The 203,825-nt window shown below is 32.7% G+C and overlaps 2 protein-coding genes across 7 annotated transcripts; one reads left to right on the top strand and one right to left on the bottom strand.

The window, feature by feature from the left end:
* Positions 1–25,035: 25,035 nt before the first annotated feature.
* Positions 25,036–186,229, bottom strand: grh (grainy head). 6 transcript variants are annotated; one of them, XM_074143562.1, is made up of 18 exons: positions 186,089–186,229; positions 144,034–144,303; positions 140,384–140,574; positions 60,249–60,617; positions 58,231–58,629; positions 57,075–57,210; positions 54,970–55,133; positions 51,995–52,157; positions 37,020–37,131; positions 36,460–36,554; positions 36,308–36,364; positions 35,334–35,432; positions 35,077–35,256; positions 34,391–34,443; positions 32,578–32,718; positions 29,943–30,132; positions 28,314–28,378; positions 25,210–25,490 (listed from the first exon to the last, which is right to left on the bottom strand). In XM_074143562.1, the coding sequence occupies exons 2-18, from the start codon at positions 144,232–144,234 to the stop codon at positions 25,358–25,360; spliced, it is 2,748 nt and encodes a 915-aa protein (XP_073999663.1). In that variant the 5' UTR covers positions 144,235–144,303; positions 186,089–186,229; the 3' UTR covers positions 25,210–25,357. The 6 variants fall into 6 exon arrangements, with proteins under 6 accessions (XP_073999665.1, XP_073999668.1, XP_073999663.1 ...); XM_074143564.1 differs by lacking the exon at positions 28,314–28,378 and having other exon boundaries at positions 25,036–25,490; XM_074143563.1 differs by lacking the exon at positions 32,578–32,718.
* A 7,335-nt stretch (positions 186,230–193,564) lies between these two features.
* Positions 193,565–203,282, top strand: LOC141462095 (ribitol 5-phosphate transferase FKRP). Its single transcript, XM_074143696.1, has 7 exons — positions 193,565–194,379; positions 200,184–200,333; positions 200,908–201,039; positions 201,126–201,313; positions 201,390–201,600; positions 201,962–202,048; positions 202,954–203,282. The coding sequence occupies exons 1-7, from the start codon at positions 193,801–193,803 to the stop codon at positions 203,146–203,148; spliced, it is 1,542 nt and encodes a 513-aa protein (XP_073999797.1). The 5' UTR covers positions 193,565–193,800; the 3' UTR covers positions 203,149–203,282.
* The last annotated feature ends 543 nt before the right edge of the window (positions 203,283–203,825 follow it).

Below are 203,825 nucleotides of genomic sequence, written 5' to 3'. Positions count from 1 at the left end.
ATTATTACTTACAAATTAATATTACTGCTTCGTCTTGACTGTGTTCAGAGTTAGTTTATTCTTTAATTTTGATCACTACAAAAAGTATTTAAATTGATTTCTAAACCTTTTTGATGAATTCTTTCGACTTATTTTTTAATCGACTTTTAATTATGACCACAAAATTAGTATTCTTGGTTTACCTATGTTGTTTTTTGGAATTGATTTCTAACTTACTTTTCTCAAGTGTGCACAATTTTGATTAGTTCCTTTTTATTCTAAGTAGAATATTTAAATTCTAACTCAGGAACTATACATCAAAACTCCTCTTATTAATTATTAATTATATCCTTGTAGTAGATTCAGATATAAACAATTGATACTTACTTCAGCTTATATGTATCTTATATCTTGTTTTGTTTTCTCTTGATTCATACGTTCTGTAATGTTTATTGTATACACACGAACCTTTTGTATAACATCTTAAAACCAACAAATATACTGTATCTACTTCAACTTTCGTAAAGAACAAACCAAGGCCTTTCCTCTTCGGTGAATATTCTCCATTAATTTAGATTATAAAAGAAGCTTTTGTTTTTTTGTTAACTAATTATAAAAAAATTTCCTCAGTCATGAAAATTCATTTGCTTTAAGAAAATTTTTCTACTCTCATTGCTACTTTTAGGGTTTCATTGTTTTAAAAGTTTTATTGGCAATCTATTTCATTATCTAAGGAAACTAACTTCAAAAGCAAATAAATTAGAGCTGACGCAGAAAAAATAATTTGAATGTAATCTGTAATTGAAATATAAATAAATAGTAGCAGATTTGCAGAACGTGCAAGTATTACTTCTTTTCTTATAAAAATTGCCAGCTTAAACTTAAAACATGAAAATAGCCTTGGGAGGGAGCGATTTATTGAAGTGCTCAAGATTTTATTTTGTTGGCTAGCTAATGGTGTTCATTTAGCTAAAACAAAATCAAATTGAAACTAGAAATTGCAGCTCCTCTAATTGGAAAAAGTTTATTTTATCAGTTTTTTTTTTTTTTTTTAATAAAGTACCTTAATCAGTAAGTAGGTGAATAGGGAAACAAACAGGAAGAACAAAATATCAGTTCATTATAGCTTTTATTATAACTTTTTTAACCACAATAAATTACAATTAGATTTAAATTTTCATTTTTCTTATAGTTAATACAATTCAAACTAATTTAATGTTATTTGATTATTCATAATGTTCCTAAAGGCAAGGCACCGAACGTGGATCAGGGTCAGAAACTGATGTAGAACTGGATCCAACTAATGCCTTGAAACAGAAGAAAACAATTGGCCTATTATGCACTGTTACAGGTATGATAAAGTATCTAGAGTAATATAATTGGTTAATCTTTTAACCAGTTAAACTAGCAAACTGTTACACAGGTTAAACTAGTTGTACTTGTTATACTGATTAAAGAATTTAATCGGTTACACTGGCTAACTGCTTTTACTAGTTAAAACAGTAACACCAGTGAAAACAGTTATGCTTGGTTAACTGGTTAAACTAACTACCTAATCGGTTGAAACTGATTAATCGGATAATCTGGTTTTACTGGTTGGCTGGTTAATCACTTAAACTTGTTACTAGTTAATCGGTTAAACTGGTTTAATTGGTTACCATTGTCACTTCGCTTCGCCTATCAGCTTATTTTTTTTCTCCTACACTTATTCTCTTCATTTATCCACTTATTGTTTTTCCTATCCACTTATATCACTTATACATGCTGGAAGGTAGATAGATAAGTGGATAGATGAATACAATAAGTTGATAGGTGAAGAAAATAAATGATGGGTGAAGAGAAATAATTGGATAAATGGCAAAGGTAACCAGTTGAACTAGATTAACTAGTAGAACTAGTTTAACGAGTTTAAAGGAATAACTAGTTAAACTAGTTAGCCAGTTAAACCGTTTAACCGATTAAGTACTTAACCAGATAAACTGGTTAACAAAGTAACTAGTTTAGCCGATTAACTAACTAGTTGACTAAATAAACTCCGTTACTAGTAAAAACGATTACCTAGCTAACCAATTTAATTATCTGAACCTGTTAGAAAGGGTTACTGATAAACTATTTTAACCAGTTTACACAATTTACTATTTAAACAGTATAACCTATTTAACGCAGTTATCTGGTTTAATCGGCAAATGGGTTAACTAGTCAACCTGGTTAACTAGTTAAATGATTAAACTAGTTTAACTAGCTTATTGGTTTAACTGGTTGGTCGGTTAAACTGGCTAACTGGTTAAGGCATAACTGGGTAACTAGTTAATCGGTTAAACTTATTAACTGTTTACGGACATACTAGCAACTGGTTAACTGGCTTAACTTGTTAAACTAGTTTAATTGGTTACCATTGTCATTTATTAAAATACATCTTTCACCTATCAATTTATTTTCTTTACCTGTCAAATGATTCTTTTAACTGTCCACTTCTTGATCCTCCGCTTATCCTTCTATGTTAGAGATAAGTGGATTGGTAAGAGAATAAGTGGACAAATGAAGAAAATAAGTTGTAAGCTGAAACGAAATGACAAAGATAACCAGTTGAACTAGTTTAACAAGTTAGCCAGTTAACCAGTTGGCTAGTTTGACCGATGAACAGTTAACAAGTTTAACCGATTAACTTCCTACCCAGTTATACCCTTGACCAGTTAGCCAGTTTAACGATCAACTAGTTAAACCAGTAAGCTAGTTAAACTAGTTTAATCAATTAACTAGTAAATCAGGTCGACTAGTTAAACCCATCAGCCGATTAAACCAGCTAACTAGTTGATAGATTATACTGGTTGACTAGTTAATTGGTTAAACTGGTTAACTAGTTTATCGGTTAACCTGGCTAACTGGTTAAATTGGTTAACTAGGTAATTTGTTTTACTGGATGGCTAGTTTAACTGGTCAATTAGTTAATCGGCAAAACTGGCTGGCTGCTTTGTTAACCAGTTTATAACTGGATAGGCTAGGCTAGGTTAGATTAGATTAGGTTAGGCTAGGGTAGGTTAGGTTAAGTTAGGCTAGGTTAATTAGGCTAGGGTAGGTTAGGTTAAGTTAAGTCTAGATTAATTAAGCTAGGGTAGGTTAGGTTATGTTACGTTAATCTATTGTAACCTAACCTACCCCCCCTTTTACTTAGGTTAAGTTAGGCTAGGTTAACCTAACCTACCCTAACCTAACCACATTGATTTACTAGTTAACCAGTTAAACCAGGTTCCAGTTTAACCAGTTAACTATTAATCAGCTAAACCGGCTACGCAGTTCAAACGATTAACTAGTTAACCAGTTAAACCAGTCAGCCAGTTTAACCGGTTACCTAGTTAATCAGCTGAACCAGTTACCCAGTTCAACCGATCAACTAGTTAACCAGCTTAACCAGTCAGCCAGTTTAACCGGTTAACTAGTTAATCAGTACAACCAGTTACCCAGTTCAAACGATTAACTAGTTAACCAGCTTAACTAGTCAGCCAGTTTAACCGGTTAACTAGTTAATCAGTACAACCAGTTACCCAGTTCAACCGATCAACTAGTTAACCAGCTTAACCAGTCAGCCAGTTTAACCGGTTACCTAGTTAATCAGCTGAACCAGTTACCCAGTTCAATCGATCAACTAGTTAACCAGCTTAACCAGTCAGCCAGTTTAACCGGTTACCTAGTTAATCAGCTGAACCAGCTACCCAGTTCAACCGATCAACTAGTTAACCAGCTTAACCAGTCAGCCAGTTTAACCGGTTACCTAGTTAATCAGCTGAACCAGTTACCCAGTTCAACCGATCAACTAGTTAACCAGCTTAACCAGTCAGCCAGTTTAACCGGTTACCTAGTTAATCAGCTGAACCAGTTACCCAGTTCAACCAATTATATAGTTTACCAGGTAAACCAGTCAGCCAGTTTAACCGGTTACCTAGTTAATCAGTTTATCTGGTTTACGGGCTAAAAGGTTTATTGAACCCGGTTAACTAGTTAATCGGTTTTATTGGCTGTCTAAGCCAAGGTAACTTATTAACTATTTATCCAGTTTAACCGGTCTTGTTTAACCGGTAAACTAGTTAACCAGTTAAACCTGTCAACCAGATAAACCATTTAACCGATTAGCTAGTTACCTATCCAGTTGAACGGATAAACTATTTTACTAGTTAAACCAGTTACCCAGTGGGCTCGATTAACTGGATTACCAGTAAACCAAATTTAACCGAATTACTGGTTATGTAGTTTATCCGATGAACTAGGTAACCATGTAGCTCGTTTAACCAGTTAGCCACGTAGCCTGTTTAGCTGATTACATGCAACATGCAAAATAATTTTAAAGAACTTACGTGAAAGGTGCAACGACCTGAGAGGAATCCTTCCTTGTTCACTACCTGTACAGTTCTCAAATTTAATTGACTTTCTCTTGCTTCCTAAAACAAAAGTTATTTTATAAACTATTTTAATAATTTGTATAATATGTTTAATGAAATGTACTCCTTTTTACTTTATTTAATATTTGTAATAATATCTATTTCTTTTTCAGCCTCTCTTTATTCTTGTTTTTTATTTCATTGTTATTATTATTTAATTATTTGTAAAACGAAGCAGTTCCTAATAAGTGATGAATTTTCAATTATCTGTTCTAAGATACATGGAAAATTTAAATAAAATGGAAAAATAAAGAAAACAAATGTAAAGAGACTGATCATGCATGATTTTTATCTCATTGCGCAAATTTGAAAATAAGATTACAAACGTTTAAGAGAATTTTTTTAAAAAACTGATTTTAAAAATAAAATTTCACTAACCTTTGTACAATTATCTTTACAGGTATTGCCAGCAACAGAAGTAGAGTCAATTCCCATCCAGAAATCAATGCTGTGCAAAGTGTTGCAATGAAAGAGATAGTTGCTATCAACACGAGCACCTCTAAGACCAGCAGCCTGAAATAATGTTATATTTACTTATGTAATTCAAATAGCTAATGATTATACTTATAACTTCTTAAACTGTAGAACGTATTATAATTATTTAATCTTAAATAAAAATATATATTTCACAAAGTTAACTCTGTTTTCTTTTCCTTTCCCTAAATTAACTGAAACCTAACCTATGGTACCCCAACATTGTGTATGTTTTTATATCAGCTGATTCTCAGTTATCGATGGTAAATAAATAAATGCATTTACCATATTAAACCTACAATAATTGAATCAGTATCAGCTAAATTAAAAACATTCAAGCGTATTGGACATAGATAAAGAGTTACGTGAATAATTAACAGATTTTAGGGAGACACTATAGTATATAGTATACCATTTATAAAACTAGTTAGATTACCCTGAAGAGTTATACATTTACATAAGATAAAAACTATTTAAAAAAATTAATATCATTAGAACAAGAGGGAACAAATGGTCCAGGGTGTCAGACCAAAGGAACGCATAAAACTGTTTCGTTACAGCAATAACTGTTTAAAGTATTTACTTTTACAATCGTTTTTATCATGAGGCAATCAAGTTTAGAAGGTTTGTATTACACCTCTATATAATGGCTTAGCTTATGAACAAGTAAGCTGACTAGATCAAATGCATAAGAGATATTGTCGATAAGATAAATGACATCAATACAACAGTACTTGATCTTTTCCAAGCAATAAAGTACGAAACTTTTTAAACACGATAATAATAGTTGATCGACCGGCAAAGGAACCACACTGCTAAATAAATAGTTTAATAATGCACTTTAAAAAAAAAAAATAACTAACCGCTCAGGATATATCCGCTACTTTCCCTACTATCTCTATCTTCCTATCCTCTGATACTATTTATTTTTCCAAAATTGTACAACAAGCGAATTTAGGATTTGAATTTTAATTTTCTTATGTACTTTAATTGTAAAGGTTAATGTTTTAGCAAGAAGCTTCTTAAGCTAACAAAAAAATAAGATTAAACACTAAATGCTATCGAGTTATCTCAAGTTAACAATCATACCTAGGTAATGGAAGAAATTCCAAGATTAACAAAATGCATCTCAATAGGATAAAAAATAATTGCCATTTCAGTCGAGTAAAATTTATTTTGCCGAGCTTTCGACCTAAGGACTAGGTCATCTTCAGGGCTAGTTTAGAAAGTAATACTATTACATTTCAGGGTTGGTGTGTCTTCTGTCTTGTCTCTTCATGGACTGAGTGTTGAACAGACAAGATAGAAGACACACCAACCCTGAAATGTAATAGTATTACTTTCTAAACTAGCCCTGAAGATGACCAACTCCCTAGGTCGAAAGCTCGGCAAAATAAATTTTACTCAACTGAAGTGGCAATTATTTTTTCATCCTATTGAAACTATGAATCAGTCACCAGAAAGAATGAACAAAAAATGCATCTTGCTAAATAGATCAAGGACTAGAGAAAGGCAATTCTTGAGATGGAAGGATGATCTGAATAAACATTTAGGGGTTTTTGTTTTATTTTAGTGCCCAAGAAATCACTTAAAGAGTTATTTATTTATTTACGTTAAGCTAATTCTGTTCGTTTAGTACTTGGTTCCTTTGTAACTAAATACTTGAATTAATTCTTCTTTTGGTGTACACTTTATAATTTCTGATAAAGACCTAAGATTGGTATATTTCAGATATAATCTACATAGCTTTTCTATATTTTCTTAATTCTGATAGGCTTTTGAAAGGAACATTTCCGAAACTACACATAGTTAGGGAACCTAAATAAATACGTATTCTTATGTATTTTAAAATTAAAGGTTAATGTTTTAGCAAGAACCTTCTTATGCTAACAAAAAAATAAGATAAAATACTAAATGCTACCGAGTTATCTCAAGTTAACACTCATTACAAGAAATAAAACATATTTATAAGAAATCTTATAGCTGACTTACTATTTCTTTGAAATACAATCACTTCTGCCGGCACTTGTTATTCCAATATTAAGTAGCAGTGAAGACCATAGAGCTCCACCGAACTGAACACCCCCAAGTAACTTGTACATCAGCTAATCAGCACATCAGCTGATAATGGCCCTACCATATTGGTAGGGATAACCTGACATTAGTATCAGCTGATGAACGAAGTTACTATGATGAGGGGATATTATACACTATTAGTTAGAATCATTGAAATGCTACAGTTAATTGGCGATGATTTTGTGAGCGAAATTGTCAAATTAATCAGTTCAAAACACTAGCAGCTATTTATTTATTTATTAAAGGACCAACGGAAGCGAAATGGTAAAAAGAGAAAAAACATTCAACACTACTTCAGGATTTAGTCTGGTACGGATATGGAGCATGCAACTTTAAACTTCCCTCTTTTTTGGTTAATGAAATTAGTTCTATTAAAAAGAATTCAAAATGAGAAAAGCTCTTAATCAAAAAAAATCTCAAGGAATTAAAAAAAACCTGTGGTAGAATGCAAGAAAAGAAATACATTATACCCAAATTGTGGAAAGATATTACATTTATTGAAAACATCGGAAGTTATTACTCATATCTAGGAGGTTCAAACTTTAGTGCCAGTAATATTTTTACCAAACAGAAAAACCATCTGATATTCACCGAAGAGGAAAGGCCTTGGTTTGTTCTTTACGAAAGTTGAAGTAGATACAGAATATTTGTTGGTTTTAAGATGTTATACAAAAGGTTCGTGTGTATACAATAAACATTACAGAACGTATGAATCAAGAGAAAACAAAACAAGATATAAGATACATATAAGCTGAAGTAAGTATCAATTGTTTATATCTGAATCTACTACAAGGATATAATTAATAATTAATAAGAGGAGTTTTGATGTATAGTTCCTGAGTTTGAATTTAAATATTCTACTTAGAATAAAAAGGAACTAATCAAAATTGTGCACACTTGAGAAAAGTAAGTTAGAAATCAATTCCAAAAAGCAACATAGGTAAACCAAAAATACTAATTTTGTGGTCATAGTCGATTAAAAAATAAGTCGAAAGAATTCATCAAAAAGGTTTAGAAATCAATTTAAATACTTTTTGTAGTTATCAAAATTAAAGAATTAACTAACTCTGAACACAGTCAAGACGAAGTAGTAATATTAATTTGTAAGTAATAATTAAATGATAACATGCTGTTTTCATGCAAGAATAATGAAAATATTATTAAATGATTGATAATAAAGTCTTACCTTGTTTAAAGAATATCCAAGTTCATCAGCATCTCAATAGATCACCAGTCCATTAGAACTTGACACTATTTAAAATAATTCACAACACTATTTACACTAAAACTGTATATCACGCACTAAGTATAACTTAAACTCAATTTATAAACCCGAACTTCACTTTTACACGCACTAATATTCACTTTGAAAATCACGTTAATAAAGAGACACGACTAACAAGTTAAAGATGGCCGACGGTAACTGGCCAGGCTGATCAGCTGGTAAGTGAAGGTTATCTAAGCAGCTGATTCCAGCTGTTTTTTTTTCATTTATTTTCAAATCTACCAAAGTAAAATTTAATTAATAAATTAAAATTTTATGAATCTTACCTACAAAAGTTAGGTCTTCTAAAAAAAAATCGTATGATTTGAATAATTTAATTAATAGCATAAGTCTACCCTTATTTTGTACAGCAGTCCAACGTGTCGAAATTGTCAAACATATCAGCTAAATCAAGAAATATAGCTGCTGTGTACTTACTGTTTTCTTTTTTGGTTAATGAAATTAGTTCTATTAAAAAGAATTCAAAATGAGAAAAGCTCTTAATCAAAATAAAATCTCAAGGAATTAAAAAAATTTTCCTAGATATTATTAGTTGCAGTATTGACAGAGATACTTTAACAAAATAGCAATAGCGAAAGAAATAGCTAGGTAATGGAAGAAATTCCAAGATTAACAAAATGCATCTCAATAGGATGAAAAAATAATTGCCATTTCAGTCGAGTAAAATTTATTTTGCCGAGCTTTCGACCTAAGGACTAGGTCATCTTCAGGGCTAGTTTAGAAAGTAATACTATTACATTTCAGGGTTGGTGTGTCTTCTGTCTTGTCTCTTCATGGACTGAGTGTTGAACAGACAAGATAGAAGACACACCAACCCTGAAATGTAATAGTATTACTTTCTAAACTAGCCCTGAAGATGACCAAGTCCCTAGGTCGAAAGCTCGGCAAAATAAATTTTACTCAACTGAAGTGGCAATTATTTTTTCATCCTATTGAAACTATGAATCAGTCACCAGAAAGAATGAACAAAAAATGCATCTTGCTAAATAGATCAAGGACTAGAGAAAGGCAATTCTTGAGATGGAAGGATGATCTGAATAAACATTTAGGGGTTTTTGTTTTATTTTAGTGCCCAAGAAATCACTTAAAGAGTTATTTATTTATTTACGTTAAGCTAATTCTGTTCGTTTAGTACTTGGTTCCTTTGTAACTAAATACTTGAATTAATTCTTCTTTTGGTGTACACTTTATAATTTCTGATAAAGACCTAAGATTGGTATATTTCAGATATAATCTACATAGCTTTTCTATATTTTCTTAATTCTGATAGGCTTTTGAAAGGAACATTTCCGAAACTACATATATGTAGTTAGGGAACATAAATAAATACATGTTTTTATGTATTTTAATAGTAAAGGTTAATGTTTTAGCAAGAACCTTCTTATGCTAACAAAAAATAAGATAAAATACTAAATGCTACCGAGTTATCTCAAGTTAACAATCAGTACAAGAAATAAAACATATTTATAAGAAATCTTATAGCTGACTTACTTTTTTGTTGAAATACAATCACTTCTTGTCCTGCCTGCATTTGTTGTTCCACTATTGAGTTGTAATAAAGACCGTAGAACTCCACCGAACTGAACATTCCAAGTAACTTAGACCACACGGTAAGTTACAGCACATCAGCTGATAATGGCCCCACCATATTGGCAAAGATAACCTACCTCACTTTAGTATCAGCTGATTGATCAGCTGATGAAAGAAGTTACCATGACAACGAAATATTATGAATTGATTAGTGAGAATCATTGAAATGGTATAAATTAGTTGTCGTTGAATTTGTGAATGAAGTTATCAAATTAATAAGAATGGTTTTTGTGAAACTAAACTTTGTCACTTTGTCATTTTTAAAATATTCAATAAAAATGTATGAATTAACAAAATATTTCTGATTTTTTTTTAATGGAACATGTGCAATAACAGTATAAATCCTACCAGAACTTTAACTCTATCTGATTGAACATTAACGCGTATTTTTAATCGCAAATTTCCGAAACCACAGACAGACATCCAATAGGACATAAAAATACGGAAACAGTAATAAGAAATACGAGGCTAATAAGAAAATGGGGCTAAGCAAATGATTGGTTAGTAAGTTTCGTCGTAAAATTTCGTAGACAAAGCCACTAATTAAGTATACAAAATAAGTAACAAAATTCGGAACCAATCATTAAGAATAACAGAGACAAAAAGATCAATGTCACAGAGATACTTAAGCGTAATGTCATACCATAATTTCCTTAAACCAAAACAGTGATCAAGAATAGATAATAGGGCGGCCAGATATAAAAACAGATAACTCAAAAATAATGGAAAAATAAAACAAAAATGTGTTCAGATTAAACATTAAAGATTGGCTTTCACAAAATACTCAAAGATCCGTCCTAAAATCAAAGACTATGTATAAAACTAAGTATAAATAATAGGGCACCTAATTTCGAAAAAATACAAGTTAAGAAATAAAGGCACAATAAGAAATAGTCTATCAGATTCAGCATTGAAGAGTCGTTTAATTACCAAATTCCAAAACTTGAGACAGTAATGTAGTAATTACCTAATAAGGCACAAAACGGGGAAATAGAAGTTCAAAAATAAGGGAAATTAATAGAATTTTCACACCCAAATTTCCATAAACGAAGTCAGTAATCAAGGGAACAATAATAGGGAACCAAAATACGGAAATAGAAGTTAAAAATTATAGAGAGAAAAAAAGGAAAAGACTCATTGACGAGTAATTGCATTCCCTAATTTCTAATAACGGTAGTTGTATGTAGTCTCTCATAGTGTACACATCGCGTCTGTTATAAACTTTGATTTAACTGGTTTTAAGTGCTCAAATTTACGTGAATTTTTGCAAGAATATAAATGACTACAAATTGTGTAATCTCCTAAAATTTGAGAATTTTCTATCGAGCCGTTTTTAAAAAAAAAAATAAAATAAAAAAGTTATGATTTAAGATTAATTTAAGTTGCAGTATGGCTTTAGTGGAGGGGCGTGTTGTGATTGCTTGAACTTGAACTTTGATGGTTAGGCCATCAACATTCATACATCAATATTTACAGGTATACTTTGCTAGCAACCAAGATTATAAGTGTACGAGTATTCTCCCCACCCTACCCCGCCCTCTGGATCTTTGTTATATACCCTCTGGAGGCAAGATGGCGGCATATGTTCAGACCATATGTCAAGTCCACTGCCACTAGGATTTCTTCCACTGCCTTCTTTGTAACCTTCCCTTGCCCCTACATACTCTCTAGACTCTGGCGGCCATTTTTAACCTTCCTTTTAGGTTTCCTTTTTTACTTTAAACACTCTCTAGACTATTTTCGCTACTTGCAACCTTCCTTTTAGGTTTTCATTTTTATTTTTTCGTGTTTTCTTCATTTTGAAATATCAATAAACTATTATTAATTATATTACATGGATGGAGATACAGGAATCGTACTGGGCAAAATTATAGCCTGCTCCACTACTTCTGATAGGCTGACTTTTTCTTCCAATCTGAAAATACTTTTTCACTAAGTACATGCAGCTAGCTCCTACTGCATTATGTTGCACTGATTTAAAAGTTTAACTTAGGTTTTATAGAACTGAAATCTGATAATTTATCAAATCTGTAATCTGTCTTCAGTTCCTTCCAAAAAACGAAGAGAAATGCAAATTTTGTAACAGTGAAACATAATGCAGTAGGAGCTCACTGCATGTTGCTACGGTATAGGTATTTTCATATTGGTAGAAACAGCCAGTAAAGCAGAAGTAGAAGAGCAGGCCTTTACTTGGCTCAGTACGATTCCTGTATCTCATTGGCTATGTTGAAAATGGGCAAAATGGAGAAGGTCAGTTTTTTAATGTTCGATTGGCTGATATTTACCCCAATCATACATAACCTTCCCTTGCAGATTCCATGACGAGCTCATTTACCAACATGTTCTATTGATACTAAATGTAAATTTTACCTCAATTTTGAATAAGAATGTTGACAAATTACGTTATTTCATAGGTTTTCTAAGTTTTTACGTTTAATTGATGCCTGAACCAATCCATTAGACCAAACGTATATTAAATCTGAGTTTTTTATTTATTTTTAAAGGTTTTTTAATAAGAATAATAAGTGCTACATTGAAAGCAAATATTTAAACGATTCTTAAACTAAATTTTGGTTATAATCTATCTATTTCTTAGATCAAAGCTTTAATATTGAAATTAATAAGGTACATTAATAAGGTATATGGTTGACTTAATTGTTTTGATAATAAAACAGTTATGTTGCTTGCCTTAAATAATATTCGTTTTTCAAAGAGATTAGTTAAAACTAAATTATTATTCATAAATTAGTGTATATATTTTGAGAAATGTTTAATAATATAGTAAATTATATTATTGTAGGTCAATAATTCATAAAAAGCAACATAATGCAGAGAATTAGGTTATCTGTCATCAGGTCCTAACAAAAAATGCCAATTTTTAATCAACGAAATAGAATGCAGTAGTAGCTCTCTGAATGTTCTTGGTAAAAAGGTATTTTCAGATTGGAAGAACAGTCACAATAGATGCGAAACAATATGAATGAAAATTTAATGCAGTAAAATTACTTAAATGATGTCAGTTGTTATATTTTAATTAAATATATGCTTTTTTGAATATTTTCATGAGGCTAAAGTTCGACTTGATGTACGAATGTTTGGGTACTTGCTGATTTGCTTGCCTTTTCTTGTTTAATCAATTCTTATACTTAACTTTTTAAACCTTATTTTTTTTAAGGAGTTGATTTATTATGTATTGAGTAGTGGCTGAATTTATTAGTACCGTTGCCGGCAAGTACAACTAATGCAAAATTAAATAGATGAAATAGATAAAATCTGGATCATAAAACTGAAGTAAGGGACTAAAACTACAGCAAGTGCGCTCTATTGGAATATTTGTTAACTACTTAGCAATTAGTAGTTCCTAAGACCTCCACTAAATCGGAGGGTATATAGAATTCATGTCTAATTTCTATCATTAATTTTACTTTATTTTTTATTATTAATGCTGTCCGGTAGGACAGTTGAATAAGGGTTGATCGCCAAAAAATTATATGTTGAAAAATACCCTGCTTTGGCAATTTTTATCTCTTTTTGCATAAAAGTTAAAAACAAACAATTTCACATAGAAAAGATTTAATTCCCAAATTTTCTTTAAAATATAGGTCATATCCTCGTTTACAATTTTTTTTTTTTTTTGCAACTATGTAGATTTAATAGATTTCAAGAAAGAAAGTTGCCAAAAATAAACAAAAACGGGATTTTAAAAATTGTTCTTGTTACCTTTTTTGTTAACAACTTAGCACCTAAACATGAGAACCGATTTTCATGAATGAGGTGTCATTCGATCTGGAATGTCATGTAGATGTGTGTTTTGAGAGTCTCGATGCTGTACTTCCTATGAGAGAGAAGTTAGCTCCATTTGTATAAGGTCCCCTCCCAACAAATATTTTACTAATAACTCTCTAAATCTTAGCCCAGATTTTGATAAAATTTAGCATTATGATGGGATTAAGGCTCCCCTACGTAACATTAAAGTGCCGTCCTGCTATTACACCTGCTAACGGTAAGTATGTATTGCTATCTTTTCAAACTACGGACGCATGAATCTATTGTGTATCAATGAATTGCCTGCCATTCAAGTCGAAATTTTATGTATATCAGACTTTTTTGGGATCTCGATGAATATATGTATGTATACTTCAGAAAGGGAGCTTGCCCTCTCGTAAGATTATTATTATTAATAATGTCTCTGTAATTCTTCACCATATATTAATAAAATTTGGTAGGAAGAACAAGTGGCAGGGTAAGTCTTTGCAGCTTTATTTGCCCTTTAAATAGAGGAAATCCTTCCAGATCTTGTCCCACTAGCATTATTTTCCCGGATGATCTTTACCGTTTCTTTCTCTATAGACTTCATTATAGACATACTAAATATTGTAGAGAAAAATTAGAGAGTAGAAAAAAAATTAATAAACATAAAAAATAGATAATGAAAATTAGTAGAGATTCTTATGACCTAATCTCTTTGCTTAAAAATAGTAGGAACCTGCCTTACCTCAGTAGTCATGCAAATAACTTTTCTTATTACAATCGTACAATAAACACACTTATTAAGTTGTTTCTGAATTAACGGAGAGTTGTTATTTGTTTATTTTGCATTCTTCTTCTTTTCTTTTGTAACATGACACATTTCAAAAGTTCTTATTTTCTTTATTTTCGTACTGTTTTACTCAGTCTAGTAAATGTAATAATACTACATCTTTTTTCAATAAAATTAAATCATTTTTAACTAAATTAACTTTTTTTAAAGATAATTGAATGAAAAATAGTTTAATTCGGTTGAAAAAAGTTGAGTTAAGAAAAAAAAAAAATTATTAGTTCATTAACGTAAGATTGAATTAAGCTCAAATAATGTATTGAGGTTTTATTTCTTATTATCCATTTATAAATCTCTGATTTGGGTTTTACGTTTACCTCAGTGTCTTCTAACTTTGTGATACTTTGCAATATTTTGGCCAGGGCACAGGTTTTATACTTTACATAAAATTACGTTTCATAAAATGAAACTTCCCCAATTCGATTGATCTCACATCACTTTCCTAAAAAAGAACAAGATGGACCTCAAAGAATATTTTACACCTTCGATGGAGAAAAAAAGTACACGAAATAAAATTATTGGTAAACACTTCCCATGTTAACAAACACTACTCGAACTGTATTGCACACAACATAAAATCAAAGAATTTTTTGAAAACTCCCCACGTATATTCTACCATGTAATGTATACAGCGATTAAAAAAAGAGTAGATATTTTAAGAAATATATGTATTTATGCTTAATATTTTGTACAATTTTATTTAATTTCTTTAATAAATTTCGACATAACTAAAACCTTACAATTGAAATTAATTTTAAAGCATATTTTGTTTTTGAGATTTTTTTTCATCTTAAACTCATTCTAAACTGAAAGCAAAAACTTACAACCTAAATAAATGAATGATCTATTACGTTCATACAACTCTGATAGGATGTTGACTTTTTTTTGTTTTTTTTTTTATACAATCATATTGAATTTTACTTGTTCTTGTAAAGAGTAATGAAGATTCTGAATTTGTAAGTGACTAGTATCACATGTGCAATATTAGGAAATACAGTCAAAAAATTAGGGCTAGATTCGTGGTACGGATAAACTTCTGAAGAACTCGACTGACTAAGGTCGTAGTATCTCAAGAAAGATCTGCAGAAACTAAAGAGACTAGTATTATTAGTTCTGTCACAGATTTACTTTAGAATTTAAATGGACAAGATTACCTAATTTGGAAGTAGAATAATTTAAAGAAAGGATAGTGAAAAGTATTGTACAGGCTACAGGAACGTTCTTGCTCACGACATTTAATCCGTTTTGCTACAAAGTAAGTTATTCAATAATCTTGAGACATTTATTGGTGATGAAAAGTTACTCTATGCTTGGGCTAACTGGTAAATTTAGCAAAAGAATGATCTGCTTAACTTGAGAGAAAAATGATTATGAAATATTAATTTCACATTAAAAAAAAATCTTTCTAAAAAGCCAACAACCTTGATACATTTTGCACTAGGAACGCTAAGATCTTGCTGGTCTGCTTGGCAGCTCTTTTATTAAAATAGAAAATTAATAAATAGGGCATTTTTGTTTGCTCCAAACTTTTAAAAAAAATATCTTTTTATTCTTACACCAGATATATTCATACTAAAAAAAAAAAACACACACACATCTTAGTGTGTAAAATTAAATATGCACAAATCTACTTTAGACTCTTCATTCTCTTTTCGTCTTTCATATTTAACAAACATTTAAAAATTTAATAATGTATATTTATATTTATATATATTTATTTATAAAATGGCACATTTGTAAAACAAAAAACAAAAAAAAACTTAAAATTAATTAGTCATGGATGCAAAAAAGGAAATAATAATAAAAAAATATTTACTATCAATTATGGAATTATTTAAATTTTAGCTAGTAAATTTAAATTTTGTCCTAAAAAAAAACAAACAGATGCATGATGGAATTAAGAAAATAGCTGCAAAGAAAACTTGGTAGTGTTAAAACAAAAACTTTGTTGAGTTTTAAATCAAAATAAAAAAGAGTATATAACATTTAAAAAGAGGACATAAATTTAATGTATTATCTCTGAAAAGGGCCAAGTAATATTAGATTAGACTGGCTATCAAGGTATTGTGTATCGGTTTTACCTAGTTGTAGTTTGTATAAGTGAAGATTTTAATTGAAGTCAGTATTAAATTTATATCATTTCATATATTTAGCTCATTTCATTTATAAAGAAAACCTTATTTCTTAGATAGTTCTAATCAACTTCTTAGATTTTTGAAATCCTCCATTCTTTGTTATAAGAAGGATTTGCTTTCCGTACAATTAAGAATTAAGCCAAAACTATCTCTTTCAAACATCAAACTTAATCCCAGAGCATTTTTTACAGTTAAAAGAAACAAGTTAAAACTAAAAAAAAAAACTTTATCACAAGAAACTTTGAAAAAATAAAATAAAATAAAACTTTTCCTCGCGAGATGAATATCTCAGAAAAATCGATTTGGAAATTTATTAAAAACGATTTCTGGTAGATGCTTAAAAGAGGAACACAGAAAAGACACTTTAATAAGGACTAAAGCAAATTATTCCAGGACAAATCCTAAAATCTGAAGTTCAATTCTAAAGCGATACACGATCCTCGCAAAATAAGTTTGATTAAAAAATATTCACTTCTCAAGGAAAATTGTGACCAACAAAATGATGAAACAAATCTATTAGGGTTGCAAGAACTGACTTTTTGTATTAATTTATAAGTACAGACTGTACGCCGATTATTCTTAAGCTCTGTAACATTTTATTACATTATTAATGTAACATTTTATACATTTTATTTTAATGTTTAATATGAGAAGTTTGTGGTCAAGTATGTTTGATAGCCGTCTCTGTCCACATACCTAATTGGGTAGTTGGACAAATTCATAATTTATCAGATTGAAGAAAAATCGTCCCTGCGGTTATCAAACTCTAACAGGCCAAGAACACCAGTTTATCTTAAATCTGAAAATTCTCATAAGAAATTTTAAAAAGTAAAATATCCGTCCTTTACTTAAAGATATGATTTTGTAGTGTTTAAGAATATTCTATTAAGACAGAAAATACAGGAACAACCCAAATTGGTTAAGAGCGATAAATTAGAATTTTTCCTGAAACTGTCTCTTCATGTAAGTTCTCTTAAAGACTAGAAAAACTCTAAAATGAGAGAGATGACTATTTATAAATTCAATTTTTTGTAATAAAATGTTATCGGGTTTGAGAATGATCGGCATACTTTAATTGTCTTCTAACTTAAGCCCTGACTGAGAAATTACTTTGCCTAAAAAAAAAAAAAATCTACTAACACCAATGCTTGTAAATTATACAACATATATGCAATGTAAGAAAACCTAAAACCAAGTTTGTTAATTGCGTTGAAAAAATAAAAATAAAATAAAAAAAAGAGTCTATAAAAAACTTGCAATAAAATAAAAACTGTTCAATATATATATATAAAATAATAAACCTATAATATGTACAAAGTAAAATAGTTTTTCTTTATATTAGGACTATTTTATTTTAATTTTTTATGCTCAGATTTATGACTCTTCTGCTTTTTTTAATATTTTTTTTTTCATTTTTTGTTGTTTTTTTTACATAGGTATATATACTATATATATCTCAAAAAAAAAGAAAGAAAAAGAAAAATATAATAAATTCACATAACACTAGGATATTCACAGCTTACTGGATAATTAAAGTACTTCTTAAAGCTAATCAAAAACAGAAAATATGATCTAGACACAAAATAAAATTAAATAAAAAATAATAGTAATTAAAAAAGTACAGAAAATAAAGAACGCGACACCATATTATTTTTTTATTATAGAGTGAAAAAACAAAACAAAAAATGAATGTAAACAAATCCCTCCTTAACGAATTATTCAAAAATTAAACTAAATTTGATATATTTGAAAGTAAAAAAAACAAAAATGAAAATAAGCTTAGCTAAACAAGAAAAACACGAAAATTTCCTTGGAAACTATAGCTTCTTAAAAAAACAAATTATTTTTATTTATAAGGCAAGACTTAGTTTCAAAAAAAAAAAATTTGTCGGCAAAACACAGGCTGCTTTTTTCCTAGAAATTATTTATTTTTCATATTCACAAAAATTATAAATACACAAGGGGAAAAATGGTGTTATTCCAATGGGAAGAGAATGTTTTCAAAAGATTTTTTTGGCGAAGGTACATTTTTTATTTTATACATAATTGTTATGTAAATTTGTGTATCAATTAACAAGTGCGGATTAATTTTTTTTCAATTATAGTATACATATGCTCATTTCAAAAAAATTATAATGAAAATTTATGAGCAAATACGTGTTTGTATAAATATGGCACAAAAAAAAGGTTAATAAATAGCTACCACTATTCTCCTAGTTTATGGCATAACTCTGCTTATTTTATTCTAGATTTAAATTTATGTTAGTCTACTTTGATTCGGGCCGCTTCAGATTTTCATCGATTTAATCTTACCGGTTTCATGTTCAGAATTTGAGACTTTTGGGACCAAGTTTCTGTAACTCTCACACAGCGTCTTCATGTCATCATTAAGCAAATGCGCTCCTTGTTATTAATTGAATTTAAAGGACAAAAAACGTTTTCCGAACGTCAATTAATAAATTTGTTTAATAGATGAATGATATAAATATTCTGAAGTAAATTTTAGAAGGGATAGACGGAAAGGGCTGAAAAAAAAATTGCATTGAGAAAGATAATATACTTATTTAGTGAAAAAGTTGCATTTATTTGATTTATGAATTATTGTAATTAACGGGATTAAAATCGGACAGGGCGGAGGCCGAATACAATATTTTAGCGCAAAACATTGAATAAACGGGTCCTACGATTAAGAGTATACTTAAAGAAGAAAAAATAGTCAGCAGTTGTGTAAACTTGATGATAATAAGGTTTATAAGATATATAATAAGAATGGTTTAGTGCTTTAAGAATAGAAATTTGATTGGAAGACAATGGCAAGTAAGAAAAATTGTGTTCTAATAAGGGGTTCATAAAAAGATTGCTTTGAGACAAAGAAATGGTACGGGTCACATCTAGGTTCTAGCCTCTAAAGCAGAGGTGTCAAACTGGCGGCTCCCAAGGTAATTTCTTGTGGCCCATGATGTTCTGAAGTAAAATGAAAATAGAAAAAATTTTATGAAGGAAATAGCACTTAGAGGTGATCGAGGCAATATCGTACCCACAACTCCCAGTTTCTGTTAACTACTGAGGAAGAGTATACAAGTGGCCCAGGGTCTTTCCTGGGGGGCCTGTGGACCTGTATAAATGCGCTGACTTAGTTCCAGCGACGTTTGGAAGCCATATGTCGGCCACTCTCAGTGGAATTCCAGAATGATTCGATTTTTAAAAACGGGAGTAGGTATTCCCAAAATATATTCTTATTTAGGTGAGAAATATCCAAAAATGTTTACTGTAAAAATTTTATGTTATTTTTGGAGTACGTCCTTGTCTGAGCAACTATTTCCCGTCCATGAAATAAAATAAAACGGCACACAGATCAAGATTGACTGGCTAAACATCTATCTACCTTCATGAAGATTGTCTGTTCTCAGTCTCTGATAATCCAGATATTGGAAAACAAGGAAAAATCTGTAAATATGTTGCGGCCCGCGTGAATCTTGCCTATGGCACCAAGTGGTCCGTGGTTTAATTGAGCTTGACACCCCTGCTCTAAAGGTTGTGATAAACAAGTTTCTGCTATTGATCAAACTACCACGGACTGTTAGTTATCCCTGTTAGATTACTGTCTCTACACTAAAGTGGTGAGAAAAGGATTCGTAGCCGTGGTGACATGCCATCAGCTCTTTCATTCTATTTGGTAGAAACCTTAGTGATAGAAATGGCGTAGAAAAGGGAAGGAATTTGCGGGTTGTTCTCCCTATGAACATTTTGAAGATACAGCAATTAAACTACCCATTTCCCTTACCATTATAATTCATCCGTATACTTTATCCATATGTCAAAAGAAAAAAAAAAAATTTGCTAAGTTTTGGTAATAACAAATATTACAGCAAGAAGTGGAATTGGGACGAGAAGTCTTTGCTAGACACTAAAGACGTTAACAAACCAGTACAAACAGGTCGAACATGAATGATAACGTTTAATAAGCTGACTGGACAGCCTACTAGAAAAAAAAGAATCAGCAATAATCGTTCCCGATTCTCAAGAATAAGTTTCTATAATTTTTGTTGTTATTTTCATTAAAACAATGATCTGCCGCGCACAGCTTTGAGAGGACTCAGAACAAAACTGAATTGGACCAATTGAACCGATTTATGAACTAAACAATGAATTTGGTCATCGATAATAAAAAATTAACTAAACTTTTTCGCCAAAAACTTTCTGTTCAATCTTTTATATATTCCTTACAGGTATTAATTTCTAGCTACGCTGCTAGAAGTGGCCTCAGCATACTTGGCTGACCAGCTCCTTAACAACTTATAACAAGAATTCATTTATGTAAAAAAATCGTTTGATCATAGAATTTTGTACCTTCACCAATATTGGTAATTAAATAAAATCACACTACCTCATACACGCCAAAAAAATGCCTCCTCCATTAAATTTAAAAAACCTTTCTATAAAAATATATAATCAAATCAATTAATAATAGTAAAGTACAATTATAACAACAAAATAATTTTACACAATTTTTTGTCCTTTTCTTTTTTAAATATATAGTTTTCGTTCGAACTTCTATTTATTTCTCTTTAGTAAAGTGACAGAACATTTGATTTTCTTTATTATTTTATTTTTTATATATATATATAAAGTAGATTAAAAGATATTCCTTCAGGTACTCTATTATTTGTCTTTTAATCGAGTAATAATTACAAAATACACATAATTTGCCCACTGAGCTTTTTCCCTCTCTTAATAATTATGGCAAGAACAAAACATTAAATTTGATTTAATTTTTTCTATAATTTAAAATTATTTGAGCGATATTTTATTTATTTTTTTCATTATTATTATTAAATATGACCTAAAATCTAAAAAAAAAATTAATATTTTGATTAAATTGTACCATTTAAAATCAAGGCAAATGAAATAAAAAATGTTTGAATAAACATGGTCACAATACTTATATGGCAAGTTTGTTAATTAAAAAACTCAAAAAAATCACCAGAATTGAGATCACTCTTAAAAAAAGCTTAATATAATTATGAACAAATAAATGAAATTAGCACAAATTATAAGAGTTAGCACGATTAACAATACAACCGAAATATGAAATTCTGATTTTTTGATCAAAAAAAAAAAAACTGTGTTATCAAGTAAGAGAGTTACGCAAATAGTTCAAATTTATAAACCAGTGGTATCAAACTAAAATAATCAGCCGTAACGGAATACTCCGATTTAACCGAAGTTATTCTAAAGTATTACCCTAAATTTTACAAGAAATCAAGTCAAATAACGCCACGCACAGGTGTTGTATGAGGATTCATTTTAAAATCAATTTAGTAACCCAACAATTATTGAGAACTGCAATATTAAAGAAAGAGTTTCGTCTTCCCAAGGTGTAGCCCTCAGCTGAACTTCTAGAACAGGCAAAGTAGTGTAAGATACCAGGTCATACCCGCCATGTAAACCAAATTGTTTCTACGAGTCCACCAGTTTCCGAGAAGTTGGAAAAAAAAATAATGTAGAGGAGGCATGGTGTGGTAGTTTTGTAAAGCAGACCATTAAACTTGTATACACGGAAAGCCTAATAATACAAAAGATCTTTGTTAAAACTAAAAAAAAAAGTTTATGTAAGTGCATGGATTTTTACGTTTTGTTATAAACCTAATAGCAATGCAAGTTAAATAAGTTAATGTTGATGATAGGCTTGGTGTTCTTTTGACTGTTTCACACCACTGGTTGTACAAAACGCATAAAACCGAAAATATGAGCAAAATTTACTAAAAATAATCAAGTTTTTAAATAAAAACAAAGTGATTAGGGGTCGGCAACCTTTAATTTAAACAAAAATTGATTTTGTAAAATGTTAGAATGAAGACTGTAGTATATACTTTAATGTAAACAAAAGTTTTGAAAACTAGTATGAGTAACGTATTTGTGTTGCTAAAGCAAAAAAAAAATAATTTCAGCCAACTCCCAACTGAAGGTCCTATAGAAATAGATAAATTTACTGAATCCTTAAGTTTCAACTGAACGGGCAATCCTAATATAAAATCAATAACATTATAAATGATTTCATGCGCATAACATGGTGGTTTTTTCGACAATATGACCGCATTCGAATTGTCGTCCATCATAAGAGATTGGATCAATCTTCTGGTAATTATGTATACTTAGAATGTTCTTTTTCATATAATTAAAATGTTTTAGCTTCTTGTAATATTGATTTACTGTCATAACAACTATCTTATTCGAATTTTATTATTAACAAATAGAATACTCAGAGGCACGAAATCTGAGCTTAATGTTGCTCTATACTTTCTGTTTAACAAATGATATTTTCCGTCAAAACCTGAATTAAATTATTCGTCAACGGCTGAGACCAAATCAGTATGATATTACAATTTATGAATAGCTCCTGAAGATTGAGAAATGTCCAAAACTATGGTCGTTGTATTTTCATAGGGAAAAGATATTTTATATTTATTAATTAAAAACTGTAAAGATAATTCGTAAATGAATCCCTACTAAAGTAAAATATTGAAACATGGACAGTTGAAGTTAATAGAATCAATTATTTCTTTTTTTTTAATCAGAACTTACGACGTAAAATATTTTTTTCACATTATTACCACTTGAATCCCAAAATAGAAGACGAAAAAAGTAATAAACAATAAAACCATACTGAGTGGTAGTATAAAGTGAATACTTGAAAGGGCTAGGTTGTCGTCCCCTGCAAAATCAGGATGTTGATTTGGCCTAAATAAATGATTTTTAAAATCAAAATCAATAAATAGAAAAAAAAATCTAAGAAATAGGCTTATACACAAATAGAAGATATACTTAAAAACAAACAAAACTCTTAATCAAGAATGACACTGTAATGGCTATATTATTATTATTATAATTTTTTTTTTTTTTTTTTTTTTTTGAAATGGCACTTTAAAAACATAAATGGCATGTAATTATGCAAAAAAGTAACACAAAAAATTCGGTGTTTACTAAAAAACAAGGATTATCGTAACATCATAGACTAGGAGTGTGATTCAAATTTTTTTAAAATAAATACATATTACAAAATATATGGCAAATTTATTGGAACCATTTTCCAATCCTTTTTTTTTATATCTATATATATTAAACAAAAAATTTGGAATAATTATTTGTTTTTTAAAACTAAATAAAAAACTACTGTGAAGTAGTTGTTTTATTTTCGTTTAAATAATGTTTTAAATTTCTCTACACATTCAATTCCCTGAATTTAATTACTTATTGTTTTATAAAGTACACGTTTCTTAAAGTAACGTCAAACGTTTGTTTTTTGTTGAATTATTTTCGTTCGTTCGTTTGTCTTATTTTTTCAACAAATGACTTGGAGTCAATTGTGAGATTCACATCTTCTTAACAAATAATTTACTTTTTATACATTGTTCTGTTGAGTTTGCGATGTGTCTTCTTTAAAAAACCGATTTTTAGATGCATAATGTGTGCCATTATAAAAAAAAAAACAAAAACAAAAAACTAATCAATTTCAACTTATCTAAAAATCAAATTTCTATCACATCCTTATTAAAATATAATAATATTAATTTGGCCAAGATTTGGCAATATACAACAAACAACCACAAGGCACTAAGTTTACTGAATCTCTCAAAATAATAAATTGTAATCCACATATAATTTTAATATTTAGTTTCAAAACTTCCTTAAGTTTGTAAATTAGGCTGCACTTTTGTTGCCGTGATTTCAATTATAAAACATTAAAATAAAATTTTAAAAAATTATCATAAAAATGATTAAAAGACATTTTCAAAATCATCAATAAAAATAAAAAATTAAAATTGTCAAGAGATTTAGAGATCATATAAAAATTATTATTACTCATAATTAATTGTATTAAATTTGATTTTTGATTGCATTACAGGCAACTATAGCCCCTGATAACTTACAAAAGATACCGCCTTCATATCCATTAATAAATTAAGGATTATGCTGTGAACTGAAATCTAGTAAAATACAAAAGTCTCAGAATGAAGGAATCACTAATTTTTAAATCAATAAATTGCAACTGGTATGGACATTCCAGGAAAGGAGGCCAAAAATGAGATGGTTGGGAGGATGAAGTTAGCCGCTTTATGAATGCGTTGATGATGAAAATAGACGGAAACATGAGAAGAGCTGTGGAGACAGAATTTTCTAGCCCTTCAAGGGCCCATTTTAGCTATGTATTGCAGTATTTTTTTTTTTAAGTTTAAATTTAATTTAAGTAATGACCAGTATCTTTTGTAAATTACCTCGCTTCATATTAGGGATAACACTAATTTTTTTTTCTTTATATAAAGTCTGAACTTTTACATGCAGCAATTGTAAAACATTATCCCCGAATCCATATATCCTTCTGTTTTTCACTTAAATTAACTAAAAGTATCAATAAATGTTTTTCTTTTTCCATTACATAACTCCGAAACATTCTAACCTGACTGATTGTTTTTTTTTTCTTTTCATTATTATTATTATTTCATTTTACATCTAGTTGAGCACATCATTATTCAAAATTAATGACAAAAAAGATTTTTTTTTTTTTTAAACTTGTGTTTTAAGAATACGTTCTGCACACACAAACAAAAAAGACAAAATTAAAGTAAAAATATTACAACGACACAAATATATATATTTATATATATATGTCTTAAAAAACCGAAATTCTAACTAAATTAAATTAAAAAATAATTCATTTCTTTTCAAGAAATCAGTTCAATTTATTTAGTATGAAAAAATTAAAATTTCAGTGTTTCTTGTGGCAATACTAGTGTTCTGGAAGTTCAGCTAAGATAATGTCAAGTAAATCCTCGCTTTCTTCTGAATGTCTAAATTCCAGTATGAATAAGTCTTCATTACAATAATATGTTAACATTTCTTCATCAATTTTTGCCATAATCCTGGAAAAAATGAAATAGTAAATTAATTGAAAGGAAATTATATACATATATTATTTTGGAACAAATTAAATAAATACTGTTGTAATGAAAAATTATGGGGTAAAACTCATCGTTTTAACATCTATAATAATGATTTTAGCTGTACAACATTATTGTTAGTAATAAACATATCAATATTCAGTCTTGTCCACACAGGTGGAGAACACCTCATGGATTTTGACAAAACAGCCGCAGAGTAATTAAATAAAAAATAGACTGATTTTAAAAGTTTAATAGCTTGTCCTAATTGGCAATTGCTCGGCAATTTTTACATCTTTTTCACAAAAATGGAATTAAGTTTCGCTTGAGAGCTTGATACACACCAAACCTTTGGAGAACTCGTGTGATGTCTTTTTTCAACTATTCAAATCACTTTCTGGGCATCTTTAGAGCAGAGAATCGAATACCCCATCATATTGATGGTAAAATGAACAGTGTAGATTAAATAAAACCAAATATTTATAACACAAAGCGAAGATCTTGTGCACAATATAGCAACAGAATTATTTATGTATCATGATCTTGTTGACTTAAGTGCAGACCAGTGTCGCAAAACATGATTAGTTTCCCCCCTAAGAGGTTTATTCGGATCCTGGGCTAGCACAGCTTTAATGACTTTTTTTTCCGGAATGTACTGCGATAGCGGTTGGTATCAACAAACGATCCTGAGAGCCGTGTCTCCGAAATTTAAAAAAAAAAAAAATCTAAAAGGCTGATTTTCCTCACTTTAAGAAAAAATAATAATTAGATAGCCATACATTGCATTTAATAGAGATAAATATCCAGTACGGTTCTTCCTAGTTTTTAGCAAATTAAATGAAAACCCTTAACGGGTTTCTTTGAATTCAGTATACCATCAATGGCAATTCCTACAATTTTCACCCAAGGATGCGACTTACAACCAATTCGCAAACGTTTTGTTCACAAATTTTTAGTTCTTGTTATAGTTTTTAAATATATCTGATACATTAACAGGATACATGAATATGCATTCAGCGCTCGCAATGATAAATATAGCTGACATCGCTAGGCACCTGATTCTATGAACTGAGAAGCTATCAATGATAATTCACTTTAGCTAAAGTTTAATAAAAGTAACTACAACATGCTCTCATGCAGCGAACACAATTTCACGCATCGAATTATTGATCTACTCAGTTCAAATAAATAAAATTTATTCAAATCCCTTCAAAAGTTTATTTTGCATAATTGGACCCGTGATTCCGTAAAAGTATGGGATAAAATCCAATTTACGTTTACAGTTTGTCCCTGTCCACATCCTAAGAAAGCAGGTTAATAGAGACGGTATGGGGATTGGTTCCACGCCGTTTTCGTTTGTGAAATCGGAAAAAAGAAGTCATTATTACAACATCAGCGATGCAAGTTACCAGGTAGAAAAAGTGTATACATATCCTCAATAGAATTCTTCCAGGTACTTAATTTAGATTGTCACATTTAGAATCTGTTGAGGAAGCTGGAGGCAGAGAGCAAAGGCATGAAAGAGATTATCACTGACCACCAGTTCCCCTCTCCATCTATAATTTTTCAAAAGAGCGGGAAGGGAAAAAGTAATGTCTATTTTTTGTAGCGGGTTTTACGTCCAACTACCGGTTAGGATTCTTGGATGGAGACAGATAGCAAGCATACTTAACTACAAATTCTTATTAAATAAAATCAGTATTAACCATTAAATAAAATCCAAGATCTAAACCAAAAATTAAACTCTGTACCACAATACATATTAGTTTAGCAGGCCTCGCCCTAACCCGCACGGCTGCAGTGGTGCCTGAGTTGGAGGATATACCTCCCTGGGAAACGTTTGGAAAGAAATGTTTTGGTATCTGGAAGAGGTAATCCCTAATATCTGGCTCCTCGTTTTTTAAGAAGCTTCTTCTTAGGTAGATACCAAGAAGTGGAGGAGGATATATCTCTCTGTAAGGCATTGGAAAGATGCTTGTTGCATCAAGAGTGGTAATCCCTGGTTTCCTGCTCTCTTTTCCTACTTCTCCGAAAGGCCTTGATTTCTTAATCTGATAATTTTTCTTAATCTCATTTTTTGAACATCTAGGGAAAGAGCGTTAGTTGAAGGTATGTATTGGCATCAGGGAGTGGTTATCCCTGACTCCAGGCTTCCTGGAACTTCTCTATAGAACCTGGGAGAGTGATTTTCTTTCCTGTGGGTACTTTTGGATGAATAGACTTCCGTGGCACTATTGGGCAAAAGAGCGATAAGAATGTTGACAAAAGAAATAACAACTGGACTAGCTGTGTGGAACTTCTATTTGGAGACCAATAAGCACTTTTGAAATCTCTTGTTATGAATTTCTCAAAGCTTGCTGAGACGCCAGATGAAGGCAATTGAGCATTCAAAAAGAAACTATTAATTGCTAGTGCATACAATATAATCATTGCATTCTTTAATAGCTATAAGACACTCTGAAAGCTTTGCAGCTTTGTTAGGTTAATGAATAACAGTTAATAAAAATAAAACTCTTTAGGAAATAAAAACCAGGATAATTCAAACATCAGTGCAAAAATTATTAGCATGCAAGTTAGTTCAACAAGAAAAGCTTGATTTGAACGAAACGAAAAATAAGCATGAAGTAAAGAAAAGTTAAAAAGTTTCAACCCAAAGTACCATTAATAAAAAAAAAAATTAGCTTGAAAAAGGATATGTTTTTTTATTTTATTTTAAATAAGAGAATTAAATTGAATGAAAACAAGAAGAATTGAACACAAAAACAAACGGGCATTGTTTTAGATGTAAAATAAAATCGAACTTACCCTTTTCTGTTTTTTCTATATAAGTTACTAATGCTTGAAGCTGAAATTTTGTACTTATTCTCAATCTGGAAAATAAAGGAAAACAAGAAAAGTTAATATTTCCTCCATAAAAAACGAGATTTTCTTAACTTTTTCCTTTCTTGGGGGAATGATAAAAATAATAAGAAGTCCCGAGATAAAATAATGATAAAATAACGAAATGAAATAAAATAATACAACTCTAAAACTGTTTTATATTCCGTCGTTCAAGCTATTTATTTTTTGTTAGTGAGTGATAAGTAAATAAATAAATAATAAATACAAAAAATAAAGTGCCATGCAAATTATTTGAAAGCTCTTAAAGTAGCAACAACTTACCGGATAACCATCTTACTCGTACATGTTTTTAATTTATTTATTGTTATTGCCACCAACACCCTATAATGTGTTAAATAATAAAAAAAAAATTTTTTGTGAGAGGAATGTGCAAATCTGGTGGCATTACATTATAAAATTCATCTACACCTACTGCTACATTAGAAACACAAAAAAGGGGTGTAAAAAAAATGACAGTTTTTCGACTAAAAATAATTGTTATTACTCAAAATGCAGCCCCCTTTGCAAGGTGCCTTTCTGCCAGCATTTGTATCCCTCGTTTGAGTTCGGAATGAAAATAATAATAAAAAAAAACCTCTTGCATTTCAGTTTCATGAAAAAAAGTGATTCATGGAGCGAAATAGATGTTAGTCGGATGAAGCCAAATCTATTAAGGTAAGCGTATAAGAAGTTCGATTCTATCTAGTAAATACTTCACAAACTCTAAAGATAATCTGACGGAAAGTGCCGTGCGTTACTAACAAAACTCGTTTGCGATTGGACAAAGTTGGATAATGTCGTAAACTTTTGAGTACATTCTATTTACTATTGGCTGAAAAAGAAAAAAATCACAGAAGTCCATCAGATAAGAATTTTTGTAAATTACTATCCATGGTTTAAGGAGTAACGAGCATGGTAACCTCGCAAAATGATACAATGGAAAAATAGTGAAGAATACGCTTTCATTCCTATCTGGGCCGAATAAAGAAATCTTCCCCTTCGATTTCCCATGGAGCATGCTTTGCTTTGCTCTTTTTTCAGAATAACTTAAAATTACTAATATATTGTATCACCCAGTCGTTATAAAAAACTCACAACAGAACTGACTATTTATCTCTATTTCCTGACATATTTTTTGTTGTTGCTATGCGCTGTTCATTTATGTCAATTCAAAAAATTGATTCGACCAATGTTTCAATTCTTTTTTTGTAAATTCAAAAATGATAAAAGTATCAGCTGTGTCAGTAGTTCAAGATGACAAAGATAGATTTGACGATTTTTCTAACTTTCCAATAATCATTAAATAAGACAAAAAGTTGGACAGGAATCAGGTCAATAGTAGCGCACCGAGTTCAGAACGCGGAGGTCGCGAATCTAATTCCAGCTGGCTGCCCTCAGATTTTCTCTTCCTAACTTCTTCTACATTCCAATTTTCTAGTGTGGAACTTTGTCTCTTCGCGAAGCGACAGTACACTGAGAAACCTATGATCTGAAGATGTTGATCCTCCTTAATTAAAGTAATATAATAATAATAATAATAATAATAAAACGTACCGCATTTAAAAGGCCGGTAGTTGTTGGAGGCACTATATGAAGTGGTGTATACACGTCTTCTGATTCTTGCCTCACATAAAGCATTACTCGTTCGTTTAAAGGTGGTACAAGTTTTGGCCTTTTAAGTGGTGGACTGGAAAAGACCACACCACTTTCGGCAGCAGCTGTCAGTGCTTCGTCTTTCTTGTCACTGCAACACACATCATATATTATATAAACTCAGAAAGACAAATTCTATCAATTTATCTTTGTTTATTTTAAAATGTAATTTGTCAAATTAAAATGATAAATTACTTTTAAAAAAATCTTGGATAATGGGAACTGCCCTACCCAGAAAAAATGCGATGTTTTGGACGGCTTAGGTGTAGAACAAGCAACGAATGTTCTCAAACGAACAAGATAAAAAATGTTTTATCATTGTTAGGGTTTCAATTTATAAAAATTACGCCTTATGAGGCGTACCTGAATAACTTCCTGCAATTAAAATAAATCTATTTAAACCAATAAAAATAAACAAATAAGTTAGTGATGTATTTCTGTTTAATTTGTATTTACAAAACATAAAAGAAGCTTTGATAAATTAATTGATAGCTATTCTGTTAAGTGTTTATGTAAAAGCACAAAAACTATAAGAAACAAATAAATCTGGAGTGCATTGTTGTTCTCAGTTTTTCCTCTGTTTATTTTTATTTATTCCTACGCTATCAAAATAAAGTAATGTCTTTTTCAGCTAAAGCTATGTAATACCAAGCTGAACAAAAGTAGTCGTCTTTGAACAGTGTCCGGCAGTGGTTCAGAAAATGTACTGTTGATATGATCTTATCTTAGAAATGAAGGCAAGTTCAAGGCGGAATACTTGTTAGAATTTACTTCTTTACTACCTACTCTAGAGTCCAAAGTTAGCTTAATTCGAGAACTATTTGCTGCGATACAAGGCACATTTTGTTTTCAATAGCTTCACAGAAGTTGTTATTAGGGAAGGCAGCAGTTTTTTTCTTCTAAACCAAAGAATAGTATAAGTAAGAAATCCAAAAACTGACAAATGGCTTACAACAGTCAATTAAAATGGGCAATTCAACATTAATAAAAAGCAAAAACAAAATCATGAACCAAAATGAAAAACTGAAAAAGGACAATTTTATTTATACACCCAAATACTGTAATTTTCTTGTATTAATAATAATAATGTTATTTATTGTACATACGCTACCTAGGACTGTATTTAGACAGTCGACTTACATGGAACCCGCACACTAGACTGAAAAGACAAGAACTCAATAGACGATACAGACAACTACGAAGACTGCTAGGGCGGAGATCAGCCATGAACGTACAGAACAAACTGACTCTATACAAGACACTACTAAGACCCATCTGGACCTACGGAGCTGAACTGTGGGGCTCTGCGAAACCTTCCAACATTCAAAGAATCCAATCCTTTCAAACTAAAGTCCTTCGGCATATCGTCAACGCTCCTTATTATGTATCCAATTTAACTCTCTACACAGACCTCAATAGCCCTTTTGTCAATGACCTAATACATTCTCGGCTTCCTTAATTTCCATAATAGCCTAACCATACATCCTAATCCCACAGCACAAGCCTTATCCACAACAACCCATCCCGACAGTCCTCCACGACGCCTGAAATGACGTTGGCCCCGTGATCTTTTACCTATTTCCTAAACTTCCTTCCAACCTCTAGAGAGTTCCAGCATTGGCTGGCCCCTCTCACCATGCCTTCCCGATTGTGGCGCTGGATCCTCGGGTTCAGCCAACAATCTGTGCCTAACAAATTGATGAACACATTTACTTGATGTATGTTATATGTATACAGGTTGTAAATAAAAAAATATATACAATAAAAAAAAAAAATTTTTTTATTGTACAATTTTTGGATGTTGAGTTTTCAACCTAGTCCTTGATTTACCAACACGGGCGTAGCGAAAAAACTATTAATGGTAAAGAGAGGCCATAAAAGCGCTCTTAAAATGGTAAAATATTTTCTTTACAGTGTATAATAATAAAGTACGAATAATAAAGTAATATCTTACCAGATATTTCCTATTTATTTTTTAAGTCTTAAACCGTTGTAAGTATTCTAAGAATAAAAAGAACATTTTTTGAGAATATGTTTGGTTTTTATAAACAGCAATTATAGTACCCGAAGCAGTGAATCTGTATTAAAACTAGTCTTACGATTAAATCAAACTCTTATAGTCAAACATTTTGATAGTAAAATACCTAAGCGTGAAAGATATAACGTAAAAAGATAAATATTTTTCTATAAATATGGCAACCTAGAGTGTTTAAGAACCCCGAGGTTACTACTTAGAGTTTAAACTGACAAAAAGTAAGACTATTTTAGATGGTTGTCTGTTTTATTTACACTTAGATTTTTGTTTTTTGTCTTGCAATTGTTAAAAGTGGATGACGCATGTTAAAATTGTTACCACGTTAAACAACTGACCACATTTTAGTTAATTTATTTTCACGAATGTTTAATCAATTTTGTGAGTGATTTTGAAAAAAATTAAAATAATCAGAAAAAAAAAAATGTACATTACACATAAAACAGGAATTACAAGGCATGCTTTGGTTATAAGACCAGTGAAATCAGAACTGGTTGGACTTACTTAATGGCAGCGTCCGGTGGAAAGTGGTTGTGGAACTTAAGCGTCTGACCTGTGAGACAGCCGCCTGGCTTGGCTGCGGCCACAGAATGAAGCAGGTACGGGGAACTGTGCTTCAACGGACCTGCCTCACCGTTGGACAAACTACAACAACCGGCGAACAAAGAAAAACAATGATAATAACAGTTTAAATACAACACCTCCATGCCATTAAGTATAATCACATTTATTAAAAACAAATGTATTAAAAAAAAAAAAATGTACAAAGGTTATATTATATTGCACAAATGGTTATCTTCATTGCTGCTCAGAATCAACGCATTATTTTATCTTACAAACAAAAGTGCTTTTATATTAAAAAACAGGTGAATACAGTTATATTGGTAATACAATTAAAGGCAGGTAAGCAGTGTGTTTACTGCTCAGTAATTATGAAGTAAAAGTTTAATTTTTCATTTTTTCAGCGAACACCCTTCACTGAAAAACAGACTCTTGGAACAGTCTGATAGAACCATATCTCCATATATACGAATATGTGGGCTAGAATTTTTATAATCATAGCCATATGATGGTTGTCTGTACCACTTAAAAAGAACTAGTTGCCATACTCACAAAAGTAATAGAAGTCACTAGCAACAATAATTAAAACTGTTTTGTTTTGGGTTTAACAAAGTCATTATCTAGGCGTGGAGGTTTATAAGTATAAAAAAGAAATAACTCTATTAAATGAATAACAATTGAAATATGTAGATAGATTTTTTAATATAAACAAATTTTGTTTATAAAACGAAGCAGTGCGTTGATTTTGAGCAGTGTAGTTAGTTAGTTAAGAAAAGATATTGATACGTATATTTAGCTCATTTCAATAACATGGAGTTGGCTGATAACAGAAAACAGAATTGCTGACATAGCTCTTCCCAAAAGTGAGCAAATCATTTTATCAAATTTTGAAACATTTCATATTATAGCTATGATAGACCACGAAGAAGTACCTCCCTCCCTTTTAACGGCCTGGGAACAGGTCACTTATTAGAGAGTTACAGGTCAGACACTTACATCCACTCTAAAGTAAATCTCAGGAAAAAGATCAATGTTAAGGATGATTAAAAGCGACCGGAGGACAGATGCTTCGGTAATCACACAAAAAGCAAATTAAATTTACAGTAAGAAAAAACAAAGGAGATATAATGTACTATTGCCCACAGTTTTCACTGGAAAAATGTTTACTCTCATAGATTTGTTAGAAAAGCCAGGAAATAATAAGTGGCATTGGAAAATTGCATCAACCAAAATGAAATTGAATCTACCGTCAATAGAAATCCATTTACTGCACAATTGTGGATTGACAAATGCTCATTGGGTGCCTGCAAACAAGGCGAACTCTGTATAGATTGAATGTTATTTGAGTTTATGAATTCTGTGGTCTATAATAGATTGAATGTTATTTGAGTTTATGAATTCTGTGGTCTATAATAGATTGAATGTTATTTGAGTTTATGAATTCTGTGGTCTATAATAGATTGAATGTTATTTGAGTTTATGAATTCTGTGGTCTATAATAGATTGAATGTTATTTGAGTTTATGAATTCTGTGGTCTATAATAGATTGAATGTTATTTGAGTTTATGAATTCTGTGGTCTATAATAGATTGAATGTTATTTGAGTTTATGAATTCTGTGGTCTATAATAGATTGAATGTTATTTGAGTTTATGAATTCTGTGGTCTATAACCATTCTTTTTTTAAAACATACACGAGCTATAAATCTAACTCTCTAAGCTAAGAATAAATTAGCCATAAAAATAATATATATTACCTGGATGCATCGGTGTCGTGCCCATAAAATCCTGACAATTCCATTGAAGTGAGCTGGAAAATTAACACCCAATAGTGAAGTTTGTTTTTTGTAATATTAAGTGAAATTAATATCATAAAAAGAATCAATGTGAAGTTTCGAATAGCAGCTTCCTCAGCTTTATCTTTCCATCTCAATTAAAAAGTTCTGTTAAGTTAACTTGGTTTGGACCGGAGGGATACCTACACTTCTCTGAACTGTAACCTGAGATGAGCTGTTCCTGTATTCAAGGAAGGTGTTCTTTTACTGAAGGGAGAAAGTGCTCCTTGGTGAATAGACAACTGGCTTCCAAGCAGAAGTTTATGAGATTTACCTTCTTCTTTTTTGTTCTTAGGGGCACACATGAAAATTAACCTCGAAAGGGCATCAGCTCGGGCAAGTTTCACCTAAAAGACTTTAAAGGAAAACTTCCTATCAGGGAGCCTAATAGTCTAGGCACTAGGTTGCATGAGAATTTCGGGAAACGAAGTTAGCTCTTCCATTTACTGGTCCTGATCATGCTGTTAGCTGGTCGCTGGTACAACTTCCACATGTGGACGGTATTGCAGAATATATCTCTATGGATGAGCACAGCTATTAATTCGTTTGAGGTGCGCAACAGAATTTTTTTTTGGCAACATAAATTACAATTTAATATCTCCTAATACCTTATCAATATCTTCAGCTGGAGAAAAAAGAACTGGAGGTTTAGTCAAGTCTGCCATGCTGTAGAATTCTGATCTCTCACAAGCTGGATGATATAATTCTTCAATCTTTTTCCTACCAGTCGCAGCCATTTTTCTTTTAGCAGCCCTTCTTTCTTCATCTCTAGTTTTTCTTTCAGCACCCTGAACGAGAATCATTATTTTGATAAAATTAAAAATAAATATATAAATAATTATCAAAATATATAGTGTCTACTTACTTTATCACAAAAGACTTTTATCTGGCAATATCCACGATGAATGACAGGCCCTTCCCTTGGGTCTTCATAAGTATCAATTTGTATATGTAACGGCAGACCCTGGGCAAGAAAGAAATTTTGAAAATTAGAAATGTTTTAATCAAATTTCACATTTATTTACAAAATTATCCTAGTTAGATGATGATAATAGAGAAATTACCAGAAACGTTATGAATTTGAAATTATCAGCCTCAGTTTGCGATTTGATTTAAATTGATTAAATTGATTGATTAAATAGGTTGATTTAACCTAAATCTCAAAGTTCACATAAACGTAGGTAGACCTTCAAAGTCTACTAACACAAGAGTTTTTTTTAGCCGTGGAAAAATAGAATGTACGAGTATATACTTGTATAGAACCAACTATTGCAAAAACGCATAGAGAGCAGTATTATATCAATTAGACGCAACATTAATAATTGAGAAGATAGTTTCATAAAGCAGTCGGCAGATAATTGGGAATTATATAAACAATACACACGTTGAAAATTTGAAGATATTTTGTTTCTTTTTATGAAACAAAACTTGATTCAACAGAAACTTGGTTTTACATTTTATTTATATCTGTTTTTAGTGTGTTGGTGTAAGCGATTGACGCAAGTTCACTTATTATTATTTTTTTTATTTTTTTTTTATTTTTATTTTGCTGCATGGTTCTTTTACTGAAAATTATAGCACCAGTCGAGCATTTATTATATCAAACAATTATGGTATGGAAAACTTGAAATATTTCATCTCTTATTTCAAGAATTAAAAATTATGGGATTTAAATAGTGTAAGCGAAATTACATGACTTGGGTCAAAAGTCAGACACTGGCGGACCACATTTAGCCCGTTATTATACGAATTATAAACATGAAACTTACTCTCAAGGCAGAAATAGAAATTAATTCTTACAAAGTGTAGTAATAAAATTTAAAAAATTAGTTACTTTACCTTAACACCTTTCTGACTGCTGAAATCTGTACTCAAGCATTGAACAGCTATGTTCAGCTGAAAATTAATTAAACAAAAAAAAAAGTGTAATTTTTAGAAATTGAAACAAATATCTTTATATTAACTTTCCAAAAATTTGTATAGTATTTTACCTTTGCAGAACTTTCTAAAGGATTCCAATACACTGCGATAGCATTGTGCGCTACTTCTTCAATACATCCAACAAAGCCAACACTGTTTTTGGTATCTGCAATGCAAAATTGAGTTTAATTTGCTATTTATATATTTAAATTTGTTTGATTATTCAAACATATTAGTGAAATAAGGTTTCAAAGAAGTACTAATTATTTAAGTGAAAAATCTAATTGGCCGTTTTGCTAGCATCATGAAGTGGTCAGAGTATGTCACTTCATTAGAGGATTATGACGGTCATAAGGTCTCATACATGTGACCATGGTTGGAACGTAATACACACATATATAGAAAACCCACTGAGAAAGTAACAAGAGACTGGTTCTCGCACAAAGAATTCTGTATTTGGGTGCCCCAAAAAATAGATGATGGGTTTTTAAAGCACAAGTTTCAAGACCAAGATAAGTAATAGGCTTCAACTCAAAGATGCTCATTAAAAGAGATAGTTCTACAAATCAGAAGACAACGTGAATATTTTCGCTTATTAGCTTTTTTGTGAATATTTGTACAAGTAGTTTACCTGCATCTAAGATCCTCTGTTTGACAGAGTGCTGTCTTCCATGCCAAAATTGCCATGCTTTGATTTCATCGTCTGGGCTTTTCTCTTCCCGAAACATCAGCATCACGATACTCTATCAAAAAAATAATATGAGTAATGATTAAGTAAAACAATATAATCATTTAATACTAAGGAAAAATATTTATTAAATGTATACATAAATACTTATTTAAACATATTTATTCTTAGCATTTACATCACTAGCCACTGGGAAGCCTAAAATACCACTGATATTATATATTATTTGTTTAACAAAACACACTTTGCTTTTATATAGGAATATAGGAATAAATCTGCAGAAGTATTCCGTCTCTGGAGTCCATATTTTCCTCAATTGTTAAGCATTTTTTAGCCTTCATTAGTGCAAAGTCTATTAAAATTTGGCGTATTAAGAAAACGCTTTCTTGGAAATCTGGTAGGTTAAAATTTACGTGCTTCAACTAAACTTGAAAATGACATTTAGTTTGTAAACATTTTAAAATCATAAATAAAATTTTGATTATTTTTATATTATAAAATAATGTATCTGTGACAAAGAAGGTCAAGTTCATGTTCTCCTTACAACCTTTGTAAAGAGCAAGATCTTAGTTATAAACTTTTTTAAAAAAATTAAAAATTGCGTAGGGTGAAGGGACCAGTAATTGACTGCTTAAGAAAAAATTCGAGTTTAAGGTAGAATAACTTCCGTTATTTTGGCTCCAGGTGTAGGTTGTAAAATTGTACCGCTCCAGTAGGATGTATTTTATTTTATTAATATTTTAAAAGCAGTAAATTCGATCTTTATGTCAACCAAAAATGATTTTTTTTGAAAATATATCAATGACTTAGTAATTGACATACCGAATTTTCGGTGGAACCAGTGTTTGACATGGGGTGGGACCAGTAATTGACATACAGATATATTCATGAAACGACATAAGGTATGCATTCAAAATCACTTTTAAATCTAAATAAATCACTTAAATCACCTAAATCACTTTTTCAATTGGATTTATAACAAAAATCAGTCTTATTCATAATTAATTACAATCAGTTTTTAAATAGGCAAACCTAAATAATCTAATATTTTTCAACATTACGCTTTTTTATGCAGTTTTTGACGACCAACCCTTACACAACTGTCCTACTGGACAGTTTTAATTAAGTCCCCAAGCCAAGACAGGTAATTTGAATAACAGCCCTTACTTTCAATAGTACCAAGGAGATATTAGCTAACATACTTGTTAGATCGTACACAATATCTGTCGGCTCGCTTTTATCTCTTTCTCTCAACTCTTCCGCTCTCTTATCCTTCCAAGTTTCCGCTAAATATTTTGTTACTTAAACCTCTTTTTGGGAATTTTTTTTTCGGTTCTCACTTTACCAAACTCTCTACTTCCGATTAGACTATGTGGTCATATCCTTGTTTTATCCAGTTTGTTGTTCATACATTGCTGATCTCAACAGGATAATCATTCTGCTTGCCCTCTTGAAATAAGGCGTACATTTGCTAATTCATTAATTTAAACATATTTTATGTTGCCGATTTTTATCAATGATTTTATTTTACAATGTATTGAATTTTTAATTATAATAAAATTTATCAACCTATCTTATCATTTTCGCAGGAAGTCAATCACTGGTTCCAAAAAAAAAAGCTGTAGGACTAGTAATTGACATACATGTCAATTACTGGGCAAATTGCCGTTTCAAGGACCAGTGATTGACAGCCCCATTTTAATCCTCAATGCTTCTTATAATTAAAAAAAAACTACATAAATGAAATCTACAAGTAATACTAATTATAACAGAACATTGATAACCACACGAATATATGAACAAATAGACGAAAAATAAGAAAAAAGAAAAATTATTTTCTTATCAATCCTCCTTAGCAACGGCTTGTTTTTTCCTTGATTTTGAACTTTTAACACAAATAACCTTCCACTGATACCAAGGAACAATCCAAAAATTAATATTTTTATGGAACTGCTGCCTAAAGGCTTCTCAATAACGAAATTGAAAGAATCACCACTAAAAACGGCTCATATCCCTTATAATACCAGTTTATATCTGGTATGTCAATTACTGGTGCCCAGTCAATTACTGGTCCCTTCACCCTACATATTTATATCTTTAAAATTATAAGAAAATTATATTATTGTAAAACCACGAACCAAGTTTCTAAAACCCTGCTCCAGAACATTGCAACTTATATTACTTATACAGCTATCAATTCTCTACATTTCGGTAAAGAAATCATTGAAATCAGATCAATACGAAAAGAGATATAAACGTTTGAAATTTGTAGTATTTTGAAAACCACTAAAATTTAACGTCCAATATCTCGGTAACTATTATCCCTAAAACATCACAGTTTGTACCAGTTATACACCTTTGTATTCTCTACATTTCGGTAAAGAAACCGTAGAGTTCTGATATTAATGAAAAGAGATATAGACGTTCGAAATTTCACCGAATTCGAAACGAGTATGAAAACGACAAAAAATTAAATCTTAAATATCTCATTAACTGTAGCGTCAAAAACTTTGCTATTTATATGTACTTATACAGTTAATATTTCTCTACATTTTGGTAAAGGAACCATTGAAATCTGATAAAAACGAAAAGAGATATAAACGTTTGAAATTTGTAGTATTTGAAAACCACTACAATTAAACGTCCAATATCTCGGTAACTATTATCCCTAAAACATCGCAGTTTGTACCAGTTATACACCTTTGTATTCTCTACATTTCGGTAAAGAAACCGTAGAGTTCTGATATTAATGAAAAGAGATATAGACGTTCGAAATTTCACCGAATTCGAAACGAGTATGAAAACGACAAAAAATTTAATCTTAAATATCTCATTAATTATAGCGACTAAAACATTGCTATTTATATGGTCCTATAAAGCTTATATTAATCTACATTTTGGTAAAGGAACCATGGAAATCTGATAAATACGAAAAGAAATATAAACGTTTGAAATTTGTAGTATTTTGAAAACCACTACAATTAAACGTCCAATATCTCGGTAACTATTATCTCCAAAACATCGCAGATTGTACCAGTTATACACCTTTGTATTCTCTACATTTCGGTAAAGAAACCATAGAGTTCTGATATTAATGAAAAGAGATATAGACGTTCGAAATTTCACCGAATTCGAAACGAGTATGAAAACGACAAAAAATTTAATCTTGAATATCTCATTAACTGTAGCGACAAAAACATTGCTATTTATATGTACTTATACAGTTAATATTTCTCTACATTTTGGTAAAGGAACCATGGAAATCTGATAAATACGAAAAGAAATATAAACGTTTGAAATTTGTAGTATTTTGAAAACCACTACAATTAAACGTCCAATATCTCGGTAACTATTATCTCCAAAACATCGCAGATTGTACCAGTTATACACCTTTGTATTCTCTACATTTCGGTAAAGAAACCGTAGAGTTCTGATATTAATGAAAAGAGATATAGACGTTCGAAATTTCACCGAATTCGAAACGAGTATGAAAACGACAAAAAATTTAATCTTAAATATCTCATTAATTATAGCGACTAAAACATTGCTATTTATATGGTCCTATAAAGCTTATATTAATCTACATTTTGGTAAAGGAACCATGGAAATCTGATAAATACGAAAAGAAATATAAACGTTTGAAATTTGTAGTATTTTGAAAACCACTACAATTAAACGTCCAATATCTCGGTAACTATTATCTCCAAAACATCGCAGATTGTACCAGTTATACACCTTTGTATTCTCTACATTTCGGTAAAGAAACCGTAGAGTTCTGATATTAATGAAAAGAGATATAGACGTTCGAAATTTCACCGAATTCGAAACGAGTATGAAAACGACAAAAAATTTAATCTTGAATATCTCATTAACTGTAGCGACAAAAACATTGCTATTTATATGTACTTATACAGTTAATATTTCTCTACATTTTGGTAAAGGAACCATTGAAATCTGATAAAAACGAAAAGAGATATAAACGTTTGAAATTTGTAGTATTTGAAAACCACTACAATTAAACGTCCAATATCTCGGTAACTATTATCCCTAAAACATCGCAGTTTGTACCAGTTATACACCTTAATATTCTCTACACGTCGGTAAAGAAACCATAGAGTTCTGATATTAATGAAAAGAGATATAGACGTTCGAAATTTCACCGAATTCGAAATGAGTATGAAAACGACAAAAAATTTAATCTTGAATATCTCATTAACTGTAGCGACAAAAACATTGCTATTTATATGTACTTATACAGTTAATATTTCTCTACATTCTGGTAAAGGAACCATTGAAATCTGATAAAAACGAAAAGAGATATAAACGTTTGAAATTTGTAGTATTTGAAAACCACTACAATTAAACGTCCAATATCTCGGTAACTATTATCCCTAAAACATCACAGTTTGCACCAGTTATACACCTTACTATTCTCTACACGTCGGTAAAGAAACCGTAGAGTTCTGATATTAATGAAAAGAGATATAGACGTTCGAAATTTCACCGAATTCGAAACGAGTATGAAAACGACAAAAATTTAATCTTGAATATCTCATTAACTGTAGCGTCAAAAACATTGCTATTTATATGCTTTTATACAGCTCACATTTCTCAACATTTTGGTAAAGGAACCATTGAAATCTGATAAATACGAAAAGAGATATAAACGTTTGAAATTTGTAGTATTTTGCAAACCACTAAAATTTAACGTCTAATATCTCGGTAGTTATTATCTCCAGAACATCGCAGTTTGTACAAGTTATACACCTTTGTATGCTCTACATTTCGGTAATGTAACCGTAGAGTTCTGATAAATATGAAAAGAGATATAAACGTATAAAACGAAGTCTTAATGCATCATTTGGAAGATATTTTCAAAATAAATGAGTCAATTAAGTAATAATTACTAATTACTTCTTTGTTTAAATTAGTAAAATGTAAAATTTATTATACTGTTTCCTTAATTTTTTTTTAACGAAACCTAATTAAAATTTAATCAGATTTAAGTGGTAGTACTAATTTTTTCATATCAGTTCTGTAGTGTCACTTCGCTTGCTGATCACGTCTGCCATCAACATTATCTAACCCAGTCCTGCAACCGGACTGCCATAACTGTTAAATGGTTTCTATAGCAATCATTATCTCCCTGTTTCACTCATTTTATGGCTCTGTCTAGTTTTTCTTCCTCGATTTCTCGCTGTTCCTTTCTCTCACCTCTAGCAATTAAGTCGATCGTGTTTAATTTTAATTATATATTGATTAGAGAGAATTTGTGAATCTATGTAGACAATTCAGTTCAAAAACGAAATTTTACAACTGCAAATCACAACAACGCTACGCGCAAATCCAATGAATGTACGAAAGCACTGCCTAAAAGTCAAATCAAAATAATAATAATAAAAAAAACATTAATTTAAATAATAATCAAATGAAATCATTTGTTACTTTATGAAGGTCATCTAACATGATCATCATTTTGTTGGTCAATTCACAGTAAATGGATTATGTTTAAGGGATGCCGTATTAATTGTTCGACCAGTTGGTGCTTTAACCTGCTACGAGTATGGTTTGGTACAAGTTGCGGATTACACGATCAAGATGTTGGGATTGTGTAGTGGTGACTGCCAAAATTAGAAATAAACGGAATTTGCTGATCGACATAAGATGGGTAACATTGTTGAATAAAAGAATGTATTTTGTGATTTTTCGAACTGGATGGCTTGGATCTTGTTGTAGATCGTATGCATTATCTGTAAGTCCAAAGAGGACTGAATAGAGTTAAGTTCAGTGTTTGGTAGTTTCCATTAAGTCAATTTTGGTCTGGTTAAGTCTGGAACCTCCAGTTGAATTCAAGTTGTTTGTGTTAAGTATGTGTATTTCACGTGAGTCGCTAGTTGAGGGAAAAAACCGAGATATCAAACGGTATCAATTAAAGGACCAGGAACATGATCCAGGCAAACTGGGAAAGGTATTTTTCGATTTTAAATGAAGGATAAGTAGTGGTTTAATGATATAAGTAGTGGTTTCAGCGTTAATTAGTGCGAGTTTTCTAATTTTATTTTCAAATTTTCCTTTGAAATGAATAATAATAATAAGTAAAGTAAAGTAATCGCCTATTTTTTCATGCGAGGCTTAACGTTCAACTACCATTTACTAGGTGTCATAGACGGAGGCGACTACCAAACGTACTTTACTATTTCTCATTTAACCATTAAATAAAATACAAGGCCCAAGACAGGGGAATCGAACCACAATGCACATTAGCTTTGCAGGTCTCGCCTCTTAACCGCTCAGCTATCGTGGCGCCTTAATTTTTTTTTTTTTAATTACTATTATTTAAGGCGCGTCAATATCTAAGGTTATTAGCGCCCGGAGTTTTTTTCAGTTCACTGCCGGCCTCCGGACAGAGTTCTCTCGTTACAGACAGCACTGTCCATCACCGGACAGTGAGCTGTAAGAAGCTCCTAGGAAAAGAAAATCTAAGGGTCAGCAGCTGGATTCGAACCCGGGACCTCCGTGTGGGAATCCGATTCGCTAACCTCATAGCTAATCCGTTCCCTTCCTTAATAATAATAATAATAAAAAATCAGTCGAGTTTAATTCTATACAGGATGGTACTTTGGTTAACTCAAACGTGCCGTTCCAGGCATTTAACTGTTTTATTACTTACCTATTGTTACATTTAGCTAAATATAAACAGTGTCAGCTAAAAATCCGTTAAGTTTTACCACTTATAACTTACTGTTAACTACGAGAACTAAGTTTAATTCTTTTTTTAGAAGTCGATGATCATCGCTATTAACGCTCGCAAATTTGATTGTACAGAACAGTAAAGAAGAAGTGTTGCGTTGATTGTAATTGCGCAGATGAGTTGAAGGGTTTGTGAACATCAGGAGAGCGCTGTAGAGAGACAAGAGTTTGCGCTGTCCACATACCTCAACCACCAGACCGCATCAATCATCCAATTATTTCTGACTACCAGCAGAGAGAAGAAATGTTCTGGCTGATTAAAATGATTTGTAGTTGGGACACGTAGATGGAGTTGTAATGCCGTGTAGCTCTGCCCCACCACACTGATCACTCGACAAATACTTCACATTATCTGTTCACTCCATTCAATAACATGCTTCATTTTTCGCGTAAATTTTTCTTACGGCTGTAAAAACTATTGCTAAATCAATAAAACTTTTAAAAAAATGTCCCTTAAAATAAAATTTACCTAGGGACTACAAGTACTTAGGGATTAATTTGACTCCGCGTCTTTCCTATGTTCCGCATTTACTTCAGGTTGTCTCCACTGCGAAACAGGGGCTAAACAGCATCTGGTCGGATTTTATGTCGCAGAATCAAGTGCCACTGTCAGCGAAATATAAATTATTTAATTCGATTTCTCGGTCGATCCTCTGTTACGCTTGTCAAATTTGGGGGTACCAAAGGTATGAGATTGTTGAAAGAGTACTGAGGTTTTTTATAAAAAAATTGTTTCGTTTGCCGAGTTCTACCCCTAATTATATGGTGTATCTGGAAACTTCTGTAGAATTAATTTTAGTTTTTACTTTGAGGCTTCATTTCAAATATGTCTTAAAATCCCTGCAGCTTCCAGATAACCGCCTGCCTAAAGTTTCTGCCTTGGAAGTAATTAGGCATAATTCTTCCTGGTATGCCCACTGGAATGTACTCTGTAATAAATATGATTGCTCATTTAATTTTAGCAATAGTAATATGGCTGATTGGAAGCTCTTTTTCTCCACGTTACTTTCAGCTATCGCATCCCGCTCCCGGGAGGAGGCTGTAGTGTCGGCCCAAGCTTCAGACCGCTTTCTATTGTACAAGGTTCTTAGTCATAGCTCCCCTACGATGGACATATTAGTTGAAAAAGTTCCGAAGGTTACCCTCTACGAACTGCGCTGGTTTTTTAGGTTAAGGTGTGAGTTGTTGTGGTTAAATTATACCCCTTGGCTAGAGCGTCCTATAGTGATGTGTTCGTTATGTAATTCTCGTGCCAGGGAAGATGTTTTTCATTTTGTCGCCGAGTGCACCATTCTAGTCGAGCTCAGACTGCTTTACATGGGTTGCCGGTCCCTAACCAGACCGCAACTTATAACCATTCTGAATGGCACCACTATTCAGCCGATTGTTCAGTTTGCCCGCCACGCCTGGGCTTACAGATATCAATTAGTACAGGCCTTTAATTTCTAAACCCTAAAACAACTTGTTCTCTTCAATGTTAGCTTTATTTAAAAAAATAAAAATAAAAGGAGAAAAAAAAAATTATTTAATCTGTTTATTGTGTTCATTATTATTTAATTTTAAATTGTATTCTTTACTTTTTTATCTGTATTTCATTATTTTCTATGTGTTACGCATTTTCTGTCTAAAGTTTTTTCCATTTTCACGTTTAGTTGCATTTTTAGTTTAATAAGTGTGTTCTTTTTTGATATGTATCTATTTTTATTTTATGTTTGATTGAGGCAAATTTTTTTATTTTATTTTATTTATTTTTTTATTTTTTTTTTTATTTTTATTTCTATTTTTTATTTCTTTTTTCTTTCAGTTTTACTTTTTATTTCTTTTCTTAATTTTCAGTTTGTAAATTCTAATTAATTTTGTAATTCTAAATACTAGCGACCTCCGGCAGACGGATATTCCATGCCGTATGGTACTTTTCACTATACTCTTGTATTTTCTATTTGTTAAATAAAGTATTATTATTATTATTATTATTATTATTATTATTATAAAATTTACCTACGAATAATTTTAAATAAATAACAATAGGCTAAAGCGATTACTTATTACGAGAAAGTCTATACCAACCCTTGGAAGCTTAACAACTACCACAATGTTTTAGATAATTTATAAATCTAGTATAATGTATGATGTAAATACGAAGTTAACGTAAAATCCTAGGAGCCATTTTTTTTAGAGAGAGAGAGAGAATCTTAAAAATGTGAACAATCCATTGCGTAAAAACAGTCTGCTTTGTATTCGAAATTTTAGCAACATATTTAACCAGCCTTCAATCTGAACTCAGGCGACATGATAAAAAAAAAAATCACTTTAAATCAAATTCACTTATCCCCAACTACCACCAAAACCATTAATTAAATTTTCGGAAAAAATGATTGACTTTTAAGTTACAAAAACAACTGGAGGATCACTTTAATGAACCGATTATTTATTGAATTTATTTTCTTTCTTTGGTTTTCTTCAAAAATTATAACGATTTACTTTATTGTTTGCAAGCTCATTTTAAAATAGTTGTAAAACTTTCATTTCCTGTATGATCCTAACAGATCTGTTTGAAGTTTTAAACAAAGCCATACCAGCTGCTACTTAGGATGTAATTGTATTGTTTCATGTAATGATGAGAGTATAACGTGATCCAGTATTGGACGGTGTAATGTTTGTGTTGCGCAGAACGGAGTAGATGCAGCTTCCGAGGGAGGAATGTCCAGTTTCTTGCTGTGTGCTAGAACACTTCTCGGTAGCGAGGAGCGGCACCAGTACATTACCATCGAGAAATGCAAGTGTCACTTCGCTTGCCGATCACGTCCGCCACAAAACATTGTCTATCTCTGTCCAGCTGCCGGACTGCCATAACTGTTAAATAGTCTCCATAGCGAACATTCTCCGTCTTTCTCTCTCCATCGATTTCTCATTTATTACTTTCTCTCACCTTTAGCAAGACAAAGTGTTAAGATCCCCAAAATTTCCCGAAATGATTCGAGCATTTGTTTAGCTGGGAATAGCCCAAATCTTTCATTAGCGAACCCCAATGGTATCGAAAGTAACTTAATATTAAAAAAAAACATGAACCCTCTTTTTTATTAGAAATTTTCCGGAAATTTTCAATTAAGGGCACCTTTATTAAGGTTTTTTTTACGTAATTATCTCGAACCAATAGTGCGCCACTACGTCAGAAGTACGGACACCGAGGCTAAAACGTATTGTAATTGGTTAGATTCGTTGTCTTGGCCTAGTTTTATTTAATGGTTAACATGAGACATTTTAAGTGAATTATTTACCACGAAACCTGCCTGAAAAAATATGCATTACTTTACTTTACTTATACTTTATTACACTGACTTTACGGTTTCACAACTTCAAAAATCTATATATTGTTATTGTAAGTTAAATATTATGTTGGTCCAATTTCAAGTTCCTAATGTAAGAGAAATATTCCAAGATAATGCAAGATTATTGCCATTTACAACTATGGTATTGAGAATAAGTGGCCGCCGTGGGAAAACGGACCGACTAGCTGCTGTCTATTGTTTTGAGAGGGCATAGGAGTCTGGACCCTTAGAATAGCAGTACCTGATACCCATCTACCATTAGCGTATTCTGCCAGATAAATGGCTACAGCTAGTTCTGTTAACGTTGAGACAAACACAACTATTAACCATTGCGACCAAGAAGAGACCGAAGTATTCGTACACTATTAATTTCTTTGCAAACAAGTTCTGAATTAAAGTGAATGTAAATAAATGTTTAAGTTGTATAAATATGCTCAATTAGATTTAATGTATTTACCTATAAAATAACCGGTCGTATAATATTTTTGTATTGTTCCAAAGTTAGTGAAACACAATTTTTAATGTGAAAAATAACTTTAATATTTGGTATTTTTATCATTAATTGCATAATTTAATAATTTATCAAATATGTACCTAAGGTAAGAAGAACTAGAAAAATAAATAAATTGCATTTTTTATCGAAATAATCAGCATTAAATAATTGACCAACCACAATAAAGAATGCAGGAATGAAATGTAGGTAGAGTCCAATTTGGACCAATCAAAAGTTGGGAACTTGTCGGTTGGCCACGCCAAAAACCAGATGTTCAGCACTTTCTGAAGTTTATTTTTTTTATTAATTAATTTTTCACTTTTCTTTTCAAAATTTTTACTTTCTCGACTGTTTTTTTTTTTTAGGACGAAATGCTGATTTTTGAAACATTCTCAGAAATTGCATATTGCTTAGGGTACCCTGCAAGCTAATTTTGTTTTTTCGAAGTGAGATAAAATTTTTGAAAACGAAAAATCGTAGAAATTCAAGCTAAAATTTTCAGCAACGGATTTATATTGAAGGTTACTGAATTGCTAGTTTCATTATATTTATTTTTGTGGCAACAAGCGTTTCTCAAATTATTCATAAATAAATTCAGTGTGAAACTCTTAAATACTTACCTTCATTACAATTATTAATTTTCTAATTGTCAAAATTCTAATTCCTTTCTCTGAGCATAACTTTCGATGAAAATTTTAAATTCAAGCAACATTCCATAAAAACATTATAAATACATTTTTTATTGAAAAAATATTTCAGTTTCAACATAAACTGATAATCCAATTCTTTAAAGTCTTATTTCCGTTAAACCAATTCTCAACTAACTATAAATTTTTGGAATAAGTTGTTTTGCTGGATCTTAAAATTATACATTTAACTGTTTTTGTACTTTAGAGGAACACTTACCGTTTTCTAATAATCTCCACAAATATTCAAACTCCTGGGAACTGCCACAACTGCTCTCTTTTAGATTCCTAAGTTACCTTCTTACCTCGCTCTTAGAACTTTCATATAATCACAAACGTAATTTCTAAAATATTTTGGTTTATCAAGAATTATGAAACGTGCGAACTCGATTTATTTTTCGTATTTCTACCTACCCACAAAAGGCACAATTCTACTTGGAACAGCTAAATAAAACTGTTACTAATTATCACTTATTTTGTAATATTATGTTTAATTCATAACAATCAATAATTTTTAGCTGAGGTTGTTATTTATGTTTTAGTTGTAATTTACTTTTCTAATTAATTGACGCTACTTTTTGTATACATACTTTGTATACTTATTAAATTAGTAACATCTGAGTTAAATGGGTGGTAAAGTTACTAATAAATAAATAAATAAAATATTTGTAATAAAAAAAGTAATCGGTATCGTATGTGGGTGGGTTATTTATAATTATGGAAAAGACAATAGTGTACCAAACAGCATAAGTTTCTGCTCTCGGCTATTTTCAATTTTGGAATATTTTAGTTTTATACCTAAAACTAATTTTCTAAAATATGCCTTGTTGGTTAACGACTAAAAGATAAAATATTTAATAAAAAAAAAAATCACTGGCTACAATTTATCTAAATTTGAAAACAATATTTTTTAAATAATTAATAGATTTTATTAAAATTCTATCTCTTATTTTAAAGTGACTACTTGACAAACGCTCTAAACTTACTTTACTGAACAAAAAGAGACTCTACACTGCCCTGATAGCCCCAATATGGACATACGGAATTGAACTTTACGGTACTGCTAAACGATCCAACCTTAACCGTCTTCAAACCCTACAATCCAAAATCCTGAGAACCATCCTCAATGCTCCTTTCTATGTCTCCAACCATACTATCCATTCCGATTTAAACATACCATTTGTCTCTGACCTAGCCCAATCCCGCTACACAAAATTTCATTCCAAACTATCCTTCCATTTTAATCCCCTAATCCGTGACCTATCCTCAAGAACACTTCCTTCAAATCCTCATCGAAGACTAAAGCGGAGGTGGCCGCGCGATCATTTAAGTGCAGAACGGCGGCCTCCTAGGATGGCTGCTGTGTAAGATTGCCTTCATCACTGGATGGTCGCCGTTCACATCGCTCATGCCAATTTGTATATATATTTATTTATATGTACATTATTCACACATCAATTTTGCTTGTTGTATATATGTACAGTTGCAGAAATAAAGTAAAAATAAAAAAAAATATTTTAAAGTTTTATTCTACATATTTTCTGCAACAATCAAATCAATTTTAAAAAGTAATGGAGTTGAGGTTCCTTCGTACTGCAGAGAGAAAATTGTTTCTTAAGAGATTTGGTATTAAGGCCGTTGCCTAGTGTATCAGAATTATAATTTTTCGTGGGTGACTTAACCACTAAATACAATTGATTCCTGATTATCTTATTCTTGATACGAACTGCAATAGACCGAAATCGAATGAACTGCTTTCCGCAATAAATCTCTTTCTTTTTAGATAGTAAACAGCTTCGTGAAGAAACGTATAGACTGGTAAAACGAGTAAAGAACTAGCCATCCTCAGGAAATATTCCAATTTGAAAATATCCTCACTATCCTTTGAATTGGAGCCTTATTTAAACAGAAGTGGTAATTCGCAATAACCAGGTTCCATGCAATGAACCAAAGTGATATGCTCGAAGCAATAAGCTTTATGCGAGCAATTTCAATAATAATGATCTTTCTAATTAAAGCAATAATTGATCTAAAGATAACAGCACAAAAAAAAAACTGAATAATTGTGAAATACAAAACATTGAAGGTAATTGAAGATTATAAATTATATATATTTTAGCAGAGCGCCCTGAATTTAGTGAGTATCCTATTTTGTTTTTTGTTTTCTTCTGTTTCTTCGCCGAAAGTGAATTGACAAAGTTATTGTTAAAACTATACAGCTGAAAAGTTGGGAATCAGTAGCTATAATTGTAAACTTATAATAATAATAATCGTAAGAAAAATCTGGACTCGCCTGCCTTAAAATTTTTCTTTTACCACCTTATATCACCAATTATCTTATAATACCTAAACTTAGCTTCATCAGATTATCATTTGTTTCTTTTTGCTTTCGACATATAACTTCACCGAAGGTAAAATTAGATTGCTAAAGCTTTTTGGTTCTAAACTCAATGAAGGATTCCAGCGAGGAAACATTCACTGGGGCGAGTAAATAGTAGCAATGAATACAATTACAGTAAACACTGAACCATAAAAAAATCATAAAACATGATTTTTTAATGAAGATCAGTCTTTTTATTTTTTAGTCACCGAAATACGAGGTGTGTTCAAAAAGTAACGGGAATTTTTAATTTTTTTTATTATGTTGGTACACATGCCCCTGTATTACGATAAAATTTTCAGTAATATTCATTGTTTACTTCTTAAGTGGCAGCCGTTAAGGTTAGACGTGTTTTTCGAGCTTGGCGATTTTTGTTTGTTAAAAAAAATGGATCAAAGAATTTGTATTAAATTTTGCGTAAAAAATGAAATAAAGTGTGTGAAATGTTAATAAAGGCATATGGTGAGTCTGCTACGAGTAAAACAAGGATTTACGAGTGGTATAAGCGTTTCCAAGATGGCCGCGAAAACGTTGAAGATGACGAACGACCTGGACGTCCAGATGCGGATCTACTGAAACGTGTTATAACAGGTGACGAAACATGGGTTTACGGATATGATGTCGAAACTAAGGCTCAATCGTCCCAGTGGAGGCATTCTGGATCGCCAAGACCGAAAAAGGCTCGACAAGTGCGGTCGAATGTGAAGGTTATGCTCACTGTGTTCTTCGATTTTAATGGCATAGTGCATCATGAATTCTTGCCACAAGGTCAAACAATCAATAAGGAGTACTACCTACAAGTTCAACGCCGTTTGCGTGAAGCAATCCGAAAAAAACGCCCGGATTTGTGGCAAAACAATTCATGGATTTTGCACCACGATAATGCACCTGGTCACACTTCATTGCTTGTTCGTGAATTTTTGGCCAAAAACAAAACTTTAACGATGCCCCAGCCTCCATATTCGCCAGACATGGCTCCATGTGACTTTTTTCTATTTCCAAACATAAAGAGAACATTAAAAGGCCGTCGTTTTACAAGCATAGATGACATTAAAAGCGAATCGCTGAAAGAGCTGAAAGCTATCACAAAGATCGAGTTTCAGAAGTGTTTCGAGGATTGGAAAAAGCGCTGGCACAAGTGTATTGTATGCGAAGGGGACTACTTTGAAGGCGACAATATTAATGTAGATGAATAAATAAATATTTTTTTCAAAAAACGAAAATTCCCGTTACTTTTTGAACACACCTCGTATATGTTGAAATTAATATAAGGTACTTACTTTCACAGTCTGCGTTTTTAAAGGCCTGTCTGGATCTGGGATGTACTCCATGGTAATGCCATAGAACTGGCCTTTGTTGATATAGGTGACCCTATCATCTTCCCTCCTTTGATTGGTTGAGATCGGAGTCTCCAGATGGTATTTGAAACCATACTGCGAGAACCTGGACAGTATAGATTCACAGAAATTTAATTCTAATCTTCACTGCTTGAGTATCTTAAAGTACAGTATAAAAATACCTAAAGATAGGAAATAAAAGGACCCTTAGATTATTTGAGATCTTGCACAACTACTCAGGTTTACGCAGGAATTCTGTGGTCTAATACCATTATTTCGATCAACTTTAAATTTTGTTTCATTTTCTATTTTTATGAGGTTTCGAAATTAACTATTTAAACTTTTTTTATAAATCTTTGCAGATATTTAGTTCTTCTCTTGTTTACTTCAAGACATGCAAAACGTGATTTGGATATTTATCTCTTTGTTTAAATTTCTTAGCAAGGAAAAATATTGTCTCAGTAATATTTCTCAAATGTTATGTCTTCAATAACTGAAGTGAGTGCTCAACTTGTGGTAATATTAGAAAATGTGCAAAATTTAGAGACATGGCGCCGCGTTCATTACCGGTATTTACTAAGGCGAATACTTATTTAATTGAATTATTTCTTGTTACGAAAATAAGAATAATTTAAACAATTCGAACAATAAGAAACAAGAGGTTAAATCATGTTAAATAACTGTAACAGTCACTCGAAGGGAAAGATTCGAAAAGTAATGCTAGGCGTGTGGTAGAAGTTCAAAAGTAGTTTTTAGCTTCTTACTGTTTTCCAATTCGGAGATATTCTATCCTTAAATACATGGCATTCGCTAAAAAAAAAGTAGAACTCTTAACATATACTACCAGTGCACCTAATTTCTAAAATTTGAGGAAGTAGAGAACAAAACTGTTTCTAAGGTATAATATCAGTGTTGTTATAATTGTAAACAGTTTGAAATGAAAGTAATCTTTTAGTTGGCTTAATTATTCAACAATAATTTAATGAGATATATTTTATTTATTACATTTACCTCTGTTATAGTCAGAGACATACAGAGGGAGTTGGCCTATTAATTAACTAATTCATAGAATAACGAAAAAATGTAAATACAAAACCAATGGCTGACTACAATATGAGAAATAATCTGCTTGATGAGTATTCATCAAGGTTAGCCGTCTGAAGTCTTTAGAAAAGCGAAGGCACAATGAGTGAGAGTCAACGTTCATTTTGAACAGAAATTTCTTGCCATTACTAAGTCAATTTCAGACTAGCGTTTTGCTACTTTCTTGTAGTTACAGAAAGGTAGAAAACGAAAATTATTATTGATTCCATTAAAAGATATTTTAATAGAGTTTTCCATCTTGTTTCACTAAACCAGAAGATTCTTAAAGGAAACTTGATGACTAATTTTCTATCATTTTCGAAAATAGATTCTTTTGTGTTTGAACTATGAATTGGATCAATGTGATTTAATTGTGCCTGCCATTCAATGGTGACTGAGGGAAGATGTTTACTGCTTAAGAATTGGTAATTCATTACGGCTGCCTACCCAGTTAAAAAAACAAATTGCACCACTGTTTGTAAGCAAACTTATATTCTAATAATAAGGCAAGAGAGTGATTATTAAGGCTTAAAAAACATTTGCCTAGCGAATAAAATATATCTCATTCAATTATTGCTGAATAATTAAGCCAACTAAAAGCTTACTTTCATTTCAAACTGTTTACATTACAAGTTTGGCGCTTGCTGCGCGTTCTTCACAGTGGCAACAGTCTGCGGCCATTAACTTATGGATGCAGAGTAGGGCTCAGGAGTGGTGCCTTACCACCACTGGGCAGAGACAGGCGAAGGAGTTCATCAGAGGCTATTCGCCGAGGCTGACCGCAGAATTAATCCGTCAAGGCCGCGTGGGGCTATAAAGATAATTGTAGGCCTATTAACTGGGCCACTGCAGGCTCAGTAAACACATGCATCGCATGGGCCTGGCAGATGATAGCCTTTGTAGGTTCTGTCAGGAAGAAGAGGAAACGGCACTGCACGTGTTGTGTCAGTGTGAGGGGCTTGTATGGCTAAGGATGTTACTTTTTCGGAGAGGAAAAACCAAGGCCTGAGAGCTTTACCCAGGAGCCACTCTCCAGAATTAAGAGTCTAATTAAGCGGACGGGTCTGGAGGGTGAGCTCTAAAGTCGGGGAGCCACAATAGATCCATAGGGATCACGGAGGCGTAGGCCTTGAGGCCGCCCTAATCTAATCTAATCACAGTGGCAAAAGACACATATCCCGTTTAACCAGTCATGTTCAGTTACTAATGAGCATAGGAAAACTGATAACCTGCTCTAGAGGAGTATTTTATCTGTGTTATCCTTTAAGCAGCTTTCTAAGGTCGTTTTGATTCTGTTTTCTCGCATATTTCTTTTTTTAATGAGATGGGTTATCTCATAAGAAATGAATCTCACCATAAGGTTTCTTCTGAACAGCAGGCTACTTCAGCTCAAATATTATGTTCTACAGTTCGTTCTATTTGCCAGTATTCTTAATAATTTGCATTTAAAGCCCTCAAAAAAGCTTCACCATTAAGATGCAGAATGCAGTTAACCAGTTAAATATGTAAACCATGTATTGCGTAGTTAACCAGAGTTTTACTTTCGTTTTTGCCTGAACTTTTTTATCAGTATTTATGGCAGCAATATTTAAGTAGTGTTACTAAACATATTATACCTTAGAAACAGTTTTTTTCTCTACTTCCTCAAATTTTATAAATTAGGTGCACTGGTAGTATATGTTAAGAGTTCTACTTTTTTTTTAGCGAATGCCATGTATTTAAGGATAGAATATCTCCGAATTGGAAAACAGTAAGAAGCTAAAAACTACTTTTGAACTTCTACCACTTTAAATTATGGCAACACTGAGGTGTACTCAGTGAATACAGATACTTACACTTTAGGTATTTGTATTTTATCGGCATCATTCTGTCGGCCGAAGTCGTGCCATGGTCTGGACCTGGCTGGCACAGTGCCAGGCGATGAATGAGCGGAACTCGCTCGAGGACATCCACTCTCAGTCAACAGAGGTCCCGGACACATGTCTGAGTACTCAAATGACTGAAAAAAAAACAAAAAATAAGCATTTAACATTTTTATGATTACATTTTTGTGTATATTTTAGATTGTTATTACATTTATTTATATACTACATCCACATTTATTGCTACACGCAAAACCGTTTTGAGGCAGTTGCCAACCTTTAATTTTGTTCTTGATTGGGGAAACTCCATAAATTAAACTAAAAATTTTAATACAGCTCCATATTGATAACGGTTTGCATAAGCGTTTAAAACAGGATCTTAACATTTACTTCTGTGTTTATTATTTTCTTTGAACGTATAATAATATCTTAGTTATGTTTCTAAATGTTACACTGAGTTTAATATAAAAACAGTGAGCTCAAGCTGAGGAGTTGCTAGAAGAATAGCAAAGTCAACCGGATAGATTCGTGTTTGGTACAATATAGGTACCAAAGATCAGGCAATGTTACAGCAAGAATGGATGCAACATCAGAAGATTTGGATCAGACCAAGTAGGGGAACAAACAACTAGTGACTAGTGAACAAACCAACACCGAACAGAGTACGAGTATATCCTTTTTAACCTCAACATAATTTTTGGCAGCTCTAGCCACCTGAACTTCGGCAGTAAAATTGAATACCAACGTGTGCCAAAAGTAATCTTTAAGTAAGAAAAAGTCGCAGCGAGCGTTCACACACAGAATTTTGTCTTTTTCGAATTTTAGAAATGTAATAGCAGCAAGAAAAAGTTTTTGGGCTTTTTTGTTTGCTTGTTTTTATATAATAATTAGTGAAAATCATTATAATTAAAGATCTCTAGTATAATTAGTGCAATTTCTAAACTCAAAACTTCTAAGAAATTTTAACATTTTAACCTAAGTGGTGTAATAATTCAAAAAAATGTAATCTTTACTGAACAAATTTTCATATCTTCCGATTATGATAAACAGCAATACAAAATTTCAAGAGCATATCTTGGCAAAATTAATTGTATTTCAAGATTTCTCTGAAACCATAATCCTTGACTGCTGAGTGATTTCAGTTTCAAAAATTTTGGCTCTACTAAATATTAATCAATACCAAACCTGGCGTGGTACCCTCGCACGTCTTACTTTTATGTAATTCTCAAAAATTTTTTACGAATTTTATCTTGAGAATTTTAATTAAATGTTTAAATTTAAATTAAAATTAAATTTAAATTGTACTTATCTTTAATATTTATTTACTGAATTTAATAGTAAAATGAAACTTGCTTAAAAATCCACCAGGTGTTCCCAAAAATCAGTAGTCTTTAAGAAGTTATGGGGAAAATTATGGGAGAAATGAATGTTATGTTTAGCTTAATTATTGAACTCTATATTTTAATTTTTTTGGGGGTTTAGACCTTACAAAATAGTTTTTGGTCAATTGCCCATGGATATTAAAGGAACAAATATTCACTAAAATGGGTTTTAAAAGAAAGATGAACAAGCAGAAGTACCCCGCAAAAATGTTTAGAAAAATGGTTATAGATCTAACATGTACGCCATCACACTGCACTCGGTTTTTTGAAAAAAGCGTTCGAAAAACTGGAAAACCTATTCATTTAAGTGGCACTATTAGTTCAATTTTGATCGAAATCTTATTAAAAAGATCCCCTGGTGGTATCTAAACGAACTACATACATAAAGTTAAAACTATCTGCGATTATTTGTTTTTCATTTATGCTAATCATATAAGCCGACTGAGTTATTTTTTGCACTCAATCACTTAAAAACTCAAAATAAAAATCGGTGTGTTTCTTTCATTTATTTTGGAAAAATAAAAGAAAGTAAAATCGGATGGTCTTACCTAAAACCCACAATGATGCAAGATATTAACACATATTTGGGTTCTGGCATCTCCCCAAACAATACTTTAGCTCACCTTCAAACTAAATTAGGTAATAACTACCACTTAAACTTATTTAAAAAAAACAACAGTATCTTTAGGGAAATACCTGTTGTATTGTGGTCTGATCTCTAGGCGTAATAGCGTCCGCTCCGATACCACTGTCAGGTGATGGAAGGTCCACCGTTAGGCCTGCAGCTGCTATCACGCCTTTGTTGTGATATGCTGAACTCTGGCGGACATATCTGACAAATAGAAAGAAAACCTTTATTAAAATTTGTAAAGAGGGTAAATGAAAAAAATGTTTTAAATGTGCAATTTAAATTATTTTAATAATTTAAGAAACTGAAGTTAAAATATAAGGACCAGTAACCAGACTTCTCATTTCTACACTACAATATCGCTTACAGCTTTTTGACTCACTCTTTCCTTAAGAAGTTCTTCCCAATTACTCTCCTGAAAGGATGTTCTTGTACAGAAAATTACTTTTTACATATCCGACCAAGGAAATGAGTAACTCTAAAAGAAGCCCTTTTCTACGGTCTGTGCTAACTGTCAATTACATTTACACAAATATATTACGATTCTTAATAAAATTTAAGTAAATAATTCTTATTTTTTCAAGCAGTCTCTTACGTTTACCGACCGATCTGGTCAAGAGCGGTAATCGAACTTAGGAACCACACAGAACAACTTAGCTTTTCGGGCGACGCCTCTAACCATTCGGCTACCGTCGCGCCTACTCTGAGCCTCTATAAAACGCATCGTTAAATTGCAGTAGTAAAGTGGCTTTTTTCGTTTACCATATTTCAGCGGAAATCGTACAAGCGGAATTGATGACACTCTCAAAACTAAATACTAAGGTTGTGTTTTCGGCTATTTTTCGCCCTGAAATAATTTTTTTCACATTCATATAACAAAAATCACGCTCCAATGAACTTTTTCCTTGCATTCAGAAACTTCAAAACATTTATTGCCGTGGAAAACTTAATTTTGAAAATTTTTGACCCTATCGCATTACTGGCTAAAAATTACTATCTAAAAAACAAAGCAAAAGGTAAAATTTGATAAATAAAAGTTCAATTTGGCTGTAAAATGTTTTATTATTCTTTCTCCAATAAATATAAACCCGCGCCGAGAAAGAATCCAAAAAATGCACCCAAAGGAATGTTGTAAAATCCTCGAACGAGATTAATAATGTATGGCGCCTGATTTTTTATCATTTTAGAATTAAATGCTTAAATGAAATAAAAATTAAGCACTACCTTTCAACAATGGTAGCTGGCGGTTCGGGTCCATCGGCGAAGTTCCTCAACTGAGCCGCATAGCTGGTATCAGCGAAATACTCTCTATAGTAGGGATCGGTAAATGACGTGGATAACGCTGTGGCTTGTCGGCTGGTGGCGCCTTGCAAGTATCCAGTATGGTGGGCACTGGCCACCGCAGAACTGCCACTACTGTAATGGTGTTCAGTGTAAGGATTTGGCGATGGTGAATCACTGTCTTGATCGGCCGAATGGCCGGCCGTCAGCGTGCTGAAAATGTGATGCGATCCATAATTTATACCAGGCTTCAGATTTTCGGAAATGATTTCTATTGGAGCAGTTGGTCCGACGTCTTGGGCCATCATTGATGAAGTTGAAGAAGGGGTTCCGTTCATAGACCTGAATGAAAAATAGCAAAATTCATCCAAATTATCATAAAGAAATTATCAATATTTAAATAGATTCACCAGGAATTTCGTCAAAGCTTTAGATATTGGTGCATTACAATCTTTGTACGACGGGCGGCAGTCTACGGTGAATGTTACAATAAAAACTTGCCACAACAGAGGACATTAAAATTAGTAACACCAACCAATATTCTTTCTCGCTGCGAACACACCATCCTCTAAGTCAGTTGTAGACAAAAATTGGGACTAGAAATAAATTGTTCTTGTACGATGATACAACAATTCACATCCATATTTGAAAAACTGTGTTTGTAAACTCAATCGCCCGATAGATACCGTCTAAGTACTGATTTTGATCAACTGCCTGGGACTTCCGGATACACTATCCTCAGAATCCTTTCTTAGCAATCATAGAAAGAAGAAGAAACTAATAAAGGAAGAGAAAAAAATTAAGATAGGAATCCTGGAAGGCGATGAAATTTTTCTCAGGATGAACTGTATTAACCACAGCTGTTCTTCTTTGCAGGTCCCACGAACTTCATCCATTAAGTGTGGTCAAAATGGAGATTAAGTTTGATTCATCAGCTTTAGACTGCAACCCGACACAGCAAGTTCATCATTTTCTCTTGGGCTCATTTTGGACATTATTTCCTAGGATAGATAGATTCTATGACCTTTGCGGTATCCACAATTAGAGCAATAACACCAGTGCTGTTGGCCAAGATTTTATTAGCAGTTTAGAGGTTTCTAAGTAATGCTCGAGTGCATCAGTTTATTTTTTCAGAGTAGGTTGAGGTTGATCTTTGAGGCAACACTAATTACAAATGCGTGGAATTCTAAAATAAATAATAACTTCGCTTTGGTGAAGCAGTCCTTCCTAATACTGTCTAGTGACGAGAACAGGAACTGCAGGAGATTATCCAAGGAAAAAAACTGAGAATCCCTTTCTTCAGGTGGTGCTTCTTTTACTGTAAAGCCCAGAATGTTTCTAATGTAGCCAGACTCTGAAGATATCGTATGGAACTTGGCAGCAACATTCATCATAATTTTTATTCACCCCTCATAAGTTTACAACTTATTTCAGCATAGAGTTTCTTTATAAGTTTTAAAAAGAGGTTGTAATTTAATTTTCAGTTTCTTCAAAGATTTCTTTTTAATAAACCCTAACTTCAGTAATTAATACACTCAGGCGCCCAAAGAAAACCAAAACGATATTTGTTTTAAGATATTGTTTTTAATAACTTTCCTCTAATCTAATGTATTTTTCTAACTTATCACTGATGAGATAAACAAATTTTAAAGAAGTAGGGTTCTTTGTTTGCAGTTAAAAAGTAAAATAAGTTTATAACTTAAAGTAGTTGTTTTTTCACTTAAGAAACGGAATATAAAACAATTTAAAAACGTTTTTCGGTTTAAATAAATGATAATTCTTACTAAAACTATATCCTGACTAGATGTAAGGCCATTTAGAGTTAAAATGGCTTATATCTATTTGAAATTAAAAGTAATGATTGCCTCTACTTTTCACTTGAAATGTAAAAATATTTTTTCTTTACTTTAGATTGAATTCGAGTCATACCACTTTGTGTTAAAATTACTTAAATGATTTACCTATTAGTCTGCTGAGGCGAGTGCATAAACTCATCCTTGATTGACGCACTACTATTATTGTTGACCACATCAACAACGAGATCTTGTTGATGCGCTCCGGAGTTGGTTGTAGCCACTAATACCACTTTGTGCCTAATACCTTTCTCATGTGAATCCTTGGCGGTGTGTTGGCGACTGTGGCTAAGATCTTCGGGCTCCCTTTTGACCTGGCCGCTGGCAGTGGGCGGCTCACCGCCTTGGCCGAGAAACAATCCTTGGATGTCGGCGAGGGGCTGGCCGGCCAGATCGAGGCCCGCCGTGGAGCCCGTACACCCGGCTTTCAATCCTGCCGCAGCTGTTCCTAAAAGACTGCTCGCTGCACCGCTGTTCCTGTAACAGAATAAGCGTATATTTAGATGGGGAATGGAATACACTAAATCTAGCTAGATTGTTGAAAGGATTATGCATGGAACTTTAACCTTACAGACCCTCTTGAAGGCATCTGCTCAAAATTTGGAATCTAGTAATGTTATTAGTGTAACTTTATATTTCTTTGTTTTTTTTAATTTTCGTCCTTAAGTATTGCGCTGTATTTATGAAAGTTTAGGCAATTCCAGACAGTGCAGCGAAGTTATCCTCACATCCAAGAAGAGCAAAACCGACCATGGCTAACGATGTTCTGATGGCATAGTGGATGAGGTAACACACATCTCCTTCGTCCATCCTGTACACGAAAGAAAACCAAGACTCTAGCATACATCAGATGTGGTAAGACTCGATAGGTGCACACTCTCCTTCAATACCAGACTAAAGGAATCGATTAAGATTAGTCGAAAGAGCACGGTGTCGGTCAGAGCGACGCTGAAAGAGGCAATTATACAGTTGGGGTCATTGTTACCGTGTCACACTCTCAAACCACCTCATGAAAACCCCTCCCTCCGATCTTACTAAAACCAAAACAAAGCAAAACGAAAACAAAAACGTAAACCAACCATCATGGTGCGTAATGTTTTTAAAATCTCGGCGAAGGGTTCTGGGCATAAAATATAAAATAAAATATGGAATCGTGTAGAGGCTTCCCAACAACAACAACAAATCATGCTGAAGCGTTAATGGTACTTAGCAACAACTACAGAAATAATTTCAGTACGAAAAAAAAGTCATTTGTGTTCTAACTAAATTTTTGAAATTGAATTTTACTTCCATTTACTTTAGCGGTAACTACGCTATCATTAACCTGTCTGCTACACCATAGACTTCAACTATAATCAAACTTGATTAAAATCTAAAATATATAGACTAAATAAACTAAGAAAATTATAATTAAAAATAAAAAGAAGTCCTTGAAAATCATTACGACGTAAACAAAAAATTATATTTATCATTAGTCACAGAGTCACACGTGAGACCAGCTGGATATGCTCTATTTACTAAAGACCTTAAACGAGACTCTAAGAACATGAGGTTGGTGGGGCGTGCCGGTTAGCTCCGTGCTGAGTCACACAGTGAGCCTCACGTGAAAAAGACGAAGATTACCAAACTTGCTTTTCCTGACATTGCCCTAAAGTAACAAGTTTTCTTTCTACTGAATGTTGTGATTGCGTCTTGAAACACTATACAATAACGAAGAATTCCAGAAATATCCAACTTAACAACAATAATCCTACAGTAACTTCTTCTTCTTCATTGGCATGACAGCGCTTTGAAGACCCTCATCCTCCTTCACTTCACTAAGTCATTCTTTTCCCCTCAAACTCACCCATAAAACTCCGATGTCCTGTCCAACATCATCTACCCATAGAAATCAGTGTCTTCTTCTTTTACTCTTCCCTACTAGGGTAGCCATTGTACAGACTCTGTCCTATTCTAGCCTCTTCTATTCTCACCAGGTGACGCAACTGTCTTAGCCTCCATAGTTCGCCAATATAAGCGAGAATTGTCATTAAGACGGTGTTACAAGTTTATCAAGTTAGCTTCTTCCCCAGGATAACTCTTAGAAGCGCAAAACCTTTTGCAACACGCTGATATAGGCGCCACGGTAGCCGAGCAGTTAGAGGCGAGACCTGTAAAGCTAATATGTATTGTGGTACTGGGTTCGATTCCCGATCGAATTTAGGCCTTGGATTTTATTTAATGGTTAATGAAAGAAATTTACAGTAAAGTATGTTTGCTAGTCGCCTCCGTCCACGTCACCTAATTGGTAGTTGGACGTAAAGCCCCGCCTGAAAAAATAGGCGATTACCTTACTTTACTTTACTTTACATGCTGATATTCCCAGCTTTTATCATTATTTTTATCCTTGCCTAACTAAAATTTAGCGATAAAAATTTTCTAGATAATGGTACCTGCCTCTACTGTGCCATTTTAGTTCACGATATGGTCTTATCACCTAAATAATATCAATTAAGATTAAATAAGTTCCAAAAATGCCTAGTTTGAGGATATTGCGTGACCAGTAGTGCGACGCAACTGTTATTTCTTACTTAAAGTTAAAAGAATACGTTGAAAATTTAAAGAAATGTCGAACGAGTAACACTGATTTCAACATAAATTCTCCAAAATAGACATCCGGGGGCTAGGATTTGGACGCCATCTAGGGTGCAGGTATTATTACTTGAGTTAATAGCAAGTAATTTCTTTAATATTTTTAATTTGTCTGAGGCTGATCTGTGGTTGGCTATAATATGAGCGAGGAAAGATTGCTACGCATAGAAAAAGAACATACCTTGAGGTGTTCAGTCAGCAATTACAGTCTATTATGTTATTTTAGTAAAAGATTCAAACCTTAATCTTCACCTCAATCAAAGAAATACGTACATCCAGAATACTCTTTTTGGATGAAATAAATTTTAAAGAATTTTCTATAAACTAAGACTTTTTACTGAACGTTGAATTGCCAGTAATAATGCATTTTTTTTTTTTTTTTTTGTGAGTGTGACATGAATCTTCACAAGTTTCTAACTCAAAAATTTCATTATAATTTTGAATCTAACCAGGAATCCACCCACTAGACTTAAACGGAAAGAACTAAATAGAAAAATGATAAAAATAATGATAAAAGCTGGGAATATCAGCATGTAAAAAGTAAAGTAAAGTAATTACCTATTTTTTCAGGCGGGTTTTACGTCCAACTACCAATTAGAATAGAATAGAAATAGAATAGAAAAGAAATTTATTATTCTGGGAGAATTGTCCCCTAAGAATAAATACAGGTCAATTAGAGGCCTTAATAGTTTGGCCTGTGATTATAGAGAAATTAAATAAATAAATATTTACAAAAGTGAAAATATAATAAGTGAAAATGAAAGTAAAAATAAAATAATAAAACAGCAGAAATTAAGGAAATAAATTAAAACAATTAGAATTTCGGAGGAAGCTGAATAGAAAGGAGATAACTGAATAGACGGGATTTAAAGATGGATAGGGTAGGAGCATGGCGGACAGATGAAGGCAAGGAGTTCCAGAGAGAGGTAGCACGTATTAGGAAGGACTTGTCAAAGGATGAGGTACGGTGAGAGGGAATATAGAGATCAGATGAGCGAGATCTAGTGTTACGGGAATGGATGGAGGATTTAAACTTAAGGAGTTGAAAAATATAGGAAGGCCTTTGAGACTGGATGACTTGAAAAAGGAAAGAAGCCAAAAGATATTGGCGGCGATAGACAGGAAAAAGCCACTTCAACTCATCGTAGCAGTGCGAAATGCGAGAGTCTCTGGAAATGCTGAAAATAAATCTTATGAAGCAGTTCATGAGGCGCTTAAGCTTAGCTTCAATATCACCAGAAAGACCGCCATACACTAAACAACCATAGTCGAAATGGGGGAATATAAGAGAGGAAACTAGGAGTTGCCGGGTCTTAATTAGAAAAAGGTGACGGGAACTATTAAACTGCTTCAATTAGGTGTCGTGGACGGAGGTGACTAGCAATCATACTTAACCGTAAATTTCTTTCATTAACCATTAAATAAAATCCAAGGCCTAAGACCGGGAATCGAACCCAGTATACCACAATACATATTAGCTTTACAGGTCTCGCCTCTAACCGCTCGACTACCGTGGCGCCTATATCAGCGTGTAAATGCTTCAAAGGATTGCAGAAGGTTTTGCACTTCTAAGAGTTATCCTGGGGAAGAAGCTAACTTGATAATCTTGTAACACCGTCTTAATGACAATTCTCGCTTATGTTGGCGAACTATGGAGGCTGAGATAGTTGCGTCAACCTGGTGAGAATAGAAGAGGCTAGAATAGGAAAGAGTCTGTTCAATGGGTACCCCAGTAGGGAAAAGTAAAAGAGGAAGACATTGATTTCTATGGGTAGATGATGTTGGACAGGACATCGGAGTTTTATGGGTGAATTTGAGGGGATAAGAATGACTTGGTGAAGTGAAGGAGGGTGAGGGTCTTCAAAGCGCTGTCATGCCAATAAAGAAGAAGAAGATACTGTAGGATTATTGTTGTTAAGTTGGATCTTGGCTTGAATTCTTCGTTATTTAAAGTATAGTGTTTCAAGATGCAGTCACAACATTCAGTAGAAAGAAAACTTGTTACTTTAGGGCAATGTCAAGAAAAGCAAGTTTGGTAAGCTATAAGGATGCAGGAGCACAGAGTACTGATCCATCCATTAGCTGTAGTTTATGTAAATAGTTGTATATAGTAGAGGGATGAATGTGTGAAGTGAATGTATTTATAAGTAAGAATGGAGAGTGAGTGATATTCTAGTGATAAGCACCTAGACAATGATGCTGGCTGTATGACGATTTAAACTTCTCTCTAGACTTCTCGACAAGCGATCTAAACTCTCACTAAACGACTTATCTACACTGTGATAACTGAAACCTGCCTGGACTTGCAGAATGGAACTTTGAGGCTCAGCCAAAGCTTCCAATATCTACAAGAATCCAATCTTTTCAATCAAAAACACTCCGTAGAATCGGTGTTTGTGCTCCTTTTCTACCTAGCACCGAGATTTCCTGGTTCCCCTATGCTTCAAGAAGCTTCCAGATCAAGTTACATTAAATATCAAGCTTCAATTACCTCACATCCAAATCCTTTAGTGTCCCAACTTACAACTCTATCAGGAAATCCTCCCAGGCGATTGAAGCGCAGATGGCCACGCGGTCTTCTAAATCAAATATTAGCCATACACTCGACTTGCCAGAAACTAGAACTAATTTTGTTAAGCCCCCGAATTTGTACAAATTTTTATAGCGAATCCGAGTGTGTATTTATGGAAGTATAATTCTGGATTCCTTTTTGGGTTTCTAACCATGTGATATTCAGTTTAAGTGATTTTTTTATTTTTACTTTTAGGGTAGCGGAGGATAAGGGAGTTATAGCTGTGAGAGTGGAGTCAAATTAATTATGAACCCAAATTAAAATCAAAATTAGTTAATTAATTTTGTATTTGTAGTGTAATGGCATTTACCATGTGCAAAGTTGATTGATGGAGAGGGGAGTATGGCCAGCAATGTCCAGTCTGTTGGACAAGCGGCTCGGACAGGTCATCTACTGTGGCGTTTTTGGAGTAGAACTTTCCAACCAGTTAACTGGACGGCTAGAAAGAGAGATAAAAAAGCGACAGAGACAGCCACACTGCGCTGGCACACACCTGGCCACAATCACAGTCCCATTCTCTGGAGAAAAGGTCTCTATAGTGGGGATAACAGATACGAGAAATCGAGAGTTTACAAGAAAGAAAATAATAAATAAAAAATAATAAATAAAATGGGAACACGTATGTCCATTAAGCAATTAGGAATATTACTAACACCGCTCAGCCAGCTAATTAAATTTCCAACTTCGCGCGCAAAAAAAGAAGACGAAGAAGTAAAAAATCCAGCTGTGAAAGACTCGCATGACTTTCTCTTTATCCAATTAGCAGAATTAAAATTACGAAGATCAATTTTTTTAAATTTTTTAAATTTAGCAATTTTTAATTAAAGCTCAATCCGCTATCTACCATACATTGTACTCCCAACTCACTTATAATTTAAACAATAGTTATTTAAAGTTAAATAATTTTGAACATATCAAATTTTGCGTTAAAATTAGAACTGAGTCATTGCCATTAAATTATAAACCCTGGTTAAAAGACAGTAATTTTGTTTGTTCCTTGTGCAATCTAAATGCTACTGAAGACACGTTTCATTTTCTAGCAGTGTGTCCAATTTTAAAAGAATTTAGATTAACCTGTTTTAACAGGAGCCAATTGGACAATGAACAATGTTTATTTTATTTAAACGGCGGAGACTGGATGGGTTTGGTTAAGTTCGTTGCTGCGGCGTCCTCCTACAGAGATTTTTTAGTTAAAGAATTTAATTTTTAGTTAGAAAGGGAATATTATTATTAGTGTAACGAGTATGTCTTTTTGTTTATAGTATTTATTTCTTATAATTTGTCATTATTTTGTCTTTTTTTGTTTTTTATAATTTCTAGTTTGATAACAGCTTGACAGACGGTCGAAAGATCATTGTCTAGTGATGTTTTTTGTATATTTCTGTATGTACTTGAATATGTAAATCAATAAACGTCTTTATTCATTCATTATTCATTCATTCATTCAACGAAGATCCTTTTCTACACCAAATTGTTCTTCCATGGACTCTTTAGAACGTTAACTACGCACAATAATCAAAACAATTATAAGCTTTTATAGCCAACCAAGACCCTGTATCTTACTATATATATATGTATAAGTCACATGGAAAAAAGCGCAAATCATACAGTTGCTGAAGCTGCGCATGCTCATTATAAAAATTGAAGGGGAAGAATGTCCTTGATCAACGAACCAAACATTTAATAGCGGTGATACGACCTTGGAAAGAACCGACAGGTTCAGGGCGGCCATCATGTGACGTTGATAAAAGTTTTACGAGAAATTGTCCAGTCAAATCAAAGAAACATTTCTTGCAGAATTAGTTACCGTTAGAAGTGTAAAAAAAAAAAATATAAGATAGCGTCGAAAATATTTTTGACTTAATTTAGGGCACTTTTTAGGAAAGAGGTTATCTCCAAAGTGCTATTTTATTAAAAGTTACAATACTATCAATATTAATAAGAATGAAATGCATTGATAAATTTCAAAATATGAAACTATATGGTGTTTATCAACTGCAATAAGAATCTTGAGGTGGAAATCGTATTTTTGAAATGTCACTTCTCAAATATCTAAACTTCATCTCTCGCCTAAAAACCGCAAAAACATTGAAACATCTCAGAATAAAATTAACAGATTCCAGACACAACTTGTGGTGGCATCAAAAAACAAAATAACTTTAAATAAAAATAAAGAGTTGAATGTAAGAGACGTTTACCGGTTAATAAACATACCTGAAAGTTGTTAAACTGCAAACTGTTGACAAGTGAATCCTATGCCATTTAAGTGGGATGGCAGAAAACTTCAAAAAAGAAGGGTTAACGAGGAACGGTAACTATAGGATAGGATGGCACGAGAACACACCAGTACCAGTTTGATAGTAGTAACGTTAGCACTGCTAGCCTGTAGGTCTATTGAATGTTGTTAAAAAAAAAGGGGTTTCACTCTAGGGGGAGCATCTGTGCCCCCCACGGGGGTATACATGAATACTTAAACCCCAAATCTACTGTAGATCAGATTCAACAGAAGGAAGAATCTCTGCCGTTCTTATTCAGGTGTCATCGACTGTACAGGGGTGGTCTATATAAGAACATACCCTTATACACACTGGATATCCCATTTATAAACCATGCATTGCATAACTTGCCTGCCTTTTTATATGCAAAAAATTCAGTTTCTATTGTCAGATACTTTATTTCAGAATTACAACACAGAGAATGTAAAAGTGATTTAACGATAAACTTAAAAATTAAGGTTATGAATATATAGGTTTCGTGACCTAAATTATTAAATTTAGTATTCAAAATTGGCGAGGAATCGGTCCAAATAAAAACAACAACTCGCCTTTTTGCCATCGTTTCGACAAATATATTGATTTCTTCAGGGCCTGGATATATAAAAGTATATATAAATTTGTAATAAGTATACTAATTTGTATTTGTAATATCCAGGCCCTGAAGAAGGCAATATATTTGTCGAAACGTTGGCAAAAAGACGAGTTGTTTTTTATTTGACCGATTCCTCACCAATTTTGAATCCTTAATTAAAAATTCATTCATAAAAATCGGTTTACAACAAGAACAAGAACAATTTATGAAAATGCTGTTTTTGCCCAATTTTGGAATCGTTTTCCTCAAAAACTAAATAATCTATGCTATTTCAAAAAAAAAAAAAAAATTACAGTTATAAAGGAGGGTTTGCCCTATATTTTAAAGAAAATTTGGGAATTTTATCTTTTATAGAAATAGAGAAAAAAATTCTCAAAGTTGGGCGTTTTTGAACTTTGCAGCTTTTTCGTGCAGTTTTTGACGATCAACCCTTATACAACTGTCCTACCGGACATTTTTAATTAAACTAAAAATCTGATAGCTTCTTCTACAGTCCTTAAAACTTTAAAGCTTTATCCAACATTTCGACTAAAGTGTGCTTATTTTATTCGAGCCTGAAATAATTTTATCTTTAAATAAAAGTTAATCAGATTTTTTTAAAAAATTTTGTAAAAAGAAAGATTGTGTGTGTTTTCACTTAAATAGAAAGGGTTAACTCTGGATATGAGATTGCTTTGTACCTTTAATTTTAAATATCCCAGAATTCCAAGCGTTGCACAATGTAAGGTTAACCAGAATTAGAACTTTAAAGAAGATAGCCTAACGATTTTACCATGAAGTGGGTCTTGAAAGGTGCCTCCACAGACTCGCAAGCCAGGTTAGCCTGGAGGTTATCAACTGCTCTCTGTATCTGAGGAGGCTCCTTTGAAGGCACAGTACATGCATCACAAGTTGAGTAAAGTGCATTATTTGATAAATTAAGGATAAGTTTGATCCTTTGCATGAAAGATATTGATCACTTAAATATGTGGCAGGAGGTTTCCAATTTTTTTGGTAATTAAACGCAACTCTCCCAAAATTACCAAATAATTATTAAACCTTCTTGTTTGTAACAGATGTAAAATTAATTTTTACCCATTTTGTGTATGCTTGAGAACATCTAAAGCTCTTAACATTTGATTTTTCTAAGAAAAATCACTCGGAAAACGACTTATTTCCCGATATTAAGAAAAATACTAGCTTCACTGCCTTGGCAATATTTTTAGTAGAAAGGGGCTGAAAAAATACATAAAAATGACCAATCGCGTGCTCTTCTTTCTCTTTGATAACAAGTTGAAAAATTGAAATATGATTAAAAATACCAGATTTTGAAATAGCCTAGCACCTTTAATTTTGAAAATATCGAATTGCGGTTTCCGGTTTCTTTCATTACTTTTTATACTCTTTAAAACTGTGTATATGAAAATAGGGGTCAACTGCGAACCCTCACTTTTGGTCGCGCGTCAGCCGTGTATGCGGGCAGGAATCTAAAATCAAGTCACATATTCGGAAACTAGAGGTGACGGACAACAAATTTTTCCTCTACTATTTTTCGCTCAGAACAACCGTTTAAGCATGAAATGCATTTGAGCCGTCTTAAAATGAACACCCTGTAGAATAGGGATTCTATTAAATTCAATTGTATCAGAGTAAACCACTCGGAGAGTTCGCGAATAAGGCTTGTAGTTAGCAGACTGTCGACAAACAGTATCTCACCCAGTAGCGTATCCATTATCTCTAACCCCCTTAAGTTCCCCTATAACTATGCTAATGCTCACAATAGCGTATCTGATCCAAATAGAATAGATAAAATAAAAAAAAAGACAAAAGTAAATATATGAATAATTATGTTTCAATACTCACCGACCGAAATGAACCTACCTAAGGACTTGATGAACATCGATTAATCTTAATCTTTTGATACTTAGTAGACAATTTGTTTTTGGTAATGTAACGGACTCAAATGGGGAACAGCCATTGTGCTAACGACGTGCAGTACGCAAAGATATCTCTTTTACCGTATTTCTAATTCTTTTAATAATGTTTCAACTAATTCACTCTAGGAACTTTACCACTAAAAAAAAATAATAAATTTCCCGGAATAAAGCTTCAAAATAAAAGTGATAGGCAGTGAAGTTGCGTTTCTGGATGAATTTCGTCGGAATATTTAGAATTTTAGTAGCTGATTTGCCCCCAAGCAACTGATGATTGTAATTCAAATAACCACTGAACAATCACCCAAAAAGAGTAGCCCCGGTATGGTTACCAGAAGATGTCAAATCATTTTTTTTTGTTTTACTGAACTTGGCACCCAACAAGCGGGAACGCCGTCTCCAAGGATTTTGATAAAACTCAAGTTAAAAAATATCCTTTCTTCAAAACTTTACGTCAGGTTTTAAATACCATCATTACGTCAACAAATTGTTGTTGATTCTAGTAAACACTCAGTTTTGATGTTGAAGCAACTGTAATAAGTTCCTATTTTGAACTGTCAAAGATTATAAAATGGAAGCGCATAGGTTGCGGTCACCTATTTCACAACTTTTTTTTTCATTTTGTTAACATTATACAGGGTGTTCATTTTAAGACGGCACAAATGCATTTTATGTTTAAACGGTTAATCTGAGCAAATAAATGGTAGAGGAAAAGATACAGAGAGCAGTTGATAACCTCCTGGCTAGCCTGGCTTGCGAGCCTGAGGAGGCACCTTTGAAGGTACACTACATGCTGCACAAGTTGAGTAAAGTGCATTATTTGATAAATTAAGGAATAAGCTTGATTCTTTACATGAAAGATATTGATCATTTAAATATGTGGCAGGAGGTTTCCAATTTTTTTTGGTAATTAAACGCAACTCTCCCAAAATTACCAAATAATTATTAAACCTTCTTGTTTGTAACAGATGTACAATTAATTTTTAGCCATTTTGTGTATGCTTGAGAACATCTAAAGCTCTTAACATTTGATTAATGCTTAGAAAAATCGCTCGGAAAACGACTTATTTCCCGATATTAAGAAAAATACTGCCTTGGCTATATTTTTAGTAGAAAGGGGATGAAAAAATACATAAAAATGACCTAACGCGTGCACTTCTTTCTCTTTGATAACAAGTTAAAAAAATTGAAATATGATTAATAAATACCAGATTTTGAAATGGCCTAATTTTGAAGATATCGAATTGCGGTTTCCGGTTTCTTTCCATAACTTTTTATACTCTTTAAAACTGTGTAATATGAAAATGGGGGTCAACTTGCGAACACTCCACTTTTGGTCGCGCGTCAGCCGCGTATACGGGCAGGAATCTAAAATCAAGTCACATATTCTGAAACTAGAGGTGACGGGCAACAAATTTTGCCTCTACCATTTTTTGGCTCAGATTAACCGTTTAAACATGAAATGCATTTGAACCGTCTTAAAATGAACACCCTGTATAAAAAAGAAAATATTTGTCCCTATAACCCAGCATTTAGTCCAAAGAAATTACCGGACTAAGAAAACGAATTTACAATGTACAATGAGCTGTATTTTGACCAATTTCTTTAGTTTCTGTTCTTTTCCAATTAAGAAAATTGCGAAAATATTCTTCATAATTGTTTACTGATGGAGACAGCCAACTGAAGGAAAGTATACTTTATTTTGTATTTCATTGTTTAATCCTTAATTCAGTAATCTTCTTTCAACAATTAATTAAATTACAATTTCCAAATTAATTTTGGCCCTAGATTAAGTAAAATAATTACCGTTTTTGCCATGAAATATTATTCCTACAAATAAAACCCGTTTTTTTGGACGTTGTAAGTTTTCTTTGATATATTCTATGATTAGTACATTGTACTACCACATGAATTGATTATTGTATTGTAACTTTTTGGTATCATAAGTTTTTTAAATCAGTTATTTAGGATGCCAATGAATGAGCTAGCGTATACAATTCATGTCTCTTAGTTTTTAAAGAATTAATAGACACAATAATGACAACGATGAAGAAATTATTCAAGCACAAGGAGTGCTAAAAGTGTCATTACTAGGGAACGGATTCGTATGTATTTACATATTTTTTTCTAGGCAATTTACAGACGTTTTTCAACTAGAAGTATTCATACTGACACTTTTTAAGCCGTTTGAGTCTACTTTTATTTCACATATTTCCACATATTTGGATGTTATCGCATATTTATACATATTTGATTAAAATAAATAAATATTTCTACATATTTAATCAAAATATGTACATATTTTTTCATATTTTTCATTTTGGGCATATTTTCATAATTGGGAGGTGGTTGACAGGAACTGTGAACCACAGACTGTAGGGCTGTGAATCACAGTGGGTACAATGGTTATTGTAATTTACACAGAATGCTGCTAAACAGTGACGGGCACTTGTTAGTTCTTTGAAGTTGTCTAACGTTGTCTGTTCTTTCAGCTCGTTCGTTGAAGTGTCCAATTCATTTCGTTCGGTCACTTAGTGTATTCTATTTTGGGTGAAATGCCACGAACATCGGCCTCAAACAAACAAATGGTTGCTAAATATCTTCGCGAGTTTCCAGCAGAACTTTTTCGAAGTGACCCAACTTGAGTCCCAAAATGTTCGACTGACAGAAAACGTGTCCAACGTTAAAAAAAGTCATCGAAAAGGTGGAAGGAATACCTGGGAGTAAGGGAGATCTGATCAGATCAAAACTGGTAGAAGTACTGAGCAAGAACAAAGGGTGGGAGACCATCTGCCAGATTTCTGATATTATTAGTGGAACAGAAGTCACCTTAGAACATCGTGTACCCTTTACAACCAACGAGATAACTTCTATCAGCAAGGCACCTACGATATAACATCTGTAGATGTTGAACGATCTTTTAGTCGTTACAAGTCCATCTTACGCCCAGATCGTCGTCACTTTACGTTCCAACATTTGAAATTTCATGTGGTTGCAAACAATTTCGAAGAGTGAAGTTTTCAAAATTGAAAATTTAACACATCTTTTTATAAATAGTAAAAATGTTCTTTGTTGTATAAATCATTATAACTTGTAAAAACAAATTATTTTGTTCCTAATAAATTATTATAAATTGTAAAAATGTTCTTTTCTTGTATAAATAATTATAACTTGCCCCCCCCAAAAAAAATTCTATTTTCATTAAAAAAAATGTCCATTTTACTTAAATATTCCAGAAAATATTTTAAGAAAATCACATATTTTCCCTATAATTGACGAAAATAAATGCATATTTTAATTAAATATTTGGCATTTTTAAATACATAAAAATCCGTTCCTTAGTCATTACATTACAAAACCAAATAAAAGAGGGAAAAGTAGGCATAAAAATGTATTATATTTCACAGAATCAAAAGAACCAGCTGAAAAGTTTTTTAAAAAAAAATTAGTATTCGACGGAAGTGAACAAATTAACGGAACTAGAAGATTACAGGCTAATAATTGAACAGATATACAGGAAATTGTTTGTTATAGTTCAAATAAAATTAAATAATCTGAAAACTAGGAAATGAACATAATTTTTTTTTTTAAATTAGCGGGCTTTAATGTGTTTTTATAAAAATATGGAATACATCGTATAATTCGGTGAATTATTTTTACCATATCACCCAAAATCTGGACTTAGAAACAATTGTGGAAGATTATTTAGACTCCTAAAAGTAGCACCTAGACTCGGCAGTTAAAATTCACCAATTTTACTCAGAATGCTGAGCTCATAAACATATTCAAATGCCTTAAATTTGTTTTAAGTGTGCGCATGCGCAAGAAGAAATTTTGGCCAAGTAATTTTAATTTAAAGAACTTTTTTCTTTTTTGCAAAAGATTGTAGTTCAAGCAAAGCTTTTAGAATCATGCAGAAATGGATGGAAAATAATTCATATATTTTGGGGTGTCAATTTTTATTTTCCATATAGAAAGCATCATGTTTCTATTTTACTGCAGAGAAAAGACAGTAAAAATTATGCAGCTCATTGAACAACTTAATTGTTTACGCCTCGGGTCCAGGAGATGTTTCAAACGGAATGCCTAACATTGTTTTAATTATTATAAATTATTGTAAATCTTTGATCGCCAAAGATGAGCTCTCTCATTGCAAATAATCATAACGAAAAACTGAACTGTACAATAGCTGGGGAACAACTAGCTAGTTGCTGTTAAACAACTGATATAAATTCAAATCAAAGCACGACTGACGGATGGTAGATCTACAACAACTTCATTAAGTGTTTAGTGGGACAGATGTGAGAGTTGTTCTGCAATTTCTACACACACTAACTCAGAAAAAAAAAAAATTAACTCAAAATGTCCGTATTTAGTAAATGAAATATCTCTTTTCCTACAAGATGATTTTCTAAAGCAGAATAGAAATAATAAGCTGCTGTAGTAATTAGAAATAGAACTAAAATTAATTCGCTCTACTATTTACTTCCCCCAGCAATTTACTCGCATGCCTTTCTTTAGCGCCCAATAATTACAAATCTTAAGAGTTCATCCGTGGATACCCTGAATCTAAAATAGCAGAACACTTCTAATTATCCTCGGCAGGCCCCGAGCGAGATATTGTGTAACTTTTTTGATGATATTATTGTAGCAATTGTTTTGTCTTGTTAGGCTAGGGTACCCACTGGGATGCCAAAATCTCTTTTTCAAAGGACATAAAAGTTTTTAAGACAGGCGCCACTATAGCCGAGCGGTTAGAGGGTCTCGCATCTGGGTTCGATTCCCGGTCTTTATGCCTTGCATTTTATTTACTAGTTATTGTGAGAGTTTCATTTAATTAAGTATGTTGCTATGCTAAAGTTTGTAATAAAAATTCTTAACATGCCTTTACCCCTAATTCTCCTTAACACTTACTCTACAAAATTTGACTCCAAAGGCAGCAATCTTACTTATGTAAAACTGGGTATCTCAATTAAAATACGAGTTACAATGGCTACAACAGATAAGTCTTCATCAAGAGACCCAATTTATTTTAAAATTGAATTAAAAAATATAATCTCCAAATTAACTAACAACTATTTAAGTATAGACGTTGAATCAGTATTTAATTCTAAATATATTTGTGCGAATAGAAATCTAAAAGCACTCTAGGATTAGGAGAGAATTGTCTAAACTTTAACTGTAACATTAAAAAGATAAGAATAATAATTCAATTACGTTTGGCCAATTTAGCAAAATTTACTTTATATTTCAATAACAGTAAATTTGAATTTGATGACAATATTTGTATAATTTGTTGTATGATGAAGCCCGACTCTTTAATGCATTTTCTGTTTGAATGTCCAACTTTAAATCCATTTAGAACCAATCTAAGTAATGAAGCTAAAAGATCTTTGCATGATTGCTATCAACTGAATTAACAATTAATTCAGTCAAAAATATTGATCAAATATTTTACAAGTCAGGTAATTAGATGTAACATACAAGTTTTATTTTATTGATTTGGTAGGTTAATTACGAGGGTCGTTTGAAAAGTTGACTAAACACTACTTCATGAAAGGCGAAACGCCTCAGGAGACTAAAGAGAAGCTTGATAAACATTATGGTGACTCTGCACCTTCGATTAGAACAGTTTATAAGTGGTTTCAAAATTTTCGGAGTGGCCATATGGGCACAAGTGACGCTGAACGTTCTGGACGCCCTGTTGAGATTACTACTCCAGAAATCATTGATAAAATCCATGATATGGTGATGGATGACAGAAGAGTGAAGGTGCGTGAGATTGCTAGTGCTGTGGGCATCTCGAATGAACGGGTACATAATATTTCGCATCAACATTTGGACATGACAAAGCTATCCGCAAGATGGGTGCCGCGATTGCTCACGCTTGACCAAAAACGAAATCGTGTGAAGTGTTGCAAGGACGGTTTGCAGCTGTTCCAGAAGAAGCCGCAGGACTTTAAGCGTCGTTTCGTCACTGTGGATGAAACATGGATACATCACTACACTCCTGCGGGGGAATCTGCGCCAAAAAAGGCGAAGACCGTCCCTTCGGCCGGAAAGATTATGGCGACTGTCTTTTGGGATTCGCAAGGAATAATCCTCATCGACTATCTGGAAAAGGGTAAAACTATTACAGGTGCATATTATTCATCGTTATTGGACCGTTTGAAAACCGAGCTGCAAGAAAAACGCCCACGATTGGCCCACTAAAAAGTCCTTTTCCATCACGACAACGCACCAGCTCACACCTCAGCAGTTGTGGTCGCAAAATTAATGGAAATAGGGTTCCAACTCGTTTCACATCCCCCCTATTCTCCAGACTTGGCTCCCACGGACTACTATTTGTTCCCCAATATGAAGAAATGGCTGGCGGGAAAAAGATTTTATTCAAACGAGGAGGTGATTGCAGAAACGAATGGCTATTTTTCAGACTTGGACAAATCCTATTATTCGGAAGGGATCAACAAACTAGAGCAGCGTTGGACGAAGTGTATAAGCCTAAAAGGAGACTATGTTGAAAAATAAAAAAGGTTTACCCCAAAAAATTAAGTAGTTTTTATTTTTGCACGGACTTTTCAAACGACCCTCGTATTACTTTTAAATATTTTAAATTTTTAAATATTAAAATCTTTTAGTTTTATGATGCATTCTTATTTTTAAGTTTGAATTATTTATTTGTGCATTAAGTTTAGTTTAACATTTCTGTATTATTATCGAAGATTTATTCAATGATTCTTTGTTACCTCTGTTTTGATGTCTTTTCATGTATTATTTTTTTAATTTCTCGTGTTTGTTTAATTCAGTAAGAACTTTTGTTTTTTCTTTGTTTTACCTAATGTATTATGTATTACCCAAATGTATTATGTATGTATATAATGTATATAATATAAGTAAATAATGTACTATGTATTTTTAGACCAACTCTTTGTTTAGTCGCCTCTGTTCCACGACATCTAATTTAGGCTTTAGACGTAAAGCCCGCCTGGAAAAAATAGGCAATTACTTTACTTAAGTTTTTTGAGGTCTCTTGAAAACGAAAAAGTGATTTTTACCAATTTATGGACGTGTTTACATGGTCAAAAAATATATATATTTTTTTTTTAATCGAAAAATCCCAGAATGTACCAGCTAGATTTAGTTTTTCAGAAGCTTCCAATTGAAGGCTGTTGCGACATCAATCCATCAAAGTACCGCAATACCAAATACGGTACCTTTTTACCAAAAAAGCAGCCCTAAAAATTGTCTTTTTCATTTTTGTACTGATTGCATACTAGTATTTAAAATAAGGAATAAATGAGAAGCTGAAATTTCTACTTTGGAGTAATTTACAAGTTTCAAAGTACGAGAAGTTTCTCAGTTTTTGGATTCCTCGAAAACTGCAACAGATTACTTTAAACTTCTTAGGACACTCTCCAATCAATATGAAGGTCATTCACATCATTATAATGTATTACAAACTTACGTAACGTTAGTGGTAATTAAAATTTTATTAATAAAATTTGATCTTTTAGGAATTTATAAGACGGAAATGTGAACTTTTTAAAAGATTTTTATTTAATTTTTTTTAGTAAAACCTATAGCTTTTGTTTGAAATTCTTTTAATAAAAATATAAGTAGCGGTTCTGTGACTTAACACATCTTTCAACCGTTCTTAATTATAGTGGAGCTACTGGCAAGCCAAATAACCTTTATTTGTAAGAACCTAAATAACATTGATTATTTAAAGTTGGGAGAAAACATCGAATATTTTAGTAGAAGAAAATTAATACTATTAATATGAACTCTAACAATAGAATTTACAGACCATTGATAACTCCAAAATTTTGGCTCTTAAAATTCATTAAATGTAATGCTCTAAGGTTGAAGTTATTCAGAATAAATTTAAACAATACAACATCAATATAAGCTTAAGTTGATCAATTTAAAATTATAGTTCGAAACTTTGTTACGTTTATATTATACAGCAAACTCTGCTTCAACTAGGAATATTATAATTATATTGAAGACAATCAACCACTGAATTTAAGTAAATTGCCTATTTTTTCAGGCGTGCTTTACGTCCAACTACCAAATCAGGTGTCGTAGACGGAAGCGACTAGCAAACATACTTTAAATAAAATCCAAGGCCTAGAGACCAGGAATCGAACCTAGTACCACAATAAATCTTAGCTTTACAGGTCTCGCCTTTAACCGCTCGGCTATCGTGGCACCTAATACATTTGAATTATATTAAAATGAGTTTTTAGAATAATGGGAGATATACTTTATTATAGACATTATAGAAATTTAAACTTATTAAACTGATTTTGTTACTTATTTTGTAATTCATTTTTTGGCAGCCGAATGGCAGTATTTAATTTTACGTCCTTTTCCTTGGATAATGCAATTGATTACCTCAATGTAGGCGGGGACAGGCATTCTTTAGTGCACTAATGCACTTCTGTAGAACTGCATGTATCCACAGAAAAAATTATTAAGTAAAATAATGATAGTTCATCATTGATCAAGTTCAGTTCAATAATTTGTTCCTTTTTGTTTTGGGTGACTGATTCATTAACTAATCCAAGGCCAAGAAAGATTAAAGTCATAATGTTATCATTTGTATTTAATACTAAGCTTTCGACCCAGAGATTAGGCCATATTCTATAGAATGTGGAACATATTTTATAGAATACAGGTTGCTATCTACATTGATTTGGTGATATAAGAAAGAGTTTACAACAATTATTTATTATTATACTTTCAGAACAATTTGTTTTACCTTATTGGTGTTAACCTTAATGGATGGTGTGCTTTTGATCCTGGACTATTAAGGAATTAACAAGACCATTTTAATTTACCGACCACTCAGTACCTTTAACAATCAGTACCAAAGACATCATCCTTGAACAATGTAAAGCAATATGGACGTATATGACTGAAATTGGCAACAACCTTTCTTTCCTTAAAATAATAATATTTTCCCCTTCATTTATCTAAATTTATTAATTAAAAGTTTTTTAAACTATTTTAATTGATTTATGTTTAATTATTAGTTTTGTTATTAATAAAATTTCCTTTGACTACATTTGCAATTTATAGATTTTACTGACGTCTGCCTTTGTGGTCAGTTTTGTTAAATTGTATTACCTTTTTTTTCAAGTAAATTTTGTAATTATTCTTTGTAAAATAAAGAAATCCTTCTTTTAATTCAAGAATCATGTCACTCTAAAATCAAATATTATAGTCTTAATTTAAAAACTCTATTTTATAGTATGGTATATAAGATATGCACGATTCCCAATCACTACTTATTATGCACTTAATTAATTATGAAATGGTTAATATAGCTTTGACGTACAAACGCAATCATATTCTCCTAAATTTTGGACATATCATCGCCAAATAGTATTAATAAACCTGGCATTTTCCATTCTATTACGTAGTGAACATAAATTACTTTTTCCAATTGGCTAACTTTGCTATATTCAAATACAATAATTCTTTCCTTAATTTGATTACAATTATCATTAATTTCGGCTAATAATTCGAAAGATTCGCCGCTAAATTTATATTTTAAGTACTTATTAAAATCATGGAGTCTTTGTAGTTATTTGAATGGTTTAGATTGGCTAGCATTATGTAAATATTTAAAAGATGCACTCTCCTATAGATCTATGCTAATAGAGAATGTAATTATGATTAATTTTAAATACTACAGTGGAGCCTCCCATAAAGTACACTCTCACTAGCGACCACCTCTATTTACGGACAGTTTTTGGATTTCCCAAAACCCTTATGTACCCCTATGCACTTTCTATATAAAAGAACCTCCGTCTAACGGACACTCTACATAGCGACCGCGGGCATTGATTTTGGGGAACGCGGATTATATGTTCCACCTCCCACCAACGACCACCTTATTCTTAAAAGTTCGTTTGACGCGGTGATAAAAAGAATTATCCCCTCTCGAGTTTTTCTTTTTTTCTGGTTTTTCCTAAAGTTTTTCCTATATAAGCTCCATACATCTTGTACCAGTTTAATCATTTTTCAATATTACTTTGGACGAACAATATTATTTTTTCCGATATGTCTCCCAAACGAAAGTGGTTAACTCTAGAAGAGAAAATAAATGTGTTGGGAAGATTTTGCAAAAACCAAATCGAGCCATCGTCAACTTGCCGAAAGGTTTGTTCTATTTTTCTAATAATAGATGATAGTATGATGATAATTTTACTATAAATCATTATTGTTATGAATAAATGTGCTGATTATTATAAAAATTATTAATTAAGTCAATAATATGTAGTTTTTTGGATAAATGTTTTGGACAATTAAGAAAAATTTGATTCATATCATATAGCTGCAATAATTATGCAATTATGTACGTTTTTTAAATCTATTAATAATAAACAATTTTTAAATAGATGTTTTGAAAAAAAAAACATATTTTTTCATTATGAAACTTGCCTACCTCCTTCTAACGGCCACCTCCAAACAGCGGCCACTGCTTTCCCCCGCCAGTGTCCGTTATTGAGAGGTTCGACTGGTTTTTTTTGCAGCTCTGCCGACGGATTTGATTCATAGCAAGAAATGTTTTCAGTTTTTTACGTTGTGATATGTGCTGTTTTTCTTTAATAAAACATTTTTATTATTATTATGGATGGAATCTTTTAGTTCTTTGATTTAGACGATAAATTACTATTTCCTATTATATTTTTCACACAATTCTAAGCCTTTACGAGAAAACTGAAAAATCCAAGAATCAGCACTATTGCTGCAGTTTCTCATAAGAGCGGTTAGAAAAAGCGAAAAGCTGATAATTATATATCTGGAGATGAGTTAGTTTATATTCAGTAGCTGGATTAGCATATCTAGAAGCGGGGTTCCTTTCCATGGCCTTATCTCCCTCAAGTCTGCGTAACGCACAATGTTCTAATGTATACACGGCCCCCTTTTAAATACAAAAAAACTTAAGCTAATGCCAACAACTATAAATTACTTGTCACCATTCTTTTTTCACTCTTCATCTTCTTCTTCTTGTACACTCGGATCAAATAAAGGAGCGCGCAAAAGAGAGTTCATGGGAACGAACTACGCCGGTGGGCCCACCTGTCCCCCCAGGCTTGTGTCTAGTATTTCTAGACTCTCCCCTATGTCTTCAATTGAGGCAAACACCTAGCTCGGGCTGGCTTGCAATAAGTGAGGAAGATATGGAAGGGTTAGGCTACTGTTAAAAAGGGAGATACTATCAACATTGCAGGCTTCTCCGGACCTTCCGCTCTGTCGCATACAATTATTTTAACAGTCATCATATAAATAAACATTTTCGAACCGACATTATTAAATCAAACACATAAATAAATTAAAATCTGGTGTGAAAAAAAAGAAGCAGTCTTGTTATTTTTCAGTGATTGCCATTCCCAAAGTTCAAGCTCGTAAAATACAATTCTCCCGGAAATGGTAAATGAAAAAAGTGTCCAAATATATTAATTAGCGATCCACAATTAAGAGTTAACATTTATTATTATTTTATTTTCTTTATTATTTATTAATTTATTTATTTATAAAGTAAGAACAAAAATATTTACAGGAGTACCAAAGGTGCATCCTAGCTCCAACACAGTTTTAGCTTATATACACAGGCTAGGAAATGGTGTAAAAATTGACTTAAAGGGAAAAATTTGTAAAAAACCTCTACAATGTGAAAAAAAAAAATGCTAAAGCCTAAATTAAATTATATACTGAGTATATGCTTAACTCTTTTAGGTTTGTATTTCAAGTTAATATCATAAGTTCCTGTTTGTCTGTAAAGAGGTATGTCACTGTCACTGCAGTTTCGTGAAAAAACTGCGTGTGCTATTTCTAATTATGTCTTTAATGTAAGGAGAGTCGGTATTTGTGTGAAGAGTCTCGATATAAGTGTAGCTGGGTGAGTCGGTAGCCAGTCTTAAGAATTTGTTCTGTATAATTTGGAGCTTGTTGGTATTGCAAGTTAGGCTCCACGCAGGGCAGGCATACGAGCAACATTGGCCTTAATCTCTGCCTTCCAGGGAATTAGTAGATTTTTAATTTTAACAGAGTTAATTAGTAACCGGTCTCCGCTTTGTAAAGAGTATGGCCACAGTCTTATCATCATTAATTCTTATCTTCCATTTGTTGCAAAACCGATTTATCTGATTGAGAGCTTTGGTCAGCCTGTTTGCGATGGTGTCCGTCCTCCATGAGGAGGTGTAGACAGCCATATCATCGGCGTATAAAGCAAGCTTTACATCTTTAGGGTTGGGTAACATATTTAAGAATATGATGTAAAGAATGGGGCCAAGAATTGATCCCTGGAGTACACCGGCACTTACTTGTTTTAGGGAAGAATTTTTCTGATAATTATTTACAAAAACATTTCTATTGCTCAGATAGGAAGCTATTAGTTTTATTAAATATATTTATTATTTCTTTTAGGCCTTAAAAAAAAATAGATATATATATGTGAATAAGTGAATATTGTGTTCAGATTCCAAAAAAAAATGTGTGCAAACCTGCTTCAATTATGTCACTTCCATTTGATGATCTCTTCTAGGCTAAAATAATGTGTTCAACACATAACTTCAAAGAACAAAAAAGTTAAGTCCTGAGATAAGTATTCAGTATACTTAGTTTATAAAAGTGTGCAATTCTATTAGTATTCGAGAAAATGGAGAGAAAAGTTAAAAACAAAAAAAATGAAAAGTATCTCTTTTTAAACTCCGAGATTCAGTAACTCGTTAAATCTGCGCTAACTCTACGAGTCTTCGTGTGGACAATGAAGGAAAAAGATTTACAGAATGCCGTTCTCTGTCATTTTTGAAAAAAAATCGCGAACAAATGGTAATTAAATAGAAGGATGAATAAGCGAACCTAATTTAGGGAGACCACATAGAGCTAAACTAAATGGAATAACAAGGGCTACGCTAACATGGTACCAGCTTCAAGCCATCAACATCTTAAGCAGGCTCATTTTGCTCTAGATACAGTGAATACGACATTACTGCCAACCTGTCAATGCAATGAACCTTGTAGAGGTTTTGCACTTGTATAAATAACGGACAGGTATCGCTAAGAGATGAGGATTTGAGTGAGGCTTGCCTAGATCTCGATAAAAATAAGTTCCGAATGCTGGGACTGGTTTCCACATGGGGTCTTGTCGATTCGGAGTGCGTTTGAAAAGCTTTGCCCTAGAATATGAAGGCACCTTCACTTTCTCTGTGAAGAGGAAGACAAAAGTCACAATAGAAAGTCAAAACAGACTCTTCAAGGTAGACTGTGAAAGCTGGGTAGTTTCTACCTCTCTGATTTTGAGATTTCTCAGATATCTTAGCTCTGTAAGCCCATAAACTGTACAATGCCCCAAAATAGAAACCAAAAATGAGTCATTACAATCTAACAGTGCAAAAAATGTTTTTGAAGTTTTTTGTAGAATAATTTCTGGTTTCCGCTTTAAATCATTTTACTCACTTGTGATGAGCTAGATGATCAATTTGATAATAATCATGCAGCAGATGATGATGGTGTAGATGATGTCCCGCCTGTCCGGAAATGTCCAGCATGGCGGAAGTGGCAGCGGTCAGTGGATGTTGTTGTTCGTAGTAGGTTCGCCAGGAAAGCTCATCTTCGCCGGTGCTCTCCTCGGACATAGCCTGCCGGCACCCCGAACCTCAATCATATTGTAGTTGGCAAAAAAACAAAATGGCAGTACCAGTCTTGTCCACAGCTAAATACCCAATTTATAACAACGCTCAGCTTCTATTTTTTGTCAATCGACTTTTTTTTAAAAGTGCGGTGTACATTTTTATCGCATTAGATGACACTAAACTTTAATCTCTAATTTTTTCTGAGTAGTAATTTCCAAAAATTTAACACGAATCGCAATACTTCGACTTATAATGAACTGGTTAAAAAATATAAACTCATAATCCAATCCTGTAAAATACCAGAAGTACTCGATTTTCATTGCAATTGTAATTCTAGCAATGCTCCTTAAGTTCTTTAACATTATGCAAGTTGTAGATTGTACTAATATGGCTTAGATAGATAGAGAATAGAGAATCGTCATCACAATATCCAATCATACAGAAAATTTTTGAAAGAATTCTATATTTATAGTATTTAAAGTTAGAAAAAATAAAATGTTTATGCCAGTTTTTACAACAAATCGTAAAAATAGGAAAAATATTTATTCATTGAAGTATTACCACTGGTTAATAAATTTAAATCAAAAGATATTCAGTTGCGGCGAGAGACTAAAATCTTTTTAGCAATTTTAAGCTACCTGCCTTTTTTTAGATTGAAGGAGGACTCTTTTTTTTCCTAATTCAAGGGAACCTTAAAAAACTATGTAAGGTAAGTAAAGTAATTGCCTATTTTTTTCAGGCAGGCTTTACGTCCCAACTACCAATTAGGTTTCGTGGACGGAGGCGACTAGCAAACATACTTTACTGTAAATTTCTTTTATTAACCTTTAAAATAAAATCCAAGGCCTAAAGACCGGGGAATCGAACCCAGTACCACAATGCTTATTAGCTTTACAGGTCTCGCCTCTTTAACCGCTCGGCTACCGCGGATTATGCTGATTTAATTTTTTAAAAACTATGTTTTTTTTTTACAGGTAAAACTGAATTTCGTAATACGAGGGTCGTTTGAAAAGTCCGTGCAAAGTCAGAGAGATAGCACCACTGGCGCGTATCGAGGTTATGTTTAGTTAGTAGCATCTCTTGGAAGAACACACACCAAGTTTCAGCCAGATCGGTCTATTTCTTTGTGTTTGGCATTCGTTTGAATCGAGCAAGTCGAGTGATTTTCAAAAAATTGACGAAAAATAATTTCGTGTGTTGATTAAACACTACTTTATGAAAGGCAAAACGCCTCAGGAGACTAAAGAGAAGCTTGATAAACATTATGGTGACTCTGCACCTTCGATTAGAACAGTTTATAAGTGGTTTCAAAATTTTCGGAGTGGCCATATGGGCACAAGTGACGCTGAACGTTCTGGACGCCCTGTTGAGGTTACTACTCCAGAAATCATTGATAAAATCCATGATATGGTAATGGATGGCAGAAGAGTGAAGGTGCGTGAGATTGCTAGTGCTGTGGGCATCTCGAATGAACGGGTACATAATATTTTGCATCAACATTTGGACATGACAAAGCTATCCGCAAGATGGGAGCCGCGATTGCTCACGCTTGACCAAAAACGAAATCGTGTGAAGTGTTGCAAGGACGGTTTGCAGCTGTTCCAGAAGAATCCGCAGGACTTTAAGCGTCGTTTCGTCACTGTGGATGAAACATGGATACATCACTACCAAGGGGGAATCTGCGCCAAAAAAGGCGAAGACCGTTCCTTCGGCCGGAAAGATTATGGCGACTGTCTTTTGGGATTCACAAGGAATAATCCTCATCGACTATCTGGAAAAGGGTAAAACTATTACAGGTGCATATTATTCATCGTTATTGGACCGTTTGAAAACCGAGCTGCAGGAAAAACGCCCACGATTGGCCCACAAAAAAGTCCTTTTCCATCACGACAACGCACCAGCTCACACCTCAGCAGTTGTGGTCGCAAAATTAATGGAAATAGGGTTCCAACTCGTTTCACATCCCCCCTATTCTCCAGACTTGGCTCCCTCGGACTACTATTTGCTCCCCAATATGAAGAAATGGCCGGCGGGAAAAAGATTTTATTCAAACGAGGAGGTGATTGCAGAAACGAATGTCTATTTTTCAGACTTGGACAAATCCTATTATTCGGAAGGGATCAACAAACTAGAGCAGCGTTGGACGAAGTGTATAAGCCTAAAAGGAGACTATGTTGAAAAATAAGAAAGGTTTACCCCAAAAAATTAAGTAGTTTTTATTTTTGCACGGACTTTTCAAACGACCCTCGTATAGCAGCACAAAGGGCAGAAGAAAAGTAACTTACAATGTAACCGCTACCTAAAAATCATTTATTTCAACCAACTGAAATATTTTATTTTTTGTATTTTCTATATTTTGTGTAATATATATTTTTTGAAACGGCACATAAAAATATATAAAAGAGATAATCAAACTCAAGGTCCCAAGTTGTTGACACCAAACTAGGTCTTTTCCAAATAAAGGATACGTTTCAATAATAAAATATATAATTAGGTAACTGATTGTGGTTATTTTATAGACCGCAACAGCGCCACCGTCAATTCCAATTAGTATAACTAATCGTTTTACAATAAAATTTCAAGTCCCCTGCAAAACCTCTTCTAAATAAATTTTGTCTAAAAAAAATAATTAAATTGTGTTAAGCTCTGAAATCATTTTATTCTATAAAAAACTGTAATAAATACTGTTCAATAAATGTGTTGTAAAAAGGAGTTGATCTCCAAAAACTGCATGAAAAAGCGTTCGAAAAAAATAATAAAAAAACAAAAATTAACCATTTTTTTTCTTCTTTTTCTATGAAAGATATAATCCTTAATTTCCTTTAAATAAAATGGTTTTTGAAGTATTTAATCAGGATAACATAAAAATGAAAAACCGTAGGAACTCCAAACTTGTTGATGATAATGAAGCTCCTGAAAGAACAGAAACTGTCACTTCATTAAATCCATTTTTTACTCCCAATTTTTTTGGGCCTTTTCTATAAAGCTATTTTACTTTCAACATAAGTTCTATAATCTTTATTTTGCTACTTTATAATAGCGTGTTTCTCTTAGGATTTGTGGCGAAGTAAGTCTCTCTACTAAAACGCCATTTTAAATATTGTACAGTTATAATACCATAATAATTCCCCTCCTCTCCCAAAATTATATATCAATTCACTAAAAGTTCGATTTCTCGGAGTGGTTATTTTTTTACGTTTTCTGTTAAAGGGGATAAAAAAAAAAAAAAAACGTGTGGTGATTCTATAGTATCTGTTTTCAGAGAATACAATGTGGTTTTAGGGAAGCTGGGATATCATCTTTCAACAGTGAACGCGTAGAATTAGTAAAGTCAACCCATTTTTTAGAACAGATTCTTAATTTAAAGAAAACATTTAATTGCATAAACTTTAATAGGAGTGATTCGTATTCGATTTTTTGTCAATAAGTGTGAGGAACACCATCATTTAGTGTGTCCATGATATTGGAAAAAGGATGTGGTTGAAGTTACCAGGAGAATTTTGGTTTCAAAACTTCAAGATTGAAGACAACCGGCTTGGAAAGAACAAAAGGTTCAGTAAATACTACTGAGGAAGATGTGGAACCATCCCCAGAAAAGTTATAGCTCTAGGTGCAAGAAATGTAAATATGAAGATGAAAGAAAAATCTAGAAAACTTTTTCAAAAAAAAAAATTATTATTATTTGCAATGTTTAATATGATCAGGATAGTAAATGCTTTTCAAAAGTTCAAGTGTACAGTGAGCGCAATAACTCCTATTATCACAAGTAAGAGAAAGTAAAAAAAAATGATGCCTCATCACACAATTAGGTTATATATATATATATATAGTTTGGAGGTCTGGACTACAGTTGGATATGAAATACAGAAGAACTAAAGGATGTTGTGAAGCTGCCGTATAATTAGGAGAAGGTGGTTTTGTAGTTTAAAGGGAACTAAAATGTGTAGAGGTGGTATCAGGAGCAGGTGGCTCTGTACTGAATGGACAGAATTGGAAGGGAGCTCATTCATATCCACCTGCACTCGAACTATTTACTCAACTATTCGGCTATACTCGGCTAGCCTCGACCATCACGAACAGTCCCCCCTCATCGGCTCTCTTACTTAAACTCATTCTCACTCTATCACTCCCAACTACACGCACATACTCACACAACACAACACACAAAGATAGATGGTCATCTATAGCCCTAACAACCGACCATAAACAATTCAAAAATCTGCAGCAAAGCACGAGCAGAACTGTTTCACACTGCAATGCTTAAACATTTTTAATCAGTAAATTTTATTCAAACTTCACTGTTCCGAAAATATTCATTACTTATAAAAACGGTACTTTTGAGCGAAAAGAATATTATTCTTTCTTTCTTCATTTTGTGTGGATTAAAATCTTAATGAATGTCGTAAAAACATTATCATTCAATTCATCTTATCTTAAAGATTAATGATTATTGATTGTTACAGACTTTACATTCAACGTTTTTTCATGTAGTCATTTTTAAGAGAGCTTCTGGAATTTATATCTACATAATGGATATATATACGTGCTATTCAAGTAAATACTGTTGAGCTTAAGAAGGTATACCATTCAAAGTTTTCTTTAAAACTTGAAGAATGACATTAAATATTTATTTTCAAATTTGCAACCATCTTACAAGAATACAAAAAAAAAAACCACAAAAATAACCACTTTAGAATTTTCAAAAGACCCAGTCTTAAAACCCATCACGATCTACAGAATAGAACTTTGAAGTTCAGCGTTTCCACCTCCAAAGGATCCAGTTGTAAAAATTCCCATATTTTTTACACAAACTGCACCATCAACAGCCATCTTGAGATCGCATTTATTAATACTTCATTGGATAAGAAACTTCATTAAAACCCAAGTAATATAGTTATAACCCTCTTTGCGATCTCTACTTTCAAAAAACCCGTCCCGATGCAATCAAGCGGCAATGGCTTCTTGATCTTTTCTTTCATCAAGTGACTGTGAGTGCTAACAATACGTAGTTCCTCCACCCTACTAGTATTTTCGTGTGTATAAGCGACAGATTTACTAATGCGCTGTAAATGTACGAACCTATGCGATTGATAAGGAACCAAAATCAGACTTACTACAAACCGATTTAGTTCTTAAAGAGAATGGAATCGACGGAGTTATGCAGCAAATTATGCCTCCCTAATCTTTATGGTAATAATTATAATTATTTTAAATTCAAGGCGCGTCAACATCTGAGGTTATTGGCGCCCGGAGTTTTTTTCAGTGCACTGCCGGCCTCCGGACAGTGTTCTCTCGTTACAAACAACACTGTAACATCACCGGACAGTGAGCTGTAAGAAGCTCCTAGGAAGAGAAAATCTAAGGGCCAACAGCTGGGATTCGAACCCGGGATCTCTGCGTTGGATCTATATGATTTTTAATTTTTATGCCACAATAATTAGATTGACTTTTATAATTTTTATTAGATTAGATGAATATAACTTCCCAGTAAACATGATTGCCGATCTACTTTGTTCAGGATAGGTCCAGACCATCTTTAAATAAGCCTATTCAGAGTGCCTCTTTTACCATGCAGGGAATACTAAGGAAATTAGGAGCTCAAAGATATCTTGTGATATTGTAAGCATACCGTAAGGTTGCTTCTAGTAGGGTTTTTACTACAACAGATTATGACAGGCGATGAATGGTTGCAGTATTTATGGCCTCATAGAAGAAGGGTATGAATGAAGAATGAAGACCAACAGAGTAAGCATAGATCTTTACGCAGATCAGGACTTTATAAAAAAAAAAGAGACTGCTGGAGTGGCTAGACCATTTGGACCGCATAGTAAATGAGAGAATCGTCAAAGGACTGTTCTAGGCGGAGGTAGAAAGGGTATCTTCGAGTGAGGTGGCTCGACAGCGTTGAGGTAGATTTATTAATGATATTAAAGATGAAAAGATTGGAGAAGAGCCGCATAGAATTGGAATAGGAGATCAGAAGAATGTAATTGAGGAGGCTAATCCTCCATAGTCTGCAGTCCAAAGGTAAAAAAGAGAAAAATTGAACAAAATTACTAATAAATCGTAAAACACGAGTCACGGTTTGCTAAAACAGCTCCACAATTGAACTGTCAATTTGTAGGAGACTTTAATAAGTAGAGTAACACTATGCAGAGTCTTAAGATTAATGTAATAATACAGTTGTAAACATCAGACGGATGTGGTATACATTTTTAAGTCCATGGTACTATGGTTTGAAAAACGATTAATTTTTTTTTTCTACTTTATTTTTTTTTTTTTTATCATAAGGGCAATTATATGTTAGGCTAAAAATTCTATAATGTTTTCCAGCAGTTTTTAAAATGACCACCATTGGTTAGCCTGTTGCTTCGAGGTAATTGTGAAGCTAATAGAAAACGCAGCAAGAGATTAATACGGCTTAATAACGGTGTACGGACGCACCGCTGGCAGGCTGGGTTCGTTGACCCTGTCCGGCCGGCTTTCCGAAACCCACCCACCTTACCGCTACCATTCTTTCAAAAAAATCAAAAATAAAAAATTACATAAAGAATGTTTAAAGTCTTATTTTGCCTCGTTCTACTTCAAATCGCATTTTACTAAATTATATGGGCACATCATTCATTTTCTCACAATAAAATTTAATTTATTATAAATATATTTGATAAATTTCCATCAAACGTTTAGCTTTTCTTAAAGAAAAGGGCAGAAAAATGGGTTTACAATTGCTTCTTTGGCAGGCATAAAAAACGACAATTCAGCAGTAAGCAGGAGCCACCAAAAATCTTGTGTAAACACGCGACTTATCGAGAATGAATTCTTAAATTTAGAGAAACTTTTGAAGAAGATAAATTTTGCTTATAAGTCTGAAAAATTGCGCCAAGAACTCGCAAAGAGTTTCGATCTTTATGATACAATTTTTGGAGACTAGCATTAAGGGCTCAATGTATTTTTAAAGTTTTCACTACTACCCGAATTTTGAATGTCAGATTTAAGATGATAGTGACAAACTTAATAGTTTATCCCAACTGTGGGTTCACAAAGCAAAATGCAATTTTGCAATCAATAAATAGTAGAGAAGAGTTAAACCACTTTCAATGGAGATGCATCGATGTGTTTGAATCCCCCACTAAGATGAAATGCGAATCCTGATCAATTTGTAATTGACTGAGTGATTTAAATAATTGCACATAGTTGATTAGCTTTAGAGATTGAAGTTATAGTCTCATTTGCAGAATTTAATTATATAATTTGTGAGCTACATCAATGGAATTAAATCTGAAAAAGTGGATCTACTATCGTAATCCAAATTCACAATCTAGAGAACGTTTTTTGCAGCAAAATTTCCATTAATTCCTTGTTTCGATCAATGCTTCAATTTCTTTTGAGGCCGGCGATTCAACAATTTAGAAGTAATTCAACAAGCTTCATCATATTTTATTTGAACTTAACTGTATCAGTTAGCCGAATTAATCTCAGAGCTACATTTTCTATTATCTTCACAATTACCTCGAAGCAAGAGGCTAACCTATGGTGTTCAATTTAAAAATCTGCTGAAGCAAAACCATATATTCTGCTATTAATATTTTTGGATAACAATTAAAAAGTAGCTATACACGGGATTAGAACTGAGGATCTCTCACTTATAAAGCCACACTTCACATAACCACTGCACCAACTACCCAAATTGAAATCATCCCAATAAACAGCGTAAATATCAAATTATTAATAGATGTAACTTACAGATTTCAAAAAAACCCTTAATGCATTTAATTGCAGTGTAACTAACTTATGTTACTCCAGCTTAAAGTTTTGGCCAATACGCTGAACATGGAAAGGAACCAGAATTTGTAACTGATTGCTACAAAATATACAGTCTTAAGTGCATTATCTGCCGTATATTAAGGATATTATTATCAAGGATACATCAGACACGTTCTTTTTAAAAATATAACAGATTAAAAACCAATTAATAAAACTAGAAGGTGTAAATAATGTTTTTTGATATATTCTTACAAATTATTAATTTTACAACTTATTAAGTTTTTAAAGTCTAAACATTTAATCTTTGTGAGTAACATTTATGTTTGAAGTATACGTAGTTATAGGCCTTAGCCTTAGCTTAGAAATATGTATTAATACGAGTGAAATATGTAACTAGTTTTGCAAATATGCAAATAATCGGTTGGCCGAAAGTGCCACTTTATAGAATGGAATTTTCATTTTATAAAAATTATTTCTAATAAACAAAAAAAAGATTTTTGGGGGGTTGCATCTACTGAGCGCCATGACAGAGCTCAATTACTATGTTTTATTGGAACTGTTTTCTCTTAAACCGGAGTTCTTAACGCTGGGGTTAAGTTAACCTTCCAGCGGGCGCTCGTATCTCACAGATACAAGCTTAGACTAAAATAATCGCAGTTTAGAGACGGGAGCGGCGGAGGATGCTGTCCTTTAAGGAATGCTACACTCTCATGACTAGTTTCCTTCAGTAAAAATCTTATCTTGTTTGGGGTTGTACATTTCTTTGCAATTGCCGATCCGTGCCTAACATATACTCGCGACCATTCGAGTAAGTTTCCCGACTTATCAATTATTTATATTTTTTCTTTTATACGTGTTTATCAAATTGAACTATTTTCAACATTGTTTATAAGAATATTGTTTTCTACTGACAGAAAAGGACATTGTATATCTCAGATACGAGGAGGAAATAACTGCGAAAACTTTGATACAGTCCAGAGGCTGAACATGGTGATTGTAAAATTACACTTATTGGCTTGTAAAAAATAAAAAGTTCTGTCGTTTTCTGAGTCTTTTTTTATTTGTTATTTCATTATTAATAATTACAGATGTTATTTAATTAATTTCATTCCTTCTATTGATAGAAAATATTAAAAATACCAAAGTTTATCTGTAAGATACGCGCGCCCGTTCTTGTAACTTTTTGGGCGCGCCCGCTGGAAGGTTAAATTTAAACCCAAAGTATCGTTCTTAGTATAATATTGTAAAGGTTGATCACCTATGTATGAAATGTGTAGCTACAGTTCCGAGTCGCCAGTTGGTTTCTAGTATGAAACAATCTTTTGGACTATTTTTGTTTGGTTCAAAACATTTGTATTTAGTTAAACGTTAATTTCTAGAGCGTTTCCTTAAACAGTATAATGCATTATTATTGAAATCATCTAACTTTTTATTGCAAATCCATACTTTTAAGTAATAAATTTAATAACAAACAAATATGAGTATTAATCCAAAAAAATATAATTTTATTTTAGTTTTTTATATTTCTGGAGGAACAAAATACATACTACCGTATGAATATATCACTAAATTTTAATTTAAATTTGAATAAAGAAATTTCAATTCCTGAAGAAGTATGTAATTCGATTGTGTTGTGTCCAGCGCGAGCAACAGGTTCCCCTACCACTCTGCGACATATTTGTCCTCAATTCAAACGGACAAAATGTCAAACTCCACACACTTGAGAACTTGCTATCATAAAATGGAGGGATATTTAGAAAAAAAAGGAGAAAAAAGTATGTATTTATATATAAAATAAGGCGACTAAATGGACGCGCGTTGTTCATTGTGCGCGTGTGTATAATAAGAGAGATTCAAGAGAATGAATTTGGTCTCAGAGAGCCCGAGCTACGATCTTAGTGTACACGATTTGAAGAGCATATGTGTGGACGTATTAGCATAGTAATGGTCCTGTAGCCTGTGATCTTTTTTATTCTTCTATATTTACTTCTGTCAGGCTGTGTTAAATTATTGAAGTTTGTATCTCGTCAAGTTTATTATAATAGAGCTGGTCTTCCTTCTCCGATTCAGCCATCTTTTTCCCTAACTTTTTTATCAAAAAATATAAATACTACAATATAAAATTCTGTTATATTTTCTGGGCTTTCTCCTATTAAAATTTTATTTTTTCTCATTTTATTTAAATAAATAAATAAAAAGAAGTTAGCGTGTTCTTATTTGTTAACGTGAATGTATTCATTAGCATAAATGTACGACTAGATGGGATGATATATGGAGGGTACTTTGAGGAGAGAAATGTTGCAGATCTAGGCTCCGCCCTGTCGCCGCTAGCAAAGTTTTCTGTGTAGAACGAGAAAGTGACTAGATCATTCCCAGCCAGGATGGCTACAGAAAGATTAAAGAATGTTGAAGACGTTAATGCAATTCTCGAAAGTTTTGACCTATAAATGCTATTCAATCATTGGAATTCTATTCTCTCCTCCAAACTAAGAACTGTCTCAAAATACGTATTCTGCTGGGAAATTATTTTTTGGTTAACCAGAAAGCCTATCCCATCACGTACCAAAACGATAACCAGCGGCAACCACCAGGTTAGAGGTATACCCTCCAGTTCTGTCTGTTGTCTGACTAGACACAGAAATCTGGCCTAACTATGAAGACGTGGATATCGCTTACCCTAAGAGCCAATCTTTGAGCTAAACGTAGCTCTACACACTGACACAAAACGTACAGTGCCGTTTCGTCTAGAAAAAAAAATTGTTCGCGATGCCTAATTTATGATGAATCTACACGTCTAATATTATTGACAATCTTATCTTAATGACATAATGGAGGTTTTTTCATCAAAGTTAATTAATAAGAATTCAAAACTAATCAATTTTTGGAGAAGGAACAAAAAGAATATAACCATTTTATTTTTAAATTATTATTAATTAATTTTGATTAAAAAAAACCTCCATTATGTCTCTAAGCATTAGTTACACGAACAATTGTTGTAAACTAAAAATTTGCCTTAATTCTTGCCCACTTCCTTGTTTGAATAGTTCGAACAATTTTCGTAGCGATTTTAGGTAGGCACCTGCTCGTACATATTGTATTTTATTACTACTGCGTTTTATTGCTACTGTATTTTTTACTTCCGTTTTATTAAATAATAATTGTTCAAAACTAAAATGGTTACTTTTCTTTTTGTTCCTTCTCCAAAAATTTACATCCGAGTAAATTAATAATTTGATATCAGTGAAAAGTCGGTTACGCAAAATCCCAGTTTTCTGCAATTACACCCCTCTCTGTTCGGGGTAGGGTTTTATTAAAAACCAAAAAAATCCATATGGTCTTGAAGCTCAATAAATGCGCAACTTTTCCTGAATTTGGGTGGCTCCCTTGATTCATTAATCATTGAAAAAAATACAGTTGAAAATTTTAACAAAAATCCTGGAGAACGAATTTTTTAGACATTAAAGTAAAAATTTCATTGCTTATAAGAAACGTTTTGAGGCTCTGGGTTAAGCAGATTTATAGGAAATTTAATGCTCTTTCGTTTGGAATAAGCAGATTTGTTGTAGGAAAAAGGATAGAAAAGTTACGGCCGTTTTTATGGTGAAAAACGCGAATATCAACGGAAAAGTTAAAAATGCAAATATCTTGGACACTATTAAGAATTGGGACAAAGTGAATAGAATATTTTTTGTTGCATTTGAGCTGCTGAATCACCTTCCGATGTTTCGACCTCTCCTCCGTGTACACCCCCTTATATATGAGAATGGAAACCAAGCAAATCCATACAACATATAAAATTGCTACACAGAATTTTTTGGATTCATTTTGTAAGCGAAGAAGATATTAGGCTTCCAAAGTTCTATCACAGATTTGTTTGCACAGACAGCATACTAATACTAAAACTCCCCTTTTAACTGGTTTAAGCATCTGAGAAACTGTCTTAAAAATATAGGTTATGAAGATGTGTTTTTCGACCAAAGCCTGTCAACGTTTATTTAGTATAAAAAAAAAAACTGATTTTGTATAGCGCTGTATAGAATAATTTACTTATTGACGACATTCAGTCGATGTGGATTCGATAATTATTCACTCGTTTCATGTCAGTAGTTGCGGCTGCAAAGCCCAGATACATCTTGTTTCCACTAAATAAATAAATATACTGGAATATTTGTAAAAACAGTAAGATTTCAGTTTAACCCCAATAAATATTATAATATATGCAGTAGCTAACAGTACGATGATGTAAATCATTTTTCATTTCATTGGTACACTGTGTTCTATATTAGTCAAAATGTTTTATGGAAATAAGCGAATTTAAAAGTAAATATTCGGATTTAATTGAAACATTTTCCATAAACTGTTTAAGGTAAGATTATTAATATTATTCTCTACAGCTTTTACGTTATTTTTAATTATTTTGTACGTATTGTTTAAATTTTATACGATTATATTTTATTTTGAGTGAGAATTTGTAGAGTTCTAGGACACTTTTATAACAACTCATTTGCCAATATGTCAGTTAGTGTAAATAAAAGAATATTGTAGCGTATTGATCATTTTGGTAATTCCAAATGGAAGATAGATTATTCTAAGTTTGTCAAAAGAGACACCAACCTTTGTTTTTAAAAATGTAAAAGATACTCCTTAAAAAACAAACTTTCAGTTTAAATAAGTTAAGTATAAGGGTTGACTAAACGACTAAAGGTATACAAATCAGCAAGTACCCAACATTTAATTCATACTTCAGCTCGTAATTTCAGCCATTTAGAAACTTACGAAAAAGCTTATGTGTTTTATTAAAATTTTATAACAATAGTATCATTTAAGTAATTTTACCGCCTTAAATTTTCATTAATATTGTTTAGAATTTGTTAAATGTCACAGAACTTTATGCTGGCTATTTTCAAATACAAAATATTTGTCCCGTAAAGTGTAGCACACAATTAACTTAGATTGATTTTAATAAAAGGTATCAAACTATTAATAATTAAATCTTTAAAAATCGTTTAATAGCAGCCCTGTGCAAATAAAATACCAAATGGCAGGGAACAATATGAACATGAAACATGGCCCACAATTTTTGTTGCCTACTTCTCAAAAAAAAAAAATAACTTTATTCCAAATTTTCTGTTTATTTACTCAAATCGAAATTAACAACCTTCATGAAATCGGCGTTATTTACAAACTAGTTTGTCCAGACTATGATAGTACCTACATTGACCAGAGCGGGAGCGAAATCCAAGACAGATACGAAGAACACATCCGCTCGTACGAACACAACTTACGCCAACCTCGTTATCAAACACAGCCATCAACTGGACAGTATCAACAACACAATGACCATGTTACATTCAGGAAAAGAAGGAAGACTTACGGACAACTTAGAAATATACAAACAGAAATCCATTCACCAAAACATTATGAAGGACCAAATTAACTATAACTCTTATACACTATTTGAAGTCATTCCGCACCAAACACCGACACAGCCGAGGAAACCTCACAAAAAGAAGCATGAATGTAACCAGCGTGTAGCATGTTCTCTACTATTAAAAGTGTTCAATTTATGATTTTATTTATTTACGCATCATCTGTTAGATTAGAATCAGATATTCATCAATATTTAATTTAACAACAATTATTTCTCAGTACAAATGAACTAGCTATGATTCAGTTTTTCCTGCTTACGTTCAAAACTTCCATTTTACAATTCTAAAACATCACCTACGCACAAAACATTCATATCCCATAAATAGCTGCTAGGATTCTTTGATTTTATTTCAGCATTTGTACAAAAAAAGACGTTCACATAGAAGGATTCGTATCAACTACTTCCGTCATGTTCAAGAACCGGAAATCATTTATTCCGGGCATATCCAAAATAATCACGATTGTAATACTTCCACATAGGAAGGGTACATTTACAGTACTCGACGACAAATCACGCGAGCCAGCCTCAGGGTGAAATAAGTCCTATACTCTTCAATTTCTACTTTATAGACAGACCTTAACCTAGCGTAACGATGTTAGCTACTTACGATACAATGTCATAACCGAATTCGATGACTCAGACATCAACAAAATCATCAACGACATACAGACTCATCTTATAAAAAAACTGGTTTTTAAAAAAAAAGTCAAATTAATTTAAACCAATCGAATAAGCAAAAATCTTCCCCCCTAAGAAGGTTACAAAATAGACCTAAGATCCCTATAAACAACCGAAGAATCTCTTAAAATTAGAAAGATCAAAAAGTGAACTAGCTTGACGTAACTCTGAACGTCGATACAACACAAAACTGAAACAATCCTAACCCAACTGAGACAGTTACAGCCACTTATTAACATAAAAACATTACAAGTACAAGACACTACGAGTACCTATACTGACAAACCCCTGTCCAATTTTGATTACAGCTGGTAAACGACTGACCAATCAACAATTTGAGGAAACTAAAACACTAATTAAGAACTTATAGTCGATTAAAAAGACAAAATTAAAAAATGTATTAAAAAATGACAAGATATCAATTCCAAAAAACAATTTTGGGAAACAAATAATGGTAATTTAGTACTTGTAGGCGATTAAAAAAAAAGATTAAAGAATAAATCAAAAAGACTTAGAAATATAATTTATACTCGATTAATAAAGAAAGAAGGCATTAAAAAGAAATAGAAATCCATTCCAAAAAAATAAGTTTCAGAAACAAAGAAAGGTAATTTAGTACTTAAACGACTAAAAAGAAAATATTAAAGAATAAATTAACAATGTTTTAAAATCGATTCCAAAAACAACATGGGGAAACCAAGAATATTTAGTAATTTACAACTTATACTCGGTTAAAACGGCAAGATTAAAGAATACATCAAAAAAAGTTCAGAAATAATTTCCAAAAAACAATTTAGGGAAACAAAAAGATTAAAGAGCTCATTAAAAAGGTTTAGAATCAATTAAAAAAAAAAAAAAAAAAATGGGAAACCGAAGCTAATTTGAATGATAATGGTAATTTTGCACACATACGTAGTTGATTAAAACGAATAGATCAGAGAATACAACAAAAAGGCTTAGAAAACAATTTAGGGAAACAATAACACTAATTTAGAACTTCTAGTCGATTATAAAGAAAAGTATAAAGAATACATTAAAAAGGCTTAGAAAACAATTTAGGGAAACAATAACACTAATTTAGAACTTATAGTCGATTATAAAGAAAAGTATAAAGAATACAACAAAAAGGCTTAGAAAACAATTTAGGGAAACAATAACACTAATTTAGAACTTATAGTCGATTATAAAGAAAAGTATAAAGAATACAACAAAAAGGCTTAGAAAACAATTTAGGGAAACAATAACACTAATTTAGAACTTATAGTCGATTATAAAGAAAAGTATAAAGAATACAACAAAAAGGCTTAGAAAACAATTTAGGGAAACAATAACACTAATTTAGAACTTATAGTCGATTATAAAGAAAAGTATAAAGAATACAACAAAAAGGCTTAGAAAACGATTTAGGAAAACAATAACACTAATTTAGAACTTATAGTCGATTATAAAGAAAAGTATAAAGAATACATTAAAAAGGCTTAGAAAACAATTTAGGGAAACAATAACACTAATTTAGAACTTATAGTCGATTATAAAGAAAAGTATAAAGAATACATTAAAAAGGCTTAGAAAACAATTTAGGGAAACAATAACACTAATTTAGAACTTATAGTCGATTATAAAGAAAAGTATAAAGAATACAACAAAAAGGCTTAGAAAACAATTTAGGAAAACAATAACACTAATTTAGAACTTATAGTCGATTATAAAGAAAAGTATAAAGAATACATTAAAAAGGCTTAGAAAACAATTTAGGGAAACAATAACACTAATTTAGAACTTATAGTCGATTATAAAGAAAAGTATAAAGAATACAACAAAAAGGCTTAGAAAACAATTTAGGAAAACAATAACACTAATTTAGAACTTATAGTCGATTATAAAGAAAAGTATAAAGAATACATTAAAAAGGCTTAGAAAACAATTTAGGGAAACAATAACACTAATTTAGAACTTATAGTCGATTATAAAGAAAAGTATAAAGAATACAACAAAAAGGCTTAGAAAACAATTTAGGAAAACAATAACACTAATTTAGAACTTATAGTCGATTATAAAGAAAAGTATAAAGAATACAACAAAAAGGCTTAGAAAACAATTTAGGAAAACAATAACACTAATTTAGAACTTATAGTCGATTATAAAGAAAAGTATAAAGAATACATTAAAAAGGCTTAGAAAACAATTTAGGGAAACAATAACACTAATTTAGAACTTATAGTCGATTATAAAGAAAAGTATAAAGAATACAACAAAAAGGCTTAGAAAACAATTTAGGAAAACAATAACACTAATTTAGAACTTATAGTCGATTATAAAGAAAAGTATAAAGAATACATTAAAAAGGCTTAGAAAACAATTTAGGGAAACAATAACACTAATTTAGAACTTATAGTCGATTATAAAGAAAAGTATAAAGAACACATTAAAAAGGCTTAGAAAACAATTTAGGGAAACAATAACACTAATTTAGAACTTATAGTCGATTATAAAGAAAAGTATAAAGAATACAACAAAAAGGCTTAGAAAACAATTTAGGAAAACAATAACACTAATTTAGAACTTATAGTCGATTATAAAGAAAAGTATAAAGAATACAACAAAAAGGCTTAGAAAACAATTTAGGAAAACAATAACACTAATTTAGAACTTATAGTCGATTATAAAGAAAAGTATAAAGAATACATTAAAAAGGCTTAGAAAACAATTTAGGGAAACAATAACACTAATTTAGAACTTATAGTCGATTATAAAGAAAAGTATAAAGAATACAACAAAAAGGCTTAGAAAACAATTTAGGAAAACAATAACACTAATTTAGAACTTATAGTCGATTATAAAGAAAAGTATAAAGAATACATTAAAAAGGCTTAGAAAACAATTTAGGGAAACAATAACACTAATTTAGAACTTATAGTCGATTATAAAGAAAAGTATAAAGAATACAACAAAAAGGCTTAGAAAACAATTTAGGAAAACAATAACACTAATTTAGAACTTATAGTCGATTATAAAGAAAAGTATAAAGAATACATTAAAAAGGCTTAGAAAACAATTTAGGGAAACAATAACACTAATTTAGAACTTATAGTCGATTATAAAGAAAAGTATAAAGAATACATTAAAAAGGCTTAGAAAACAATTTAGGGAAACAATAACACTAATTTAGAACTTATAGTCGATTATAAAGAAAAGTATAAAGAATACAACAAAAAGGCTTAGAAAACAATTTAGGGAAACAATAACACTAATTTAGAACTTATAGTCGATTATAAAGAAAAGTATAAAGAATACAACAAAAAGGCTTAGAAAACAATTTAGGAAAACAATAACACTAATTTAGAACTTATAGTCGATTATAAAGAAAAGTATAAAGAATACATTAAAAAGGCTTAGAAAACAATTTAGGGAAACAATAACACTAATTTAGAACTTATAGTCGATTATAAAGAAAAGTATAAAGAATACAACAAAAAGGCTTAGAAAACAATTTAGGGAAACAATAACACTAATTTAGAACTTATAGTCGATTATAAAGAAAAGTATAAAGAATACAACAAAAAGGCTTAGAAAACAATTTAGGGAAACAATAACACTAATTTAGAACTTATAGTCGATTATAAAGAAAAGTATAAAGAATATATTAAAAAGGTTTAGAAATCAATTAAAAAATAATAATTAAGGAAACAAAAATGCTAAATTTGAACTTATAGTCAGTTAAAAAGTAAAGATCAAAGTATCACATCAAAAAGGCCTTAGAAAACAACTTGGAGAAACTAAAACGCTGATGTAGAAGTTATATCGATTAAAAAGAAAAGATTAAAGAACACATTAAAAAGTTTAGAAAATACTTTGGGGAAAGAAAGAATGCTAATTTTAAATTATAAGTTAATTAATACAAAAGATTAGAGAATACATTCCAAAAAACAATTTGGGGTAACGAATAAAGGTAATGTTTAACTTTTAGTCAACTAAAAAGAGAATATTTTGAAGAATACATTAAAAAGGTTTAGAATCAATTCGAAAAAGACACTTTTGGGGAAAACAATGAATTCTAATTTTGGACTTGAAGTGGATTAAAAAATAATTATTAAAGAATATATTAAAAAAGAATAGCAATCCATTCCTAAAAACAATTTGGGGAAACAAAAAGGCTAATTTAGGATTATGGTTGATTAAAAAGAGAAGATTATAGAATACTTTAAAGTTTTAGATATCTATTCCAAAAAACAACCTAGCAAAACAATAAAGCTAATTTTGAACTTATAGTCGATCAAAAAGAAAAGATTAAAGAATACATTAAAACGGTTTAGAAATGTTTAAATACTTTTGTAGTATTCAAAATTAAGGAATTGACCAACACTAAACGTAGTCAAGACGTGGCATTAATATTAATTTGTAAGTAATAATTAAATGATAACATCATGCTATTTTCATGCAAGAATAATAAAAATATTATTGAAATTTAAAATAAGTAATTGATAATAAAGTCTTACCTTGTTTAAAGTAAATCCAAGTTCATCAGCATCTCAATAGATCACCAGTCCAATAGCACTTGACACTTGACACTATATTCACAACACTATTCGCACTATAACCGTACATCACGCACTAAGTATAACTTAAACACTATTTGTAAAGTAGAATTTCACTTTAACACGCACTAATATTCACTTAAAAAATCACGATAATGAAGAGACACGACTAACGAGTTAAAGATGGCCGCCGGAAACTGGTCAGGCTGATCAGCTGGTAAAGGAAGGTTATCTAAGCAGAGTGACCAACTTTTTTTTCATTTATGAATGAAATAAAATCCCTAATTCGCTAATTACACATTTACTAATTCAATTTTATTTTTGTAGATTATGAATGAAAATAAATGAAAAAAATATTAGTCACTCCACTTGGATAACCTTCCTTTACCAGCTGATCTACCGGCGCCAATTTTGAACTCGTAACTGGTGTCTCTTGGTTAACGTGGCTTTTTAAAGCGAATATTAGTGATAGTTAAAGAGAAGTTGTAGTTTATAAATTGTGTTTAAGTTATACTTAGTGCATGATATTGAGTTTTAGTGTAAATAGAGTTGTGAATTAGTGTAACAAGTCAAGGCTGGTGATCTATTGGGATGCTGATGAACTTTTATATTCTTTAAAAACTTTAAAGAGTTCAGTAAATTAGTTTTTGTAATGTAACGTTTTCAGTTTTTTTTTTTTTTACTTTGTCTTACCCTTCCAATGTGGAAGTATTACAATCGCGCAGATTTTCGGTATGCCGGAAATAAATAATTTCCGGTCCATGAACATGACGGAAGTAGTTGGTACTCGATCTTTCTATGTGGACGCCTTTTTTTTTTGTGCAAATGCTGAAATAAAATTAAAGAATCGTAGTAGATATTTAAGGAAAGCATGTTTTGTGCGTAGGCAATGTTTTAGAATTGTAAAATGGAAGCTGCTAGAACGTAAGCGGGTTCCAATTTGAAACGATTGCAGTACTTCTTGCTAGTCAGGTGTTAGAGCAGGACGGCACTTTAATGTTGCTTAGGGGAAACCTAACCTACTTATCCTGTCAAATGTTATCAAAATCAGGATAAGTTTTATATTACACAGTTACTGGTTATAAATGTATAAGAGTGGGCCTCACATAAATGGGGCTAACTCCTCTTATATTGCTTGTACTGCTTTGTGACTCCTAAAACGCACATCTGCATGAAATTCCGAATCGAATAACACCTCATACATGAAAATCGGTTCACGCGTTCAGGCGCTACGAGTTTACAAAAAAGGTAACAACTTCAACAAGAACGCCAAGTTTTCTGAAAATGCCGTTTTTGTTTCAATTTTCGGCAACTTTTTTCTTAAAATCTATTCGAGATCTGGATTGCTGCTAAAAAAAAAAATTAAAGATTTAAAGGAAGATTTGCCCTATAATTTTAAGCAAATTTGAGAATTCTATCTTTTATAGAAAAAGAGAAAAAAAAATTGTCAAATTTGGGTGTTTTTTAATATTACGCTTTTTCGTGCAGTTTTTGGTATATTTTTGTTTTGTTTTGAGTAGTTTTGGCGTACATTAAATTGAAATGGCACTTAAGCCCGCCACGTCTCTGTCTCGAAGCGCTCTAATATGAATCGGTTCGTGTATTTTAGTCAGGTTTTTGGTTTTCAAATAAGTCTACGAAGCAGAACGCCCACATAATTGACTTATATCAGTGGTCTCAATTTTCACATTTTAGTGATATTTCTAGCCTATTATTTTTATGCCTAAAACAATTTCGCAGTGTATTAATTACTAAAAAGTTACATGCATTACGAAAAACCACATTTTATTTGTTTTTCAGTTAACACAGATATATTGGTTAACTATGGAATTTAATTAATGTAACTTTGTAATACTTTAAATTGTTTTATTACTTTGGTACGAAGATGGCCGGCTGACATCACCAAAATGTGAAAAATTAAAATAAGTTGAATCTATGATATTTTTCAAATAAACTCTAAAAAAGAATTTAGTAAACATATTCTAGAAAAAAACTAAATTGTTAACGAAATATTAAATTTAATAATTATAAAATTCTTATCAGGCTTTTCTTCAAGTCCTTATGTATTTTTTACATAATCTGTTATATACTTATATATATATATATTTGAAAGAAGTATTTTAGAAAGTTACAAATACATAACAAATATGTGTATTTCTTTAAATAAGAATATAAAGCGCAGTTCTGATTTTTTATTTATTTTTATTTTATATATTTAAAATGACTGTGTCAGAATTATTTTTATATATTCCAGCGACACTTATGAATGCATTATGTAATTAACAGAGGGATATTTGTCTGCCAGACTCTGTGTAGTTGCACACTACCTTTCATTATTTCGTTAACAACTTATGTAAAATTAATCTTTGTTTTTTTTAATAGAGAAATTTAAAAAAAAAAAAAAAATTCAGATGTAATCAATAAATTTCCTTCCCCCCAAATTTTGAGGTTCCCAAAAATGTGCAAGAAATTTTGTTAGGGTATGAATAATAATGATAGACTGGAGTGCTAAATCGAAATGCGAGGAAACGATAGAATATAAAAATGTAGCAGTAACAATTCTATCTACGAGTAGATTTGCCACGACATCAATAAGAATAAATTTGTTACCATATTTCCTGCGGACAGCTCTAAATTCCCTAAAAGAAAAGCTCTAAAATCCAATCCAAGCATAGTCTTCAAAAAAAGATAAAAGCTTTTGAAGAAGTTGAAAACAATAATGATGTATTTGAAAACAGTGAACCATCCATTGAATAAAAACCATTTTCGTTCTTCAAACTTGATTTTAGCAACAAATTTAAACCTTCTTAACAGTAATTCAAGAAATAGAACCTTACATAACAACAAAAATTGGACTTCAGAAAGAATCTATTCAACCCAAAAAATACCCTTAATCTTACGGGAAAAATACTATGAATATAACTTATTCATTTATATGCTTATACGTAATCACTTCGAAATATTTAAATCTCGTAGAATAGTAAGAGCCGTTTTAGAGATAATATTTTAAAAAACTTTCAAAAATAAAAAAGTTAGAGAAAATGAGACTAAAAATTGGTAGCTGAACCCCGAGTAATCAAGGCTCTATATTTTCTTTACTCAATTGTTTTTAAGTTACTAAATAGAAGTCACGGTAGCCGAGCGGTTAGAGGCGATACGCTCAAAGCTAAGATTATTGTGGTACTGGGTTCGATTCCCCGGTCTTAGGCCTTGGATTTTATTTAATAGTTAATATGAGAAATTCGATAATAAAGTATGTTTGCTTAGTCGCCTCCGTTTGCGGTACCCTAATTAGGTTATTAAATTACTGTTCAATTATTTTTGGTGACTGAGTTTCAATAGGATGAAAAAAAATTAATGCCTGTTTCAGTCATTAATAAACTTTATTATGCCGAGCATAGAAATGATATACACATCTAAGACAGAAAACTGTTTAAATTTCAAAACTGACACCAACAATTCATAAACAACGTATACGCCAACTCACTACAAAATACTTGACAATTGGTAACACTGACTTCCCTTACAACTAAACACAATCTCACACCCAGACCGATCACATTCAGTTCATGAACAGACAAGACAGAAGATACACCAACCCTCTAATGATGTAAAAACAGTATATTGTAAATTAGGTAAATATTTTTTGTAAATTTATACATATTAATTGTTAATATAATTACGAGACCTGCGAAGCTAATATGTATTGTGGTACTGGGTTCGATTCCCCGTCTTAGGCCTTGGATTTTATTTAATGTTTAATAAAAGAAATTTACAGTAAAGTATGTTTGCTAGTCGCCTCCGTCTACGACACCTAATTGGTAGTTGGACGTAAAGCCCCGCGTGAAAAAATAGGCGATTACTTTACTTACTTTATTTTGGTAATATAATTGTTAACAATACTGTAAATATGCTCCACAGCCCTGAAGATGGACCTAGTTCCTAGGTCGAAAGCTCGGCATAATAAAGTTTATAATGACTGAAACTGGCATTAATTTTTCATCCTGAAAATATAGGCACTACTTTACTGTTTACACTTATTAAAAATTGAGCAATTTTGACCAAAACTATATTTTTGGAATCTTCTGGTCAAAGGAAATATTAAATTCCACCTTTATGCAATTTTTTTTTAATTTTTGAATTACGTTAGAAACAGCCGAAAAATAAAATATTTTGTGAATAAAAAAGCAAACACTTTTTCGGACTCAGCGAATCTATAGAACAAGACATCTCTGGTATTACTTAAAAATCGATTATCTGTACGATAATTTGTTATCCATCGTAGAATTAGAAAGAAGATAAAGCAATAAGCTAACCTAACGGACTAATGGAATTATTAATTTTATTAAAGTGAAAGAAAAATCTAAAAAAATTATTGATAAGAGTGTTCGCGTGTCCGTTGTGTGGACAGTTAGCACAGATTGTTATAGTACGCTACCTGCGGGGAAATTCGATCACCAACGGAGCCGGTTTGAATTTACACTAAACTAGTCGCTGGCGGCTACCGATTGGAAGTCCACCTCAGTGACCGGGCCCAGTTTCCGGGAGTGTAACCTCAATGGCTGGACTACATTGGCCTTAAGGTAGGCTGCAAGGGGGCGACGAGACGGGTATCTAAAGTGATTCCACCGTAGATATTTATAAATTTAAATAACAACGTAAGTAATCAATTTTCAAATTGCTTTTAAAAATTAACGGAAATTAGAGATAACAAATTCAGTTATAACTATGATATAATCTACGCAAATGGTCATTTCAGGAAAATAACTTTGCCTAGGCAGAGGTGGGATAGAAGGAGGGTGTTCCTAAGAATTGTGGGATTCTGACTCCCCTTTTTTTGCCTCGCCTAATACCCAAAAAAGCATCCAAAATTTCAGTCTCTTGTAGCTTGCTTTCGCTATTCTCTAACTCGTGTAAAATGCCTTAATTTCTGTGCAAAACTTATACCCATGTTCTTTGAAAATTATTAATTTCTATCAGTTAAAAATCCAGCAAAAAAGTAAATGACAATACACCACTCATTTACCCCTTTTGGGGAGGGGCTATTTAGTATAGAACAACATTAGGCTCTCGATTCCTCATTCCCATTTCACAGCATCAAAGAATCATCCTCATTTTTTCCCACTAAATTCAAGGCACATCAACATCGCAGGTCATTGTTGCCCGAAGCTTTTTCTATGCACTGCCAGCTTGCAGGAAATGTTCTCTAGTTACAGTAAACACTGAACAGTGAGCTGTAAGAAGCTCCTAAGCAGAGCAAATCTAAGGAGGGGGGGCCAGCAGCTGGGATTCGAATCTGGGATTTCCGCTTTTTGAATCCAGTTTACGCTAATCCCTTTCCTCGACAATTTTAAACAATGATTTGGGTAAATTTTTCCAGGGTAATTCGTTTAAGGATACTTCTTTTTGGAGTTAGAGGGATGGTTATGCATCCTTTTAAAAGTGTTTTATCTACCATTAAAGAAAGGTTTTGTGTGTTGATAAATCTTCCGAAAGCAAATGTTTCACTTTATTTGACCTTTTTCTTCTATTTTCCAAAAATAGAGCTAAGAATTTTCTTTACAGTTCGCGAAAACAATACCTAATAATTTGTATATGAAACATTCTTTTGCTTGCAAATTGGTTTTAGTGGAGAGGTGAATAGAGGCTACCCACTGCAACGTCATTTTCGCTAAATGAGACAGTTTACAAAGTTTAAAATGTTAGAAAGAACAATAAATGGAATCTATATAGACCTTATGGGGGTACTTTTGCTCCACACCTGAAAAAAAATGTATCTCGTTTTAAGTAAAATATAAAAAAGTAAAGTAATGCCTATTTCTCAGGCGGGGCTTAACGTCCAACTACCAATTAGATGTCGTGGACGGAGGCGACTAGCAAACATACTTTACTGCAAATTTCTCATATTAATCATTAATTGAAGCCTATACTGGTGAATCGAACCCAGTACCACAATACATATTAGCTTTGTGGACGTCACCTGTAACCATTCGGCTATCGTGAAGTCTAATACTTTATTTTATCCAAAATATAAGTCAAGTACAAAAAAATTTTGCACTTTAATAATGGTGAGTTAATTTTACTCAAATAAAATGGCGTGGTTTTGTTTATTAGCGCTTTGCTAATTGGCCCAAACTTTTATTATTTGTGGTTACTTTCAGTGGTTATATCACAACATTAACTTATCACATTATATCACAAGATATGTGCACGTATTCTTCAAGATAGAGATGAAAACAAGATGCAGTTCTATCATAATATCATTATGATGAAATAGGGCCTGTCTTAAATTAGAACAATTCCAACTAACGATGTAAAAAAAATTAAAAGTCTGGAAAAGACTTCATATTTAAGGAATGTGATTATTTTGGCACAAATAAATTTGAAACCCAAGCTATAGTCAGTTTACTTTTCTCTTACTGGCAAAATAACCCACGGTTAAACAAAATATGTTCCGTTTCAGTAAAAAATCTTGAGAATTGATAAACGAAAGTACATTTATTTACACCAGATATTTTATTTTCGAAGGATATTGAAAAGTTTATAATTTTTTTTTGTTATTATCTGTAACATAATTGAATGAGTTCTCATTTGTAACAGACGTCGTGTTTATATAAAGTAGGGCAGAAATGGGCGGATCCCTCTAAGACGCAAACGGATATCAGGGCGAAAATACAAAATGGCCACTTACCTAGCGATAGAAAGTAGATGAAATTAATACATATTAAGAGTAAAAAAATCTATATATGAAAAAAAAATTGAAGATAAAAAAAAGTAACTTAATAAAAAAAAACAGAAGGCAATCTACAACTGTTTGCTGTCCAACTTTCTTCCTCAGTTGGCCAGCCTGTCTGGTCCACTGGTAACCACCACGTTTTGGTCACTTTCTCTTACAGCTAACCAAGTTTCCAATTTTCAAAAATTGAGTTTGCATCCCTAATTTCTTTCCTATTTAGTTTTTTTGGAACATTTTCTAGAAAACTGCCCCAAAGATTTCCTTTAAATCCTGTGGTATACCAATTAGTACCAGGTTTACAGGGGGGAAAAACTGAATTAAGGACGCTTTTGAGCGAGAAAAAATGGTCAACATTCAATTAATTATGTTAATAATTAATTTTTATTCATTTTTTTTTAATGATTTAAGGCGCTTCAACAACTGAGGTTGTTGGCGCCCAGAGCTTTATTCAGTTCACTGCCGGCCTCCGGACAGTGTGTTCTCTAGTTACAGACAACAGTGAGCTGTAAGAAGCTCCTAGGAAGAGAAAAATCTAAGGAGCCAGCAGCTGGATTCTAGCCGTATAGCTAATTTCTTCCCTGATTGATTATTATTTTTTTATTTTATTTGAGGCGCGTCAACATCTAAGGTTATTGGCATAAGGAGCTTTTTTCAGTGCACTGCTGGCCTCAGGACAGTGTGCTCTCGTTACAAACAACACTGTAACATCACCGGACAGTGAGCTGTAAGAAGTTCCTAGGAAGAGAAAATCTAAGGGTCCAATAGCTGGGATTCGAACCCGGGACCTCCGCGTGGGAGTCCAGTACGCTAACCGCATAGCTAATCCCTTCCCTTATTATTACTATTATTATTTTATTATTAATTTCATTTTAATAACACATACGCCATGTAAAGCTGCATTACTTAGTCAGCAAGTGCAGTGTGAAAGTAAAACATAAGGTGAAGTCGAATTCTCTACACTAATCTACATCTAATGATGGATTGAAGTCCGAAACCAGTTAGGGATACGATATACATTCTTGCTAATTTTTATTTTTTGATAAAATATTAATATTAAAGTATGCTATTTTGTCACAGAGTTCAAGACACCCAATTGGTAATTGGACGGCTAAATTCCTCGCCTGAAAAATATGCGATTACTCTACTTTTTACACTAAAATAAACATTTGAGGCAAAAGTAGTCCGAGATATCCCCCCTTAACAGCCTTATAGCTTAGAAAAAGTGATGAAAATAGAATACAAGATGTAGATCTATGTGTAAATAATTTATAAACGAAGTTTACATTATATGGGAGGAATATTTTGAGAAAAATAATCCAGATAAACTCAGAATTCTAAGCAATACATTTTTAACCCTGTGAATAAGTTAGATGTTCAAAAAACAAATACTTCTGCAGGCCCTATGTTTTTGTATTGTGTACAATGTTTGGGTTGTTAGTGTAAGTGTATTGTTTGTATTGTTAGACTGGGGATACCCGCAGGGTATGCCAAGATCCCTGAAGAAGTGGCTAGTCCATTTCCACATGCTGATGATACTGTGTACCCTCTGTATTCATATTTTCTGGCTATTTCCTTTGATACCTTACAATAAGGCGTCTAGTATGAACCTCATTAACCTTCTAAAACCATAATGCTCGGTAAAGATTAGAACCATAAGTCTGAGAGATGTTACTATCAATCCTTTCTACGAATCCATTAATCAGATTTTATTTGTTTGTTTTTTCTAATATTGAAAACCCACCAAGCTGTGATGAATGCTGGAGAAGCTCTTCATCCTCGTAGCATGTCCTGGGTAAGAAACACCTAAGTAACTTCTCATTTCCCAAAATCACCATTTGATCTAGCATCTAGTCTAGGAGACACCCTAGAAAGGAGAAACGTTTAGTGTTCTAGCTTCCTGAACTTAACCCAGACGTTCCCGCTCTGCATAACTTGGCAGACGGACATACTCGTATGTCCATGGTCTTACAGTGTATATAGATATTTATATTGTATCTTACGATTACTATGTAAATAAAACACAATTCTACGTCTAGAACAGTCCAGCACCGTTCATGGAAGACAAAAGCGTTTAATGTTTACTGCGCACCCTGACAGACAGGGTTCCAAATCACTTCCGAATTCCGGGTTTACTTCCTTCTAGTTTGCCCAAGAACTATCGCCTGTTATATTCCCTCTCGCTGAACTCTAATGCCAATGCGAATTCGAATTTACAAAATAAAAACTAATTTTTTGTAATAAATTAGTAAATTATAATTAGTAATTAGTTAATTAATAATTAATTAATTAATTAATAATTATAAATGATAATTATTCTAAACATTTTGCTAGAAATTATTTGATTTTTATACTTTTAAAAGGTTGAAGGTAATCAAGGTTTCCTACGCCGTCATGTAAGCCGCTTGGGTGCCACTTTAGCACAATGTACGAATCTACCACCTGTATAAAATTGAACTATATATAAGTTATGTTATTTCAACTTTGAAGACCACTCCAGTTAAGCAACTGGTTAAGTTTGATTTTATAAAACAATTTTAATTTTTAATTTTACTTCTTTTTTTCCAAAATATCAGCATTGATTTTTTCCTATCTTGCAACGGTAACTTTACGTAGACGTACTAAACAATTTTTACAATATTTTAAAACATTTTTGTCCCAGAAAAGATGATATTTTAAGCACAATCTAAATGATTTTGGGTTTATGACGTTGATTTCAAGTATTAATTAATAAAGTTGATTATTTTTGCGTGGACTTTAGTGAAGACTAAATTAAATCATGGCCGTACCTGATGCAATTAAATAATCGCATCCTCAATATCATCTCTACAGACCTTTCGCACAATTCTCATGGTATCTGATTCCCTATCTCTATTTATTTAAGACGAACTAAAGTTTAGAAGCAAATTATTTTTTTTAATTATAATTATGAGTAAATGCAGTAAGAGATGGTCGTGTGAGTGTACACTGGCTCTTACTCCCAGTAAGAGGTAGAATTGCGATCGTTAGGCACTTTATATACTAATTTTTAATTAAAAACAAAACAAAACAAAATTATTAAAACGACTCCATTTCAAACTTAAAAAAGTGTTCATCTTACAAAATGCTTTTTTCTCTTTTAATAATTTCCACAGGCTTTTTTGTTTCCTCTTAGAGAATTTCCAAAACATAGGCTTTCCTTCTTAAGTTATCCTCTAGTAAAAATTGAATGTCTTGGGCTAAGGTAAATTTATAGGAAGATAAAACCACTATTGGAACTCCAATTTAGATAATATCCGATCTGTTAAAACTACTCTTAAATATTTATAATGCATAAGAATTTCTCTTATTACAACTATAAACGTTATTTTATTTATTTATTTTAATTCAGAATCCGAATTTTCGTTAAGAAAGGCTTCATGAGGATTTTTAGGGAATCATTATGTCGTAAGAATCCTTCCTTAAAAATCAATTTTCACGATAATCATTTCCGAACTAAAGTGACATGAAAATGAATGTTAGTTATTTACCTTTAAATTCTGATAAAATGATTTACTCAAAAATACGTAATTTTAAGTAACAAGTGTAATTTACCTTTAAATTAAATAAGTGTAAATAACTTACAATTCAGTTATATAGCTGAAACAATAGTTATAAAGGCTAAAAAAGCTTTAGTTTAAAAAAATATCAGTAAAATTAGTTTTCGAGATTTTCAGAAAATGAGAAAAACTATGGAATTGTTACATCTAATCACGTTGTTTTTCTTTTAAGTAGTATTTTCCTTAATTTATTTAATTCTTAAACAGATTATTCAACTAACTATAAACTTCTTTAAAAGAACATTTTATTGGTTAAATAATCGCTCCAAAGAATTGCCTTAAAATGAAATTTACTGATGAGTTTATCGATCTGGAATGCATATAATCGGTGTAACAGATTTTTAACGGAATCGTTTCAAACGTTTATTAGAAAATTATCCATACATATAAATCAACTTTTTCATGTTTCAAGGGATCTCAAAATATGTATTTCTCGTGAAATATCAAAATAGTAATAAGGAAGATCGCAATTCTTTTCTCTTACTACAATAAGAGAAAGTAACAATACTATAATTGCTATATTCTATACATATAAATCAAAATATAAGAATGAGGAACTAGCCTTATATAACTTGTATCACAGTTCCTTTTAAAAACGGCACTTAGTCTCTAATCTAACTGGCGAAATATTCCTTTTGAATTCTTCCAGATTTATTTCTTAATTAATTTTAAATCAATATAAAAGATAAAATAACCATAATAAAATAATATAATTTTTAAAAAAAAACATATATTGCAAAGGATTGTGTCCAAAATATTGACTTTTTCACAGTCCAAAATTTAAAAACCATAATAATAATAATAAAATTATAGTCGAGCACTCGCACAATTCACTTCTACTGCAATTTACGCAATTAATTTTTTTTGAAACCTAAAATTGGGATTTAAAGTTACTTATGAAGCCAACACTTCAATACTCGGATTACCACAATAGAACATGAGACGCATAGACCTCCCTAAAATAAATCAATGTCCTGCGAAAAAAAATAAAAGTTTTAAACCAAGTGATAGATTCTACATCCGGTGACGTAATTTAAACCAGATCTAATAAAACGTAATAAGGATTGCTAAGTCTAACTTCCTTTCAAATACTAATAATTTTTTAGTAACATATGATACTCATTTATTTATACGACTTAGAACCAATCGAACCATAAACTTATTGGCATTTTTGCTTTACAAATCAACTTTGTCTTAAATTTCGCTTGAATGAAGTTCGACAGAAAATAATGTATGAAATAAAAGTGCCAGACTAACTTGAATGAAGTTAATAGTTCTATGGTAGTGGGTATGCAACGTTTAAATCAACTATTAGCGCTTTATTTTTCAGAAAAATTGCAAAAAATGAACTATTTGTTTACACTCCCAGAACGTTACCTCAAATTTGACATTGAAACTTACTTTTTAATGTGATCCTAAGCTAGAATTCCGTACTTTACCATGGTTTTTTTGATCCTTATATCATAAAGTAAGGACGACCCAGTCTGTAAGATCCAGTCCTGCTCTTGTAAATGACTAATTGGGTTTAAAAGTCACTTTTTACAGTGAACCTAGGCTAGAATTCCGTCTTTTTCCAATGTTTTTTGAACTAACATTATGAAATAAGGACGACCCAGTCTGTAAGATCCAGTTCTGCTCTTGTAAATGGCTACTTGGGATTAAAAGTCACTTTTTCATAGTGAACTTAGGCTAGAATTCCGTTTTTTTTCCAATGTTTTTTGAACTTACGTTATGAAATAAGGACGACCCAGTCTGTAACATCGAGCCCTGCTCTTGTAAATGGCTATTTGAGATTAAAACTTACTTTTTACAGTGAACCTAGGCCATAATTCCGAGTTTTTCCACTGTTTTTTGAATTTATATTATGAAATAAGGACGACCCAGTTTGTAAGATCCAGCCCTGCTCTTGTAAATTGTTATTTGAGATTAAAGTTCACTTTTTACACTGAACCTCGGCTTAGGTAAATTTTGGTTTATCGATTCTGCCCTAACAAAATTATTGCAAGGTTTACTATTTGGGCTTAATCTAAATTATTAAATATAATTTTTCTATTATTTTTCATTTTTGCATTATTCTAATCACTCAACATAATAATCCAAACTAACAGATTGCATTTTGTTATTCAGTTTACATCAAAACGTGTCCTTTGAATGGAAACTCAAAGACGAATGCAGTTGATACAATAGTTCATTGCACCGAACTTACTTCAGAATGAACTTCATCCAATCTCCGGTCTACCTTATTAAGAAGCTTACCTCAGAAATTTGTCTTAAACAATAGTTATATTCCTATTATGCTTCTAATTAGTTGCGTTTAAAAGAAATCTCAGGTTTTTTTGATGAGGAAACCTTAAGTGAAATAACCATTCAGTGAAGTGGTACTGAAGTATTTTGAGTTAGTTAACTTTGGTAGTTAACTCTTAACGGGGGATCTCTTGGGGTAATTTAAATGGGATCTTTAAATGAAACTGTGTTGATATTAGCCAAATAGAACCATAAACCTGCAGCAGGTATCAGCTGTTTCTGGAAAATCGAGACAAGCCTTCAGAGAATGGTACACACAACGGGGATGCATTACGTTCACTTCCAACAATTGCATACTGCAGTTCAATGAGATCTTGTTTAATAAAAACGATTTTCGTGCAAAATTGTTCGAAATTAAAGAGACAACTCGCTTGACCGTTTGACGGTACTATTGACGATGGTACCCAAATGCAATCAACTACCTAGTATTTGAGAAAATTATAAGTGAATAAATCACACGACTTTTTCTTACTGCAAGTTTCGAACTTCTGACAAATGTTTCATGAAATTTCACATTTTCATGAAATATTGGCTTGTCTTCAATGTTATTACTGGTTCACTATAACAAAATTAACTTTTTAAAGGAAGCATGACAGTTCTCCTAAATTCCATTACGAAAAAATGTTACTAGAAAGCGTTATAAACAAAAAGGTCTACATAAATTTCGTTTTATAAAAACACAAAACCCCCCAAAAAATGTTGATTTAGAAGTCTTCTGTATAAATCAGTAAACAAAAAAATAACGTTAAAAACAAAGGTCCCGTAAAGGTCACCACTTCTATTCAATCGATCTGGAATCAAATTGGAATTTGGGCAACAAAAATATGTATCCTTTTTTTAAAAAATATTACAACGCAGTAGTCCTCGCTTCCCGTGACTTCTCCGGTCGATCTACATTTTTCCGTTGGAGCACAAGAAACAGATGTCCACTGTATGACGTTGAAAAAGCATCTCCGCATGTAATCATGACCGTCATCATGCTGAAAATTTTCTTTAGGAGTTCAGCAGGACCGTTTTGCTTTGACGGCGAAACAAGCAGTAGTTTTAAAGACAAATCTTTTAAATTTTTTGGCAGCCAACTCAAGCACTCCAAAGTGAAAAACTGTCCATTAATGTTCTTAAAACGATTCCACGCGTCTGGAATAATTTTTTTTTCTCTCTTTTTTTTGATAATCACACCAGAACATAACTTAATATAAGTTTTTCCAAAATCGGTATTCCATTTCATTTGGATTATAGAATCGTTTTTTAAATGTGGTAGATTGTTCGCTATGGTTGCCAATTAGTAATTTAGGGGAAAATATTAGTAGGGCGTAGGTTTCTGAAATGCAACATTTTGAAAGGGCTCTTTTGAAGAAAAGCAAAAAGTAATTCTTCTCCCAATACACTTCCAAAATAAATTATCCTCCACCCAAAAAAACTCGGCCACGGTAGACGAGCGGTTAGAGGCGAGAGCTGTTAAGCTAATATGTATTGTGGTACTGGGTTCGATTCCCCGGTCTTAGGCCTTAGATTTTATTTAATGGTTAATAAAAGAAATTTACAGTAAAGTATATTTGCTAGTCGCCTCCGTCCACGACACCTAATTTGGTAGTTGGCCCCACCTGAAAAAATAGGCGATTACTTTACTTTACTTTTACAAATTTTAGATCGGTGTTCACTGCACTTTTTATGCATATTTTTTTTCCTCCTACCCGATTTCGGTTTGTTTTTTTAAAAAGTTGTGCTACTTGCAGGTTCTTTGTTCAGTCATTTTTCATTTACAACCTTCGGAATCATTGTCTTGAAACCAAAAACAAAAACAAAAAAACGACTAGAGCGTGAAACTCACTAATGAAGCCATACAGTTCGCCATAATGAATATACTCAGGTGAATGGGTCGATACATCTTGACTTGGTTATCCCAACAGATATTGTAACCCTAGTGGACGGACGAAGGACTAGATTAAAAATTATTTATTTAACCTGGTTAAGGATACAAAGGATTCTGTTAATGATCTTGAAAAGGATGAAGGAGACTAATTAGATACTGCCGTCCAGTGCAGCCAAAGATAACTCACGAAAGAAGCTGGCTGTACTGTAAGCTACAGTTGGTCACCAATATGAAGAATTCACAGCTTCTGCGCTGTATTAGCCAAATTTCGATGGTTTACAGGATCTGACAAAAACCATAGTCTACTTTTAGTTAATGATTTTACTGTTCGAACAGAAATTGTTTTCGATCATCGTACTTCATATTTCGTATCAATGAAAGGGATATCCCAAATCAACTAGAAAATATATAGAATCTTTGTAGAAGCAACAGCTAAACCATTTGGGACATTCTTTCGTTAATTCTGGGCTTCTAGATTCCTTAAAATTAAGTATCTTCCCTTTAAATCTACGCATTCTACAAATGTGTTAATTCCGAATGTTTTGTTTTCATGTGTATTTTTACTTGTAAGTTGAGACAAGTACGAGGGTCTTTTGAAAAGTCCGTGCAAAGTCAGAGAGATAGCACCACTGGCGCGTATCGAGGTTATATTTAGTTAGTAGCATCTCTTGGAAGAACACACACCAAGTTTCAGCCAGATCGGTCTATTTCTTTGTGTTTGGCATTCGTTTGAATCGAGGAAGTCGAGTGATTTTCAAAAAATGGACGAAAAAGAATTTCGTGTGTTGATTAAACACTACTTTATGAAAGGCAAAACGCCTCAGGAGACTAAAGAGAAGCTTGATAAAAATTATGGTGACTCTGCACCTTCGATTAGAACAGTTTATAAGTGGTTTCAAAATTTTCGGAGTGGCCATATGGGCACAAGTGACGCTGAACGTTCTGGACGCCCTGTTGAGGTTACTACTCCAGAAATCATTGATAAAATCCATGATATGGTGATGGATGACAGAAGAGTGAAGGTGCGTGAGATTGCTAGTGCTGTGGGCATCTCGAATGAACGGGTACATAATATTTTGCATCAACATTTGGACATGACAAAGCTATCCGCAAGATGGGTGCCGCGATTGCTCACGCTTGACCAAAAACGAAATCGTGTGAAGTGTTGCAAGGACGGTTTGCAGCTGTTCCAGAAGAATCCGCAGGACTTTAAGCGTCGTTTCGTCACTGTGGATGAAACATGGATACATCACTACACTCCTGAGACCAAAGAACAATCTAAACAATGGGTTACCAAGGGGGAATCTGCGCCAAAAAGGCGAAGACCGTTCCTTCGGCCGGAAAGATTATGGCGACTGTCTTTTGGGATTCGCAAGGAATAATCCTCATCGACTATCTGGAAAAGGGTAAAACTATTACAGGTGCATATTATTCATCGTTATTGGACCGTTTGAAAACCGAGCTGCAAGAAAAACGCCCACGATTGGCCCACAAAAAAGTCCTTTTCCATCACGACAACGCACCAGCTCACACCTCAGTAGTTGTGGTCGCAAAATTAATGGAAATAGGGTTCCAACTCGTTTCACATCCCCCCTATTCTCCAGACTTGGCTCCCTCGGACTACTATTTGTTCCCCAATATGAAGAAATGGCTGGCGGGAAAAAGATTTTATTCAAACGAGGAGGTGATTGCAGAAACGAATGGCTATTTTTCAGACTTGGACAAATCCTATTATTCGGAAGGGATCAACAAACTAGAGCAGCGTTGGACGAAGTGTATAAGCCTAAAAGGAGACTATGTTGAAAAATAAAAAAGGTTTACCCCAAAAAATTAAGTAGTTTTTATTTTTGCACGGACTTTTCAAACGACCCTCGTATAATTTTGAATTACAAGCTTTTGTGGAAGCAACAAATTTCTGGGTAAATTACAGCGATTTACTTATTTTAAGTTACGCTGACTGCTTAAAGAGGCAAATTGATTTTATAAAAAAACAAATCGCTCTCTTTCTTCTCTGTCTTTGAGGACCGCAAAGTGTATTGTCAAACCAAGTCGTGCTTTTCACACTAGCGATTTCCCTTCTTCATCCTCAATCTCTCTCTCTCTCTCTGTTGAAGATTTGCCAGCCCGGGATGCATGGATGACACCAGAGCTGTTGGAAACACAACTGTCTGTCAAAGCTGTCCGCGGTGAGTTGAAAGGATCCTCCAGATAAGGCGAACAAACTGTACTAAACAACTCTCTACGGTTAAAATTATTATTATTCTGTCATTACTGTAGCAAAACCGCTGTTTCTACTCCATTTTCGTTTTTTGTTTTTTTTTGTTCACATAATTTTATTAATTAGGGATCAATTATCTGTTTTTATTTAGCTATACTATTTAAATTAAAAGAAGTGAAAGCGATTTACGAAATTCAACAAAATTTAAACTTAATCACTTTTTGACTTTCCCTTACATTAATTTATTACAAATCTAATTTATAAATTGCCTTAAACTAATGTATCCTTCATTGGCACCACATTATCCTGCACGTGAGGAGCTCTTTCTTCTTTCATCCTGTGAAGGTGTCCAAGCCTACGATCCTTTTTTAGCTACCAAAGTACTTTAAGCACTTTTTTTTTAATTCACAGCCAATCCACTCATCTACTTTTATCAGTTATGAAATGTCCAAACTATAGCTGACTATTTTTCCCAATCTTTCATGAAGTACATTAACAAACAGGGCAGAAGACATACCAACCATACACAATAATCCCAAAAAATAAATATTATAATTGTCAACAGCATAAGTCCTGAAGTTGATCTAGTGGCTAGGTCGAAAGCTTGGCAACAAATAATGACTGAAATTGGCAATATTCTTGCTTTCTTCATTGCCTGTACATTAAATTAAAGGCATCGAATTCGGTAAAAATTGTGTTTATATTTATTAAACCTGTAAACTTTGCAGCAAGATAAAGTCGTATGGATATTTTGAAGTTTGTTTTACTTTTTTATTCAAAAATATCACCAAATTTGTAGAACTCTTTCATAAAAATACGACAAGTAATAATCAAATAGTTTTAATATCATAAAATATGTTTTGTAAATAGAACCAAATAACGTAAATAATAATAATTCTTTAAAGATTCTCTTATAAAGTTGCAAGAGTCAATTTAAAGAACAAGAATATAAAGAACTATAGAAGCTGAGCGTGTTCTAAAACTTATTTGTAATTGCAAAAACGCATATTACAAACTATATATCATGGGGTATTTAGCTCTGTACTTAACTTTAGAAATTCAAGAAACCTTACAAAATTCAAAAATAAATGTAAGTGAATCTTAAAATGTTTTCTGCAATTGGAATGCTGTAAAAAAATTTGCGTCAAATAAAAGACTAATATATATTATTATTATAATGATAAATTTAAAATATACATAACAAAAATTAGAATACAGTAATATAGCTTTCTAAATTTACTTTCTAACAATATTAGAAATTTCAATAAATTGACTCTGAAAAATGTCACAGCATTCAAATTTGTTAAAATAATTTACCCTAAATGGGCAGAAAAGAAATGAACTCATTTCTAGATGTACTTTGTCTAATTTATAATTTGTAATGAAGACGATGTTCATTTAAAAGGATACCAAGCGTCATTCGTATGAATATTTATATTAAGTGCTAGTTTAAGTAAGAAGCTGAGACGAACCTAAAAGAGATAAGCCTTAGGGCAAGAAATGTTGAAGCTAAAGTTCAGTTGGGAGTACAGTTGGGAGTATAGCAACTTACTGAATGGTTCTAAAAGGAGAATCAATGTTAAATGAAAACGAACACACCATTTTGTCAAGTTTTCATAGACTGTAAATCATTAATAGATTTAGAAAGCTTTTTTTATCAGTCTCCAGGAATTCTAATTTAAGTTCTACTAAAGTGCGAAGTTGTATGGAGGCGAAAAGTAATGTAGAATAGGTCTAGGATTGCTGAAAAAGGACTGAAAGAGGATAAGGTAACTAAGTAATGCCAGCCCACCGTTTGAATCAGTTCAAGATCTACCTGACAAAGACATGCTTTCCTCAATAAAATAGACACGATGTGGAAGGTTTCTGTGTCCAAAAAAAAGGCTTATATCTTCTCGGACCAGTACTCCGAGTCTCTGGAACTCAAATTTAAAAAAAAAAAACTGCTCTCGTTTGATGAAGAACTGGATATAATTGTACATCAGCCTAGAACTGATTTATTAGACAATCAATGCCTTAATCGGCTCTTGACTATGGGAATGAATGGATAAATCTTGTTGACGCGGAAATGTAGTTTCAAAAACCCCATTGGCAGAATGAGTATTATCATGAGTCATAGCACAACTACGCTTGGAAAGGCTTAGCCATTCTTTCATTAGTCAACCTCCAAAGATGTGTTTTTGGGGTTATAGCTACAGACTTTGATTGTTACAAAAGAGCTGTTACCTAAGAATTAATGAAGGTACATCTTTTGCCGGCCGGCTAGAGGTAAATCTTCAAAAAGATCTAAAACGGAATTTTGTAACAAGAAATGTGAGGCCAACATGTCTGCCATTGTAAAAAATAAGGATCTTATAAGGTAAGGATATACAATATCTGGGAATTTACTTTGTCCATATTCCAGAATATGCACTTACAAAAAAAAAAAAATGATTTTCATTTCAAAATGGGGAAGAAAATCTACTTTTAGAATCCTTTAAATTTAGTTCAAAATATTTAGGATCCTTGAAAAAATTAAGGGACGAAATCGATGGTAATGTTGATATTTTGCGTACTTTCCAAAACAAGTAGATGACGCAAATTAAAATTAGAACTCTCAGTACATTTAAAATTGATTAAAACGAAAAATAATTATTACTTTCATACAAATAAGTTTTAAAAAAATCCAATTAATTCTATATACAAAATGCGGTTTGGTTCCTTTTAAATAAACATGCGCAAATGGTCAGCTAGGAGGCTACCGGCGTGTCGTACATTCATATCACCTGCAATAGCACTTATCACATTAAGTAACGTTGCAAAATTAATAGAACTAATTGATATTTTTAGACTTTTTTAATTTAGATTAATATCTTTTAATTGTATAAATGGATAAATCATTTAATTTACCCCCCAAAAAATGTGATATTAAGTAAAAGTCACACTTTTCAGGTAATTTGGACACCGAAAACCATTAGATGTAGCATTTTTAAGTCAAATTAAACTAAAAAGTTACCACATTCTGATCATACCAAAACATATTTGGAAATTAATATTGAACATTTTCTTGCTACGAAATGAATCTCGTATCAGCCACACTTAAACCTTTTTCTCGAACAAATAAAAAACTAAATTAATCCTACTTTCAATAAAATTAAACTCGCTGAAAATAGCATTGGATCAGCAAGATTGGTCATCACAGATAGTGTATGCTTATTTTTGGCCATTCTGACCGGTTACAGGATGATAACGGTCATTAGAAGTGTTTTCGATTAAGTAATAAATGCTTTTATAAGTTGAAATTAAATTTCTATAGGTTTACCTGATGATTCTATTTCTTTTTTTCTTTTTTTAAGACAAAGAAACATCCAAAAATCGGCCAGAGAGACAAAGGAAAAGAACTAGTCGGATAAAATCACTGGTATTCAACTTTTGTTTCAACCAAATTAGGCTCAACTTTTAAGGTTTTTACCACCCATATTGGCACCTTTTTTCCTGCAGCTGAAGTAAGACATTTTTCAACCAACTTAGATCTTCTTTCAAACCAATTAAATCTTCTTTTAATCAAATGATTTTAATTCTCTTCTCCGTCAATCTAAAGCTTCTTTGAACCAAATTAAGCTTTATCAATTATTTGATCCGTTTTAGCGGGCTGGTTGTTACTTTTTTGTCTTCATTCTAACTTTTGTTATGATTTCTTTTTTTATCTACTTTAAGCGATTGCTGTATTTTCAGAAATTTAAACAGTGAATTTGACTTGTCAATTAATAATACTCTGTAAGCAGAAGTTCCCAAATTCTCCATCAAAACTCTGATGTTGGATAGAATTTCTGGAGGACAGAACAGGATGTTGAAAAACAAAAAATATTTTCTTTGGCTACCTAACCATCTAATCAATAAATGAACCTCTTCCTTCAACCAAAATAGATCTTTCAATCAGAATAAATCATTTAAATATTATTTTTTATCCAAAATTTTTGGAAAATGATTTAATTTGACTTAAAAAATGCTGCATACATATATTTTGCACTATTAAGTGATAAGTGTAGCTTTTTACTTTTAAAAAAAAAATAGAAAATAAAGTTTTTCTATTTTTTGAGGGGTATTTTGCTACGTAAATAAATAAATAAATACCTGGACTGTTATCAAAAATTTGGTAGCACCACCAGTATTAGAAAATTTTGTCTGGTTCTTGGCCAGATATCCAAATTTTCGTACACTACACTCATTTATCACTTTTAGTTCAATCACTTTTTGATAATTAACGTGGGTAAAAAATGTGATTATTGGTAAAGAAAAAATTGGTAGTCACTTTAAAAGTTGAATTAAATAAATAATTGAGGTTTAAATTATAGGAAGAAATGACTAAAAAAGACGAGATAAAGTGTACGCTCGAGACCGGCTAACACCTGACTAGGTGGAGAGCCAGCTCGCAGTGGCAGGTCACTGTCTGTCGGAACCCCCGCCTAACCACTCGACCCAACAGTTCCCTCTCTCCAAACTGAGCCAACCCCTTCAGCCACAGCCACACTCCCGTTTTAAAACAAACAAACACAACAACAAATATAATTTTTTTGCCCTTTTTTTATCTTTTTTTTTTTTTTTTTAAAAAAATTTTATTTAAGTGTGTAGAAAGGAGAAGCTGGACACAGCCCCACCTCGACACACGGCCGCATGGAGCTGTCCCCGGCGGACTGGCCATCTCGCGGACTCCATTAACACTACCACGCCGCAAAAATAACAGAGAAACTAGTTCTACAGCACCTGTGCTTTTTATTCAGTAATTGTTGTTAAAAATAAAATGAAAAATTACTGAAGAGAGCAACTGATCTAGCCAATAAGTATATAGGGCTAATCTGTAAGTTTGCTACATCCCCTAGGTTAAAGCATCATTCTGATTACGTAGTACTAATGTGAACATATGTTTTTTGTTATTTTTACTTTTTATTTTTTTTATCCTAATAACAAACTCTGCTGTAAAAAACGACAGGAAATTTATATTCTAAAAAATTGGTTGGCTAAAAACTAAAAACATGAAAATACCAAAGTTTTGTAAATCATTCAAATTTCAAACCAATATATCTCTCATCGTATTGTACAGATTTTAATGAATTATTTACCGAAATGTAGAGTAAAGTTAGCTCTATAACTGATATAAGTAGCAATGTTTTAGTGATAATAGTTATTGAGATATAGAAGGTTAAATTTTGGAGGTTTAGTAAATCGTTTAAATTTCAAACCAATATATCTCTCATCGTATTGTTCAGATTTTAATGAATTATTTACCGAAATGTAGAGTAAAGTTAGCTCTATAACTGATATAAGTAGCAATGTTTTAGTGATAATACTTATTGAGATATAGAAGGATAAATTTTGGAGGTTTAGTAAATCGTTTAAATTTCAAACCTCTATATCTCTCATTGTATTGTTCAGATTTTAATGAATTATTTACCGAAATGTAGAGTAAAGTTAGCTCTATAACTGATATAAGTAGCAATGTTTTAGTGATAATACTTATTGAGATATAGAAGGATAAGTTTTGGAGGTTTAGTAAATCGTTTAAATTTCAAACCTCTATATCTCTCATCGTATTGTTCAGATTTTAATGAATTATTTACCGAAATGTAGAGTAAAGTTAGCTCTATAACTGATATAAGTAGCAATGTTTTAGTGATAATACTTATTGAGATATAGAAGGTTAAATTTTGGAGGTTTAGTAAATCGTTTAAATTTCAAACCTCTATATCTCTTATCGTATTGTTCAGATTTTAATGAATTATTTACCGAAATGTAGAGCAAAGTTAGCTCTATAACTGATATAAGTAGCAATGTTTTAGTGATAATAGTTATTAAGATATAGAAGGTTAAATTTTGCAGGTTTTGTAAATCGTTCAAATTTCAATCCTCTATATCTCTCATCGTATTGTTCACATCTTAATGAATTCTTTGCCGAAAACCAGAGAAAAGTTAGCTTTATAACTGGTATAAATAGCAATGTTTTAGTGCTTCTAGTTATTGAGATATAGAAGGATAAATTTTGGAGGTTTAGTAAATCGTTTAAATTTCAAACCTCTATATCTCTCTTCGTATTGTTCAGATTTTAATGAATTATTTACCGAAATGTAGAGTAAAGTTAGCTCTATAACTGATATAAGTAGCAATGTTTTAGTGATAATAGTTATTGAGATATAGAAGGTTAAATTTTGGAGGTTTAGTAAATCGTTTAAATTTCAAACCTCTATATCTCTCTTCGTATTGTTCCGATTTTAATGAATTATTTACCGAAATGTAGAGCAAAGTTAGCTCTATAACTGATATAAGTAGCAATGTTTTAGTGATAATAGTTATTAAGATATAGAAGGTTAAATTTTGCAGGTTTTGTAAATCGTTCAAATTTCAAACCTCTATATCTCTCATCGTATTGTTCACATCTTAATGAATTCTTTGCCGAAAACCAGAGAAAAGTTAGCTTTATAACTGGTATAAATAGCAATGTTTTAGTGCTTCTAGTTATTGAGATATAGAAGGATAAATTTTGGAGGTTTAGTAAATCGTTTAAATTTCAAACCTCTATATCTCTCTTCGTATTGTTCAGATTTTAATGAATTATTTACCGAAATGTAGAGTAAAGTTAGCTCTATAACTGATATAAGTAGCAATGTTTTAGTGATAATAGTTATTGAGATATAGAAGGTTAAATTTTGGAGGTTTTGTAAATCGTTCAAATTTCAAACCTCTATATCTCTCATCGTATTGTTCCGATTTTAATGAATTCTTTACCGAATTGTAGTGAAAAGTTTTCTCTATAACCTGTATACATTGCAATGTTTTAATGATATAGATATTTAGTTAATGATATATAGAAGGTTAAATTTTAGAGATTTCACCAGTTTTGTCTTCAGCGGATTGAAAAAATTGATATAATCTACTATTAAGTTGAAACAAACAAACACAATTAATGATAACATAGTGTCTTCAAAGAATTACGGCCGATTGTCAACCAATGTTGAAGTTTTAAGTTCAACATCCTACAACATCTGGTCTTATATTTATGGATAATGATAATTATAATTCCTTTTCTGATATTTTGAGATTTATTCAAATAAAAATTATACAAAATTGTATTTTATTTTCAAAAATTTTGACTAATACTTTGTCTTTTATTGTACCTTGTAACTAAGGTACCCAAAAATATAAGCTTTTCAGGAAAAGCCTAAACTTCCATTATATGTAAGCTTTTATGTATGAAGTTTGGAAGAAAATTATTGAAGCCATTTTCCAGAAAAACGGAAATATCGCTCTTTCTCAAGTAATGAAAACCCTGTAAAATATTTATCTCTCCTTTGTATATTATATTATATAATTATATTATACAAAGATCTTATACAGAAATGGTACATTAGAGCAAAGCCTATTCATTCCTCTTAGAAGTCCCTCTTAATACAATTTTTAAAATCAACCTGACGGACACAAACTAAAGTACAATGAGCAAACAAAAATTTAAAGCAAATAATTGAAGTCATTTTGAAGAAAATACCAAAAAATTTGAGATCTTTATTTGGTAAAATGGTTCTTCTGTTTGAGGTGGATTTTCGATCTTAAAGCTACAATCGATTTCCCTGATTGGACCACATCGTTTCATATGATATGTATCTAATCGATAAGTGGGAAAGACATGTTGATTTTCATTAATTTTTGCTATTACTATTTTTTTTTTTGGAAGGCAAAACTACGTAAAAATAAATAATGTGATCCATTATCTAAAATGGAGGTTTTTCAAGGCAAGAGGTGGACAGGAGTTTAAGAAAAGATAAAAGGATAATAGGACTGGACAACACAGTACTCAGGAGTAGAAATATTTCAATGAGCATAAAGCGTCTTTATACACACCATCGTTTTTGAAAGTACTGTATATTAGGGTGCAGAAACCTGAGATCCTAAGAGAAGGCTAAAAAAAAAGAAAGCTTTTGGGCTACTGTAATGGACTACTGGCGAAAATCGGGCTGGTTCATCCAGAACAGGTAAGGTACGTGGAAATTAGAAATGAGCTACAGGTAGACGGCAACACATTCTTCATGCAGGAAAAATTAAAGCAATTAAAAAATGGTTTGTCCACCAATTTAAGGTTAATAAATAACAAAGAATGCTCAAGGCAGTTTTTAACTGGGAGATTGAAGGGAAAGGCCTAGAACAAGGTGGGGATTAGGCGATTAGGGGAGGCCATGGCCAGGTACGATCTCACAGAATCGGAGGCTCAAGATAGGAGCAGAAGTTAGTGTGAGTCGAGAGGACCTAACGTAGAATCACTCTTAAATAAAAAATAATAATAAAATTAATAAATAAACAAAATAAAATACAAATAGAACATAATGGCATGTAGCGCATGCTTGCATTCAAGGTGAAAAATACAATTGGTTTTCCCTCATATTTCATATTACAGGAAAATAAATGTTGTTAAACAGTCAAAGTTTCAAGAAGTGTGTCACGATTTAATGATTAAATATCAAAATAAGAGAAAAATCACATTAATGTTTCAAACCAGATGTTTCTTTGATAAAATGGAAAAAAAAGTAAATTTCCAAAATTCTACTCTAATAGAAAATTTTCTGTTAAAAATAAATAAAGCAAGAAAACAAACAGAAATGACCACATACGGTGGGCAACCTGTTGCAAGATATTAGGCTATGTGAAACAGGTACCGCTTCGTCCTTGTGCAGTTATTATTGTTAAACTTGCTGAACCTAAAACCGGTGGCAGAGTAACGAGTTCACAGTAGCTACTGGCGCTGCAACATTACCTCCTAAAGTGTTGCATTCTAAACTGGCCCAGCTGTTGACAGCTTTAATTTTGTTGACATTTATAATTTTGGATTTTTTAATCTAAGCAAAAAAAAAAAAATCTTTCCACTTATTGTAATTATATTTTAATATTGAATTTAACAGACAAATTTTGTTCTGATATCTGCATTTAATACTCATTCTTTTCGGCACCTCACTAACGCTACAATCCCTCGGAGATAGGTATGCACTGATGAGGGTTAAGTATTCGAAACCGCTCGAAGCAAGTAAAAACATAACGCGACGGATAAAGTCAGAAGATTCAGATTAGCGATGCGGTTGTAAAAAATGTAATGACCTGCGATTGTGGACTTAACATTGTAAACATTGGGGTTTAAGCTTGAAGGCGAAGCAATTATTGGCACTGCACAAAATGTTAACTATAATAATCTATAGAATAATCAGAATTTTGCTGTTAAAAAGCATTGGTAAACGGCCCTTGATTTTGTGTCTATTCAGTTCAAAACTCTAATGTTGTAAAAACTCTTCATAATTATATTTATTAAAGTTATCGCTCAACTAAAATTAATCAGAAAACAAAAACTTGGTATGAATCAGGACATTTTTAGTTGTTTGTTGTATAATGTAGGTGCATGCCTAAAGTTTTGTTTTACGTAGTTTTGAAGATAAAATCAGATAGGTGACGTCCCCCATTTTTCATAGACTGAGTAAACCGATTTCTGGCGTTTGTCATGACTTTTGCCAGCATAGCAGGCGTTATGTTGGCAATTTCTTCCTGGATGTTGAAATAGCATCAAAGGCCTTTGCATTCACCTAAAGTCACAGTGTGGTGTGCAATTTCCACAGCTGGAATTATTGATCCCCTGGTTCTTTGAGGAAAATGAAGTCGCAATTACAGTGTATTCTGACCGTTATGTAAACATGTTACAGGAATTTTTTTTGTTTTTCCACGGCTAGATGAGGTGGACTTAGGGGGACATTTGGTTCCAACAAGACGGTCCAACGGCACACACTTCAAGAGCATTGATGGCTGTTTTGAGGGAACACTTCTCAGAGCGCCTCATCTCAATTTAGGGGCGATTTGGAGTGGCCGGCCCGCTCTCTAGATTTGGCCCTTTGTGATTTTTTTCTAATGGGTTTTTTGAAATACCGTGTTTATGTGAACCGTCCAAGGACCCTACAAGATTTGGAAGACCAACATCCTGCAAGAAATAACGCCTACCATGCTGGCAAGAGTCATGACAAACGCCATAAATCGGTTTACTCAGTGAATGGAGAATGGGGGACGTCACCTATCTGATTTTATCTTCAAAACTAGGTAAAACAAAACTTTAGGCACGCACCTAGATTATACAAAAAACAAATAAAAATGTTCTGATTCATACAATGGGTTTGATTAAGTATTGAAAAAAGGAAGTTATGCTGCCGCACCCGTACGTAAAATGAGGGGCAAATACTTAAGTGACGTATCAATTGTGATGTAGAATTAGACTGCCTAAAAACCCTATTGTCTATTAACAATTAGCAGCACCTTAAAACCATTTGGTTTTTTGGACGCTGTTAAAAACAAGAAATTGAACAATAATAATAATAATAATAATAATAATAATGCTGTTCGTAATGTTTTATAAAAGTATTTTATTAAATAGGTAAGTTTAAATAAGAATTTTGATTGTCTGCACCCTTAATGTCCTACCAATTCTCAAGTTCGTTTATTTATTAAAGCTTTTTGGCCCTTAAGGGAAATACCAAATTCACAGCCCTTTTACAACAAAAAAAAAATCTGGTATGGACGGACACTCGCTCAATTTGCTACCACAACTATATTCAAGGTATTATATTCAAATCCAAATCTTTACAAGACAAATGAATTCACACTAACTTTGTTATTTGTAAAACGGGTACATTTGTAAAACGAATTTCCCAAGAAAATTGATTGAATAGAAGAGAATCCTAGAAGCCATTTTCTAGAGCGAAAAATCCATTTTAAATTAGAGAAATTTTCTCCATTCTCCTAATTTAAGCAACAGATAACACTATACTTTATAGCATACAAGTAAAAGAACCATATGTTCAAAAAAAAAGTACTTTAAACAGAGTATCCATAAAACACTATAACGAATTAAATATGCAATTAAAGTTTCAAATTTAAAGAAAAATCAGGGCTTGTTCGTGTTCACACCAGTCTTTTTATAAAAATTTCTTTCACAAAAATTGACTTTAATTAAAGAGTTCTGGGTTTCAGATTATAGTAAAACTATATTGAAACCTAGTAAAAACTAAAATTTATGAGAAATGCTAGTTTTTGAAACACAGAAAGTGATTATATTCATAGCAGAATTTTATTTTAAATGTAAATACTATTTATAGTATATAGAAAATGGTTTGTAGGAACTTTTACTAAGTTTAAAACGTTACGTGAGATATGTAAAAAAAAGATAGAATGTGTTTGGCTAGCGTATTTTAACGATGAACTAAAAAAGGGGTGTTGTAGAGCATAGAAAGCGATCCCTTACTTTTAAAACGCATCGTCTTCGCCATAACATCTACACACACGTAGATATACATAGGGCTATTGTAGTTGTTAGAATAATTGTAAAGATAGAAGGGTTATAGATGAGGTTTTATGAAGCAAGAGTGGGACTGCAAACGAAAAAGAAGAAAAAATAATAATAATAAAATGAAGCTAAAAGGAGAGCTATAGTAATTGTGAATAGCGAAGAAGGCGAAGGGTGATAATGCAATTGTGTAGTGGACCTCGAGGGAGACCTAGGGCACTCCAGGACGTGGGAAGTGCCGAGCCAGTGGTCAGTTCTTCTTATGCTAATTCTGAGCTCACACCTGCTCGAGACCGGTGAAACCCTTCTTCAAATCCAACTTCCCACCCTAGTCTTCTAAAACATGCGGAGTAAAAAAAAAAAAAAAATCTAAAAAGATGACAATAGATCTTACAACAGAGACAAGGCAGTCCCCGTTCAACTCTCTCCAAACCAACTTCCTCATCCGTCAAGCGGTTCAAATAACAACGGTAACGTTCTTAGCCAATTCCAATATGGAGGTTTCTTTTTCTATTTATAGTGCGTTCTATTTTGGAGTCATGCCAAAATTTTCGAGGTTTTATCATTAAAAATGATTTCATCTTTAACGAAAATCGCTATACTTCTCTTATTTAACCAAACCTCAAAAAAAAAATCTGATAGGAACTAAATCTTTATTTCGATTTCTACTTTAAAATTTCGCAAACAGGAACTCCTTACTCCAGACTATCTCTTCCTAATCGAAAAGTCAAATCCCTATTCCAAATTACATAAGGATAAAAGAATACCTAGTTGATTTACATTATCAGAAAAGTTCGTTCACTTGATGAACGTTGAGATTCATCATATAATAATAATAATAATAATAATAATAATAAGTTGTTTATTGGATTACACATAAAAGTAAGTTTCACATTTTTAACATTTAAGCACGGACTTCTCGTCCGTCTGCTTGAGTTGCACTTTTGTACTAATAATTACAATTCCATCCCGACCAATAACCAAAATTTAAAATAAAGACAAAAAATAAACAAAGAGAGACTACTTTTCCTTTATAAATAAAGAACTGAAACTTAAGAGCAATTTTAAAAAATAATACAAAATTAATAATTATAATTTTCCATGAGAAACTGTCTATATCTCCCAGCGGATGTACAGAATTTATTTAAACTAGCCCAATTCTTACCGTTCAGGTATTCTAAAAATTCCGCCCTATCCAACACTCTCTTGCCAAAACACGCAATTCTAAATTCGACCATTATGGGGCATACAGCCACATCAAATATGTCTGTGAAAGAGCGAATATTTGGTTTAAGTTGTTGCTATAAATAAGATTTTATAACGTCAATCACATAATTTAGTTTATTATTGGTATTATTTTCTTTTCTCCAATGTACTGTTCGTTTTAAGTTGCATTTAAGTACATGTGCTGTTACTCAAGCTTTCTCCTATTTTGACATATATCGTAATATGTTTTAATAATTAAGTATGATTTAATAACGTAGGCGCCACGGTAGCCGAGCGGTTATAGGCGAGACCTGTAAAGCTAATATGTATTGTGGTACTGGGTTCGATTCCCCAGTCTAGGCCCTTGGATTTTATTTAATGTTTAATATTAGAAATTTACAGTAAAGTATGTTTTCTAGTCGCCTCCGTCCACGATACCTAAATTTAGACGTAAAGCCTGGTTGAAAAAAATAGGCAATTACTTTACTTCCCTTATATAGTGAGAGAAATTGCAAAATCTCTGGTGAAACGGTTACACCAATTTTAGAATAATTTATTTCACACAGCTTTGGTACTATAAATCCAAAAATGATGCAACGCACGAAGAATATGTGCGTTGACATAGCGCCAACGAACCATACTGGCTAGAATTCATGAACAGCGCGGATATCAAGTGATAACAGCCGTAATTAGGCCCTTTAAGTTAAGGTTGCCTCTCTGGACAGACGACGTCACCAAAGACAGCCATTCATCAGAGATTATGGAAGGTACGTGAAAAGGGTTGATTGGAATTAAAAGGGCTTGGTTAGGGTGAATTAGAATTTAAGGATAGTTTAGAATGGAATTTCATTTTGGCGAATTTTGAATGGATAGTGTGTGGTTTAAGATGTAAAAGAGAGGATTTTACTGTGATAAACAGAATTTTGGATTGCTTGAATTGGCTAGGCCATGTAGAGCGATGAAATGCCACCAAAAATGGTCATGTTACACAGCCTACTGGTTACAAAGGTCCAGTTAGCGAAGACCACTCTCTAGCTGGCGGACTTAGGTAACTAGAGAATGAGCAGGATTAGCTCAAAAAAGAAAAAAACCCTGAAAATCAGAATCCCTACCCCAAAAAAATAAATAAATAATTAAAATTTTTCACTATGAATAAAAGAAAACCCTAAAAAAAAAAAAAAGAAAATCAATTGTCTCTGAAACGAGAAAAGCTCAACATAACCGATACTAACTCACTGTAAAAACGATTCTCTGGAAAAACGTTTCGAATAACAATTATAGATCTAGAATAACTTAGCATTAAAACGAAGTAAATTTGTTTTTAGGTTACATATCGTTGTTTACAATGTTACGAAATAAAGGTAAAGAACTACTCAGAATATTCTTAACATTCAAAAAATAAAATATAAAATCAGCTATAAATCTTGCACGACATTTCACTAAAGCTATACTTAAAAAGGGAATCAAAAAGTTTAAAAAAAAAACAAATCTTAAAGTAAAAGTTACGTTTTTTTTAATAATAACACAAAAAATAAAGCTTTCTCGCAAAATGTCGCTGTGTTTTTTTACTTTGAATAATAAAAAAATAAATAAAATAATATAAAAATAAAGAACAGTGACAATTTAGTGGAGTGAACGTTCAATGTAAAAAGACGGAGCAAGAGAGAAATATTTATATATATATACCTACTCTTACGTAATATTTTAATGATATTTAAAAAGCAAATTTATGATATCGAGGGTGAAAGTTAAGGCGAGCATTTCGATCAAAAAAATAAACTTGGGGATAAAATAAAAAATAAATAAAAATAACATTATAACAACAGCCTGTAGGTAATAATTTACCAGGTTATTGTTAGATATTTTTTTAGTGTTTCACCTTATTAGTGTATAAGAATAATGCGTAATACATTTGTAATGCCTAGAGAGAGACTAGGGACATTTTGTCTGTCTATAATAACTGTTTTTATCACTTAACAAAGTAATGAGAGATTAAACGACTGGTAAGGTAAGGATTAGCTATGAGGTTAGCGTATTGCGTTCCCACGCGGAGGACCCGGGTTCGAAACCCAGCTGCTAGTCCCTTAGATTTTTTTTTTCTTGCTAGGAGCTTCTTATAGCTTCACTGTTACCGGTGATGGACACTGTTGTCTTGTAAAGAGAGAATACTGTCCGAAAGCCGGGCGCCAATAACCTCTGATATTTACGCGCCTTACATGGTTAAAATAAATGTCTGGTATGAACAGGACTCACAGGACTTTTAAGTCACTCAATTTAGGTAAATAAATTTTTAGATGCGCTTATGATTTGCACAGTAAAAAAAAAAGGATACGATAACTGCAATATTCACTTGCATCTCAAAAGAATTAATTGGTACTGTTGACGTCATATTTCTTTCAGAAGCCACCTAAAGTAATCGTCTAATAAACATTTTGTCCAAATTTGAATTAAACTCTTTGAACTAAACTAGATTATCACAGAAAACTCATAGTCGCTTATCTGGTGAACTAATACTTCAATTCATTCGACTCGGAATCGTGAGTAGACATTACTACTACTAAGTCTTATTCAGGTTTAGAAACCGTAAAATTTAATTACAGTTAATTTAGAGGAAATCTTATACTTATATAAGATAATAACTAATAAAGAATTTTTTAATATGACTATAATTATATTAACTATGAATTATATTTTATAAAAAAACTCGTCCTGAATTTTAGACAAAATCATAGAAATAAAAGGAGTTTATATATGAAATATGACATTTGTCATTGTTCACATCAGCTTTACAGTGTACGTCTTGGCCACCCCTGATTTATGTGTTAACCATACTTTAAACTTAAATAATACTTCAGAGAGGTACCTAATCAACCTCTATCTCTTAAAAAGAAGTAACCTTAATCGATTTTTTATTGAAAAATATTTAAAATAAAAGTTATACATAATTTAAAGAATAATCCTAACGTCGTTTTTGAGAAAATGATTCTGGTTGATAAATTTTGAATGATAATTGACGGGTCCCTTAAATGGGTAATCTAACCTAACATCAATTCTGCTAAACAAAAATTATTTATCTTGACGCAAAAGAAAAAAAGATTGCTTTGATGCTTTAGAAAAGAAAACAAGCAGACAGACCATCAACAACTTCGCATTTTAATGCGTCTAGATTCCCTCTTGAGCGAGCTCACCCCCCAAATAACACTCGATCTTGGTTGTTTACAAGCAATATAATTGTTTTGCTAGCAAAAATCATAGAATTTTCTCTGGAAAGTAAATATGTAGATAGAGTTGTTCACCTTGGGATTTAGAATAATTAATAAATACAAATATATAAAAAAAGAGCGAGCTGCCATATTTAAACCGTATTAGTTGTAGACAAATATATACTTGCAATCTACATAATATATATCGATATCTAGATATAAAATCATTACATAACTCAGTAGTTTGCTAATAGTAGTCGTTAATTTTGTTACAGTCCGTTTGGCATATAACTTAAAAATTGGAATTTTACTTATTACTAGAAGCGTAGCGTGGTTATTTTATCAGTATAGGCTACAGTAATCTTCAATTTTATATAAATAAAATTTCTTCAAAACCAGCTTCTCGGATTATCAAGCAGCTACGATCATCAAATACAGATAAATTGAGAGATGACGTGTAATGGAACTTACTGTAAAATTTTAATTTTTACAGAGAAATCTAAATAAAATTTTTCAAATTCTTGATAGAATGCAGGCAATTGTTTGTACAAACAAAACTGTTTTTGGTAATTTACAAATTTCACGTCAAGTATTTACTTAAAAAAGAGATTAGCTAAAAATTTATTTTCATTATCTAACTGACAATAACTACAAAACAACACATTAATTAAGCAAGAATATAATGATACGATTGTTCAAAATTGACTAACAAATGTTTCGACTATACGCTGGATGTTAATAGAGCATTTAAAATAATATTTTTTGGAACATGACAGTGTGATTCTCATTCACCGATAACTTCGGCAGATAGCAGCCAGTTGTATTCGGGCTCACAGTACCTAGTAACTGCAATAAAGTTTGAACCGCAATACCTCGCAACTCCTATAACTATTTATTAGTAATAATACCTAGTAACTGCAATAAGTTGTAATTAAATATCTCACAACTTCAAATGAAGTAACTTTCAGCCAAAAATACAAATAAAGGTCGACCCTAGAAGGGCACCAAAATGAAATTTTTCAAGTAAAAAGTTATCAAAAATAGGTTACAATACAACATGGCCTACAATATTAGGTAAAGAATACTCAGTACAAAGAAGTCAAAAAAGAAATACAAAAATGAAGGGAAAAGTAGCCAATTAGAGCTAGAATGGCCAGCAAACTAGTATGTTTTGGCTGTCAACACAGATATTTGTAGCAGAACTAGAATATACACATTGGGTCGATCGAATTTGTACAAAGAACTTCGAAAACGAAGGGAAAATTAGCAAATTGGAGCTAGAATGACCAGCAAACTAGTATGTTTTGGCTGTCAACACTGATATTTGGAGCAGAGCTAGAATATACATATAGGGTCGATCGAATTTGTACAAAGAACTTCGAAAACGAAGGGAAAATTAGCAAATTAGAGGTAGAATGACCAGCAAACTCGTAAGTTTTGGCTGTCAACACTGATATTTGGAGCAGAGCTAGAATATACATATAGGGTCGATCGAATTTGTACAAAGAACTTCGAAAACGAAGGGAAAATTAGCAAATTGGAGGTAGAATGACCAGCAAACTCGTAAGTTTTGGCTGTCAACACTGATATTTGGAGCAGAGCTAGAATATACATATAGGGTCGATCGAATTTGTACAAAGAACTTCGAAAACGAAGGGAAAATTAGCAAATTGGAGGTAGAATGACCAGCAAACTCGTAAGTTTTGGCTGTCAACACTGATATTTGGAGCAGAGCTAGAATATACATATAGGGTCGATCGAATTTGTAAAAAGAACTTCGAAAACGAAGGGAAAATTAGCAAATTGGAGGTAGAATGACCAGCAAACTCGTAAGTTTTGGCTGTCAACACTGATATTTGGAGCAGAGCTAGAATATACATATAGGGTCGATCGAATTTGTACAAAGAACTTCGAAAACGAAGGGAAAATTAGCAAATTGGAGGTAGAATGACCAGCAAACTCGTAAGTTTTGGCTGTCAACACTGATATTTGGAGCAGAGCTAGAATATACATATAGGGTCGATCGAATTTGTACAAAGAACTTCGAAAACGAAGGGAAAATTAGCAAATTGGAGGTAGAATGACCAGCAAACTCGTAAGTTTTGGCTGTCAACACTGATATTTGGAGCAGAGCTAGAATATACATATAGGGTCGATCGAATTTGTACAAAGAACTTCGAAAACGAAGGGAAAATTAGCAAATTGGAGGTAGAATGACCAGCAAACTCGTAAGTTTTGGCTGTCAACACTGATATTTGGAGCAGAGCTAGAATATACATATAGGGTCGATCGAATTTGTAAAAAGAACTTCGAAAACGAAGGGAAAATTAGCAAATTGGAGGTAGAATGACCAGCAAACTCGTAAGTTTTGGCTGTCAACACTGATATTTGGAGCAGAGCTAGAATATACATATAGGGTCGATCGAATTTGTACAAAGAACTTCGAAAACGAAGGGAAAATTAGCAAATTGGAGGTAGAATGACCAGCAAACTAGTATGTTTTGGCTGTCTACACACATATTTGTAGCAGAGCTAGAATATACATATAGGGTCGATCGAATTTGTAAAAAGAACTTCAAAAACGATGGGAAAAGTAGGAAATATTGGCTAGAATTGCAAATCACCAGCAATTGTACATGTACATTTTCTTTTAGTTACTATAATTCAGATTTTCAGCAAACCAAAATATATTTTCCATTTACAGTAACAATACGTGGATGGTAAATTTGAAGAATTTTGTAGAAATAGCACTTAAAAATTTGATGGTGAAAAACCCAATGCGCAAATCATTAGGGATTTAGGTATTACAAAGCCAAAAGTATTCTCTTTTTTCTGGTAACTGTGGTATGGTTTAAATGGCATAATTTTTTAGTGGTACTTTCTATTGATGGGTTTTTGTCTCTAAGTTATGTCAGGCCTAATGGAGATGCACTAAATGAAATTTAAAGTTTGTTTCTGAGGATTTTTCATTTTTTGATCTTGAGTATTCTCTCGTATCAGAATCAGTTTTTCAAAAAAATAAAAAATAAACACAACAGCGACCATTAGATAGAATTACGAAAAGAAAAAGAAAAATAAAACGTGGGTATTCAGGAATTTTAATTAGGAGTGATTAGGATGTGATTAGGAATTTTAATTAGGGCCTTCGTAGATAGCATTAAAAGAAAACTGAAACTTTATTATTGTTATTATTGAAACAAAATCCGAAACTTGACTTTATCTAATAGTTTCATTTTAAGATATAACGTCCACATTCATACCCACGCACATTACACGTACCAAACACGCGCACACCAAACTGTGCGTTAATTTTTCTTCTCTTTTCAAATTTAAAAATCCTCAAGATAATTATTTATGGTGGTAAATACAAATTAGAAAATCTGTACGTATGTAGTTAGATCTTAGGAAATAATTGACAGTACAAAGCATTAATTTTCTCACTTATTAGATATAATTATTATCTATAAAGGAAATTCAATAATATAAGATTTTGCTCAAATAAATAATACATAATTGTTAGATAAAGAAAGCATCTGTTATATAACGTAAGAAAGAGTTTGAAAAACAAAAATATTAAAATAAATGGGTGCGGTCAGACTACGTTACAGATTAGTCAGCGTACATGGCATAGCCAGATACGCAATTAATCTTCAAATACCGGCATTAATAATAACTCAAAATAATTATTTATCAAACCGTTTAGAATCTTTAAGTTTTTTTTTTTTTTTTTGATTAGCGTATGATTCAACAGTACGAGCGTAAAGTCAGCGTTTTTTTCCCCTTAGAATTTAAAAATAGTTTGTGACCTAATTTTGATTTGAAAAATTCCAGATTATTGGGAGAGCAATAGAATTTTTTTTGGGCGAAAAACTTTGTGACAGCATTACAAAAATTCACAGATTTGTATAGATTTTTTATCAGAATGTCTTGAACCGGATTGTCCCATTATTACTCGCTTCGGCGGTACATATACTACTTATTTATTTATTTACTTCCATATAGTAATTGAATTCAAGTACGGACATCATAAATAAATGACTAGAATTAATTTTTAAAAATATGGTGGAAATTTTGTCTCTATAATACACGATAAAATTGTACGTTTTAAAGTAACTATGATATCACTGCTCTACTTACTCTAACGATAGTAATAGACCTAACATACGTTTATAAAACCTTCTTTGCGATTGCTTAGATCAGGGGTCCCTAAACTACGGCCCCCTGAGGACATTTATCCGGCCCCCGCCGCACTTCCGGAAGGGGCCATCTCTTCATTGGTGGTCAGTGAGAGGAGGAGCACTGATATGTGGCGATGCCACAAAGCGCTGCGTCGCTCATGTACAGTACTACTTCCGATGACGCGCGGGATGCACGCGTCACCGGCTCCGAAAACAGTGTAAAAATCAAACAGCCAGAAGTAGGAAGAAAGTCCAAAGCACTATAACTAAACCGGACATTGGACCATCTCATTAGCCCAAAAGCAGGTCCATAATTCCCACAGGCAGTTTGTTGATTTAAATTTACTTGTTCTTTATTTGAAATATTCTATTTGTTCCCGTTTTATTTTTTTTTACTTTAAAATAGTTTGTTTTATAGTCCGGCCCTCCAACTGTTTGAGGGACAGTGAACTGGACCCCTGGCTTAGATAATTACAAAACAGTCGAAAAAGCCATATTGTTCAAATGCACATTCCGTCGAACTATAACCATTCGTAAGTTGTTTTTACTTATTATAATATTAACAAAAAATTAAGTGAGTTGCTAAAAAGTACGAGCTTGCAGCAACAACAAAGAAAAATGTCGTGACTGTAAATACGATTTTTCCGAAAGTTCTCCCAATTTTTCCACCATTTTCTCAAAACAAAGATCCTATTAATTAATTTCCTTAAATCTAGGTCATAATTTTTTTTAATTTTTTGCTCGAAGTAAATTAATTTGGCGCGTTATTCGGAAGAACTCATTTTATAGCCGTTATAGGAGAGTGGTTGAGGTTCAGTTCAGTAGACATTATAGTGTTACCATCGATGTAATATTTGAACTGAAGCCAGAATCTCTAAGACTTCTTTTTAGTCATTAAATTTTGACTTCATGGAGAGTTTATTGGCCTTAATTAAATGAACCTACATTGAAGCCAACTAACATTTAGTGTTAAAGTTTTGAAGTAAACCTCGTGAACTACAGTTAGAGAAGAGAAAGACGTATGATCGTTTAAACTACAATTTTTGTTTTAACGTAACAGAATTTATGGTAACACTAGCAATTTGGAAAAGTTGTTCTCGCTAAGGGGGAAACCATGCTGCCTTTAAGTAAGCCAATAGTATTAAACCAGTCGCTTAAGTTGAACTAACATGACTAAAAGAGTACTCCAGTAGATAGTACCACAGCAGTTTCGTCAGCGTAGGCCAACCCCTGCGGAATATAATCTAATCTAAACTTACATCCATGTTTAGAATTAAATAATTATGTATTAGGGACGCAGACAATAGATGGATTGATGGGTTCTCATGCAATTTCTAAACTCATGTTCATGCTAGTCTTTAAAAAAAATGGAGTATTTTAATGATCTCATGACCAGAAATAGGATGATAGGAAATTGGTTCTAACCTGCTGCAGGAAATAAATAATGTAGGAAATAGATCTGGGCAGACATCCTGTAAATAAGAATCTCCTACACTGTTTGGAAATTCAAAATGAGGCCAAGATACAAATAATTATTTGTACTATTGAGTAACTATTAATAAAATAGGACTCACCGAAGCGAGAGTATAGGCGAGATATGGTGGACCAGATCGGATAGTACGAGCACCGTAGTCTGTTGGCGTGGATGGTAGGCGTTACTCTGGTCAGGGCAAGGTCCATCTCCGGTCGGCGGTTGTCCACAGCGAGCTAGCTCTGCAGCCACCAACATCTCATCAGTAGTGCCATCATCTCCCACGTACATCAGCTGCAGTAACGCACAAAGAACATATACATTTACTACAAATATAGTTTGAAATATCCACTGTACACTGGATATACGAGTACATAATAAAAGTCCAGGTTGATGTTCTATATTTTCTTTCATTAAACTGAAGGGTTTGGGTAATCAGGGTCCAACTGCACGCAGGGTCGACCTTATAGTATATTTCTATAATAATTTCTACCATTGAATCTTCTGAATTTGTACATTTACGTTAATCCATGTTAAGTTGCTTTAATTTTTTCATCAAATAATAGTAAGTTTAACATTAACTATTAGGATGACATTAATAGTTTCCATCTTGATGTATACACTCGTACAAGGATTATATCTCTCACTACATGCATAGTTAAGGCGTATGAACATTTACTATCAGACAAGATAAATACAGGCTCAGTACAAATGTTTGTATTAATAGTCTTTGACGTAAATGGTAATTGGTTTTTTGGTTAAATTACTTTAAGGGCGGAGAACTTTAATTAGAAAAAAAATAAATTAAATAAATACTAACTTTTATCTTGAAACTTAGAAGTATGGATGATTTTTAATATTCAATCATCACTTTTTTAATGAGATTCTTTCTGAAAATATGTATAATTTTGAGTCGTTAATAGTTAGGCAGTTATTTTAGGCTTAGTATTCTGCGACATCTCTAGCTCTTAGCCACTCGAAGGGAGAGCCTGCCCTACTTTGGCGTTAATCCGAGGCATGAAATCTCAATAAGACTACGAAAACTGGCCTAGTCTTTGTAGCAGCTGTGTTTATAAGAAAAATTATTCAATTGCAGAGTTGGTAATTTTTTTTTTCAGACAACCAAGCAGCTTTCACTGGTTATGGAAGCCCTATGAAGAATTTATGGCACCGTGAGATGCTGAGTGCTGGGTAATAATGAAAATTTTTGGTCAGTTTTTGGTAGACTCAACGTGATATCCCTAAACTTCGTGTGTAGAACCGCGCGAGGCATCATTTCTGAGTTATAACCTACCAATGACTGGCAATTTTATTAGTGTTTATACTAAACTTTAAACGGATCATGGTGGCTAAATTATTCTATCAGATCTAGGTGACCGGGCATTAAGAAAAGATAACAGCTGCCCTACTCAGGAGAATCGAAGCCATTCAAAACATAAATAAATGCCGCATTCTTGCAAAAACAAACTTGGACGCACGAACAGTTAAAACAAAGTTGGGTCTAGGCAACATTCACTAAGGCATTTCCCCAAGACTGGGAAGCCATTCTGACGATTGTAGGACTATCGACGGGCAGGACTTAGTAAACTCATGTAATCGTTTGTACTTTTAAACGTACAGGTTTCACAGAAAGCAAAGGAAATAGTACTTGTACGCATTGAACGTTTCCTGCTTGAAGGATGTAAAATGGTGATTATGCTGCCCGGTATTTTGCAAAAGAAATGCTGCCTTTAAGTAAGCCAATAGTATTAAACCAGTCGCTTAAGTTGAACTAACATGACTAAAAGAGTACTCCAGTAGATAGTACCACAGCAGTTTCGTCAGCGTAGGCCAACCCCTGCGGAATATAATCTAATCTAAACTTACATCCATGTTTAGAATTAAATAATTATGTATTAGGGACGCAGACAATAGATGGATTCAAGTTTCTGTACAGATGTTGAAGAGTTTACCATTAAATCTTGACCTGAGAATTGGATTTACCTATAAATATAATATATACTCTCGTAGTATAGATAGATAGATAGATTAAACTAGGGCGGCCTCAAGGCCTACGCCACTGCGACCCATTTACATGTATTGTGGTTCCCCTCACTCTAAAGCTCACCCTCCAGAACTGTCCTTTTAATCAAACTCTTGATGCTGGAGAGCGACTCCTGAGTAAAGCTCACCAGGCCTTGGTTTTTCCTCCCCCGAGAAGTAACATCCTTAGCCCAGACGAGCCCCTCGCACTGACACAACACGTGCAGTGCCGTTTCCTCCTCTTCCTAACAGAACCTGCAAAGGTTATCATCATCTGCCAGGCCCATGCGATGCATGTGTTTCCTGAGCCTGCAGACTCTCATAGTATACATTACGATCACATATTTTATCCAATAATAATGATAAAATACTATTATTATAGCATACTATTACAGTTTTAATTTTTTCATATATTTTTGGGGCCTTAAATCCCTGAAAGCACTGGCATGCTTTTCAATATTGATAAAATGTTACTATTGAAGAATGCAAGATACCTCGTCAAAAACAATATTTTTTGAGAAAAAAAAAATTTCAATCCTAGAGTAATAGACCAATTCAAAACAAAACATAGACGATTGATAATTAGAGAAAAATCGAAAAAGCCATTTTGTGAAGTCATAGTTCCGGTGAGATGATATTCTTTTAAAACGGACTTTTTTTTTTGCCAGTCCCATATTATAGAGGTGATAAAACCGTAAAATATAATAAAAACTCACTTTAAAGTTGAGCTTAAATTCACTTACTAAAAGCCCAAAGATTCCTATATAAATTTTTAAAAATAACTTTAATAAAATCTACATGTTAGAATGTGCGAACAAAATTTATATAAAATCATTTGGAATCGTTTTGAAAACAAAAATATCTGGAAAAGACTTCCTGTAAACCGTTTTCTAATTCCTGTTAATATTAAAACAGTAATTAATTTATAAATAATTATTGTGTAGGAGCTGAGAGCGTTCAATACCTGAATTTGACAATTTTTCGTATAAAACTTAAATAACAAGGTGTTTCTGCCTACAACTATTGATCTAGTTGGTAGCCGAGTGATTAAAGACGAGGACCGTCGAAAGCTAAGTTATATTGTGGACACTGGTTCTATTGGCCCTTCGGTTTAAGAAGTCAGGACTGAAGACACATCAAGCTTTGATGTTTAAAAGTGTAAACAAAAATATTATAATTGTCTACAAGCATTAGCCCTGAAGATGACCTAGTCTCTAGGTCGAAAGCTTGGCAATTTAAGACTGAAATTGCCAATGAGCTTTCTTCTGGTCGCTTAGGTAGACAATTTGAAATAATAATGGGCGCCACGGTAGCCGAGCGGTTAGAGGCGAGATCTGCGAAGCTAATATGTATTGTGGTAATGGGTTCGATTCCCCGGTCTTAGGCCTTGGATTTTATTTAATGGTAAATAAAAGAAATTTACAGTAAAGTATGTTTGCTAGTCGGCTCCGTTCACGACGACTAATTGGTAGTTGGACGTTAAGCACCGCCTGAAAAAATAGGCGATTACTTTACTTTACTACTTTACAAAAGTGGTGGAAATTGTATAATTTTGCATTTTTCGTTCTTAAGGTAGTTAATGGTAATTACTATTGTGTGGAATTCAAGAGATCAATTCTTGCTACAGAAAGTGACGACTCATATATTTCCATCAGTACTAAGGGGAGTTAAAACAACATGGTTCAATTTTAATGAGCTTAGTAATTACCAATTAGAGCTTTTAGAGTTTACCTTGTTATGGCCGTGCGGATGTTCGGAGCTCTGTTCGGTGTCGTAGGTGGCGATGGAGACGGGCGTCATGGTGGTTAGCAGAAGAGGCGAACCCTGCGGTTGCAGGTCCTCCTCGTTGGCCAGCGACTGTCTGCATACGCCCTCGTTCTCCACTTTGACACGGTCATCGCCATTCTCCTCGTCGTTCCTGCGGCCGGCCATCCTGGACACTCTGCTCGCTGCGACAAACAGTCCTCCTACCCGGTCTGCATTTCCCGCTACCAACTCAACCTGGAAATCAAAGAAAGAAACCAGCTATCAGTATACGATCCAAAAAAAAAAAAGAAGAAAATCATAATACTACCATTTCATGCACTCCAAAATCACACCAAACCGGTGCTATATTATATTGCTATAATTCTTTTCCTAAATTAAAATCATTAAAACCAATTTAATGCAAATAGTGTGAAGATTCCTTTCACGTAAATTTAGTTCTTCTGGGTATTTCGATTCTTGGTCTAAGGCTTCAAGGATGCAGCCACCACAACCTTGACGACACCCTTAATAAAAGTATTCATTATGAACAATGATAAGATTGGCCTAGGTTAAAAAAATCTACAAACTAAAAACCTACCATTCACATAAACCACTACTAAAGATACTATAACTGGTTTACATAGTTGATTAATCTCATTAAAAGAATAAATGTAGAACACGCATTATTAGTGGATTGATGCATTGTTTTTTAACCAAATTCAAAGACTCTTTGAAGGTTCGTGACAATGAACTGCTAGCCGCAGGATATTACGTTGTATAACTAATTTTGTATTAGTGAGTTCTACTTGTTTGCATAATTGACTGTCTATTTGCTATTTTAAATTGTGGAGGTTTCAGTATCAAGTGTTGTGTGGAAATTATCAGATCAAGGTAACTTATAAAAGCTAAATAAACCGCAAGAAATATTGCTGACTAGAAGATCTGTACCATTTAATTGTTCTCCTGTATAGATAGCGTTTCGAAGTTACTATAAGTTTACCCTCTATTTGTATGTGGCAGCAAGCGATTTTACCAGACCACTCTTGCTACAAATTCTCCATTAAAAAAATAATTGAACATCACCTTAAAACTCTGCTCTTTCTTGTTAAATGAAAAAGATTTACAATTAGTTTTTCTGTTTTTTGTTTACACGAAAACTGAAACCTTATTTCTAGCAATAATCTCATTTGTAAAGTGTTTTTTACGTTTACGCTTTTGCTTTAAAGTAGTCTTAAACGTTTTTTTATTCTGATTCTTTAATTTTGATTCCATTTACATCGATTAATTATTTCGATGTCATCAACACTCTTTGTTTTCCGTAGTCTTTTTAAGATATAACGACCCTAAAAAATAATAATAATAATAATAATAGAGTTTATTTAAAGAAATGTTTCCATCTTACAATACAATAATATTTATGAACAAATAATAATTCTAAATTCAATAGAAAAATAAATAATAACTCTTTGAAGGCAATGGATTACATCCGTCTGCCGAGTTGCGATTACAGATTATTATGGTTTAAAACTGCAACTAAATGAGGAACAAATAAACATCGGAGAAAGTAAAAAATAAAAATAATATTAAAACAGAACAAAAATAGAAATGAAAACGACTTATCATCAGAGATAAAATTCATTTATAATCAATCTTCTATAAGAGATAGCTGATTTTAAATATTTGCATAAGTCACTCCAGTTTTCTGTACCATTCAAAACACTGCATACCTCCTCAATCGAGAGAACTGTTTTATTTAAATAATGAAGCCTATATGGCGCCAGTATGGGACAAACTCCTATAAAATGAATAACGGTTTCTATGTCATTTAGGTTACACAAAGTGCAGTTTTGGTCAGCTTCTGGATCAAAGGGCCTAAAATTTAAATTGAATGACTCTGATCTGGCTTTTATTATTAGGCGGGCATCTTCGACACTACAATTACAGAGGTATTCCCATTTATCGTAATCCGACCTCGGATAGATAACATGATGTTGTCCTTCTCTCGCCCTAGCTATATCATTCTCTCTCTCGTTCATCTTTAATATATCCAGAAAACTATTTAAATTACTTCTCCAGTTATCATAATTTTCTAGATTGAACGGAGATATTCCCAGTTGACGACACACGTTATCCCAATCCTTGAACCACAAGATTTTCTTAGCGATAATTTTCTTGGCTATTAGTTTGGGGAGCCTACCGTCTGGAAGTTGAAGTATTTTGAAAATATAACTTATGTGCAACTTCAATGTATACCAAAACATACTCGTCAAATTCGTCTAAAAAATAATAATAATAATTTTATTTCAGGAGTTATTCGTGTAAGTAGTATCTATGAATGATGTTATTCCTTCAAAACTGTTTTGTATTGAGGTACGAAACACTATATCTTAATTAATATATTATTAATTATTGGTTTAATTAAATGAATGAATTAATACAGACAACACTGGACAGTGAGCCGTATGAGGCTCCTAAGAGGAGGAAAAAATCTAAGGGCCAACATCAGGGATCTCTGCGTTGGAATCCAGTACATATACGCAAACTATTCAACTAATCCTTCTCTGACAAATTAAATTATGCATTATTAAAAAAAATATAACTTTGTAAGATTAACTTTTTTTTATTATTATTATGTTATGTATTTTTTGGTGCTCATGTTCTCTGTGTTCATCATAACTCTACGCCTGTCTGTTGTATGGGGCTTTCCCTGATGACAAATAATGTGTGTACAAAAAAAAAAAACAAATTCCTAAGTTGAACAACCTCTAACTTAGGCTCTACAGTAAAATTATAGACTTCGAAACTGTGTTAATAATTGGTAAAGTAGTCTTTATCCTGTAAGGAATTTTATCTAAATGTATTGAAAGAAAATTAAGCATTTATACTTTTTCAGTAAAATGTTGAATTAACTGAAAAATAACCTAAATTCTTTACAACTAAAATAGTAATAATCTGTTTGGGAAAAATGTTGTTGTAGAGATTAGTCGTAAGCTAATAGGTTGAAGCTTAGGTCTCTACAGCGTAACGGGTCGGTCACTCGCGGCCACTCCTCTGTAACACGGCCCCAAGTAATACTGGCCACGTTAATATATAATATTTTTATACACTTCTCAGAAAATAAAAACGAAACAAAGCAAAAAAAAAAAAAACCATTCTAATGAAGCGACCTAGTCCATCGCCAAGGTTATGAAGCAAATTTTCGCCATATTTTACAGCTGCCAAATGTCACGCACAAGGCTCATCTTTAAATAACATTTTTGCCTGTTTTTATTACCAATGTGGGTAGAACCCGCATCAATTCAATGAAAGAATGAGACAAAATCTTTTGCAAATAATCACGTGACTTTCTCTAATTGTAGTTCATAATTTCAACTTTAAATTCTTCTTTATTTTAAAAAATAAAACTTATTGTCTTTAGAACAGGCTTAAATTGTTAAAGGCCTAAAGTGTATTGATGGATTCTTCCATAGCCTTCAAGATATTCAATAAAACTGTTACAGTAAAACTATGAAAATATTGGGCTTTCTGAATAGAATTATCAAGGATTTTACGATAGTCACCTACACAACTTAAACACATACGCTGAATACGCCTCTACTGTTAGTAGAGGACCTCTTCTAATTAATAATTAATATATTTAAAAAATAAAAATAAGCAAAATTAATAATTACTTTTCACGAATTTATTATTCCCAATTATTACTTCTATACAGGGTGTCCCAAGCTATATGGATAACGACTTTTTCTCGGAAACTAAGATAGCTAGAAAAAAACTAAAAAATACGTGTTCCCTTAGTTTTTTGTTAGGAATCCAAATTTACTTCGTAAATTTTTTTTGGTGCTTCCAGAAGCGAAGTACAGGCACCAACTTCATTTTTTCAAATGGGAAGGTGCGGTTTTTATTTCAGAAATAGATTCCTCTATTTTTTTAAAGAAAAATTTACTGGAACGGTTTTTTTCTGTGAGCGATATTTTAGAAGTTATGAATGAAAACATGATTCTTAGAAGAAATTTCAAAATGATAATATTATAACGGTTTTTTTGATTGAATAAGAAGAAAAGTACTATTTTATCATAAATTTTACTCCTCATTAATATTGCAGATCATGCTCGAAATGGCGTCCACCATTAGAGATGCATAGACATGCACTTTCCTGCCAATTGCCCCTTACTGCCAAAGAAGTACATTCGGCTTTAACCGAGTTACAGGCATCTATTATTCTCTGCTTTAGTTCATCTACAGATGCAATCCCTGCTTGATTCTGATACCTAGATTTAGAAATGCTTTTAGATAAGCAGAAATAAGGAAAGAAAGAAAAAAGTTATGAATAATCACCTTGTTTTTCAGGTATCCCCAAAGGAAATAGTCCGTAGGTGTCAAATCCGGTGAACGAGATGGCCACTGAATCGTCCCTCATGTCGATATAATACCATGAGGCATGTAAAGAGATATCTCGATAGGCAATTTGATGGGCATGTTATATCGACACGGAGGCTATTCAGTAGCCACCTCTCTCACAGGACTTGACACCTATGGACTATTTCCTGTGGGGATACCTGAAAAACAAGGTGATTATTCATAACTTTTTTCTTTCTTTCCTTATTTCTGCTTATCTAAAAGCATTTCTAAATCTAGGTGTATCAGATTCAAGCCGGAATTGCATCTGTAGATGAACTAAAGCAGAGAATAATAGATGCCTGTAACTCGGTTAAAGCTGAATCTATTTCTTTGGCAGTAAGGGGCAGGAAAGTGCATGTCTATGCATCTCTAATTGTGGAGGCCATTTCGAGCATGATCTGCAATATTAATGAGGAGTAAAATTTATGATAAAATAGTACTTTTCTTCTTATTCAATCAAAAAACCGTTATAATATCATTTTGACATTTCTTATAAGAATCATGTTTTCATTCATAACTTGTAAAATATCGCTCACAGAAAAAAATCGTTCATGTAAATTTTTCTTTAAAAAAATAGAGGAATCTATTTCTGAAATAAAAACCGCACCTTCCCATTTGAAAAAATGAAGTTGGTGCCTGTATCTCGCTTCTGGAAGCACCGAAAAAAATTTTACTTTGTAATTTGGATTCCTAACAAAAAACTAAGGGAACACGTATTTTTTAGTTTTTTTCTAGCTATCTTAGTTTCCGAGAAAAAGTCGTTATCCATATAGCTTGGGACACCCTGTATATGAACATCTCTTACTGTTTCTCGAAGCTAGAAGATAGCATAAATACGAGTAGATCTAATATGCCAGTACAGATCTTAAATTTACTTTGTTACATTTCAAAATTCCTGCTGCTCACCCACATTTTCAATGTTTCTAACTTGAAAACCTCTTTATCTACAAAAAGGACCTCCTCCATAGGGATGATGAATACTAATCAAGTAAAAAAGTAATGGGCCTATTTTACCAAATTAGGTGTCGTGGACGGAGGCGATTAGCAAACATACTGCACTATAAAGTTCTCGTATTAATCATTAAATAAAATCCAAGACCTAAAGACCGGGAATCGAACCCAGCAACACAATACATCTTATCTTTGCAGGTCTTGCCCTCTAACCACTCGTTACTCTTCCCGATAATTTATAGTAATTTGTCATTACTTCAATAAATGGACTTCAGAGAGCAATTTGGTTTCATAAATTAATTTTAAATTAATAAGGCGTAAAAACATTTCAACATTTCAAGTATACGCAATCGTATACTTTATCAATATACCTTTCAAATGGAGTGAAACAATGTTAATATTAACAACCTAAGAGTGAAGGAGAACTAGAACAATATCTCAACGGCTACCCCAGAAGACAAAGTACTATTTATTACAAATAAGTCTCACAAACTATAAGTTTAAATGGTATGGACCTAAGCCCGTCTGACAAGCTAACGTTTCAGACATCTTCTTATTAAAGCAGCTAACTCAAGAATTAACCTTTATCTTTAATGTATGAAGGGATAAAAGTATTACTAAAACTAACAAAAAACAAAACTAAAGTAAACAAATTCTGTAGGTGGTAGTGACTCTTAAATTTCAATAACTTTTTCTAAAGATTTTTACAGATAATTGCTAAAAACTCATCGTTTTTTAAAACTGTCCGGTAGGACAGTTGTATAAGGGTTTGACTGAATTCAGTTAAAATTCACCCAGAAATTGATATAAATTCTCTAGTAACAATCATACAATTCAGGCAGCACTTACAGTTCTTAATGGTTTATCGTTTTTAAATCAATCAAAGGTAAGAAATTAACTATTTCTGATTAAACTGGCAAATTAATTGAATTGTCAACAGTCTCTACTTACGATTCGTGTACCCGTAAAACAAGGATCTAAAACTCTAATGGCTTATACAAATAATGTATTTTTGATTAGAAGATGTTAATTTTAAATTGTTGCCAAAATTATAAATCAATTTCAAAAGTCACTCGGTTTACATGCTTCTTATAAAAACCTAAAATGAAAATATCTTTTAAAATTGGGGTTAATTTTATTGAAAACCAGGATCCTACAGTACTAAACTAGACATATTGCAGGCTGATAAGGAAAGGGATTAGTATTTATAGTCAATTTAGCTGTTCCAGAGGTAGCTAACATCCTGCGCCTGTTCTGATAAATTGGCACATTCCTTTAGGGAAGGACCACGAATGTTAGAAATACAGGTGCCAGAAATGCAAGAGGTTTTAGTCCTCAGTTACGTGGTCATATCATAAGAATAGTATTCTTAGAGAACAAAATAATGGTGCACACATATAGTCCTGAATAATAACATAAACTGCACATCATCATTTTTGATATATGTTAGATTTCTTTTTGCTGAAACTCTTTGAAGGGATTAAGGTAATAAATATAATTACAAACTGCTCACATCGACTGATTCTGCAGGCCCTATTTATAAATGTGTGAATGTTTTGGTGGTCAATGTATGTAGAAGTTGTTTATGTTGTTAGGCTGGGTTCACCCGCAGGGACGCCAAGATCCCTGAAGAAGTGGCTAGTCCACTTCCCCCCTACAGGGTGAGCAAAGAAAATCTTGAAATAATAAGACTTACTACTTGCTAACATTATATTTGCAACAATAAACCACTGTTATTTGACTATATTACCCATTTATTGAAAATCTTAGAACAGTTAATTACAGAACAGAAAATGTTGTGGGACATGAGACGATTAATATGCTCTCACCTTAACTTGAACGTCTCCACTTTTGACCCATGTAGTAATAACTAAGTTTGGAGACCGCCATATGGTTATTCTCATTAAAAAAATATACGTATAGTGTAAGAATTTGTTTTTTACAGCCTCAAAATACTTAATTTACCACACGTTTTGCACTTAATCAAGGTTGAACCATCTTTAGTCTGACTGACATAATTAAATTGTAGCAATATACAACATTCAGTTTTAAAAAAACATAATCAGTACTATATAATAACAGATTAAAAGTACAATACGTATTCTTCAGCTACAAAAAAGGACAAGTATGTATAATATAGCAATTGAATATCATGCACAAGTTCAATGAAAATATACATTCGCAATACTATAACGAGTCATAGAAAAGCTAACAGGGGCATTCAGGACAAAGTGAATGAGTTAGCAACCTGCGAGATGTATGTATCTACACGTGGTTTACGTACCTGAGCTAATTATGGTTTAGTAAAGCGCTGCAGTAGTGCAGCCAACTGAATGCTCAGTCATTGCAATAATGGTAGAAAACTTTTGTGTTAGACAGAAAAAGTGCATTATTAGCCATTCGTTAATCCAAGGCCATTCGAACGATCATAGAACTTTTTGGTAGCCACCACAGGGTTCATGAAACACATGCATTGCATTGGCCTTTCAACGAATAGCCTGTGTTGACCTTTTGGCAAAAAAAGTTAGCCTCTTTAAAGACAAAAAAAAAAATAGCGCCTTCAAGCTCAATTCAGGATTCTCTTTTCCATTATTCTTAAGTCCAATAAAATCAGACAGGACTAGAGGATTCTCTAAACTAGATACAGAGGATCCTCTTACGCGGAGGAGCAAGCAAATTCTAGGAATCTAAACTTTATTCGTCCAATTTTTATGTTAGAGAATGATGGATCAATATGCAGGCAACAGATGATTATGTCTTAGAACTAGAATTCCCTAAATATGGTATATAACCTCTAAGATAACATTTTTTTTAAAAGCATACATTGAAAAAGACATTTATTTACTCTTGAACACCCGCTGGATGTTCCTATCATTGCAGTTCTTATTTTCTTTTTGCAAATGAGCTAAACAATAAGCCATTTTGAAACTAACTGACTTTGTTTCATCAATAGCAACAACTATATTGGTCAGCCCACTTGTCCTTAAATATAAGAAAATATATTAGTTTATTTATTGCAGACTTTAACCATTTTTATTTATAATTGAGGAAAATAACATTACAGAGTGTATAATTAACTTCAGAATTATTACATGTTTATGTAAATCAAAAAGTAAATACACGTGCTGTTTAAGTATTATAGTATTATAGGGTAACCCATCATTCATTGCGCGAAATAGATGTCAAAAGGTAAGATAATAATTTTGAGAGATGAGCTATTAAAATTTTGTTGATATTATGATAAATAGAATTAGTAAAAAGCCCTTGTAACTTGTACGAGCTTGCTTAATAATCTTACATGTTATATACTAGTTTAAAAAAATGTTGTTTTGAACCATTTTCCAGAAAACCTCAACCAAATATAATAGCTAGCAAAGTGGTACATTCGGTGGAGCGACATCGGTCAACACCTCATGTTGCATCTCCTGATGACATCTAGGTGAAGTATTAAAGGTGAATTTTCTAAGTTTTTTCAAAAGTTACTTGAAATGTGGAATTTTATTAAATAATGCAAATTAAGATTTGATGTGGATACACACTTTCTCCGGGACCTTCTCAAGGATTTTTGATTTGCTACGACATCTGAGACTGGAGAGAGTACTGTATGGATTATCAGAAAGTGGGCCACAATAAAACTTAAAGGTCGATGTGCAGTTTTATATCTCACGGGAAAGGGGGTTAAGGGTAGATAAAGAAATGTATGTTAGCTTCAATAACAGCTACCACAAAAATGTCACTATTGAGGAAAACGTTAAGTCAAAACGTTGTCTAAAATCACTGTTCTCCGAGCAAAGTACAAAAGAAAATGGTTATACCTTATGGATTTATATCCATATTACTAGCAATTGGAAAAATTCTCTCTGCTCAACAGACCTTATCTATGGATAGCAAATATCCTCTTCTTTTCATACGAATATTTTGGTAACTGCTGGTGAATATTCCAGCAATTCATGTTTCAAAACTCTTAAGTTAAACTGCCATGAAAATTATTGTTTCCGTTTACTCTCCATCTAAGACAAGTGTAAGTATTATATGAATCTTGACCATCAGTTCTATGATAATAAAATCGTTATTACTATATATGACTATTCAATTTACTACTTGATTTTAATTATAATAAACTAATTTCATAGCTAGTGCTTTTAATTGTTTGCAAGCACACTAATTTTCCAGTTTTAACTGAGCTCTAGCGGTTAGCTGCAGAAACACAATTGGAAATACAGGATTTATTTCTATTTTCTGGGTTAAAGATTTATTTAATGACAACCAATATGGAAAAAATATTATTGATCTGATTATTATGGGATATTATTAGTAGAAGAATTAAATTAGAACGAGAGAAAAAAAATCTATTAATATAGAGCTGCTTTAAAAACTAAAAATAGTTGTGGGAACAGACACATTAATTGCTCTCTTCAATGCTTTAAGTTTTCTTTTAATTTTATTAAATGTAACAGCAACAAATTTTTATAAAAGACTATTCCAAATTCCTCGTAACACACCAGGTTATCTTGTTCGATTGGAGACTGGACGGTTAAAGATTCATTATGCTATAGTTAAATCTGCTCTTAATCTGATGTTAAAAATTGTAAACCTTAATACTCAGAACTATTCTAAATTGTGTCTTTCTCAGTTAGTTTTATTTAACGATAAATCTAATAATAAACTAAAGTATAATTGGTATTCGCAACTGTCAAATCTAGAAAATGTAAACGATTTGGTATCCTTTATAAAAGATAAGTCCCATGTTCGCACGCTGTTAGAGAAGTATAAAGAAAGTTTAATTTCCATGGATTATGACAAAATGATAAATTCTAGTTTTCTTACTTTTACCAAAAACTCTTATCTTAATAAACAAATAATACAGCCATATCTTAATGACAAATTATCATTTCATATTATTAAATTATTCTTTCAATTCAGAATGTCAGGACCTTATGTACTGAAGTTTACTGTCAAAAATATTATATATACAATAGATTCAAATAAATTTTGTATGGTTTGTAATGGAGGTCAGCGTGAAAATATCGCTCATTTGTTTTTAGAATGTCCTGCATATAGCATTTATAGGCAAAGTTTAAACCTTGATAACAACAATTTAGCGAGAGAAATGGAAATATTAGTGAATGATTATTCTCAATCAAACATTCACAACGTGTACAAATATGTTAAAAATATACTAATGTTACGGTCATTTCTGTTGAATGAGTAAAGTTTGAATTTAGCTGTATGTTAGATTCTTATTATTTTGTTTGTATTTTTTGTACCAAGTTGTATTCATTGTTGTTAAGGATAAAACCAACTCCTTTTGTTACAGGTTTATAACCTATAAAACAAATTAAAAAAAAAAAAAAAAAAAAAAAATGTAACAGCAACAATAGTTCTGATCACTAAATGAAAAGACTTTTGAGGATTTCCTTAATAAACCAAACTTTAAGATCAATTTTCATCAATACAATTTCAAACAAAAGCAATAGTCTATTTGAAGAGGGGATATGAAAGCTAGAAAGAAATCATTTATTCTTAACAATAATGAACTGAATATGTTCTTAATATCGTACGGTTCATATAAATGACTTAAAGTCAAGCTAACTAATTTTAAAGTCTTCGTTCAAACTCGTAAATAAAATTGGAAGCATGCTAAAATTTTATTATTATTTTGAGGATAAATCCCACTTCTTATTATTCAATGCAAACACATTTCTGTATAAAGCTGTTTTTAAAAGATATTGGCTAAGTCCAGAATTTTGAAATTAATTTTCTTGTGCTAAATTTCAAAGCAAGAAATCAACACATCATTATTGTGATTTAAAAGTACGAGGGTCGTTTGAAAAGTCCGTGCAAAGTCAGAGAGATAGCAACACTGGCGCGTATCGAGGTTATGTTTAGTTAGTAGCATCTCTTGGAAGAACACACACCAAGTTTCAGCCAGATCGGTCTATTTCTTTGTGTTTGGCATTCGTTTGAATCGAGGAAGTCGAGTGATTTTCAAAAAATGGACGAAAAAGAATTTCGTGTGTTGATTAAACACTACTTTATGAAAGGCAAAACGCCTCAGGAGACTAAAGAGAAGTTTGATAAACATTATGGTGACTCTGCACCTTCGATTAGAACAGTTTATAAGTGGTTTCAAAATTTTCGGAGTGGCCATATGGGCACAAGTGACGCTGAACGTTCTGGACGCCCTGTTGAGGTTACTACTCCAGAAATCATTGATAAAATCCTTGATATGGTGATGGATGACAGAAGAGTGAAGGTGCGTGAGATTGCTAGTGCTGTGGGCATCTCGAATGAACGGGTACATAATATTTTGCAACAACATTTGGACATGACAAAGCTATCCGCAAGATGGGTGCCGCGATTGCTCACGCTTGACCAAAAACGAAATCGTGTGAAGTGTTTCAAGGACGGTTTGCAGCTGTTCCAGAAGAATCCGCAGGACTTTAAGCGTCGTTTCGTCACTGTGGATGAAACATGGATACATCACTACACTCCTGAGACCAAAGAACAATCTAAACAATGGGTTACCAAGGGGGAATCTGCGCCAAAAAAAGGCGAAGACCGTTCCTTCGGCCGGAAAGATTATGGCGACTGTCTTTTGGGATTCGCAAGGAATAATCCTCATCGACTATCTGGAAAAGGGTAAAACTATTACAGGTGCATATTATTCATCGTTATTGGACCGTTTGAAAACCGAGCTGCAAGAAAAACGCCCACGATTGGCCCACAAAAAAAGTCCTTTTCCATCACGACAACGCACCAGCTCACACCTCAGCAGTTGTGGTCGCAAAATTAATGGAAATAGGGTTCCAACTCGTTTCACATCCCCCCTATTCACCAGACTTGGCTCCCTCGGACTACTATTTGTTCCCCAATATGAAGAAATGGCTGGCGGGAAAAAGATTTTATTCAAACGAGGAGGTGATTGCAGAAACGAATGGCTATTTTTCAGACTTGGACAAATCCTATTATTCGGAAGGGATCAACAAACTAGAGCAGGTTGGACGAAGTGTATAAGCTTAAAAGGAGACTATGTTGAAAAATAAAAAAGGTTTACCCCAAAAAATTAAGTAGTTTTTATTTTTGCACGGACTGTTCAAACGACCCTCGTGTTGTTCACAATGGCGTATTCTGTATGAACGCTTTTACTTACTTATTCTATGCCTAATATTCAGTAAAGTATTATATAACTTTTAGAAGAATTTAGCATAGATTCATTTCTCTGATAAAAATTTTTTTACAAAGTTTCACTCTTGAGAATATCTTTCACGTCCTTTTCATTATAAAATTTCATGCCTACATAATTCATAAAAAAAAATTCTGACGTTCAACACTACTAAATAATAATCTAAAACGTCAGGCTTCATTCAATGTGTAGGAAAGTAGGCTGTATTAATGCAATTTCAAAACTGCATGCAGAAACCATAAATATTTTCTATGTAAGAGAATAATTATTCTAGAGAAGGCGGAACAATGCAGCCGAACGATTCGTGGGATCTGTTGGCCAAGTGCATTTTAATCAAATGGCAAGATTTGAAGGAACTTTAAAGAAGTAAGTAAGTAAAGTAATCGCCTATTTAGGTAAACTCTAAAAGCTCTAATTGGTAATTACTAAGCTCATTAAAATTGAACCATGTTGTTTTAACTCCCCTCAGTACTGATGGAAATATATGAGTCGTCACTTTCTGTAGCAAGAATTGATCTCTTGAATTCCACACAATTACTATACCATTAACTATCTTAAGAACGAAAAATGCAAAATTATACAATTGCCACCTCTTTTGTAAAGAAGTAAAGAAAGTAATCGCCTATTTTTTCAGGCAGACTTTACGTCCAACTACCAATTAGGTGTCGTGGTCGGAGGCGACTAGCAAAAATACTTAACTGTAAATTTTTTTTATTAACCATTAAATAAAATCCAAGGCCTAAGACCGGGGAATCGAACCCAGTATACCACAATACATATTAGCTTCGCAGGTCTCGCCTCTAACCGCTCGGCTACCGTGGCGTCTCTTAAAAGAAGTATTCTATAATTTATGTGATTGCGAAGCGTTTTGTTAACCTTACTACTAAGTTCAATCCTAATCAATATGCTAAAACTGCCGAACCAAATTCAGAAACAATCCTGCATATTGAGTTTCTCTTTTCTAGTTACAGTAGCACAGAAAATCGGTAATAGTTTTTTTTAGATGCTGAAAAGAACGAGGCATAAAATATGTATCTATCCTCTTGAATTTAAATTAGATGAATTTAAAAACTACAAAAGACAAAACTTCGCCAGCAAAAGGTTTGTGTAAGTTGAGTATCTGATAAATATGCTGGATATGCCACTTTGCTGGTTCAAATTTCTAGATACACCACTTCTAATTGGCTAATTTTGACCAAAACTTTCGGGGTGGTTCTATATGAAAAATGAAATACCAAATTTGAAAATACTAAGAACTTTTTTTTTTTCTTATGTTAACCCGAAACAGAATTTTATATTATCATAAACCCTAAGAGAAAATGATTTACAGAAAACAAACAAAGTGTTTGTAGAATTAAGGAGTTAATTTTTAGTTAAAAGAATTATTATGTTTAAACAAGAAAAAGTGGCCAGATGAATGGTCTACCTGGTCAGGGAAGGATTGCTGGGCAAGGCGGACAAAGCAGAATAAAAAAAAAAAAATTAAAAAAAAGAAGACAAAAGAGAAAATAGAAGACAACAATGTAGAGTGGTCAGCCGGACTTGGCCACGATTGCCCTATCTAGCGGCCTGTGCGTTAACTACCTCTGCAGGAGAAGCACTCTGTAAATACCACCTTTGAATCGTGCCAATGAATTGTTTACCTGTATATACTTCTAAAGCTCCTATTGGGCTTCTTTGATAGAACGCATCTATTGTTATATTTAGTTTGCTATAGGCACCAGTTCTGCCTTAAATACCGATTAATAAATCGGTTTAAACGCATAAAAGACTCGTTAATCTTACAGCACTTTTCAAAACTAAGGAATTTTCTTCAAACGTTTCGATTCTCTGAAGCATATCATAGCTTCTACACTCTTCTATTGCTATCTATTTACTCCTAGTTTCCTCTCTTATATTCCCCCATTTCGACTATGGTTGCTCAGTGTATAGAGCGGTCTTTCTGGTGATCTCGAAGCTAAGCTCAAGCGCTTCATGAACTGCTTCATAAGATTTATTTTCAGCATTTCCAGAGACTCTCGCATTTCGCACTGCTACTATGAGTTGAAGTGGCTTTTTCCTGTCTGTCGCCGCCAATATTTTTTGGCTCCTTTCCTTTTTCAAGTCATCCAGTCTCAAAGGCCTTCCTATATTTTTCAACTCCTCAAGTTTAAATCCTCGATACATTCCCGTAATACCAGATCTCGCTCATCCGATCTCTATATTCCCTCTCACCGTACCTCATCCTTTGACAAATCCTTCCTAATACGTGCTACCTCTCTCTGGAACAGCTTACCATCATCTGTCCGCCGTGCTCCTACCCTATCTATCTTTAAATCCCTTTTATTCAGTTATCTCCTTTCTATTCAGCTTCCTCCGAAATTCTAATTGTTTTAATTTATTTCCTTAATTTCTGCTGTTATTTTTATTTTCATTTTTTGTAAATACTTATTTATTTATTTATTTTCTGTTTAATCACAGGCCAAACTATTAAGGCCTCTATTTGTACCTGTTTTTATTCTTAGGGGACAATTGTCCCAGAATAATAAATTTCTTTACTATTCTATTCTATTCCATTACTACTTCTTTCGCTGCTGTAATGAAAACTCGGATTTTATTAAAAATTATTAAGACTCAACTTCATGCAACACAGTATAATTCAAATGTGTGTTCGAGGTGGTCGATATATTGTACTTTTTTGGGACTTCTAATGCCAGACACAAGTCTGGAAGTCTGCATCCAAATTATTATCACCTAGGCACAGCCTAAAGTAAGTCGCTCTACTTATTCCAGGCAGTTTACTTAAGATTCTTCTTCGCGAGTCTGACAAGAGTTTCCTTGGATTGGACAAGAATTTTGCTTACTCAACTTTAGTGTGGAAAGATTTGACTAGCTCATTAAAGCTTTGCCAGGAAGTCTACGGCTTCATTTCAGGCAAGTTAGTCATGGGCTCCTCGTAGGATTATGTTTATGCCCCTCTTCATCTAATACCTTCTAGAAGTTTCTGCACTTTCAGAGGAGAAGCATTTGGGTTTCTTTAGGACTAGAAATGGCGGCTAGAACTATTTGTGAGTTAATTTCTATCTGCTTTAATCCTAAAGATATGAAAATAAATAATTTAATGTCATACGTTTCCCGCAGTTAAATTAGAGGCTTCTTAAACTAATCTCCAGCAACTGCATTCACGTATGCACTTTTGCTTATCCTGTCTTATTGATTGCTTCTAGGGTAACTTCTCTCTGTCGTCAAGTCTGGGGATAACTCCTTTTTTTAACTTCCTTTGCCAGGTCCAACAATCTTCTGGATTGCGATCTATTTCTCATTTCAAATAGGTGTTACATACTTTTTGTTTGCAGTCAGCTTTTTTAAGAAATCTGTTTTTAAGAAGTTAACCACGCCACCATAACTTTTTTTTTAAATTAAACCATATTTTGATAATAAGTTTTCAAAAGTTGTTAGTTGTAAAAGAGTGCATTTCATATATGTATTTTTGCACTTATAATTCATTAAACCAAGCCACCAAGAACTGCAACATTACCATAGTTCTCTAAAGTCAAATTGTCAAATTAGGATTCGATTAAAGGAAACGACCCATTTGGAACATTTCATTACAAGAAGACTGATATTTTTTATTTATTAGTTTTCTGTTTTGGTCAAAGAGAAATGAAAACTAAAATATTCCTTTAAAGTCGTATGCAGTAAGGAGAAAAATTGCTCCAGACATTCCCAAATTTGATGTTGCGTATGATGCACAATATAACACAACACTTGTGCCTAAATCAAATATAGATCAAGTTATATAAAATTAAAAATAATTTTGTTGACATAAAGTCGTTATAGGATAAAATTAAATTAAAGAGTCGTCTTTAAAAAAAAGCACAAGTTAATAAATTTAAATTTTAAAGAAGTCTTCAGTAGACGAAAACTAAAATAATGAAAGCATGTAAAAGTTTTAAGAAAAACGGAAATTTGTATCAACTGGTTAATAAACTCAAAATTATAATAATAATTTACTGAATTAGCAACATAATATATTATAAAATTAACAACAAATCTAAAATTAAAAAAGGTAATCTGAAAGTATAGAATTAATAAGTAAATTGTTCGCCAAGAAAGCGACTACATGCTGAGACTTGTTTACTGTACTTTATAAGGCTGGACCAATCAAAAATATTTAATAAAACAACCGTAACCACACACGTAAGTTACGAATTATAAATTAAATTAATTTTTTAAAAAATACAGCCTCCTTCAAATTACAAATACAACAAAAATATATGTTTTCCCTTGAAAATAAGGGTTTAAAATTCAAATTTTAGGCGTTAACTCCCTTAGTTTCATTAATTTAGGGTTAGAAATGGGCATTTAAGTTGATCTGAAGAATGAAAGCTGCCTGTAAGACTTCTTAATTTAATTAAATTTAACTGAATATTGAATAAAATCTGTTAATAATGGACATTAATAATTAGCATTGCAGTAATTGAGGTAATAGGGAGTTTTAAGTTCAATTGAGTAGTAAAGTTTTGTATCAATAAAGCTGCATTTATAAGTTGCATAATGGATTCCTTATTCACACTAAGATAGACATGTGTTGGTGTATTGCGTAAGGGCAAAAAAGCAAGTTAAGAGATAAGAATGCGATCTTAAATAGAACACAGATATATAAAAACATTTGTGTTAATTCAACAAGACATAATGCGCTTTCTAATATAAATTTCATCTCTTAAGTAAATCTAAAAAAAATTTAAGTAGTTGGTAACTTTTACCGGCGAGTTTTGCATCCACCTACTCATTACGGAATAAATCTTGAAAAATCTACCCAGTACAGTTGTACAATCGGTTGACTAATTTTGTTCAATGTCTTTATTTGGGTGGCATGGTAATAACTAAATCACACGCACAAAATAAAAAAAAAGACAAATAATATTTATTTTCATACTCGCTAAGTAAAAAAATAAAAATAAAAATCTGACAAAATGGGAGCTCCTGTCAGTGGGTTTGGAAAGCCCCCCAAAAAATAGATGCTAACATCAATTATCTGTGCAGGCCCTAAGGGTATTTTGCAACTGTTTGGAGGTGTCAGTGTGTACTTTTCGTGTTGTTAGACAGGGATACCCGCTGGGAAGAAGTAAGCCTAGTCCCACTTTCCTTAAGGATATTAAGGGTTCAAGTACAGCCAGTGCTTAAGCTTTACGCCCTATCAAGTCTTATGAAGCCTACTCAAGGATAATAGTCATCCTATCCGATAGGCTGATATCAGAACCCTGAACTCATGTGTAGCTTAGCTCAAAGTTAATCTGGAAATGCCTGAAGAGGATAGAGATAACACAATTACCCTACTATAGGTGCCGGCGCATGACGGCGTGAAGAGTAAGTGATACAGTTGATGCCCTGACTAGGCAAGGCACCAAACCCCATTTATGTGGTGGGATTGGCAATAGGTATTTCTGCGCAAAGAGTTGAAGATACGGAGGAAAAAGATCCTGCAGAGATACACTCTAGCCCAGTCTTTCTGGTTTGAGACAGGTGAAGATCCTGAGGCTAGATAAATTCCATAAACTGGCAGATTTCTTCTCGGGTAATTGTTACTTAAAGGGTACCTGAAGAAGTAGAAGAGAAACTATCAGATGCTGGAAGGAACTTCCTTCCTGAAAGTTCTGGAATTTCTTAGTCACCTGGGACTAACTAAAAAGTGATCATCACATAAATGCGGTGGTGGAGATTCTAGTTATAAAATTACTGGTAAAGCGTTGTGATTTGTCTATTTATGATCGACTAAAATATTCTGTCTAATATTCTCTTCCATAGATCAATCCTTTAAGGTAGGGAGAGAAATATGGAGTTACAAGAAATTGTCAGTCACGCATCTTAAGAAGTAAATCTGATGTAGATGGAATACTCTTCTTCAGCAAGCAAAATCGAAAAAGTTTTCATTTTAAAGAGCCAACCAATCAATATATCATAAATTTTCTAAGACAGTTTCTTACTTTACCCGACCTTGGATAATATTTTGTAGAACAGATGAACTTATCTTTGAAACTCATTAGATTGGTTGAACATGAAGATATTGGAAGTTACATGTTCAGTTTGAGTTCAGACTAATTTGTCCGTAGAATTTAGAATTCAAAAAAAAGGCCAAAACAAGGTGAATGTTCTTACACGCTACTTTTTTAAGTTATTATAAATCAGTCCAACTGTCGGTCAATGCATACGACGTGAATATAATATAGAATCAATCATTTCTGCCCTGGCAAATGGATTCCACCCTCAACAAAAATGGCATCATCAATGGATCTAGAAATAAATGAATACAAAACTAAGTATATGCAAATTTGAAGGAGGTACCGATCACCAGGGAGATAATTTACAAATCGCTTTCTGTTACATCCAGTGGGTATATGATTAATTGCATAAATAACATCTCTTAGAGGACCAATAAAATGATTATGCTGCAAATAGATGGTAATTTAGATTGATTAAGTGTATGAAGATCTAGGCTGATCTGAAGGGGGTCCAAAATTGTGCTCTTATAAGATGTTCAATCTATAAGTCTATGCTTCTTGGGCCAAATAAAGGAAAGTAATTTATGGAGAAGGAGAAAGAATGAGGAGTTATAAGAACTTATGGAAACGTTGATATTTTTAGGCTAAGTAGCTTGAGCTGAGAAGTCCCTAAGATTAGAATGGCGAAAGATAAGCTGGGTAGGGGTTCTGTGGAAGCAGAGAATCCGGGTATAAACCTTGAAGAACGGTGGGCTATACATGGTGCTGCCTAAGTGAAAGAAAACTTATAGGTACCCGAAATTTGAGAGCGTCTATAACCAATAGAGGATCCAGAGATAAAACAGAAACAAAATGAGAAGGCCAAGGCCAACTAAGATTTTTAGCGCTTCGGAGATACGAGAAAGATTTAATACTACACAATTTTGAGAAATAACCACTTTAGAACGGAAGCTACCATAACCTCACAACTCCGCAGAAATGTCCTAAATTGAGGTTACCTCGTATAATGCTTCAAATAAACGTTACAAATCTACATGAATTCAATGATAATTACAGTTTAATTGATTCAAAATCAACGCTTTCTGTTGTTCTTTATTTGAGCAAAACCTCATTTAATCGTTGACTGGTGGCATCTATAAGAAACATCAAATTTCAACTACGGATTTCAACTGTCATACGGACAGACAAATAGGCACACTGAACGACACACAGAATAGATATAACAATCTAATGCGATAAAGCCATTGCACTTCTATCAACACAAGAATGAGATAATCTCAGCTCTATAAAAATTTCACAACTTTAGGCCTGTTACTTTCATTTTTACTTTTTAAATGGTAACTCTCAAAAAACCGAGTGATAAAAAGCTTTTAAATTCTTTTTATTAATAATAAGTGAAGGTTTTAGATGTCTAACCAGCAAAAACAGTTCCTCGTTTTGACTTTCATTAACTCGAATGACATCATCTATCGTATTGTAGTATAACCTCAATAGAAATTTAGGAAACAATTTAGGGCTTTAAATGTAATTTTAGTTTTTGAATAAGTGCAGTATTAACGCATAATTTTGTAGGTGCATAAACGTGTACACAGAAAACGAGTGATCTCGATGTAAAATCAAAATTTGTAATCACTTTTAGTGAGAAAAATAAAAATAAAATTATAATTTTGTTAAAAATTATAAGTATAAATGCGGATAAGCGTAATTTTTCTAATTTGAATACTCTTTTTACCGCTTTTTGGGTACAAATAAACAAAATTACATATCTAGCACATAAACTCCAAAAACTGAATAAGATCTATGCAACGATGGCCACTATCATTGTCAGCTAACGCATTATGCCAATGTACTGACTTCGAAGATATGCTTTTGTCTGTCATACAATCAAGGTACTCGCGAGTTAATTGACGCTTCAGTGTTAATTGGAAAGGATTCAAGGGTAAGGATAGTTTGGAACAGGTTGCGTATGAAGAGGGTTAAGTTTTGGCAGAGTTTGATAGAACGGGATAGGTCATGAACAAGAAGTTCGTGTAAAATACTGCACTCGCTGAGCTCTGAATCTACGTTATACGTGGCCGAAGCAACTGAAAATTTAATTATTTATATATGACAATCTAAGGCAAATTGAAAATTATCTAAAGCAATAAATCATACAGATTCAATCAATCAATGTAGTATAACAAAACCTTAAGAGTAACTAATGGAAATATTGTTAGTATCAGTGGCTAGCAGTGCACTGAAAAAGGTTTCAAACTGAAATCGCCTTATGATGGTGGCTAATGGTGTTGATGCGCTTTAAAATTAGAAAAATAAAAATTGTATAACGCTGTAGTAATTAAAAATAACCGATAGGAATTCCACCCTAATTAAGTGCACCAAGTCAACAGAATTGTACGAAGAAATGCAAGCTTAATTAGCCCCCTCTATGTTGTAACAATGAACAAACCTACCCTGAAAGGTGATTCTGCTTGGTAATAAGCGACTATCACGTCTTCATTTGACATTAAAACGTTTCCCAGTCGCTAATTTCTCTAGATATGGTAGTAGATGGAAATCAGAAGTTGCCAAATCGGGTGGATGTTTCAATAGTTCGTACTTCGAAGCTCTATCGCCGAAGAACCTTTAAGATATTTTGGTACCTTTAAGGAACAGGATAGTTTGGAACTAAAAGATAGTTGTCTTTTTTTTTTATTGTAATTCAGGTGTTTTCACATCTGTAAAAAGAATCCCACGTGCCGTACCAGAAAACACTAGCTGATGACCTTTAAGGCAGTTGAAAACACTTCTTTTTTTCTGGTGCAGTAACACCCGCTTTTACCCATTGATTTGATTGCTTTCATTTCATCCACAATAGCACACAAAAATACAAAGAGATAGAAAGAAACAGTCCAAATATTGCTGGCAAATCATTTTACACATTTATATTTTGTCACCCAATTTGCACAAAGCATTCTTCTTATTTATAATAATTTCTGTAAACAAAACTTCTAAGTGCTGTGAACAGCAATCTATCTTTTGATGTTGTTACGGTCTCAGCTATTTCCGAAACATTTAGGGCCATTCTTCAAATGGATCATCATCAAGAGAAGAATAAACACTTCTAAAAAAAAGTCTACTTTAAAAAAAGTCTTACAATGGAAGCTATCCTAAAAGCCAAGTAAACCATTTTAATGAATGTAATTCTGATATGTTCCAAATATAATAATAAACTAAATTTAACTGGTAACAAGGCCGAGAACGTTTTTTCCTTGCCTCTATCTGACTTTTATTTGAAATATTTTTGCTTTTAAAAGTATTTTTGAAATGCATCTAGAGTGCAGAGATAACACTATTTCTTTTTCTATCAATGCACGATAGAGAAATACAATTCCGGCAAAAACTGCGTTTAGAAAAATTATGCTTAAAACACTTAATTTTTAGTTTTGTCGCATAAAAAAATTAAAAAAAATTAAAGAACTATATAAAAACATTATTCCAATTAATTCCAAATCTGAACTGAATTAATTGTATATAGTCCTTATTAAGAATCATTTCCTTAACGAGCGAATGTTTACTGACCTTGGCTCTGAATTAGCCCAAGTTTCCGAGGGGAATTTGCGACTAAATGTTTTCAACAAACGTAGTAAAAAATTTTGAAATGAAAAATTTTTTAGAATATTAATTTGAGATCTCCTGAATTTGGGGGGGGGGGGAAATCTGTCATTTCTGTATATTTACAATTTAAAACGGTACGCGATTTACTTAATGAAGATTGTCCAGTAACTTGTCCTTTCTAAGAGACTTCATTGTCCTCTTGGAAATGTAATTTAAAAAAAGATGTGTAACTTAGTTGCATTTATTGTTTTTTGGTTTTTTATACAGAAAAATCTGGTTTAAACGCTCTCATGTCATTCAAATTACAATTCAATTTGTCATTCTCAAATTACAAACATTGTAAACTATTCTTTAAATTAAAATAGGATTGTGGTGATGTGCAGATGGTTGCTTTAGATATTTCTCGATAACTAATAAATCTGCGTGGTTGTAAAAATACAATAATAATACCTACTAATACATTTATAAACAAGCATATGCGCTTTATTTTAAAGATTATGCTATTTTCGTCTAGTTTTTTGACGATTAGTTTTGTCCTGCCTTACGGTTTTAATAAACTTCAATATATTATTTCAATGCCACATGGATATTAGTGATTTCTCACAGTCCACAACCGATTTAAACTGGTACAAAGTTTCAAAGAAAAGTGAAAGACGATTCAAGAGGGGAAAATGATACAAAAATAAAAAACCTAATGAAAAACGATGCAATATTTTTCCACAAAGTGTAAACCAAAAAGAAAAGCTCAAAGATTAAATTAATTGAATAAACTTTTAAGTTTTGCTATTTTTTTTAGAATTTCTCGAAAACGTATTTACTAACAAATTTTGGGTGATAAAATTGGTTAAGGGAATCTTCTAATAGAAAGGGCTTTCTACTAAAGGGACGTTTTCAATTATAGTATAGTCTTAGCTCCTGTATGGGTTTTGCTGATGACCTGGCAGTGGTTGTTAAAGGACGATTCGCTTATACGGTTTCGGAGCGCTTGCAGAGAGCGCTTAATATTGTGGATAGATGGAGTAGAGCGGAGGGCCTCTCCATCAATCCGCAAAAGACTAGGGTTGTTCCTTTCACAAGAAAGAAGAATCTGGATGGATTGGTGCAACCAATTTTGGGGGGAGTTACTATTTCCTTGTCCATGGAGGCCAAGTATCTTGGGGTTATCTTTGATAAAAGGCTCACGTGGAATTCTCACCTAAACATGATTTCCCATAAAGCAAAAGTTTCCTTAGAATACTGTAAAAGGCTGTGTGGGAAAAGTTGGAGACTAAGCCCTAAGATGACACTCTGGATTTACAAGAGTGTAGTAAGACCCATGGTGTCACATGGGTGGCTTGGAGACGTGGACCCTCAGTGGTGGGAGATTCAATGTGGTACACTGATGGCTCCAAGATGGAGGAGGGTGTGGAAGCGGGAGTGTACGGGGTGAAGCCGAAATGTAGCTTTTCGGTTAGCCTAGGGAAACTAGCTACAGTTTTTCAGGCTGAGCTAGCTGCAATTAGGTTCTGTGCTACCGAGATTGAAGGGCGAGGAATTATTAATTCTAAGGTCGTAATTTTCTCGCATAGTCAGGCTGCTCTACGGGCAATTAGTTCCTATCAGGTTAACTCAAAACTGGTTTGGGACTGTCTGGGTGCCCTGAAGGAGATTAGTGACCAAAATAAGGTCTTTCTGGTCTGGGTACCTGGTCATTCAGGACATAAGGGTAACGAAGCGGCAGATTTATTGGCCCGGGAAGGCTCTGCGGGATACTTCGTTGGCCTGGAGCCCTGTTTTGGGGTTCCGAAGTGTGTTAAGACTGCGACGATTAACTTATGGGTGCAGAGTAGGTCTCAGGAGTGGTGGCTTGCCACCACTGGGCAGAGACAGGCGAAGGAGTTTATTAAAGGCTATTCGCCGAGGCTGACTGCAGAATTAATCCGTCAAGGCCGTGGGGCTATCAGGATGATTGTAGGCCTATTGACTGGCCACTGTAGACTCAGAAAACACATGCATCGCATGGGCCTGGCAGATGATAGCCTCTGTAGGTTCTGTCAGGAAGAGGAGGAAACGGCACTACACGTGTTGTGTCAGTGTGAGGGGCTCGTGTGGCTAGGATATTACTTCTCGGGGAGGAAAAACCAAAGCCTGTGAGCTTTACCCAAAAGTCACTCTCCAGCATTAAGAGTCTAATTAAAAGGACAGGTCTGGAGGGTGAGCTTTAAAGTTAGGGGAGCCACAATAGACCCAAAGGGCTCTGAGGGCCCCTAGTCTAATCTAATCTAATCTAGCTCCTGTATAATATTAATAGAAATCAAAAATGGAACTAAAGTTACAAATTTGATGAAAATCGGCCACTTTACCGAATGTATGTTTCCATACATGCGAGATTTTTTCACAAATTGTGCTCTACAAGTCTCTTTTAAGTTTGTATACTACTTACTAACATATCTACATTCAATTTTTATAACATATTTTCATAAAATTTTTATTAAGAGTACTTATTGAGAAGAAATAACTTAATGAGATAACAGTTGGTGTGCTCAGACAATCAGGGCAAGAGACGTAACAATGTTTGATTTTAACAATAAAACTAATTAGTATTGTTGATAAGTACATACAAGCCCTGAAGATGACCTAGTCCCTAGTTGAGAGCTTGGCAAAAAATAAAAACTTCAGACTGAAATTAACAATAATCTTTCTTCCGTTAAGATAAATCAGTCCCCAAAAAAAGATGAACAACACTCTATAATGACTCAAAGATTTCGATATTAAAGAATATTTATGGTCAGAACCTTGAGGATGTAGCAAGAGAGAGGCGCATGAACGATAACAGCAGATTTATCTTAATTATCGATTAAAAAGGCAAAAAAAAAAAAACGATAGTTTTACAAAGATGGTACACCAAAAGATTCACCACTAGAAGATTTGTGACGATATAGAAATCGTATGGTAAAATTACTTATTGTATTGATTGTTTTTATAAATAGTTCTTCGATAATAGCTTTCTGCATTTATTGCACTGATCTGATATTTTGTGCAATGCAAATGCTCTCATTGTTTGGGAAAAGATGTTAATTCTAGAAGTTTCTGATCTTTACATTGTTCGTAAACAAGTTGTCCATTTAATGATGTCTCGCGGGATATAATTTGATGGATAAATACTACCGAAATTTAAAACAAGATACAGATTGCTGTTTTATTGGGTTGCGAGTATTGGAAAACCAATCTTATGAACACTGACGAACACAGATTGTGGTTAACTTCAGGATTACCAGATTGTCTAGAAAGAGTTCAATAACCTCATTAGCTAAATCTCTTTTCTGGATTTACACAGCTAGAGTAAAACTCATCCAGAATACCCCCATTGTACAGATTCTTAATTAATTTTAATGTTAGGAGAAGACGTATATTCACTTAGACATGTTTGATTACTATGATAAGGATTGTTATCCTTTTAAGGGTTTCTGAGTTCAGGAGAAGGATAAAAGGTTTAAATTAGAACTTAGATAAAGATAATATTTGTCCTACCTTGAGAAATAACACAATTTTACGTTTATTTTTAATCTAAGATGCCCAATCTTAGCAAGCACTACTTGTAGAGAGCTACATCATGCATGATTATGCCATCTGACGTGTATAAATTAGTCAGTCTATAAAATGATTCAGATCTACAGATATTAAATAACTTGCAGTTTTTTATTTTTCTTTTAAAATCTTTAAAAAGTTTTGTAGTTTTATTGCGTCTCAATTTGTGACCAATTTTTCCTTTTTTTTAACCATTTGACATTTCAATAAACAGATTATTCTATAGATTTCATGTTGTAAATAGCTGATTCACATTAATTTATATAGATTTCAAAGATTTTTGCCATTTATTAAGTTCTACTTTTCAGTTTCATCATGAGCAACCTTACTTTATTTATTTATGTTTCGCATAGGAACTTAATTTATCATTTTTTATTACTATTATTACGTTTTACGTTATGTTATTTTATTTGTATATTATTGAATATTTTAATATCAGAATCCACCATCAAATTGTTACTTAAAGATTAATAAAAAATATTATTAGTAAATTTCACAGAATGTTAAGCAACGATTTGGGCTAATAAAAAAAATAATCAAGTATTTATTACAATATAAAATATTATTATAATTTACCACGTAGAACTATAAGTTTGCTTCACGTAAAATTTGCTTCATTATTAGAATCAAATTAATTTTTTTCTTTGAGAGATTCACTCTGTATTTTTAAGGGTAAATTAGTCACTATAAACCTGGTTGATTCTATAAAATAAAAAACGAAATAAAACGCGACTGGTTATGACCGTTAATTAATTCAAAATTAACTGTTATAAGTTTATAAAATTAATTTTATTCAATCCAGCCATGGCCACCCTTGAAATATACTGCTAAAAAATTGTACTATACGTTATCGTGCCCAAGACTATTTCATGTATATTTCAAATTTAATGAAATTTTAAATTTGATTTAAAAAAAAAATAAATAAGTTGATAAGAAAAGTGACGTGCTGTTCAACTTTTTCATTTTGCGAAGAAGCGCTGCTTATACATTTCTGACCAAAGTGAGGTATTACTAGCACACTACCTCGGAAACGTTTTCGGTACTTCTAAAGAAAATATTTAATTGTTGTAAACAGTTGTTAGTTAGGATTCAATTTCCTATAAATCTCCAAATTTTCTAAACGAAAGATTCCTTTTCAAACCACTGAACGTTCCAAAAGTAAAAAAAAACAATATGGAATACCAACAAATAATATACTACTCGTATTATAGTGGGTATAACGAGAAAGCATTGCATTTTTGGTTGTTTTACTGTAATGAGTATTAAAAAAAAAATTATATCACGCAAAGTGGCTTATTTATGATAGAATAAGAACACTCCTCTTAACCGCCTATAAGTTTTATAGTGTTCGATGATCTCTCAGTACAGTTAGGTCAAGGGACAATGGACGACGCCCCAGCATGCCTCACTTTCAAGGCTCATATACCCCTTCTTTTTACCTGAAATTTTTAATCCAATACTGTGCAGCACGAATTGATTGCAGCACTTGGCTCTTCTTAACTTTACAAATGTTCTAAAGCTATAGCTATTGTTAAAATGAAAATTATAGTTATCGCAGATTAATCTATCGGCATTAAAAAGGATTAAATATAGTACTCTACAATAAAGACTTTATCCAATATAGTTAAAATGAATGTATAATGAGTGAATAATTATCAATTCTGGTTCGTAAAAAATTAGAATTGTTAAGTTTGAACTTATAATTATGCACGTAAAGGCTGTTTCTGTAAGTTATTGTGCAAATAAAACTTGTTTCTAAAATCAAAATCAAAGAAAAATGTTAATATTCTTAGAGATTTAAAACAGACACAAATAAATCTGCAACTTTAAATGTAAGAGGCAAGTTTTAATGGTGGATAAAGATATTTATGGAGACAAATAGAAGGTTTAAATGTTATGTGCAAGTAAATATTTGTTACAATAATAGTTATTATTTGATAGTTACATGGATTTGGTTAGTGGTCAGTGAGAAATCGGGTAGTTTTGGTGCAAATACAAAGAGCTAGTAGTTTGCCTGAACACTATCAACTCTACCTGTGCAAATTCTGTGTCAATTTTATGAGTGTTGGGCGGGTTGTGTCAAGCTTTAAGTGTATTGTTTGTATTGTTAGGCTGGGATCCCCGCAGAGGCGCCAAGATCTCTGAAGAAGTGGCTAGTCCACTTCCCCCTACAGGGTATTCTTAATTTATAAAATCTTCGTGAATATTAATAAAGTTTGATTTACTGTTTGCTCTTAGTCTTTTTTATTTCAAAAATTCGCATTGTAAATTCTGTTGGTTTTTTTTAAACCTCTTAACAATTTACAATTAACAAAAATTATGCGTAAATGTAACGTTATAATTTTTATTTCGTACATCATTTTAGAGTATTATATTGTAATAGATACCTAGTAAATTTGCAAAAAGTAATTTCGTTTAAATGGTAAGCTGTCTTGAACCTGCTTAAAAGGAAGTTGGGCAGGTTACATCTTTCTCTCAGACAGGAAGTAACCTTCAATTATCTGCAAGAATATTTAGGGATGTTCAGGAATGAACATGTTTGGGTTGTTGTCTGGGTACAGTTAGTTTTGAAAATTTTTTGATTTTAAGTTTCGTATGAATGGAATGTTTAGGTCAGTGTAGTAAAATCGTGTTTTGTAGCATTAATAATTAATACAAAGCATTAATACAAGGTACTGCGTGATGCTACAATTTGCGTGATCAATTTCCAAGAGTTGAAGTCCATAAAGTCCAAGTAATTGTAGTTTTATAAAGTTTCAGGTCTACACAGTTTCGTCTTGTACATTTTTCATGATGTTTAATTTAGATCATCTGTCTAGTAAATGTTTAACAAGAAGTTATCTAGTTCTCAAGGAGTGGAGAATTTTATAATTGCATGAGTGATCCACGTTATTCGCCTGTCTAAGAAAAGGCCTAAGAAAGCGAATCGTTTTTTGTGGAGCGATACCAGATGAATGAGACAACTTGAACGTCCAAGAGTTAATTGGACGTTTTTTCCATTATTTTTAATCATTCAGAGTTTGAAATGCCCATAAATAAGGTATACATAGTACTGTAACTATGAAGATGCTGTCCTCTAGCTCCTTTGTCAGTCGAAAATATTGTTATATTGTAAATAAGCCAGATGTGTCTCAGTTGAAGTAGACAGTTCTGTTGGAATGTAGTGTCAGTCCCATGTATATACATACATTTCTTGCGATACGTCTTAATGGAGAGCAACAGAATATTTATCAATCATTTTTAATAGGTAACTTAGTAATACTCAATAATAAGCACAAAGATAGAATTTTCTTTAGCCTGAAGAAGGCGGTCGTTATGCTACACTCTGTCAAAAGACTGACTTATACCCAGGATTATACATGTCAGTTATAGTAATCGTTCCAAAATTATGGGAAATACAAGGAGATGACCAGTGTTAGTTTTTGGTATGTGAATTGGCTTGGAATTGGAGAAATTTTAGGAAGTGAGTCAATGGTACGATTGAGTTACAGAAGTAAGTAATGCAGACCATAGTTTCCTATGAAATGAGGCATAACACTCAGGCTGCCATGACGTGATGTGACCCAAAGAGAAAGTATTGCTAATTTTACATTTTTAGGTAAGATATATTTAAAAGAAAAACTAAGATATAGAAAATATAAAAGTAAAATAGGTGGTTAGTATCTTGAGATGTGAATGTTAAGGGTGCAAAACAGTGAGATTTTTGTCCATCAAGTTTTTTTGAAGTAGCGTCTCTTGATTAGAAACTTTCGATTATATTTTTTTAAAAAAAGAAACCTCGATGTTTGATAGTATTTCAAACATATAAAGAAACTTTGTTAGCTTTATAATCTTGCTGCACCCTAGCGGCTGAAGTGTCGATGGCCTCGCGACCAACTGTTTATGTAGTGTCTATCGTTACAGCCGTGAACCTCTCCCCGTTTTAAAGGTATAGCTTACAGACAAGTTTACATCTCTATTTTATAAGTTGGATGTATTTCTGAACAGTTCTTATAGTTTTAATAATAATAAATAAAATAGATATTGTTATTAACCTTTTTTAGAAGTCAAGTTAGCCTATTAAGTTCTGTCTCTATCCTTGGGTATCTATTTGCCATCTACAGTCGTCTAGGTCGCCGTTTGTCCCTGGAATTCGTAGTGTGTTAAAAGCAGCCGTTTCTAGAGTCGGATTTTGTGCAATAGTTTGCATTTATGATTATGACTGTTAGAAATTTCACAGTGAATTCTAGCAATATGACTTTAGGCTTGCCTGCAGGTTAATATCTATCTTCATTACTTTGCTAAATTCATCTCAGCTTATTTTTTCCTAATATCAAAACGATATACGCGAGATGTGATGATTTGGACTTGAAATGTTCAGGATCAAATGGAGATCAACAAAGATTTTCAGTAATACAGAGACTTGGCCACCAAAATTCGAGTTGTTTTTTTTTACCCAGAACTGTTTGCAGAGAGGAAAAATAAATGCTCGAACTGTTCAGCAGTCTGTGTACAGGGATGACAACAAAATGCTGTTTGTGACAAACGTATGGTAGAGAGATTTCTACAGCAATTGGTTCCACAATAGATAGTAAAAACGTAGTGGCTATCGCGTAGAAATTACTATATTGTCCTTATGTCCAATACCGTCAGCGTGGTTTTGTGCAGTTTATAACCAGTAATGTTAATGTTTGCCTGTTTTGTGACTGCAATTTGCCTGTCCCATGTCTTACTTTGTTTTCCTGTAGTAAAAGATTTTACTTAGTTTTACGTGCTTTCACAATCCGTTAGAATTCCATAGATGTATAACTAACGATTGTCCTATTGTGGTATGTTATGTTGCGTCAATTTGTCGAATAAATTGTCCAATAAGAGACATAAACGTTAATTGTATTTGTGAAATGATGTAGAATAATTAAGTGGTGAACTTGTCGCAGAATTGTATCAAGAGATTGTGGTGTGTGAGGTGTTAAAGGCAAGGAGGTTTGGTGATGCAACACCTGCATATGTTATTTGTGCGTATGATGCACAGATATACCAAGTTAGAGTGCATGTTGCTTGTTGTGTGCAATAGAAACTCGAGCATCACTACACGTGCAACTGTGCGAAATTTTTGAAATAGTATACGAGGTGTGTTCAAAAAGTAACGGGAATTTTCGTTTTTTGAAAAAAATATTTATTTATTCATCTACATTAATATTGTCGCCTTCAAAGTAGTCCCCTTCGCATACAATACACTTGTGCCAGCGCTTTTTCCAATCCTCGAAACACTTCTGAAACTCGATCTTTGTGATAGCTTTCAGCTCTTTCAGCGATTCGCTTTTAATGTCATCTATGCTTGTAAAACGACGGCCTTTTAATGTTCTCTTTATGTTTGGAAATAGAAAAAGTCACATGGAGCCATGTCTGGTGAATATGGAGGCTGGGGCATCGTTAAAGTTTTGTTTTTGGCCAAAAATTCACGAACAAGCAATGAAGTGTGAGCAGGTGCATTATCGTGGTGCAAAATCCATGAATTGTTTTGCCACAAATCCGGGCGTTTTTTTCGGATTGCTTCACGCAAACGGCGTTGAACTTGTAGGTAGTACTCCTTATTGATTGTTTGACCTTGTGGCAAGAATTCATGATGCACTATGCCATTAAAATCGAAGAACACAGTGAGCATAACCTTCACATTCGACCGCACTTGTCGAGCCTTTTTCGGTCTTGGCGATCCAGAATGCCTCCACTGGGACGATTGAGCCTTAGTTTCGACATCATATCCGTAAACCCATGTTTCGTCACCTGTTATAACACGTTTCAGTAGATCCGCATCGTTGTCGACTTCATTGAGTGACTCTTGAGCAACTTCCATTCTCCGCTGTTTTTGTTCGAAATTCAACAATTTTGGAACAAATTTTGCTGCCACACGTTTCATACCCAAAACATCCGAAAAAATTTCATGGCATGAGCCAATTGATATGGCAACATCATCAGCGACTTCTCTGATTGTGATTCGGCGATCGTTCATAACCATTTCTTTCACTTTTTTCACGTTTTCATCGGTTGTTGATGTGCTTGGACGTCCAGGTCGTTCGTCATCTTCAACGTTTTCGCGGCCATCTTGGAAACGCTTATACCACTCGTAAATCCTTGTTTTACTCATAGCAGACTCACCATATGCCTTTATTAACATTTCACACACTTTATTTCATTTTTTACGCAAAATTTAATACAAATTCTTTGATCCATTTTTTTTAACAAACAAAAATCGCCAAGCTCGAAAAACACGTCTAACCTTAACGGCTGCCACTTAAGAAGTAAACAATGAATATTACTGAAAATTTTATCGTACTTCAGGGGCATGTGTACCAACATAATAAAAAAAATTTTTACAATCAGACTCTCCAAACCCGCGAAATTTAAAAATTCCCGTTACTTTTTGAACACACCTCGTATATTCACTGCACAGAGTGCAAATTTGATTTCATTGTTGAGGTTTTATGTAAGTTAATGCAGCAACTGCAACAATGGCGTCAATGACTCTGAATTATTTGATAGTTGCAGTTCTTTTTCAGCTGTTGATAAGAAATTATTTCTGATAGGAAAAAATATCAGAGCTATTTGTTTCTCTGCTCTCTGCTCTTCTACTTCCAAAATTGATGGAATAAGCCATGTTGAAGATAGCTCTAAGTCTACCAATAACAGAGGCAGTGGTAACTTTGTTCCTGGCATGAAGCACGTTCATAATATTCCATACTTTCTATTCTCCAGATCTAAAATACCCTTGAATTTCACATTAGTTTTCTGATGACATTTCTTTAGATTGATTTAGAACGCCATTTGCAGTGGCTTTGAAGATGCATCAACCGTCAATTATTATATTATAATTTCCCGCACTGTTTACACTTAAACTAGTGCTTTTAAATAAATAGATGGAGTCACCAAATTTATATCTTCTTTGAATGGCTTAATAACTCGAACCACTTTTTTATTACTAACTTCAAAAGAGAAAAACCATAATGAGCGTCTTGTTAACTCTTAACTAGGATTCAGTCTAACCAAACCTACGTTCCACTTCTAGATGGGTCCTTTCAGTATCATTTGATTGTTGTTAAATCGCATTAGATAATTCCATGTTTCTAATATTTTAACCACATTTTAGAAAACAGTGGTTCTTCAGTGGTTGATCTTAGATTTGGTGCTGTTCTACTTGGTACCCGATGTGGAGTTATCACTTGTAACTGTTAGATAGCACAATTGGATAGAGTCCATGCTATCAAAAGTATTCTTCCTTTTTAGTTAAAGGAAAAAAACGATAATACGTAATGTGATAATACAAGACCACAAACTTAACAGCAGATTGCATACAAAAAATTAAAGAGCTAGATTTTGAACTTCTAAGGGCTGACCTCGCATTTGTATAGTTATTTGTTTGCATCAAAGAATTGAATTATTGGCACCAAGTGGATTATTATTTTCAAAATAAACTGGCTAAAACTTATTTAGACTTAATAAAACAAAACAGCCATGAGTGCAAAGACTTTTAATAAAATATTCACATTTTTGTTTTGTAAGTACACCTTTTTGAGGTGAGGGGGCAAGAGCAGGCTTCCCACTAACTGTAAGACAACGTATGAAATGTAAGTAAAGTAAAGTAATCGCCTAGTTTTTTTCAGGCGGGGCTTAACGTCAAACTACCAATTAGGTGTCGTGGACGGAGATGGAAGCACATACTTTACTATAAACAATTTTATTTAACAAATAAAAGGTAAGTCATACACGGGATTCGAACTGGGATTCTTCCACTTACAAAGCCACGCTCTTGACCATTAGAACCAACACCTGCCCAACGTATGAATTAAGCATGGTGTTGAAATTTCAAGTTTGAATAAGTAAGTGCTTTATAGATTTTAAAAACCTGTTGGTGATAACTAACTTTGAGAATTAACACTAAATTTTTCCGCATTTAGTTAACCTTAAAATTTGTATCTCCCTATAAAAAAAAAAAGGACAGCAACGGCGTTAGTTCCTCGAAAGACTAGTAAACGAAAGTTAAAGATAATAGTTCTAAGTAATCTAGTGACTAAACAACAGAGGTCATACCTAAATGGCCTTCACTTCGCCAGAAATGAGAGAAAAGTTTATTTTAGCCACTGTAATTGTATGTATTTAGTGTCTGTATGTTGGTACATCTGTAATGTTATACAGCTTAAGAGAAGATAACATTAAATGTATTCTGTTATGTCACTCGACAGGAAATGGATATCTACTATGAACTCGCATGACCTTATCTTAATACAACGTACCTCAACGTTCTGATTTCAAAAGATTACTAAATCTAATGAGAAGATCAGATTCCATGAGGGTTGGTCAAAGCCTAAGTAATAATGACTAAAAGTCTTGCACCTCTTCTAGTCCTTACTGATTTACTAGAATCAGGAGTCTTATGAGGAGTAAATTAGAAGTCTCTTAGAAGAAGTGGTTAATTTTTTATTCAGGGCTATCCAGTTGTTAGGCCTATGTGTTCACTTAATCTAAGCTGGCTCATCAGAAGGCCTACGATCAAAAAAAAAAAATCCAAAAATGGGCAGCCCTGCCTTTGTTGGAAGAACATCACCGAAAATTTAGACCAATAGCTCCAAAACCTCTGGAATTTACATCCATCACTTCCAAGACTTAGTGTACACCCATTCTTAGATGGGTGGCTACACTTACCAGATATTTTGCCAAGTCATAAGCAAAAGAATTCGGGTGGGAGGGGGGCGGATCCCCCGTGAAACTCCAAAGGACCACACAGCTTCCGGGCAAAGCGAATCTGATGATGTGAAAACGTAGAATATTGAAGGCCAACTTACTTTTTTTTTTTTAGCACTAACTGTTTCAAGAGAAATTAATTTTGTAAACTGCGGTAAATGGAAGTTATGTGATTGTTCGCACAAAATTTTTCAAAAAAAAAAAAAGGGTAAAGAACTGCCTATTTTTTTGAAACCAGCTTGACATCCAACTTACGAACTAATTTCGTACCGTTAATTAAGGCGGAAAGATTATTCTATTATTGTTTTTCAAACAAATGTAAATTTTGGGTATTTAACTCCTGGTTAACCTGCACAAATTTAACAATAATTATAACAAAAAAAGAAGTTTATGTAAGATCAATAGATTGCTTTTTAGATTATAACGCTCAATTTGCTAATATAACAGAAAAAAATAACTTAAAGCTGCTGAAAATCAATGATTTTTTTGTCGATAGGACACTTGTAAGACCTAACACCTGTCCGCTTCTTAGCAGGTAATAATGTACGGTCGGTTGCCGGCACAGATAGTATGAACAGGTCTGTTACTTCAATAGAACCATCACACATCTTATTACATAGCTTTTGTACTCAAGTGAGAAAGAATTAACTTTTTTAAAAGAAATAAACAAACACAATCTATTCTCTTATTATAATTTTCTAACTATTTTATTTTATTACAGTTTGTATAATTGTAAATTATACTCATGTGTAACTTTAGCCTGTATAGTCTACCCTAAACTTGTCTCAAAAACGAATTTTTGCTAAAAATACACGAGACGAACAACCGTTACACAACTTTCCAATCGGGCAGTTTTAATAATATTGACTACATACAACATTTATGGGGAAAAAAAAGCAGCTCTTGCAACAACGCAAGTTTAAATGCCATAACTCTCATATATCTGCATACGAGGGTCGTTTGAAAAGTCCGTGCAAAGTCAGAGAGATAGCACTACTGGCGCGTATCGAGGTTATGTTTAGTTAGTAGCATCTCTTGGAAGAACACACACCAAGTTTCAGCCAGATCGGTCTATTTCTTTGTGTTTGGCATTCGTTTGAATCGAGGAAGTCGAGTGATTTTCAAAAAATGGACGAAAAAGAATTTCGTGTGTTGATTAAACACTACTTTATGAAAGGCAAAACGCCTCAGGAGACTAAAGAGAAGCTTGATAAACATTATGGTGACTCTGCACCTTCGATTAGAACAGTTTATAAGTGGTTTCAAAATTTTCGGAGTGGCCATATGGGCACAAGTGACGCTGAACGTTCTGGACGCCCTGTTGAGGTTACTACTCCAGAAATCATTGATAAAATCCATGATATGGTGATGGATGACAGAAGAGTGAAGGAGCGTGAGATTGCTAGTGCTGTGGGCATCTCGAATGAACGGGTACATAATATTTTGCATCAACATTTGGGCATGACAAAGCTATCCGCAAGCTGGGTGCCGCGATTGCTCACGCTTGACCAAAAACGAAATCGTGTGAAGTGTTGCAAGGACGGTTTGCAGCTGTTCCAGAAGAATCCGCAGGACTTTAAGCGTCGTTTCGTCACTGTGGATGAAACATGGATACATCACTACACTCCTGAGACCAAAGAACAATCTAAACAATGGGTTACCAAGGGGGAATCTGCGCCAAAAAAGGCGAAGACCGCGTTCCTTCGGCCGGAAAGATTATGGCGACTGTCTTTTGGGATTCGCAAGGAATAATCCTCATCGACTATCTGGAAAAGGGTAAAACTATTACAGGTGCATATTATTCATCGTTATTGGACCGTTTGAAAACCGAGCTGCAAGAAAAACGCCCACGATTGGCCCACAAAAAAGTCCTTTTCCATCACGACAACGCACCAGCTCACACCTCAGCAGTTGTGGTCGCAAAATTAATGGAAATAGGGTTCCAACTCGTTTCACATCCCCCCTATTCTCTAGACTTGGCTCCCTCGGACTACTATTTGTTCCCCAATATGAAGAAATGGCTGGCGGGAAAAAGATTTTATTCAAACGAGGTGGTGATTGCAGAAACGAATGGCTATTTTTCAGACTTGGACAAATCCTATTATTCGGAAGGGATCAACAAACTAGAGCAGCGTTGGACGAAGTGTATAAGCCTAAAAGGAGACTATGTTGAAAAATAAAAAAGGTTTACCCCAAAAAATTAAGTAGTTTTTATTTTTGCACGGACTTTTCAAACGACCCTCGTACTACCACGATTCCATTTACATTCAAAACATACTCCCTAATCTAAATAAAGACAAAAAAAAGAAAAATGGAGATCAGTTTAGATAAGATTAGATTAAGTGAGAATTGGCCAGTCAATTTAAGCCACAAAGATCTGTTGTAACGTCCTTCACTTAGAGAATCCCTCCAAATCTATGTGTTTGATTAGACTAAAGAGTTCAGAAGGAGGCTCCTGGGTAGAACGCGAAAACAAGTTATTATCTTTCCCAAAGTAAAATAGCTCTTGTGTTAAAAAGGATTGGGTTAGGTTTAACTTTAATGTGCCATAAACAGTAATTTTATGATATTATCAAGCATGTAGAATCATAATATGTGGCTAAAAATTTCTATTTTTGAAGCATACTAAGAAGACCTATCGCTTTTTTTTTTTTAAATTCTATTCACGGAAATTGATTTTAAGAGGGGAAACAAGAATCAGATTTCCGTTCAGATGTACTACAGTGAACTTGTATTAAAACTAACTTAGTACAAATTGCATTTAATAAAATTACAAAAAATTTTAGCAAGCCTTGGAAATTGTAGTCAAAAGAAGTGGTGTAATTGTTCTAACCAGATTCTTTTTTAAATGTTTCAATCGATGGTGGTAATCACCATCATTACCAAATCACAATCACAATTACATGATTGATAATATATCTGTGAGTTTCAAAAGTTTTGTAGACAAAGTATGGTTCTAAAGTAGAATCTACTGCACCCTGAAAGCTCTATTGAATCTACTTATTAGAGTGTAGGTGCCTTAGCATGTAGGCGTATATAAAGTGTGAATACATGTTAGCCGCTAGAGCTAGCCCAACTAATTACATTCATCAACTACTTCTGCGAGTTTTTTTTTGTTTTGTGGTCTGTATGATTGTTAAATGAAGTTAAGACTAGAAAACCCATCGAGGCACGCAGATCCCTGAAGAAATTCCTAACCTATTCCTTTTTGCAGAGTCTGTGGAATCACGATTTCAGCGGGGCGAAAAAGCCATAGAGCTGATTCCTCGATAATTCCATTCAAAACACAAACTCCTGATTAAACGTTTACTGAGTTAAATCTTCTAATTTAAGTTAAATGAGAAAAGATTTTAAGTTGGTTAAAATGTATTCAGTTTGTTCTAAAAGTAAGATTTTGGCAGCGCACTCTGTTTTCATGGTTTGAAATAGATAATTCCAACTCATATCTCAGATTTCTAAAATCCAAGCTATTCAAAAAAATTAATGTTCCAACACAAATGATAGGGCTATGTATCGTGTATCAAATATAACAAAGTTAAAATTCTCTCATCGTATACTATTTAGGTTTTAAAGATTAATAAGCATAGTTCCCCACATCAGGAACCCAAATCAAAGGAACTGGCTGCAGGTTCTTTTGCAAAATCATGAGCGCAAGATTTGTAGAAATACTGTGATAACATTGAGCCTCGATTAATGTGGAAAGATTGCACAGAGACAACAGATGGTTTGATCGTGCTGTAGAGAAACACTTGGAAAGGCGTCATTTAAAGAGAACAGTCAAAAAAAAAAAAATTGGAGTAGAAGAGTAAATGGTCTAAGAAAAGGAACTTGGAGCGAACCATCGAAGACACCTCTCTCTGAGGTACGAGAGGTTACCAAGAAGAAGGAAATCTAAATCAAGTTGCAATTTAATGAAAGGAAGATCAATATTTCATGGTAGATGTTATTTTTTATGACATATTTTATAAATATTTAAATTTAAGAAACAATGATCAAATTTTAGTCATAAAATTTAAGTCCTGCACTTTAAAATTCTTTTTTTTATGGAGAAAAGAATAATTTAATTTTTGTAAAAAAAGGATAAGCTCAAAGAAATTTCAATTTCTAAATTGAATTTAAATTAAAATAGGTTTTAATTTGATTGAAAATAAAAAGAAGTCCTCAGTTTAATGATAATAAGGTATAGTATAAAAACGGTTTACTCTGATTGAAAATAGGTTTGATTTCTTTTAAAAAAGGTTTAGTTCGATTGAAATTTAATTCAATTTAACCGGTTCATTTTAAAGAAAACAAAGTTTAATTTAATTAAAAGTTCTACAGCATCCCATGTTCACTGCTAAAACTAGGATCCCATTTCAAAAAGTTTAAATCGAAACAAATAACTTTTTCATTTAAATTACAGAATAACTAAATTCACTTCTTTAGCGTTAAAATAAAAGTCAGAATATGTGGTGACAAAATGTTGAAACGCGTTGAAGTCTAATTTCTCTAAACAAACCTGATCAATCAATAACAGAAAATGGTTAAAAGATCCAAAAACCGTTTAGCAACAAGGAAATTAAGCTAATTGCGACAGATGAAATCTTTGGAATTGTATTTAAATTGGATGAAGAGAGCTCCTAGAATCTCTCGTTTGGTTTCGAACCTAGGTTCAGAATTATTTCTCCTGTTACTTGCGTGATTGAATAGTGTTTAGGAGCGCAATGGTTCCACCTTAGCTTCTCTACAACTAAAACCCCCCCAAAAAAGACCACGATTCAAGATATTTAGTTGTAATTAAATCAAATAAGTTCAATTGCTAAATTAAAGAATTAAAAAAGGTTTAAAACATTGATAGAAAGATTGAAGTTGTCTAAAAAAAAATGTTACAGCAGTTTTGGTGCCAAAACTAGGGTCAGAATTGAACTTTGCCTCAATTCTGATGGTCTTGAATACCGCAGATTACTCTAGAGACGTTTAAGAAGAGCCAACAATAACAGACCAGCAGGAGCCCTGATTCTAGATTGGACTACTTTACATCCCAAACTAAGAAAACTATCGAGCCATGGTAATAAACAAAAAAGATTCAACTTCTGAAAACTGCACAGCATCCCAAGTTTTGGTGCCAGAACTGAGGACAGAAGCTGAGTTTGCTTTACTCCAAACATTATAAAAGTAGCAAGACTGGAATAAGTTGTTCTCGAAGTGCAAAATCTCTAAAATTAAAAGTGGAAACCAGATCTACTTTAAACTTACATTTTTTTTAAATCAAATTCATTGGCAAAAAATTTATTTTGACTAAAAAATGCTGCAGCATCCTCAGTTTGATGCTTAAACTGAGGGTAAAATACTCTCTTATCTCTGCTACATCAAATTCGATCATTTTATGGTTTTTCTTTAGGTATACATCAGGCCTAAAAGCAGCTTTATCCCTAAAAATAAAAAGCCCGCCAATCTAGACTTAGGTATATACAGCGCCATCTGATCGCACGCTAGAACTATAAAACATTGGAATTCAAACTTCAACTGAAACTCTCTGAAATTTTTTGCTTAAGAAATGTTTCGCATACAAATGATGACTCCCCCTTCTTCTCTGGGATTTTGTAAAGATAACAGGTTCAGAATCTTCTATCTGGAATAGGTTAACCGTGGAAGAGTTTCTCAGCTTGTTACCCCGTTAAGGTTCTTTTATACGATTTGTTCGTCTAGGTTTTTCTCTCAGGCTTGGTTTTGTGTTTCTATTTTTCGTCGATGTACCGATATGGGCCTTTTAGACAGCGATTTTCTTGGACCCTGCCCAAAAACAAATTATAATAATACAAATTATCGGTTTTTACACTAGATTTGATGGCTAAAAAGGACAAATAATAAATTGCTGCAGAAAAATTAAATCTTCCTTCCAACAAACTAAACTCTTGATTACACCAAAGCGCGAGAAAGACCCTGTTGTTTTCAAGAAATCCTTAACCCAGCTGAAAACTGAGGAAAGAATTGGTAGAGGGACTAAAAAACTATAACACTAACTAGAAAACTGAACTATAACACTGACTAAAAAAATAAATACTATAACATAACTTAATTATAACCTTTTTAATACAAATTCAACAGGACTACCTAAAAATGTTTAATTAACTTAAAGAAAAGCATTAATTTGACTGAATAATACTATATTAAATTTGAATTAAAGTATAGATAGAATTTGTCATTTTTTTTAAAAAAAGTAATAATTGCATTATTCATTTTGGTTGAAAAAAGTTGAGCTCAAATGAATAAATACTGTATTAAATTTGAATTTAACCGGTTAAATACTTGTATTATTGAAAAGATTGATTTGATTTAGTTAAGAAAAGTGCTCAGTTTACTTTTTTTTAGCCGAAAAATGCTACAGCAGCCTCCAAAGTTTAGATACCCTAACCTGGGAACAGAGAGATATCTCTTAAACTAGCTTAAAATTTCTGAAGCTTTGAATTGTGCTAGTGTAAATTGGTCTCTAAAGATAACCTAAAACCAAAGTGAAGCCGTAAGTAGTACAGCTTCTTTGCTAGCAAAGCTACAGGATTCTCCATGAGATTAGTTCTCTTAACTGTGGAGAAGAAGCGATGTTGTTATTTTACAGAAAACGTTTAAGCAATACTTTAATTTAAACTGTATTATTGGTACTTTTTTAAATTAAAGATAAGCTTTAAAAAGTTGGTATACTCGTACTAATAAGGCAGATGCAGTATCTGCGAGTGGATTTCAACTAAAGCTTTAGACTTCAAAAATTTTAATAACAAGCAAAAAAAAAATAAGCTTAATTTTGAATTAAATTAAGTTTAATTAAAAATAAAAGAATTAATTCTAATTAAAGTACTTAAAGTTGGTTAAAAAAAAGCAAAAACACTGTAACAACATCCCAAATTTGGTGCCTAAACTGAGGTCAGAATTCTTTCTTGCCACTGACCTGGCCTTCCTTGAATTGATACTTGGAATATTCTGTTCTAGAGGGAAATAATGGGTCCATTTGTTGCCTAAGAGCCAACTACTTGCTTAAAGTTGCCAGCTCTACTAGTCTAGATTAGTCTAGAACCAAAATTTTGAAGAAATTGCCAATAAAAGCTGATACTGAAAAGCAAAGCAGACAGACCTAACCTTTCCTAGCTAGAAATAGTTTGTTTTAATTTATTAAAGAACAAAAAAGTTATTTAATTAAAATTAATAGATTTATTTACTTTTTTTAATGAGAGATTAATTCCAATTTTAAACAAATGAAATTAAATGAAAGAGATGTATTTAATACTTAATAAATAAATTAATTGGACCTTTATTTTATTTTTTCTATAGTTATGTAATGGTTGGGTCAGTGGCCAGTCTCACTCCATACAAGAAGACTATGTATGGGGCCCCCCTCCTACTTTTGTGAAGATGAAGAAGAAGAAGAAGCAGAAGAAAGAGGCAATCGCTTTTTAAATGGTGGGACTAAAGTTGAAAGAACAAACCGTCCTTCTTGGCTGCCACACAACGAGCTAAAGACTGGAGATCTTAAAAGGAATTAAGAAGCTGAAGACTAAAAAAGGAGCACTACAATTTTATGTTTTTTTGGAGGAAGATGAGAGAAATATGACGATTAAAATACACACAAAAATATAAATAAATATATCTTATAAAGTAATAATAGTGAATTCCCGACCTTTTTTTAGTTCTTTCTTGATTCCAGGCTGTACTTTTTTGATTCTCTTTTGCTTCTACACTTTTTGGTGATTCTTTATTTTAAGTTATCCGAACTTATTCAAAAGGAGCACTATACATTTATTTTATTATTTTTTTTTTTTTTTGTAGGCGCACAGATTTTTATTTTATTTGTGTATGGGTAACTGATTAAAAAAAAGTATATATTAAAAAAAAAAATAACAAACTATTGCTGTTTAAAAAATAAAAAAAATTATCACACCAGCTGTTGCGGTTAAAATATATATATACACAGGAGTGGCCCCGCACGGTGGAGCTTACTTGATTACTGTTCTGTTCTGGGCCTAAGGCTTGACTGTCCGTTTCTAGCTAGCTGGTTGTATGCGGCCACAACCAACCAAGATGGCCGCCCGTGTATGTAAGAAGGTTCTCTGCTTGTTAAAATAAAAAATAAAATAAAAAAAATAAATTAAAAAAAAGAAAAGAAAAGAGAGAGGGAAGAACGCAGATTCTTCTCTTTCTCAGTGCAGCTCCTATAGTACATAGTTACTATCCCACTTGTTTAGTCAAATCTATCTCTGTTGCACGCTCTTTAATAATTTTATTCTCTCTTAAATAGCAGCAATCTCTTAACAAAACTGAGCTCTTGTGCAGAGCTAAACTCGTATATATGCTATGTTTTACTCTCCTGGTTTCCTTACCTCCCAATTCTCCCTACTACCCTCTCCCCCCCCAAAAAAAAAACAAAAAAATAGAAATAAAATAAAAAAAAAATTGGAAAAAAAAGAGAGCGCTCTTAAAAACCTCCTCAGCATCTATTTCTCTCCCTCCTCTCAACACAGACACACATTTACTAATGCTCACAACACACTTAGAACTCCCACTTCTTCTCCTTCAGAACTTTTTAAGTTTATACATACATATATATATATATAGTTATATACCCACCCAAACAGTGCGGCTAGCTCTACAATCTCCACAATCATTCTATCTCTTTCTATACTTTTTTATTTTTAATGCTATCTGTTTCACTCACTCAGCTCCACAGCCTCCAATCTCTTAACGCACACATATATACAAAACCTCTCTTTCGAACTGAAGACTTCAGTTTCATCAAGTTAAAAAGTATTATTTTTTACTGTGTGGAAGATTTTTTTTTATTTATTTATTATTATTATTACTTTAAAAGTTAGCTAGTTGATTGTATTTATTAAAAAACTAGGTAGGGTAGTGAGCTATTTAGGTGCATGATTACCACTTTTTGAAAAGTATTTAATGCAAGAGCAACATGTAAGCTGGTAACTATCAAAGTAAAAATCTTAATAAAAACACAACTGAATATCCAATAATCAAGAATTTAACTTACAATTTTACTTGGAAATTTTTTACTTAAAGTTAGTTGACTTCTAATACACTTCTACTAAAATTTTGAAAGAAATAAGTAGTTAAAGCATTCGAGAAAAATCAGCAATTTTAATGAAATGAATTTCGTAAAAAGTAAAATAAATAAAAATGACGTGTCTTCTTTGTTTTTTTTAAAAAAAAGCGATTAGTAGAATATGTTAAATAAAAATTATTAGAAAAAAACCTATCCATCATTTCTTTAAATCTTAATCACGTTATCATATAGATGACGTACAAAGAGATCTTGATATAAGCTTAAAATGGATTTCCATGTCAATATGGATTACAAAGCAATAAAAGTTGTTGACTATTTGACTAAAGATGCTGTCAGTTTCAGGGAAAAGCATTTATCGGTTTTGAAATGGCTTTTTAAAATTATCAGAAAGTTGGTAAATAGAATATAATATATTTCAAGCAAAACCTTTTACAAGGTTATTGTACCTAAATCTTCTATGGTTTGAGTGTATAACGATAAACAAGCATCATAATAAAGGCAAGATATAAACGCAATGAGATCTAATCATGCAGCTATTTACGACGCTTCTTTGGCGCAAAAGGTATTCTTTTTTTCGTTATTCTAAGATATAAGCCAAGAAATGCGAGAATTGCGAAGTTTAATAGTCATAGTATAAACTATCATTGTCTTAAAAAAAATAAATAACAACAGTGTAAAACATTGTTTGTTAACTTTAAGAATAATTTTTTTTTAAATTTTCAATATGAACAAATAACATTCAGGTAAATACAAAACAAACCAAAAAATTGATGTTCTGAATCTATTATATGAAATCCCTATTCAATTCTTACTTTATCAAATAAACATGAGAATGCTTAAACATTCAGACAACTTACAGAGTGGAGAGTGCTGGTTAAAGGCGATTGTAACATCTTCTCCAACATTTAAGCTGGATAAATAACCAACGAAGCGGTTGAAACAGATAAACCGTCATTAATTCTTCTATATTTCACCATTTTTCAGATTTTTAGCCAAATCTATATATCTGTACCTCGGAGAGAAAAGGCACCATGTCCATTTTTTTCGATTTTCAGATTTTGGCATCATTTTACAAATTTTTTGTTGCTCTTTCTACAGGTGTAAAGAACTATGCCCTATGTTTACTATTAAGCGATTTATGTATATTTAAAAAGCGCTATGATACTTCATTACTTAAGGGTAAAAGGCACTACATGGGCATAAATTTTTTTCACAATGGAGATCAAAATAAAATATTTTAAAATATGGGAGGTTAAGTGGCCATACCAACTGTAATAATTATGGTGAGAAGTACAAGAAAGAGTACAACCGGAAAAGTGGAACAAAAAATGAATTTGGAAAGATATCTTCATTTGGCTCCCCTGTAAAATTTACTTTTTGTGACATGGTGCCTTTTCCCTCCGAGGTACAGATATATAAAAATGAATGTGTGTCTGTTTGTTTGTTTGTACTTGATAGATTCAAAAACCATACATCCAATCGCCGTGAAAATTTGGGAAATTATTAGGTATATCACCAGGAAGGTTTTTGCAAAGTTTTTTTAAAATCAAAGTTGGGGTTCTAGGTGCACCCGAACAAATTTCCCAAAAATATCAAAATAACATTTAATTAGTAATATTTGTTAAAAGTGTAACCATGAAAACCATGAAAAACAGTTTTTTGCAATTATTAATACGAGAATAAATTATACCGAGGATGGTAGAAAATCCATTAAACTAAAAGTACTCAACAATACTATTGACGTTGATAATCGTTGGGTAGTACCATATTCTCCATTACTACTAAAAACGTATAACGCACACATAAATGTTGGGTACTGCAATTCAGTGAAAGCTACAAAATATATTTGCAAATATGTGAACAAAGGAAGCGATATGGCAGTGTTTGGAGTGGAAAATACAACTGCATCTAACGATGAAGTCACCCAATATCAACTGGGACGCTTCATAAGTAGCAATGAGGCTGTATGGCGTATTACCTGTATATCATTTTCCATTCATGAACGATATTCAACGGTTGTTCATTTAGCTGTACATCTTGAAAATGGACAGCGTGTGTATTTTACATCAGAAAATGTACGTGCAAGAGCAATGTCACCACCGCCAACAACATTAACTGAATTTTTCACATTATGTAGAAATGATACCTTTGCAAGGACACTACTGTACTCTGAAGTAGGGGTAATTTTATTGTTAATTTTCATTTCGATGTATTGTATATATTTGGTCATTAATAGACTATGTTTGAGGTATCAAAACTGCCTTTTTGTTCAAACACAGCAACGTGTGAACGGGTACAGCTAGTATTAAATATTTACTAATAATATTGTGTGGTCAAATGATTCTGAAATTACTGAAATAGCACTTGAGAAGTAATTATCCAAGAACCAACTCCTGTAAGACTTACTTACACTAAATTTACTTTTTAAAAAATTTTTGCGTGTTAAATGGGTAGTTAAAACTAAGTTTGTTTTTAAAAAAAAAACGGTTGTATTTTGGTTTTAGCGAAAATCGTGAAAAAACATCCAAAATCCTTTACAAAATTTGCACCTTTTTTTAGCAGTTAATTTGTCATTTATTTTATTTAAGCGTTATACCCGTACATTATGCTAAAAATGGCACTTTATTAAATAGCGTAACCGCTAACTTCTATCCCAGAAGCACGTGTGATGTTAAGAAACTCCATCTTTTTTTTTATTATTTAATGTAGATGAACATTTAACATGATTGCGAGTCTTTACAGTGCTCAGTAGATAGTAAACTGTTAAGAGGCTACAAAAGGAAAAGACGCTGTACAGTTAGCGCGTCTCAAATATGGTAATTGATTTTAGGTTCACCCATAAGATTTCCGGGTGCGCTAAGGTTCTGAATAAATTCTGTTAACCAGAATTGACGTTACTTCATGAATTGATGAATGTTTAACAGGTATAGGTTGATTTTTCTTTAAAATGATACTACAAAATTCGTTTCTAATACTTAGCGCACCCAAAAACTTACAGATTTTATTTTAATTTTGAGTGATTCTTGGGCGATAATTGAGAGCGGTTTTCCTCAAGAATATCAGTTGGCCGGAAGTGGGGCATTATTTTTTTTAAAAAATCGATTTCCGCTAGATGGAGAAATCAAACATTTTATTGATAAAACAACCAAGATGTTACTTAAAACTATTTACAGATTTGGATACTAATGCATCAAAAAAAATAAATAAATTTTTTTTGGGGGGGGTTTGTTTTTCAAATTAGACGTGAGTTTCGGAGGCTCATAGGGCGCTATCACTTCATAAGTGCCCTTTTATTTATTTTTTTAGAAAAAAGTGACTAGCGTAGATTTGGGTCCGGAAGTCAGTTAGGGCGACTTGAAGTTATTAGAGCTTACTCTCGTTACCAACCATTCAAATCACTCGCGAATAGCGTTAAAATTTCTTTAAGCATCAAAATCATTTATCATTTATCGTTATGTTTTTTAATTTTACCATAAAAATAAACCGTTAATTCCTTTAAAAATTTTATAAATTTTTTGTCTATGGCCGCTTGTTATGTAACATGTTACTTAGTAACGTGATACGAAAATAGCCGACACATTGGAACTTCAGCCACACTTCGTGTAACATTTTATTTAATGCAGTGCTGTAACCATTATCTTAGTTTTACCGATTTCTTTTTTTTTTAATTGTATAAAGGATTATCACTTTTACTTTAGCCAACGGAATAGATTTTTTTATTCGTCATTGCCTATCAGGAGTTATATGTTTACAAACAGCTGCAAAGCCAAAATAGTTGAAGACATACAAACAGATAATAAGTTTCAATAATCGTACACAAAAAATAGGGAAATTTTACTGTCACAAGTTATTGCATTTTCTTGATTATATGAATGCTAATCTTCCAATCCGATGCAAACCTCGTACAGTCACTGGATTTTTCCCAACTTCTATAGCACCTGTTAACCATTTTTATATATATGCTGAATTGGCGATGGAGAACGAAGAATGGTTACACCAGAAGCGTCTGAGTTTTCATAATTTAGAATCTTGAAAAACAAAACATAGAACATACCATTATGAGTCATCTATCCTCACCTGCTGTTAACTGATTCCAGATTTTTGGAGGCGTACTTAAATTTTGACCTGACAAGATAGTAATCTACGGATTTCATGGTTTTGGAATTTTTTGGTATCTTAGTAATGCCTAAACATAAACTTCATGGATTTAGCCACTTCACTTAGCACTACATCGATGTCCTCTTTTAATTGGGATCCTTGATCAGTAGTCCCAAGGTCTATTGCTACACCACCAACTCTATTTAGTAGAGAATCACTAAATGGGACCAAATTCAGGGTTTTTCTTTTTTAGTGAATGTATAATATAAGGTATCTGTATAATATTTTACATGCGTAATATGTAATTAAAAACTATAGTTTTTTCAAAGAATAAAGCTATGCATGTTAAACGATTCCTTAGCGATAAAGTAAATGCATCAAACGGGAAATGAACCGAAACCAGTCCATCAAAAACCACATCCAAATTTTGGAAGAAGTCAAGAATAAGCAAAGTAGAATTATCTATGTTGGTATTGGCATGACATGAAGAACTCTTATCTGCTTAACGATATTTTCACGCACTTGGCTGTTGGATTCATTGAAAGACCATTGTATAAACAGTGAGATACAATTAGGTCAGATTGTCTGGCAGAATGAACATGTCATTCCAATTACAATTTTTTGCATCTTAATCGGAATAATAGTAAATCATAAGATGTTCCGCATCCATGAAAATGCCAACTCGTGAAATAAAAGGAGAACACGAATAGAAATGAGCAGGTTTGTTTCTAGAACTAGCGTTAATTTAAAAATAAAAAATCAACATATTTAAGAGTAAGTAATTGTATAAATGGTAGGCCAGTACATTCTACTGAAATGGCACTGTAGATAGAAACCAAATAAGCGTTATAGATCTCTCAAGCATATAATCATATATCAATTTTATTTCCCTTTCAATAAAAAACTTGCCCGATTGCAATACTTCCCCAAATAGTAAGTAAGAGAGAGTAAAATATATATAATCATATATAACTAAGAAGGTAGTTTCAAAGATCTTAAAACAATCACATTATAAATAAGAATACTAATTTGAAATGAGAGATGAGAGGAGATAAATTGATTTTGGCATGCTAGTTGACCTTTTCAACATTTCGGTGATATTTATTTCGAGTGGAACAGTAGCAGGAGTTAACCTTTTGTAAACATACGCAGCCATTTATAATTCTATGTGTAACCAAGTAACTCGTAAATATTGGGAGAAAGAATTTTATAATTATCTAATTCATTTCGAGTTTTTGAATTTTTGACAAGCAATGCACATTTTGAGGCCCATTTATTCGAAAAATACCTTTCAATCCAGTAATATGGTGTGGTTATTTTGACTTGGGTATTTTTCAATTCATGCGAAAAATTACTTATTAATATCCGCTCAAACATCCTTACGAGTAGATTTATTAGTCATAATTTTTCTGAATGAGAGAAAAATACGGGGATTCTATTAAATTATCTGTTCAATTTTAGTTTTCAATTAAAACCAAGATCTCTATCATACATAAATAATAGGTATATGTTATAGTTCAGTAAAAAATAATGCTCTGCAGCTTAAAAGACCTATTGCAGCTACCTTTCATGCTTCATGCTGTGGGTACGCTAAACCCAAAAAGGTTGGTGAAGTTCAGATGGTATACCAGCACAGACGCCAATTTCTATTAAGATATCGTAGACTGCATTCTCCGACGTCCAACGCGCTAAATAGAATTGTAAGAAAAGCTAAATAGAAACGGTAAATGCAGGCAGTAAATGGAATCGAGTCTTTTAGTGAACTTGAATTGAATGATTTAAGACAATTCATCAGAAGAACGAATCGTTCATACTTTCATTATTTATACGTTTCTTCATTTTTATTTTCTACCATTTATTTGGTCAAAAATAAAATGAGTAAATATTTTTTGCTCCAAAAAAAAATGAAATAATTTATAAAGGAATAAATAATAAATTAATTTATTTATTTAATTTCAACTATGCTAACCTTTCGACTACATATTCTACCATTGTGGTTATAATGCTACTGTTTGCTGGGGAAGATGGAGTTAGTTTTAAGTGAGGAACTTAGTTGAAATTTATATTTTTATTTTATTTCGTTAGATATGAGTGCTACTTCAAGATTACTTAGGCTAACAAATAATGCCAGAACTTTGCAACATTTATTTAACTACCTGTGTAGGAACTTGTAAACATAGAAAAATTGAGTGCCACTGTAAAGTTAAGTTAGAAAAATGAGAATAAAAATAGCCAAAATACTCGTACTACTTGTAATTATTTTGAATCTGATAGTATTCTATTTTGTATGGTTTCTGGTTGGCCGACAGAAACAGCCAAATGAAGATGTTACCATTAAGAAGATTAGAAGTGCAGAATGGAATGATGTGCAGGCAAATATCACAGTCATCCTTAGAGGATTTGAAAGTTTTGAAAATGATATACCAAACACTGTACGATCTATAGCGTCAACATATCCAAACATAAGCATATTAATTGTAACCGACACTCCTCCATATCCACCTTTATTCTTCAATTCTTCATTGAGCTTGTTTCAGAATGTACGCCTAGTGAATCTACAACCAGGATTAAACAACAGTTTTGAAGCTAGGACTCCATTATTTCAGTTATCAACGGAATTTGTATTATTCATGCCAGACTCAACTAGAATTCATACAAAGAAAACCATAGAAAAAATGTTAAGAATTATAACTAACGAAAGAACAAATTTGGTAGCTGTTGCGGCAACATATAAAGCTTCAAAGCCAGTTACATGTCTCAACTGTCACATCAATCTGAGAGAATGGATCATTCAGGTATTTTGTGGTAAATTTATTAGTTTGGTTTTTTACAGGTTCCGCATCCGATCCGGGTCTTCTTCTATAATGTCCTTCTTCCTTATACTATACATTAGTACGTTACCTGGATAGTAATATCACAAACGAATATTGCACAAACGCAATACACCAAACTTCAACCTTCTTCAAATAATTCTACCACTTGTACACACTTCGGATACTATACTTAATGTAAATGTCTGAGATATTTTTTAAGAGTTAACTTTCTCATTCCTCTGCTTAATCTCCAAAAGTTTTTCGAAGTGCAGAGACAGTTGTAGATAAAACGAACCTTCTTTTTTGCACCAGAGTAAATATTGGAGTGCATACTACTCTAATTGGTAACAATTCAAAATCTGGTTAAAACTCACATGACTTTCTTTTACTGCATTTCACTAGGTTCTAACTCATAAGTTTAGTTCTGTAAGAGCTGGCTCTCTTAGCATACCTCTAAATGGTATAAGGCACATTAAAAAAGATATTGCTTTTTTCAGTTAAAATAAACGTTTTGTTATTGAGTAAGAAGTGATTTTTTTTAACCAAATTAGATGTTTTATCTATCAAATTATTATTTATGTCATTCAATTTGTATTTAAAAAAAAATTGATTTGATTGCAATAATGTAAATTAAAATATGTATGTAGCATTTTCAGACAAACGAACCTCATTTTCAATCAGATTAAATATGTTATTAAATTTGAATGAAAACATGTTTTACTTAATTGCAAAAATGTTCACTATGATTGAAATAAGGCTACTTGATAAAAATATGTATGGCATTTTCAACTAATTATATCTTTATCAAAAGAAGGCGGTTGAAACCGCTGCACAGTTACAGATATTTTATCCATCATTGCTTCTGTTCGTTCTGACCGATTTCGGACATTCATTCATCCAAATTCAGCGATCGCATAATCAGATTTGAGTCAAAAAGTTTAAAAACAAAGGACCCTTTTTAAGTAAAAGCCAAATTTCTCAACGCAAGACCGAAGATGGATAAACTGAGGATGAATAGAAATACGAAGCCGGTCAAAATGAAAATAGAAAAGCATTTTTAAATCTAACTTGAACTTACTTCTGTCAAATTGAATATGTTGTCTTGGCATTGCATGAGAACAGGCTCCATTTGATTTAAAACTTACGTTGATTAGTAAAAAGTAGTTTGTTTTTATTACTTTTTTAACCAAATTAATCTTATCTCTTACTTGTTTATCTTTTATATTCTTTGTTTGTTGGGTGCAGGTCTTGAAAACTCATCTTTTCTGTAGTCTAATAGCGCGACAGTGTCCTCATCAGTGGCTAACATGACCCAGTGGTTATTGGATCAAAGGAGTTTGAACCGAGTAGAGGTTATAATGTGTTAGGATATGTGACTTCAATGGCAGGTGTTGCTCCTGCCTTCTTGATTTAGTTTTTAATGAGTTATATATTTGATTTAAGTTGTGTCTGTTCTGTAAGTAATTAAGGTAAGATTTTTGACTATGTGTATCATCTCTAATGTTTTTTTTGTCCATAATCCTAGCGTTGAAGGTGTTGAACGTATGATCGAGTGTATTGGCTTGAAAAGCTAAAGCTTTATTTTTTCTCCTTGTTATTTATATCTCACTCTTATTGTTTCAATCTCTTATCCACACGCTGCGAAATATTCGTTGTTTCAGTTAATTGGTATTAAATGTTATTTAGTTATTTTGTTTTGTCTTTGATATTCTTGTAAATTGCCTTTTTTTAGGTGTTGCGTGCTGCGAATGTCATTTGTTAAAGATCTAAAATGATTTGTTATCTGTTAGAGCAAGGTCTTTTAAGTCAGGGATAGATGTGATTCCTGATTTGTACACCCTAACTGGTTGTGAGTTTCATTGTTTTGTTGGGACCAAGTTCTTACTGGTTGCTTTTCTTGTGGTCTTGCTTGTTAGACGTTTTGGCTAGCCTTATTTTTTTGTATTATTAAGGTGTGTTGTGCATGTGCTTCATCGGTGAAGTCCTGGCAAGTTACTTATGTTGTACGTTATATGAGGTTTTGTGCCGTGTACAGTGTTGCTTTAAAGCAGCAATTATTTCCTACCCGAGAAAACAACGTTACCGGACTAAGCAACTTATCTAACTGAAAAGTTATCAAAGCATTTAGTAAAGTTTTTCATTTCAAATGACTGCGTGATATAATAGATGCGCATAGCTAATCCCTAAATTATCATTTTAATTATTGTAAATATTAATATTTATTAATATATATTTTTATGTATATTATATTTAATATATATTTTAAAAGGATGTTTTTTCAACATTACGCTTTTTCATGCAGTTTTTGACGTTCAACCCATTCACAACTATCTTACCGGACATTTTAAATATTTATAAATTCAATTTAAACTGTCATATTACTGCTAAAAGTAATGTTTTCTACTTTTGAAAAATATTTGAGATCCTAGTAGGAAGCTGCGCCACTGCTCACATTTACACAATATAAATTTTAGAGATACCTACATCTTATTTTCTGACACTGGCCATCGAAGATACAGAAGTTTGTGATTTAGGTTTGTAGCAACTATCATAAAACAATCTTCAGACAATGAAAATTACGCGTTTCAACTTTTCATAATCATTATAGCTAAAAATTTATCGCGTAATTAAAACACACAATTACTTGTAAATATTTGCAACAGAACAGTGAGCTGGTGATTGATCTAACATATCTGTTTCAGAAGAATGTAGAAGTACTAAACAGAGATGGATGTAAAATGCAAGTAATGGAAACCACATTAAGAATTAAGAACATTCCTCATTTGCTTAGAAGGTGAGCGTCAAACGAATTATCCTAGTCTATTGCTGAATATAAAATAAGAGAAGATTAAAACAAAAAATGCGCGCTCAATAAAACTTGCTTTACATGGAATTACGCGACAATTGAAAAGTCCCATCTGTTAATATAAACTTAAATTTCATCTTCTGCAACTACAATAGGGTAGTTGTTGGTTTTAGTTTTTGACCAATATTCTGAGGCAGTAGTTTGAAACAAATAAAAGTTTCTACACCTTCTAGAGAAGACCGCTTAAGATAATTTACTCTATTGGCATGATTACCAGACTAACTCTCTTCTGCGATTGGATTCAGTATAAATCTATAGTACTCCAGCCAGTTTACACCGTATGAGTAGTCGCTGCATCGAATTGTTCCTATGTAGAGAAATGATTTGGTTTCCTAAAATGATTTCTTGTATTCTGCGGGCTGCAATAGTTTTAATGATAGCGTTTTTTTGTGTACGAACTGCTAAGGGAACAGAAAGGAGTATGTTGGGGTGAAAGAAAGTGTCTCTCTGAACCTGTTATTGGTAAAATGAAGAATCTTACGACTAATACCTTGTGATGAAGTGTTTTAAAACTTTGAGAAGCTGATCTATGCACTTTGTGAAAAGTTGTTACACCAGAATGATTTTTCTTTGTAACCCCTACTGTAAAAAAAATGCACACTGGCATGCGTTTCACAGTCTTTTTACTAACAAGGTAAAAAGTAGTAATATATTTCAGTTAAACCGCGATGCAAAATCATTGATCCATCAAAGTGTGTTTAGATACATCCATTTTCAGAGTTAGCCTTATACATTAGTGCCGTTTATTTAAATTATCTTCAATGCACGGAAAGCAGGGGCATCTCCTGATAGTAGATTTCCCAAATTCAATCTTCCAGTAAAGTACCGTTTTAAATTAAATTTAATCATAGTAATTTAGTTATTTATTTTTTATTACTCTGCTTGAGCTTCAATAGTGATTTGATTTTATGCACATTTATTATCAACATTTATCACACTTTTTGTGCGCAATATAGTAATTGAAGAGAAGAGAACAAAAAATTACGTTTGAGTGAATTTTGAATTTCATTTTATTATAGGCCTTGAATAAAAGTTCAAAGTATATATGTTATGTATATATACGTATGTTATGTCTTGTTCAGTGATTCTGTGGTGATGTGTATATATAGTTTATTTTTTATTGAAGTTTCGAGAATGAAGAAAGTCAGTACATTGAGAGTATGACTTTTGATTGGTTGAACGTTTTCTTACTTCCTATTAATGAAGAGGAACTTGTTTTAAAATTCGATGTTGGAAGAAAATTTGTAAGAACATAGAATATTGGAGAATAATGTCCATCGCTTTTTGGTGACTGATTCATTAATCCAAAAGGAAAAAAGATTATTGCCAATTTTATATTGGCAGAACATTGAGAATTGCAATAACAGAAAGTCGTGTGAGTGTCCACATCAGATTTTTAGCATTTCATATTTTTTACAACAAAAAAAAACCTTTGGGACGGGAAGATCTCAGCTTGCAAATTTCAATTTCTGTTGTTTGAAAAAGAGTCTTTTAACTCAACAGTCAATAAAAGAAAAGGTTAACCCTGTAAATCTTAATTCAGAAAAAATGAGTAGGGATTTATTTAGCCATCTCTGTAAATATCATGTCAAGGTTTGCAGCAATAAAAAATAAATAAATAAAATTAATTGCATGCTAAAGTCGTGGCATTTTCAGCCATTTAACGTATTGCTGCTCAGTATAGTCCAGACCATTTTCAATCTATATCCAGATGAATTAAATGGATTCTTGTGTCATACAAAGAACACTGTCATGTTGGTCACGGACTATTCTACTTATTGAGATGCGATTATTATGGTACGCTAGGTACCCTGGTCAGTGAGACCTTCTTTAAGAAGGCCATACTTCGTCCATTTTGGGTAGATAACGAGGGATCCTCCTACCTGGGTTATTTATTCATAATTTCGATGCAAATAAGTCGACTAGCTGTGTTTTAAGAAATTGCATTATTGGGCTGTTGCTTTTAAGCACTTCCTTTGTCAGGCGATCTACAGTTTTGTTCCCAAGCAATCTTTTATGGCTGAGCATTGCATTCTGCTGTAGTAAACAGCAAGTGATTCGTCTTTAGATGCACCTGCCGTGCAACAGCTGACATTGTATCTTGAGAGTCAACAAATATCCTCTTCATCTTGTTTCTTTTCGATACTTCTTGAAATGACGAAGATATTGCCACTACTTCTCCATTAAAATTATACACCTTCTTACCCTTCTTAAAATGTTATTGACCTGTAGATGGAAATAAATATTTTGGAAAAAACGGGAAGAAATTTATAGTATTATTTAATTCTAAGATCAACCTCCACAAAATGGAACAAGAAAGAATTTTAGTTATCGGGAGGGTTCGTTTTTCACCTTCTGGTGAAAAGTAGGGTTTCTAGACCTACTCTTAATTAGGCGCGAGACTTAGGTCGATTTTGCAATTCTTCATTCCCCTGATCTCTCAAAGACCTTGCACATTCATTTTCTACGGATATTCTTTAGTACCCTTCAACATTCTGTGACAGAACTAGGTATTATTTTCATTTTATTATTTTTTTCACTGTTTATTTTTATCTAATGTATATTTTTTCCTATCATTTTTTTAATTTTATTGTATAATTTTCAGCCTAATTTGTTCCTTGAAAAAAAGTGAAGCTCCTAAGGATACCCATATTTTGTGAACGCGACAATTTGGCTGCAATAACTCTTAACAAGTTGCCTCAGACGAATAAATATTTGTCTCTCTATAAATACACTTCTATTTAGAATCAACCTCAAGTTAGGATATATGGTAAATTTTGACGATTTTCTGATTCTACAGACAAACAAAAAAAAGACTAAGAAATCTCAGTGGCGACTCCTGTTTTACTACCTAAGAGCAGGCAATTTATATCGAACCCTTTACAAAAATTTTATTTAAGATTTTTACCATTTTGTTTAGTTTGAGGAATCATCAAGCGATGTTTGCGATTTTGTCCGTGGCAAGCATGCTACATTGTTGCGCACGGAAATGTTAAGAAAACTTACTGATCCATTTATGCTCCCTTTTCCGGATTCTTTCTACATTCAGGCAGCCACACACCGAATTAAGGTACGTGTTTTTTTTTTTATTTCTGCGCAAAGTTTTGTTTGTTGTTTTTGCTGATGTTTTATTGAGTTTGACCAGTTCAAAAGATTCTTAGCTCCTGCAACTCTGTCAATTTTCTGTCATCATCTGACTGTACAGTAAAACGGACAATGACTATAATAATAGAAGAAGCGGCGATGAGCCAAGCAGCTCACAGTGATTGCGATTCACAAAATCTACAGTAATAACACAAGTTTATTATGCCCAGAATACATAAGCAAGCCCTAGTGCTCACACGAGACCCCAAAGTTATCTACCGCCTAAGAAACGCCTCTGAACTTGTACTGCTCATGGCTGGCCGCCAAGTTGATGGAATGTCGCACTTTCCGCGCCGTCGCTTTGGTAGAGGAGAACCTATTCTGAGACAATCAAGAGTTGTGTGAGCACTCACGGCCGGCCTAAGCAAGCCCAGAAGTCTTGTAGCCTAAAGTGCACGTCAGCAGAAGCATTATAATTTTTGTAGCACCTCACCCGTAAAAATTGTTATGTACCTACTATTACCATAACAGTTTACAATGTTTTCGAATATTATTTTCAGACTCATATACTGCGAGAGTTACCATTTGGTAGTGGTAAAGAATTGTATGGGAACCCCCACTCAGCGTGGAAAGCTAACCAGCTTTCGAAGGAACGAGCGGCAGCTATGTACCACGCTCTGGGGTTGAAAAAGGTATGTAATATCTGTTTGACCTTCTGAAATATTACCAAATCTGAAAGAACAACCTATATTGATTATGGGATTTTTATAATTGACAGGTTATGTTAGAAAATGGTGATACAGAGTGGCATGGATGTAGACGTGATACAGCTCGATGTTTCGGCACAGTAGTAGATGATACACCACAGTATCTCTGGGAAGGCAAATGGACGCCACCATGTTGTTTGGCTGGGCTTCGTAGAACTGCAAGACATGTGTTCCATTTACTCGATCAAGCCCAGACTAGGTAATTTCTCTGTTATTTACTTTGTGGTGTTTTAAATTTAATAATAATACCTAATCAAATAATTATTGAATTTTAGATACTGGCTAGAAGGAGGATCCCTGCTGGGGGCTATGCGAATGGGTGACATTCTCCCTTGGGACTATGATGTGGATGTCGGCATTTACTCAGAAGATATTGGAAGGTGCTCTTGGCTTGTCAGAGCTAAAACTAGACCAGCTGTTGATGAACAGGGATTTGTTTGGGAAAAAGCATCAGAGGGAGATTTCTTTAGAGTTCATTTGTCACAGGTAATTATTGACTGAACGTGCCCATAGGTTTAACGAACAAAAAGTACCTACATGGAAACTCTAGCACACTCTCACACTTATCTTATTTCTCTTATATCACAATCACTCATACTAATACAGTTTACACTTTACAATCTTCTGCACAATATATTTAGACTTGCCATAAATACTGTTCAGACTGGACTGAACTATTTGACTACCCACTCTCTCAAGATATGACCATTGCAAATCAAAAGCAATGATTTCTGAGGACTGGAACTCATCTTGTGGTTAGGGGTTGAACCTTGCCTTGTTATTACGCTAATACGTCCTGGACTAATTAATGTGCATACTACATATTTTTAATACTGAATTTTTTCAGGTCAACAGACTGCATGTAGATATATTTCCATTTGAAGTTCGTAATGGTACAATGACGAAGGGGACATGGCTTCATACGCATAAGCAGGTTAGTTCATATATTGTACTATGTTTGGTTGCTAATGTCACATCTTATTAAATTTCCAAGCGTATGGAGGTTTCAATATTATTATTTGACACTGAGGAGGAACCAAAAAAGACCTACGCTCTCCTAAGTTCCTCTGGATCTTATATAGCTGACCCAAGCAAAACTTTGTCGGGAAATCTAAGCTCTTCCAATACGTTCCGAGATAAGAAATCTTTCCTAATACCTCAACAAAAGTTTAGTGCCTTTAGCGCAGCTTGCCTATCATCAACAATCCATGGTGTTAAATTTCTTATTTGCTCATCAGGTATGCAATAGCCATAAAACTCAGTAATTTCAAACTTTAAATACTGTTTACATCATTATTCAAATACCATGAATAGATTTTATATATTACACTTATTGTGTATTTCGAATCTCATTTCACCGCTTTCGGAACTCCTGAACAAAAAATTACCTTTCTCCATTTTGTTCCCTGAACTTCTCTTTACAAAAGGAGACACACTTTTCATTATCAACATTGTTGCCTACGTTAGATGATGGCTTTCATATCGCAGTGTGGAGTATTAGGGTAACGTCATCTATCCATTTTCCCATAACTTTCATCACTAAACTTATAGACGATCGTAATTTATGTTTTACTAGAGCAGGTGGTAATGTTCCATTTTATCAGCAGACTTGTCATAGTATCATTTGAAATAAATGTTTAAAGACCTAGCAATTTGAAACAATATCACCTCTGCTGTCGAATGAGTTCACCTCTCCTAGCTGGGATACAATAAGAACTAAATTAAAATAACTAATGAAAACTAAACTAAAGCATTAAACGTGTGATAAGCTGACACAAAAGTGCAGCTACATAAGAAATTTTCTTAATTACAATAATAATATTTTAACTTAATTTACAGGATATGGAGTTCCCTCAGCATTTCCTTAAGCCACTTTCGACCATTGAATTTGTTGGAAGAACTGTTTCTGCTCCAAATAATATTCATGACTTTTTGGAATTAAAGTTTGGCAAAGGAGCAATTGAAAATCCAGTGTATCCTAATCCGAGCAAGATGGCAATATTTGGTCTTAAAGTAGCTCCAGAAAAAAATTAAATGTCGTGTTGAATATCGTCAGTATTTGTTCCTAGCCATATAATATAAAACTTTGTTGAATCTTAACAGAAAATTACTTTTAAAATGCGCCAAAATTGTAATTATTAAATAAAATGAGAATTTCCTTTAAAAAACGTAGTTTTTTATTCGCAAATCCATTGAATGATGATTAGAATCACATTCAGTTCTAGGCTCTCTTACGAGGCACTGGTTGAGATTTAACACTTGAGGAGCTCAAGGCGCGATTCAATTTTAAGACCCCCCCTCTAAATATTGTCGATCGAACAAATTTTCTTGGGCAATAACAGATGGGATTCTTCATTCAGGAAATTACAACCATGGGAATAAAACTGAAATTTAGGCCGCAATTAAAGTATAATGGTTATCCCATTTTAAATTTACTTAGTCTGCATATTATTCATGTAAGGGATATTGCATTGTTTACTGACTTCTCATATTAAAGTGTATTTTTAATTAGTAAAGGTGATAAAGATGAGTCATAACTTAAATTGAAAGTATTTTTATTAGACCTGAGATCAAAGGGACCTAAAGGCGTGCGCCTGAACAGAAATCCACCATTGCACGAAAATTCCTGCATTGAATTACCTCTTTAGCAAAGCAGTATTAAAGGATTTTAGTGATCTGCTCGAAAGAATAAAAAAGAAAAGCTCTTGACT

This window comes from Rhodnius prolixus, unplaced genomic scaffold (assembly GCF_049639745.1).
Source record: "Rhodnius prolixus isolate KJV_2025 unplaced genomic scaffold, Rpr scaffold_12, whole genome shotgun sequence".
In the NCBI taxonomy this organism is placed as follows: Eukaryota; Metazoa; Arthropoda; class Insecta; order Hemiptera; family Reduviidae; genus Rhodnius; species Rhodnius prolixus.
This window is presented reverse-complemented; position numbering and strand designations above follow the sequence as displayed.

What these genes read in the sequence shown, in the direction of transcription:
- grh (XM_074143562.1), bottom strand. Translation starts at nt 144,234, where the DNA reads ATGGCCGGCCGCAGGAACGACGAGGAGAATGGCGATGACCGTGTCAAA. An exon ending in TCGCCTATACTCTCGCTTCG is followed by an intron (nt 60,618 to 140,383) that starts GTGAGTCCTATT and finishes ATTCTGTTACAG; the next exon opens with GAACAGCGGTGCAGCGAGCA. An exon ending in AAAATACAAATACCTAAAGT is followed by an intron (nt 52,158 to 54,969) that starts GTAAGTATCTGT and finishes TATACTGTCCAG; the next exon opens with GTTCTCGCAGTATGGTTTCA.
- LOC141462095 (XM_074143696.1), top strand. Translation starts at nt 193,801, where the DNA reads ATGAGAATAAAAATAGCCAAAATACTCGTACTACTTGTAATTATTTTG. An exon ending in TGAGAGAATGGATCATTCAG is followed by an intron (nt 194,380 to 200,183) that starts GTATTTTGTGGT and finishes CATTTTGTTTAG; the next exon opens with TTTGAGGAATCATCAAGCGA. An exon ending in CTCGATCAAGCCCAGACTAG is followed by an intron (nt 201,314 to 201,389) that starts GTAATTTCTCTG and finishes ATTGAATTTTAG; the next exon opens with ATACTGGCTAGAAGGAGGAT.